General features: G+C 34.7%; 7 protein-coding genes across 7 annotated transcripts; 4 read left to right on the top strand and 3 right to left on the bottom strand.

Moving 5' to 3' along the window:
- Nucleotides 1–59,295: 59,295 nt before the first annotated feature.
- Nucleotides 59,296–125,698, top strand: LOC132551863 (brother of CDO-like). The gene is made up of 17 exons (XM_060216007.1): nucleotides 59,296–59,367; nucleotides 74,442–74,595; nucleotides 94,235–94,516; nucleotides 96,684–96,830; nucleotides 103,016–103,180; nucleotides 109,510–109,515; nucleotides 111,401–111,435; nucleotides 117,695–117,812; nucleotides 118,697–118,963; nucleotides 119,197–119,487; nucleotides 120,490–120,708; nucleotides 121,061–121,278; nucleotides 121,573–121,828; nucleotides 121,880–122,047; nucleotides 122,321–122,556; nucleotides 123,282–123,750; nucleotides 124,870–125,698. Exons 2-17 carry the CDS (start codon nucleotides 74,520–74,522, stop codon nucleotides 125,019–125,021), a joined length of 3,105 nt encoding a protein of 1,034 aa, XP_060071990.1. The 5' UTR covers nucleotides 59,296–59,367; nucleotides 74,442–74,519; the 3' UTR covers nucleotides 125,022–125,698.
- Nucleotides 125,699–132,604: 6,906 nt separating this feature from the next.
- LOC132551862 (uncharacterized) lies at nucleotides 132,605–133,615 on the bottom strand. Its single transcript, XM_060216006.1, has one exon. It carries the CDS (start codon nucleotides 133,613–133,615, stop codon nucleotides 132,605–132,607), a length of 1,011 nt encoding a protein of 336 aa, XP_060071989.1.
- A 7,921-nt stretch (nucleotides 133,616–141,536) lies between these two features.
- On the top strand, nucleotides 141,537–155,552 carry LOC132551861 (prolyl 4-hydroxylase subunit alpha-1-like). Its single transcript, XM_060216005.1, has 12 exons — nucleotides 141,537–141,769; nucleotides 142,891–142,996; nucleotides 143,470–143,521; nucleotides 144,459–144,598; nucleotides 144,783–144,947; nucleotides 146,500–146,567; nucleotides 146,768–146,879; nucleotides 152,329–152,379; nucleotides 152,637–152,702; nucleotides 153,142–153,210; nucleotides 153,493–153,589; nucleotides 155,476–155,552. The coding sequence occupies exons 1-12, from the start codon at nucleotides 141,537–141,539 to the stop codon at nucleotides 155,550–155,552; spliced, it is 1,236 nt and encodes a 411-aa protein (XP_060071988.1).
- A 566-nt stretch (nucleotides 155,553–156,118) lies between these two features.
- LOC132551866 (serine/threonine-protein phosphatase 2A 65 kDa regulatory subunit A alpha isoform-like) lies at nucleotides 156,119–175,269 on the bottom strand. The gene is made up of 17 exons (XM_060216010.1): nucleotides 175,162–175,269; nucleotides 173,684–173,774; nucleotides 173,096–173,196; nucleotides 172,073–172,214; nucleotides 171,769–171,859; nucleotides 170,059–170,206; nucleotides 169,285–169,440; nucleotides 168,662–168,776; nucleotides 167,508–167,664; nucleotides 166,734–166,833; nucleotides 166,251–166,373; nucleotides 165,354–165,414; nucleotides 164,091–164,245; nucleotides 163,515–163,657; nucleotides 161,883–161,974; nucleotides 158,855–158,891; nucleotides 156,119–158,298 (listed from the first exon to the last, which is right to left on the bottom strand). Exons 1-16 carry the CDS (start codon nucleotides 175,252–175,254, stop codon nucleotides 158,875–158,877), a joined length of 1,785 nt encoding a protein of 594 aa, XP_060071993.1. The 5' UTR covers nucleotides 175,255–175,269; the 3' UTR covers nucleotides 156,119–158,298; nucleotides 158,855–158,874.
- Nucleotides 175,270–176,084: 815 nt separating this feature from the next.
- LOC132551860 (proprotein convertase subtilisin/kexin type 7-like) lies at nucleotides 176,085–203,129 on the top strand. Its single transcript, XM_060216004.1, has 14 exons — nucleotides 176,085–176,648; nucleotides 177,252–177,348; nucleotides 177,615–177,716; nucleotides 178,455–178,641; nucleotides 180,003–180,057; nucleotides 180,340–180,478; nucleotides 181,251–181,354; nucleotides 186,600–186,707; nucleotides 188,094–188,199; nucleotides 194,955–195,111; nucleotides 195,468–195,562; nucleotides 197,194–197,287; nucleotides 198,401–198,515; nucleotides 202,324–203,129. Exons 1-14 carry the CDS (start codon nucleotides 176,085–176,087, stop codon nucleotides 202,804–202,806), a joined length of 2,406 nt encoding a protein of 801 aa, XP_060071987.1. The 3' UTR covers nucleotides 202,807–203,129.
- Nucleotides 203,130–218,897: 15,768 nt separating this feature from the next.
- On the bottom strand, nucleotides 218,898–222,763 carry LOC132551859 (lectin BRA-3-like). Its single transcript, XM_060216001.1, has 4 exons — nucleotides 222,547–222,763; nucleotides 220,344–220,433; nucleotides 219,348–219,515; nucleotides 218,898–219,154 (listed from the first exon to the last, which is right to left on the bottom strand). Exons 1-4 carry the CDS (start codon nucleotides 222,761–222,763, stop codon nucleotides 218,898–218,900), a joined length of 732 nt encoding a protein of 243 aa, XP_060071984.1.
- Nucleotides 222,764–253,964: 31,201 nt separating this feature from the next.
- Nucleotides 253,965–257,423, top strand: LOC132551849 (uncharacterized). Its single transcript, XM_060215993.1, has 2 exons — nucleotides 253,965–254,154; nucleotides 257,059–257,423. Exons 1-2 carry the CDS (start codon nucleotides 253,965–253,967, stop codon nucleotides 257,421–257,423), a joined length of 555 nt encoding a protein of 184 aa, XP_060071976.1.
- The last annotated feature ends 30,935 nt before the right edge of the window (nucleotides 257,424–288,358 follow it).

The raw sequence follows: 288,358 nt of genomic DNA, 5'->3' as shown, positions 1-288,358 counted from the left end.
ATACTGCCACCATAATACAGTAAAACCTTGTTAGACTGTCACCATTATACAGTAAAACCTTGTTATACTCTCACCATTACACAGTAAAACCTTGTTATACTGTCACCATTATACAGTAAAACCTTGTTATACTGTCACCATTATACAGTAAAACCTTGTTATACTCTCACCATTATAATGTAAAACCTTGTTATACTTTCACAATTATACAGTAAAACCTCGTTACTCTGTCACAATATAAAGACAACCTTGTTTTCTAGAAAAAAAAACCTTCATATCACATACACAAGTAGAATGAAATTAAGAACTCTGACTTTAAGTTAAGTGGTGAAATAATCGAATTGTAAAAGATATATAATCTCGTTTTCACTGTTCCAGAGCATATGTCCTCTTGCTAAGTACAAAGTTTCTGAAACATTTTGTGGCTTACTGTATCATAGTATATCGTTACATTTATTGACATGTGTTTAGCATATGCTTTAAATTGATAAATGGTGAAATAATTCTCAATGGTTAAAATATGCAGGAACTGTAAGCTATAGCCATGTAGCAGCTAACCTGTTTTAAATTTGTTTTGAATTTCCAGCACCCGGCAAATGGTCCCATTTTACTTAAAAACCAATCAGAGCTAGAAATGGTATGGAAATGGGAGATAAAAGAAATAGGATTACTTCTGTAGAATCTGTTAAGTACAAAGCAATCATTTTCTGGAATGTTTATTCATAAAGAAATTTTTTTAAAGATATATTACTGCTGTTTTATTGCTTCAGAAATTAATCATTTCAAAATCGATCATAAATAAGTCTTTTGTATAAGGTGTTTTCACATTTCTCCTGCCTTTATACAGAATCACATGGAGTGCTCCTTTTTAGGTGATTTTGTAATTTACATCAAATTTTTCAAACTCATGACATGTGAAATTGTTGAAAGAAACATTCCACATTATCTGAATAAGTTCATGATTAACTAAAATGGGAAATGAAATGATAAGTTTTCCTAAATACATACCTCTAAGAACTGCTGTGAATATTTTTCTTGAATACAAATATGTTAAAACATCTAAGAACTTCTGTGAATATCTTCTTTACATACAAACATCTTAGAACTTCTGTGAATATCTTCTTTACATACAAACATCTTAGAACTTCTGTGAATATCTTCTTTACATACAAACATCTTAGAACTTCTGTGAATATTTTCCTTACATACAAACATCTTAGAACTTCTGTGAATATCTTCTTTACATACAAACATCTTAGAACTTCTGTGAATATTTTCTTTACATACAAAATATTTTCTTTACATACAAACATCTTAGAACTTCTGTGAATATCTTCTTTACATACAAACATCTTAGAACTTCTGTGAATATTTTCCTTACATACAAACATCTTAGAACTTCTGTGAATATTTTCCTTACATACAAACATCTTAGAACTTCTGTGAATATTTTCTTTACATACAAACATCTAAGAACTTCTGTGAATATTTTCCTTACATACAAACATCTTAGAACTTCTGTGAGTATTTGATTTACTTGTGCTCATATTGAAAAGTTTGAGCTGCAGAATGTCCCCTCACATAACTAGAACACTGGAGTTTGGCATTGAGACTTAGTGGTAGGAAGGCAACAGCTATATCTAGAGAAACTACCTGTAACTGCCGACCAACTTATTATAAATAAGAATATGAAAGTTATTTTCTGCTTTTTGTCTCTATGATGATGACATGCACAATATATAGCCATGTCAGAATGATTAAGTATAGTTGATATTTAGGCTGACAATAAGGGGAATCGTTCTTGTATCTATGGCAGTTATAATCCATGAAATATATTGCCATTTTACAGGACTCCATGGCCTTTTCACAACCATTAAAATTTTTAAATTGCTTTTATTTCTCCAAACGTTTACATGTACAACCGTAAATAACCGTTTGAAATATAAATATTAACACATATTAAAATCTTTTCAACAGAGAAAGCCTTTGTGTGACGTGGGGCACTTATATAGCATGTGTAGTCGGCTTTCATCAATAAAGTGCTTCTCTATTTAAATGTAATTTCCTCCACATGCGAATTTGCCAATTTTCAAAGCAAGTTGTATAATTATGAAAGTAGAGAGGTTAAAAGTATGGCTAAAATGATTGAATTTCTCTACTTCTGGTTTATAGATTCAATGTCATATTGAATCACAGATGTTCTTTAATTAAGTTCTATAAATAAAACCTTCGTTAAAATCCAAAATTCTTTTTAAATCAATTTGTGTTTTGTTAAAGCTGATCAGATAAAGAAGGATTAACTGTTAAAAAAAATTCAAATTTTTAAGAAATGACTGGAAAATATTGTGTTGGTCAAATGTGTTCATGTTTCCAGCAATTACCTTACATAGTAGTAAAAATTTACATGAAATTAAAAAGACATTGTCACTGCAAATTTAGGCTGATTGCATTCAGCCATTTATGATTGACTTGACAAATTGAATATTGGGCCTTGAAATTAAATTGTCATCCCATTGAACAGAATGAATGTACTCCACTGGTGTTTCTTGTTAGCAAGCAAAGCACTTCTGTCAAGATAATTACAAGGGAGATAATTACTCTGGGTCATTACAGGTGTCTGTCCTGATAGTGGGAGGGGTGCAGTTAACAACATCAATTAAAATGACGAAGTCTTACCTGGATGAACATAACACAGGTGTGAATTTTAGGAATTTAAAATACAACTACAATGATGATTTTCATCACAAAAATCCATGGAAAGAAATTAAGAAAAAAAACCATGATTTATGAGAGTATTTTTCAATGATCAAGTATTTACTTGACCAGGACTATCTGACAAACGTGTGAGTGATCCTGATTGGTGTTGTTTTGTATGCAGCTTTTGATAGATACAAGTGTCACTGGATGGTTGTTAAATCAAAAGTAATTTATACATACAATTGCTCGTTAATTTTTGTGGAAGCTGGCATATCCAGGTGAGAAATGTGAATGTACCTGTTAATTGTATGACGACTAACAAGAAAAAGTAATTTACTAACGAACCTCTCATTACCTTGCGGCATATTATGACAGGGCAGGCCAGGTCTGTCAGGGAAGATGCTTCATTTGGCAAAATGAATGTGGTCAAAAATGACACAGATTCATGATTTGTGCAACCTGTTATTTTACTAAATGGCTGTCACTGTCAACCTGTTTAAATGTTACAGGAAGTCTACACTGACACAATTAAGCATCATTCTTCCTGACCCCGCTGTTTTATTGGAAGGTGGGGGAGGGGGTCACATCATATCTTGAGAACCGCCCAACAGAGATTGGTAAATGATAATTATTGTATCATCATATTGATTTCTATACTCCATCATGTAGATTCTGGTTTACATGGGAAGGGGGCGTTCATGTAGATTCTGGTTTACATGGGAAGGGGGCGTTCATGTAGAATCTGGTTTACATGGGAAGGGGGCGTTCATGTAGAATCTGGTTTACATGGGAAGGGGGCGTTCATGTAGAATCTGGTTTACATGGGAAGGGGGCGTCCATGTAGATTCTGGTTTACATGGGAAGGGGGCGTCCATGTAGATTCTGGTTTACATGGGAAGGGGGCGTCCATGTAGATTCTGGTTTACATGGGAAGGGGGCGTCCATGTAGATTCTGGTTTACATGGGAAGGGGGCGTCCATGTAGATTCTGGTTTACATGGGAAGGGGGCGCTCATGTAGATTCTGGTTTACATGGGAAGGGGGCGTCCATGTAGAATCTGGTTTACATGGGAAGGGGGCGTCCATGTAGATTCTGGTTTACATGGGAAGGGGGCGTCCATGTAGATTCTGGTTTACATGGGAAGGGGGCGTCTCATGTAGATTCTGGTTTACATGGGAAGGGGGCGCCCATGTAGATTCTGGTTTACATGGGAAGGGGGCGTCCATGTAGATTCTGGTTTACATGGGAAGGGGGCGTCCATGTAGATTCTGGTTTACATGGGAAGGGGGCGCCCATGTAGATTCTGGTTTACATGGGAAGGGGGCGTCCATGTAGATTCTGGTTTACATGGGAAGGGGGCGCTCATGTAGATTCTGGTTTACATGGGAAGGGGGCGTCCATGTAGATTCTGGTTTACATGGGAAGGGGGCGCTCATGTAGATTCTGGTTTACATGGGAAGGGGGCGTCCATGTAGATTCTGGTTTATGGGAAGGGGGCGCTATGATTCTGGTTTACATGGGAAGGGGGCGTCCATGTAGATTCTGGTTTACATGGGAAGGGGGCGTCCATGTAGATTCTGGTTTACATGGGAAGGGACCCATTATCATATCATTTGGCTGTTTCTCTAGTTTCAGTTCTTTTGTATTATTTTGTTGATATTTAGGTTAATGAAGATGAAGGTAGATGTGACTGCACAACATCTGACTGAAGATATCAGCCAAATTTATTACCTGCATGTTTAAGCGTATTGTCAGAACTTTCATCATAGAATCATTTACATCAGACTCTGTATTCCATCTACAGAGGGCTGCGGAAACATTGGCAATATTTATTGTGTTAATTATGGTAAAGTATCTAATGCATTTAAGTAGCATTATTGAATGATTTACGTTAAAATGATGGTGTGTAGATATAGCGTAATAACTTTGTGTAGTAGGATTGGAGACAACTGTGTTGATTTATCAACATGTAACACATACGTGGGTACTGAGGTTGTACATCATCAATATAATTACTACAAACAAACCAGCAGTCTTGATGTTAGCACGATAACGAAGCAGACAAATAGAGCTGAGATAACTTCTAACATTGGTTCTGACTGGTTAAATAGCTTCGTAAAAATCTGGTAATTTAGATCAACTTTGTTAAAAAAATATGCATGAAAAATAGACAATTATGTCACAGAGGAGATAACTACAGTCCTATATCACGTCGTTGTTTGTTTTTTCTGAATTTTCTATCAAGTACAAAGAAATAAATAATTAAGGATATTGATATTCTCCGCCCCATTTATATCATTGTGAGAGTTTTCCTGTCAAAAATTAAAAGGCACGGTATACTAGAGTTCTACTGTGTTTTACCCAGTTTGTATAACATTCACAAAGTGTGTCCAATTCTTTATCGACAACAGCTCTAATCTTTGGTGTATCTCTTCCAAACGTTTAGTGGAACATGACTATGTTTACACTAGACATCTTTCTGCTTCGTTTGTGTCAAATCCACCGTCATGAACACCTAATTAGAAATCATACATTAGACTCGCGCTGATAGTTATTTAGAAATCTACACGCAATGCTGATATTATATAATGTATATTTTACAAGGGCATGACTGTCATTCAAGTTAAGTAGGAACATGGTCTCCTCCGAACAAACTTAAGGTATATCAGTGACATTTTAAACCCCTTCGTCTTGTCAGACGGAGGTGAAGCTGTTCTATAGTGGCTCGCTGATAATTCCTCAATTGTGAAATGGTTTACGATCATTGCGCCACCATTATGTAAACAATACCCTAATTACCAGTGGCAGATATTTTTCAAATTTAGAATTAGGTAACATATAGATAGAGAACATTGACGGCCGGATTCTTTACATGGAAACTTTTCTCTTGGTTAGTATCGTATGTTTTGTTAAGGGGACATGCCCATTCATCAATACCCAGACCGGGTGTATCATTTCCAAAGGTCGAGTCGAGTTTCAGTAGTCTAGGTTTTGGACATGTTTCAGTGAAAAAATGCAATTGTGTAGGACAGAAATTTTGTGACTTTCTGAGTTATATTTCAAGTCTGAATTGTCAACATAGAGAATGTAATGTATATGTGAAATATTTGATTTCCTGGTGGTTTAAAACTGACAGACTGACTCCATTTCTTGAGGTGTCCATAAGTCATTTTCACTGTAGAATAGTGTTTAGAATAGAAATAGAATCGTTGGTTTGTAAAGGAATGGTGTTTGATGTATATGATTTGTTGACAGGGATCTACCTTTGTAAATTTATCATTAATACTGACATGCTGTGAAAGGTGGTTTTTTTTCTCAAAGGGAAAAAAATTTTGTGAGGATTTAAATGTTAAAGTAAAAAGAGATATTTTTAGCAGTAATCATAGAAGGAATGGGAATTACTCTACCAGTCTGAATTTTACTATATCCTGAAGAAAATTCTACAGATTAACTTTTAAAGAAATAAATTAAAACCTAAACCATTCATATTCAGTCTGTAATTAGTAATGATTCACCCAGTCATTAACAAAACTTAGTCACCTCACTCACACAAATCGACTCTATACTTAAGTTTCCTTGTCACCTCACTCACACAAATCGACTCTATACTTAAGTTTCCTTGTCACCTCACTCACACAAATCGACTCTATACTTAAGTTTCCTTGTCACCTCACTCACACAAATCGACTCTATACTTAAGTTTCCTTGTCACCTCACTCACACAAATCGACTCTATACTTAAGTTTCCTTGTCACCTCACTCACACAAATCGACTCTATACTTAAGTTTCCTTGTCACCTCACTCACACAAATCGACTCTATACTTAAGTTTCCTTGTCACCTCACTCACACAAATCGACTCTATACTTAAGTTTCCTTGTCACCTCACTCACGCAAATCGACTCTATACTTAAGTTTCCTTGTCACCTCACTCACGCAAATCGACTCTATACTTAAGTTTCCTTGTCACCTCACTCACGCAAATCGACTCTATACTTAAGTTTCCTTGTCACCTCACTCACACAAATCGACTCTATACTTAAGTTTCCTTGTCACCTCACTCACACAAATCAACTCTATACTTAAGTTTCCTTGTCACCTCACTCACGCAAATCAACTCTATACTTTAGAAACTAATTTGAGTACATATGTCATGAAAAACAGAAACAGAAAAAAAAACTTGTCCTAGCTTAACCACTACTTCCAACACTATCTTAGTCTTATTACCATAACAATGATAGTTTGTATAATATGATATGAAGATATATTGATTTTTTCTTTAATTTCTTTCTGCCCCCTTATTTATATGTAAATGGGGAAGAGGGATAAGCTAACATTTGTTGGGTTAGGAAGTTATCATAGCAACACAATGTTAAACATCTTGTTGAAATAAAGTCACTGTGACAATGACGAGAGAAAATAACAGCAATTTCAGATTGTTATGATATACCCTATAGATAACACACAAAACAACAGAAGTACTTTGACAGAAATGTATTGGACAAGAAGAAAGAATAAATAATTTTGCCTTTTTTTCCCCTTCCCTCTGGGTTGTATGTATCACTTGCTTGTGAACAACTGTCGTATAGTTGGCAATAGAAAGGACGTACATGGTTTATAGGAATGTAAGGCATGTTGTCTCGTCTCTATTAGTGCAGTGTTGCATGTTCACTTGAGAAGAATGTTTCTGATTCCCTGTCACACCTACAGTGCAGTCTGTAACAATAGAAATTATATATATGTTACACATGGTATAGATTGAAACATGGTTATGACTTTGGTCTGTTCTATATCTTAGGTGCAACATTTTATGTCACGTTTGTTCAGAAATTATGAGGGGCTCAAGGGAGATCATCTGATGTGTATGGGCAGTAGCTCTGTATCAGGGATATATTTAACTATGGGAGATAACTCTAATATACATAGTAAATAAATGTGATGTACATGGGAGGTAACATATATGCATGGGAGGTAATTCTGATCTTGGACATAACTCTAATATACAAGAGTGTGAAATCTAATAAACATCGGAGATAACTCTAAAATAAATGGGAGATAACTCTAATATACATGGGATATAAATCAGATAGATATTGGAGATAATTCAAATATAAATGAGAGATAACTTTAATATACATCCGAGATAAATCTAATACACATGGAAGATAACTCTGATGTACATGGGATATAACTCTAATATACATGGGAGATAACTGTGATATACATGGGAGATAACTCTGATATACATGGGAGATAACTTTGATATACCTGGGAGATAACTCTGATATACATGGGAGATAACTGTGATATAAATGGGAGATTACTCTGATATACATGGAAGATAACTGATGCACAATTAAGATTTATGTAAAAATCATTTTCATTAAACATCGTGATTCCATTAACAGAAATATTTGAGACTTTAGTGAAATAATTTGTACACATGTTAGAAAATCATGTAAGAAAGGAAGATAGTGTAAATAGGGAAGGTAAACTCTACACAATTACAGGTGACCATTAAACTTGGAATAGACATGCAGTTTCACAAAATACATAAATTATCATTCAGTGAAGGAGATAGCCAAATTCAAATTTTTTACTTCTACTTGATCAATTCAAAATGCAGGCGAAGACAAATCGTTCTTTATTCAGACACATCCTGTTGTCCGGAGCATATGGGTACGCAGTGATAAAACTACAATTTTACAAACAGTTGGAGAGGAAAGGTCGTTAACCACCGGAGTTGTGAGCAGATTTTGTGTTTGAATTTTAAATTTTATTCCTAGATTTCCTCTTTCCTTTCATTGATGAAATTTGTTTGGGTCCTGATTTTAAATCCTTTGTGTCATTCCTTTCAGTTTTAATAGCTGTCATTTCACAACACTCAATGTAACCAAACAAGACATATGTCAAATTTTGTTGAATACCTTTTGACCTATTCCCTTGGTGAGATGTGGACAGACATGCCATATCCAGCTCCCTAAGCTGACAGGCGACCTGTTATATATATATACACATAAACTGTAATTTGTTCCCCATTCTTGTCAACATGTTTTGATTAAATTGGTTTTAAATGTAAAATATATTTTCAGTAGAGATGAACAATAACAGCAGCTCCTGTTCCTTATAAATTAATGTTAACTTCAGATTTTATATCTTATAAATCTTTAGGAAGATTTTATCTCCAGTAGCCCTGTGTGTCAGGTGATGTTTTATACAGGGTCTGATTTAGACAGGTTAAAATGTGTTATAAAGGATCTGATTTAGACAGGTTAAGATGTATTATATGGTTCCAGTTAAGGGATTCATAACTACCTGATACAACATATACTCCTGGTTTAGTTGAAAAATTATAAGATATAAATTCTCTGCATGTCCACTAGACATAAAATTTTAAATGGCTTTGTTTATTTCTCCTTATACAAAAGACAGGCATATGACTACAGGTGATGATACCTGTGGAAGGAAATGTTTAAAGGTGTGCAAATTTACACCTGTCTTATACTCGTGTCACAGCTATAGATATACAGGTGTGTGTAGAGAGCAATAAATGACAGTCAAAAATAGATTTCAAATGTCAAGTGAGTGTTAAAGGATTCGGATTTAAATTTCACATGTCAGTTAGAAAACATACATGTTGTAAGGTCAAGTTGGTCTAGTGCAACATTCAAGGTTCTTCATCCTAAAATTATGTCTGAGAGTCCAGAGAGGGTTTGATTTCATATTCCAAGTACAATAGTCTCTGATATAAAGCAGCTGTATGTATCCTGAACATAAGCAAGTAACAGAGGTGAAGGTTGTTGAAAACAAGATTGAAGGTTTCATATCTATCCAGTCACAGAGGTGAAGGTCATTTAAAAACAAGATTGAAGGTGTCATATCTATCCAGTCACAGAGGTGAAGGTCATTTAAAAACAAGATTGAAGGTGTCATAACTATCCAGTCACAGAAGTGAAGGTCATTTAAAAACAAGATTGAAGGTGTGGTAACTATCCAGTCACAGAGGTGAAGGTCATTTAAAAACAAGATTGAAGGTGTGGTAACTATCCAGTCACAGAGGTGAAGGTCATTTAAAAACAAGATTGAAAGTGTGGTAACTATCCATTCCATTCCTCAACTTTCACACCTCTCACGTATTCTAACAGAGATAAAGCCATTAGGTTGATATAGATACTGAGATCAAGGTCATATGTAGGTCATTGAATTTTTATGAAATAAGGTTACAGTTGCCTTGAACTAGCAAAGTTTAGATATAGTGACATATTTAGCAAATTTTACTTAATTGGAAGTTTGTAAAACTTTTAGATCTTCCAGAGTTTTGATGAAGGACGATGTTTTGTCTTTATAACATTTCATATCAAAATTTCCTGCTAAAATCTTTTTAAAAACTCTCTATCATGTTTGGTTTGCAGGTGTAGTATAAGTACATGATGGTAAGAGTACCAGGTACAGTGGTCCCTGAATGTATTCCCATATACAATACACACATTCATGCGAAGCCTGTTATTGGGACAACCCGAAAACCCATAAATAAAAAGCAACAGAAAACATTAAAAGAGAAAGAAAAATAGCTTCTGCGGAATGATAGTAGAATGTAAAATGTTATAATTATTCACAGCTGTGAACAAGAAATGGTGGTCAGAATGATAATTTTGAAAAATGGAAGAAAAAAGGAAATATGGGACATAACCACATTAAAGACCAGAGTGAATCATACCTGTTAAAATACGGTAAATGTAGGGATGTTTTGATAACCAAAAATATTGCAAATATTTGGTTGCTGTGATACTTTCAGTATATGTTAAGATGTTTGAATATTAAATTCTAGTTTAATTTTGAAATGTTTTGATATTAAACTCTTGATAAATGTTCAGAAGTTTAGATAATAAACTCAAGTAAACTGTTAGGATGTTTCTTCTACGGACATTATCTTTCGTTTATTTTTCATTATTTGAGCTTGTTAGCATATAAACATTACCAATAAGCAATGTACATCCGGACCTGTCTATTAAGAGACCAGTCATTGGAGCGGAGAAAACTAGCCACTATACTCAGGTAGCCTTCATACAGAGGTTCAATTACTATGAAGCAGTCTTTGCAGACATGTGGAGATTTACCACAGTGTTTGTTTTTGTTACCAGTTATCAGGCCCTGTATGCCTTTTATGCAGTCAGAACATGTGGAGATTTACCAGAGTCTGTTGTTTGTTACCAGTTATCAGGCCCTGTATGACTTTTATACAGTCAGAACATGTGGAGATTTACCAGAGTCTGTTGTTTGTTACCAGTTATCAGGCCCTGTATGACTTTTATACAGTCAGAACATGTGGAGATTTACCAGAGTCTGTTGTTTGTTACCAGTTATCAGGCCCTGTATGACTTTTATACAGTCAGAACATGTGGAGATTTACCAGAGTCTGTTGTTTGTTACCAGTTATCAGGCCCTGTATGACTTTTATACAGTCAGAACATGTGGAGATTTACCAGAGTCTGTTGTTTGTTACCAGTTATCAGGCCCTGTATGACTTTTATACAGTCAGAACATGTGGAGATTTACCAGAGTCTGTTGTTTGTTACCAGTTATCAGGAGTATGACTTTTATACAGTCAGAACATGTGGAGATTTACCAGAGTCTGTTGTTTGTTACCAGTTATCAGGCCCTGTATGACTTTTATACAGTCAGAACATGTGGAGATTTACCAGAGTCTGTTGTTTGTTACCAGTTATCAGGCCCTGTATGACTTTTATACAGTCAGAACATACAGTGAACATGTGGAGATTTACCAGAGTCTGTTGTTTGTTACCAGAGTCTGTTGTTTGTTACCAGTTATCAGGCCCTGTATGACTTTTATACAGTCAGAACATGTGGAGATTTACCAGAGTCTGTTGTTTGTTACCAGTTATCAGGCCCTGTATGACTTTTATACAGTCAGAACATGTGGAGATTTACCAGAGTCTGTTGTTTGTTACCAGTTATCAGGCCCTGTATGACTTTTATACAGTCAGAACATGTGGAGATTTACCAGAGTCTGTTGTTTGTTACCAGTTATCAGGCCCTGTATGACTTTTATACAGTCAGAACATGTGGAGATTTACCAGAGTCTGTTGTTTGTTACCAGTTATCAGGCCCTGTATGACTTTTATACAGTCAGAACATGTGGAGATTTACCAGAGTCTGTTGTTTGTTACCAGTTATCAGGCCCTGTATGACTTTTATACAGTCAGAACATGTGGAGATTTACCAGAGTCTGTTGTTTGTTACCAGTTATCAGGCCCTGTATGACTTTTATACAGTCAGAACATGTGGAGATTTACCAGAGTCTGTTGTTTGTTACCAGTTATCAGGCCCTGTATGACTTTTATACAGTCAGAACATGTGGAGATTTACCAGAGTCTGTTGTTTGTTACCAGTTATCAGGCCCTGTATGACTTTTATACAGTCAGAACATGTGGAGATTTACCATAGTCTGTGTTTTTGATACCTGTATAACCCATGTATCTAAGTTATCATTAATGTAACTTGTACTGACAGGGGTCATCTCTCTTACTGTAACTCTCCTGCTCGTCAACCTTTGTTGTAAACAAACCCCTATAGGGAAAACCCCATTAAATAGGCATTTTCTGTGGCACATTTGTATGGGTACAGTCTGTGATTGATTGTAATATGATACCAATGGGGAATCAGCCAGGAATGTCAGTTTGATCCCACTTGTATGCCTGGAATATTTTGAAAAAAAAAGAGTCTGTGTTTTTCTCTATATATGTGTGCTGTGTTTACAATGAATTTTAATCAAATCTTTTTACTTTCACTGTTTTTTTTTATTAGATGATATCTCATGTTGCAAGCGCAAAGCATCATTATTAACAAAATGACCTTATAGAGAGAAAGTGTGGATACGTTTGTAAAACATTTGACAAGATTTGAAGTGGGTATATAACTGTTACTATGTGGTCAACACTTCAGCCTTCATTTGGTCATAAGCTTTATAAACATTTTCACTCTTCCTTAAATTTCAAGTTTATACATATCCTTGCAACTTACAAAAGACTTGAAAAACATATTGTCAATGGTGTAAATACAGATTGACCATATTCTGTGTACTTAGGTCGAGGCCTTTATTTCTGTATATGGTAGATTATCTATGTTTGTTACTGAAAACTGCCAGGCTGTTGATACAGTGCACATTACAGTATCCCATATTTATGCATGTTTTTAACCTGTTTTGGCAAGTCCTCTTTATACCTGTTGTTGTTGAGTTCTTTTTTTAGTGTTTATTTTATTGCAGGCATTTCATTTTTTAAGACGTATACTGTATCAGGTCCTGTATGCCTTTTACTGCTGTACTGTATCAGGTCCTGTATGCCTTTTACTGCTGTACTGTATCAGGTCCTGTATGCCTTTTACTGCTGTACTGTTTCAGGTCCTGTATGCCTTTTACTGCTGTACTGTGCTGTGTAACACAACATTCCCTTTATACCTGTTGTTGGCGTAACACAACATTCCCTTTATACCTGTTGTTGGTGTAACACAACATTCCCTTTATACCTGTTGTCGGTGTAACACAACATTCCCTTAATACCTGTTGTCGGTGTAACACAACATTCCCTTTATACCTGTTGTCGGTGTAAGACAACATTCCCTTTATGTCTGTTGTTGGTGTAACACAACATTCCCTTTATACCTGTTGTTGGTGTAACACAACATTCCCTTTATACCTGTTGTTGGTGTAACACATTCCCATTATGTCTGTTGTTGGTGTACTATATACTTTTACAGGCTAGCCTATGTTGTTAGCACACTAAAACAGGCCCTTCTATTGGTATGATTCTCATTATGTCTTACAGGCTCTTTATGCCTTTGTTTGTTGAATTTGACAGGCCCTTTATGCCTGTTGTTGGTGTACTGTTAAATACTGACAGGTTTGACAAATGAAGTGGTGGATTTGACACTCTTGTCTGATCCATCACACATCACCAGAGGGCAGTTCTTGTATGGAAAATCTATACAGCTAGGCTGCCACCAGGGGGCAGCACCAGTATAGTAAACCTATACCACTGAGTCGGTGTCCAATGAGTGCCGATATAACACATTTTTTTTGAGAAATCTGATCCCAGGATGTGCTATAGTTACTGCACACACTTTCATCCATCTCCCTGACACAGGAGGCAACTTCTCACACTTACATGGCTGCCTGGCCATCCATCTCTCGTCAGTGTGCAGGGGAGAGCCTTCAGCAAGTTTACCTTTAGAGGAAAACCTGTAGAAAATATGAATCTGAAATGATTCTGTATCCAGGTATAAATCCTTGTCTTACGTTTTACAGAATTACCATTTTATTCCAATCAATAGTCGGCTCTTTAAGTCCAAGGTTATGTTTTAACCATCTTTCTTGTTGGTGGGATGGAATCGTGCGAGGGGGTTTTACTATTGGAGGAAACCACATTTGTTGGATAAATCTGTTGTTGGGCAGGTGACCCCAATACCTTTTCACATCCATTTTGGGAATTGAACCTCGGACACCTAGGTGAAAGGCGAGTGTGTTACCACAGCACCACCAGACCGCAGGGATCAGTATAATGGTGGTCTACTTTGGTTGTAGTATCATCTTTAATCACTTGCTATGGTCACCATCAAAGTAAATTCAATTTTGCTAACTTTGTTATTGTGATGTCTCGAATACCTGGTACCTAGTCCTAATAAGATATTAGCCAAGGGGCCAACTTATTACCAGACATGAGTGGGCTTATTGCCAGACATTGGTGGGCTTATTACCAGACATGGATGGGCTTATTGCTAGACATGGGTATGCTTATTACCAGACATGGGCTTATTGTCTGTTAAATACGGTATCTTCTTGGTGTTCTGATATTCATATATTGTGACATGACAGAGGACAATATTTATAAGCAGGCGTTGTCCCAGTCCTGTGGTGTTTGAGGATACATACATCTGTTATAAGGTTGTGCTGTTGAATAATGTTAATGTATTAACAAAAAATCAAAATGACAGAGTTATACTTATAAAAAATAAGCCTAGAGATAAAACCAAGCTAAATTGGTTGTGTTTTATCAACAATAGTCAACTGTTTGATGTAGCTACTACATGAAGTGATATCTTAAAATAAACATGAAAGAAGGTTGTATGTAGACCATACACAATACTGACACTCAATCTACATATTGTATACCATAGATTTGGTTCCCTCAGAGTTATCATTGTCTGGGTAACTAACTATTGGTTCTCTCAGAGTAACCATTGTCTAGGTAACTAGCTATTGGTTCCCTCAGAGTTACCATTATCTAGGTAACTAGCCATCGGTTCCCTCAGAGTAACCATTGTCTGGGTAACTAGCCATTGGTTCCCTCAGAGTTACCATTGTCTGGGTAACTAGCCATTGGTTCCCTCAGAGTTACCATTGTCTAGGTAACTAGCCATTGGTTCCCTCAGAGTTACCATTGTCTAGGTAACTAGCCATTGGTTCCCTCAGAGTTACCATTGTCTAGGTAACTAGCTATTGGTTCCCTCAGAGTTACCATTGTCTGGGTAACTAGCCGTTGAGTTACCATTGTCTAGGTAACTAGCCATTGGTTCCCTCAGAGTTACCATTGTCTGGGTAACTAGCCATTGGTTGCCTTAGAGTTACCATTGTCTATGGTAAGTAACAATTGGTTCCCTCAGAGTAACCATTGCCGTGGTAACTAGCCATTGGTTCCCTCAGAGTAACCATTGCCGTGGTAACTAGCCATTGGTTCCCTCAGAGTTACCATTGTCTGGGTAACTAGCTATTGGTTCCCTCAGAGTTACCATTGTCTAGGTAACTAGCTATTGGTTCCCTCAGAGTTACCATTGTCTGGGTAATTAGCCATTGGTTTCCTCAGAGTTACCATTGTCTGGGTAACTAGCTATTGTTTCCCTCAGAGTTATCATTGTCTGGGTAACTAGCTATTGGTTCCCTCAGAGTTACCATTGTCTAGGTAACTAGCCATCAGTTCCCTCAGAGTTACCATTGTCTAGGTAACTAACTAGTGGTTCCCTCAGAGTTACCATTGTCTAGGTAACTAACTATTAGTTCCGTCAGAGTAACAATTGTCTGGGTAACTAGCTATTGGTTCCCTCAGAGCTACCATTGCTGAGATAACTAGTTTCTATGTATCAACTCTGCCAACGTTTTCATTGAGAACTTTACTGTTGAGATTTATCACAGCAGTGTAACATTTCTGCTACATCAAGGCAGACCAAGCAACTACTAGTACAAGTTGTCTCCCTTGGTCTATATACAGCCCAAAGGCTTGTCTCTCTAACATGTCACACCTGACTGGTTGTTTACTTCTGATGATAGGTTTCAGGTATGGTTTTAGCTTTTAATAGTCTGTGTGTAAAACATTTGAATAACAGGACCGATATAAATTGTATTATTGTATAATGAAAACATTTGTTGAAATGTTTTGGTTGGAGTAGCTAATTTTGTTACACTGATGCTGTGACGCCTTGATAGATTGAACCATTTATAGATAAATAACCTGGAGTGTAATTATATAAATATAAAGTATTCATACTACAACAAAAATTATATCATAGAAAAAAAGCTGTTTTCAAAATCCTTGAAAATTTCAACAATTCTAGTGTCCCAGATTAATAGGCTTCATCAGAGAAATGTCAAAATTGTTTTATATTTTCATTATTGACAGATTGAACTGAAAAACAATATGAAGCATGATAAAGCAATGGTAGAGAATCTATTTATCACATGAGTACCACATCAGTCTGTGTATTTACTTATATATACTGATGGGATTTATTGTCCTTCTGCTATAGTCAAATGACATTCCACTCTTATGTCACAGTGCTGGAAACAATAGGATACATTTAGAAGGTTCTTCCTTTTTTTTAAATTATTTGATGATGATGGGTTAAAAATAAGAATTTCTATTCATTATCTTTGAGATTGATTAAAATCATAATATCTTCTTAAAATTTGCCAGACAGATCACTTCCTGAAAAAAAGAGGAAGATGTCTTTGACTTGTATATAGCCGAGAAATATATGTATATATCTTCGCAAGTTATGTTTTATATAAAAGAAACTTCATTTTTTTTCTTTTCAGAATCTGAGAGAAGTTCTGACTGACAGTTACTGATCTAAAAGATCCGTAAGTATAGATCTATATTTCTATTTTCAGTAGTTTTAGAAAATTGATAATTTATTAGCTGGCTTCTCAGAACAAGAAATTAAAGAAATTAAGAACATGCTTCATACACAAAGTGTGCCCCCAGTTGTCACCTCTCATATACTGAATATTTGTAAATTTGGGAAAGCAGCATACTATTCACTGTGCTGTATAGTCATTGTTGTAATCTCACCCACACACCACTTGACCAGCCAATTTTCAATTTCTTCCAATATATTTAATACCCTGTCCACTCTCTGTTTGTCACAACCCATTCCCTACATCCGCTTCGCTTCAGTCCCTATCAAATCATCAGCTTTGCCCCTCTTTCCTTGGATTCTCACCCAAGGCATCTACTCCCCTCCCTAAACCTTCTTCTTCCTACCCCATGCCTTCAACTTCCTACCCCATGCCCTCCACTTCCTACCCCATGCCCTCTACTTCCTACCCCATGCCCTCTACTTCCTACCTCATGCCCTCTTTTTCCTACCCCATGCCCTCCACTGCCTACCCCATGCCCTCTTTTTCCTACCCCATGCCCTCCACTTTCTACCCCATGCCCTCTACTTCCTACCCCATGCCCTCTGCCCTCTACTTCCTACCCCATGCCCTCTTCTTTATACCCCATGCCCTCTACTTCCTACCCCATGCCCTCTTCTTCCTACCGCATGCCCTCTTCTTCCTACCCCATGCCCTCTTCTTCCTACTCCATGCCCTCTACTTCCTACCCTGTGCCCTCTCTTTCACACCAAATGCCTTCCTACATACCCATACCTTTTCAGATAAACATGTGACCCCTCACCCCCCACCCTCACCCTCCAGGCTCTGTGTTATGACTTGGATCAGACAGTGTTACATACCCATACCCTTGCACATAAACATGTGACCCCTCACCAGCCACCCCCAACCCCCATCCCCCTCCAGGCTCTGTGTTATGACTTGGATCAGACGTTGTTACAAATGTTTTTCCCATATGTGAAATAATGACTTTTTGGTGAAACAGTTATAAGAGAATGGCGGCCATCTTCCAGCCAGGAGAGAGTGATGGCTTTAGTCATACTGTGCCTGACGTTTTTCTGCACATTTGAAACTTTATCATAGAAATGGATATAACGGCTGTTTGGTGGAACATACAGCAACAGAACGAACATCCTTCTCAGTATCCTCCCAACACCTGTCAACCATAAGTCAGAGAAAATTGCCATTTGTTTCCATGGAAACTGGCAGCCTCTCTCCAAGTATGCTACTTCTCTGGCTTTGATGTAGGACTGAACAACTAAGGGTCAGGGGTCAACATGGAGACAGGGAACAAAATCACATCAATTCTTGAGGTGACACAAGTTCAAATATTCTGTCAAGCTGCTTTTGATAAAGTAGGATTTTATGAGATTTTTTCTGGGTTGATTTTATATTTGTTCATCTTAAGTGTTCACCTGAGGTCTAACAACAATCTCTGCCGTTTTCTTTTGTCACAAACAAGGCAAGCATTTTGTCTGTAACAGCCCTAAGTCTTGGCCTGTAGTAGTGGATTATTCCACCTAAGGTAAATGAAAGATTTAACTATAAAACAAATGGGTGTGGCTGTAGGGATATTTTCTATAATACATGGCGGCTATATAAATGGCTATTTATTCAATAAAGCATGAAGTTCAACAAGGTACAAGGCTGTTAATTTTCTGTCCAGCCTAACTAAAGAATTTCCAGTTAATGTAAAACGGACACAGAAAAGAATACTTAACTCCAGTAGTGTCTTACCTTTCACAATAAAATTAGATATAAGCATTGGTTTCTGTCATATAGTAAAATATTTTCCAAAAAATGAAGTCGCAAAGTTCATTATTAAAAAATTCTACAAAATAATGAATGAATATTGCTATAATCTATTAGGATGTTTTACAATTATTTTTCTGTATTTACAAAAATATTTTGAACTTATGTAAAAATGTCATTCAAAATGTTTGCCAGTAAAAAAGTTCTATTGTTTGATATTTATTTTCAAAAAGTTTCATAAATGATATTATCCTTTAAGACTAAAAAAAGCTGTTAAAATTGGCAGGATATCTGTAACTGTGGATAAATCATGTTTAATCAAAATTGGCAGGATATCTGTAACTGTTGATAAATCACGTTTAATCAAAATTGGCAGGATATCTGTAACTGTGGATAAATCACGTTTAATCAAAATTGGCAGGATATCTGTAACTGTGGATAAATCACGTTTAATCAAAATTGGCAGGATATCTGTAACTGTGGATAAATCACGTTTAATCAAAATTGGCAGGATATCTGTAACTGTGGATAAATCACGTTTAATCAAAATTGGCAGGATATCTGTAACTGTGGATAAATCACGTTTAATCAAAATTGGCAGGATATCTGTAACTGTGGATAAATCACGTTTAATCAAAATTGGCAGGATATCTGTAACTGTTGATAAATCATGTTTAATCCTGAAGAAATAAAAACATCTTTTTTATAAAGATAATTTAAAAGAAGGACATACATATATTGAGAATCAGATTTCTTAAGTCAGTTATCATGGCAATAGCTGAATGACAAAAAAAAAATGTCATTCAACTTTATTTATCTATCTACCATTTACCACCCTTACATAAAGTAATAAGGAAGCTGATAGTCGAATCATGATGTTAAGAAACACAGTAATACACCGGACTGGTTTTAGTAAGTCTGATCCTAGTAAAGAAGATATAACTCTTGATTGACAGAGTTATGACCCTTGACAGACAGAGTTATGTCCCTTGATTTAATTATTTTCTGCCTTCTACAAGATCTTGTGTTCATAAATAACTTCAAGTTTTTTGTAATCTGTATCATAGCATATACATTTTGACCCCATATAGTGCTTTCTTGGTCTTAGTTTTTGCCTTTGATGAAAGTGATTTAAATATGAGTGCACTTCTTTCATATCATATTAAATAGTTGATCAGAAAAGGTATTAAATAATTACTTCATTAATACAATATTGCCATGTTGTATTTATTCAATACTTGAAGACCATCCTTTTTACATACATCACAATAATTGACCTAAAGAATTTCTGGTTTGAAGTTTAATTTGAACTTTGAGATTTTGTTGTAGGTGTTTTCTCTTTAATTCAACACATAGATAGATGGACCAATAAAAGAGAATTTGTTTCAGCCAGAGCAAAAATTCTGTACCTGGGAAATTTATGATGGAGAAAAATGTCAATTAACAAGAAATTTGTGATAGGCTTACCATTCTAAAGTGCATACAAATGAAATTAGAGAATTAGTTATGTGTAATACATTCAAAGTGTTTAACTTTAGGAGTTCTTGTGGGCACCTGATAATGTTTTACCAGGAGGTGAAAACCTTATAATTTCAAGCTGTTTGAGGTTGAGGGAAGGAAGGGACATGAACAGGGCTATAAGAGATTAACGTTTGCCAAATGAGTTAATTTATTTACCAGGTTGGGTAGTGACAAAAAAAATGTAGAAGAAAATATGATTATGTTAACAGAATCGAAATTCAATCAAACACAAATTCAATAAAACTATAGCAAAATATTGACAAAGGAAAAAATTTACACAGAGATTCCTGTAAAAGTGCAAGAATAAAATCGGGTGTTCCAGAAGGCTAAGTAACATCTGCTTCATTGTAAAAACCTGCCATGTAAACCTTGGTCAATCCAAGTTAGTAGTGTCACATCCTCAAATCAGAACAAACTCAGGAAGGAAGGGTTATATTGGATGATATGGACAAGGTCTTTTTGTATCACTGGCAAGGAAAGGCACATATTATGTATGTACTGGATGGAGGGGGATGGAGGGAGATTGTGGGTTTATGAGGTGTGTGAGATGTAAGGACGGGACTATACAGAGACAAGAGGGTCAGAAAGGTAGTCGTAAGGAAGAGTTTTTAGAGGTCATGGAGCTAGGAAGGTGAAGGGGAGGGGAGGGGGTGATGAAATGAACAAACTTAAATGGATTCTAAATACCTGATAAAACCAAACTGCCATGTTCCAATTTCTGGCATGTTGAACTTTGCATCTCAAATCTTTCAGCCTTTGTACCGAGCTGACAAGTTTGAAGGATGCTAATTGGTGTTTTAATTTAAAAAATCTCAACCCAAATGAAAATTAATTTGCTTTTTGAACTTTCCTGATAAAAGAAGATAAAAAAACACAAACAAAAATAAGGTTTGGGAAAATTTTGTAGGTGAACAGGGAGGGAAGTCAGGCATTTAAGATTATAAGTCTATGGGGAAGGGAAGGAGGGAGACATATGACATATGGGTGGAATTTACTTATCATGTTGAGATGGGGTTTGGACGTTGGGGGAGCGAAAACAATTGGAATTAATGAAACCTCAAAAATGTTGACACATTTAGAGTAAATGAAAATATGTGATATTGAATCATTTATAAAGTAGTATTTGAATGAAATGTTTAAGAGACATGACTTTACCAAATATTACATATTTATTTAACCTTAAGAAGAAAATATCATGAAATTTATAAAATGTAGACAGTTTTTCTCCAAACACATAGATACATATTTCTATGTTGACCATTTAAGATTAAAATTAATTGAACAAAAAGTAATTCACAAAAAGTGCTTCTTTGATAATTTCAGCTCAAATTGAAAGAAAAAATGAAAACTTAAAGACATACATCAGTGCATAAACACCTGAGGTTTGGTTGTCTGTAATATTTCAAAATTTCATCATCTCTCATCTGGGTATTGTATAATCTCAAACTTATGAGTTTTATAATGTAATATGTCTAAAACTTTGGCAAGTTTATGGGAAGATGGAAAGGTCTACACCAACATTAGCAATGAAGCGAGACTGGAGAGAGGTAACGCTTTGGGGATGGGTAGGGATGTCTGCAGCAAAGATAGGCAGACAATTAATGATGCAAAGGTCAACAGAAACAACACAGGATCTACAGTTCAGTACAAGGGAGACAACCCAGAAGGGGTTATTCCTGTAAAGGTACATAACCCAGAAGCTTGAAAGGAAGACGGACCAGAATCCACCTGCCCTTATAAAGGAAACACCCCAAAAACCAGTCCTTGTTAGGGAGACAACCCTGAAACCAGTCCTTGTTAGGGAGACAACCCTGAAGCCAGTCCTTGTTAGGGAGACAACCCTGAAGCCAGTCCTTGTTAGGGAGGCAACCCTGAAGCCAGTCCTTGTTAGGGAGGCAACCCTGAAACCAGTCCTTGTTAGGGAGGCAACCCTGAAACCAGTCCTTGTTAGGGAGACAACCCTGAAACCAGTCCTCGTTAGGGAGACAACCCTGAAACCATCTGCCACCCAATGGTATCAGCGTTATTTTGATGTTGATTAGCTAGAACAGACATCTGTTTATAAGGGAGACAACCCAGTGTATATATTTTTATTTCAAAAGTTAAACAACTAAGGATTGACACCACTCTTTCAAAAAAGAAAACTTTTGGTGTAAAAGTTGATTTGTTTGAGAAATTTAATGATCACATTGTCATTACTGTTGTTTGTTGTCTACATCAACCAGATTAATTTTTCTCAGGGAGATAACACATTTCTTTTAGATTCTTTTCATTTCAAAAGGTCAAGGTCACTGTAAATGAAACATGGCTGTATCCTTTAATGATTAACCTACCGTCGATTACTACATGTGCACTTTTGTGAGATTCATATTGTTAAAGGAGGCAGTTTGGTTATTGAATTTAAGTTTTCTTGAATTGTAATAAACTGTGAAGTTTGTTGATACCCTGGTAAATACATTTCTACAAACACAATAAAAGATTTTGTAACATATCCTGATTCTGTTGCTTCACTTTAATATATACAGTACATTTCTACATAAACAAGATTTTGTAACATCTCATTACTTTGTTGATAAATTTTGATAAATACATTTCTACAAAAAACAATTGGAGAGATGTGAGAAAGCTGTAGATTGCTTGACATTTAAGACACTAAAGTGTTTAACTGTTTGTGGATTTTTCTGTCTGTTAGATAAGCACACCAGTGTACATCAGTGATGATAGAGTATTGTGTACGACAGGAGGCTGAAATGTTACAGTCTCTGAATTTCCTCCCTGTTACAGATAACAGACTGTGTAGGTAGAGGGGATTAGCATTATATTAACAGGATAAGTAACAATGTGTGTAGAGATAATCTCTCTGTTAGGAGGTGTTTTATGGTGAAGGATATAGCCTATAAAATCCTGGTATACTACAACCTGCCTTCCATCATGTTTTGACATTAGTGGGGTCAAAGGTCAGGTCATCCTAGGTCGGGTTATGACGACACAAAAAGTAACATTATCTGGATGCAGTGGGTAATTAAAAAGAGGAAGTATTGATGTGAAATTAAAGAGGGGAAGTCTGGTGTGGTTTGAGGAGGAGGTTGAAGGCTCTACCCAGTGGAGGGGTAGACATATAGAGGTGGGCTTAGGTATGGAATTAAGGGAGATGTGGGACTGTTCGGCCAAGACAAGTACCTAGAGCATAGGGTGAAGAATAGTGTGAAGGAGTCATTAAGTGATGTAACAAGTGTTAAAGCTCCAGGTGTTTAATTGAGGTTTTAAGATTGATTTGTACAGGAAGTACAGGTATAATTGTGAAAAGGAGAAAAATTGACTGTGGTTGTATTGAGAAGGGCAGGAAATGTATGTACTCAGAGAAACTGGAGGTTTGCATAGATAATGGATACTAGGGGAAATAAGGCTGTGCCTGAGGGACAATAATAGCTGAGTCTATTGCTCCTGTCTTTTTTCATGTAGTACAGGAAGGGGGGAGTGGTGGGTTGGGGTTGTAGCAGGTTTTAGTGTTGTCCATGTCCATCCTGTCCACTTTGCCCTGAAGCAGATAACATTGATATCATTCTAGTAACTACGTTTCCTAACGGCTTATAATAAATTTATACAAACTCCAAATATACATCAATCATCTGTGTGTAGGTTTAAGGTCAAGGCTAATAGCATTTGAGTTGGAGCAGAGGTTGGGAGGTTTAAATTGAAGGTCAGAGGGACAAGAATGAATATATAAATGGACTTAACAAAGGGGGGGGGGGGGCTGGAAATACTATTATGTGAACAGAATGTTAATCCAAACTCAAATTACCCTTGCAAAAAAAGGCAAAATATGAAAAAAGAAAGATTTACACTCCTGAAAAAGTACATGAAGAGTAAGACCAGATGTTCCAGAAGTGTAAGCGTCTTCTGCTTCACTGATGACATCGTCATGTAAATATTGGTCAATCCAACTAAGTAATGTCCATTCTCAAAAGAGACCCATGCATACCAGAACAGAACCAAGAGGCAAATTAACGAGCATCAAACATCTCCAGCTTCATATCAAACAAAGAAACAAAAGATTTCTCTGTGAGATCGCTGTGATGACTGCTGTGACGACTGCTGGTGACGACTGCTGTGATGACTGCTGTGACGACTGCTGGTGACGACTGCTGTGATGACTGCTGTGACGACCGTTTAAACTCATGACGAGGGTTTGGACAAGGATCAATTCCTCTGTTTATTCTTCGCAATCTTAACTCTAATGTTTTAGAAGGAGACAGGAAGAAGGCTAATTCAAATAAAAACGTTCACAAAACATTGATTATTTATTTCATGTCAGTATATAATACAGTAGATGTTCTGTGTTAAAGTGATAATACGAATATTGTCCATCTTTTCTCAATGTTTTTAAAGTAGAGTTTCTTTGTAAGACCTGTTTGACCTACAACAATGGTCAACACTATTGCTTTATTTTCTTTGATCTCTTATTCTCTTCTTCAGTCCAAAAGTGGAAAACTTTGGACCTGGGCACTAAGAAAAGTAAATCACTATGTTTAAACTGATTATTTCGTACTTTTTTTTTCAAAGAATAACGAGTTTTATATGTTGTTTGTATTTCTTTTTTCAAGTTACAAGAAAGGTGTCCCAGACAATATTATGATATAGAAGTGAATAGTCTGTGGTACTATAGATGTTGACACTGTCAAGTTTATATTGACTCTGTGTCGCCGCAATAGATGACTTCTGTGTAAGTGCTTCACGACCATAGATAACTCCACACAAAGGTCTCTTTACAATTTATTTTAATAATTCTGTAGAGGACAAAGAGAACCATTTTTCTCCAGATCTTTTCAGCAAACACATTTAGATGGCTTAGTTGAACTTATATAGGTTTGTGAAGTGTGTTGGTGGGTTTTGTTACACTCAAGGGCTAAACAGCTCGTGTGATATCAATTTAAAGGGCAGATAATTCATCGAGACAGGTCGTAAGAAATCCTAACAATGGACAATCATAGGAGCCAGTTTTACAGATATATACCCACCACTCTCGGGTGTATGTACAACAGACGACAATTCTTGCTACAGAACGATAATTTATAATTTCTCTATTGTACCTACGTGAATCATGTCGCTTTGAAAATCTAGTCACAAGTACGATTTAAAAACATATATCTTAAATCTGATAATTAGTGAGAAAGTTAAACAGTGTTAACACTTACAATGTGACCCCAGTTTGTTTAACATTATCTCAATACCTGGATATTCTGACGTCCTATCTTAATCAGACACTTTTTGTCATATGTGTAACCATTTTGATGATTTGAAAATTAAGTAACACCCAAATTTTTTTTACCTGTTCCAGTTTTAGGGTTTGTGGGGCATGGTATCAAGGCATTAACTGTTATCCATATATTGACATGGAGACTGTCCAGTCTCATTAGAGATCAACCATGTTCTTCAAATTGTTAAGTAGGTCATTGTTCAAGGTCAAAGGCTCAAATGTCACATTTTACAAATCCTGCAAATTCATCAAAGAATAAACGTAGATCAACGGTGACAAGGACATTCATGTGTTACAGACATTTTCTGATTCTTTATCTTGTTACACAGGTTTCCTTCACCAAGGTTAAAAACACAACCAGAAATACTTACATAACAAAGAAAGCATTGTGCAATTTTAAAACAGTTGAAAACAAGTGAAAATATGAAAAAATTAAAAATAAAACATATAGAACAAGACCAGGTGTTCTGGAAGAGTAAGCATCTTTTTGCTTCCTTAAGACAATGCTGCCATGTAAATCTGTATTAATCTAAAGAATTGATGTCATGTTCAAAAGTGAGAACCTGGTTAGTAAGATCAGAACAAGTACTTTGATTAGACATAAAATAAATCTATGTAATGGAAGTCGTTGCCAATGACATTGTAGTGTCTTTGTGTTGTCTGTGCCATGTTGTACCCGTTTTTAATGGTGTAAAAGAGATCTAGATTTTTGGATTCATTACGTTGGATTTATGACATTTTACCGTAGGGAATTTTACGATAGGATATCAATGATGGCCATTGCCAGGAATTATTGCACAATTTTTGCAGACAAACATTTATTGAAGCCTAGGGAGTGTAGATTGGTTACCTTCAATCTAATTTCATCTTGTTTGTTTGTTTGTCAGTGATAACTGTTTCCACTGTAGGCCACCACTAGCCACGTTCACATGAAATATTATACAATTCCGTGTAAATGTGTTTATCAAAACTCAGACAAATATTTAAGTGTTTCCGGAATGGTTTACCTTGTTCAATGTTAGCCAATCATAATGGATTCCCTTGTTCAGCTTAAATTGCAGCAATTTCAAAATTTGCTGATAAATCAATTTTTCAGCTAATTTGCATAAAGATAAATGCATTGTTCAATGATGTATTGTTACTAAGTGGTGTGATTGGTTAAATTACCTGAGGACTGCAACATCCTGACTTTATTGGCTGCATATCACAGCAATTTTTTAAGGATAGATATTAAAAATGGATCCATGAATTCGCCCCAGGAAACAGACACATCAGGGCATGTATGATTTGTTGGCCAAATTAGAATTTTGTATTCTTAAATGACCTTTAAGGGCTTTCTGTATTTCAAATTTTTACTGAATTTTTGATGCAGGAATTTGACATGTTGATATATCTTTATGTCTGTCCCAAATTATATAAGGAGCACTTACCCTTGTCACACCCACGCCAATCTGATATTATTCAGGGACAAGAGCATTCATATGTTACATCTTGTAGTTTCAAAAACAAAACATACACACACACACATCTCTCCCTCCGATGGTATTCTGGCTACTAGCTCATTCCTGGCTAACCTATCTCATATCTCACTTTTAGTTGAAAATTTCTGAATTTTGATTTGATTTATAACAGTTCAAATATTTTAATTGGCCGAGGAGTCAATAGGTGAGGTTCTGAGAGCACTCTTTCTAACAACAAATACCTGGTACTCTCTCATCGTGGAGTATTACTACTCCATTCTACTCTCACCTTTCAAACATAAGTATCTGTGTGATATATTTATTCATTGAAGTGTCACATGTTTGATTTATCAAGGCCTGACTGTTGATAAAACAATCAGATTTTGTAAGGGTCATAGGTCAACCCTTTTATTTCATCTTCAACACATAACCATTGTTGTTGTGATAATTTTATTTATATTTTTCCTGTTGAATTATTTGATTGTATAACATCACATACAATTCAGCTTGACATGTACACTTGACGCTGCACAGTAAATTTTGTGAAAGCATTAAATCCCATACATGTCAGTCTGTAATATATGTTGTCGTTGTTTAATATCTGCTTTATTACATAACTTTACTAACTTGCATGCATCATTAAGTGAGTTAAGAAGGGAATGTTAGATCACTTTTACAGCTTATGACATAAATTAAATATTACTTTAATAGTAAATCATTTTAACAGGTAATACTGTGGTATTTGTCAGGAACAATGATACACGCAGGTAAATTAGCTATAAATACTCATGTGTATATAGGTTTAGAAGTTTCCTAGGAAATCCAGCTTATCTGAAACACTGTTTGTTACCTCCATTATTTTTGTTGTCAGGATTATGTAGTCGTCAGTGTCTATTGCTTATTTTTGTTTCTGGAAAAAATGGAGATTTTTCTTCACTTTTGATAGTTTACTTAATGATCTGTTAATATCAAATAATTGAATTTTTGATCGAAACTCAGTCGTATTTTACCAGCAATAAGCTATTGTCTTGTTATGAGGCAAGTTACGTAAGTGCTATTTCATTGTCCTGTAATAAGCCCACCCTGTGACTTGATTGAGAATGCCTCCTGGGCTCACTACAGAATAAATATGGCTGTATTTATCTATGGTTATAGAACCATGTATATATAGATATGAGATGATGAAAGGGATGGGAGATAATAAGGAAATATAGTTAGGATTAGAGGTGATGAGAGGTAGGGGAGAAAATCAGGTAATGTAAATATTTAGAGATGACGGGAGGAAGGGGAGATAATCAGGTTATACAGTTATTATTTGAGGTGATGAGAGGCAGGGGAGATAATCAGGCTATATAGTTATAATTAGAAGCGAAGAGAGGAAGGGGAGGTTATTTTGGTTATACCATTATTAGAAGTGATGAGGGGGAAGGGAGATAATCTAGTCAAACAGTTGTAATGAGAAGCGATGAGAGGAAAGGGAGATAATCAGATCGTACAGGTAATGTCAACAAATTACATACTTGTATTAATATTAAGTTAGGTATGTTAAACATAATTCTATATTAAGGGAGATAACTTGAGCATCTGAGTTGCAATCATATTTTTGTTTAATTTTAATCTAAGATGTATTATAAAGTAGAGATATTTAGAAATATTTCTTTCTGGTAACTTTCGACCATTTCTAACTATTTGATTTTATAAGTTTTTTGTGATACCTGATAATGACCAGAAGACAAATTGAAAAGTTAATCATTTCATTAAAGATTCTTTCAGGTATTAAAGCTGTATAACAATGATAGTTTTATAGACAGTGATGACTAGAACTTAGAAATTGATATAAAACTACTGTAATTGTCTAGAAAAGCCTACAACATTTCTATCACTTGGTGAAGTTTGCCTGATAAAGGACTTCTTTATAGAACAATATGGTCATTAAAATGATTTACATGACAACGTGTTCTATATGTGTCATCTCCCACTGCTTCCTCTAAGATTTATGTCCATGTAAAGCTGTAAGATTTCCGCCACAGGGAACCTTCATCAACATTGTAGTGATCTTCTGTCTATTATAGGTTTATAGTAAATGGTTTGTAAAACTTTTTCAGGAAACTGAAGAAAAATATCTAACAGAAATCTTGCTCCTTTTCGATTCGTCGGTTGATAAAGACATATTTATTACACTTTCCTTCAATTCTACAAAGTTATAATAAAATGAATAGACCAAATTGTAATTGTTTATATATTTACAGAAAATTCTGTTGATATTCTACTTTTATGGAAGGGTAGAGATAGGTAAAAACAATGAAGGACGATGGGATGTAGATTGGCTTCAGTTTGGAAAAATCAGTTACAACTTTTAGTGTAGAAAGTTTTTATTTAACGATAAAACAATTGTAAACAGGCATTGAAAATGAAGCCTAAAAAAGATTTTTTCAGTCTGTAGAGTATCATACATTGATTGTAGCTCCATATTGAGAGGGGATTTGTATATTTTGTTCAGTATTAAACATCCATATAAGGGAATAACCATATATAAAAATATCATGGATATACAAAACCATTGAGTAAATTAAAATTTTCAAAAGTCAGGGTGATTGAAATCTTAATTTATTTCTTTGTATTTGACAGTGCATCCTTGGTGATTGATCTGATTGGTTGATGTTCTGGAAAAGAACATCAGGTAAGTTTGAAAAATTTCTATTTTTAGATTTCAAATTTTGTTTCAAATACCTCATCTGTATAGAACAAAAGCAATGATTGAAGAATTACGGGAGAAAAACATGGATGTAGGAAGAAAGCATTGGAAATACTCTGTTTACTTCTTATCTGTAAATAAGTACATCATCACCTGTGTTAATTTAACGGTATCAGGTAAAATCAAGGTTCGTTAACGCTACGATACACCTGTAAGTTACAGGTATGTCCTGTGTTTGAGGTTAATTGAGCTGGTTTAGGACATTGTCAGTGGTAAACAATGGTGATAAGGATCTCAGCTACATATTGAATTGGCTTGATTAAGGTATGAAGGAGGGGTAGATGCCTTATCTCTATTGTAACTTGTGAATGAACACATTCTTCATATTTATATTTCCTCTTGCCAAGAAATGTTTGAGATTTTTCCAAATTGCTTGTACGTAGAGATTTTTTTATTAATTTCTATGGACACAAGTTAGCGATTTTGTTATTGGATCAAGTTTCTGTTAATGACAGGCATATTATTAGTAGGACCTATGTATGATCCAGTTTATATACTTACATATCTATTTCTTATCTACCAGTTAGGCCTTATCTGATAAGATCGTTATGCTTGGTGTTTCTCGTAATGTTTATATGAATGTCTGTAGTTGCGATGAAAATTACTGAATACCTTTTCTGTATCTAAATGCTCTGAAGAAATGTACCTGAACTTCACTGCATTGTGTCATTCTGAAAAACCTAGGAAAAGTCACTTCTCACTTGTTAAAAATATCTTCGCCTTGTCCCAATCTATGAGCGCTAAGGGCCCGTTGGAAATTTGAGCCGAAGAGCATCAAAAGAAAAATTACCTTTAACAAAGCAGAGAAGGCCATTAAAGTATGGACGAGGTACATGTGGGGAACTTGTAGTCCTAAATAAGTTTTTCTGTTCCTTAAACTCTAACCTAGAAAGTGGACCTCACTGTATACACTGTGTCATAATTCTGTGTATATTTAGTTTACCTGTGTGAGTGTCTTGGACACTGTTTTTCTATCTACATAGATACATTGTGTAGACACTAGCCCCGACTAGGTATAAATCTCCATGTTTTGTGAGTGGCCCAAACAGGCTGGAAACACACGTGGAGAAGGAATTGTATTGAGACCGTACTCATTGAGGCGAGACCGTCGCACTTGAGCGCTCTGTACCGTCAACTCTACCTACTGTTGTCGCCGTGAGCTCGGCAGAAGAAAGGACCATGGGTTACCTAGCACATCTCTGCTTTTCTTACTTGCGATGATTTTACTGTTTGATTTGGATGTAAATTGGTGCAATGTGTTTGAGACAACCTGAGGAAAATGTAGTAGCCCTGTGTTAGTGTTTATTGTGGACTTGGGAGAGTTCTAGATGGGATTCATACCAGGTAAGCCTTAATAATCAGGTGTACGACCTATATTCAGGCATACAAGTCTACACACTATGTATATTTATATATATAGAGCAGTCCACTTTGTTACAACTGTACAGGGCCTTGTTATGGTGTTTGTGTTCCTGAATTCTGACCGATTCTCTTAATTCTGAAGTAGAATTATCGTACACATAGACCTGAGCTTATCAAAGTATTGTTCTGTACTTCTGGTCAACAGGTATAAGGGGCTAGGTTCGTTAGTGGAGGATTGTTACCTGTGTTTGGGGCAGCACAGGTGTCGGTGTGTCAGCATTGGAATGTTGGTAGTGGCACACTACTGTGACATTGCTAGATAATAGGTGTTACTTTCATCATCAAAATAACAGCTCGCCATTGTACCACAATAACACCACTATAAACATTTATCTGCCGCGTATGGTGGTAATCTTTCTAAATCTTCATTAATTCATGCTGATATGGAGAAAACTATAGAAATCATATCCAGTAGGAAAATTAACTAACAATTTGAAAATGTTTGATTCAAGAAATTAAAGCGATTTCCAAATTTTAAAAATGAAAGTTACAAATTAAAGAAGAATCTTATTTCTACGCGTGAAAATGAAATCTTATATCTAAATAAAAATCTGAAGAAGTGACAACATTTTCTACATCACAAAATAAAAACCTTTTCTGCCTGAAAAAAGGACTTATGTCCACAAATCACAAGACTAGATAAATGGCATTCAACTAATAATTTAGAAATTATTGACAAAAATTTATAATGTGATTCTCAGCTAAAAAGTCCTTCATTGAAACAATTTGAAAACAATCAAAATGGTACAATTGTATAAAGGAGTGGTTGGCTTTTATAGAAACCCTCGTCTCCATACTCAAGTGGTTATAGAAACCCTCGTCTCCATACTCAAGTGGTTATTGTAAGATTAGAGGACTTTTTGAAATATTGATACAGAAGCTGAATTCAGATTGGATTCATAAACCTTAAACAAATGTCCACATCAGCAAGGTGCTAGAGGAGATACCAAGCCTGGAGACTTCAAGTCAGGGTATAGAAGTAATTGGTAAGGAGAAGTAAACAAAGCTACAGGGTTGGGTGAGGGAGATAGTTGAAAGGAATCTGTCAAGTCATTAAGATGTTTGTAAGCAATGAGGGATACAACTTCTAATACTTCATATGATTATAATAGCCCTCGTTTAAACTTAATGTCCATGATCTTACATATTGATGTAAACACACCTTAAAAAATTATATAATAAGCACTATTGATGATCACAAACTGTACCCTGACTTAAACACTAAACAGCTGAATTATATACGTTTGTCTATTTTTGTAAGTTTAGTGGTTAAAGAATTTGTGGTATGTGAAAATCAACCTTCATATCCTTATTTAAGATATACAGTTAATAAACAGAATACTTACCTCATTTTTTAAAAACTTAAATCAGACCCATTTTAATACCTATATTTTACATATTTAATACATTTCAGTGATTTATTGACACAGTCTAATAATTACCACTAAATAGACTCATTTTAAGGATTTTATACTCAGTAATTAACACCTTACAAATAGCTGAACCCTGACTTGCACATTTTGATATTTATACCACATATGTAGAAGAAAGAAAATGAACAATTTTGCTTCTGACAAATAAATCTGAGATCATGATGTATTAATATTTGACTTACCTGTGTGAAGTAATTTTCATCTGTTTTTCCTCACAAGACTCCAACCCAGAGTAGGCTAACTTTTGAGGCTTGTAGCATCTTCACATGGATATTGATGTGGTTTTATTCTAATTTTTTTGAAAATAGAATTATAAAATGAGAAATGATTGAATTGATATGAAAGTGTGAAATAAGTTTTTTTGGGGGGGAAGTTATAGTTTAAGAAGTGACTCGTGGGTTTGATTACAGCAGTATTCAGCTATCATAATTAATTTTTTTGAAAAAAATTAAAGATACACATATATATTCTGGAAAAAAAATCCAATGCAATATTCATCACATATATTGATCATGTATTGTGTGTTCTTGACAATTGAGGCAAGTTTGCAATTTGATTATCAGGTTAGTGATAGCAAAATTGTAAAAATTTGTCTAATTTTCAAGATGATCTGTCCCTCTATCAAGAAATAGTTTTCTTCACAAATAAAACTTTTGAATAGAATTGAATATATATAGAAAGGAAAACACTGTAACTGCTGTAAACATGAAAACATAAAAAAAGTTATAAAAATCAGTAAATTCAGGTATTTTAAAAATCCACCTGTACAGTTGACTTCAGATTCAGTATTTAACTGTAGAGATATCACGTTGTAATTACATTTCATTCATAAATTCATTGATGAGAGAAAAAAGAAGAAATTCTCAGCAATTATAATGTGATCAAACGGTTGACACATTTTACGACATGAATATAAATGTAGAAATTGATTTGGATTTAGTTTACACATACTTTTAAGATAATACGTAGTTAACCATTCATATGATTTATCAATGATCTGTATTTGAAATTTGATATTCAATAAAATGAAAATTGACACTAAAAGCTAAGGACTTCTGGATATGTAAATTTGTCTAAAATGTTGTCAGATTTTTAAATTGTGAGTACGTTACATATTTGCCTTATAAGGAAATACTTGACAAGTTATTCAGAGTTTTAAAACATTTAAATTAAAAAAATCAAATATTTAAAGAATTTAGACATTTAAAGATATGTGAAACGTCGTAATTTCCATGAATCTGCTTCAGATTATTTCCTACTTCACAGTGTATCAAGTAAACAGTACATTGTTTTTCAATACATTGGAAATTCATCAACATTTTACACAAATCTAAATTTAAACTTGATATTGATAAATTAAGTTTTTATTTCTGATTCTGAAATGCACATTAAGAACTTTGATAATACAGACTTTGTTAAAAAAAAAAAATTCTGGTTAATATCAGTTGGTTCTGAATTTATAATGACAAAGATTTATCCGAAATATAAACAACTCTATGCTGGCAACAGATCCATCTTTGTCATAAATACTTTGTAAGGCAGACACCGTGTATTCTATAGTTTGTACAGAAGGAGTTCAGCTCTCTATTCATTATAGCTAGTATCTAGTGTGGAGAACGGGTGCTTTATAGCGCTAGTCAAGGCCTTGTATAGAAATTTCATTCACGATTTCACAGTGAAAGGAAAGTCCCAAACAATAGTCCTGGCTTCAAATATAAAAATATTTGGTTCAAATCAAATTGTTTGGATTAAAGTTTTGGATGTCATAAAATATGTATGGGTTAAATGTTTGGTTATGTTCACAGATACTTCTGTATTTTACAGACTACATTTAACAAATGTGACTACATGAAACAGAATTTATTATGTATTTTATATATATACACAAACAAAATCAAAAGGGACAGTATAAACAATTTTATTAAGGCAAAAATTCTGAAACTTTGAAACCTGTAATGGTGGAGAGTCCTAGTCATTTCTTTGTTTCTACAGTCAGAAGAGTTCAATTTTTGTTCACTTTTCTCACCTAAAGTTGCTTGCCTACTTACAATGGCAAAGAGTGATACAGAAGATATTTAGTCAGTATGGTCATATTCAGAACCACCAGATCTATTTAGTCAGTATGGTCATATTCAGGACCACCAGATTTATTTAGTCAGTTTGGTCAGATTCAGGACCACCAGATTTATTTAGTCAGTTTGGTCAGATTCAGGACCACCAGATTTATTTAGTCAGTATGGTCAGATTCAGGACCACCAGATTTATTTAGTCAGTATCGTCAGATTCAGGACCACCAGATTTATTTAGTCAGTATCGTCAGATTCAGGACCACCAGATTTATTTAGTCAGTATGGTCAGATTCAGGACCACCAGATTTATTTAGTCAGTTTGGTCAGATTCAGGACCACCAGATTTATTTAGTCAGTATGGTCAGATTCAGGACCACCAGATTTATTTAGTCAGTTTGGTCAGATTCAGGACCACCAGATTTATTTAGTCAGTTTGGTCAGATTCAGCACCACCAGATTTATTTAGTCAGTATGGTCAGATTCAGGACCACCAGATTTATTTAGTCAGTATGGTCAGATTCAGGACCACCAGATTTATTTAGTCAGTATGGTCAGATTCAGGACCACCAGATTGTAAAAACAGGCAAAAGTTTTCAAATCATTTGAATGTGAAATAGAAACAAATTTTCCTTTAAAGGAATTCTGTCTAGTGATAGTGTACAAGGTGTCAACCTCAGTTATAAGAATATCCGTGTTACTTATCGCCTACAGGTAAAACGGACAGGTGATTTACTTGACACCTTTCTCCAGGTAAAAGGACAAGCCTCAGGGTGGTTGTCTGTCCCAGTACTTAATTATAAGGCAGATAATCGTGTTCTGTGTCAGATCAGAATTCTCATCTATATATATATATATATGATTGAATGATTTACTCATTAGTAAGAACAAATATTTTATATGTGATAGAATCATTGTTTTCTGATTTTTAAGTCTATACGTCATCAGGTAATTTGTCATTATTTTCTATATTAAAATAATGTTTTTGTTTGTTTTTTTGTATCGAAATCAGATTGAAGGCATATCAATGTTGACACTGTAGCAATGCTGGTAGACAGGGGTTCAAATCCCTGTGATTAAGAAAGACTTTGATGAAGATATATATAAATTACTAGTGCCAGATCCTCTCTTTGTGACACTACCATATTTCTGTGGCAGTCAAGCCCATGCCTGGTAATAAGCCCATCCCTGTAAATACTGCTCAGTAATATTTCAAACATACACTACTTCAATGTCATGTTATAAGCCTGCCCCTGATTTTGAATTAGAGACTAAATATGATATTTTTGTAGAGTTTCGGTATATTAGTTGAGAGAAAAGAATAAGAAGAAACGATTTGCCATACTTTATCACATCGAATACTGAATACCACTTCAAATTTAACGCAAAAAAAAAGAAAATACTTGCTATAATTGAATTATTTTGGGTGTACTGCACTCTCGAATTAAACCTGTTAATTTGAGACTTGGTGAATTTAAGATAAAAAAGTATGCCTAGGAATTTTTTTTATCAGATAATTAACATAGATAAGACTTAATTAACCTGACTAATGTCCACGTTTAATAACTTAAATAGCCCTATTTTCTCATATCATAACTTTTTCGACCCATTATGCTTAGGTTGTGAATTTGAACCTTTTCAAGTTTAGTACATAAAAATCATAAATCACACACTATCTGAAACTAACGATACTAATTAGAGTGCTCTCCCCTTTTTGGAACCAGAGTTTAAGCTTTTTGAAGTTACGAAGGATAAGCACAGAGGATAAGTTTTCGGTAAATGGCCACAAAATTTATTTTTAGTTTGAAAATTTGAATCCTGACATCAATTTCCATGTTTTTGACCTTATATCTATGTAAACAAATATTTTTTGAAGAAAATAAAACATATTCTTTGTAGGAATATTTGCTATCACCCGTATTTTGTAAACATCACTATATAATTTCCTGTATCATTAAAGAAAACATTTGTGTTATCGAGGGAGATATTATGGACTGTAAGGCAGCAGGGCACGGATTACATGAAGTCCACATATTTATTCTGTTGCTGTTTGAAGTCACTATCTTACTCATCTGAAAGCTTTACTTAATCTGTCTCATTGAAAAGCTTGATCAAAATGGCTTCAACATGCATCCCTTTGGTTTAAGATCAATTCTTAATCATTTTAATCGTTTTGAAAGTTTTTTCTTGTTCCACTTTTTACATAGAAATTTTCACTGTTATAGGTTTATATGTACCAGTGTTATTTGATTAAATTCTACAGTGGGAGTATATATATACCAGTGTTATTTGATTAAACTTTCCAGTGGGAGTATATTTGGGAGCAAGATGTCTGCTGTATTACATATTATTTAGATCACTGCATGTACTGAAGTTTGAAAAGTTGCCTTTTCTGTAAATGAAAAGAAAAAATAGAAATTAATATAGTAATTTTCTCATATCATATCAGGAAATGAGATCATGAAGACAACATAACAAACGAATCTAACTGTTTTAAAGCAGAGGATCGTAGATAAATTTCTAATTATATTTGCCTTCCGTTATCTGTTCAAAGTTAAAATTAGTTTTCATATTTTGAGTGTAAAATGTTCTCCTTTTATCTTTCATTAAAATCGATCTTTCAACAAATCTTTTGAAATATCCTCGATATCGTGTTGAAATTAAAGATAGTTAAGCATTTTACCAATCTATTTTTTATCTATAAGACTTGTTGATGGTTTATATTGATATAATTCATCAAATTAGTTTTGACAAATGATGAAATATATTCGACAAATCACTTTTATGATAAATAATCTGTTTACACTGATTTCTGTATTGCCAGACATTCAAACTTAAATGGTTGTATTGATAACATACTTTATTGTACCTGAAAAATATATTTCATAAAAAAAAAAGATAAAAAAAACAATAATGGGTTTTGTAATGTAATGTTAAACAAATTTTCACTGATTGTGAATTTGAATAAAAGCGAGATTTGTTCCAAAGTTTAATGTTTTAGAGTGATATTTTAGAATGGTGACGTCATATATTATAGATTTAAAAATTATTACGTTTTTAGTATTCCATAAGGTGTGATTTAATTACCTGAAGTAAAGCATGTTGTGCATATTCAATTGTACAGAGGTGTTGGTGGAGCCCATGTTAAGACCTGGAGTGACAGTATTGTAAGATTTTTCATTTAGAAGAAAATGCAAATTTGTCAAACATGTCACCCATATTTCTATTACATCATCCTAACAGTTTCACAAGGCCTAGTCTTACACTACAATCGAAAGATCTTTCTTTATTTTAAAATAGTTTAATTTGATACCAATATTTGTAGATTTAACAAAAATTTATTTATTAGAAGTGTTGAAAATTCAAATACTTTCATAATCTTTTTAAGATTTGTTTTTAAAATGTTTGTAGAAGATTGTAATGTTGAATGTCAAGATGACAATACTAACAGAACTTATAGGTAACACCTTCACGTTTCTCACCTGTGAGTGTATCATCTCTCCATCAACAGCCCGCATGTTTTGTAATGTTGTGTGAAAACATACAATATAGTGTCAGCTTAAAAACACACACAGTTAAATGTTGTCTAGTGTAAAACACACGCACAGTTACAACTAAATGTTGTCTGGTGTAAAACACATGCACAGTTACAGCTAAATGTTGTCTGGTGTAAAACACACACACAGTTACAGCTAAATGTTGTCTGGTGTAAAACACACACAGTTACAGCTAAATGTTGTCTGGTGTAAAACACATGCACAGTTACAGCTAAATGTTGTCTGGTGTAAAACACATGCACAGTTACAGCTAAATGTTGTCTGGTGTAAAACACACACACAGTTACAGCTAAATGTTGTCTGGTGTAAAACACACACAGTTACAGCTAAATGTTGTCTGGTGTAAAACACACACAGTTACAGCTAAATGTTGTGTGGTGTAAAACACACACAGTTACAGCTAAATGTTGTCTGGTGTAAAACACACACACAATTACAGCTAAATGTTGTCTGGTGTAAAACACACACACAGTTACAACTAAATGTTGTCTGGTGTAAAACACACACAGTTACAGCTAAATGTTGTCTGGTGTAAAACACACACACAGTTACAGCTAAATGTTGTCTGGTGTAAAACACACACACAGTTACAGCTAAATGTTGTCTGGTGTAAAACACACACACAGTTACAGCTAAATGTTGTCGTGTGTAAAACACACACAGTTACAGCTAAATGTTATCTGGTGTAAAACACACACAGTTACAGCTAAATGTTGTCGTGTGTAAAACACACACAGTTACAGCTAAATGTTATCTGGTGTAAAACACACACAGTTACAGCTAAATGTTGTCTGGTGTAAAACACACACAGTTACAGCTAAATGTTGTCTGGTGTAAAGCACACACAGTTACAGCTAAATGTTATCTGGTGTAAAACACACACAGTTACAGCTAAATGTTGTCTGGTGTAAAACACACACAGTTACAGCTAAATGTTGTCTGGTGTAAAACACACACAGTTACAGCTAAATGTTGTCTGGTGTAAAACACACACAGTTACAGCTAAATGTTGTCTGGTGTAAAACACACACAGTTACAGCTAAATGTTGTCTGGTGTAAAACACACACAGTTACAGCTAAATGTTGTCTGGTGTAAAACACACACAGTTACAGCTAAATGTTATCTGGTGTAAAACACACACAGTTACAGCTAAATGTTATCTGGAGTAAAACACACACAGTTACAGCTAAATGTTGTCTGGTGTAAAACACACACAGTTACAGCTAAATGTTGTCTGGTGTAAAACACACACAGTTACAGCTAAATGTTGTGTGGTGTAAAACACACACAATTACAGCTAAATGTTGTCTGGTGTAAAACACACACAGTTACAGCTAAATGTTGTCGTGTGTAAAGCACACACAGTTACAGCTAAATGTTGTCTGGTGTAAAACACACACAGTTACAGCTAAATGTTGTCTGGTGTAAAACACACACAGTTACAGCTAAATGTTGTCTGGTGTAAAACACACACAGTTACAGCTAAATGTTGTCTGGTGTAAAACACACACAGTTACAGCTAAATGTTGTCTGGTGTAAAACACACACAGTTACAGCTAAATGTTGTCTGGTGTAAAGCACACACAGTTACAGCTAAATGTTGTCTGGTGTAAAACACACACACAGTTACAGCTAAATGTTGTCTGGTGTAAAACACACACAGTTACAGCTAAATGTTGTCTGGTGTAAAACACACACAGTTACAGCTAAATGTTGTGTGGTGTAAAACACACACAATTACAGCTAAATGTTGTCTGGTGTAAAACACACACAGTTACAGCTAAATGTTGTCTGGTGTAAAACACACACACAGTTACAGCTAAATGTTGTCTGGTGTAAAACACACACAGTTACACACTGGTGTAAAACACACACAGTTACAGCTAAATGTTGTGTGGTGTAAAACACACACAATTACAGCTAAATGTTGTCTGGTGTAAAACACACACAGTTACAGCTAAATGTTGTGTGGTGTAAAACACACACAATTACAGCTAAATGTTGTCTGGTGTAAAACACACACAGTTACAGCTAAATGTTGTCTGGTGTAAAACACACACACAGTTACAGCTAAATGTTGTCTGGTGTAAAACACACACAGTTACAGCTAAATGTTGTCTGGTGTAAAACACACACAGTTACAGCTAAATGTTGTGTGGTGTAAAACACACACAATTACAGCTAAATGTTGTCTGGTGTAAAACACACACAGTTACAGCTAAATGTTGTCTGGTGTAAAACACACACAATTACAGCTAAATGTTGTCTGGTGTAAAACACACACAGTTACAGCTAAATGTTGTCTGGTGTAAAACACACACAGTTACAGCTAAATGTTGTCTGGTGTAAAACACACACAGTTACAGCTAAATGTTGTCTGGTGTAAAACACACACACAGTTACAGCTAAATGTTGTCTGGTGTAAAACACACACAGTTACAGCTAAATGTTGTCTGGTGTAAAGCACACACAGTTACAGCTAAATGTTATCTGGAGTAAAACACACACACAGTTACAACTAAATGTTGTCTGGTGTAAAACACACACAGTTACAGCTAAATGTTGTCTGGTGTAAAACACACACAGTTACAGCTAAATGTTGTCTGGTGTAAAACACACACAGTTACAGCTAAATGTTGTCTGGTGTAAAACACACACACAGTTACAGCTAAATGTTGTCTGGTGTAAAACACACACACAGTTACAGCTAAATGTTGTCGTGTGTAAAACACACACAGTTACAGCTAAATGTTGTCTGGTGTAAAACACATGCACAGTTACAGCTAAATGTTATCTGGTGTAAAACACACACAGTTACAGCTAAATGTTGTCTGGTGTAAAACACACACACAGTTACAGCTAAATGTTGTCGTGTGTAAAACACACACAGTTACAGCTAAATGTTGTCGTGTGTAAAACACACACAGTTACAGCTAAATGTTGTCGTGTGTAAAACACATATATCTACAGTTGTTTGCTATCTATTACATGTAAAATTTTGTGTGATAGCTTTCTAAATTTTGAAGTCACAAGCTTGAATTGGTATTGTTGTTTAATTTTATAATATAACAATATTGTTTAATTTAACTATTCATTCATAATAAATTTTCGATTCTGATTTGAAATGAAATTCATTATTCTGATCATGTCTGACCATTTTTGTTGCTAGCCCTCAGACCTTTGGTCAGTAGTTGGAGACCTCTGAGGCAGTCCGCAGGTACTGACCACAGGTTGGTGGTTTTTCTCTGGGAACTCCGGTTTTCCTCCACCACCCTGGCACTTTCTTAAACGACCCTGGCTATTAATAGGACATAATGTAATAATAAACTGATCATGGCAGTTTTCCTTTAATTCCTTCCATACTTTTGCTTAATTAGAATTTATTGTTGCCATGGAAATGAAAATTTGACTGTTGGAACGTAAACTAAATTGTTGACATGAGTAGTGGTGTTTACCAGAATCCATTGTATCCATAGATACTGATGGCATTGTCAGAAACAAGTTTTTGTATCCAAACGACGGGATGTCAGAAAATACCGTTGAGGATTATAAAATTTGGAATTTGGTTATTATATAGGAAACACATAATAAGCATGTGAACCTTGCTTCAGACTCCTGGTATTCTACACAGGTCTTCTACACAGGTCTCCCGGTAAAACCAGTAATTTCATTGGTCATAAAATGGACATTAGTAGGCCATTAAATAGTTCACTGGGGGCCAGCCGAGAATCCTCATAGCTAGGGTACCCAAGGTAACCGTGGCGATCTGGATCATACAACATACTAATCTCAGTATAAAGAACACAAGTTTAAAAGGTCCCTGTAACCAGACAGTAGCAACTAGGAATAAGATCAATTTCAAAAATTCAAAAAAACAAAAATTCGAATGTAACTACATTTCTGTTCAGGGGTAAGAGATCGTGGTTGGTATTTGGTCGTCAAATCCCAGTCAGAATTCACAGGGTGAATAGGTTCATATGTCTGGTTCATAAAATTCACAATTATGCAGAAGAATTTACAAAAATGTATATAGAAACGCTGCCACCATACAGTACAGAGAAATGTATGAGTGTAGCACTATGTAAATTACTGTTCCATTATCATTGTGTTTTTTGTATTTGGTTGCGTTGTGAGGTCATAATCTTATATAAAGACTGACTCTTGTGCCATTCCAGTATACATCTACTTGTACTATTACCTTTGTATGAATATAGTATGTTGTTCGATATCTCTCGACTCTTCTTACAAAAAAGCCACAAAAAAGTCGTAAAACTGAGTTTATGGCTCGGCTGTGATACAAGCACACTTGGAGGGTCCTCGGTAATGCTCAGCTTTCTTGGTGGCACCGGTGGGATCATTACCGTCCGCAACAGATTTAAAAATAAAACGTAACATTTCACGGTTGTACAGAATTTGCGGAAGTTGATGTTTTATAGTAATGTAGTGATGTTATAGGGGAAATTTTTCAAACGTTTTCATTGGCTGTAGAAAAGGCCTATAGGTACATTCACACAAAACTTTTTAAGACGTGCGAGGTTTATTTCAAGCCAGTATCCCAAGTCATAATATTTTCACATTGTGAATGTCATGTTTCACAATACATTGATCGTTTTACAGTTTGTTTAAATTAAACTTCACAGAAAATTGTGCCAATATTTGAAGTTTTATACCAAATCAAGTGCTGGTTTTATTTCTGAACTTAAATAGGATTGTATCTCCTGATATTTAGGGGAAAGTATAAACATCTTATCTTCAATGATGGAAGTTTTATTTCTTAACTTGAATAGGATGTTTTTCTTGTTAATATTTATGATTTCATACATGATGAAGTATAAACTGGATCATATACAGACACCAAACTGTTTCAAGAATTTCATGTCAACCACTTCAAAAAAAATAAAAAAATTACAATAATATACCAACTCAAATTTAATCAAACTATGGCAAAAGAAAGATTTACACAGAGACTCCTGAAAAAGTTCAAAGATAATATGACCAGGTGTTCCAGAAGAGTAAGCATCTTCTGCTTCATCAAGGTCAGGTAATCCTTGGTCAATCCTAGTAAAGTCAGTAATATCCATAGAGGTGTTGTTTCATTAGTTAGTCCACAAATTTACATGACCACCAAATGATGATTACTTGAAACTGACATTTTAGTAAAGCTGTGAGTGTTGTTTATTCATGAAGTTAAGTACTAACCAAAGAGTCATCCTTTGAAGAACCACAAAATTTAATCCCCACAAAATCATTATATTTTACAGTATGTTACAGATTGCCAAGTAAATTAAATGTGATCAGATGCCTAAATCCAGTCTGTGATTAATCAATCAAAATTACATACATTGGATTTTTTACACAGAATTTGAGAGATACTTATTTTGCTAAGAACAGGGAGTGTCTTTATTAAGATATTTCTTTTGACAACCTTTGTCTATTCACTTCCTCATTTTGTCGATCGCTGTTTCCAGAAGTCCTGATTATAATATCCTGTTGTCACATTGTTACTCTAAAGAATGAGAAATGTTTACAAAATTTCCCCGTGTAAGCAGTGTCTATTTTCAAATCTGTATCTAATGGCTGAGCTTTGTCTGTTCACAGTAGGTATTCCAGGTATACGTCTGTCTGACTAGAAAGGAAAATTCTTTTAGTTTTGAAAAGTTTACAATTTCAGATTGATGGTACTTGGAAAAGTAGAGAAGCAATATGACTGGAAAATGATGGCCTTTTACCAATGATAGATTTGAAAAGCTGAACTCAGATTTCAAATTCGTAGATATTGTCCTGAAACATCTAAATGATGACTTTATATTAAAAATCACAGTGTGTTACTTACTGGAATGGGCAATAGTTAAGGTCATCCAGTGTTTAAAGTAGAACAGACAAAAAAACATCTATTTTGTATGGTAGTTTATAAAGGTATTCCGTGTTCTCCAGGGTGTATGTTGGATCAAATGTCATTGAGTCATCGTTGGTATAAACTATGTCGACAGGTAGACTTTATCATTATTCACTGGTTCTATGTTGTATAGACCTGTTAATCTAGCCGGTATTGACAATCGCTGCTAAGTGGCCGACTTTCTAATTGGGTACCAATTAAAGAATTGAATAAAATGTATATTTGTTTGTATGAGGGGAAGAGGAATACCTACTGCTACAGTGTCCCATTTTGCTTTAAGCTGTAACTGAATAGACGAACTGTAATAGTTCATATAGTAAGTTTGAATAAGAAATGTATGGTAAGCTGAGTACCAGTTAAACAGACTTGGTCATCTAATGGTCAGCTAACCAAATGATAATCAACGGTACTCCTGCATTGGGAACAAAACAGTAGGCTAGCTGTATACTGACCAGGTTGGCCACTCTAATGACAAGCTAGCTAGTCATTAGTAAGGGGCATTTTTCCAACAAGAGGTAGTGGACATTTAGCAATACAGGTGCCAGGCAATCCATACAAAATAGGGCTAATTATCAGAAATGTGGTCTGTGTTCGCTCTGGGGGTCATGACCTCTGCAAAGGAATGTTGTCTACAGATACCGATTATAAAGAATTTGACCTGTAAATCTTCTGTATAATCAGGAGCCTCAATCGCACAATACAACATAACCTGTCTAAACCAGACACTTTATCATTTGAATTATTTTCCTGAATTTACTTCAGGTAGTATAAATTGCAATAATTTTCCTTACACCAAAATATCAGGTTTTTGTTACCCTCCGGTAAATATTATGATATTTACTTGTTTCAGAGAAATGTCATTTTCTATCAAATTGTGTTTACAGCATACTGATTACCATCATTTTGTATCAAGTACATAGATAGCTTGTTGTGTGTATTGGATAACTGGTGATAGTCTTAGATGTCGTTGATTGTGAATTCAAAATATAATCTGATACACGATTAACTATTTCTGTGAAAATCTACCATGTGACAGAGATCAAGGAAAAAGTGCCAGAAAATAACAAAATGAATAAAGAATTAGAATTAAATTCTGTAGATTATTTAAGAATTCTGGCTTTACAGAATGTATAAAGTGACTTTTACAGTGTGTGATTTTATTGTAATGAGTCGTTATTACTGTAGTCATATTACCTGTGGAGATTAAAAGATGTACTTACTGTAGTCTGAACCATATTGGATCTCCGAGAAGATAGAGAGTATTTGCTAGAGCTATGTTGTGTAACAAGATATATTGAAGCTAATGTACAGTAGGGAGATTCTTGTGATATACACACAAGTCTCATGTATATATAGACACAACAAAATAACACCCTACTAATCTGTTTCTTTCTCAAGCAGAACTTACTGATAAAACTCACATTCTTTCAGTGTTTATTCAAATTGATAAATTTTTTTGCACATTTGAGTTTTATAATTATACAGACATCAACACAATCTCCATTGATCCTTTTTGGCGAAGTTGTCCGTCTCTGGGTATTTTTTTGTAAACTTACCTGTCAGATATTGTGTTTTAACTCTAAAGATATTTGTATGTCCCCTAAATTATGATTGAAAAAAAAGGACAAAATTTTAATGTTATTGCTGAAGATGTTTTATGAAGGGGAAAAATAAAAATTCTGTGTAAAAATATCAGGATTTTCATGGATATTGTTGATTTTACACCTGAACTTTAGGTGTTTTACCGAGAAAAAAAGGGACAAAATTCTGAATATTAGATTAAGTATCTGTTGTCTTTATTGTCTCCAAAATGACATAACAATATTCTTTTTTCAAACCTCAGTTACATGTTTAATTGTATATTTCCTAAACCTGAAGGGTATAGGTGGTTTTACATTATACCAGAGATGACCGGGGCTGAAGGGTACAGGTGGTTTTACATTATACCAGAGATGACTGGGGCTGAAGGGTACAGGTGGTTTTACATTATACCAGAGATGACCGGGGCTGAAGGGTACAGGTGGTTTTACATTATGCCAGAGATGACCGGGGCTGAAGGGTACAGGTGGTTTTACATTATGCCAGAGATGACCGGGGCTGAAGGAGATATTCTTTTATGGTTAAGGGACATTTCTGTATATTCGAGATTATTAGGATAGGAACAAATCGCTCTGTACAGAGGTAACAGTGTTTTATTTTGAATCATTAACACACCTGTACAAGTGATTCTGGCTAAAAAGGATCTGATAATTTGATTTTGTCAAATTTGATTTCTGACATTCTCTGGGTAATCAGCGAGGACTTCTGTAGTGGTATTGTATTATTATCTGTGTCAAAAGTGGGTACAAAGACCCCAAAATGGAGATTAAACTCTTAATAAACAGAATGTGTTTGACTAGAACTTGAGAGAAAACCCTTACTAGAGAGAGATTGGTTGTCTTTGTGTTACCTTCCTCTGTCAGAGATGTCAGGTTTTAAAACCACCAATTGAAAAATAAGATTGGAGTGTGTTGAGGAAATTATTGAAAATCCAGGGAACAATACAACAAAAAAGCACCCGCTGAGGGTGTTCTATTCCGAATATTGCGTAAGTAAATATCTCTCCTCAGCATGAGAAATAAAGTTAGATCCAATTTGTTAGCTACAGACTTTAAACATGTCAATCTACAAATGGTTTTGTTCGTTTTCTAACAAATTTGAATATGAAGCAGTTTGTGTTGCTGTGCACTGCTAAGATGATCATTGAAGAAATTTGTTTTATCTAAATAAAAACCCCATGTCAAACGAGTTTAAGGTAGTGCTGACTCAATTTGTCACCATTTAGTTATAAGTGGTACTTGTCAACAGAAATGACAAACAGAGCTTTGAAGTTGTGTTAGAATCAGATATAATACAATTATCAGTCGATGTTAATAACGTTTATTGAATGACATGTAATACTGAGCTAGGATAGGAATATAGGCACCAGGAGCGATATTACACACACACACGGTGTCAATATTTGTTTCGAGATTAGGAAAGTTAATTTACTAAAAATGATGACTTTTTTTCCCTTTTTGCTCTCTTATAATATTTATCCTTGAGTTAAAGCCCTCTCTACATAAGTGTAACATTTTAGTGTTAAAGATGAAGGAGGGCTTATTTAGGAAATACTTTTAGCTTACTATCTTGGAATAAATGAAGAAGTGGGCTTATTTGTAGCAGTGACTTATTTGTGGCAGCGCTTATTTGTAGCAGGGCTTATTTGTGGCAGAGCTTATTTGTGGTAGTGACATATTTGTGACAGTGACTTATTTGTGGCAGGGCTTATTTATGGTTGTGACTTATTTGTGACAGTAACTTATTTGTGACAGTGACTTATTTGTGGCAGAGCTTATTAGTGGTAGTGACTTATTTGTGACAGTGACTGATTTGTGGCAGAGCTTATTTGTGACAGTGACTTATTTGTGGCAGGGCTTATTTGTGGTTGTGACTTATTTGTGACAGTGACTTATTTGTGGCAGGGCTTATTTGTGGTTGTGACTTATTTGTGACAGTGACTGATTTGTGGCAGGGCTTATTTGTGGTTGTGACTTATTTGTGACTGACTTATTTGTGGCGGGGCTTATTTGTGGTTGTGACTTATTTGTGGCAGTGACTTATATAGTTACCCTGACCACCAGATATGGGTAGCAGTGCTAATTACAGGAAATATATCAACCATTTGTATTTCTGTAGAAACTGACAAAAAGATGGATGGGCTTATTACTAGACATAAGCCTGATATAAATATACAGTATTCTTGATTATCAAAAGTTTTCAATTTAGATTAAAGTTATGTGGTATGTGTTAAAACATATTGACATGAATATCGCCTGTACACTATGGTATGTGAAATATTTGAGTTATGTATTATAAGTCGTTAAATTGTCCTCAATACTGAAGTCTGTGTATTAATCTCCGACAGTCAATGACAGTTCTAATTCCACTTAATCCTATCATCTACCTTCCAGGCTGATATTTTGGTATTCCTTGTTGTTTCGTAAAAAGTATAAGCACAGCTTCAGGGGATCTTATGTCATTTCCGAGCTGGTCATTCTTAAAATTGATCCGGATTCCATCATTTCATACTGTTGGCTTTAGTTCGGATATTGATTTTGTATAAAAAATAAAGTGAAATAAAAAGCTCATGTCTGACCTGAGTAAGCCTAGTGGTCTAACACCAATGTGTCTTGCTCATCCCTGAGTAAGCCTAGTGGTCTAACACCAATGTGTCTTACTCATCCCTGAGTAAGCCTAGTGGTCTAACACAAATGTGTCTTACTCATCCCTGAGTAAGCCTAGTGGTCTAACACCAATGTGTCTTGCTCATCCCTGAGTAAGCCTAGTGGTCTAACACCAATGTGTCTTACTCATCCCTGAGTAAGCCTAGTGGTCTAACACCAATGTGTCTTACTCATCCCTGAGTAAGCCTAGTGGTCTAACACAAATGTGTCTTACTCATCCCTGAGTAAGCCTAGTGGTCTAACACATCTCACTCGCGTTCAGGAATGGGCTTATTACAGAGCAATGAGATAGAGTTGATGTATAATTTTGATGAACAACAACAGATATGGATGGGCCTATTACCAGACATGGGCTTATTGCTAAATTAACCAGTATCTGCCTGACTCTGATTGAATGCAAGAAATCCATTGGAGAAAATTATCATGAAGGATGTGTTGTACACAGTTATATATAACACATCTTGTCCAGAAGCGCTGACTTGACCTAGCTTACATATTAACGTTCTTGATGATATTTAACAATATTCAGCTGTAATCAAATACTGGGATGTTTTAGAATAACTACAATTTGTATACTAATAGTTAATGAAACTCATTCGGTCAGTTCATACCTGAGGGTGACACGAGGCATTTGTGTTTGACCGTTCACTTGTAAACACACACCTGAGTTTTAATTGAAACACTCCTTCATCAAATCTTAACCATAAACAGTCTTGTCTAGGCTGCTTATTGAAGTTTTCAGAATCATTATATCTGTACATGTAATAACAATATCAAGAACACGATGTACGGGAAAATTTGCCAAATTATTTCATAGTAGATTATTTTATTGTATTTAAAAATAAAGTCTTTCTTGTCTTGCTTACTGAATATTTGATGTTGGATGTTTGTAAAAGTTGACCAGACGTTGATGATGCCTGTGTGTATTACCTACAGGTGTACTGGGAACTGTTAATAGACTGACCATTATCACACCTGACAAGTAATGCTGGTCAAGTGTATGATGTAATGGTCAGTATTGGCTTGAGGCAGGTCAAGAAAAATGTTTAGTCAAATACACAAATATTTCCACAGTTTGGTCAAGTTAGACTCTGTTCATTCTAAAATGTATAGTTTTTTTTCTTGCTTTAAACGAAAAAATTATGTATATTTTGGAACATAGAGCCCTTTCAATCCTTTCTTTATAGATTCATTTGTAATGATAGAATATTTCTGTGGTACTGATACACTGACCATTCTGTGGTACTGATACACTGACCATTCTGTGGTACTGATACACCGACCTTTCTGTGGTACTGATACACCGACCATTCTGTGGTACTGATACACTGACCATTCTGTGGTACTGATACACTGACCATTCTGTGGTACTGATACACTGACCATTCTGGTACTGATACACTGACCATTCTGTGGTACTGATACACCGACCTTCTCCCATTCTGTGGTACTGATACACTGACCATTCTGTGGTACTGATACACTGACCATTCTGTGGTACTGATACACTGACCATTCTGTGGTACTGATACACTGACCATTCTGTGGTACTGATACACCGACCTTCTCCCATTCTGTGGTACTGATACACTGACCATTCTGTGGTACTGATACACCGACCTTCTCCCATTCTGTGGTACTGATACACTGACCATTCTGTGGTACTGATACACTGACCATTCTGTGGTACTGATACACCGACCTTCTCCCATTCTGTGGTACTGATACACTGACCATTCTGTGGTACTGATACACCGACCTTCTCCCATTCTGTGGTACTGATACACCGACCTTCTCCCATTCTTGTGAAGTGATCTCTGTTTTTGTATCTTGTTTTATTTACATCTGTACAGTATTGTAGATAATTAGGACAAACAAACTAAACAGAGCCAGGTAACACAACAAAAGGTGATATTGTCAGAAGACAGAGGTAAACAGAACTTAGGAACATTCTATTTAACCTAATTACCTGGGAAAATTCTCACCAGAGTTATCGTTCCTACCTGAGGTATTTATAGATGTGAACCATGACAAGGGCATCCAAAAACACTGGTCTTTATAGACAGGTATTTGTTAGGTTCAATAACTGAATTGTATTACATTAGGACCAGACAATCATCAACCATTATAGACAAGTATTTGTGATACAGGTGTCCTCTAAGGCAAATTTGATTGTATGATGTAATAAAATCTGGGTAGTTTAGATGCTTCTTCCTGTCATATGTTAACTCCTATTCATGTTAAGAGTTATACAGATGTGTTAGATTACAACCCATTTTAACTAATGTTACATGATTGTTGGAATTCATTTGATGAAAACCATTATCTTTTGATCTCAGTTTAATATACATTACTTTTATGTTGTAGAACAAAGATTCTTATCTTTTTATTGTTTTCTTCTTTCTTTTTTTTAATGTAGGTAAATATTATACATATAGTTCTATTTATAGTACAAAGTGTCATAGTTGATGACCTCTGAGTTACATACTTGTTGGTTAAGAATGTAGACCTGATTCCAAATCAGCTTAATTTTGAGATATTCCTACGAGTCTGGAGTGAATAACGCTATCTTATTTCAAGCTTCAGAAAGATGAAGATTTTTCTACTCGTGTTGTAATGTTATATGCTAGTCTGCAGTGTGTTAGCGATGAAGTTCACAGTCTGCGTAACTGTTTGTATCGGGGCTGAGGGTCAGAGGTGAAACTCATTACAGGTTTAAAGCCTCTCATTGCTGTTTCTCAAATTGTAGCATACCGTGGGTTAAACAAATCTCCACTTCTGTTGAAACGGAGCATCTCACTTCCTCCAGGAATCAACATTGTTTACCAAAAATGTTTCCTCAATTCTGAACAAATATTAGTGTCCACAGATGTGTTGTTTATATTTAAGTTAAATCTTTATTCTTAACACCGAGTTATAAATAAAGTAGAAAGATATTAATATGTATAAAATTTTTAATAAGTTGTCCATTCAATAATTTTTATAAAATTAATTGTTAGTATTTGTTATACCTTAAAATCTTTAAAAAAAAAGATGTTGATATGCTAATAGTATCCTATTTTGTTTTATTGATTCTTTATCAGATAAGTAAACGTGCAGCAAATCTTTAAACAAGATCATCAGATTATGATAAACATTAAATTATTCAGTTTATAAGATGTCTATGTCTGTAATATCAATGGAAAAATAAACAAAAATATCTACATAATTTGTATATAATACAACAGTTAACAGATGTAAGACCATCCAAGAAAACACACTCTATCAATGTAGTCTACACCTACCTCCTCCCAAGGGGCCTACACCTACCTCCTCCCAAGGGGCATACACCTATCTCCTCCCCAGGGGCCTACACCTACCTCTTTCCAAGGGGCCTACACCTACCTCCTCCCAAGGGGCCTACACCTACCTCCTCCCAAGGGCCTACATACCTCCTCCCAAGGGCCTACACCTACTTCCTTCCTACAGCTCTACCTCCCCCAGGGCCTACTTCCTCCCTACAGCTCTACCTCCCCCAGGGCCTACTTCCTCCATAAAACTCTACCTCCCCCAGGGCCTACCTCCTCCCTACAGGTCTATCTCCCCAGGGCCTACCTCTTCCCTACAGGTCTACCTCCCCCAGAGCCTACTTCCTCCCTACAGGTCTACCTCCCCTGGGGCCTACCTCCTCCCTACAGGTCTACCTCCCCCAGGGCTTACTTCCTCCCTACAGGTCTACCTCCCCCGGGGCGTATTACTTACTGTCACATATGAATCAGTTCCAATCACTGTTAATGAACTTCCTTACCTGTATTTTGCTGCTGGTCATGAAGTAAATATTTAATTTGTGAAATAGGACTTCATAAACCATTCAGGGAAGAGAACTAAGATGGCTGGAAATTGGGATCGAATATATTTCTTTTATAGAATGTTATACACAGGGTCATATTTAATAAGCCAGGTAAAATTTGAACATGGTGAAAAAAAACCCTTTTCACTTAATAAGTAATCTTTGCAGGTGTTATTAATTAAGTCTGTGGTTGCACAGGTGATAAAGGCAAAACTCAAATGACAATCATAAATAAAATTAGCAACTGTTACAGGTAAATATAAACAGTAAGATATACAGGTAAAATCTATAATTTTAACAACTACAGCAATACAAACTTTACAGGTGAAAATTTGATAAAACAATAATGCGCATTTCAATTTAAATAAGTGTAAAATGTTGAAAATGTGAGTATGTTGTTGCTGTTTATAAAATTTGACAAGGTATTTGTAGAGGAACTAAACATGTGACACAGGTAACATAACACAGAGCAAGCTTTAAACACTAACAAGGATAAAAAAATCAACCAAAATGAATTTAGCCGAGAGGGAGACTTTAACATCAGAGCAAGGTGTGAGAATGACAGATTCATGTCCGACATCCCAGGTGATAAGTTATACACTGACAACTCGATTTGTTACAATTCGACTCAACAGATGTCAGCCCAGAATCACGATACACTTCTATTAGTTGTATATTGTGGTCACTGTCACAGACTGCATGCTCCGACGATGTACAACTCTACATTTCGTGAACACTGAAGGGTAAATAATTATCTTACAGTGATATTCTGTTATATTTTCAAACCTGACTTCATTAATATGTATTCACATCTAATATGAATTTCAAATTTTAATGTCATTTTGTCTCCAGAATTAGATCTAGTTTCCTCGTAAAGAGATGCTAATTCTATAATTTGAAATTTTTTTCCGAAGTAATTCTCTAATGATATTTTGTACCAATTTTATTAATGAATTTTGCTGAAGAGAAATGCATAGCTAATGACAAAAGTGTGAACCCATATGTCGACATAAAATTGTTTATTTGCGTAGAAATTGTCTTTTTAATTATTTTAAAAACATTTTATGAATTTGCAACTGAAAGAAAAAGGAAAAAATAGGAAGAAAAAACCAAGATGCAGCCAGAGGCGTTAAAACTTGCCTTTCTACAATCTGTTGTGTTTTACCTGATTTGCTGAGGAAAGAAATCACGATAATTTGAATTTATCAGAATTTCTTTGACAGGTGCTTGTGACAGATCGTTAACTTCCGGGCATTATTTCAGTGATTTTGATTTGAGCATTAGGTGTAATTCATTATTAATTTTTTATATTATATCATTACTTAATTGGAGAAGAAACCTCCAAGGCAGTTATTTCTTTTGTTCTGAGTAAAACCTTTTACATATTTATCCTTTTGTGTGACTTCACCTTTTTCGTTGAGTTGTACTCAAATATGAATATTATAGTAATATATTCATCATATTTGAATCTAATTATAATCTTTTATCATTAATTAATCAAATTCTTTGGAGTTTTAGTGGAATTTGATTGGTTCATATTACTCAAACCTTAAATAACATGAACCATGAAAAAGAGCGCCCATTTTTTTGCTCTCTCATGGTCATGTAGTGCAACGAGACCTAAGATTATACACTGCATGGGAAAACTACGTCAGAATCTGCTGGAATCAATTGTTGAATTTAAAAAACTTCCCCTGTCTATTGTCATAATACTTTTAACCCTTATATTACTTTCAGACTCGAAGACAGCTGTCACAAATATTGACTCACAAACCATCAGGTTTAGTTCTGAAGTTTTCTCTAAGGTTTCGTATTAAGGAACAGATTGTACATATTCAGAATAGAGCATAATGAATATATTTGATACAAAACTATTTTCGTTCAGGAATATACCGACATTTTTTTTAAATAGGCATATTAAAGTGTTCTATTGAAGACGAGTTTCAGTTAAGGCCCAAACAATAGAAGCATTTGACATTTTACAGATTTTATTTACTTAAACTCTTCAGTAACAAAGAAAAAACACCAGTTAGAGGTTCTGAAAGGCTCTCCTTTAATTTCAACTCTTTGTAGTATTTTGGCTCTGTTGGAAATCTTCTTGTGTATACAGGTTCTACCAACATAGAAAGACTTTTTTTTTTTCACAGGTAGATTTTTATTTGAAAGTTTTTTTTCATTATTTTCAAACATAATATAAATTGATTTTTTTTTTGCATTTAAACATGTGTTTAGCATTGCAGCAACAAATATTTATTTTCTTAAACAGATTTTTGTATTTCTTTGTTCTTCCCCTCTGACCTAACTCTATCGCTCTCTGTGACAGAACCAGACTATCTTTTTTTAGTATTTGTAATTCCTTAATAAAATAAAATTCATTTAGTTTGTTCAAACATGTGTCTTAGATTCAAATTTCTCACACATTTGTCAAAAGATATCATTCATTGATCTATATAGTCGTCTGTATTGATCTGTTTAGTCTCCTTGAAATCTGCTAACTTTTTAAGTTTCCTGTTTTTCTTGAGTGATTTGAAGACTCTTAACAAATTATTTCCATATTCTGAGTGGCGTATCCGGCAATGTTGTAAATTACAAGCATTCAAACATTTGAATTTTAATGTTTAGAAAATCTAAAGTTTGTCTCAATTTCTCAAAAAAAAGCAGTGATATTTTTGAAGATTCAACAGTGCTTGCTGTTTAATTTCTGTAATGAAGAAAATTTCTATAAAAATCCATAGATCCTGCTGACATGAACTGTGGTTAGGTAGGGCGTGACTGTAGAGATGTTCTAGTTTTAGCATAATTATGAAATTATTGATGGGTAAATTACTGTCTATGATTGCAGTCAAAGCATGGCTCAAAACACTTCAAATGAAATATGCAGAAATTTTTGCATAGGAATCATTTCTGAAATCATGTTCTCAATAACACTTGTAAATGATAATTATAGCATTCAGACACTTTCAAACATTAAAGAGACAGTGATTTATTCATTTCCAAGTTTGTATCAGTTTTAAAATCTTACATGATTGGTTTCATATGTTTTTATGATTTTCTTGATTTGTGAATAACGTACACTACTTTTGATTCGTCAATTATGCAATATCTTTGAGAGAGAAGTCACGAAAAGTGTATTTTAGGCTTGTTGATCTCTTTTAAGATGTTGTTTATATGTTGTTTAAACAAGAAGTCATACTTAGCGGATGTTGAAATATCAGTCCTAGAGAATTTTTGTATCCGAGTACATCAATGCTGCACATTAAGATGTTATAATGACTTGAAAACCCAATGCACTTTGAGCAGTCTTGTTTTTTAACTTTCCTAACGACATATCAGTCGCACACTATTTAAGTTCAGGATTGGTGTAGAAACAGTGTTAAATGCCAACAAGACCATTTACTGTCTGTTGGATAGCCCAAGGGTTAGATTTTATGGTGCTTTGAGCCCCATTTATGTAAGATCTCTCCATTCCTCTGTGTATGCAAGTGCAAAACACACTCTTCGGCTGTGTCTTATCCATGTTGCAATTTAATAAATTGCTTACTGATAAAAAAAAATTTGAATCTTTAAAAGTCATTTAGAACATTACCAGCTGTGTTATCTTATTAAGGTTTAAAAAATTAAGAATAAAGGGACAGTTTGGTTTCATCCCTCCATATGCCACTCAGTATAATTACTTACTTCCCTGTCCATGTTGATATTCTAAAAGAGATCGCACTCTGTTTCCACGGAGTATTTATTTGCTTCTCGCCTATCCCGATCATCAGAAATATCTCAGACACAAAAATATGAAAGTTACAATGACAATTAAAAATATGCGAGGTTCTTGTGAAATGCAGAAATATTTTGGGGCTGAAATGGTATCCAAAATAGTTTTTAAAAGTATTTTCTAAGGAATCGTTTATTTTCAAAAAATGAAAATTGAGAATAAGAGAAATTGCCTGTGTGTGAAAAATAGATGTATTTTAAATTAGGGGACAGGTGAGGCGGGTGATTGAGTGGAGGAACAACGGAGCGAAAATCTCTTCACCAGACCAAAATATGCCGAAAAATCTCCTCAAAAATCTCTCCGGTGTCAGCGATAGCAAACGTACACACATTTCTGTGGATGAATTATGAGATAATGGCATTGCCATTCGCAGGCACCAAAGTTACTTTGCATTTGTTTGTTTGTTCTCAGAAAAACGAGGAAAAAAGTTTCTGTTGTTGGGAAGTGGTACGATTGTGTTGTTTCCACAGATTGCCTCTATTCCATCGGTAAATGATGGATTGTAAACGCTTTTGTTGGCAATATTTGTCTTGCAATACTGCCAATCAGGGTCCAGTAACTTACTCAAAAAATTACTTTAAAATATCTCTGAAGATATTTCTCATATCTGTTTTTTATTATCTGTATGTAGTGTTTTTGTCTTCTAATTTAAAGTTGCTTGTTTTACAGTCATTTAGCATCAATCTTTTTAATTCCATTTCAAGATGTTAAAAAGTTTTATTAATCATCAACAATACTGATGGTATTAATTTTAAATTTCATTTAAATATTTATTGAATTAAATTTCCATGTTTTGTTGTTATAGATAGAATGACAGGATGTGTTTTCAGACACAATCCATCAAATTGAAGCAATAAATAAGGAAACAGAGAAATTTTTTATAAAAAGAAATCTAATTAAATACAGTGAGTGGTGTATACAACACAACACAGATTCGTGGGTCAGATATGTCAACATATACCCAACACGCACCTGCTTATCTCGGGTTTTGTTTTACATAATTAAATTAATTTCCACAATAAAAAGTGTCAGATAATCCTGAACAGACTGTTCACTAATTAGAACAAATTTCCGGGACATGTTTCCCAAATATATTTTCCTTTCTACCCTGCAAAACCAAAATGAACTTTGGAATTTCATAAAATGGACAGGTTCATTTTGTTTCATAGGTGTGGAAGGATAGTAACAGATGCCAAATACTTGATTTGCATAATTGTAACTTTCTTGGGTTTCGGTTGTGCTTACTTGTACCCCATGAGGCCATATGCTTTTTAATATCATAATCCCAACAGGCTTCAGACTTGGGGTATGTTTTCTACAGTCAAAGTTTTGCTGGAGACTTCACTCCACCATGTGGGGATATTTATATTTTGACAGGCTCAGGTCTTTGGTTTGATCTAGCCCTAGTAACAAGATCTATGTAGCCAATTTGCAACTCTCCCCTCTAGGACATCAGTCTAAATGGAGGGGGAGCTTAAAGGGGGGAGTAAAGGGAAGTGGGGAAAAGTCAAACATACCTCAGATGACCATCAAGATCTCTAAAATCTTGATTAAAGTGGAGGTCAGAGAGGTCACTGAGGACATGATCCCAGCATATCTGTTTAAGGAGTTGATAGCAGAAGTTGATGTATGTGTAAGTTTGGGTGCTTTTGTACATTCATTTAGATTTTGGGATTTGGAGAACTATCTACGCAATGAGAACATTATCGGGCTATATCAGGAGCAATTCATGTCCTCTGGAGGAGATTTAAGTTTTCTAATTTGGTTTTTGATTTGGGAGAGAAAGAGAGGGAGGAGAGAGAAAGAGAGACGGAGAAATAGAGAGGATGGAAAAAGAGAAGGATGAGACAGACAGAGAGAGAGGGAGAAGGGAGAGAGAAAGAGAGACAGAGAAATAGAGAGGAAGGAGAGAGAGAAAGAGAAGGATGAGACAGAGAAAGAGAGAGAGGGAGAAGAGAGAGAGAGAGAAACAGTTAAAGTTATCATGGTTTCAGCATCATACTACACCATCAACATCTAATACCAAAATTTTCTAAACAACAAATCAGTAAGCCCGATGTAGGAACCATACTGTTGTGATACATTACAGGGAGGAGGTCTCCATTCAAGAGATGTTATAAAGTATGATGAGAGATGATAGAACCATGTGAGGGGGTGATGCTATTATGTAATGACGCCCACAAACATAAGAGTACATGAAGTTATCGTGACAGCTAAATTCCTGTCATATTTACATATGCATTCATGTTCTTTATAACCATGGTATTTGTCATCAAATGTCATTTCATAAGTTCTGGTGCAAAATGACAAAAACTTGTTGTAGTGAAATTTGTCTGATCTGAAAAGGTAAACATAAATTGCTTATATAATGTGCTACCAGATTCTCTCTGTAATTATAGTCTTGTGTGAAAAAATGTCAATTTGGTAGCGATAATATTCAATATAAAGTGCAAATGATCTTGATGAAAAATAGATTAGTATAGAAATAATACTTTAAATGGTCTATGAAAATTAAAAAACGGGATAAAATTTCAAAATTAATTTTTATTTGAAATAAGTAAGGTACATTTTAATTTGGAAAATGGCTCTGTAATAATGTATACCCAAAAGTAGCTTCTGGTTTTGGCAATAAATACTAAATACACAGACCCTGTCAGTCTTCTGGAGGGGGCGGATCCAGTGATCACAGCTGTGGAGTGAAGGCTTATCTCCTGATGCTGAGCAGAGTGGAAGCATGAGACCCAATACTCACTTTGTATCAAAGAATACAAGTGTAAGCTTCAGATTCCAGCATCCCCAACCCAGAGAGTGGCTGTTCTCTCCTCTAGGTTCCGGCTAGGAGTGCGCATGTGTTTCGTTCATTCAATGTGCAGCCATGTTTGCATACATCGGTCATAGTTGTTTGTTAGGGAATTATCAACTTATCTGCTTGTTGTGAGAATGTGAGAAAGTGTTTTTTATCCAACATGGAGAATTTAGCCGGAATCAGATCAAACCTAACCTGTTGGAATATACTGTGAGGGCTCCAATGTGTTAACATCAACAGTTGTACAAAGTTTTTTGCATTCTGTTGTGGCAGATTTCTAAACAAAGTACCAACACCGTATGTGTAATGTACCAAATGAATACTGAGAGTTAATACCGATGGAGATTTAAAACTAGAGGAACTTTTTGTGTGTTCCATGTTTGCATGTGAGTTTGTAAGGAAAGCTATGGAAGGAAATGTATATATATAAATAAGTTGGTAAAAGTTTGTGTTTCACTACTGTACAGAAACTTGGGAGTTTACACACAACAGATTACTCGTAAATATATTGTGTTCTCTTCCATGTGTGATTTCCTGTAACAATGGCAAATGCTTATCTAACAAGGTCATGTTAGAAATGCTACAAAACACATGATGAATGTCGTCATATTTACTCGAATATCCAAACTGTGGGATCTATCTAACGGGTCAGAGTGATTCCTGTCATGAAGCTGGCTGACTTCACACTTCACATCCAGAGTAAGCTATGTGTTATTACAACAACAAGAAGTGGTCACAGAGATGTTCCCCCAGCACCAATGTAGCTCTATATAAATACTTGGTTCAGTCCACAATCAGTACATCATTAGTTTATATTTGTTAATTTGTCTATTTTAATTTTTCAATGATTTTGTAAAAATGTTTACTAGAACTTCCAGTTAATAATCATTTGTTTAGGAACTTTGTTTATTTCTTAAAATGTCTGTCCTCGATTTGTTTATTTCTTAAAATGTCTGTCCTCGATTTGTTTATTTCTTAAAATGTCTGTCCTCGATTTTTTTTTATCTTCTTTTTTTTTTGAAATAATAATTAATTACTAGCTTTGCTGTTTATAATCTAATTCATCCATTTGATCGGAAATCTTCTAGTTAATTTTACGATTTCTTATTCAAACTTTTATAATGTAGTTTTATCATTAATTGTTTTCCTATTCTGACTTGTTTACACTTAATTCTATAGTACACTGCTGCCTATCTTCCTTAGATTTTTCAATTTTCTTCAGATGATCAAAAATTGTTGACAACAATTGATTGATCTGTTTCGAGGGAATTCTCTTTCATTTATGTTGTCTTAACTTCTCTATAAAAGTTTAATTTCTTATCAGCTGTAAATGTAGAACTTTCTCCACGAAGCTTCCCAGAGAATATTTGTTTTCTGTTCCTGTTTCCACAAGTAAAAAGTGACATCAGTCAGTGATTACAAAAGAAACTGAATTTCAAATCAGATATATTTATATGTGAATTCATTGATACATTTTTCAGAGTTTTTGAAATATTGATAATAACTACATATAGATTTTTAAAACACTAAAGGTAACACATTTTGTTTCCATATACATAATACAGATATTAAAGTATCATGATTATCAAATAAAAAAGTTGATGTTATACATGATATAATTTTTAAAATCCATACAAACAAATAAATGTTTATGAAAAAATAGTTTATGAAACATGTATATGACTTAACATTATATATATATTGTTTTCAAGTTTGACATATCAGTACAAAACATTATGATTTTAGTCTATCTTATATTGATAGGACCTACTAAACTACATTAATGTAAAGTGACTGACAGATGACACAATATTGTTGTCTTTTCTATCTAAATCTTTTTGAAATTAACATAAAGTATTTTTCTCTAATGTGTGATGGGTAATCAGAATGGATTAATGTGTTCAGTCTTTGGGTAATCAATTAAAATGTATTAATAGGTTAAATTTACAGGTAATCAATTAAAATATGGATTCAATTTACAGGTAATTAATTAAAATATATGAGTGGGTTTAATTAACAGGTAATCAATTAAGATATATTACTGGGTTCAATTTACAGGTAATCAATTATAATATATTAATGGGTTAAATTTACAGATAATCAATTAAAATTCATTAATGGGTTCAATTTACAGGTAATCAATTATAATATATTAATGGGTTAAATTTACAGATAATCAATTAAAATTCATTAATGGGTTCAATTTACAGGTAATCAATTATAATATATTAATGGGTTAAATTTACAGATAATCAATTAAGATCTGTTTCTGGGTTTAAGATATTGATGTAGTTGATATAAAAAGCTAAAACATATCAATGGTAGAATTTTATTTTCTTAACATTTTTTTTTTCCAAGGAACATTGTGATGTTTTGATTAAAAAGTTTCGATGTTATTTCTTATTTATACAGTCTAAATGCAAACAACAACAAAATATAAGAAATTTGAAATCCTGCTTATAAAGAAAAACTAAAAAGAATATAAAATGTGTTTTATATATTAATCATTTTAGCAAAAAATTTCTAACAGAATCTATCAATACTTAAAATCAATAGAATTATACATTTTAACAATTAAATGCTTTTTTTAATTGTTATTAGACATTTATTGTAAAAAGGAAATTCTCTTTCTGACCATCAAATTTTCTTTCTGTTTTTCTCTGTCACCTTAGCCTTTTCCCTCCATCATATACCCCTTTCCTCATTCCTACAACACAAATCCCACAAATCCATTTTACCCCCTCCACATCCCCTCCCCCACTTTACCCCCTCCATGTCCCCTCCCCATGTTACCCCCTCCACATCCCTGCCCCCATTAGTAACCAGGAGATGATAGTCAGTGACCTATACTGGTGTCAGATGTCTGGATGTTCTCTATTCTGACCCTGGCCACTATCTCGGCAGGGAGGAAGGGGGATTGTATTAGGCTGAGAGGGGAGGCAAATGTCTAGGGAATTGGTGGGAGGGGGTTGTTTGTGTATTGAATACTGAGAGGGGAAGGAAAGTTGTCTATATTTGAAGTTTGGGTAAATTGGTAGGAGGGAACATCTGTTTGTGTATCAGGGACGGGGTAGATCTCTGAGAATTTTAGGTGAAATGGTAGGAAGGGGCTGTTTTCATACAAGTTGTTAGAACTGACACTTCCCTACACTTATCACTGTCATAGACTGACAAACTTCATTGAGCTAAAGATTAGAAAGGCTTCCCAAATTCTTCTGTACAACATTCAATATTGAAGCACTTTAACCTATGTATCAGAACACCTGTATATAATGATATCTTTGTGTTGGTCCTCAGCAATGGCTAATCTGTATTGTTGAACTCCCAAGAAGGGGTCCTTTCCCAGGCACAGCAGCCCAAGGATACAAAAGTGGGGCTGTCCCCTCCATAACTGCAGTACAACAACCATAGTCACCAAAGGTAAACCTTTCCCCTTTCAAGGGAGCAGTACACTGGCCCTAATGCCTAGAAGCGTGACTGTCCAATCCCAGGGACTGTTACAACACCTCTAGTACCAAGGAGTTGGGCTGTCCAATCCCAGGGACTGTTACAACATCCCTAGTACCAAGGAGTTGTGCTGTCCAATCCCAGTGACTGGTACAACACCCCTAGTACCAAGGAGTTGGGCTGTCCAATCCCAGGGACTGGTACAACACCTCTAGTACCAAGGAGTTGGGCTATCCAATCCCAGGGACTGGTACAACAACCCTAGTACCAAGGAGTTGTGCTGTCCAATCCCAGTGACTGGTACAACACCCCTAGTACCAAGGAGTTTGGTTGTCCAATCCCAGGGACTGTTACAACACCCCTAGTACCCAAAAGTAGGACTTGTTGTCAGTAGCAACGTCTAACATATCTTTATCACCAAAAGGATATTAATTTAGTGGGCCGATTTATTTAGTTGCCTTTTTCTTTTCCTCCGACCTACCAGTTAATTAGACTTCATATTCTTTGATTTCTCGCCCTTTTCATCCTACAATTACATGAAAGGGGAGATCTCGTTCTCAGGGCATTGGCTTCAGGTCAAGAATGTTCCAGATTTTTCTTATTGGGCCCTGCCATTTTTTCTACTGTTGATAAACAATGTGTTTTGAAAGCAAATATTCAAGATGTTTGTAAGACAAAACATTGCTTATATCTATTTGAAGTAATTTCATTATAACATAATCAAGGGCATTGTATTAACTCATTTTTTAATTCAAAATTTAGGAAATTTCACAGTACTTTAAATTATTAAGAATTTTAACCTGTTCAGATATATTATGTCAGAATGCAATTAAACTTTTAAAAAAATCTAGAATAGAGCATTTCTTTGATTCTAAAGGTCAAATCTTCCTGGTGCAGCCTGAGATGGATTCTCTTTTCTTGTTATTATAATTCAGAATTCTGTCACTTTGAAATTGATGAAAAATAATTGATAACTTGCATTGACCTTTTAGACTTTGTGTTTGTCTGTCACAGGTTTAAAAATATGTGAAACAAATCATTTTTATTCTTTGATATATGTATTCATACAATTCTGTATCAACTCTGAAATATTCCAGCTGACTGCTATAATCTCTGGTGTACTATATGTACTATTTTATGAAACTATACTGATGACTTATTTCAGGACAATGAAACTATACTGTGGACTTATTTCAGGACAATGAAACTATACTGTGGGCTTATTCCAGGACAATGAAACTATACTGTGGACTTATTTCAGGACAATGAAAGTATACTGTGGGCTTATTTCAGGACAATGAAACTATACTGTGGACTTATTTCAGGACAATGAAACTATACTGTGGACTTATTTCAGGACAATGAAACTATACTGTGGACTTATTTCAGGACAATGAAACTATACTGTGGACTTATTTCAGGACAATGAAACTATACTGTGGACTTATTTCAGGACAATGAAACTATACTGTGGACTTATTTCAGGACAATGAAACTATACTGTGGACTTATTTCAGGACAATGAAACTATACTGTGGACTTATTTCAGGACAATGAAAATATACTGTGGACTTATTTCAGGACAATAAAACTGCTTTTGTTGATACTTCCAATGAACTGTTATAGGAGGGCTTTTTATTGATAAAAATTACATTATATTAAGAATGAAGAACTCCTCAGCAAGGGAGATAACTAACAAAAATTCACAAAATGAAAAGGGAATATAAATAATGAAACAATAATTTTAAAAAAGAGAGTCTGGAAGTGATATATTATAGTTTTAGATAGAGTTGGCTGGTAATGATTATAAGGCAGTGTAAGGAGTCTCACAAATGTATTTTCATGGTAAACTGCAATAAAAAGCAAATCTGTGCATTTTCATTGAATGATCACAAAGACTGACACATTTACCATGCAGTCGGCTGAAAGCCATTCATTGCTTATTTAGTGAAAAATTAACCCAAATTTAAAAAGGAAAAAAAAGAAGTCTTTGTACCGTAAATGTAGGTTTCATTAGTGTAGAGTGGGTAGCCATTGTGTCAGAATCATGGTCTAGTGTGCGATTTAGTCGTCGGGTTTGTCTCCGTTAATCCGTGCATGTCAATTAGGTTTACACACCGCCCCAACAACACGATAATTAGAAAGTAACATGCAATGATTTGTTGTAGGGTTTGGTTGATAGAACTTGTTTTACATGTCAGTGACACACACAACATGTTCATATTGTTGTGTTGATTTGTCGAGTTGTTCTGGTCATTTATAACATTTACGAGAAAGACAATAATTTCTGACAAAGTACCAGGTCTAGTCAAGGTCTAGTCGTGGGTTTATCGTGTTCCTTTTGTAAAAGGAAATAAATAGAAATCAATTAGTGTAATCTATACCTCGTTCTCCAGCTGGCTACTGCTTTCTGATCCCTCTGTAAGCCATGTATTATGAAATCTGACCAATTTCCCCTTTGCCGCCCACCTACTTTTTACCTGCACAATCTTACCAAATGCCGCCATTGCCGCCCACCTACTTTTTAACCTGCACAATCTGACCAAATGCCGCTTTTGCCGCCCAACTACTTTTTACCAGCACAATCTGACCAAATCCCACCTTGCCACCCACCTACTTTTTACCTGCACACTGACCAAATCCCACCTTGCCGCCCACCTACTTTTCACCTGCACACTCTGACCAAATCCCACCTTGCCGCCCACCTACTTTTTACCTGCACACTCTGACCAAATCCCACCTTGCAGCCCACCTACTTTTCACCTGCACACTCTGACCAAATCCCACCTTGCTGCCCACCTACTTTTCACCTGCACACTCTGACCAAATCCCACCTTGCCGCCCACCTACTTTTTACCTGCACACTCTGACCAAATCCCACCTTGCCGCCCACCTACTTTTTACCTGCACACTCTGACCAAATCCCACCTTGCCGCCCACCTACTTTTTACCTGCACACTCTGACCAAATCCCACCTTGCCGCCCACCTACTTTTTATCTGCACACTCTGACCAAATCCCACCTTGCCGCCCACCTACTTTTTACCTGCACACTCTGACCAAATCCCACCTTGCCGCCCACCTACTTTTTATCTGCACACTCTGACCAAATCCCACCTTGCCGCCCACCTACTTTTTATCTGCACACTCTGACCAAATCCCACCTTGCCGCCCACCTACTTTTTATCTGCACACTCTGACCAAATCCCACCTTGCTGCCCACCTACTTTTTATCTGCACACTTTGACCAAAAGATTTCTTCAATTCTGTTCCATTGTACTCTTTAGTATTTCATCAGATTGTTTGTTGTTTTTTCAATGAACCTTGTAAATTTATGACAAAAATGTTCTTTTTGTTCTTGTACCCTGAGAATCTGACCAGAGCTTTGTCTTTTCTGCAGTTAGACTGCCAGTTGTTCTCAGCAATGACAGAACCACATTATCTACAATGAGTGTACCACATTTCCCAACAATGAGAGTGCCACATTCTCAGCAATAAGTGTGCCACATTCTCAGCAATGAGTATGCCACATTTTTAATCGGAGTGCCACATTTTTAATCGGAGTGCCACATTCCACTGTCCCAAGCCTGAGGGTAATTTTCCTATACCAACAACAGAAGAGATACTATTTTTTTCTTAAATTGAATTTCAGTAACAGGTTATCAAATTATTGATGCACTGAAGTTGATGCACATGCCATATATTTTTACAAACTGTACAACATCCATAATCAAAACAGTCTGTGTGAAGCGTGCATAATGTCGACAAATTCTGCTTCATAAATATCCACTGAGTTTCATCGAATTTTAGGCAATTAAGGAACAATGAATCTGTCAAAACAATGAAAGCGTTATGGTGGAATAATCATGCGCTGCCTTTGTTTTTATAAAAACCAACAGTATATCAAAAATAACCATAGTCCTGAATTCCTCTACAGCTAACCTATTAGGAAATGAGAGGGAGGATGTTGTAATGCTTTATCTTTCCTTACATCACAACATATCACAGCCAGAAATGTTCTTTCTGGCTAAATATTTTGGTGTGATAGATATTTATTCAGTGCAAGAACATAGAAATCCGAAGAATATTTCTGCTTCAAGATATTTGTAGAATGTTTGTGTTTATAGTTAGTTAACCATTTGTAGTGGTATTATGATAGAGGATTGAATGAAAATTCTTGTCAGAAATTAAATACAATAGAAAAATGGATGAAGAAATTATAGAGTGTATTTCTGTATAAGAAACAATAGGTGATTTGTGATAAAGAGCTAGGAACTATGTTAATAAAGGGTGTTACTCCTAGAAATCTAATGAAAAAACTGTACCAAAATCTGGGCGTTCACATGTACAGTTAATCTGAATAGCTTACCAATTAATGCTGTTATAATTAAGTAAATGATTTATCTATAGATTAATGAGTACAGCTACATCAACATCTACAGGTAATGGTATTTATTTATGTAGGTTCCAGCTTTTCATGTTGTAAGAGGGCAAAAAATACATTAGGATTTAATTAATGCAGCATAAAGTGGAAAATACAAGAAACAAATATATATATATCTAAATCTTAAAATATATTTATATATATATATATATATATATATATTGGATATATACAAATATTTTAATCTGTAATAGAATAGAAACAGAATCACATACTCTGTGTTGGAGATGTGAGAAACAGATTCACATACTTTGTGTTGGAGATGTGAGAAACAGAATTATGTACACTGTAGTGGATATGTGAAAATAAAAACTATTCAATCTATATAAGTTTAGAATAGAAACAAAATCTTATACTCTATGTTGTAAATATGAGAAACATTTCCACATACTTTATTTGAAATACAAGAAACAGAATCACACATTCTTTGTTGGAAATTTTCTTTTCAGTTAAAGAACATCTCTGCTGGATAGTTTGCTTGAGTCTCTTAAATAAAATAAAAATCAAACGGAATTGTTTATGGATTGTGATTGGTTATCCTTCAGATTTTAATGTAATGTTTTGAAATAAAAGTACCTGCCATCATTATTTCATAAACCTCCATTAAACTTTCTCTTTCACCATTCTGGATATTCCATTAATTAAAAAGTTCAAAAAATTTTAATTTGTTAGGTAGTTGTATAAAAAGCCTTACTATCATAAAAATATATCTGCAAAGATACTTGTATATTGTGTTGTGAGGACAAATCTTAGGTAATCTAACCCAGTCAGGTCAAAAACATTCACAACAGGTCTATATCTTTATCTCAAATATTGATTTAATCATTGTTTACTTAACACTGTGGAAGTATCAAACCAGTAGCACTTGAGATCTTGACATCAGGAGGTAATCAAGATGTGTACAGCGATATACACTCTTCAGCCCAGGATTATACCAATAGTGACACACACAAACAACAGATCTATTATACCCCCAAAGTGCTCACCTAATCTCTACATAGTTTTAGAAGATAAAAATTGGATTATGTTTCGATTACATTCAAATTATTGTCTGGTGAATTAACAACAATTTTTTACTAAAATTTGTTAAAATGATTTCTCTATTAGAGACTGCACATTTAATAGATTAAATAAATTCTCAGATAATTTTCTGATTAAAGGTATATGAAAATACCAAATAGATTAATGAAATGTTGTGTTTTATTTTGATGATAGGAAATAGCAGTAGACCTTTGATACTTACTCATGTAATGCTGTGGTACAAATTTCAAAAATTGCTTAAATTTTTAATATTAGATTTCAATGATTGAAAAATATTCTAAGTTTCTAATGTAAACAGGAATTCCACAATTTTATTTTATTAATGTGCTATAGCTGTTACCTATTGTGTGACTAACAGAAGCTTTTACCCCCATTGTAACTTAATAGGTCAAACTAAATTAATAAGCAGCAGGGTCCATTAATGAACCACAGGGATGAATTAAAGATTACTTTTCTTTCTGGTTGTGATACTAGTGGAAACTTTTAGCCTCATTTTTATCTGCGTAGAGGAGTTGGAATGATTAAAGGGGATAAGACAGATATGCAATACTCTAAAAGTCATGTTACAAAATCATCACAAAATATCTTATATATATTTTTTTATATTCAGCATTTTTTACAAAACTCTACTTTTCCAGGAGTTATTTTTAGTAACATCTAATGACTGTAGTATTAGACTTTTGAATTTGTTAGAAAAGTGAAGAAATATGTAGTGTGTGTTTATGAGACTAGTTTGCCTGTATTTCCTACCCTTAGTAGTGATGTGTTTTATGATAAAAACTAATTATTATATTGTGTGAAACATGTTCTAATACAGAAAACTCTATTTGAAATTTTGTAACAATTGCATTCTTACCTGAACAGGTATATTGCATTTTGTTTATGTACACAATTTTATTTACTGAAAAGTAATGAATATTTACTGATAATATCATGTTCAAGTTGTCGGGAAGAAATGTGATATTAACCAGAAAGTGACATTAACAGACATGATATTAAGTGGGTTCCACTGTAATTATGTATCATCTTTAGCTATTTATACATTTTTTTGAAAACACAAAAACAATTATATTAGAAAAAATGAAATATAATCTGATTTAGTCCTGGTTTTTTGCCTGTGTTACTACTGTTAAACACACACCTGTAAAAATCCTCACGTCCTCTCAGGAAACCATTTTACAAATAAATGATATAGTGACTAATAGTATGCCAAATCAACAGTCATTATAAGATATTACAATATACTTTGATTTACTTAGCTTCCCTATATATATATACCTATATAATTTTAATTGATAAAGAAGCATTGTTAAGTATGAATTATCAATTTTACATTTTATGAAAACTTTGACAGTGTAACGGAGTGCATCTTTTGCTTTTGTGAAAACAGTGGTGAAAAGATTAGAAATTGATAACTGGGTCTGATGTTATACAAGAAAGTGCTAGACAAACAAATTCTACTTTGAGGTTAGCAGGGATACAGATATGGTACCTCACTGATACCTGATTTGCTTAGAAAGTGTAAGAAAGATTACACAAATACTGTGTTGTTACAACTCTCTGTGTCAGTTTCCAGTGTAGGTAGGATACTTGTATACCCAAACATTACAAGTATTATGGGATGGCAGAGTTGAAAGGTCCCAGGAAGTTTTACTGTTAGATACCACTAGGGTCACTAGTTTGGAGATTGCGAGAATTAAAATTGTGTTTGGTGGATTTTAATCGTGGGTTCTTGGCGAACGGATGACAATTTGAAGATAGGATTGTGTCTGAAGTTTCTTTGTGTCCGTGCCAGGTGTAAGAACAGTTTTGGCAGTGGGCCGTGGCTATTTCTGGTTCCCCACCTTCAGGATTCGCTCTGTTTCATTTGTACATTTTGTCACTTTAGCAGTTCACATCTGCACAAATTTTCTCTCAAACTATTTTTGATAGAATTTCTGTCCAAATCCGTTTTACAAGTTGATTCACACCCATATTTTGCATTATACTGCCTTTTCAATCTACTAAATGTACAGTTCCTCCAGAAAAGAAAATTAACCAAAAACCTCTCCATTCTTCATCTTTAATCTGCTTATATAACAAAACTGCCCTTCATTCCCATCCATGTCCTACCCCTTACACCTTATTCTTCAGCTCTGTTTTTCATGTTTTTTCTGTCGTTCACCTGTCCTAACCCCCTGCTGAGATATTTTGCCCCGTTTTGTATGTAAAGGTTTGGCCCCTTGATATCACTGCTGTAGAAGTGGGCACTCCCAGTTATTTAAACCCTGAGGTTATCTAGGGTCCTATCAAGGTACTAAGGATACCATGGTCAAGCTGTTGACCCCTTATCAGCCTCCCCCTGGGAGTGTTAAGTGATCCTTAGGTACTGAGTGGGCCCCATAGGGTCTGACATTGGCCTTCTTTCGTCTAGCTGAAGGAGTTTTGGTTCCAGACCTTAATGGCCTGTCAGGTGTATTTCTGGAAAATTGATTGATCATGTTTAATTAAAAAAAGAGTCTGTTATCATTGATTTAACCACTGGTCAGTCTTGATTGGTGTTTCCAGAAAATCTAAGAGGATGATTGAGAGAACCATACAGACCCAATCACATTCAAACCAATTAATGAGGGTGAATTTATAGGAGATAAGGGGAGGTAATTACAGGAGATAAGGGGAGGTAATTTACAGGAGATAAGTGGAAGTAATTAAAGATTTGACATGCACAGAAGATATAGTTAAATTGATTTTGATTTCATCAATGATCAGTTTTTCCAATCTTTCTTCATTCTTGAACTGTAATGACCTGGATATGGTTAACGGGTGTAATTTTTCCAAAATTGTCCCTTAATTTCATGAATTTGGTTTTCAGTGGAAATTGATATCAAATTTCATAAATTCTTCACAAAACGTAACACTGCTGATAAATAAGATATATTTTGTTGGTCAGTTTGCTGATAGAGTTGATCAGTCAGAATGTGATTGTCAGATTATAGATGTTGCAGCCAACACCAGGTATTTCCATTTTTCTACCAGTACAAGGGTTGACCATTGGTCAGTTTATCATCATATTTCCATATTTCTACCATTACAAGGGTTGACAATTGGTCAGTTTATCATCATATTTCTACCATTACAAGGGTTGACCATTGGTCAGTTTATCATCATATTTCCATATTTCTTCAATTAGCGTGACTTTACTGATAGAGTTGGTTAATCAATATCAGATTTAATAATCAACAGATAAGGATGATAATGCTGTTATTTACTTATATCCTCAACTCCCCTGCTACTCCCAGCAATGTGTGACAACACACTTTGATATCTATGTTGAATTGATCTGTAACGCTACAATAGATCATCTTTATCTTACACTTAATGCTTGACTGCTTGTGTCTTAAATCTATAAATATACCTGTGTCTTATCAGCCTTGAAATAAATATCAACATTTTCTATGATAATTCATTATTTGAGACCGCTTTGTATTCATAGTCCAATTTTTGTTCTGAAAAAAACTTTTACTTCTGTGTAATATTCAATATGTTTCAATTTTACTTTAAAAGACAAACTTAATACTGGCAAAACTATTGCAGTGATTTTTTAATGTTTAATTTCATATTTTCAACAAAGTATTGATCAATGTCTATGTAATGATTTGAATTGTATTTATATGGTCATTGAAACAGCCTGTCAATACACATTCATGCTGGGTTGATTTATCCTGGTCAGTTGACATCCTGCTGACAAGATGACCACTTTGACCTCTGGTTATCATTAATATATTACTCTGGTCAGTGCCTTAGTTCAAGTAGATGAAAGGATGGGTCAAGGAGATTTTGTCTTCCCTGCCCTTTTTGGATTGTTATTACCTGATAATGACTTGATTTCCTGCCCTGATTAATTCATCATTATAGGCAGCTAGATGATCCTATCATTTGCTTGGATGACTTGTTACTATGTGTTAATTGATGGTGAGTGCTTTCTGTTTTCTTTTGGCCATTGGTCAAAAATCCCCTCCTTCACCCAAAGTCATTTTAGTATAATTTCAACAGAAGAGTTTGCCATGATATAGGTTATCTCCCTTTAATTACCTGATTACCTCCCTTTGATGATATATTTGATTTTGGTTTTGTATTTGAGTACTGTATGTATCCAAGAAAAATATTTACCATGCAAGCTTATTTTGGAGATGTTCAAAAGAGATTTTATATCTCGGTCATCACTTAGATTCACATATTTGTGATGTAAGAGGTACATTTTTACAAGGTTCTGAATTTTACAATTTTTCTCAGTAATTAATACTTAAAAATCACAGATTGATTTGATTAGAAGTATACATAATTAATGACATAAAAACTGGAATTACTGGATCAATTTTTGTCAAATTGTTTTCACAGTGATGTTTAGAAATATCTTAACATCGATACATCATGTGTATCATGTTATAGATATTTTTAGAACTGTTTGAAAGTTTTTGACCAATTTATTTCTGTGGAGGCCATATGGAATAGATCTATCTTTTGTACCATCTGGTAGAGCTGGAGAGTTTGTACCCACCAAACCCACAAGGTAAACAGACGGAGATGTTCATCTAGGTCTTTAGAATGCTTGAAGCCTATGTAGCTTGATTATGTACACTGAAAAAACCTATTCACATATGTTAGATTTTAATTTCATTAGAAAATAAGACTGAAATCTGTCTTTGTCTTTCATTGATTAAAGGGAATCCTATTTCACTGGTGATTTGTTGAATTCTATAAATATCTTTAATCATTAGACAGTGTGGTTTAATTTGCAAATGGAAGCAAGCAGAGAAAAACATGGGTGTACCATAGTGCTACATCTTTAAGACTAGTCTCTTTGAAAGTCAATATTTTTTTTGGGTGTTTTTTTGTTTTAAGCTATGATAACGACGCTGTGGTTGTTTACATGTTACAATATTGTGAAAATCCCTTGTAGAGTTTCTTTTTATGCACATGAAACCTGAAGAAGTCTGAATGTTAAACAAAATATTTAAGAATCAGGATCAGGCCACTTGACAGTTAAGCTAAGTATGCTTGCTAGTAGGTTCAGAGATCTGTGTATTTTTGGGTAAATGCTAAGTTGGTGTAAAGGGTCATAAAAACCTCAAAATCTGTTACAACTTCACAGCGTTTGCTGCAGCACTAGGGCTATAACAACAGTCGAAGCTTCTCATTGATACGGAATAAAAACATTCAAATATTTAAACTTTCTTCTTTACACATAGGAATTTATTTAACTCTTTTGATTTATAGACATTGTTTTTGTGAGAGTGAGGTTTCAGTGAGAAGTTATACAGAGCAGGATATATAGAAGGTTGTTGTGGGGATCATTACACAAAAACTTGTACCTTTTAATACACAAAAAGTTCTCAAACTTTTCTCTTTGTAAACAAACATTTATATGAACAAGGATATAGGAAAGGAAACAAGTGGGTAGATGTCTATTCTATCAAACAAAAGAAATCCAAGAAGAATCCAAACATTTCTGTGATGTGCCTGCTCAGTGTGGGTTACTATGGGAGCAGATCTCCAGGGCCCTAGGGCTAAAACTGGGTCGCCATGGTTGTAAAAGTTGGTCCAAACGAGCTTTTTACGACCTCTTGGTGAACATATTTTGCTAGAGAGCTGTTTCTGTTGCAGTAGTGTGCCCTTGCTTAATGGATAGTTTTGCTAGTTTTATTTAGTTTCCTTAATATCATTGCACATCCAGTTACTATTGAGGTGTTGTTTAATAGCTCGCCTGACAAAATCTGCACCATGTAATCTTTCCTCTAGACATTGAGCTGATCTTTCAGGCTTGTTAGCTTCATACAATCTGTGGTAACTCAAATTATAAATAATTTCAATAAAAGACACAAGCATTTTCTACTTAAGTAAAAATTAGGTACTGCTTAATTATTTATTTTAGTAAGTTTTATATTTGTTGTATCCCTGATCAGTCTTAATCCACAAATTTGTAATTCCACAGAATTATAAACAGATCAAAACTGATATCAGTTCTAGTGGACTATGTAAGGAAGTTTTATCCAGAAAATCGGGTTCTGATGGAATTATATACATTCGTTAACCAGGAAATGTGAGCCCAACAAAATAATTTTGATTTCATGTGTTGATGAAAGTGTACATTATTGTAAAACCACAAAATTTGAACCCAACAAAAATATACTGTATGATAGTCAGGTAATGAATTAAACGGCATCATACCTTTGTAATTGTCTAAAAATTAGAAGATTCGATTAACGATAATCATGATTGACAGGAAAATCATGATTGACAGAAATAGGTATCAAAACATGGATTGGGAGGTACACCTACCTCATAATTCAATACATTATATCCTATCGCACTTACAATGTATCTGTAGGATTTTTTTAGGGTTTTTTTAGATAAAGATCCGTTATAAATATGAATAATATTTGGTCTTGTTTACAGGTAAATCTCGTTAGAAGTTGTTCTGTAATTATATAAACTTTAACAGTCTAATCTTTTATCTTTCTGATAACTAGTTATTAAGACTTATTTCCCTTGGATTTTAGTTATTTAGAGTTATCTCCCTGAAAATAGTATGTATAATGTATTAAAGATGGTTTATGACATTGTCAGTTGAATGGCAGTGCCGTATTTATTCAAAGTCTACCTAGTATAATGGTGACTTTGATCCCTTCCTTTCTGGATGGCAAAAGGAGGAAAATTATTGTACATTGAATGTTGTGAGACATAACAAGAACACAAAGTTTTTTGAGCTTTTGTCTGTATGACAACTATTTGTTGTCTTTTATTGGTTCAGTTACCAGGAATCATGTGACTTAAACTAACCAATTACTGTGTATTTGTTTCAGACTGCCAGTAGAATCGTGAGGCGCGGGTTCAATGTGGGAAACCCTGGTTGCCGGGGTCCGTGCTCTTCATGAACAAACATGAACACGTGGAGCACGAACAACATGAGGATAGGATGTCTCTATCTCTTGGCTGTGCTTACCTTTTCTGTAGCAGGTAGGTCATGTGACTGTTTCAGCCAATCAGAGGGTAATCATTGTGGAAACTATTCCGTTGAAATCTACGTCCAAACAAAAAGAAAATACCAACATACCTGTAGACTACACATACCTATGGATCAATTCTATTGTATGTTTCATTAATAAAATATATTGAAAATGAAATCTTAATTCAGATATTATATCAAATTCAATTTAAAAATAAGCAAAATATAAATAAATGACAATTACATGGAGACACGTAAGATTAATTACAAGGAAAGTAAGACCAAGTGTTGTTGAAGGGTAAAGATCTTTCACTTCATCAAAAACAATAAGCCATGTACTGACAGCTAATTCACGAATATTTCAAGAGATAAAATGATTATAGAACTGGAGATTTTACAAATCTATTGTAACTGAACTTCAACATTCTAGCTTTTATCTAAACGATATAAAATCTGGCTTTCCCAGCAAATTTTACTTATCCTTTTGGATGTGAAAAACAGATTCCACAACTTTATACAACTAAAATTCTAATTAGTAGAATTAGGATAAAATAGTTTTGATTTCTCCCAATCAGTATGTCCAAGAGTAGTCTCCCCTTTTTATGCTGACCCCTTTCCACCAATTTTTCAGTGTCTAAGTGGGGTAATTGCCTCAAATTCAAGACATTTTAGCAAGTGTTCACAGAAATATATGTGAGAGTTTATCAGCCAACCTAGTAAATTTCAACAATTTATTTGTAAAATCATATGAAGTTTAAGGAATTTCCTAATAATTTATGGTAAATTGCCTGTCTGTGTTCAGAAAAGAAAAAACATAAGGTTAACTAAATTCCTGTTTGAAATCCGATCAGTAAACACTTCCATCTATGTACACATTTTTACCAACACAAATTTGTGTTTATGGAGAAAAAAAAGAAAGAAAAAAGACACTGACTCCGGAAAAATATATTGCCCATCAAATTGGATAAAACCTATCATTAGTTACGCTCAAGCTAGTTGTAGGGGGAGGACTGGTGTGTATACAACAGGAAGTAGGCCATTGTTAGGGAGCCTTTAATTAGAATTTAAACAAAGCTTATCAACCATGTGTGACTCACAGCTTTGGAGGGACCTTGTTGAGTTCATTTAAATCATAGATTTCTTCAGCTTTGACTGTCAAGTTTAGTAGATTTACTAATTTATTTGTGGATGTTTGCAGCTGGTTTTAAGATAAGGACTGCTCCCCATGATAAGAAGAATCAGTGTTGGTATGGTGGACGGTTAATCATTGTCAGGTGGTGAGGGGGGCCATTCATTATTTTACATGATGTACATATATTTAATTTTGCGATGTTTTTCATGATCTGTTGAAGAAAACACAGAACTAGGTTAATTAATACATAACTTTAAATGTATGATTTATTTTTAGTTATCAAAGGTAAAATAGTCCCTACACATCACACCTAACCGAGATTTATAGGTTTTCATCCTAAAATGCATTATCCACAAAGCAGGATGATGAGACCATGAGCAAGGAAAATAAATTGAAATAAGAAAAGAAATTGAAAATCATATTTGTATCAAACAAATAAACAAATATCACCTTTTATAATAAGTTATAGAAAATCTTTGAAAATCAAGTTTGATACTAAAATTAACCTGGCATCAAGTAGATACATATATAACCTGATAAATTTCTACAATTTCTCAGAATCGCTACACGGAAGGTTTGTGCCTTTGTTTGTAAATCCACAAAGATACTTCAATCTGTCCAGTGCGATTTAACGTTTTGGTGTTTCAATTTCAACATGAAATTTTTTATTTTCTAATTTGATTTTAATTTTAGAATTTAAATGGTAATGAAACATAAATACTTGAAATTAAATAAGTATTTATAAAATTAGTACTAATTTTCATGTTAATGACTTTAGCCACTATACAACTGATGTCATGTTGACTAAGTAAGATGATTTGATGACACAGGGACATCGTACAAGATTTACTTGCCAAAACCTACAGTTCCACTTCGAAATCATCATGAAAACTTAAGGAGATATATGGTAATAGTATTAAGATTGTAATGAAATATATGTGTATATTACAAGCAGTAAGAAAGGGTCTAGGCTAAATTCCTTCATGTATTGGTAAAATTATGGTATTTGTTGCTGATGACTACAAAACTGTTGGACATCGATCTTTTGAATGTTTGGTTAGTGGGTTTGTCACCCTGTCAAGGTCATTTTGAATTTTGAGTCTCCTCTAGCTGGTGGCTAACCTAACTGAACAACATATGAGAGGCCCATTGTTTGCCATTCAAAGCATTGAGGATAAAGTGTATTGTGGCACAACCATAGCATTTGTAAACTGTGGAACTTTGTGTAAACTTCAGAAAATCATTTTAAGAATTAGATTAAAGTTTCATCATTTGTTTTGATCTTTATTACTTTTATCAAATGATATTTTCACTATAGCATAAACTGAAATTAAATGGACTAGTTTTCATCTGTGTTCTTGATACCAGATATTCATAATGTGTGGAAGGCCTTCATTTCAAGTTTGAATCTCTGATGGTTTTCAGATCTCATCTTTAAGAATTACATATATTTAAGTAATATATCACCGCAATCTAGATCCTTATCCCAGAAGATGGAAATTTGGTCTGAAATAAGCCATGCACTCAATTTTATGTCCTTTGCGGTGTGCATAAGCTATATGCTGTAATGTCTCAGAGGTTGGAATATTGTACACATGTTCCCCAGAGAAGACTTTTATCAGCATTTCAATGTTTTTGACATGTTGTGAAAAAAACTCAGAATTTTGTGGCACATATTGGGAACCTGAGGTATTTTAAGCATTTTTTTGTCTAAAGTTGATACATATACTCACTGTCCTGCTTGAAATTTTTACATTTAGACCAAAAATCAATCCATACTTTTCTGATCATGTTATATATCATTGTTTTATTCTGTTTCTTCATCATTTTAGGGATATGTGTTTTTATTTACTATAGTTGGATGGCAATTTTTTATTTGTTTCATTTTGCATCGTAGCATTTTCCATTCAAAATTCATTTTGATCCAACTCGCATCGATTGGAAGATTACTAGGAATGTGCTCATATTCTGAGTCTCCAACCTCAAAATGAAGGTCATTATTACTATTTATAGAAACATTCCAACTAATTTGCATAGGATCAGTGTGAGAAATGGATGTCATAAAACAAACTCTGTTTCAATTGATTTTTTTCTTTTTCTAATATTTCCTTTCTGGTGTCCTTTCAGAAAAATTAACATACATTTTATCAGTTATAAAAATTTTAGTTCAAAATAAAAAAAAGGGAAAATTTATTTTTTGAAAACATCGCTTTAATGCATTTCAGTTATGACTTTCTCCCCTATCAGTGTGATACATGGACTCATCTCCACACACCTGATAATAGTAACACGAAAATGAAATCCTCCTCCCCCTCCCCTGAAAGATAATATAGTAAAGTGTGATTATACCCGTGTTGTCACAACCTGGCTGTATTCAAACAACGGAAAATGAAGCCGTGTCACTCCATTATTATAACATAATGAATCTTCTCTCCTTGATTTCAAGTCTTGCATCTGATTTCTTTTTTATCTTCCATGGGGAGAAATGATTTATATGTTTGTGTGAGAGGTGTGCCAGTGTTACTATAGAAGTAGCTGAGTTCTTCCAAAAATTATCAAACTTTACATAGTGTTTGAAATAAAAAAAATTCAAATTTTATTGAGATTTATCAGAATTGCTGACCTATTCAGTGTTTGTTCTGATTGTTTTGAGTCCTGACAAGGCTAGCTTTTATGTACATATTAAGATTTTGCAGTATTTAAGAATTAAGATGAGAAGAGATTTGAAATATTCAGGTGGGGTTGACAAGGCTTGATACTACGGTCCCAAAGCTATTTATTTACTTCTCTATCTGATGGTTTCTCATTACATTCACTTAATAAAATACTACCATCTTGCCACAACAGGGTTTTTCATGGGTTTTTGAAACATGCTGGAAAATATGGACTGGATTTAGGGAGAGTTTATTGCAACTTAAAATGTAAAAACTAAGAAATAATGTGGATTTTCTTTAAAAAATATTCATATGGATTTAAAAGATTTTTGGAAAATCATTTTTCATTCGCTTAACTCTCTATCTCTCCAAACACAATTTTCTCTGCTACAGTTTGCTCATTGTTTGCAGTGATAGTCCCGGCTTCCTAACATGCCTCGGTAGATACACATATTGTACAGGACGTATGGGGGTCTAGAAGGCAAGATCAGATTCAAGATAAAAACAATATTTATGTACTTTTTATTCTAAGTTGGTGTGGCTAAACTTGAAAACCAGCAATTTTTTGTGATATGCATGTTTGAGTTCTGACTATTACAATCTTGAACTCCAAATTTTCTTCAAAAAATCCTGGAGATATTTTTTTTTTCTTTTTTTAACAGATTCAGTTTGAAAAAATGATAAATTTTTTCAATGTTAGCACATCGTATCTCTGTAAAATATGATTTTGTGGATATCAAATTTTATTACTTTGATAATGCTGTATATGATAGGAAACATACGCATCTAATAAAAAAAGATAAAAAAACAGTAAAAATAAGTCAATTCAAAATCAAATAGAAATTACAGAAAAACAGTTTTCAGTCTGATATTATATCTTTACATTGCTTGTTTTAATAACCAGTCATAAGATGGATGCTTGTTTTAATAACCAGTCATAAGATGGATGCTTGATTCAAATTTTTTTCTAGATTTGATTTCATCATTTGGCAAAATATCTTGTAATCCAGTATTTTGTTGTCAATGGAAGCAAAACTTTCAATTATATTTCAACATCAATTTATGGTCATTAATGTTTTTAATCCAGGCACCAGTGTTTAAATATTCAACAAATGATTTTATTATTTTCACTTTTCTCTAAATGCTCGCACAAGCCAGATATTAAGAAAATAGACATGTTATTTGTCACAATAAATCATCTGTTGTAATTTCCTGAAACCATATTCATATACATGCTTGTAATTTCCCAAAGTCTATTTCATCTACATGTTTTAATCATTTGAGATCTGTTTCACATACATGCTTGTAATTGTCTACATCATCTACATGCTAATGTAATCTCCTTAGATATATGTCATCTACATGTTTGTAATCCCTTCAAGTCCAGAGATCTACTTCATCTACATGCTTGTAATTACCTAAGATCTGCTTCATCTACATGCTTGTAAAGATAGGACATATGTCTCCTTGATAGATATACATGTAAAGATGTGCACATTAAATGCACATGAATTAATAGGTTAGTCTTGCAGCAATGTATTGTATACATGTTAATGAATGATAACTAGATTAAAAGACAATTCAGACATCCCAAGTACGAAAGATCAGCCATCATTTCTCCTAAATCACAGTGACATGTTTGCATATATATGACAGAAGTCATTTTTCTTGTGTAAACTGGACGAACTTGCCTTGATATCATATGAGGATGACATTTTCAGATAATTTATAGGCAGAGCGATGACAGTGAGGTGATGATTTACTACGATCCTGTAACATACAAAGTGACATCATTGATAGGAACTCTTCAGTGAAGCGTCGCGATGTGTCTGAACGGTGTGCAAATGACGTGAAATAGCGTTTAATATTTATCAGATTGGTTCACCATTGTTTTGATATGCACAGTCATAACTGTCAACCGAAAAAAGAAAAATGTTTGCCTAAATGTGACATTGTCATACAGAAGCTTGATTCTACAATATTATACTGTTACCAACAGGTGTTCTGGTCATCAAGTTCTGTTTTTATTAATCACATTACCTATTTCCCTGTACTATCTATCAATGTTTCTCCATGATTTCTTCACCCTTACCATGACAACCATGACTATGAAAATTATTTCTGTACAATCATGATCTTTTCCAAATGACTCCAAACAAGTCCTGACAATCATAGACTACGCTTACTTAACATAAAACTGTTACAAATCACAGATCAATCATTTCATATATTTTTCATCACCCCTTTTTTAATTACTGAGTGTAAATAATGTCTTGTTTTCGATTTCTAAAAATAGTTTATTCAATATGTAGATTAAAAACAATTCAGAATGATCACTATGTTTTGAAAACAAACAAGAAAAACTAAAGAAAAAGAAAAATCTTGGAAGATGGATTTCGGACACGTGTAATTGATTGATAATTTCTAGAAGCAAATAAACTTATTGATTATGGATATGTGTGTTGTTCCTGTATGTTATGGGAAACATGGCCTTCTCTTACTACTTCTCAGCAAATACCCCCATAAATATCAAAGTGGAATTCTGAGATGCTGTTTCAAAATTCATTGTTTTTCTTTAAACAGAACTCTTAAGGCTTGATGAAAATTTGTCCTAGATTCTTGATCATTAAGAATTAAGTCCCAGTTTTGCCAGGGTGTCTTAAGAAATTTTGTGCAAAACAGACCAAATTTAATTCACAGGAAATGAAGATTTCTGTTTGTAAAAGGGGAGTTACTCTAAATGGTAAATGTTATTCAGGACCAATGTTCAAGCGACATCTGATTCATCACTGCATTTTCACGGACGGAAATGTTACATCAGACGTTGATTACTAGACACACCCTATCATTATCACTGTCACCGAGACTGGTTACGTTGATTTACGCGGATCAACAAGGATACAATATCTAACATACATCCAAACCCCTCAATGACAATATTAGATTTCATCATAATTATAATTTGAAATTGTTCAAACAGTCCATTGGAACATGAAGAATTTTAAACTATACATATAAAATTTCTGTCTGAAATATAAAATTTAAGGTTGTTTTCAAAACACATAGCTGTTAAAAGAAATTGTGTGGTACCTCATATTTAGTTTCATCCATGGGTATAATTTGAAATTGTATAAAACTTCTAGACATTATGAGAAATGTTGGGATGTTGTATATATTAGCTATAAAATGTATAAATATGAAGCATGACAGCTATTTTTCATGTGTGATCTATTTAAGGTAAATTTTATGACGATCATTTGGAATGAGTTTTATGACTTGTATAGCATTACAAATGTGATGCAAAAATCATTTGATATGCAGGCATAAAATCGTAATACTAGATCAGAATAGACTTTTTTCCTGTTACATATAGTTACAGTTAACTTTTCCTCAATAATGCATTTCAACAGCCCATAAATTTTGATCTTGTCAACTAGAAAGTCTTTCAGTGCTGAAGTTGATGCACATGTGCGCACCTGAAGGCATTAATGGAGAGAAGTACTGTGTCGGAGAACAAAGGGTTGGTTTGATGTACGGCCCGATGACAGACTAGGATTTGTTCCTTGTATAACTTACATGCAGAGTGCAATCACACTGTACCACAACACTTCTAACCAGGAGATCAGTTTCTACATTTTCTTGTCAGCCATTGTTTGTATGTTAAGTCCTGTGGTTTTTGTACACAGGTGTGATGAGTTTCCAGCACCTGTAGATATCTTAGTTGTTTAGATATTTAGAGAATCATTTCCTTTAGATTTCAGCATATGTATTAATCTTTTCTTTTTAGGTTACTCTCACTAATTCTCAATTCATAATGATTCATTATGAATATCATTTTTATATTTAGAAAAAAGTACACTGCATTAATAACAGTAGACATCAGCCAAATGTTTGCTTCTTGGTTTTAAAAGTTAAACCTACTTGGTATATTATTTGATAGAAATGTGATAAGAGTACAATTCAGATTTCTGGGGTGTTGACTTCTGGTAACATATAACCAGACCGAGTCTACAATCTACAGGTGGGCCTATCACTGACCACTGTCTTATAAAACATTGATGGTCCAACTAGGTTACCATCCTTCTCAATCTCTTCAATAAATGTGAAATCTTCTGCATTGAAAACTACAAATGGTCCCTGCTGTTATTGCTTTGTCGTCAAGGACACTGAAGTTAAAGGTCAAAGGTCAATACAACAAATTTGGAAGACATGTTTATGAGTTTGACTTGACAGTCATGTACTGTTAATATACATATATGTATATTCTTCTACAATGGAGAAATGGAATGTGTGAAAGAGACGTTGCAAACTTATCTCCCCTTATAGGTCATAATCTCTCTACAATAATCATAGGGTATTACATATATTTGTGTAGGAGGGTAGGTGTAGAATATTTCCTATATTTCTGAAGGTGTATTTATATTCATATAGACGTACAGAGGCCTTTATTCCTGTAGAAGTATATTCAGGTATTCTCTATATTCTTTCATAGGTTTAACAAATTGTTCAAATGAAGATATTAATGTTGAATGGGATTTGAAATATGATTACATTTGTATATTGAAATTTAACAATGTTTTCGGAGTTATTTTTTATTTAATGAAAATTCAAATCTATGATACACAAAGACAAAACAGGAACTAAAAATATTTACACTTTATAGTTCTGCGTACAGCTCGTTATACTTTACCTATATTTTATTCTCATCCCTGTCTCCCTTAACAGAACATTGGAATGAACCTTTCCACGGACATGAATGAACCTATTTGATAAAATAGGGGTTTTATACATCTTCAACAATAAGTTTGATTTTTGTGGGGTATCATGTGTATTTTCTATAGAATATCGAGAAGAGATACGCGGGTAATTACCTCAAACTATCTTTCAAAATATCTCGAGGTCAAACGTGGCTACCTGGTAGCTAGGTTTTGGGTGCTCAACTACATTTCTAAACACCTTGTTTGAATGGCTACGACCATTAAAGAGGTGATTTATAGGAATCCGTTAAAGCCTTTCTTAGACCACTATTGTCAAAGTTCACAGATATATATTTGATCGAGACATTTGCATATGATTCACATGAGGGTGTTTAACTGTCAGAACGACAGAAAAAAACATATACATGATCCATGGAAAAAGGAACGAAGGCTTTTAGTCCGAAAAAGACCATTAGACTTCACGCAAGAGTAATCCCCCTTTGACAAAATCTTTTCTGTTATTTCTGCTTGATCTGATTTCTATTATGAATTGCCAAATGTTTGGAATAATTGGTCATATTCTCATCTCCAAATCTCAACAACAAGTTTTAAAAATGCATTTTACAGATATTCCCCTTGCGTTTTCATAGCTTCCCTTTGTCCAAATGTCCGAAGGATTTCCACCAAGTTAGTTTTATATTTATCACTCGTAACTAAATTTCATGATCGATTCTTGGTTTGAAATTAAGAGCCTCCATTTGGTTCTATCTGTTGAGAATTGTATGTGGATACAATATTTCACATTAACTACTTGACCCTTTCAAATTTCAAAACGGAATGACATTAACTCTTTATACATTCTGTTTCCTTTCGCAATACATCGTGTATGTCTTTAGTCATGATTTGACACAAAGTGACAAAGGTCGAGATTCTTCCCACCTTGTGTTTTCAGTGTACGGTAATGATTAAGTGTCTCCAATCACAAACAAGATGGCAGTGTTCCCTACTGATATTATATCACTTCTCTTAAAGTAGAATTACATACTTTATTCTGCGAATATACAAAAATAATGTAAAAAAATTTAATCAATTTATTATTTTGTGGATGTATAATTTCAAGGGTTAAGAGTAACCATGAATTCAATGCAAAATCAAACCTACAAAACTTAATGATGTAGCAGTATGGACTTTTTACAACAGAAAAGTATTGGTTTAAATGTCATTTCTTCTCCTCCAATTAGCATAGATCTTGCAGAAAGTACACAATGTTAGAATACAGACAAAACTTTTATCTTCTCCTCCGTCGTACATTTCCATGAAAATATATTAATTGATATTCATTGGCAAGAAGGAGTTGGCAAAGGATGAAACCATACACAGATACTGTTTGTTTCTGTGTCAGAAAACATACAGAACTTCCTTTTGTGATCATCTGCCACAGGTGATCTGTTTTACCTGTTTCTCTATTCTAAATACTTTCTGTGGAGGTATTGTTCCCTAACTCGAGTTTTTATTCAAAATCTGTTGAGAAAAGATTTCCACCTGCTACCTGATGGGGATCAGGTGTGCTCTTTGACAAACATTGAACAACAACTTGGACTCATCTTTTCAAAGATTTTTTTCATAAATTATTATAATTTTAAATAAAAATAAGATAACAGAATTTGGAATTATCCCAAAAATTCTTCATAGACTTAAAAATGCCTTTCATTAATAGATTTAATTTTCTGCAAACCAATTCATGAAGCTAACCAGTCGATCGCCTGCAAGATTTTTCTTAATCTGAATGTATTGATCGTAGTCCAATTATAAATGATTTGTCATCTCATTAGCATTAAATGTAACAGATATATGTAAGAATGGTGTCATCTTTGTGGAGAAGTAAATTAAACAACAAAAGTATCACACCATTTTTTATGTGGTTAAACAAACATCTGACAGACATTATTGAGTGTGTATTCCGTACCAGACGTCCAAGTCATGCATGCATGCATGCACGAATACATGCCACATCCCCCCTCTCCCACCTGACATCATTGTACTGCCTGTCAGTTCCATATGTTGTGAACCTGACAGAGAAATGAAAAATACACAAGGACCTGTTGATACTTTTCAATGCCAGATTGTTAATTACATATTGCCAATGTTGGCAGATATATAATCTTTCTATTTTCAACTGACACAAGTATATGAAATATAATATCCTGTAAAGCCATATATTTTTGTGAGTCTCAATTTTTGTTTGTTTTTTGTTTTTTTCTTTTAAATACTTATTTGTTGGACTTCGTGGAAGATTAGAGCTCAATAACTCAATTTTTAAAGATTTATTTCAACAGTTCATGGACAAATCGATTCATGGATTAGAAAACAACTAGAAATAATCCCCCACAAAAATTACTCCCCCACAAAAATTATTCCCCCACAAAAAATAATCCCCCTCAAAAATCAATCCCTCACAAAAATTAATGGTTTTACAGTAGACAACAATCAAAAACTGATTTAATTGTGAAAAGAGACCATATCCGTGTGATAGGTATTGTATATATCTACCTGTGTATAAGGGTCAGTCACAGGAGTAGAAGAAAGTGATTTTTATAGACAGGGGGCTTTCATATACAGGTAAAATTGTTGTGAATTGTATAACAGTTAAAATTGAAACAGGTGATCTGTATAGACAGGTGTTTGTTTTGTAGAGGTGACCCTTATATACAAGCGAAATTGTAATGAATTGATTTTGAATTGAAACAGTTGGCCTTCTTAGCCAGTTATTTGTAAATATGACAGGTAATCAAATAATGCCGTGAAATCATATCCTTTTTTTTTAATCCCTATCTTTCAATAATGTGCTAAAATTTTGTGACACATGAAAATTACAAACTTGATTTAATTAAGGAGCTGCTGCACCTCCCCATCTAGATTTCAATTTCTCTTTTAATCACTTTGGATTTTTCTTACTCGCCTCCTCAGCTTCAAAATGATGGCCCTTTGCATCACTGATAATTCCTAGTAGTAAGACAAAGCTGAATGATACAGTTGAATTCAGTGTTTGGATCTACTATATGTAACTCTAAATTTGTATTAAAAGGTGAAATTCACTCATGTGTCTTTTGTACAAATTTTGCAATTGTTACGAAAGCGATATTTTGAAATAAAAGTTTAAAAGATTTTTATTCTTCCGAAGAAACACATCTTAGTACACTTTCTAAACATATTTTTTTCAAGTCATTGAAATTTGCCAGATTTGAGTTAAGTGTACCTGTTTCCGTGGTAACCCTTTCAAAGGGAGTACGGGCTACTGTTAAAGAGTACAGAATTTTGACAAAATCCATGTTACACAAAAAACAAGATGGTTGCAAACAGTGAGGAATAGATGAGATGCATACACTCAGAATCTCAAATGACTTCTACGTTTCAAATCTTGGCAATAAAAATACGAAAGCCATAGAAGTTTATCTCCTATTTCATAACTTATATTTGCCTGTTTTAATCAGATAGGAATATGATGTATTTTCTTCCATTTGTGTGGTCTCGTAGATTTACAGCGCGATGCCGAGGTTTTATGGCTGGCCTCTCTTATCACTTAACAATGCAGACGAAATTGTAACACCTTGTAACCTTCCTTATGTATATCCGTTAAAAAAAAAATCTAAAAATAATATATATTTCATGTCTTCAACACTTATTTTATTTCATAGTCTACCGTTTTTGAAATGTTTTCAACTGTTGAGTGGGTTGATCAGTAGCGTGAATTTATAACAGATTCTACACAAATTCAATTACCACGAAAGTTTCATGGCATTTTTTCACAAGGCACAATTTTAATGTTCTATGTATTATATAAGTTTGATAAATGTTTTACTCAAAATATACATCAGTGTTTAAGATGAGACTAGAACTAAACAAGAAGGTATATAATGTCTTATCAAGTGAAATCTAAATTAGTCAAATCTCAACCAAATTTGTCAAATCTAGACAAAATTAGTCAAATCTCAACCAAATTTGTCAAATCTAGACTAAATTTGTCAAATCTAGACTATTTTAGTCACTATTTTAGTCAAATCTAGACTAAATTTGTCTAATCTAGACTATTTTAGTCAAATCTAGACTAAATTTGTCTAATCTAGACTATTTTAGTCACTATTTTAGTCACTATTTCAGTCACTATTTCAGTCACTATTTTAGTCAAATCTAGACTAAATCTAGAACAGCTTTTCTCTTTCCTCTTTCTCTGTGTATATTTATACCGAACACATGAACATCATCGACCTTGTGTTGTGGAACAATGATTTCTTTTTTGAAACTCTCATATCAAATCAATACTGAAATTGATATCCTTCGGATGATCTTAATTCTGAATTCCTTTCTTTTGAAATAAGCTGATCCATGAAAAAAAATAAATGATTAGATTTTTCGGGTCTTTGTTGTGAATGAGTGAGTGACCTCCCCATCTATGTATCTTGGTGTTATTTCTGCTGACTTTGAACTTTTTGATGCGTTTTCTCCCGTCCTATTATCGTATCATGGTGGAGAGGTGAGTTCTGGATTGTACCTATCCACAAACCAGATTGTTTGGCTAGTTTAAACCTAATCAGGAAAAAAGTGTACTCATGATCGACTTTTCACGCTGCAACATACAGCCTCAATATAGAAACACATTATCTAACAAAAATTACTTAAATTTGACAAAAAAGTCTGCATTTGTCCTGATTTTAAAAGATCAAGATGTCTGCCAGCAAATTAACCTGACTTAATGGATAGAAAAGCACAGGCAACTTCTTTTAAGAAAAAACAATAGAAATCAATCAAAAAAGACTTTTACACTGGGTATTACTGAAGTGATAGTTTGTCCTAAATCAAGGTCATGTCAGAGTTATTTATAGATATAAAGAGGTCATGGGTTAATTTCCTATATGTAACAGGATATTGTATAAATAGTTGTCTATGTAGATTGAATTTCTACTAAAACAAAAAGGAAATTGGATAAATAACTTTGTGACTTTGTCAGATTATAGAGTTGGAGAAACGTGTCTAGGGGTGAGTTAGTATACATCACGTATTGTACTGTGTTATAACTGTGGATCACAGAAAAAAGTCAACCACTTATATGTCATGATATGGTAGTCTGGCAAAATCACAAATGTCTGATTCAATTTTTTCTAACTGAAACTATGTCGGTTGATCTGGGATCCGATTTGAGTTTCATTCATGGCTGTTGGAAATCTTTTAAATGTGTAATAAATATGGCACTTAATATTGGGTGAAGTTTATCTATGGACTTGTTAATTTTGTCATGATAAAATAGCTACATTAAAATATACAGCTTGATCCATCAGAATAAAAGTCATATAATTTGTAAATCTACTTTACTTTAAGTGCAATTATTTTGAAAGAAATATTTGTGTAGAAAACACAAAGAAAAGTATTGATACTGCAAGACTGTTGCGATTTGTTTACAGCAATGGAAAAAAGTCTTGAGAAAGAAATAGGATCGAAACAGAAGCATATTCTTTATGAACTTTTACATCAGGAATTCGTTGGCAAGTTTTTTTTAGTTGCTCTTTGCTCGCCCAATGGAAGTTGCATTACTTTCGTTGAAGCCGCCAAGTGTTTTTTCACCTGGAGTGCATGTATTTAAGATTTACTACTAGATAAACAGGGTTTAAAGTTCTGTCCTGATGTTGAAGACTGTAGACTTGGTAATAGAACTCTCATGATTGTTTAACCACGATCGGCACCAGCAATCTTTACATAATGTCAGATTTATTTTGCAAAGTCATAATTACATAGGTATTCAATATCCTTTGCCAGCCTGCATATCGGAAAAGAGATAGTAACTGACAGATATCTATACAGGGAATTTGATAAGTAGGTCTGTCGTCCTCAAACTAATTTGTCTTAATTAAGAATTCAGTGATTACTGCAAGTTAACAGTAGATTTATTTTCATCCAATTAAAGCTATTTTCTATATATGGTACATGATTTTTAAATATCAAGTTTATAGCACCTGATTCCCTCAAAGGTTATAGTCTAGGAGGGGGGTAAATTGAGTGAAAGTCAAAGGTCATACACTATAATAACTAAAAAGGTCAAAGGTCATACACTAAAATTACTAAAAAGGTCAAAGGTCATACACTATAATTATGAAAGCATAATAGAGCTTTGAAAAAACTTTCATTTGCTCAAAAAAATCCCTTAAAATCCCCCCTAACCCCCTTTCTACCTCCTGTCGATGATCTTCCTCTTCAAATGACAATTGTTTTAAATATCAGAACATGTTTAAGATTAGTTTTAATGGAGAGAATTGACAGATTAATATTTGTCACCTAATGTACATTATCAGTGGAAATAAACTCAAAAATACCTGGATAGAACTGTAGAACTAAATCACACAATGTAAAAATGGCCTGATCAAACTTCCAGGAAATATAGGGATATTGTTTCTATGATGATGCATTTTCTAAAATTATAAAATTGTTACCATGACAACACATTTTCAAAAGTAGTAATATTTTTCGATGACTACACATTGCAGCCATATTTTTGGATGGATGACTCCCTACTATAAGTAGAGATGTACAAGAAAGATATATATATAACAAAATGATGGAAGAATTTGATGAGGTTGGGAAGTAATGATATACATGGCATTTGTGTTTAGTTGTGATGAGGAGACAGAAACCTATTAATCTTACTTGTGTTGTACAGTACAATCTAACATCAGCCATTTTTTGGTACACAAACACATGTTTGGTGGAAAGGCTGTCATTAGCTGTTCAGTAAGTCCTGTGAACTCTTCAGGCTTTGGAGGAGCATAAGTACATGCCTTCCTCTCTACTCCCTGTTTAGATCCATTTTCTGGGGTAGCATAAGCTGGTTTGACTTTAAAACCCATTTATACTGTTCCCTCATATAGGAATGCGTAGCTTTAGAAATTCTCTTTCTCTATCAGAGTTTGCTGTGATTTATTGGTTCATAATTCATATGGTTTGGATACGTTTTCCATTTATTTAGTCACCATGGGTTTTAGGGTACATCCCGGAGAGAAGCTCCCTTTTGACCTAGAGGCCTGGCTTTACAAGAGCAACGACACTTAAATAGATATTAGTCTTTCATGAAAACTCCTCTTTAGCTTTGAAGTAGGGAGCTGGGGTACGACTGTGGGTAGGAGATGAAAAGATCTGTATTCGATGGACCACGGAAAATATACTTACAGAAGATCTATCAGTTACAAATGACTTTTAGATGGAGCTGGTTTTGATAAAAAGGCCATGATTTTTCTTTAGTCCTATCTTATGTTCTCAAGAGGGAATGGTTGCAAATTTTTGTCCGATTGTTGTATTGTTTCTATAAAATCATCCTTAGATTATCTTTTAATAAAACTAAATATTTTCTCATTACATTTTATTCCTTTTAAAAATTCTGTAAATTTTGCTTTTTTGGATGTTTCAAATTTTAGCATTTACTAAAATTGTGAAACGAAAGGGATGTTCCTTACGTAGAAATCTTTATATACATGATGGCTCTCTGTTAATTTCGTGTTCAAGCTGTCTTCTTCTCATGATTTTATTCCTTTCAATGAAATAGAAGAGACTGTTGAGATTGGTCTTTCATATTTCCAAAAATATTTTGATTAAAACTTTGCTTTTGAAATCAGTCCAAACTTATTTACCAGATATGACATTATCCATTTGTCAACCGGAATTCAGAACCAGAAACAAAAACCAAAAACTAGAAACCAAAATCCAGGGAATCGGAAACTAAAACTAGAAACCAAAAACCAGGAAATCGGAAACTAAAACTAGAAACCAAAAACCAGAAATTGGAAACCAAAAAGACAGAATTTTTCAATGTCTATATATACATAGCAATGTCCATATATAGAGCAATATTGTCCATATATACAGAGCAATGTCCATATATACAGAGCAATATTGTCCATATATACAGAGCAATGTCCATATATACATAGCAATGTCCATATATACAGAGCAATATTGTCCATATATACAGAGCAATGTCCATATCTACAGAGCAATGTCCATATCTACAGAGCAATGTCCATATATACAGAGCAATGTCCATATCTACAGAGCAATGTCCATATCTACAGAGCAATGTCCATATCTGCAAAGCAATGTCCACATCTACAAAGCAATGTCCATATATACAAAGCAATGTCCATATATACAGAGCAATGACCATATATACAGAGCAATGTCCATATATACAAGGCAATGTCCATATATACAAAGCAATGACCATATCTACAAAGCAATGTCCATATATACAGAGCAATGTCCATATATACAGAGCAATGACTATATCTACAGAGCAATGTCCATATATACAGAGCAATGTCCATATCTACAGAGCAATGTCCATATATACAGAGCAATGACTATATCTACAGAGCAATGTCCATATATACAGAGCAATGTCCATATCTACAGAGCAATGTCCACATCTACAGAGCAATGTCCATATATACAAAGCAATGTCCATATCTACAAAGCAATGTCCATATATACAGAGCAATGTCCATATATACAGAGCAATGTCCATTCCTTACTTTGTATTTCAGTTAGAAAGATATTTCTAAGCTCTTCATTGACCAAGATTAAATCTGATTGTCAGCCATTTACTAGATCAGTTATTGTAGATATTTTGTTTACCTTTAGAATATTTTATTTTACCTTTGGAATTTAATTTGACATGGGTTAGAGATTAACTGACTGACCTGTGTGATAAGCTGTCGTTGTGCTGTCAATGTATGACACTGACAGACCCAAACATTTTGGTACGTGGTGCGTTGTTAGGGTCAATGAAATGTCACTTTGATACAACAGCAAAATGTTGAATAACATGAAAAAAATTATGATACAGTTACATGTATACTGAAAATTTGAAATGTGATTAGTCGCATAACAAACGGGCCATTTTCTCTTCACAACTCGACCGTGAAATCATTTTTTTTATTAAATTTCATTATCATTTCACATAGTCATTATCTGCTATGTAAAGGTATTGAATCTGATTCCATATTTGTAAACTTCACTCGCACAAAAACTTTGTTCAAATTTCATATGACATGGTATTTTTTTCTCATGGAGCGTACTTTATTTGGTTATAAAAAACTCTTATAGTTGTAATATTTCATGTACATAGTGTTTTATCTCTGAAACAAATATGGGTGTTGCTTGGGTTTTCTGTTGACCTGGAAACCAGGCAAGGTCAGAGGTTACAAAGTGACATCATGACAGGTGCACAACTTATTTCGCAGATTTTGTTTTTGTTTAAAATGGTCAGTATTCATGACTGCCAAACACTAGGATGTCCAGTTCTGACTTAGACTGGTACTGTGGGTTGTGATTCAGGTTGAAGGTGACGGGGGATATTGAGTTTTCTATCCATGCTTATAGAATTTAATCAGTTTCATTAGGCAAACAGCTTGTTTTCGATTACACCAGTTTGTGAGCAAATTTCTGTTGTTTGGGGGATTGTTTTACTATACATACTTTGTGTTATATGCTCCTCTGTTCTTCAATACTTAAATCCTTTTCCTATCATCAGCCTACAGAAATCTGAAACCAAAAAGAAAATCAAATTTATTTAAACCTATCAACTCAAAATAACATCAAGATTCAGTTATTTTGTAAATTACTTTAATTTCGTGATTAAAAACAAACCAACTTGAAAATAAGATCTGCTGATTAAATGTGGAATTTCTAACAGAGGGTGCGACTGGTGATGTAATTGGCATTGCGGTCTCCACTCTTGCTTCTCGTGGAATCTGAGGAGGGATCGTGGAATCTCTGAAGGAGAGACATTATAACACACTTACATAAAAGTTCAAATTTACGACTGCTCAACAATTTTTTCGCTGACTGAAATCTGATTTCATACGAAGGGGGGCTTATGCATTGCTTGCAGTGCGCTGCATATGTTTGTTTTGGGGCCATGTGCACAGAACAACATTTGTATAGTAGACAGGACAGATGTGTAGAAGTGGAGAAATGTGTTGGTTGTTTTAACAAATCCAGATGTTTTCATTGCCGATCTTGAATTGTAACATGTATTGACATCGTCCTGTGTTGTATGTTTCTCTACTCTCTGTTATTAAATATTTCTGATAGGATTGGATTGGTTTAAAGTGTCACTGGATCAGTCCACTTCACTTTATAGGGGAGTGAAGCAAAGATTTGTAGGATTATAACACCTCCAAATTTGAACAGATGTTCATGAAAAATGTTCAAGTAAAGTTAACACAAATTGTCTTTTTAAGAATATAATTTCAGTATTTTGAAAGCTAAAGTTTAGTTTTGATTCTTGTCATTTTTTCTATAACATTTTGGAACCTGTATTCCATTCCAAGATGGCATTATCTTTAGTATCAACTCATTTCATTGGATTGACCAAGGTTTGCATGGTGGGTTTCATCAATAAAGCGGAGGACGCTTACTCTTCTGGAACACCTGGTCCTATTCTCCCTGTACTTTTTCAGGAGTGTAAATCGTTCTTTGGTCCATATGTTCCATAATTTTATGAACTTTAAGTTTGGATAATGATTATGTTGACATGTTGGTAGTTTCTTGTTGTCTCTTATTTGCATATATCAAGAAATCACGTTATTTTTGTGATTTGTAAGATAAATGTGTATCTTTACCTGTCCTCATTCCAAAGTACCAGAATTTTAGATGTGTTTTAACTGTATAACTTAACAAAACTAAGCTGAGAGACTGTTTTACTAGGTAATGAAACTGGTTTTCTAGTACTTCCTTCAGTCTGTGACTTCATTGTATGTGGCCTTGGTATTGAATGCAGGCCTGTTGATAATTCCCAAACAAAAGTATAAAATAATATCAATTTAAGAATATATTAGAACAAAATAATAAATTTTGAAACAAAACTGATTTTTTGTTAAAACTGAATTTTTGTTTTTTTTCATTGAATCAGTTTTTATTTTAAAATGTTTGGAATTCAGTTTTGTTTTAGTTATCTAAAAATACACAAAATTGACCTTTTTTTTTTTTAAAACACAAAACGAAAAACTTTTTTCACAACATTGATAAGGATCTGCCTGCTGATTTCTTTTTGATATTACATAAATCATTGTGAAAATCAATATCATTCATTGCGTTTACAATCGCAATCTTTTCTCTTTTTCAGAAATGCTTCCGATATTCTTGGAAGAACCAGAATCGGCTGTGATACCAAATATGGCGTCTGTGACGTTACCGTGTAAAGTAACGCCATCTAGTAGTAGAGTGAGATGGCGATTCAATATGGAATTTATAGAACCAGGAGATAATGACCGGCAGGGATTTACGATTATAGGAACAAACTTATATATAGCAAAATTCAAACATCGGCGCGAAGGGATTTATGAGTGTATCGCTGAAACTCCTCATGGATCTGTGACTAGCAGACCAGCACAGTTGACGAAAGCAGGTAAGGTGTTGGAGGAATGCATCAGTTTATTCTTTTCTGTGATAGAACTTTTAATCCCTAAATTTTCTGTTCTTGTCTGCTCTTTTTTTATCACATGCTTTGTTTTCGATGTTTAATGTCATTCTTGGTGTCTGTCCTCTAATGAACCATGCTGTTGCAATGAAGTTAAAAACCCTGTAAAAACCAAACAAAATGAGATAAATGAGAATTATTGTTTTCATGGAAAACCGCACAATATAAATCCCACTTCTATATCAATATTTATTAAACTGTCCAGTCCCATGTTTTTTTATCCAAGCTTTTTATATCTTTATAACTGGCCCAATGTTAAGGGTGTATGTTACCTTTTCTGTCTACTTTAAATATACATGATCCATGCGTAAGGGAAATGGAATATTCTGGAGAAAAGATACAAAAAATGCCACAACTGTATAAAAAACAAAACAATTTTACAATAAACCCAAATCTGTCATGATAAGTCTTTAGAAAGCCAGTATGCAAAACTGCATAATCATGATTTCAAAACACCTTAAAGTAGAGAATGCAGGTAAACTATTTTTAGATTAAAAAAATCGAAGTAGCTCTATTTCACCAACATCATGTTGATCTCCATTCTTTTTCGCCCTTAAGTATAGCATGTCACATTCATAGCCACTTCGGTTACCAAATAAAAACTTATATACACGTCGAAATTAATGAGCAAACTTATTTTTTTTACTCTTGCATTCTTATCATGTGTAAATATTTTATTTGATATCTAAATGTAGCAAGGCATGATAACCCGACTTCCTGTAGATATTCCTAAACTTTGACATGGAAAATCCTGCCAGTGATAGATTCTCTTTAGCGAGCTCTCTAACCTGGGAAGATAGCAAAGTGTACATTAGTCGACTCTGATCACAGATGTGTGTACTTTGTGCACTGTTAGATATATGCTGTAAATTCAATATGGCAGTTGGTCAAGAAGCCTGCTGTGTAAAGAAGAATGGACCAATAAAAACTGTGTAAACTAGAATGAACCAATCAGATCACTTCATAAGTTTATTGTTTTTCTGTTAGAAAATTGTACTATGCTCATTGAGGTTTGACTCAACCCTTTGATATTTTTAAATAAAAAAATTGATTTCCCATTATTTGTTGTCATGGAAACAGATTATTTGGATAAGTGAAATTAAGGATGAAAAGATTAAGTTTTTCAGACTTGGTTTGTCATTTTTAATCATGTTCATGTTGTATAGATCAAAAGTTTTGTTATAAATTAAACTACAAGGAAATAGTATATATTAACTAGATTCCAGAAATGCTAGAAAGATGGTTCAGAAAAACAGTTCTGGTTTTCTCTCTTGCCTCGTTATTAATCATAACATTGACGTATCTACAAATGTCAAACAATAAACACTATGTATCTGATATATGGTGCCTAAAAAAGTGGTCCTACCTACATCTTAAAATGAACCAGTCCGACTCAATCGTAAGTACAGTCCTATTAGGATAACAGGGGACTAAAGGTCACCAATTATCTGATTATGTAAACTTCTTCTGTTTTCTAGGCCAATAGCAGACATTTCAGAATCTGGAGCTCCGAAATATCTAATCGTTTACAATCTTGTTAGAGCGACTTATCGCTCTTCATGATAAAACGTATTACATTAGGTGATATAAAATCCATTTTTCTTTTGTAATATATCCTAAAAATTCTGTCATATTTAACGAAATAGTCGTAAGAGTTAAGGCTAGTGGGAGCTGCTAGTCACAGAAACTGGGCGAAGGAAGGAGGGTATTATGTGATAGATTCTCTGAGTGCATCTCAGCAGTGCAGTAAACGCTGCAGTGATTCTAAAAGCAAAACAAACTGCTTTGATGGCGAGTAGATTGTCAGTCAGACGCTTGTTCATCATTCCTGTATCTAGAGTGTAATTAATTAGCTCTATTTCTGAGAACATATCAAAGCTGATAATTTGCATATCTCTTTTTTTGTTTCAAATGAGTTTGATAATGAGGTTTATATAATTACACACCAAAGTCTGACAATTCATTTCCTACATAACTCATTACGTCCTAAATCCCAAACAAATACAAATTAAATACATCTATTAATTACTCAATCTGACATTTCATATTTTCCTTCTAAATATTTCTGATTATGTGATTTCTGTCTATGTTTCAGTATTAAGACATTTTGGACCTAGAACAGATTTATCACTCAACACAACAGAAGGACATGATGTTGTGTTGCCATGCCTACCACCAGAGAGTCGTCCTGCAGCAAATATTATATTTGAATTCAATGGAACAATAATTTCAGGATCATCAGGTAAAACTAGGACAATGTTGATGTAAACAAATTTTCTGTAAATACATTTTCAACTTTTACATTAAAAATCCATGGTTGAAAAAAAAATTTGTTTTTCCATATATGGTCAGATTACTATATTAGGAAATTGATAATGGTCTAATTTGATTTAAGTTATTTTTATGTAATTTTCTTATACATAATATAAATATGACTTGACTCAAGTGAAAAATTTGGGGAACACATTGATTATTGAGCAGATAATGGGGATATAAAACAATACTTATTTATAAGGAAGCATAATGTTTAAAAACCTCTTCCAGCAAATCAAAAACACATTTTTTTTGACAGCAAAATTGACTCCATGTAAGAAAAATGAAAAGCCTGTTTTTAAAAGTGGTAACACTGGAGATTGGACCTGAAATTTTCTGCAATGAAAATGAGTTTGTTTTTTAAGTTTTAAGGTTTCATCAGCGTGTAGTAATACGTTTAAATTATAAGACAGATGGTTTAGTTCGAGTTTACTAAATAAATAGTCGAGGAATCGGCTCATGTACACCTGTACTCCTGAGAACCCTATCTTATGTAACATTGCACTGAGTGGCTGACAGTCTGCGAGTAGATTATTGAAAATTAAGATATGCTACATAACAAGTCGGAACAGTGAAACGAGGAGATGGCAGGGAGGGGGAGGAACGTAGGAGGAAATGAAGTGATGGAGATAGAGGGGGGCAAGGTGCTTTGGCAGAGAGGCCAATCTACAAACTAACTTCAGGTGACTCAACCCAATATTAGCTAATTGGTGGAGGTCGGAAAGTTGGAAACTTCTTTCTCATAATTCTCCTGCAGAAATAGGATAGATTGAAGAATGCTACCTAACACTTATTGAATAATTGTCAAATAGAGGGTGTAAGGTGTACAGGGTTAGAGGCAGTCTGGGAAACACAAACACTGGGAAGATAAGAATGTCATACTTATATATCTAAATTCAGAACAATTAAAAGTAAAAGGAATTCAAAAAAAAGAATGGCCATCCGATTGATTTCCCAATAATAAAAAAATATCACCAATTAAAAATCTAGTTATCGGCTTCTTTAACTAATGAAAATTTTAACTTTTGTAAGTTTTAAGCTCATGTAAAAAACACAAGTAGAGGCACTGCATAGTTTAGGACACTGTTGATTTGCTAATGAAAAATGTTCAAATTCATTCATTTAAAAGTATTTTCATCCTGGAAATATTATTTTACGCTATAACACATGGATTTAACAAAATACTTCAAGGTTTAATGAAAATCGATAAATAAAAACTTTGTACATGATCAGGCCATATTAATTCATTGATAAAACTTCCTGTTTGAAACAAACAAATGAGCAAATTAATTCAACTATTGAATAGTAAGGCACGTTTGCGGCAGCCGAGGATTCAGTCCTGGTACCAATTTCAAGCTTCCCTTTTTTTTCGACAATAAATTAGATTCCACGGGAAAAGCAGTCGTTTACTGTTTCTATTTTCTAAAGAGTTTTTGACAGTTCTGATATGGTTGGCCCGATATTCCACACCCCCTCCCAGTGCTAATGGATCTAGTTTCTAAAGTTGGGGATTTTGAGATGTAGAACCTGTAGATCTCTCTCTGTGTTGTGAGTATATATCTGTATGTAGGATAGGGCAGCAGGCAGTCTCGAGTGTATACAGTGTGTTATCACAGCCCTAGAGACGTGGAGAATTCACAGCACACGAGAGGAGTGTGTGTATAAGTTTCCTCAAATCCACAGTCTTAAAGAATGTATTGTGATACATGATTATCAAGAGATATGAAGATTTTTTTCTGGCTTTTGGAAAAAATTTCTCAATTGCATGCAGTATATATATAAGCTGTATGTTTGGAATGGTATATCTGAACTCTTAACCTTCAGAATAGTTTGTGTTTCACAAATCGTTTAGGTTTTAAGTGTGTTTTGCTAATCTAGAAATAAAAACAAAACATGTTCCCAGATGGTATGTTGTATTTTTGCTCAGTATGTGTCTGTGGAATTGTATCTAGTATTGGCCTATATGTAACCTCAGGTTACGATTGGTTTTTTAGGTGCATTGTTTGACCTTCCTACCTTTGGTTGGTTGTTTTTCTCAGGAAGCTGAGAAATCAACCAGTCTGGGCTATCATGGTTGTTTCCAGCTGGGCAAGGCATTTTAACCTTTTGTTATATGATGGGCCTCCTGCATGTTGTTCAGTGATGTAGCCACCAGGCCCCAGTTTTATGAACCCTCCTTAACTTAAGGAATTTTCCTTACCTTAAAATTCCCCATTGAAAATCATTACTTAAGTTTAGGAAATTTCCTTAAATTTAAGTTTTTCCTTAACTCAACAACCTGCCAAATTATATTTTTCATAAAAAATATCTGAAACAAACCGTATTTATATAACATTTATACTGTTTTCAGTAAAACAAAAAATATTTATACAAGTAAAAGAAATTTACATGTTTAATAGCAATATAAGAAAAAAGTCAAACTTTTAAATCTTGAAGACATTTTTAGCATGATTTTATATAAATGTCACAAAACGTGTTGAATCTGTACAATTAATGTCTTTATATAACCTGAATTACATAACTAGAAAGGCAAAATTATTTTCATACAAGATTTTATAATCTAATGTAGGATTTTATCTGATAACAAGTCTGAACTTCCTCACAAAAAAAATTAAAAGTCAGAATGAAGAAGATTAAATTTTGTGAGAGGATAAGATTTTTAATGAACCTGATAGAATAGGATTGGCCTATTGTTATTTTAACAAACAGCACAAGAATGAAGGAATGCTATTCTCTTAGTGGCCTCGTTGTCTTGGACATTCTCGAACAGTAGCACACTGTTATATTAGTAACATCTAAATGAGATCGTATACAATACAAGCCCTTTGTGACCTTTCTAATTGTTTGGAACGTCCGGGGCCAGTAAGGCCACAGGCTGTGTAACACAAACTTTGTAAAGAAAAACACTATTTACTGTGCTACGTTCACCAATGGTGGCAGTGGTTTTATTTTTAAACCATTCTTATATAAAAAAAACATCACAACACCATCTGTGAAACTGAGTCATGACCGTTAAAAAAAAAACAGTATCTATTTCTGGATTTTTACTTGGATCGTTCCAAGTTGACGAGACCATCATTAAGGCATTCTTAGTGTTGTTATCGAGTGTACTGCCTGCTTTTATCAAACCTTTTTTTTCGTTTGGGGTATTCTCATTCCTCACCTCGTTACAGGTTTTATTTAATTTTCGTCTTGATACCACTATAAAAATTCTAAATTTAACTTTTATTGCTTTAAAAAACATTACCTTTAATGACAGTTATCATTTAAAATGTTAAATCACTTTTTGTCTGTAGAGTTTGATATTATATTAACATACTCCACATATCAAATATATTTTTATAAAAGATTTTGTAAATTTCTTGCATCTAAACATTGTTTCTAATTGAACTTCAACACGAGACATGACTTAGGGAAAAGGCATGAAACACGTATACACATCATATCTGTATGTCAAAAAAAATTCTCATTTAGAAAATTGCTTTCACATGAATCCTACAGATGGCAAGAAATTGATATAACTATTTGTACAACCTATATCACAGTACGTCTTAAAACCAGGCGAAACAGACCTATGTAACAAGCATGTATATGCATATCATGTTTTCAGGCTAAAGTCGATAATGATCAGAAATGTTTCTCCTGAAATTCTAGTTTAATGATTTCCGGTCGAGTAATTCACAGCTCTGCATGTGTCTAGTTTCTATAAAAGAGGGAAGACATAGTTAAGAATTTGTACAAAATTTAAAACTTTCATGAAGATGCAGAAATAATGCTTTTGTCAAACTTACAGACTAAAGAAAATTTTATATGATAGAAAACATTTAAAATATTACTCTTTATTTTAGAATAAGTTTGACAATGATTTAAATAACTTGTATCATATAACTTTCTTAATAAGGAACGTTGTTCTTTATGAAAATTAAACCTTTGGACATTTCCGATGAGATGTTTGTTTTTTAGGCTTCTGTGTATTAATGGTTTTGTTTAAAAAAAGAGAGCTTTATTGGGTGCTAGTCAGAGTAAAGACATTAGAGAGTGGAGGACAATAGGGGACATTTTTTACCCACCCTCGGACTACAACGACTGATAGCTATATATCAGTGTACTTAATGGGATTTCTTTTTAAACATTTGATGGATTTTTGTCTGGCAATATTTGAGAAAACGATTTAAATTTACACCACATTGAATCAAGCCAAAGAGTACAATGCAAAGTCCCCTGCTTCTAATGCGAACGCCAGTGGAATTACGGGTCGAACAATTTGAAAATCCATTAAAATGTAAAGAAAATGTTAAAAAAAATAGTAGATTGGTGCTATTCTTTCGTCCTTTCAAACCTTGTGAACTTAATTCATGTCATCAGGTGAGCTTTAAACAATCATCTCAGCCATTTACATGCTGTATGGGCTTTCAAACCCTCAGACAAATTTGAAATATTGTTCGGGTTAGGACATTTATATTCTATGGTTTAATAGCTTTAGTCACACAGGGTTCCCGACTCACATAACCAACCACAGATTGTGTTTCAAAAATTATTTCAAAAATGAGCATATCTTGTTTGAGACAGAATTTAATGTCTTTGATTTCTTCTTGTTTATGATAAAATATATCTGGCCGGTGAACTTTACAGAGTTTTCATTTTACCTCTAATCTATCATCTCAATGTATGCTTTTGTATAACAGTATTAATAGTATAAACATGTTTTTATTGTTTTTAGTTGTTTATTTATAGTTTTGTTTATAGAACACAACTGTGTGTTGTGTAGACCTGATACCAGGATCTATAGAGAGTACAATATGGTATTTCTAGCTGTCAATTAAGTAATTGTGTTCTTTTTGACTGTATTTCTAAAGTAACATATTTACCCTGAAACGACCAAGGGGAACCAACATTTTACCTCTGAATCAAAGTCAGAAGGTGGGCTTATTACAGGATCTCAGGAGGCCAGTACATAGCTTTTGATTCAAAGTCAGGGGGTGGGCTTATTACAGGACCTCATTGGCTAATATGTAGCTCTAATTCAAAGTTAGGGGGTGGGCTTATCATAGGACCACAGGCCATAGGCCAACATATAGTTCTGATTCAAAGTCGGGGGGGGGGGGGGGGGTTATTACAGGACATTGAAAAAGTATTTGTTTGTTATGCTACAGTTAAAGATATATGAGTGGGCTTATTATCAGACATGTGCATATGTAAATAGATATGGAAATATGTTTAGATTCACATGGAAACTTGCTTGATATTCCTCCTGAAAATTTCCAAGAAAATTTCCGAGAAAATTGAACAGAAAATTGAAAAGAAAATTTTTATAATTTAGAAAAAAAGTTACCAAACATTAGCAAAAAGCAAATTGAACATTGAGTTCTTAAGGCTTTTATTGTCTCCCTTTCTAGAAGACATTCCCGTTCATGTGTTACATATGTATCTATGGAAATAAAACTATACAGCTGGGGTCAGTGTTTTCACCAATAAACCATGTAATATGTTGGATATTCCAGAGACAAGTAAAACATGTATGGTGAACAAGGAGTTAGGTCAATGGTTTTTCTTGGTGATTAAGGTGATATTTCAGGCCATAATATGAAACGTTTATCTGGTGATATAAATGTTCTGTAAAGTTCTGTGCCACGGTTTTATGTGGAGTCTAATACCAAAAGGCGACAAGCCGTGGTAAATCTACAGATTTGTGAGACACTTATGTCAGCCATTAATGTTCATTAACACAATACATATGTGAGATATACACACTTAGACCTTCACCTTCGCACTCCATCAAAACATGGCGTTTCCGTGACAACCAGAGTTTAGCAGATTCCTTATACATGTTACAAGTTTGAATTTATATATTTGAAAACAAAAATTAGATGTCGGAAATCAACTTGTATTATCGTTATAAGAACTTGAGTCACACTCCAGCTGTGATCATCTTCAATAAATAGTATCTCCTTGATTGATTTTATCTGTGTGTATTTTAACAAAGTAAGTTTATATTGATAAACAGTGCAGTTTGCTGAACAAAATTGAGTGCTATACATATGGTGGTTTGTTTTTTTTTTAACAGTTTCTAAATTCTGAAGAAACTCTTATAATTATTTGAATTTCTTTTTTCAGATCATCATCGGATTTTATCATCAGGGGGATTACAAATCACCAATGCATCCAAATCGGATCAGGGCCAGTATCGTTGTATTGCCATCAACCCATTGACCAATCGAAACAGAACCGCAGATTATGTAATCAACCTTAGTGTCAAAACTTCATCTACAGGTAAGTCTCGTTGTTTCTGTCAAGTTTTTAACATAATATTTTAGTCTTCTCAACATATTACTGTTCCTGGAACATCTTGGGATAATTTATTTTTCTCTGGAAGCTCCAAAAGTCCAGTAAAAACCAATTCCAATGTAGGGAACATATTTATAATCTAAATTGTTGTTAATGAATTGAATATAGAAAGCAGTATATGTTCAGTAGGTATGAATCGGGAGTGGTTCATATGTGTTAAGTACAATTTCTAACAGTTCCTGTACTTAATATTGACCTTATGTACAGCCTGTTTATAGTAATGAAGTTTTACACCTATCAGGAAATTATTTGTTACTGAAGTATGAATTAACTTTGGAGTGGGGAAAACGAAAATTTGACCTAATAAATCACATCAAGAGATCCATACCACAGGACCACCAGAGAAGAACCTTTCTGATTGGCTCAGTGCTTTTTATTTATGAAAAATTGGAAGAATATTTTTAGAGGGTGCTGGCCCAGAATGTTACACAATAAATGGAGACGCCTGCCTCTTGTTGATTTATGAAGTGAGAACCACGCTAAAGAATTTTTTACCTTTCCTAGTTTTTATCTGTTGTACAAAGGTCGGTGATTTTAAACGCCAAAGTGCTGGCAGTAAGGAAATAAGTAAAATAACTTTTTGATATATATTTTTAAGGGACAGAGGTCATGCAAACTTGAAACAGCATTTATAATTTTAAATGTCTACCAGATATTTTGAAATAAGGATTGATACAAAGTTTTAAAAAAGTTTACAAACTTGATTAATTCTGGCAGAGTAAATTCTATCTTCTGCACTATTTTGAGGGTGAAAATCTATAGTCTCCAGCTTTTTGGCATTCGTTAAACAATGACTGTGATGCTAGTAAATAGTTCACAAGTCTTTGTTTTTACTGAAGTACAACAGGTGAGGGGAGATACCTAACTATAGCAGTAGCTAGTAAACCACTATCTTAATGGTTTGTTTGTCAGACTTAGTCAAGACTTTATCCCTAATGGTCTATTAAGTTGTCACCTTCAGTGGTCAAATGAGGCTTCTCCTTCAGTGGTCAAATGAGGCTACTCCTTCAGTGGTCAAATGAGGCTACTCCTTCAGTGGTCAAATGAGGCTACTCCTTCAGTGGTCAAATGAGGCTACTCCTTCAGTGGTCAAATGAGGCTACTCCTTCAGTGGTCAAATGAGGCTACTCCTTCAGTGGTCAAATGAGGCTACTCCTTCAGTGGTCAAATGAGGCTACTCCTTCAGTGGTCAAATGAGGCTACTCCTTCAGTGGTCAAATGAGGCTACTCCTTCAGTGGTCAAATGAGGCTTCTCCTTCAGTGGTCAAATGAGGCTACTCCTTCAGTGGTCAAATGAGGCTACTCCTTCAAATGAGGCTACTCCTTCAGTGGTCAAATGAGGCTACTCCTTCAGTGGTCAAATGAGGCTACTCCTTCAGTGGTCAAATGAGGCTTCTGCTTCAGTGGTCAAATGAGGCTACTCCTTCAGTGGTCAAATGAGGCTACTCCTTCAGTGGTCAAATGAGGCTACTCCTTCAGTGGTCAAATGAGGCTACTCCTTCAGTGGTCAAATGAGGCTACTCCTTCAGTGGTCAAATGAGGCTTCTGCTTCAGTGGTCAAATGAGGCTACTCCTTCAGCAATCAAATATGGTTTCTCATCCAGGGGGCAAATCAGACTATTTCTCCAGTGGTTAAGAAAGGCTTTTCAATTGTAAAATTGCCTCATTTCCAATTGTCAAATAATGCTTCCTTTCAGATGGACAAGTCTTCTTCTCTAGAGGTGATTGTCACAACTTAACTGTATTATTCAAGATAACTTGTTTATGTTACATGTGATAATTTCTTAAGGAACAGAAATCTGATAATAAACCATGTGTACAAATCTTCCATCATCAGCCACCAGTATTAGAACAGGGCCTTCATTGTATGTGTTAATAACTCTACCAATGTCTCAAGCTTAATGATTCAAAGCATGTCGCTATGGTCACAAAATTATTATTGTCAGTTTTAATATTTACGACAGCAATATCTATGAAATTAATTTCCAGATTTGTGTGAAATCATTCAACATAAAAGTCACTATTTTACCATAAATGTCACAACCATTCGTATTATAGTTTTCATAAACTTGAGTAAATCAGTATCGGGGAAAAACATAGCTTATAATAAAATGTGATGTTAAAAACCATGTTTATTTTTGTAGAGTGGATATAATATACTAAGTATATACATCTTACTGAAAAAAAGGATGAACAAAAAAATGTCGTAAAATAGACGAATAAAATCACTAGGATTTTAAACGGTGAGAGGTTCTGCCGATATCTCATCGTCTCACATAACGCAGGCGCAGGTAATAACAATGCGCCATACTATTTTCTCGACATATTCTACATTTGCGGCTTTTGTGTTGGGACTTGATAACAACTGTTTAGGCTAAGAGAAGGGGTTTTGTATTCACATTGGTGTCACTACGAGAAACTGATACAGAGGCTATTGTCATGTACACGACCTGTTTTACTGTAGCCATCAATCCGTAAACAAGATACAAAAAAATAGAATACATTGGTACATAAAAACCATACAGGTACGCACTCTGTTGTTATCATGACACAGGTATTCAATTCTATATATCACCACCTAAGTAAGCGTTAGTTCGTCACGACATAGGTATAAATTACTTACATAAGTCAACAGGGTATTCAGATAGGTCTTATATTTGACATAGACAGACAAATATTTTTAAAAGACAATAGAACAATGTGGAAAATTAGTGTTCTGAACACTTTATCATATACCCAATTCAAATAATTGTCTGTTGTAACAATCAACTTGTTTTTTTTCTGCTGATTAATTAAAATTTAAGTTGTAATTAAACATATTGTCCAATTTATTTTACCTTTGTGCTCTGAGTTATCAATGTTTGCTACTAATTTGTGTCTCTGTAGACTTGTAAAGTTTTTTTTAACTGTCTGCAACTCCAGTCTATATACCTGGATTAATGGATCCTGTTATGTCTCATATTTAACCAGTTTCAGTCTGTATGCCTGGAATAATGGATCCTGTTATGTCTCATATTTAACCAGTTTCAGTCTGTATACCTGGATTAATGGATCCTGTTATGTCTCATATTTAACCAGTTTCAGTCTGTATACCTGGAATAATGGATCCTGTTATGTCTCATATTTAACCAGTTTCAGTCTGTATGCCTGGAATAATGGATCCTGTTATGTCTCATATTTAACCAGTTTCAGTCTGTATACCTGGATTAATGGATCCTGTTATGTCTCATATTTAACCAGTTTCAGTCTCCTGTTATGTCTCATATTTAACCAGTTTCAGTCTGTATACCTGGATTAATGGATCCTGTTATGTCTCATATTTAACCAGTTTCAGTCTGTATGCCTGGAATAATGGATCCTGTTATGTCTCATATTTAACCAGTTTCAGTCTGTATGCCTGGAATAATGGATCCTGTTATGTCTCATATTTAACCAGTTTCAGTCTGTATACCTGGATTAATAAATCCTGTTATGTCTCATATTTAACCAGTTTCAGTCTGTATACCTGGATTAATGGATCCTGTTATGTCTCATATTTAACCAGTTTCAGTCTGTATACCTGGATTAATGGATCCTGTTATGTCTCATATTTAACCAGTTTCAGTCGGTATGCCTGGAATAATGGATCCTGTTATGTCTCATATTTAACCAGTTTCAGTCTGTATGCCTGGAATAATGGATCCTGTTATGTCTCATATATATTAGTATGAAATAAAAACATATACCTAATTTTTTCTAAAAACATTTTAGAATTATGTAGTGACTTCATGTTCTGGGTTACAGCTGTATTTGATGATGGGATAATTCGCCAATTCTGATTTATTTTGTTGAGTCTTTTAGGTATCAGTACTTCAGGCCCTCAAAAACATTAATCCGACAAGAATTCAACAATGAATGATACAGTATCTTTCTTTGTCTGACAATGCACATTTGATCTCATTCTTTATCTGTGATGAAAGGTGCTGTGATCTTGCGTGTGTTTTGTACAATCCTTTAAGAAGGATTGGCTTGTCTGTTAAATCAATGCAGGGTTACAGCGATAAGAAATATATAGCATGTCGTGGTAATTTCTGAAATCAGGGTAGATAACTCACATATTTCACCAGTCTTAATTTTTGTCAATAAAATGAGAGTAGAATGCAATATACATCCCTGATTATAAATGATTATTAACATTTAATTGTTGTAAATTGAGGCTGAATCTATAAACAAGATAACAAAAAGATACAGCATTCTGTTTCTATCACCTGTCAACCACTACTGGAATGTATTTATCAATGCATATATACCTGAATATGAAATAGTTGTGGGGGGGGGGGGGGGGGGGGGAACTGAAATATAAGACTGTTTCTATATCTATGATCAGATAAGTTTTACTTCTAAATCAATGTGTCATATTTTAATTCAACAGACCGTCTATGTATTAATTACTAAAATAATTTTTTCATCAATGTTCCACACATTTTTAGCAAACAGGAAGAAAAATGCCTTTATTAAAATTTTATAAAAAAAAAATCTACCTGAACATAGAACAAATTACAAATATTGTTATAATCAGTGAAATATTATATTACATAATTTCTGATGAAAACAAATCTGTTTTCTGTCGACTGTGAAGTATATTCAGGGAGTCTGATTTCAAACTCAGTGCAGGTGCTTGTGATATACTTGCGTGTTTCCTTGTAAGAAATCTGGGCTTGTAACAGTCGCCTATTCTTAAGTCTTCCAGTTAAATAAATAAAATATATATTAAAATAATGTTGGCAGGTTATGACATCAAATGATATCCTTGATCATGCCACTTCCTCTGGCAAAATTGTTTGAAATCTAATTTCTAGACAAAGTAAAAACAAAATTTATAAAAATGTTCCATGCTTAGATGTCATAATGCTAGGCCTATATCATTGATGTCCCACTTTTTTATATTTTTACTTTGAGGACTAAAAAAAATAATCTCAAAATAAAAATAATGACCATTTTGACAAATTCTGATCCCCTTGTGGAATTGTGGAGTATTTTGTTGTTGACTTTATTTAACATTCTATCTGAGTCGTGAAATGTGAGATCAGGGTATTTACAATGTGTGAATGAGTCAGTCAGGGACTCCATTAGAAATGTATCTCATACATTTCATGTCGACATGTGATCTACAGAAACAACTTCTACCCTTGGCAGCATAAAAAAATGTCTTGATTTCATGCAATATTTGTCCATTCATTTATAAACAACGACAACTGATTCAAGAAAGTAACTTTTTTGACAGATTTAGATTTTTCCCCTTACAGAATGGAAAACAAGAGACAAGGATTGACTTCCTTTTGATTTCATTATATTTAATAAAATTTCAATTCATATCAAATCATAAAAATAATTTTTAGGGATGTTGAAAAGTTTATAAAGAGTTGACCAATGTTTGGTAAAGGGAGGTAAGCAAGGTTTTGTCATCGTACAAAGGAATATGCCATTCAATGAAGCCATTAACTGTTCAGGATTAATTTATTTATCTTGCAAATGAAGGCACCACTTGACAAAGGAAAGCACAGAAAATGTTCTCTATTTACAACAACACAAAGATATAGCTGAAAACAGATGTCACACTCACAATCAAAATTAATTTTGTTTATTTTACAACAATCACAAAACAAGTTTTTCCAACTTATATCAATCACTTTTTTTGGCCAAAATGGAAGCTTGAGGGGTCTTATTAAGGGAGGGGGTAGGGGTAGGGGTGGGGGCGGGGGGGAATTCCACGTGGTCGGGCAGGTGACCCCATACCTTTCCACATCAGTTTCGGGACTCTAACCCTTGAAATTTAGGCAAAAGACGAGTGTGTTGCCACTGCACCACCCAACCACACTAGTGATGAATGAATGTAAAAGGTGTAATGATATATTTTGTCTCCAGATATTTACTTATAACATATTTAAAAAACATAGTTTACATTTCACATGATATTTTTCAATTAAACATGATACAAATATTTTTCTAGACTGTTTATCAGGGCCTTCATGCTCCTTATCTTTAATCTAATCACATAGTTAAATGCAGATAAAAATTAAGGATATTTTCCTGATGGAAATAAATGAATTGCTTTAAAGATGAAATGTGGCACAACAACTTTTAAAGAACATATGAAGAAATTTGTAACCTGATTTATAAATAATCAATTATGAAAAACATCAGCAATTTGGCACCAATTGGTAGCACAGTAAGGCCTCAGTAAATATATAAATAAGTATAAATATAGTCATTTGTAAAAAAAGCGGGTAGTATTTTGGGCTCCACTATAGTCGTTACTGGGGTTTCAGGCCGTACGTTACACAGGTACACAACACTCTCCTCTTTGTTCACCAGGCTGGCAGCCCCAGAGTGATTTATGGGTAAAACCAGGCTTCAGGGAGCTAACTTGTTAACAGGTTGGGGCTCCATGCAGGAAAAACAGTGATAGAAAAATCCTTGAAAAATTGCAAAAAAAAAACCATTTATTTTCTGTTTAATTGATGACATATTTATGGGTAAGATAGCTTGGTTTTATTGAGTTAGGAATAGGACTTAAAAGAAACCTTTTAAGGAATTAAGTATTTGTAATTGTAGATATTCATATTTGAAAATGAAATAGATTCATTCATTCATTTCTCTTTGTGAATGACTGAAAAAAAAACAGAAATGTCTTATGCAATACATTTTAAAATGATTTAAACATGTTTTAAAATGATTAATTTAGGAAAATTTTGCATTTTAAAAACGTAAACTTTGATAAATGCTGCATATAGGTCTTTTGGCACACTGTGTGAATTTCAAAAGCTGTTTTGTCTTATTTGATGAATTGAAACCATCAGTTGTGCTTTACTTGAGGATTATTTTACTGAATTTCATGAGACTTAAATTGAAATGAATCTCAAAGTTAAAAAGTCATTTGTGTGATGTAGCAATCAATATTCCATGGAGACGTGGAACACTATCAGAATTGTTTAGTTCTACTGAGACATAACAACACATCTTCCATTGATCAGGGATGCAGTTTTGATCAACAAAGACAATTTTATAAAAATCAGACAATATCAGAACTAATTGATAAATGGCGACTCTATTTCAAACTCTGCTCATTTTTTTTATGAAATATTTATATTTTAGGACAAAAATCTATTGGATTTTAAACAGAGAAAGTATGAGGTATATTTTACATAAGATATTTTTATAAAGTTGATTTGAAATTTGCCCATATGCTGGGTTGAATCCTGACTGGAATTTGAAGCAGGCAGTAGTAGTGATTTATAGTGTTTTTGTGATAATTGTCTATAGCTGGGACCATTTCAGGTGACTAGGACTTTACATACACTTTACATTAACTTCACGTTTGCACCGCAAATGTAAGAAAAATGTTAATTAAATGACTTGAGGGATACTTAATGTTGTGAGGAAAAATGTTATATATGTTTAATATACATTCAGGGTAGGCTAGGAAAACAGATAAAGTGTTGACAATTTGGGGAAAAACTGGTTATGGACAACATAAATTATAGTGTATTATCTCTAGCATAATGTCGAGATAGGTTTCTCAATTCTCACAGCTGTGGAAGAAGCTGGATATTACACGCCCCACTACCATAAATATTCAAACTTTTCTCACAACAATCCAGCTTTTTTTATTCATTGATTATGAAAATTCAGGAACCTTATAATATCTTGTATATATTTTTTTTTAATGTTTCTTACTTGTCACAATATTAAGGTGTGTATATTTGTTTGTTTTCCAGTTAGAGTTGTCTCCCTTTCAAGAATTGAATAATCACAATCACTTACAATCACACAGAGCAGGTTTTAAAAAATGTTGAATTTTATTGTTAAATAGTTTAGAAAAAATGCTTTCAATGGCTTTTGTGGAACTTCTTGTAAAGGAGATAAGGATATCAAAGGTACCATACACCCTTAATGTAATGCAAGTAATTTATGTGAAAGATTTTGAATTGAACAAATATATTTCCATATATTGCAATCGATCAATATTATTTACTCAGAATATTGAACACATGATATTTTTATACTACCTAGTGTACAGGCGTATACGTAATTTAAAACAACTCACTCAGTTTCATTTCAAATCCTTATTTGGAAATGCTCACATTACTTTTAAAGCTGAAGTTTGGTATACAGATCTTAATCAAATCTGTCGGCCTATCACAGTGAAAGTGTTTCAAATTAATGATTGTGTACTTTAAGCAAATCAAAATTAAAATATTTGATGGACAAAAAGCCTATTTGAAGAATATGAATATCATTGTTGAGTTGAATTTTACAGAAATTTGAAATCATATTAGAATAAAATTTGAACTGTTTGACATGTTTAAATTTCTGTAATTATGTGGCAAAAGTAGCAGAAAAACTCCAATGAAAGGTTTTGTATCCTAATTAAAACGTCGTAAGATGTGAATATAAACGTTGGGTAGAACCGGAAACATGCAATAAAAAAACAGATATAATAAAATCTGAACCCTTTGACAAGCTCTAGTATTTGTTTTGTAGAGAGAAAAAATGCTGGAATTTGTTATTTTTGTTTTGGATGAAATGGTGTGTAATCGGTAATGCTAGAGTGTGGAGCACAAAGCCATGTTGTGTACTGATGCAAAACCTTCCCCTGGATAATGGCTGTGTTTATAACTAAATTACTGTGTTCAAAAATACCTGTGGGTTTTACATATTGATGCTGATTTTCATGGCATTTTGACATACAACTTTTTTTTCAGAATTCATTTTAGTTATTGAAACCAACATTTGAAAAGGAAAGAGTTTTTCACAAGCTTGTTACTTGTTGAATATTTGATCAGATTTTTGCCAAAAAATTCTTAATCTTTTATTGAAGTTTGGATTAAAAAAAAACATATTTGTGTATTATGTTGCTATGTAAGAAGTAAAAACAACATCTAAGTTTAATTTGTTTATTTCTTAAAAAGTTGATTTTATCTTTTTTTGTTTTGTTTTTTTTATAATTTTTTAATCTTTAAACTTTGTTTTCATTGAATTATTTTTATATTTATTTAACTGACGTGTAGAAAATTGCACAGGTTTTAAATTCAGAGTGCGGAATTAATGAGCCGAGGGCAGGAATGAAACTGCACCAAGGAAGATATGGGTGAATACTCCTATAGATTATCATAGTGTTATAAAAATCATGGTTTTGCTTCCTGTACAGCTAATAACGGCTTTCTTAAAGAAAGGGATGTTCTTCAGGAGTCCCTTGTGTTCTGGCTGTAAAGGAAGTACTTATTAACCAGACTCTTCCTCAGATGCTCTATGTTTATGATGTCCCAAAGTTCCGTCTTGCTTCAATGCAAGCATTTCTTTGAAACAGACTTTACTGCAGTGTATCACATGTTTAGTTCAAACATCTACAAGACCCCTAAGATGAACTGAGAAGGTTTTACACTTAGTGAGATCACCATTCTGTTTTATTTTAAAGAGGAATGAAAGAAGTGGAAATGTATTTGAGACATGTTTTAAGACATGAAATGTTGAAAAGTTCAAAGTGACGGGTTGGATTTCCCCGTTGATTCATGGTTTTTCACACATCAATCAAACTCCTACACTTATTGTACAAAAATATCCTGACATGTTGACATAAGCTGGCCGAATTTTTACAAACTTTTTAAAACATCTGTAGATATATTCTGTATCTGATATTTTATACAGAGGTTAGTAACATGTTTATTCCAGAATCAAAGTGCCCCCCTCCCCTCCTTTTTTTTTTTAAACATTACACAATGTTTCAACATACACTATGTATATGTTACTCAGAAGATCCTAGATCTGCTTCAGACTACTGTATCAGTATCCCAATTGAAAACAGCTCTCGGAATACACAAAATTACCTAGTATCAATTAAACAGGCCCATTCTGCCTCTTTGGAAAAGTTTCAGCTAGACAATCCCCCGGAGCTCCAAATGATTTGAGATTGTATGACAAAACCTCAGAACAAATTGATATTCCTTCATGAGGGATACCCTAACTAACTCATCACAGTAGGGAATGGCTTTTTGGAAAAGATAAGGAAAATTTTATTGTTGTGTTTCAACTATATTCATCAACTATCATTACTAACGAGAGCTAATAGTATTACAGAACGTCAGCAATTTAAAATTTTCCGTTTATTATTCTGAAGGATTGTTACTCTGGAACTATGCAGGTCTGGAACAGTTGTAGATTGGCTTGTAAATTATATAGGAGTCAGATGCATTACATGTAAAATGGGAAATGACAAATTTGATTTAAGGAAGCCAAACTCCTGTTATTGATGCATTCATGGACAGCCATACATATTTTGACATACTGTTTCATTTTTGAAATTATGCCAGTATGTGCCGACGAAGTTTCCTCGTTGTATAGAGCTCCAGACTGATAATTTATGCGATAACTGGATTGAAAACATGGAAGTTCCAACATAACAAATATTTACATGCAGTAGAACTGTTGATTTTTTAGTGGGGTGTGATATTTTGGTTGTTTTCTGTTACCGTAAAAACCCACGTAATGTCCGCATCTGTGTAATGTCCGCACCCCTTTTTTGACAAAAAATCTGGGGAAAAAACCCACCTTCCATGTAATGTCCGCGGGTAAAAAATGCAAATTGAAGCTGCCGATTTCATTTCACGTACGCTAATGTAATCTAAAATTATATGTGTTTACAAACTGTTGAAATTAGTAGAAGTCATTTTATCGAGATACTTTGTCCACAAAATTAAGTATCTACAAATAAGGATATTTTTAGCAGAGTCCCATGAAAAACAATGATCTCAACACACATCAACTCTGCTTTTTTCAATCATTTTACACATCAACCTTTAACTATGTATTTACACTGAATTTTAATGACCATATTTATCTGGGAATAACCCTCTGTCTGGTCGACACATTTATGTTGCTACTTAGTAAACTTACAGTTATTACAATTTCATTGTCCTGTTATAACTAATATGTCAGACCTGTGGGATTTTTGCAGTAAAAAATTACACGAACATCTCAAATATTGAACCATTGATTTGTTAAGAGAACATTTCAGACAATATCAGTGTAAGCAATGCAATATTTTCTCTCATCATATTGGAAGGCTCGGGGATTTAAAATTTTATTTTTGGGTGCTTGATATCAACAAAATATAATTGAAAATTTGAAGGAAAATTTATATGAAAGATCAAATTAGAAAATAAGATTCTAGTCAAAATGTGAGATGTACACTCTACATACCCAGACTATTACCGAAATGTTTCCCATACGTGTACATTGTGTGATTTGAACTCTCCCTACCCACTTAAGCCGATGATAAATCTACTTGTGAAAAGATCCAGAAGAAAATGAAGATTGATATCAGGGTATACATCACAAATTATTGCAACAAGTCAAAATCTATTGGGACTCCGCTACACCTCGACATTTTGACAAATGTGGAACAGAATGTTTCTCAACCGATTTCATTACAGTCAAGTAATGACTGATGAATACCTGTCAATCATTAATCAATGTACCTAGCAACCTTTCATCTGTGGCCAGTCCAACATAGAAACCCCAGGTAGCCATTGACTGACCATTGAGCTGACCGAAGCTTCAGCCAATCAGAAACAAGAAAAACCCATTACTTCTACTCTCAAATTTCATTTCGGAGATAAAGGGTGTACTAGCTATTGACTGTGATTGATTGGGGCCAGATCCCTATCAGGCAGAGGGGTCACAGAGGTTAAGTCTATTTATAGCACCACAGAAGGGTATGTCCAGCACAGGTGTAAATTTTGCAGGTACAGAGGTCAGAATAGTTATAACAAGATAATCTATTACTTTTAAATTATGACATGATGAACATTTGAGAAATGGTTAGTGGTTAAGTTCACCTTATTGAGAATGATATTTGATCAAACAGACCAAAGTTTAGTAGAGTTTATAGGTGAGGTGAGTGAGTGGATTCTCATGAAAAGTCACGGAGCATTAGTCAAGGAGATGTAGGATTCAAACTCAGCTGATTGAATTACAAAATCATCAATGTTATACTCCCTGACCTTGTAAAGATATTGATAATATTTTAGATATCTTTTCCATGTTGTGATTAAAAGGAGCTCTCCACAGTCTTCGTTCTTTCAACGTGATAAAGAATTTTTCACTGGAAATTTTTTCAGTATATATATATACCATTTGGTGATGTGAAAGTGATCAGTTGTGTTTAATTCATTTGAATTTGACCAATAGAATTATGCCTTACAATGAGGATAATGACTGGTGATAGGTTCTGTTGAGAGATTGATGTTGATTGGTCTGAACACTAGGAAGCCACATGTGGTTGTCTCCCTTTGGTAGATGAGATAAGATAAGTGACCGTTTCCCACTAAGAGTGCTAACAGATTGACCATTAATCATACACATGTCCACTTGACCTTTGAACTTGCCTGCTATCTTTATGGAATGCAAAAGAAACATCTTGACAGATGCAAAGATTTTATTTTAAGAAATACCAAAAATATTTTTACAATTAATGCTGTTATTATTTTGTATTTTCTAAACTAATACATTCTGAGAAAACCCCTTTAACAGTTTGATTGGTATATTTTTTTGAAACATCCCCCAATCTTGTAAGAATATTAGTCGAGATGAGGATAAATGTTATCACTATGGGTCAACAAACCTTGATAACATACCATTATTAAAACAAAGTTCTTAAAAAAGGAAAAGTTGGGTTACCCTTTGCCTTATCACAATTAACACATTGCTTTGGTTTTGAGAGTACACCAGGTCAAAGGTCAGGTCAATGTTTCCATTGAAGGTGACTTATTTTCTTTATACAGTAAAAGGAAGTTGTTTGAACAGGAGAGAAAGTGCAGTAAACTGTAATCTGATGTATCTGGTTTCTGACAATGTTCTCTTAGCTCTGTAGTAACGCCTCTGCAATAGACAAAACTTTTTAAAAAAATTCCGTGGGAGGTGGGTTGGTAGTGTTTTGATTCTGTTTGTACCTTTGACAAGAAATTACTGATGTATTTTACACGTCAGACATTGAAATGTATCACTGTAACTTGATTGTTTTGCCGTGTCAATAAATTCTGTGTTCTAACTTTAAACTGGGTAACAGCCAACTCGACATTCATGTCTGTCTGTATTAAATAAATATGTTGGCTTCATAGCAACTGCGTTGAATTCTTATATCACTTAAGGATGCATGCTACCTTACTATGTATGACATATAACCTCCTTTTCAAAAGAATATGACATTAAAAAAAGGACATTCATCTGTGATGATTTCTAAAGCGGATAAAGTTATTCAGATGACAATCTATTTTAAAGAATGAAGACAAGTGTAACATTTATTGTGTTAATTCATCAATAAGCCCATTCCTGATAATAAGCCTGCCACTTCGCTTTGAACCCGAATTTATTTGTTTATTGCTGGATAGATATGTTTGTTGATAAATGATAACTGGAAGAACTGAAGAGTTACTCAAGGGAGATAACTTTATCACAGATCAGGGGGTATAATGAATAATTTATTCATGCGGAGAACTGGTCACTTAGGAAAATACTACCTTGTCATGGAGGACCATATTTCATGTGTCATGAACAAGAATATGTGGCACTCTCTCTTGTAAAGTCATTATACATCAATGGTGAGAACAGAAAAAGAGAATGTCAAATTTCCTATTTGTTTTAACATGTATGGTTTACCAGGTATTATAACACGGGTGTAATATTTATTTGGTTTCTTCAACCATAATCTATAAGGGATTTTTTTTCTTTCGTAAGAACTTTGATGTGTAAATCGCCTGACGTGACAGATTTATGTGTCGGAGCCTCGTAATTCACAGTCTTGTGTGTGTTTCTTTCTTTGAAGTCGTGAGGTTTCTGAGCAATTCAACCATATGGTTAGGAAATTTAGCTAGAAGATTCTTTGCCAAATTAAAAAAGTTCTTCTCCTGAAAGGAAATACAACATAGCATGGCTTCTGTGTCATAACCATCCCGGTTTTGTTTTCTGTTTTCATCAACTGTGATTGATGTTTTTGAACCCAGGAAAAAATGCTTAGCATTACAACCTATCATCCCCAAGAATCTTAAATGAACTCTTCCAATATGGACCTTTGTATTCTAAGAGATGTTTTGGAAAACAAAGTCAAAATATTCATTATGGCAAAATAAGTTCAAGATTCTTTTTATTGAAATTACATGTTGATATTAAGTGTCTGAAATTTTAAGTTTAAATCAGAAAGGGACGGAAATAATGACCTTGTCCTGAGAAGAAGTATCACAATAATTTTGTTCAGAAACGATTAAATCTGAAGTTTTCTTTTAGTTTTTGATTGCAGTGATCAAGTGAGAATAATTTTATGTGTAAACTTTTGTAAAATTATTTGTTTATTTTTCATTGTTTTCAGGTCCTAGTCAAGAAGCTGTAATAATTACCTCAAAAAACATTTTTAAGACCCAGATTGGTGAAAATGTTACTCTAGAATGTGTCGGACAGGGGATGCCTCAGCCCACCATTGTTTGGGAACCGTACGGAGGCGAGTTGCCAGCTACACGCCACAAAATGGAAAAAGGTACGAAAATATTGAAATAAAAAACTAATTTGTAGTAAGAACACAGAAAAACAATAACATTATAATTGTAATATATGAATGAATAAGACTTTTTCTGTAATTTTTATTTATTTATAAGAAAGACCATTACTAAACACTGTATTTATCCGATACATTTAATGGGCCCGTCAATGTATCTTACAATTCTGAGTATAATACAAACAAATGTTAGTTAATTGTCCTTCAATAAGCCCGCCCAACCTCACTTTGAGTTCCAGGTTATAGGTTGGTGCTGTAGATTTGTTGTAGGATGAATACAGTATAATGATGTTATCTTGTTATTACTGACAATAATAAATCTTACTTATTTGGATGTTTATCAATTTTTCCTGATGTTTTTTGTAAGGAAATACTAACATTGTGTTAATTATATCAGTGTCTCCTGCCAACCCTGTCCCCATCTGGTTCCTTGGATCTTATACCAGACGTAAACAATAAACTAAGAATACTTCATAATTGTATGATTACTGAAATAATAACATACCCACTCAGTATTGATGAGATGGTAAAGAAATGATGTTTGGTGGTATGTGATGGACAGCAGTTGAAGGGAGGTAACTGCTACAAGAAAAATAAACTTTTCTGCAAGTGCAATGGTATTATACTTGTACTAAATAAAAGTTCAAAAACTTTTGTCTATAGTACAAGATTTATCGGAGATGTCACCCCTAACAGAATTAAAAATTGTGATAACTAAGGAGGTTTTCAAAGTATAATTTCACAAGATGATAATTTACTAACCTCGGAGTTATTGAACAACTTTTCAATAAAAAAACCCTGTGGATACCGACTTGCTGTCCTATCTGACCGTTGAGACTTACTGGTATTTTGTTTGGTTTTACCAGGACATCTGTTTATATGGAATGTACAACATGAGGACATGGGTACTTATGCTTGTGAGGCCAACAATGGAATTGGAATGGAGAAACATAAAGCCATTATGCTTGAAGTCCTCGAGCCACCGAAGGTTCAGGCTGAAACACAGTTCATTACGATCAACCCTAGCGAGTCGGTTCGACTACGCTGTGAAATCACAGGCTCCCCAGAAATGCAAGTGATATGGTACCATAATGCTGTACCTATAGGAAAGGTGTTGACAGCTAAAAATGGAGGTAAGTAAGCTATTTTTGTTGGGGTAGGGGATTATTCAGAAGGGAGAGTCCTCTTTTTTCATTTTTTTAAATTGTTAATAATAATTTTCACAACAGCTTACAAAGTTTTAATTTTCAAACTTTTCATGGATTAAATCTATACTGATTGAATACATAAGGATATTTCTGAAAGTTGTATAGTTTAATTGTGGCAGTATTACAAAAATCAAATATGATCACCATTTATTTTCCAGCTACAACTCACACCATCAAACACATCAAGCCAGAAGATGGTGGCCTTTATCAATGTATGTGTAGTAATGAAATTGGCGTAGCCTACGCCGTCATTCATGTAGAGGTCAAAGGTCAATCTGAACCTAGCACTGACGGTGATGGTGATAAAACAGCGATGTCACCGTCAGATGGAGAAAATGTCGGTTCAAATCCTAACAGATGGAAAGGTAATAGAAGGAATAAAAAACGAAGAAGGAATCGAAAAAAGAATAGGAAACCAAGCCGACGCCCACCAAATGATGAGAGTGCTGGTAAGTACCACGGAACTTCCTTTATAAAAAAAAACAGGAAAACACCAACATGTCAACGTCCCCAACTCTTGATTCTATAAAAGTAGGGCAAAATATGAACAAAAGAAAAATGTACACAGAAAAAGTAATAGGAGAATAAGAACAGATGTTCTGGAAGAGCAAGCATCTTTTACTTCAACAACAGGACCAGCCATATAAATCTCGATCAGTCCAAGTAAGAAACATTATGTTCTCAAATGAGAACATGGTATACAACAACTAATGAGCATCAAACACTTCCAGCTTCATATCATAAACCAGTCACTTGTTTTTATATAATTTGGTGGAGACACGTCATACAACACTATTCTGTTTCTGTATATTTTTACAAATTAGATACAAATTATTATTACATGTGACATATACTTAAGATATGCTTTTATGTTCACACATGTAATGTAGACGTGATGGAATTCTGTTACTGTCATTTTCACTCTATATAAAACATGCTACTTTTTCTATTTATAGAAAAATTCTAAGTTATAATTTGAACAAAAAAACCCAGTTGTTTTCATACAAAAGAGATATAGAGTAAATATATAGAGGGTCATGTTATATTAAGACATTGGTGATAAAAAATGATATTAAGACATTGGTGATATTCAGATATAAATGATATTAAGACATTGGTGATATTAAGATATAAATGATATTAAGACATTGATGATATTAAGAGATAAATGATATTAAGACATTGGTGATCTTAAGAGATAAATGATATTAAGAGATAAATGATATTAAGAGATAAATGATATTAAGATATAAATGATATTAAGACATTGATGATATTAAGAGATAAATGATATTAAGACATTGGTGATCTTAAGAGATAAATGATATTAAGAGATAAATGATATTAAGAGATAAATGATATTAAGACATTGGTGATATTAAGAGATAAATGATATTAAGAAATAAATGATATTAAGACATTGGATTATTATTTGTGATATCCCATTTCAGCTAAGGACAGACTAGTTCCCCCAACTGCTCCAGATGTCAGCCAACTGTCCGATAAATCAGTCAAGCTCAACTGGTCGGTCCCAGAAAATGACGGACTACAAATTGTATTTTTCCGAGTCCAGTATAAAATCATTAAACCCAAGAAGGGTCAATGGAAGACAGAAGATGAGGAAATTCCAGGAGACAAACGAATGTATGAAGTGTCTAACTTAAAGCCAGGTAGGATTTTACACCTGTTGATCTGTTAGTCAAAGAATATTATGTATGACTCAAAGTCACATGGTTTTATATTAATCATTACGGAATGATGGTAATGATACAGTAATAGATGTGATTTGGCTTATTACCAGGCATGGGCTTATTGTCAAATAGATATGGTTAGCATGTTTTCTGCGTAAATTTAATGATGTATCATATATTTCATTATTTTAAGTCCATTCAAAATATCAGATTTCAATTTCCTAGTTGTTGATGGTTTTATACTGAAGATATAAATTCCTTTATTGCTGTGAATTTTGTCCCCAGATCTTTTGGGATAGATGCTTTTGACTAAGAATTTTCTTTGTTTCAGAAGCTCAGTACAAGTTTCGTATTGCGGCCGTTTACTCAAATAATGATAACACTGCGGGTCCTAACTCCAAGAAATTTACTCTGATGGTGAAGAAGTTCACACAGCCACAAGCTCCCGAGGGAAGACCCACGATAGTCAAGGTGGAACCGGTAGAGTATGAACGGGACCAGGAAACTATTAACAGTGTCCAGGAGTATGGACTCAATGTCCGATGGAAGGTACGACTTTCTCACTGTGTTTTCAGCAATGCACAGTAATTGAAAAAATATTTAAAAGATGCACAAAAACTGATGAGTCAGATCTGAAAAGTACACAAGAATCGATGAGTCAGATCTGAAAGGTACACAAGAATTGATGAGTCAGATCTGAAAGGTACACAAGAATTTGTCATACATTTGAAAGATACACAAGAAATGATGATCTAGTTAAAAGGTTCATTGTTTTTACATAAAAACTCTTCCTTTAACATCTTCACCAAATGAATTAATCATGTATTATTATTTCAATTTCAGTATATGCCAGTGAAGACTTCCCAAATTGAAGGCTTTTTTCTCTATTATAAGCCATTCAGTTCCCAAAACGAATACGAATCTGTACAAATGATGGAGCCGACTGCTCGAACGTATCTCCTCTCTCCTCTTCAACCCAATACTGAGTATTCTATCAAAATTCAGAGCTTCAATGCTGCAGGAAATAGTGACTTCAGCAACATAGTAGTTAAACGGACATTAGGTGGTAAAGGAATTATGATCTTCCCGCCCCCAACAGGTAAAGGAAACGGTGGAAACCAGGCTACCAATCCGGAGAATCCGGTGAAAGCTGCTCAGCCTAGCTCGGAAGTGGACGGTCCTATACCCACCAACACCAAATCCAGTAGTGAAATGTTGTATATGATTCTGGGTATTGTGCTAGGAGTTATGATGTTATTTCTTATTGTGTTCATGTTCATGTGCTGGTGGAAACAACGACAGCAGCGGAGGATGATGGGTAGGTATCTCACATTATACACTAGGAGAAGTTTACCAATTAAAAAATTGAAATGAATTACATATCAATATATTTAAAGTGATAATTTCTTACCCATTTTTATAAAATTTGTAAAGATTTCTGGAAATTCGAAACTTTAACTCTTTATTTTGATTTTCAGATGCATAATGTGTGTGTCAGAACAGGAAATAATCTTTTTTATATATATATATATATTTTAATTGAATTATATGAAAAGAAAATATATTTTAATGTTTCTTAATTTCACCACAGATGCCATGAACGATCACATGCGTGTAAGTAAATTTCAAGATTCCGCTCAGCGAATTCATGCAGACAGTTTACGGAAAAAGTATTCTGGTGTGAATGGACTAAATGGCTCAGTGGCCAATGGGCATGTGCCGAATTCTTACACCAAAATGAACATAAGTGTGAATCCGCTGACAGATGTGGACCCCCATACATTTAGTAACGGGTACGGTGGTCACGGAGTGTCAACAACTTATCAGGTAATAAGTCTGATCACTTGATACTTACCCTGAAAATTATTCAAATCTTCACTCGTAAAAAAATTTAAACCACTTTTTTTCAAGTTTACTTACTTTCTCAACAAGTTTGGGGCGAAATACCAAAATAAATTGTCCTAAAAAACATTTGTCAACAGAATCATACAGATCTGGTCTGTTTAATTTTAAATGTTTCCAAGGAAACAAAAAACTGAAAGCAAGTAAATGTAAAAATTTCATTTTTGAAGGATTTTAGTGAAGTTTGATTTCTAGAAAATCCTGTACTTCTATCACTAGTATTCCAACAATAAAATTGAAAATAATGCTGTGTCATCATGTTTTAGTTAAATTCTTCTTTTGTGATTTACTTCAAAAGGATTTTACATTTAAAAAGGTATATTTTTCAACAGAAATTCTGAGCACTTACTTTAAGGTTGCTTATTTCACCAGGGTTTTCTTTTTATTTAATTTGTAGTTTGAAGAAAGCACACACAAAGAAAATAAATTGTGATAACAAGATTACAATAGAGACATACATAAACAGTTGCATGATTCTGTGAAAGATCCATCATTTTTGCTTCAACTTTTGGCAAGACAGAAAAAAATTGAGTGGCCAAAAAACAACCTTTAAAGTATTTTACTAAATACATTATTAAAAACAATATATGAATGTCCTTTTGGAATTGTCTGATTTGAGATTTATTTTGAAATTCTATTTCTGTCCACAGCCGCCAAACAGTTTTATGCCCAATGGGACAATACCTAACCACCCTGGTGGTAGTGACAATAATTTCAATAAAATAAACAGGGGTATGGAACATGCTGATAACTGTCTACAGCAGTCTGGGTCCCTAGGGGATGAAGGATGTCCCCTACAAAGTCCTGATTCTTTAGGGGGTGGAGAAGCGCCTGCCTGTCCACCCTCTCCTCATTCTAGTAATGTACCAAGCTGTTTTGACCAATTTCATTCGGATTCGCCTGGGAGATATTCAAATTCAAATCGATCATGTGACCAGCTGGCTAGGTCATGTGATCAACTTCAAGGTGAAGGTATTGTGCGGAACTCTTATGACAGTTCAACTGTGAATAGTGTCGATGGAGAAAGTGTAGGGAAACAAAAACGTCGGCGACGAAGAGCACAGGTGCGAGAACAGACAACTCGAGACCAGGCGACAAACACAGACCTTAGCAGCAATGGTAAGTCATGTTAGGAGCTTCTTACTACAGTAATACCGCAATTCACCAGAAATTTGCCTGTTATTATTCTGTAATAAGACCAGAGGTTCAACCCCTAAACTTGCTAACATGGTCGGGGTCAGTTTCAATGCAGGACAAAAGAATATTGTAAAAGTTGTTGTTTTCGATGGTTCAAACTTTTGCAGTGGTTAAGGAAAGAAATCATTAATCGTCCTATAAATTATTTTCTTCATTTTCTATTTTTTTTACATTTTTTTCCGAAGATTGGTAGTACTTGATAGTATGTTCTGCTGATAAGAGATATGGAGGCTTAACCTGGATTCCAAGTTTTGATTTAGTTGTGACATGGTTCAGAATATACACATGAATTTGACATTATGAAATTATCAGATGTATGAAAGTTGATTAAAAGGAATGTAAAATTCTAGGTAGGGAGGCATATTAGACTTTCACGATAAATTTCATAAATCTGATAATTGGATTACATGTTTTATATTATTGAACATGCCAGTCTTAGAATATGTTATTGTTCAATGTAAATATGTTATTGTTCAATGTAATGAATATGTTATTGTTCAATGTAATAGAATATGTTATTGTTCAATGTAATAGAATATGTTATTGTTCAATGCATTAGAATATGTTATTGTTCATTGCATTACAATATGTTATTGTTCAATAAAATAGAATATGTTATTGTTCAATGTAATAGAATATGTTATTGTTCAGTGTAATAGAATATGTTATTGTTCAATGCATTAGAATATGTTATTGTTCATTGCATTAAAATATGTTATTGTTCAATGTAATAGAATATGTTATTGTTCAATGTAATAGAATATGTTATTGTTCAATGTAATAGAATATGTTATTGTTCAATGCATTAGAATATGCTATTGTTCATTGCATTACAATATGTTATTGTTCAATGTGACATGAATACTTTAGACTTTTCCATCCACTCAGTAAGATGTAGGGATGGAAATTGTTTTTGATATGTTTCAGAAAATCCTTTTCCGTACACATCTTCTTTACTACAAGTGATGCTGGTTAAAATTTTGTTGAATAAATTCAGGCATTGTTTTCACTTAATAAAAATTTCTTCATTTTTATTTTCAGAAGGAACAATAGAATTTTCCACGTTCAATAAAGGGCCGAGTGATTGTCACAGTCCAAATCACAGTAATGGGGGTGACTGTTCACCCGTACGGACTTATATTACTGACCGTGCTGCACATCTTGACTGCCCGGATAGATGTGAAGGTGTCTGACACAAATTTCTCATCATGTGAAATGGACACAGCTGATTGATTTGTTTGTCAATTTCGTATCAAAACAACTTTTTACGATGCCACCTCACCTCAAGTTATCATGTTGTCTAATGTGTGGCATTTAAGTATGTGTTAATTATTATAACAAAATAACGAGAATTTTTTTTTTCTGTTGAATTTGAGCCAGAATTGAGATGAAACTGGCTTTAGTGTACTCACGATTAAATTAACTTCAACTCCCGACTATTTTATGAGACATGGTGTGGATCCATGAAGACTAAATTGCCTACAGTAAATGGAAGATGGAGTTGAATATTGAACAAAATACTCAGGATTTTTGTTGTTACAAGAGAATTTTCATGTGTGTCTTGATACGACAGATTATAATGTCTGGGAGAAACTGCCAAAGGATTTTACTTCTCTTAGCTCTAAAAATAGCTTCAAGTACTTGTGATATTTTATGAAAACAGCAGTGTGTAATGGTAATTCAGAAAAAAAAAAACTAACTTTTAAGTTCACTTGGTGTACTAGACAAAATTATACATCTCTAACTTTTTATGACATTTATAAGAGTTATTCCCCTTCGATTATATCAGCAGAAGCAAGTTACAAGAGTTACTTCCCTTTGGAGTATCTATAAGGGATAATTAACTATAGATACAGGTATTAAAAGAAAATATCCCTGTGTTTTTTAAATTCATATTTCTTTTGCATTCACTTTATATTGTCTAATATCAAAACAGATGTTGCACAAGGGTGAAATTTCTCTGTATCTGCTGTACGTCAATTAAACATTTTTCTTTAAGATTATCAATATTTTCTCTTGGATATCTAATACAACCCACATATCTTATCCCTGGGTATATTCATTGTTACGTTGTAAAGACTTTTTTAATATTCAAATGCCAAAATTTGTTTTGACTTTACAGCAGTAAAGAAATATCATTCTGTTTAACTCCTTTAATACCTTCAATAAATAATTAAGTTTAAAAAAAATTATAAAATATCCAAGCATTAAAGACACTAAGACAAGGATTTATTGAAATTTTTGTCTTGAAATTGCTTTAAGGATTTTGAAGAGAAGAAAGTTAAAATTGCTAATCAAAATAATAAGTTTTCTTTGTTAAAGTGAAGATATCTTAATTTGATTCAATTGTGTTTACAGAATGTATAGAATGAACTGGAGGATGGAAACCGCAAGTAATCACAGATCCTTACTACCTAAGCTCAAAAATATTCCCTTAATTAGTTTCTGTCACTAAAAAATAATCGTGTCTTTGAATAACGTATTTGAAGTATCTGGGTTTTTTTTTTATTATTATTTTTTTGATAAGATGAAGAAGCTTCACTGGAGTTATTGCCCTTTTTTAAAAAGGATTTTGATATTCGGCAGGAAGTGAGAAATATGAAATGCTTGAGGTACTCTGATAAAAGTAAAAAGTAAATGATCATCTTAGGCATTACTCAAAACAATACTCAGATCTCATCCCCGATTTTAATTTTCACCGATTTATTTTTTTTCTTATTTGTGTTCAATCAAGTGACTGATATTTTTCATCCTTCAGTTTAATTCTTGTACATCTGATAATAATTTGATGTTAGTCTGTGATTGTTTTGTTTTGTAATGATTGAAATCCACTAGAGTCGAGCGTCATATTAAAGAGGATATAGGAGAGATAAGTGTTTATTACAAATGGTTCTTATAATCACCAATAAACACGTATGTAATAGGTCATATATACTGTGGTCTGTGACAGGTACCATGTACCTAAGGCGGCTCGAGAGGCCGAGATATCTGGCACCATCACAGACCATCTCTAAGGGTAAAAAATTATGAAACATTTATAAGATATTAATTAATGTGTTTTTTTGTATTAATGTATCTTTCTGCTCAGTGCATAGAGATAAAAAAAAAACACATCATGTTCATTTTTCTTCATTATTTTATTCTGAAAAACGAGAATTTTCACCAAATTTGTTTCTTAAATTAAATGCTATGTGATGACATGTATATAGTAAATTGTTCAGTATTATTGTAATAATGTCTAAACCTGAACGTTATTTTAACTTAATAAGATATAGGTATGAACTGATATCCATATGTGTCCCAAACATCATGTTGTATTTATCGTATCTTTATGTTACTGCCTATGTGTGTGGTTTGTGTATATCTAGTATCTGTACAATGGACGGCCGAGTGTCTGATTTACTTATACAATAGACAGCCACTGTGTGCATGATGTTCCTGTAAAACAGACAGCCACTGTGTGCATGATGTTACTGTAAAACAGACAGCCACTGTGTGCATGATGTTCCTGTGAAACAGACAGCCACTGTGTGCATGATGTTCCTGTGAAACAGACAGCCACTGTGTGCATGATGTTCCTGTGAAACAGACAGCCACTGTGTGCATGATGTTCCTGTAAAACAGACAGCCACTGTGTGCATGATGTTCCTGTGAAACAGACAGCCACTGTGTGCATGATGTTCCTGTACAATAATAGACAGTTGAGCTGAGTGTTGGCTGTTCATTTACAATAGACAGTTGAGCTGAGTGTTGGCTGTTCCTGTACAATAATAGACAGTTGAGCTGAGTGTTGGCTGTTCATGTACAATAGACAGTTGAGCTGAGTGTTGGCTGTTCATGTACAATAGACAGTTCAGCTGAGTGTTGTCTGTTCCTGTGCAATAGACAGTTGAGCTGAGTGTTGGCTGTTCCTGTACAATAGACAGTTGAGCTGAGTGTTGGCTGTTTCCTTGTTTGGTAGAGCCGAGTGTTGGCCTTCAAACGCGAGCTGGTTCCAAGCAGCAGACAGCAGAGTGTTGATTGTTCCGATACAGTGGTTGGCTCACTGTTGTCTGTACCTGTATAAAGGATGATTGAGTGTCAGACATTCATGTACAATGATAGCCAGTGTTTGCTGTTTTCATACAAACGTCCTCCTGTTTTGGTACAGTGAATAGCCATGCATTGGCTTTTCCTGCACAGCAGACAGCTGAGTGTTGACTGTATCTGTGTAAGGAACGACCGCGTGTCAAGTTCCTGTACAGCAGACAGCTGAGTGTAGGATACCGTGTTATAAGACAGGGAACAGCCGAACATGTACTTGTGTTTGTATGAGGCTGGTGTTGAGACAGAATTTAGATGATGATTTGAGAAAGGGGTAAGACATTCTACTGTTAAATATTTAAGGCCATTTTTTTTCAAAGTTGTTTTTTTCACCTGATATGATATTGAAGATAAATATAAGCTAGACCCTAGTTACTAAAAGTTAAGCTGGGGTTATTAGGAAGTTAACGAGTGCTATGTGGAAATATTAGATATTAACAAGCAAAATCAAGAATTGGCTGCAACATTCGCAGATTTATGGTTAAAACAGGCTGAATCATCAACTCAAACCTTGTGTAGTTACAAGGTGACACAAAATGGCCGCCTGGATCATCAACTCCAGCCTTGCTTGGTTACATGGTGACATTATGAAAGTAATGCTAGCCTGAAGATTTAAATGTTTAAGTGGAATATCTCATCCCTTTCTGAGATCATGTGACTGATTAAAAATGGTTAATAGTGCTAGTATATGTGCAGATACATATGTGTGTATGGTCGGGTGTGTTTGTATGGTAGGGTGTGTTTGTATGGTTGGGTGTGTTTGTATGTTCGGGTGTGTGTGTATGGTTGGGTATGTTTGTATGGTAGGGTGTGTGTGTATGGTAGGGTGTGTTTGTATGGTCTGGTGTTTGTATGGTAGAGTATGTTTGTATGGTAGAGTGTGTTTGTATGGTAGGACGTGTGTTTGTATGGTCGGGTGTGTTTGTATGGTCGGGTGTGTGTATGGTAGGGTGTGTTTTTGTATGGTAGGGTGTGTGTTTGTAGATCCGAGGAAATCTGGAAGAAAAAGTATAATTTTAAACCTGATATAACTAGATATTCAACTGACAGAAAACTGCTAACCTTAGTTTGATATAAAGTTAACACAAATTATCAAAACTTTAAAAATGGCCAGTCTGATCATTTTCTGTTCTATTTACAATTCACATATTTATACAATGTTCTGTGAAGCTTGTCAGCCCTGTACGTTGGTCCCTGTTAAGGGATGGTACTAACAAAAATAGCCTCACTGATGAGAACGAAACTGCTTTTTGAAAAATATTGATATTTCATGATGGAGACACTATTTACATCATGAATTAAAAAGTCTTTTTGACTGTAAACATACTTTATTAAGTAAAATCCAATTATAAAACATAATCACTTTTTGACAAATAAGCTCACAATGATGAATTGATGCATAGAGAACAGGTATGACATGTATATTAGCAGTATATAGAAATTCCAATACTTTCAGCATGAAAGCCACTAAAATATGATTACCACTTAAAATTGGATATTCACAGTATAGTAATGGTATATTTGTAAATTCAGACATATGGGTCGGTGAAATATAAATTTAACTACTGCAAATGTAAGAGATAATCTTCAATATCTCCCCCCCCCCCCCAAACACCCCCCTCCCCAATGTCTTGTTGATAGATGATTGAGTAGAGGTAATGATTGTAATAGTGCTAGGTCAGTAAACATAGTGTGATGAGGTCGTCAGTTTACATAGGGGTGAGAGTGAATTATTATTGAGTGATGAGTGGATGAAAGCAGAACAGATGATGATGAAATGGATGAAAGAGGAATAGATGATGATGAGAGGAGATGAGAATTGATGTGTACTTGGTGCAATGCTAAATGTGATAAATTTACACCTTCTTGTTTCATTGCTTCCTTAGTCTTGCCAATCTACCACGAAAAAAATTGTTAAAGAATATTTGTTTCGGTAATAGTTGCCTCTTAACTGATCAAAAACCTTTGTCGAGGAGTCATACCTCGATTGATAACAAATCATTGATTTTATTTGGAGGAAACACCTATCTATAATTGTGATAAGAACTTTCACAAAAAAAAACTCTAAAATTGATTCAATGTGGAAAGTTTTTCAATTTAGAGCTCCAAACATTAGTGTCTTCGTAATTATTTTTGTACAAATTGTCACGTGCATTTCAGTTTCACAAACACAATTTATACTGTATTTTTTTCTCTCTCTCTCTCTTTATGGCTTTTTTATAAAGTGGATAAGTAAATAAATCTTTCCTTTCCTTGGCAGTTAGATTCAGAAGGGCACAAGTACCAGTATTTGTCCAACCTATTTTACAACTAAACACATTGTTTGGAGAAAGTTCTCAGTGTTACAGATACAAGATTATTGTCAATTTCATTATCTTTGTCCAATTAAAGTGTGTCAGAATAAGACCAAAATCTAACCTTTCTTAAGGTTCATGTAAATTTGATTTGGTTTAGGGGCTAGGGGTGTAGAAGTCATGCATGTTATGGTGGTTGTTTGGACTAAGGAAGGAATGCAGGCAAGAGAAATTAATGTCATTTTCATTTGTGTTCATAATGTCCTTAATGGCCAGGAGTTTAAACAGTCGTCATTGTAAATAAAGACAACAAATTAAAAATTAAATTACAACAATAAAATTTTCTTTGTTTTTATTTTAGTTTTAGCTCACCTGGTCCAAAGGTCAAGTGAGCGTAAGCCATTGTGTGGTGTCCAACGTCTATCAACTTTTTAATACAAACTGCTACTAGTCATGAATGACTGAACAGATTTTCACCAACTTTGGTCTAGAGAATCCTTGGTGGGGAGAGGAACCAATTTAGCATAAATATTGCTTCTTTGCCCTTAGGAGCCTAAGAGGTGGGACCCAAAATGGGAAATTTTGCAAGTACTTTTACTACTTACCATGGGTTTCAGTTTGTCATATTACACCTGGGCCCAATAGGGAAATTATTTCCCAATTAATTGTCATATCTTAAATTATGTCTTAGATGACTGAACAGCTGAATAAGCCAGGTGAGCATGCAGGTCCTTTGGGCTTCTTGTTTTCTTGATAACAATAGATCAAAAGGCAAAAACAATATTCATGACATTTGACTCCATACAGGAATTTATGGAATAAACAATATTCATGACATTTGACTCCATACAGGAATTTATGGAATAAACAATATTCATGACATTTGACTCCATACAGGAATTTATGGAATAAAACAATATTCATGACATTTGACTCCATACAGGAATTTATGGAATAAACAATATTCATGACATTTGACTCCATACAGGAATTTGTGAAATAAAACAATATTCATGACATTTGACCCAATACAGGGATTTGTGAAATAAAACAATAATATATTCATGACATTTGACCCAATACAGGAATTTATGGAATAAAACAATATTCATGACATTTGACTCCATACAGGAATTTATGGAATAAAACAATATTCATGACATTTGACTCCATACAGGAATTTATGGAATAAAACAATATTCATGACATTTGACTCCATACAGGAATTTATGGAATAAACAATATTCATGACATTTGACTCCATACAGGAATTTGTGAAATAAAACAATATTCATGACATTTGACCCAATACAGGAATTTGTGAAATAAAACAATAATATATTCATGACATTTGACCCAATACAGGAATTTGTGAAATAAAACAATATTCATGACATTTGACTCCATACAGGAATTTATGATATAAAACAATATTCATGACATTTGACTCCATACAGGAATTTATGGAATAAACAATATTCATGACATTTGACTCCATACAGGAATTTGTAACATAAAACAATATTCATGACATTTGACCCAACATAAAACAATATTCATGACATTTGACCCATTTTTGTGAAATAAAACAATATTCATGACATTTGACCCAATACAGTAATTTGTGAAATAAAACAATATATTCATGACATTTGACTCCATACAGGAATTTATGATATAAAACAATATTCATGACATTTGACTCCATACAGGAATTTGTGAAATAAAACAATATTCATGACATTTGACCCAATACAGGAATTTGTGAAATGAAACAATATATTCATGACATTTGACTCCATACAGGAATTTATGATATAAAACAATATTCATGACATTTGACCCAATACAGGAATTTGTGAAATCAAACAATATTCATGACATTTGACCCAATACAGGAATTTGTGAAATAAAACAATATATTCATGACATTTGACTCCATACAGGAATTTATGATATAAAACAATATTCATGACATTTGACTCTATACAGGAATTTGTAACATAAAACAATATTCATGACATTTGACCCCATACATGAATTTATGAAATAAAACTCTTCATGACATTTGACCCCATACAGGAATTTGTTAAGCTGAGAAACGAACCAGCCTCTGCTTTCTATAGACTTGGCGGTTTGTGTTTCTGAGAAAAAGAAGCTGAGAAATGGACCAGCCTGTACTTCTACACACGTGGCGGTTTGTGTTTCTGAGAAAAAGAAGCTGAGAAACGAACCAGCCATGACTATTGTGGTTGTATCCATATGTAAGGAACCCGGCGGATTTATCGAATGTTTATGAGTCAGCCACCAGTTACTACAATGAGACCCAGCCTTATAATGACCCTGGCTGTTGACGTGACGTTATACCCACCATACAAAGAAAGGCGATTCCTACAGAACTACCGACAACTTGTTATCTGTTTTCCCGATAATTTATAAACCTTGACCAGTCGTATGTCCAGTCCTACCCACAAGAGTCCATCTTTGTGTAGACACAAAGCATACGGTTCGTCTTCCTCCTTCGAGATGACCTGAAGCACGCGACCGTCACGCCCTATTGCTATTAAGGCGTTGCTATCATCCTTGTTTCCAACAATGATTGTTCCATCCGAGTCAAACGCTGCTGTGTGTGGCCAAAACAGGTCTGGACTGGAATACCCAGTGTCCTTGACCACACCTTCAGCGTCCGTCACCGTGGACCCGTAAAACCACCAGATAATTCGGAGGGATGAGTCTAGGAGAATGAAATAATGGTGGAAATAATCACACACACAGAAACAGTCTGTGTAAGGACATTGTGCTATGTTACTGGGACAAAATCCGGACAAGTCAACATCTGGATTGATTTTCTGAAAATCCGTCACTATATTTCCTTCTTTATCGTATATAATCATGTTACATTCTATTCCCAGTAGAATTTGGTCTTTTGATGATAAACACATGCATCGCGGTTCAAATCCGACACGAAATTTTTCTAAACTTGTCTTGTTTTTCATCAATTCAATAATGGTTCCGTCACCACATGCGTACCATATATTTCCACTGTGTGGAGATACACAGATATCAATGACGTCACTCTTAGCGTCAATTTTAAGTGTCTGTTCGATAACGCCGCATTTGTTTACAATCATTATTTTCTTTTCACTATAGTGCCAAACGTATGCAAGATCCTGGGAAAATGCATGGATATGGGATATTATGAAGGCACTGCCTAGTGACAGAAACTCGCCGACTTGTTTTGGAATAAATGTTGTCTTTTTCTTGTTGATTACCTTGGGCCTTCTTGGAGGTGGTGCTCTCTTTGGCACTTCTTTCACCAATGTGTGCTCCATTCGTGCAGCTCGGCGACGGCATGTTGCACACTCGTCAAGATGGCTTGAACTTTGTTTCATTTGGTGGTGTGACGTCATATCCTTTAAAATGAACAAAAATAAGTTTATAAAATAGATCAGCTGGAAATCACATACCTTTAAACACTGTAATTATATCGGCTATCCCATTTTTGGGGTATGTAGCTCTAGAACCTGACAAAATATGCGGTTACATTCAGAACAGAAATGCTATAACATAATGATCTATGTGTGGCCATAGGGATCGTGATATATTTTTGAGAGCCTCGATTTGATCTGTGTGGCAAAGCTATTCGGATTATGTATCACAATTTAACGAAAACTCAAATCGTGGCCAAAACCCAACGCAAAAGATTTGGTGGATTGGATTTTTGCCTCTGTTATTTACGTTCCAGATGCAGGTGCTTGTGGTTGGCGGTACAAGCCAACATCGAACACATCACATGTCATATCGCACAAGGAAACGCATTGTCAAACAATCCGAGTACGAGTTGGTTTCATAAAGCCTAACATTCCATCAATAGCTATTCTTATTTAGGACAATGAAATATTTTCACACTTTAATCAGTTTAAATATCTGTAAAGGCATAGCATTGATGCCGTAAATAAGAGATGAAAATTCATAAAATCACAGCGAAATTTTTGAACAGATAGCAGTGTGCTTTTTCTTGTTCTGTCTGTACTTCCGTAAAATATTTCTATTAAGGTACCGAGACATTTAAATGTCTAGAGAATACATAAACTGGCACGTTGCCGATATGATTTGTACAACTCGATGTCAGACATAGCTTATACGAGAGACTATAGACGAAACCGGTACCCAATGACGTGTACTGATGACCAATGGAAAGTGTGTGGTGGTCATTTTTATAGTTTCTTTTCCTCGCTAGATGCAATGTACAAACCGTCTAATAATGAGACACACACTTTGTTTATATTGTTGAACTAATTAAACTACAAGTAAAATATAACAAACATAATAATATTATGTTCTCGAAAATATATTTTATAAATCTATCGATTTTGTTCGTAAATAATCCCAAACCATTACACGTGTTGTTTATTACCGAACTGTTAATAGTATGATCAGGTGACATCTTTTCAATGTACGATTTCACCACACCTGTGGTATCACAAAATGCCACTATACAGTATACTCACCTCAAATAGTTGTATGTCCTCTGACTATCCATTGCGTATACAACTGTATATAGAGTATGTTATGGCTGGGTTAAATTCCAAATCTACGGCAGCCGGATCGGCCCATATACAGTACTGCTGTTTTGTCGTCAACACAACAGGAAATAGTTCGAATATTTTGCTGTTTCTAAAATCGTTGTTATATTTTCTAAAATCTCAAAAAACGTGGTTTATATTAGTTTTTATTTTTAGTATGGATTTCAAGACTTATATCAATGTTTTGGGTTTTGTTTTTGTTTTTTTGTTACAATAAAGAGTTGTCTCCCATCCTTCTGATCACGTCATATTTTCAGAATATATACTGATGTGAGTAATTTTTAACGACTATATCCGTTTCAAAATTGACATACTGGCTAGTTTTCTCGGTCGGTAGAATCATACGCGAAAGGAAAGTTGGCACTTTTTACTTTCGCTCAATTCGTAACCTAAATTTACATAAATCCACTATCATCCATTAGACAAATCTAGATCTACAATGGAATACATATATAGCAGCATGGTTTGAAATAACACTCGTTCTTGCACAATGTTTTACATTGAATATTTTCTAAATATATTAAATTCAGATGTTCGTAGAACACCTTTCCCCCGTTGTTTGAAGATGTGTGTCGGTGTGTCCTTAATTGCCTGCTGCATTTTCACGAATGAATCCCCTAGTACAACTGGGAACTTTCAAATGACGGGACAGCTGAAGGGTATAACTAAACTCATGATTTGGTAGGTTTCTTTTAATTGAAAACTACAATTTAATATGTGTAACACAAAAGTGTATCAGAAGTATATCAACCTGGAAATATTCTGACTAAAGCTGGGTTCATTACTTGTTACATCATAGACATTTATGGAACCACTCTGCCTAACACACAGCGGAAGTCCATACAGTAGAATCCCTCTATCATCTTTTCGGCTAAGCTACTAAGAGTTATCTCCCTTAGGTTGGACTGTCTACAGAAGAAGAGACCGAATGCTTTTAGATACTTTTTTTAGATTTCCAAAATAAAAAAAAAAGATTTATTTCCGTGTACATGAATTAAAGTTAATGATTTATATATATTCGAACTTGTGTAATACTCCTGTGTTCAATAGGCAATCTGACGAGCATCAAACATGTCCAACTTCATATCTCACAGTGAAATAGTATATTTAAACTTCCCCAAACTTTTCAATAAAACTGTATCTTTTGAAACCTTGGGTTATATTTATAATTCTTTCCGTCAGTTGACCATTTCTCGCACGGAAATCGTGGTAATCTGAACAGGTCATTGAATATCGAATCAACACAGTCAGTTCACACCCTTTACACAACAGTCAGTTCACACCCTTTACACAACAGTCAGTTCACACCCTTTACACAACAGTCAGTTCACACCCTTTACACAACAGTCAGTTCACACCCTTTACACAACAGTCAGTTCACACCCTATACACAACAGTCAGTTCACACCCTTTACACAACAGTCAGTTCACACCCTTTACACAACAGTCAGTTCACACCCTTTACACAACAGTCAGTTCACACCCTTTACACAACAGTCAGTTCACACCCTTTACACAACAGTCAGTTCACACCCTTTACACAACAGTCAGTTCACACCCTTTACACAACAGTCAGTTCACACCCTTTACACAACAGTCAGTTCACACACCCTTTACACAACAGTCAGTTCACACCCTTTACACAACAGTCAGTTCACACCCTTTACACAACAGTCAGTTCACACCCTTTACACAACAGTCAGTTCACACCCTTTACACAACAGTCAGTTCACACCCTTTACACAACAGTCAGTTCACATCCTTTACACAACAGTCAGTTCACACCCTTTACACAACAGTCAGTTCACACCCTTTACACAACAGTCAGTTCACACCCTTTACACAACAGTCAGTTCACACCCTTTACACAACAGTCAGTTCACACCCTTTACACAACAGTCAGTTCACACCCTTTACACAACAGTCAGTTCACACCCTTTACACAACAGTCAGTTCACACCCTTTACACAACAGTCAGTTCACACCCTTTACACAACAGTCAGTTCTCACCCTTTACATAAAAAATCAGTTCACACCCTTTACACAACAGTCAGTTCTCACCCTTTACACAACAGTCAGTTCACACCCTTTACACAACAGTCAGTTCACACCCTTTACACAACAGTCAGTTTACACAACAGTCAGTTCACACCCTTTACACAACAGTCAGTTCACACCCTTTACACAACAGTCAGTTCACACCCTTTACACAACAGTCAGTTCACACCCTTTACACAACAGTCAGTTCACACCCTTTACACAACAGTCAGTTCACACCCTTTACACAACAGTCAGTTCACACCCTTTACACAACAGTCAGTTCTCACCCTTTACACAACAGTCAGTTCACACCCTTTACACAACAGTCAGTTCTCACCCTTTACACAACAGTCAGTTCACACCCTTTACACAACAGTCAGTTCACACCCTTTACACAACAGTCAGTTCACACCCTTTACACAACAGTCAGTTCACACCCTTTACACAACAGTCAGTTCACACCCTTTACACAACAGTCAGTTCTCACCCTTTACACAACAGTCAGTTCACATCCTTTACACAACAGTCAGTTCTCACCCTTTACACAACAGTCAGTTCACACCCTTTACACAACAGTCAGTTCACACCCTTTACACAGCAAATTAGATTTTTATATTTTTTCCAAATATATATCTTTTGGGTTATTGTACCAAGGACACACCTGTGGTAAGAGCTAGACAATCTGCAGCTGCATACTCAAATCGATGTTAGCTGTGATAACACTATGGTGAATGGCTCTGTTACAGTATATTATGACGAGTGTGAGTAAAGCGGATTGATGCAGCACCAGGTGACGGTTTATCGACCAGACAAATCCTACAGTCAACGCTATTTGTGACATTGAATATCACATCTGATCTCTGACGACACAAAAATGGACAAAATTCATAAACTCCTCTTTTCAGTGGGAAAATGTCAAAAAGAAAATAAAACCAACCAAACTATAAATTTATTAAGAATACCAAATTTTACACAGTCTGGTAAATAACGAAATGTATTAACGGGCAAATCCGATTTCTTTGCTCTATTCGATCTGGTGTCGATACAATGGCACATCCAGATGAAACAAATGCAGTTTTATTGATTTTTTATGTAAAGTTAACCAAGCCAACAGATGTTAGGGCGTAGATTCCGATGTGTGGACATTTTTTCAATGACAGCTACAGAATTAATTTCATTGTATATCTGAATTTTGATGAAGAAGTGAAAAAAGTTTGGAACTAGCCAAGATGATTTTTATATGATTGTGTAGTTCTGTCTGATATACTACGTGTACATCCCAAAAAGGGAGAGAGAGAGAGAGAAACAAATTATGATGGCAACACTTTACATTTGGATTGTTGTAAGTGTCTGTCTCTCACGGTCGTGTAATGCACACGTATTTACATCTGTATATAATATTGGTGTACTCTATATGAACGAGGGAAGGCTCCTCAAGGCTCTTACGGATTATATAACGGAAGCGAAGAACGATGGAATTCCTGTGTCACGTGATATTATCAGGTATGGAATTAAATCACTGTTACACATATACACCAGGGTCTGTAAAATTTATTTCTGTTTGAGGAAATGATTTTAAATGAGCAACGATAACGACAAATTTATCTGGTGTAAATATAAAACAACCGGATATACACAGAATACATTGTCAGTATAATATGACCGGATATACACAGAATACATTGTCAGTATGATATGACCAGATATACACAGAATACATTGTCAGTATGATATGACCGGATATATACAGAATACATTGTCAGTATGATATGACCAGATATACACAGAATACATTGTCAGTATGATATGACCGGATATACACAGAATACATTGTCAGTATGATATGACCGGATATACACAGAATACATTGTCAGTATGATATGACCGGATATATACAGAATACATTGTCAGTATGAAATGACCGGATATACACAGAATACATTGTCAGTATGATATGACCGGATATACACAGAATACATTGTCAGGATGATATGACCAGATATACACAGAATACATTGTCAGTATGATATGACCGGATATACACAGAATACATTGTCAGGATGATATGACCAGATATACACAGAATACATTGTCAGGATGATATGACCAGATATACACAGAATACATTGTCAGTATGAAATGACCGGATATACACAGAATACATTGTCAGGATGATATGACCGGATATACACAGAATACATTGTCAGTATGAAATGACCGGATATACACAGAATACATTGTCAGTATGATATGACCGGATATACACAGAATACATTGTCAGTATGAAATGACCGGATATACACAGAATACATTGTCAGTATAATATGACTGGATATACACAGAATACATTGTCACTGTGATATGATCGGTATGATAATCTTTCTCGGAATGACACTGCCGTGTATAATTTTCACTGAGTTAGCAGTTGTGTTTTAGCACGTGCGTTAATTCGACAAAAAAAAAACACTTTCCGCTTCACTTAAATATTACATTTTAAATAAAAGCAATTGTTTAAATTCGGGATTTTACTTGTTATAATCAAGTTTATTTATAAAAATATATGAACATTGTAATGATATCTATTGATGCCTGTGACTACATTTACACGCGGAGAAATTATTTCGATGTACGTCATTAGGCACAATTCAGCGCAACGTCAATGTCAGTTGTACAAATATTGAACAACAAACTGTGTGGAGTTCCTAGAGTCAGAATTCTCAATGATTGTTGCAGAATAAATAGAACATATTGTAAGTGCCTTAGAACTTGCGGTATTTTGGCTCCGGACGAAAGACAGATGTGTATTTCGTCAGTCTCGCCGAAGCCAAGACACAGCTTATACCTATGACGCTGACAATGTATTCTCGATTTCACTGCGAGTACAATAACATATCCGGCAGTGGCCCGTTCACTTCTGGACGCCGTCTTCATGTATGACATTGGCTGTTGTGATGACGAAAATCCCGACCAGACCAGCGATTCGCAATATATGTCTTCAGGAACCATCATGGTAAGATTTAGTTTGTTAATTGATGATTTACGTCCTATTTAAATCCAGGATCATTTCAGGAAAGCTGGAATTCTCGGAGAAAAACCTCCGACCTGCGGCCAGTACCTGACTACTGCCTAATGTAGGCTTCGAACCCACTGGGAATTTGCACGTATGCCAGACCCACGGTCCATAGAGATGTATCGTATTATAGTCATTATAGTGTTTGAAGCTCGTTAGTTTGCATGTTGTTCTGTTGGTACGTGTTCTCATTTGAGAACGTAACAAACTTACTTGAATTGACAGATTTACAAGGCGGATGTCGTTGATGAAGCAGAAGATGCTTACTCTTTTGGAACACATAGTCTTTTTCTCCTTGCGCTTTTATAGGGGTCTCCGTGTATCTTTTTCTTTTGTTCATACTTTGCCCTAGTTTGAGCAAAAAACTGTCTTTATTCAATCAGATGAAGAAAATATCCCATTATCATATGTTTCATGTGTCAAGTTCCCTTTTTTTCTTAAGCACAATTCAAAGAATGACTTAGCGTTTAAGACATGGGCATTTCGGCTCCAGGAAAGGGAATACCGACTTTAAAAATGACAATATGAAGGTAAAGAGAAGTGAAAACAACCGAGATCATCGTCCCGATCAGGCTATTTCGCTTTTCAATCTTAGATTTCTTTGATGTATATAAACTTGTGCACTACCAATCTGGCCATCATGGAAATTTTTAAGCTTGACCACACACGAGTGATTTCTTAAACAAGAACAACCTCAAATTTCTTAGACATGTAGGAACATGCAGTAATTGTTTCGCCCTCTCAACGGCTTCGACTTGAATGATGCAGATGAGTTTGACATTTTATCTCCTTAGTTTCCCCTCAAATAAGGTAATATATTCAATAATTTTTTTTAAGTTTTGCAGAATATATCAACAGGAAGCGTGCTGATGTCAATGACACACAAGCCTGGATAGGAAACCCTATCAACGCGCTTCATCTGACAACACGAATTGCCAATGGATGGGAAACCATTTTTAATTCGATTCTCTGCGAAGAGTGTGATATCACTGCCCCGTCATTAAGTAGGTCGTACAACATCACCTAGTTTTAGATAAATGATTGTAAGTGTTTTGTATACGATACAAACAACTGAATACCGCCTTTTAACACAACTTTGAAGTTAGATACAGTACTCAAATTTTGAAGTCGAGGGCGCGACTGAGGAAAATTCAAAGTGATCGAAAGAGAAGTAAAATCTAGATGGGAAAGGGCAGCAGCCACATACTACAATGACAGAACTGTAGACAAAGTATTTCCAATGTGGTCACATACATTATCTATATGAATAACGTTGACATTTTTCTCAGTGAAAACATTTCTTGGATTAAACGAAAAAAAAACTACCTAATTTAAATTTAATGTTTTCTGTAAACGTTTGGTTATGATTTGTCTTGCTTTTAGTTTTTGTTGATGCAATTAGATAGAATTGTTACCGATCTTGACTGAAATGGACTTGGACTTTATACACTGATATAGAAAAATCATAACAGTTTTTACAAGAACCGACATTTTCAACAGAACGATATAGATTACAGATCGATACACTATAAATAGAATTTGATATAAGAACTGATTAAGATTTCTGACTTGATGTTTTTTGTCGTTGACACATGTGACATCTGGACTAACTCTAAAGTCGTGTTTCCTACATCTATGTCAGATTTAAATAGATCGAAGACATTTGCAGTAGAAGAAGTGAAAGGGTGGCCATCGACAACGGATGTGAAAGGAATTCTGGGAAGTATTATACGTCTTTGGTACATGTATGACCTTGACCTTCCAGCACTAATACGCGGTAAAATTCTTCATACACAGACTGACCCTTTAACAGACCGCGAGGTGATCGAGATTGCACGCAAACTGTGTGAATCAGGTGATAATTACAGGTAGGATTTATGCAATGATGATATTGTTCGGGAGTTCCGACAGTCAACAATATCACCTCACTTAAATACGCAGGGAGTTGAGATCATGTAAGCAAGATCTGTTACGCCAATTGCACTTGATAGGATGCTAAAACCTTCTGCATAGAGTTGAATGAAATTCCCATCAGCTAGTTTAAGGAAACTTTGCCTCAAGATAGTCCTGGTTTCTTCACGAGTTCATATTTCTCAGTAACAAACAACTATCATGTTTCCGTCGCACTTACGTATCAGTCATCCTCGATACTCTATAGGTTACGATCATTATCGTCCTCTGTAGCCCAGGAACCGTGGTAAAATTGGAGGTTCCATGCGCGACAACTTGTTGATAAAACGAAAAGGCTAGTTTGATCCTTTAATGCACATCAGACGAATCTCGAGGTCACATAAAGGTGTACTGTACTGGCTTTGAAGTTGGGTGTCGCTCCATTGTAATCTTCAAAGAAACGAATCAGCCTGTCAGTGGACAGGATTTTTGTCTCCAGAAACCCGCTCAAGACAAATCAAATTAATTCTTTCTTGTGCCGTGGAATGTTCCAGAGGTGCAGATCGAGATCGAATATGATAGTAACCCCTGAATATCGGAGTGAGCTATGTAGATATATTGCTAGGTGCCACATATATTGCTTAAAGTCACGAATTTCTGGTAAAAGCGGATTGTAAACTTCTATGAATTTAATTTAACTGGTTTAATGTCTGCTTCATACTGGAGGAATATGATTTCAAATTTTTAAATCCAAATTTAGCGCGGGGGTGTTGGGTGTTAAGATTTTCAAGAATATTGATAATTTTAAATGTTGAGGAGAGACTGGTTTAAAAGGCATTATTTAATACAGTACAAGATGATAAACAATATATTTAAATCTTCCTTTGATTTTACATACAAGGAGGGGAAAATATCGATCGGCAGTAGTGAAATAAAAGGGACTGAATCTGGAGACCTTCGTGTGTCTTCTTATGTATAAGGTAACCAAAAGCATGGCCTTAAAAAACTGATTTATCATCTCAGAACACTGTAGGGTGGTATTTCACATCCTCATGATGAACATATAAACAATAGATCAATGAAAATTATATGATTGCAGTGGCATACTCTGGCTGGAAGCCTTGTTACAGAGGAAACAGCGAGACAGTGACGGGAACGTTTCTGAGGAAATCATCAGCTCCCGACTGGCACAGTATTACAATCAGGTTAATCTCCATTTAATTAACTAGTCATTTAATCTTGTCAGTTCTCTTTTGTCTTGTACGTATTTCTCATGGTAAGATTATAATTCAGTCGGAAACAAAATATATTACAGAGAAATAACATTGTCATTGTGATAAACGATGGTATCAACATTTGGTGCACGGGGCCGAGAATACGAGATCAGTGTATCTCTTTTACAAGCTGTGCTATTTAGCTGATCTGCCGAAACCAAATAGATGGCAGCATAAACACATGATCTCCTTGTAAATAAGAAAGAGTATATATTCAGTTTAGTTATCTAAACCTCAGACCAACATCTTATATCATTCGGTGTAGAAAATGTCAAAGGTAGCGTACTTTTGATATTTAAGTTGAAATTTTATCAGAAATTATGAAAACCAGCAACGTATATTCATATGTGTTTTATAAAAAAAACTTATTTTGAACACTTTTTTTCAATATTCTTGAATTGCAGTATGATATGCCCTGGAAATCTGTAGAAGTTCTTGAGAAATTCCAAACAAATGGTAAAATACTTTAAACAATACATTAAGCAATACATGCCCCTCCCCACCCACATGACAGCGCCCACAAGTGACTTTTAAATAATAGTAACACTGACCTTCACCGAACGACTCTGAAACTCTAACTTGTCTAGGATAGTTTTATAAGTGTAGTTTGATGAGAACCCCTCAAGGTATGACACCGATTCAGTACTAACAATATTTTTTTCTAAAGATAGTAACAGTAATCTTGACCTTGCCTCAGCAACTCGATCATGTCCAAGATATTTTGATGCTCAATAAGTGTGTGAAGGTTGATGAACTTTCACAGACGCAGAAGCGGACGGACGGACGGAAAACTATTGTCTCCCGGTGACACGGGAAGTGGATCTATGAGTACACTTAACAGATTATATAGTCACAGTCTTTTCTTATTGAATCTTCTAGAGGAATTCAGTAATTTTATGTGACAGAAACATCATATCAAATCAGTGAATGGATTTAATAAATTGTTACAACACGAGTGTTAGATTATGTTTCTCACATTAGTAGTGTTTGATGCAAAACAACAGACTCCTCATATATAACCTGTTCACTGTTGTTTCCAACATAATAATTCATTGTGTATTCTGATAAAATTTACCATCAATTTCTCCACATTGTACCAGCACATGTTTGTTGAGTTTTAGATATGAGTGTCGATTTTTAGAGTCGTTGTGTTGACTTGAAATGGGGGATTTGATTAACTTCGAGTTAGAATTATGATTTTTCTGGTTGTTTCGATTGTTTTTGTTATTTTTTTTAACTTTACAAAATTGATTGATTACCAACAGTAATTCGTTGTTACAAAAAAAAATGTTAAGAAAAACAAATTTATTTAATGTCGAAAATATCCCATGAGCAGAAATCTTAAGTCGAAGGGACCAGAAAGTGTTTAATTTGCCTTTTATTTCGATCACAGGATCCAAGGTAACACGAGCGAACTATAAATATTTCAAAATTCGAGCAGCGGAGATAAAGACGGCGAGGAAGCCATTTTCACAAATTTCTTTCACTAATGCTGATGAAAAATACAAGGAACTTTGCAACCGGAATAACCAGGTATCATGTATAGGATTTATGTTATTCGAAGGAAAACAGTCTAACCTCTATATCTCGAACTGGAATAACTCGAAGACCCCGTTTAATCGAAGTATTTAGTATGTCCCGGCAAAACTTTTCACCAAACATTCAATCTCACTTAAATCGAATACTAGTTTTGATTATCATGTTAAATATTTTACAGACTGTGTCACACATGTCAACACTGAGGTGCTTTCTAACGAAGACTTCAATACCATTTATTCGAGGGAGAGAGGAAGTTCTAAATCAAAGGCCGAGAATTTCGATGTTTCATGACGTGATATCGAAATCTGATATTGAGAAAATAAAAATCACGTCTGCTGAACGAGTAAGCTATTTCATTTTCTATACCGAATTAAAAACAAATTCAATTTGTATACATTTATTTGATGACAGGATATATTAACATTTAAAATATTATTTTTGTTCATGTTTATACTTTTCTATCAAAAATCAAGAAACATTAGATGTCGTATCGTACGGAGCCTTGTAACAAATGTATTAGGTAGAGTCTGTAGCGATGTGTGTTTGAGTATGGAAAGTGGCTCCTAGGTACTATAATACCTTAACTCCAGCAGTCTGAAACATGTACAGAAGTGGGCAGGAAGGATCATACATACATTTGGTTTAGGTTAGGGTAATTTGGAAGTGAAATGTTGAAATTGAGTAGCCTAACACTCCGTGAACCTCTGGACCAGCGTTATCACGCCAGGTCTTCATCGAAAGGTCACAGACGGATGTTTAGCGTGTGGGTGTGGACAGCCCCCACACAGGCACAAGAACGCAGGGCGGAACGATGTATGTATCCAACAAAGAAATATTACGATTTTTTTTTTATCAGGAAGAATACAAATATGGAAATGCTGATGTATGCAAGTTAAACCTTATGAGTGCTGTATGCTGCAGTGATAAAATTAAACCATACTGGGTTTAACTGAGATGAGCTGAAAACTGAATTAATTTTCTGAGCAAGATCAAGTTGCTGAAAGCAACAAAATAAAATAGCTTTTTTAAATTTTGTTGAATCAAAATGTTATTCATAAGAACACAATTTCATGCTGTGGTTTTCAAGCCTACTAAGTTTCGAAGAAATTGAATGAAAACCGAGGGAGGGGATATAAGGACAAAATATTGTTGTAAAATGAAATCTTTCCATAATTTAAAAACTCACAATGCAAGTAGGAAACACGCCATTTCTTGTAATGGTTTCTGAAAAATTGGTGAAAAACTAAAAATAAGATCTCCATATGAAATAAGAATGCTACAAAAACAAAGGGCAATAACTCCTTAAAAAATATTGAATCAAACTGCGGTGTAGGGAAACATTACTTCATGTCGTGGTAACGAAGTCTATCAAGTTTGAAAGAAATTGATTGAAAACTGAGAGAGAAGATCTCTGGACAAGAGTAATATTGTGTAAGTAATACAGTGAAATCAAAATGCTGTTCAGGAAACTTCATGTCATAATGATGATGCTTACCGAGTTTGATAAAGATCGGGACTAGATCTCCAGACAAGATTAACATTATGAAAACAAGGGACATTAACTCGTCCAAATATAATCGAATCAAACTATCATTAAGGAAATCTCATCTTTATTTCATGATATCAAAGCCTACTAATTTGGAAATAAAAATCGGTTGATGGAGATTTCCGGACAAACGATTATGACATACGGACAACGCCATACGATACGTCACCTCAATAATTATTCTGCCAAATGTTTGACGCACGTGTAAAAAGTCAAGACTTTGCTCATCATTCTGTCAAATGTTTGACGCACGTGTAAAAGTCAAGACTTTGCTCATTACAGTCCGCTTTAGTCCATTACGGTAGAAGATATGTGTGTTTTGTTTTTATATTGTTTGACAATTCTACAGTTTAAGGACTCCACTGTGGTACTGACTGCAGGATCTACAACAAACGTCCACATGAGGGTCAGCCAGACGTAAGTCTAACTACCTTGTTTGATTTGTCGAGATTTGTTTAAACAATATTTTTATTCAATATTCAACAATTAAACACATACGTCCCACCACCAATCCAATATTAAATGAAACGTAAGACTTTATACCTACCACCGATATATACAAAAGTCCGATGGTTAATCTGTCAATTCTTTTATTTACCATTACATCCTTTGAACAGACACTGGATGAGTGAAAACGACTTCACCCGCCGTTTAACATGGAAAATTGGAATATTAACTGGATTGAATACAACATTTAGAAAACGTGTCAGTGACTCAGAACCATTTCAGGTAATATTTCACCCCTCGTTAATCTTCCTTTTATTCTCAAGGAGACTTGTGTTTTTAGCTCGTTTATTTGAAGAAAAGGGGGCTGGTGTTGTTACTCCGTAATCGGAGTCGTCCGATCTTAAAATGAAAGTTTTCGGTACGTTTTTTATAAGCTGTGCTATTGAATTTTGGGACCAAATCATACGTTGAAGTTTTTAGCATGTTTTTTTCAAGCAGTACTGCGTAAGAAATGTGATTGGGAAGCTGATCGTTAAATAGATCAAGCGTTTATATGCCAGATTTTTCTGGGGCCCAAAAGGGGTACATTTTTCGAGCAGTACTAGATCACTAATGTTAAAGTCGATTTTTTTTTAGATAATTAGTACAGTTATACCACGTTCTCTTTAACTCTCAACTCGAAGGTACTGTATAATTCGAAGTCGACTCCTTTATCTCTTTTACTTAAATCGAACAATCGGGCAACTCGAAGATTCCCACGGTCCCGCCTACTTCGATATATCGAGGTTCGGCTGTATGTAATATGCAGTACAATGTTGTCCGTGTTTCCAAATTTTACAGCTGCAAGAAATCTTTCACACTTTTTCAAATCGTGCTTTCATTCAGAGTTAAGTACCCCATTGTCATACTTCTCAAAAACAAGCACAATGAGTATTGCTGATTCTTATGTTCACATTTTGTCCTCGTTATATGGAATTTTAATTTTTGGATTACGATTTTGTTGACATGTTGGTATTTTCTTGTTGTTCTCTGTTGAATGACTGATTAGTTTGTCTGCCATTTGTAAGGATATGATGCTAGTAACTTAAATTTTATCCTCACTTGTTTTCTTCTGTTTGTTAACTTTTAAACTGAATTATTTGTGTTTGTGTGTTTAAGGTACTGAATTGTGTGTGTTTAAGGTACTGAATTGTGTGTGTTTAAGGTACTGAATTGTGTGTGTTTAAGGTACTGAATTGTGTGTGTTGTGTGTGTTTAAGGTACTGAATTGTGTGTGTTTAAGGTACTGAATTGTGTGTGTTTAAGGTACTGAATTGTGTGTGTTTAAGGTACTGAATTGTGTGTGTTTAAGGTACTGAATTGTGTGTGTTTAAGGTACTGAATTGTGTGTGTTTAAGGTACTGAATTGTGTGTGTTTAAGGTACTGAATTGTGTGTATTTAAGGTACTGAATTGTGTGTGTTTAAGGTACTGAATTGTGTGTGTTTAAGGTACTGAATTGTGTGTGTTTAAGGTACTGAATTGTGTGTGTTTAAGGTACTGAATTGTGTGTGTTTAAGGTACTGAATTGTGTGTGTTTAAGGTACTGAATTGTGTGTGTTTAAGGTACTGAATTGTGTGTGTTTAAGGTACTGAATTGCGTGTGTTTAAGGTACTGAATTGCGTGTGTTTAAGGTACTGAATTGTGTGTGTTTAATGTACTGAATTGTGTGTGTTTAAGGTACTGAATTGTGTGTGTTTAAGGTACAGAATTGTGTGTGTTTAAGGTACTGAATTGTGTGTGTTTAAGGTACTGAATTGTGTGTGTTTAAGGTACTGAATTGTGTGTGTTTAAGGTACTGAATTGTGTGTGTTTAAGGTACTGAATTGTGTGTGTTTAAGGTACTGAATTGTGTGTGTTTAAGGTACTGAATTATTTGTGTTTAAGGTACTGAATTGTGTGTGTTTAAGGTACTGAATTGTGTGTGTTTAAGGTACTGAATTGTGTGTGTTTAAATTGTGTGTGTTTAGGTACTGAATTGTGTGTGTTTAAGGTACTGAATTGTGTGTGTTTAAGGTACTGAATTGTGTGTGTTTAAGGTACTGAATTGTGTGTGTTTAAGGTACTGAATTGTGTGTGTTTAAGGTACTGAATTGTGTGTGTTTAAGGTACTGAATTGTGTGTGTTTAAGGTACTGAATTAATTGTGTGTGTTTAAGGTACTGAATTGTGTGTGTTTAAGGTACTGAATTGTGTGTGTTTAAGGTACTGAATTGTGTGTGTTTAAGGTACTGAATTGTGTGTGTTTAAGGTACTGAATTGTGTGTGTTTAAGGTACTGAATTGTGTGTGTTTAAGGTACTGAATTGTGTGTGTTTAAGGTACTGAATTGTGTGTGTGTTAAGGTACTGAATTATTTGTGTTTAAGGTACTGAATTGTGTGTGTTTAAGGTACTGAATTGTGTGTGTTTAAGGTACTGAATTGTGTGTGTTTAAGGTACTGAATTGTGTGTGTTTAAGGTACTGAATTGTGTGTGTTTAAGGTACTGAATTGTGTGTGTTTAAGGTACTGAATTGTGTGTGTTTAAGGTACTGAATTGTGTGTGTTTAAGGTACTGAATTGTGTGTGTTTAAGGTAATGTACTGAATTGTGTGTGTGTTTAAGGTACTGAATTGTGTGTGTTTAAGGTACTGAATTGTGTGTGTTTAAGGTACTGAATTGTGTGTGTTTAAGGTACTGAATTGTGTGTGTTTAAGGTACTGAATTGTGTGTGTTTAAGGTACTGAATTATGTGTGTTTAAGGTACTGAATTGTGTGTGTTTAAGGTACTGAATTGTGTGTGTTTAAGGTACTGAATTGTGTGTGTTTAAGGTACAGAATTGTGTGTGTGTTAAGGTACTGAATTGTGTGTGTTTAAGGTACTGAATTGTGTGTGTTTAATGTACTGAATTGTGTGTGTTTAAGGTACTGAATTGTGTGTGTTTAAGGTACTGAATTGTGTGTGTTTAAGGTACTGAATTGTGTGTGTTTAAGGTACTGAATTGTGTGTGTTTAAGGTACTGAATTGTGTGTGTTTAAGGTACTGAATTGTGTGTGTTTAAGGTACTGAATTGTGTGTGTTTAAGGTACTGAATTGTGTGTGTTTAAGGTACTGAATTGTGTGTGTTTAAGGTACTGAATTGTGTGTGTTTAAGGTACTGAATTGTGTGTGTTTAAGGTACTGAATTGTGTGTGTTTAAGGTACTGAATTGTGTGTGTTTAAGGTACTGAATTGTGTGTGTTTAAGGTACTGAATTGTGTGTGTTTAAGGTACTGAATTGTGTGTGTTTAAGGTACTGAATTGTGTGTGTTTAAGGTACTGAATTGTGTGTGTTTAAGGTACTGAATTGTGTGTGTTTAAGGTACTGAATTGTGTGTGTTTAAGGTACTGAATTGTGTGTGTTTAAGGTACTGAATTGTGTGTGTTTAATGTACTGAATTGTGTGTGTTTAATGTACTGAATTGTGTGTGTTTAAGGTACTGAATTGTGTGTGTTTAAGGTACTGAATTGTGTGTGTTTAAGGTACTGAATTGTGTGTGTTTAAGGTACTGAATTGTGTGTGTTTAAGGTACTGAATTGTGTGTGTTTAAGGTACTGAATTGTGTGTGTTTAAGGTACTGAATTGTGTGTGTTTAAGGTACTGAATTGTGTGTGTTTAAGGTACTGAATTGTGTGTGTTGTTTAAGGTACTGAATTGTGTGTGTTTAAGGTACTGAATTGTGTGTGTTTAAGGTACTGAATTGTGTGTGTTTGAGGTACTGAATTGTGTGTGTTTAAGGTACTGAATTGTGTGTGTTTAAGGTACTGAATTGTGTGTGTTTAAGGTACTGAATTGTGTGTGTTTAAGGTACTGAATTGTGTGTGTTTAAGGTACTGAATTGTGTGTGTTTAAGGTACTGAATTGTGTGTGTTTAAGGTACTGAATTGTGTGTGTTTAAGGTACTGAATTGTGTGTGTTTAAGTTACTGAATTATGTGTGTTTAAGGTACTGAATTGTGTGTGTTTAAGGTACTGAATTGTGTGTGTTTAAGGTACTGAATTGTGTGTGTTTAAGGTACTGAATTGTGTGTGTTTAAGGTACTGAATTGTGTGTGTTTAAGGTACTGAATTGTGTGTGTTTAAGGTACTGAATTGTGTGTGTGTGTTTAAGGTACTGAATTGTGTGTGTTTAAGGTACTGAATTGTGTGTGTTTAAGGTACTGAATTGTGTGTGTTTAAGGTACTGAATTGTGTGTGTTTAAGGTACTGAATTGTGTGTGTTTAAGTTACTGAATTGTGTGTGTTTACTGAATTGTGTGTGTTTAAGGTACTGAATTGTGTGTGTTTAAGGTACTGAATTGTGTGTGTTTAAGGTACTGAATTGTGTGTGTTTAAGGTACTGAATTGTGTGTGTTTAAGGTACTGAATTGTGTGTGTTTAAGGTACTGAATTGTGTGTGTTTAAGGTACTGAATTGTGTGTGTTTAAGGTACTGAATTGTGTGTGTTTAATGTACTGAATTGTGTGTGTTTAAGGTACTGAATTGTGTGTGTTTAAGGTACTGAATTGTGTGTGTTTAAGGTACTGAATTGTGTGTGTTTAAGGTACTGAATTGTGTGTGTTTAAGGTACTGAATTGTGTGTGTTTAAGGTACTGAATTGTGTGTGTTTAAGGTACTGAATTGTGTGTGTTTAAGGTACTGAATTGTGTGTGTTTAAGGTACTGAATTGTGTGTGTTTAAGGTACTGAATTGTGTGTGTTTAAGGTACTGATTGTGTGTGTTAAGGTACTGAATTGTGTGTGTTTAAGGTACTGAATTGTGTGTGTTTAAGGTACTGAATTGTGTGTGTTTAAGGTACTGAATTGTGTGTGTTTAAGGTACTGAATTGTGTGTGTTTAAGGTACTGAATTGTGTGTGTTTAAGGTACTGAATTGTGTGTGTTTAAGGTACTGAATTGTGTGTGTTTAAGGTACTGAATTGTGTGTGTTTAAGGTACTGAATTGTGTGTGTTTAAGGTACTGAATTGTGTGTGTTTAAGGTACTGAATTGTGTGTGTTTAAGGTACTGAATTGTGTGTGTTTAAGGTACTGAATTGTGTGTGTTTAAGGTACTGAATTGTGTGTGTTTAAGGTACTGAATTGTGTGTGTTTAAGGTACTGAATTGTGTGTGTTTAAGGTACTGAATTGTGTGTGTTTAAGGTACTGAATTGTGTGTGTTTAAGGTACTGAATTGTGTGTGTTTAAGGTACTGAATTGTGTGTGTTTAAGGTACTGAATTGTGTGTGTTTAAGGTACTGAATTGTGTGTGTTTAAGGTACTGAATTGTGTGTGTTTAAGGTACTGAATTGTGTGTGTTTAAGGTACTGAATTGTGTGTGTTTAAGGTACTGAATTGTGTGTGTTTAAGGTACTGAATTGTGTGTTTAAGGTACTGAATTATTTGCGTTTAAGGTACTGAATTGTGTGTGTTTAAGGTACTGAATTGTGTGTGTTTAAGGTACTGAATTGTGTGTGTTTAAGGTACTGAATTGTGTGTGTTGAAGGTACTGAATTGTGTGTGTTTAAGGTACTGAATTGTGTGTGTTTAAGGTACGGAATTGTGTGTTTAAGGTACTGAATGGTACTGAATTGTGTGTGTTTAAGGTACTGAATTGTGTGTGTTTAAGGTACTGAATTGTGTGTGTTTAATGTACTGAATTGTGTGTGTTTAAGGTACTGAATTGTGTGTTTTTAAGGTACTGAATTATGGTTCCGGAGGAATGTACAATCCCCACGTTGATCCTTTGGTGAGAATTATTTTGTTTTCATCCTACATACTCATAACCAGAGTATTTAAGAAAAACTACTGGTCAGACGATAACTCTTATAAAACGTAAAATTCATTTTTTCAATCCAAAGACAATACTTCACCTAAAGTAAATATAAAACGCAGAAAGCAACAGAATTATGTTTTGTTCTCTCGCGATATATTGTATTGCTATATCAATGTGTTAGTATTTTAAATAATATTTCAGTCCATATCACTTACACATTTGTATTACAGCAAGGAACTCAAAGTCCTGATTACCTTGTCGGTTCTGGAGACAGATTGGCTACCTGGATGTTCTATGTAAGTTAAATAAACCAATTCAATGTTTATAGTTTTAGTCAGTTCTATCTACTGTTATTTGGAAAAGCTGTACGGTCGTCATAGTGAATTCATTAAAAAATATTCTCATTCTTTGTGCAATATGAAGCTGGGCATGTTTGATGCCAATAATTTGCCTGTTCATTTTAGAATCTAACATTACTTGCTTGGATTTACCAAGATGGACATAGCCGGTGTCGTAGAAGACGCTTACTCTTCTGGAAAACCTGGGCTTTCTCTCCTTGACCTTTTTTTCATCAGTTTTCGTGTAAATCTTTCATTTGTTCGTGTTTTTAGCCGTATTCGTATTGAATTTGAGTTCGGATAATGATTATGTTAACATGTTGGCCTTTTGTTATGTTTTTGATAATAAGAGGAAGCTGATTGTTGGAAATGACTGTTGTACTATGCTTTATTGTAGTTGAGTTCTGTGACAGCAGGAGGAGCCACAGTATTTCCGCGTCTACGCGTGCGCATACCAGTGGTAGAGGTATGTTAGTTCCGTAGTTGTATACCTTGTTCTCATTTGAGAACCTGACCTTACTTACATGGATTGACCAAGATTTAAATGGTGGGTGTCGACGATAAAGCAAAGGATGCTTACTCTTCCGCAACACCTGGTTTAATTCTCCTTATACTTTGTAAAAATCTTGATTTTGATCCTATTTTGCCCTATATGCGTTACAGAACCATTAGTTTCTAATTGTCTTGTGCAACCTTTTCACAGATATGCGTTTATTGCTTTTGATAACATAGTTATAGATGATTTCAGGGGGCTGCAGCTTTCTGGTTCAATTTAGTAGATGACGGTCGAGTTGACCAACGCACTGTTCATGCAGGTTGTCCAGTCTTGCTGGGATCTAAATGGGGTAAGTTCTGATACACACAAAATTCTGTAACCCAATTAATATCACTTACAATAACTACAATGGCCTATTTATTCATTCATTTAACAGCCTTTCAGCAGAGTAGTATAACGGCCACTTTCTCTTAACTTTTAAATGAGATAATCCTTAAATGACTGGTTGGACGTTTGAGGTAATTGTTTACATAAAGATAAGTACTAGGATCTGCCTTCTTAATGAAGTTTTTCTATTTTCTGCTTAAAATTGATGTTATTATACTGATATAATGATCTATGCAGTATTTATACAAGAGTCCAGAGGGCCTGTATCACTCACCTGGATCTTTATGACCAACAGAGTAGATGCTTAATGCAATATGACAAATTACTCCATATGGGTTCTGTCCCTTAATAGTCAGCCCCCTCATATGATGTTTCCAGTTAAGTATAATTGATAGCTTCCTATCAAATCAAGGAAAGAAGATGGTCAAACAATATAGCAGAAAAACTCTTAGTTATAACTGGACAGATGACCCAGGACAGCAGAAGCTTACTTGCCCTTTAGATCAATGTTTACAAACACAGGCACAACATATTTGAGACTTGCACAAGTCAGCAATATATAGCAACAATTAAAATATTAAGACAGGAAAAATTAAGGTTCATGTAATTATAAGCCATAATCTTAACTCAAAACCAATAATGAAACGTTTCATGCATATCATTAGTGATGTCACCATGGTCAGTAAAGCCCCGGTTACTGGAGATATACTGATAATAGTTTACTGTAGGCCTATAAACACTGCATAGCAAATAGGATCAACTTAGAATTCCTTATTAATTTATGCTTTAATTATGAAGAATCTTAAATCAAAATGAATCTCTAACAATTCTCTTTCCGATCATGTTTTCTGTATTTTAACGGTGTGAATAGAACATAAGTAATTGGCTAACATGTAGTTTTTCACATTACTTAGCTCAAGCCCCTCAGACCTCAAGGAGGCTTGGCCTAATCTATTTTTTGGAACAGTGTGACACCAATGTGAAAGATCTTTATAATCTATTCCAAATTATGCCAAGAAAACTCCCAGCCAAATATGTCCCATTCATTGAGTCATTTGTATATAAGCCTTTACTGGCTTTTTGGTTAATCAGAAGAAGTTGTTTTATTTTTACCAAATTTAACCCCAATGACTTTAAATATCATTATGGGTCCAGCTATTTTTTCACACACTATGTGGGCACCATTAATGGAACCTTTTGACCAAATATTATGATCCTAGGCCTTTAGGTTAATCAGAAGTTGTTAATAGCTTTAACACATTTGACTGATATGACCTTGAATATGGGTTAAGGTCATTTGTTCTTAAATATTACCCGGCATCATTGAGAACCATTGGAAGAAGTGGTTTACAGGTTTCAACACATTTGACCTCCGTGACCTTGAATATGGGTCAAGGTTATTATTTTTTTGCAACTTTGTTGGGCTTCATCAAAGGAACCTTCCAGCCAAATAGAATGATTCTAGGCCTTCCGGTATTTTGGAAGAAGTCGTTTAAAAGTTTTAACACATTTGACCTCTGTGACCTTGAATATGGGTCAAGGTTTTTTTTTTCTCGCAAACTTTGTTGGGCTTCATCAAACGAACCTTCCAGCCCTTTGGGCCAGGTGAGCTAATAAGAGGTCATTATATTTGACATTCTTGAGAGTAATGACTTGTACAAGTCTTCTCTGTGGATACAATGTAGTACAGTAATTACTCTTACTGTTTGACTATATGTGTCATATAATGCATGACCCTACCAGAAAGTATTTGATGCTTAGGTATTGTTAATGTAGTTTTGTTTTAACTTCCTTTCCCATTTTTTACATCACTTTACAAAAATTTTCATTGTGTTCATTTCACTTCAGTGGCCAACAAGTGGATACACAGCAATGCGCAGATGTTTGTAAGACCATGTAAGGCTAGACACACACCTTACCTGTGATGCGTAAATTATCAGTCACATCTTTCAGGAGAGTGGTCAGACACCTAAGAGAGATGAATGACACACCCAGGTAAATGGGTGACCTGGACATATGGCACTAAAACTGGGGATCTCAGAGGAATCCTGCCGTCCACCATGACCTAGAAAGTGGGTCAAGGTCATTCATATTTACAAATTCAATAGACAATCGTGGTACGGTCATTATTAGTTATATGATTTGTATTGTATTGACAGATAATCTTTCTATTTACATCAATAAACGAGAGAAAAAAACCTATTTTTCTTCTTCTGATCAGGAAATTACTGGAATAAGACAATAAGCAGGCACATGTCCTGCAAAATAGCATTACAACATCAAACTCAAAATTCAATATGGCAGAATATGGTCTTACTATTGTTCCAATCAGTCTTCCCAAGTTTTAAGATTGTCACTCTAGTTCTCTAAAAAAATAAATAAAAAAGTGAGAACAAGAACTCAGACCACAAACATCCGTCTGATATTCCATGAATGGAGATCATCTGATAATAGTGGATTGTTGGTTAAAAGAAGACAAAAGAGCCATACATTACATACTTAATTTTATTTAAATATAATGTCCATATTGCTTGTTTTGTGTAAAGCAAAATCCTTTTAGTTTTAATTAGTATTATCAAGCAGCATATTACTCGCCCAGAAATTAATCTCATTATGTATCACTGTTTCCTTATCAGCCCATCCCATGTAATCTGATACCATTATTTACCCACCAAAATAGAAATGTTTAACCATAGATACAATACATTATATAATGAAGGACTGAACACATTTCTTTTCCACCAAATATAACATGGACATTTAATCATTATATTCTGCAAAAGGACTTGGTAGCTTCCCATTATTTGGACACCACCAATCTAAGACATTCCAAAAGTCATATGGATGAATGGAATCTCTCATCCCCTTGGAAGTAAGAAAGCTGGAGCTCAACCCAAGGGGAAAGATGATTAAGTTTACCAAGCAGGTGGCTTACCCAGTGTAAGGAACTTAAACATCTTTTCCCAAGGGTTGAGATCATCCTATCTCACCAACAAGGGAGTGAAGGATTTTTTTCTCTTATCCTGTTGACTTTAAAAGGTACTCATTTTTCCCCCTCAATTGTTGATGTGATTGAATTGCTGACATGACATCACTATTCTGACAGGGGAATTCCATCTCCAGTCTCAGGTGAGACAAGGTAATCCCAACTCCACACCAGTAAAACGCCAGAATTTCCCTGTCCAGGGTAAGAGAAATGACCTATTCATGACCATAACTTTCAGGAAAGATCAATACTGGTCACATCCTTATATGGTAATAACCCATTAGGGTCCTGGTATATACATAACAATCACAACTGCTAACCAAATTCATGCGATTCGACACTACCACACAATTTTTTTTTGCGGTTTTCACTTTTGCTCAACCTCGATTTCATCTTACATAGCACTTTTAGTTGAGACATATAAAATACATGTAGTTATGTTTGTCTGAAGCCATGGATCTAATTTATAATAATCAAAAATTAATATGCATACTGTTCTAACTTTCATTACTTCAATTCCAACAATTTTTCAAAATTGAAAATCTCTACTAACTTATAATTTACACCAATAATTTACTTACATCAATCCACAAGGATATTGTTTACTTACGTCTTCAATTATTTTGTTGTTTCACAAATCATACAAAAAATATTCTGAAAGATTCTCTCAGTTAAGAAAAGTGTGCAAGAATAATAATTGACAAATGTGCAGATATCTATATCTCCTGATATCACTAAAGACATGCGGATACTAATTCTCTCTGTCAGTATGTAGTGGAGACAGGTAAACACAGGAGATTTCTACAATTGTCAGGAATCATTCCTCTTCATAAACAATGACAACATTAAAACTAGCTAGCTATCAACTGTTGTGCAAAAAATTGTTTACATCATGGTAAAATGTACTTAAAAGCCATGTTAAAATGTGCTGTGTCATAACCCTCTCAAAAGAACAAGCATCTACCTATCAACAGAAATTTAGAAAATTATTACAGAATTCCAAACAATATAAAGATAGATTTATAGAGAAATTCAACTAAATTCAAATAACTCTAGGTTTCCATTAAGCTTTCTCTCAGAAATATTTTTCAGCCATAGTAGAGTAGAATTGAAGTAAAAACATTAGTATTTTCATAACATACAGTAGACTCTCAATTTTATTTTTCAACCTGCTCTAAATGTTAAATATCCATATTATTTGTAATAGTACACTCTTCAAACCATCTAATACAAGGAAGGGATATTTAGTGTTGACAATAATCCATCTCTGTTAGCAGATAAGTAAAGCATCTTCTAATGTAAATCTGGTCACATTGATTCCGAACCTCATCAAAATGTCCGCTCAGAACTATGGTCCTTGATACTGCAGAGGTCGTAATGTTTCCTGGGATTTCAGTTTTCCTTGGTCCAAGTCTTTATACTCGTCATATTTTCGTAAAAACCTGTGACATTCTTACACCGACTGGAACTACTAGGCATACAGACCAGTGCAGTAACAACTCCTTATAAGTTATAATGTGAAATATACGTCTGTTCTTGTTCACTCAAGTTTTTTGTGCAGTATCTGTCTGTCTGTCCGCCGTGCAGATGAAACTGATGACAATCAATGGCTACAACATGATGTCCGCAAGATTCACAATATAAAACATCGAAGAAACAGCACAAAACTTGTTGAAAAAAATTACCTACAACAAAGACAAGGCAAAATAAGGGAACGTCTTGATCATACTACTCTATCGCAGAATTTGTTGAAATGAACAGGGACAGCCGAGAAAATTAGATTAACACAGGACTAATTGTCTTGATATAAAGAAAACTCATTAGTGATCGTTTTATTTTCCTTTCAATATTTGGATTTAAAAGTCTGATATTTTTCAACAAATTCTAGTAAATTAATTTTCCTTGAATATGCTAAATTTTCTTTTAATCTACATGAAAACACACTACAATAATATCATTACAGAAAAACCAAAGTTCTCAATTCACCAAAAAATCTGGTCTCGGCCATCTTAAATAGGAAATTTTTCTTTTAATAACTGAAAATGTTCAATCGTATCCTACCAGTACAAGTCTTCACACTAAGATAAATTCTATGGTATATTCAGATATTACATTATTTTCAAAAAATTCATTTATAAAATGTTTGTGAAGAAATATGTTGTGGAAACAGGCCGTGTTTTATGATTGGTTCAGCCATGTGAGTTGGATATTGAGATGAGGACTACCATTCAGTCAACATACCTACTATCTAGACTTGTTTCCTAGCTCAGCTTCAAACCTGAAACAAGAAAACAAACTGTAAAGCCATTGGTAAATATAACATCTAGTATTTTTAGTTTGTATTCATGAGATCTTCACAAATAATATCAAAATATTTTAAAGCTTGGGTTAAAAGAAGAGGGATATTACAACAATCTTGTGATGAATGATACCTGACTAACAGAACTACCTGGATATTTTCTGTGGCAGGTATCTGTTTCTCAATTGAACTCCAACAAGGAAACTGGTGAATAATTCTATAAAATCTGTATTATTTCTTTCATTTTTATTGATCTTCATCTTTTTCATGCTAATACCCATTTAACCCTTCACAACATTTCTGCAGCCTTATATGAAACTAACAAGTTTTCTGTAATATGGTCACGACATAGATCATGCAAATATCTAATTCATTCAACATAAATTTATTACACAATATACATATATATAGCATTTACAGCGTGAAGTTAGAATCACTGACCTTAAATATTGTAAAACTAGATATTTTCAGTGATTAAGCTCATTCTTAATTTCAAGCTTGATATGATGAATAGAAAAAAGCAATAATCTATCAAAGCATATAATAAGGAATAATGAGAGATTTAAGTATTGAAATCGTCATTTAATCATATACAGAAAACATTTCTTCACATCTGTGAAACTGTTCAGGTAGAGTATGACTATACTGAGTCGGAGAAATTCAGTTAAGTCACCATAATACAAGAGAACACACTCCTCACAGTACCTTCTGGCATCAACAGTAAATGTATCCTAGGGTTCAATAACAGGCTACCGAGGGGGTGAAAAGAGGGTTGGGGTTGAATATTAGTAGGATGGGTTGAAATGAGTATTTCATGTTACCAAAATGGCATACAGATTTACTCTGGAGTCAAGAATGAGAGACAGTATCTTTATTGTGTTTGGATTCTAAAAACGCTTTACTATCTATCAAAACCAGGTGAATTAAACAGTGTAATGGTGGATGGGGTGGGTGGGTGTGGGGAGGGGGGAGGAGTCCTGTTGGTGTTTTGGATTAACATGGAATTCTAATGAGAAATTATGTACAAACAACATGAAGGAAATGTCAATTTCCTCATTAGCTTAATTAGATGTAAGTTTCTGGCAGATGTCCCTGTAAGTGACAACTAGAATGTACTACTGTAATTCAGTCTACAAAGCTACAGGTACTATTAACACCAAGGGATCAAACACAACTTAGATCAGGACCAAGTCTAGAAACTCACAAGGGATACAACAGCTCTTCAACATTGATGTCATTATCCTTACTCAGCCAATTAGTTTTACCCAGAAATTTCACACAAACTAATTACCATGAGAAATGGCAAAATCAATCAAGATAAATGTGTTTATCATTAGTTTTCACTGAAAACTCATTTTATTAACAAGTTCATTCAGAGAAAATGCTGAAATCAAATTTCAATGAAAATTTGCCAACTTATGCCATGTCACAGCTTGAATTCTAAAACATTGCAGATTACTTTTGCTAAGAATAGACACAATTTGTGAGATATACAGAGCGTGAAGAGGAAAGCAATCACACCTTACAGACCGTCTGCAGTTCTGATACAGGGATCTACAACAGCACCTATAGCTTATAAAGATCATGTTCGCAAGGTTTACATGCTATCATTAATATTTTTCTTCCAGAAATAACAGATAATTAATTAGGTTTTTATCTGTAAAAATTAATTAAACCGAAGGTAAAACAGGTAATTTTTTGTTAAAATCATTCAGACTATAAAATCGTTACCAGTGATTTTGATGAAAATGTCACAGTCAATATTTACTAATCATATTTTTTCTTAGCACTAAATTAAAACCTGTGAAGAAAAAGGCATAAAATAGTGCACAATTACATAAAGGTTTCAAAATTGTTAATTTAATTAGAAGTTTAATTCTTTTTTCAGAGTTAATGTTGAGGAAGTTGACTAAGAAGGTCCATTGTTATAACACTGCAGTCAGAGGCATATAATCCTATCTGTGCAAAATTTTGGATAAATTTGAAATTGTGAACAAATTGTGTAATGTTGATTTAAAGCAATACTGACTGTTGACAGTTTTTTGTATCAAATATCAAATTAAGAATCTTTCAAACATTTACTGGTACACTTCAACCTCTAATATAAACAAACAATAAATCAGATTTTTTATATTGAAATATTTCAATATATTCTCACAACCATTGTCTGAAGTTTAGTGTTTTAAAAATTGATAAAATATAGTCATTCTCTCTTTTAGTAATCTTAAATTGATAAAACATCAAATCATTCTCTTTACTTCTATCTGTTATATGTTTTAAATCTATAACATTTAAATAGTCATCACTATTAAACCAAAACAAAAACTGAATTCATTCACTTCAATAAACTAGTATGGAAATGAAGTTCAATAAAATTCCTATGAAATTAAAGTTTTGAATCAAAATTTTCAAATTTTATACACCTTAATCAACATCACAATAAAATGTCTTGTTTTATCTAAATATTATAAAAGGAATCAGTGAAATATCATGTTTTCATAAAAACATCAATGACAAACACAGGAACAAGGGGAGGTAACTGATTTTTACACTTCCACACCTTACCTAGATCATCAACTATGACTTCCTATGAAAAAGTACTATTTGGGAAAAAAATGAATATCAATGAGATTTGTACGTTTACATTTAACAATTTATGTGTACATAAGATTAGGATTTTCAAACAAGGAAATTCAAAGCAAATTTCAAAGTTGGAGACACAAATGAAGAAAACTTGCAAGGCAGGAAACTAAAATCCAGCATTTAAGGCCAAAGCACTAAACAAACTCCTTTATTAAATATTCCTGTTTTCAAATATTTCTCAAGCTCTGCATGAATTTGTTAAAGCTTATTGCATGCACTTAGTCCAAACTTTGAAAATAAAATTGATCAAGCAAGCTATAACCATGAAAGCAAGCTAATCTTTCCCATGATTTTCAATACTCCAAGAAAATAAACTTGAAACTTTACCATCCCAAGCCTCCATAGCATAATACTGCACGTCCGTGTCAGAGTCTGTCTTCAGTTTCTCCAGTGTAGATTTTACTTGTCCCTGTAGTGTCCTGTTTAATAAAATATCTCACAGGTAAGTATCTACCTTAAACTGTTTAATAAAATATCTCATAGGTAAGTATCTACCTTAAACTCTGTTTAATAAAATATCTCACAGGTAAGTATCTACCTTAAACTGTTTAATAAAATATCTCACAGGTAAGTGTCTACCTTAAACTCTGTTTAATAAAATATCTCACAGGTAAGTTTCTTCCTTAAACTGTTCAATGAAATATCTCACAGGTAAGTATCTACCTTAAACTCTGTTTAATAAAATATCTCACAGGTAAGTGTCTACCTTAAACTCTGTTTAATAAAATATCTCACAGGTAAGTATCTACCTTAAACTCTGTTTAATAAAATATCTCACAGGTAAGTATCTACCTTAAACTGTTTAATAAAATATCTCACAGGTAAGTATCTACCTTAAACTCTGTATAATAAAATATCTCACAGGTAAGTATCTACCTTAAACTGTTCAATAAAATATCTCACAGGTAAGTTTCTTCCTTAAACTGTTCAATGAAATATCTCACAGGTAAGTGTCTATCTTAAACTCTATTTAGTAAAATATCTCACAGGTAAGTATCTACCTTAAACTGTTCAATAAAATATCTCACAGGTAAGTATCTACCTTAAACTCTGTTTAATAAAATATCTCACAGGTAAGTATCTACCTTAAACTGTTCAATAAAATATCTCACAGGTAAGTGTCTACCTTAAACTCTGTTTAATAAAATATCTCACAGGTAAGTTTCTACCTTAAACTCTGTTTAATAAAATATCTCACAGGTAAGTATCTACCTTAAACTGTTCAATAAAATATCTCAGAGTTAAGTGTCTACCTTAAACTGTTTAATAAAATATCTCACAGGTAAGTGTCTACCTTAAACTCTGTTTAATAAAATATCTCACAGGTAAGTGTCTACCTTAAACTGTTCAATAAAATATCTCACAGGTAAGTGTCTACCTTAAACTCTGTTTAATAAAATATCTCAGGTAAGTGTCTACCTTAAACTGTTCAATAAAATATCTCGCAGGTAAGTGTCTACCTTAAACTGTTCAATAAAATATCTCACAGGTAAGTATCTACCTTAAACTGTTTAATAAAATATCTCACAGGTAAGTGTCTACCTTAAACTGTTTAATAAAATATCTCACAGGTAAGTGTCTACCTTAAACTGTTCAATAAAATATCTCACAGGTAAGTGTCTACCTTAAACTCAACTATATTACACTTGCACAGTGGTTTTATTTTTCATATAAGTTGCATGTAATAAAACTACTGGACAGATTTCCACGAAAAAGTCTGGACACATGAAGCATAAGAAAATTATATTACTTGAACTTAAATAGGCTCAATCTACTGAAACTGCTGGACAGAATTACAGGAAAATGTTGGGACACTTAAAACATTACAATATACACAAGCGGATTGCTCTTTTAACACTAATATACACTTAATTGTTATGTCCTCTGTTTGTCCAGATGTATTAGATATATTGGAAATACTCTTGGTTGGATGTAATCTCCCAAGAATAAGTCACTTACGTTTGGTCAAAATGAGGTCCTAGTTTTTGAAGACTTTTAGCCACATTGAATCTAACATTGGCAACAGAGTCAGCTGCAAGACTGGTGATCGTTGGCAAAAGATTCTGGTTTGTGATTTCTGACCCAAGGGCCTCTGATAGTAACTGCAAACAGATTTTAAAATCCAACATGAACATCAATTTAAATGAAATTAAGTTCTATTCCAGCAATATATCTATCCTACCCTCTGACTCCAGGTTCTGTTCTGGGTACCAGCTATATTATTTATTTGATAATTTGCTTAGAATATGCAGGAAACTGAACAAGGGATATAAATGATGTATGTTGGAGTCCTGGGGTCAAGTCAATGTTTTACTGTAATATTCCTGAAGTCTAAATGCAAATTAACAATTTTTGTTGATCACAACTTCATGGGCAATATAAGTTGTTACTGAAGATGAATTTTGATGAAATGTCCAAGAAGAAATGGTGTAGTCTTCCAGGAAAATAATGATGAATTATTTCTTTACATAAGAGAGTAAATGAGCCAAAGTTGTCACTCCATTTGGTATCTTCTAACCTGAAACTGGTACTTACATTGATACAGAATAAACATGTCAGTCTATGTAGGTAGTTTTGATCACGTGCCATCGAGTTCACTTTAGGTATAACAGTCTGAGTGGCCCAATCAGATCCAAACTTTTCCACCAGCTTCTTAAGGTTCAATGTTGCTGCTTCTCGGATAGCAAACACTGCAAGTATTAGACAGATATCACTTACCATGTTCATGTCATGTTCATTGATGATAGCTATCATTGCCTACAAGCTTGACCTTTGTTTGCATTCACATGTAACCTTTGTTTTGAATGTAATTGTATCCTTTTTCCAAATGAATGCAAAACACACTTTTGGAAAATCAAAAATATTGTTGAATTAAGACTGAACTCTCTACAACAATTATACATTTTGCTATTTCACTCACAAACCATTTTGTAAATGAGCTTATATTTAAAATAAATATATGATGCATGTATACATCACTAGTGGTATGTAACTTCTCAGTCTTTGAATTGGTTGAGAACTTAACTTCGACCTAAAGGTCACCCGTCCATAAAAGCCACTTGATTTGGTCTCACAATACAATTAGTAGTAATTGGACCTCTATATAAAGGCCACTTGTGTCACTATTCTCTCACCCTTGAGTGGCCTTTATAGACAGGTGTGACGATGAAAACTAGGAATAGACAATCAGTATTAAAATTTCTCAAAATATACAACACCTTGTATTGAGGTCTGGTAAAAGAAATTGTCTCATCTAAATAAGTTCAGAGTACACGGGGTGGTCAATATATTGTGTTATTGAAGGCCACTTTTGTGTAACTCGATTGAACAGCCATTACACTTTATTCCATTATAAATGAATGCACCTTCACAGATGTCGGATATTATTATCAAATTTTACAATATCAGAATTCCTGTCAAGCATTAAACAACGAATCCATCACAAGGGGAGTAATTTTAACCGTTAAGAATATCTTTCCAGAAATATGAGTGAAATGACCCGTCTTATTGCAAAATTCTGAAATGATATTCTGCCAGTTAGTTATGGACAAGTATGGATGGTCATCTAAAAATGCCAAGCTAAATACTTGCTATTTCGGCCTTTAGCTGGTCCTATCATTTCAAACGTTTATGTGACAATGTGTAAATTTGTGTTTGATTTCAATTATATTTTATCCAATTCCAAAACATTTTCCTTGTCCCAACGACTTAAGAAGATCTAATGAAAGGAAGATCTCAAAAGAAATCAGAAAATAAATCAAACACCCGAGGCATCAATTCAATTTTAACAAAACTTACCATGGTCAACGAGCCAGGTCATACATAGCGAATTCAATTTCTCATCAAAGAATTCAACACCCTGAAAAAGGAATGGTGATACATCTATTACCAGAATTATCAACACTTGATAGTTAGCATTGAAACTGTGCTCAAACTTGATTGCAGGTAATTTTGTCTTATGTAATAATTCATGTCAACAAATATTAATGTAGTTTTATGAAAATGTTGGTTACCTCCACTGTGAGTGGTTCATAAAACTGCAATCATGTAGTTTCACCAGATTTTAAAATCATTTCACACACTTATTAAAAATTGTTAAAACACTTACTGGCTACTACAGTACACAATGTTTCATCAAATGTAAAGAGATAGAACTTTCTATAAGTTATTTAAGTGTAATTGTGGAATAACTTTTGTTCAGGATCCAGATATTCTGACATGTTAACAAAGATGAAAGATGGCTTCAGGTTTTTCTCCAGACAAAGACTACTAAATGACATGAATGCTCCTATACAAACTATGATATAATCAGGTGTTGAACTTAATATTATAAAATTATGCAGTAAACATAAACCAGTTCTGTGAAAAGGATCTCAAGATATGACATTGATTCAGAACAGGACGAGACAGGCAGACCTCAGTAACACTACTGTATACCCCCTGTACAATGACATAATAACAGACTTACAGACCAACATATCATTAACTTTTGTGGGGGGATTAATTTTGTTGATAACAGATTTCTGTTGATCTCATGCATTTATGGATTCTAGTACTAGTGAATATTTAAATCATGATTTATCCATGAAATCAAGTGTCAATGAAAACATACATTTTTGAAAAACTACAAAATTTGAACCCCACAATTTTTTTTTTTATAGATTTTACAATGAAATCTGATTTTGTGGTATTTACCAATTGTCCAGCTAGAAGTGGCATGTACTCTATAATAGCCAACCTCACTCTCCATTTTGTGTCCTCTGCCAACTCAACAATGGCTGGAAGAAGGCTCTGCGACAATTGCTTGATTCCAATCACCTAGAACAATTTCAAAATCATTTAAATTTAAAATAAGTACTAAAAGAAAATACTGCAGAGTTAATCCAATACACTAAGTCCAAAACAGAAGAATGAATCCAGAATTTGCATTTAATGAGCTTTTTATACTTCTCAAATCATATAATATACTATTTTTGTTAGTCAAGCATAAATGAGGTATGTGTGTGTGGATGCATGCATGCATGTGTGTGTGTGTGTGTGCATATGTGTATAAATCCTAGGCCTACACATTCAAAAGGCATGTCAGAAAATAGGAAATAATATTTCTAACACTCACACCATTCTTTAGACTTCAGACCACTAATCTGACAGATCAGTGACAATCAAACAACAGCTCACCTCATTTACACAGTCCAGATTGGAGATAATGTTGAGTCGCACTTCTGGGCATTCGTCTTTCAGTTGTGTAAGGAACAAGGGCAACAGATGTTCTATAGTGCTGTAATGATACGACATACTTAATTAGAAAGAAAGTTCTATCAGCACTATATCAATATTATCACTTACTCAATTTGCTCTCTATCAGTCAAAAAAAATCCACAATAGCACACTGAACAATCCATAATCTTTATAAACTGAAGAAAGACACAAATTGTAAGTATTTTTTTTTATTCTTTGACCCCTGCAACACACGATCTACAACCGAAGACGATCAGGACATTGGTTCTTTCGTACTCTGATCGGAGTTTCATATTTTCAAATTGTAGGTATGTTTGTAAACATATAGAATACCTTATGTAATACATAGCATATGTATGTGTGTATGTATAAACACACACAAATAAACTATATATATTTAAATGTACATCTAAAGTGAGTTAGGTTTCTTTTCACAACAATAAATTGCTGTTGCTGTCTGCAGAGAGAGAAATTCTTGATTCTGAGTAGAAAACCCTAAATTTTTATAAACTGAAAGACAAATAGTTAATCCCTTATGGATTCACTACTACAATGGAAACCATTTAATGTCATGTTGGTTAATGTCACTTTCCTGTTTATATAACATTTCATCCTGAAATATTGTAACATGATATTAAGCAGTTTTTACTGTACTATAATGTCAGCATATATTCCTCACTTTCTACTGATTATGATGAAACATTTATTACATACTTGTCCTTTCCAAGAATAGGGGAGAGGCCCATGATGACAGAGGCCAGGGCAGACTTGACATGCTGATTGGCGTCAGAAACGAGGTCCTTCACACAGGGTAGGATGCTGGTCATAATTACGCTCTCTCGTACATCTGGTGACAGGTTCTGACAGAAATCTGTTATAAAATGTACAACAATCTATATATCGTATCGTATTTTCTGGTATATCTGGTGACAGGTGTTTGACAGAAATCATGAAATTTTATAAAAATCAAAGGGATACACGACACATGTATAGCATAGTAATTAACATCCACAAGGTATCATTATATGTTATAGGCCTGTGTACATGGATACCAGTGTACAGTCATCCACAAAACAATCCCTGTGAATTAGCACTGTGCCAACCACCAAACATTAGCCCCGTAAAATTAAACAACTATCAAATAATTACATTTTAAATTCAAACATGTTGAAGAGACTCCTTCAGGCCATGGAAAATTGTGTTTATGTTTTAATCATAAACAGTTAACCCTTGATTTTACCGATAAATGCAATCAATACTCTATATATCATGTATGGAAATCATCTAACATATGCATTGATCACATTTTTCAATGCTTAGATATGACACAAAACGTGCAGATTACAAGAAAAACTATGATTAATTGCAAAGAGGCCTCAAATGGGGGCTATGATACTACATGAGAGAGCCAAACAGAGAGCAATACAGAGTATGAACCATCTTCCTTCTTTTCAACTCAAGATTCCGTCAAAACATGTTTTCTTCCCCACTTCCCTCACACACTTTCTGCCATGTTGGAAGACGGCAGATTTATTTACAGTTCTTTGCGCATGAGTCGGACAGGACTTCCCACATAATAATGAATTAGCACTGAGTCGTTTCAAATTCTTTTTTAAACTGTTTATTACATTAGATTGGTAGTGATTTACTTTAAAATTGAGGTATTACAGGGTTAGTCAGAACTTTTGCTACCCGAGAAAAATAGAAAATCATGAATTTTTTTACATAAAATAATATTGGTCGAGGAGTGGGTCTGGTTCTTTAAGCATCTGAGAGAATACTTTACACTGACCTTTGACCTTGTGAGCAGCTATTTTCAGTAGCTAGAATGTATTAAGCAACTGAGTGAACTATTTATTCACACTGACCTTTGACCTTGTGAGCAGCGGCTGCTCTGACTTCAGCCTCACAATCCTTCAGTAGTCCCTGGAAAGCCTGCACAAGGTCGTTCTTTGTAATTTCTGGTCCTACCGCCTTTTGAAGCTGAAAGTGTCAAAATCATAAAATTATTAGCAATTACAGAAATAATATAATGTTAAGCGGATCAACTCTTCTCTTATCTGTTTTTTTTTCAAAACAAGTATTTAAAGCATTATAAATAATATATGCAAAACTCAATATGCACAGTTTCTTAATTTCCTCTCAAAAACCAATAAAAAAGTATTCCGTTTACACCCAAACTTAACTGTATAACATTTTCAGAAATATGAGCAACTTTTCTATGCAGCAAAGCTTATGATAACCAGACACTTCGTTCGGACACATGACTATTTCAACTATTTCAACGCGACACAACACAAGACTATAGCACTCTCTAAAATAACATTTTTTGGATTCCAAAGGTAAAACAAATACAGTAAGTAATAAAAAAATTTCAAAGATGGAGTGGGTGATATCAATACTGGTGATCTAAACCAAATAATGATAGTTTACTGATCAAAAATATCCACGTTAGCAAGAATTTACATAATAATGAAATCCTGGAACTTACTTCAATGAATTTGTCCGCTACCATGTAGCGTACTCGCCAGGATTTATCCTCAGCTGCCTGTCGTAGAGTAGGCATCACAAACTGATCTGTGTCTTCAGAGGGTAACAAGGAGGCAATGCTGACACAAGCTTCTACTGCCAACAGTCTCACCGAGTCCTGTTACAACAACACAATCACCAACAAATAAAAATCCATTTTACACATAACTGATGACTTCTACAGAATTTTCTCTACCTTTCATCAAATATCAAATACTAATGTCTATTTTCTACAATGTGAAAGAAAGATTTATCTCTGAAATAATAGAATTGTTTTCTGTGAATCAGGAATGATGATGACACTTTTCATATATATACTTCAATGTCTGCAGGAAATGTATTAAACAAGTTAGCTCATACAGAAGTCAAACTTTCTACTCAAACAAGTCCCCAACCTTAGATGGCGGGTGACAAACTTCCACTTCTGTAGTAAGTTAATTGGTATCCATTTAATTTCTACACAGTAAACATATCAACCTAAGGTAGGTGGATGACACAATATATATGGGGTTTAGTTGAACATGTAGGGTAAGCTGTATTTAAAATATCTGACACTTCCAGCATCACTAGATGTTTTGTTCCAAAACCGTACATTTTTCCAAACAAAACCATATTACTGACTGCTCGATTTTCACCATAACAAGAAGAAAAAAAATCCTTTTTACCACCATATTGTTTTACATTAATAATGGTTGATAATATTACTAAAACTCTAAGATACTGATATATATTTTACCTGTTCATCCTGAGACAATGTTGTAAACAGAGGTATAAGGTCTGATTTCAGTTTCTCTGTCTCAACAGCTTTGGCAAATTCTCCTAGCTTCCCTGCTCCAGCACGACGAACCATTGGTGTGTCATCTCCCGCCAAATTTTTAAATTGCCTGTGAACAAAGAATAAACAGTACAGTATTTTCCTCAAGACATGATCTGATGATCGAAAACTGACTCACACAGCAATCACATCTCTATATACTACAATAGGACACAGAGAAAACTGACTCACACAGCAATCACATCTCTATATACTACAATAGGACACAGAGAAAACTGACTCACACAGAAATCACATCTCTATATACTACAATAGTACACAGACACACACAGAGAAAGAGAAAACTGACTCACACAGCAATCACATCTCTATATACTACAATAGTACACAGAGAAAACTGACTCACACAGCAATCACATCTCTATATATACTCACACAGCAATCACATCTCTATATACTACAATAGGACACAGCAATCACATCTCTATATACTACAATAGTACACAGAGAAAACTGACTCACACAGCAATCACATCTCTATATACTACAATAGACACAGAGAAAACTGACTCACACAGCAATCACATCTCTATATACTACAATAGTACACAGAGAAAACTGACACACACAGCAAGCACATCACTATATAATACAATAGTACACAGAGAAAACTGACTCACACAGCAATCATATACTACATCTCTATATACTACAATAGGACACAGAGAAAACTGACTCACACAGCAATCACATCTCTATATACTACAATAGTACATCTCTATATACTACACAGTACACAGAAAAACTGACTCACACAGCAATCACATCTCTATATACTACAATAGTACACAGAGAAAACTGACTCACACAGCAATCACATCTCTATATACTACAATAGTACACAGAGAAAACTGACTCACACAGCAATCACATCTCTATATACTACAATAGTACACAGAGAAAACTGACTCACACAGAAATCACATCTCTATATACTACAATAGTACACAGAGAAAACTGACTCACACAGAAATCACATCTCTATATACTACAATAGGACACAGAGAAAACTGACTCACACAGCAATCACATCTCTATATACTACAATAGTACACAGAGAAAACTGACTCACACAGCAATCACATCTCTATATACTACAATAGGACACAGAGAAAACTGACTCACACAGAAATCACATCTCTATATACTACAATAGTACACAGAGAAAACTGACTCACACAGCAATCACATCTCTATATACTACAATAGGACACAGAGAAAACTGACTCACACAGCAATCACATCTCTATATACTACAATAGTACACAGAGAAAACTGACTCACACAGCAATCACATCTCTATATACTACAATAGGACACAGAGAAAACTGACTCACACAGAAATCACATCTCTATATACTACAATAGGACACAGAGAAAACTGACTCACACAGCAAATATACTACAATAGGACACAGAGAAAACTGACTCACACAGAAATCACATCTCTATATACTACAATAGGACACAGAGAAAACTGACTCACACAGCAATCACACAGCAATCACATCTCACACAGAGAAAACTACAATGATAATTCAATAATATCTATACAATTTAACACTACTTGATACTAATTGTCAAGTTTTTGACATAAATGTTACTACTTACTGTCTGAGCTCATCTTTGATGGTGTTTGACACTCTGGGATAACACACTGCGAACAGTCCACAGGCAGATGTTCGAGAGGTGAACCAGTCACCTGAAATAAATATTTAATATGATATTTAAATTTGTTTAGGCATATACTGAAAATAATCTGTTTGGAAATGTTCTTGCATCATATGTCGTCACTGATTTTTTTTCTTAAAAGATTCCCAGTCTCTCCAAGTCTTATTTAGGTCAACAGGACCTGTGATTTCTTATGATAGTTGAAATACTTTTCCCATATGTGGAGAATTTTCAATAAGCATACCTCCAGACAATCGCTTTACAAGCGGGACAAAGTGACTTTCCAGATCAGCCTGCGAATGTTGAGCAGCAATGGTACGTAGAGAATCCACGGCCTTGTCACGGACAACAGTCTCTTCTACAGTGGCCAGACTCTCCAGTGGAGGCTACAAAAGGGAACAACCAAGTCCAGTAAAAACGGACCTTTTGATGGGCTCTTAAACAACTACCTGTCAGAGACTGACATTGATTTCTGAGTATAAGATATTGATCACATCCCAATATCCCATACTGACAGAATGATGATCAAATATAATAGATTATCTAAACGTTTAACCTCATATGATGCGATGATTGTTTGTAATTTATCATAGTTCATAAGTGGTAACTAAATATAATCTTTTGTTTTTTGCAAAAAAAAAAAAAGTATCTGATCATACAGAAAAAAAATGCTGATTGCCAATAATATCCATTCTTATGTTCATTCTAGATAAATGAGGTATTTTATGTTAAAATTCATAAAAATTAAAATAATACTGGCACAGCGAATCCACTCACTTTCTATGAATATTGAACACACAACAGGCAGCTGATTATGTATTTGATAAACATCAATGAAATTCCCGTCAGATTTTATTTGATAATCAACAATAGATTCCACAGATTTACTAACATCCCATCTATTTGCAACATGGACAAACTCCTCTGCTCTCTGTTTTTTTCACAAATGTATGAGATTCCCAAAGTTGTGGATGTTTATTAAGATCATTTAGTCTAAAGGATATAAAGTACTAATCATAGAATAACTTCATTAACCTGAGTACGTCATAATGTTCTTTTTTTGGTTTGGTTTTTCATCAAATTATCAAAGTTGCAAGTGACTTTACAAACTGTGAAAATAAAGTTAAATATTCTTTTGTAAAAATTTGAAAGATATTCATAATTTGTTCTATCAAATATTTAGAAAAATAAAACACAGAACTTTTTATAACAAGCATATTGGCATATTTTCTTATTGTCCATAGTCCCACCAGACAACCACACATACCAGAAGACAGTTGACAAACTCAGGTCCTCCAACAAGAGGAGTAAAATTTCCGAGTTGCTCGGCCAAAGCCAACAGAACTTCATCCTCATCATAGATTGTATCTACAAAAACCAAATTTAAATACAAATTGAAAAGATAGACCAATGATAAATCTAAAAGTCCTAAGGCCTGTACTAACAGAATTTTGATGAGACTCCAAGAATTTCTGGGAATATTTTAATATTCCATTGTGAGACCTATTTCTTTAGCATTAAAACTGAACAGGACTCCTGAAAATAAATTGTAGATTGATCACTGGTAGATACAATAATAATGCAACATAGTAGTTTCTTCATTATACTGATACAATAGGGGTCAACGTTCAAATTACACAATTCATTTTTTTAAATCTAGTTGTTTAAACCAATAAGAAGAAAATGCATTCTAGAAGAAAATATGCAATTAACCTAAATCATATCATTGTCCCAATGAAAACTTAAATAATTACAATCAATCAAATGACTTGCTCCCTTAGCTATGTAAGGGTTGAGAAAAGGACTGTTTAAAAGACAGACCCTGACATATAGCAAAGACTTTTGATCTTTTTACCTGTAAGGAAAGGGATGAGCTCAGTCCTGGTCCTTTCAACACCAAGGGCTAGGGCAATTGTTGATAGTTTTTTTATGCTGTTTAAGCGCAACTGCAATACATACCAAATATCGTAATTATTCTTTAAAAACAAAAACACCAGTTATTTTATACCAACTTAACATAATAAGAGATTCTGCTTCAAACTGCAAAAAAACCAAGCAAAGACCAATACTTGTTATATATTTTATACATAACTTATTGCAACCCTGGAAATCATAATTTTCTGAGTCAACACGAAGAAAGTGACTTTACTAACAGATAATGCTCTTTTGGTGTTAATTCTGAAAGTTCAGTACAATTTCCTCCTACATCACGTTAATCTTCATATTCCAGGTTAACTGCCTGGCACTGTCAGAAGAACTCCGTCCTAGAATACTTCCTGTTGGCTGATACTTTAACAAATGCAAAAGATATTCTGGTTACAAAAACCAATATTTCATACTATTTCTACAGAAACAGTTTCCTTCCTATCCTTCCTATACATGTATTGTTAACTATGAGCAAGAGTGAAAAATTTAATAAACCAAACTCAACTATGATAGATAATGTTGTAGATTAATAACATCAAAATCAAATAAAATAACCCAAACATACTGTTTCAGAACTTAATGAAAATACTGATAAAGACATAATGTGTTACCTTGTGTTTGATAGCATATATGGTTTTAATAAGGAACATCTATTGAATGTTTACTGTTCTTTCAATAAAACATTTTGAAATCAATAAACACAAAGTTCTCTACCAATAAAACATTATTAAATTATATGATGTAATTGATCTGTTAAGGTCCTTGACCCTAAGATATATCAGGTTTTATGGGTCTGGATAACATTTCTGTACTTATGCATGACATTTCCACTAAATGAATTCCATCAATTCATGGAATGCTTCAATTAATCTTGAACATTTCCCTTAAAATTCAACCACCAGTTTTCTATAAAGCAATTGATTTCCATCGGTCAATTTGCTTATATATGTGTAATTGGGTTGGTTCATCATCTGCTATTGGCTAGCCTGATCCTGAAATTACACTTTTTAGTCCTCTAAAAGTAAAAGTAAAATAAGCAATCGAATGACGAAGAGATAAAACGAAATCATGATAACCCATTTATGATTCATATTCAAATGTTGTGCTCTGCAGTATATAAATAGACATTGATGTCAACTCGGCCCCTAAGTGTTTCCTGGGTACAATGCTTTGCAAATGTGTTGTCATTGAAACAAAATATCGAAGTAATGCAAAAAATAATATAAAAGCAGGGAATTCAATATCAGTAACGACAAACATCAGGAATATAGGTATTTTCTGTGCATGAGACGGCTTGTCATACTTGTCATGACAACCTTCAGTTTGGCAACAATTTATATAAATGTTGACCGTCTATGCCAACCATGACTACATATAATCGAAGAAAACACATTATTGTTCATTTACCTGTACATCTTCGTTCCTTAGCTCGTCAATCAACACGGCTATTGGATAAAGAGAGTCGTCGCCTGATTCTGCCTGAGCCATTTGAGACGCCATCTTGGATTTTGAACAGACACCTTGCGGGGGATTTTTTCTTCAAAATTACAATGGAGGTTTCGCTTGTAATTTTTCAAATTTAGATTTCATCAAAAACTGCATTAGCAAATTCTACCTTGAAATTATTCTTATAAATCTTAAAGTTTGAAATAATTTTAAATTTGTCTTACTCACATCTGTGTTTACTAAATGGGCCTTAAACATTAATTCAAGCGTCTACGTGTAAACATTTGGCACGGAAATAATCTCGATGGCGGCGCTACGATCGTTACTTCCGCTTTGAACAGAAAGTAAACTTCATTGACTGTACAACAGCTGCGACGTAAGGTAGACACGTTGATTTCATTGTTTATTTTGCACATTGACCGAGAATTGATATATGGTAGCTAGGATTTTATCAAAGTAATGTAACCGGAACGATTTTTCCTATGAAATCCTTCAAATTACTGAACGATTTCGAATTGTATTCAATTATTGGAAGCTCATTTGAACAGCAGACGAATTCTAGAGTTGGGAATTTTGCTTATAATTTCTGCCAGGACAAAAGTATATCGAAGTACACTAATTCAGATTAAATTATTTTACACTACTTTACAGTCATTTTTCCATAGATGAAATTGATAATTTAAACTTTGATATCTCTTTATATTTTAGATAAATACATGTACCGGAGGAATAATTGAATTGAGTTGGAACAATATGGAGAGAAACGCTGATCATATGAAACGATTTCTTAGATCATCTTAAAACACAACTCCAATCAGTTTTATTCTAAAAGTGATTTTTGAAATATTATGCATATATGCTTTTTTTCTTTAGAAAATGCAGATATGCGCATACAGTTTTCCAGACATGAAAGGAACAGGAAGTTTATGATAAGATGGATTCTTGTTGTTGCTCTCTTCAGTGACATTTCACAATCTTGGGAATCAAAAGAAATCCCATTTCCAAGACACATAGACAGTTATGAAGATACTTTGATATGGGCTGTGAAAATTGGAAATTCTGATTTCTACAAACATGGAAAACAAGCCATTGAAGAAGATAAAATATTGCAGAGAGAAGATGATTTTGAACATTTGTCATATTCAGTTGCAAGTGACTTAAGTATTCATAACCTTGGAAGGGTTGGAGAGATACCAAACATTTTCTTGTTTGGCTATTACTTGTCTAACAGTTCAAATGAATCTCCTCAAACCTTGAAATTTGTTGACCTTCACAATCTCCATAAACATATCCTAAATGAAGAGTCTATACAGAAGGCTCAGACCAGCCTGGAAAGGGAATTCGACGGACACGAAAAAGTTGTTTGGTACAGTCGGCAAAAAATCCTATCTAGACAGAAAAGGAGAGTCAAGTTTGAAGACCCCTTCTACAAAGATCAATGGCATCTGGTAATGATCAGCAAGAATTTTTGTTTTTCTTGTCACATCCGTCTGCATATGGTTCATACTGATCAGAGATCAGGCCTTAATTTTTGTGTTTACTGCTATGTATCAAGACTGCGAACAGTTTCCCTTCAAAACTGATATCCCAAAGTTGTGTTTCATTTTCAAAGAAGCAAAAGTTTTGACATTTGAAATTAGGTTAGAATGAAATATCACACAGTGGTTTTAGTGTATAAAGCCTTGAACAGTACGATGCCCAATTACTTAGGATGGCTAGCTGAATCTTGTCAGGATACATAATAATTACAATCCATAATAAGCTACAGACAACAAACTTCTGCTTATTGCCAAAACACAGAAACAATGAGAAAATCTTTCAGGTACTTGATAGTTTGATGTCAATTAAATTTGAGAAATGCAACATCACAAACGATCTTTAAACAAAGAGGATCCTTTACTATTTACTGACCAGACATCAGTTTTAACAGATAATGTGGGATTGACTTTTATTCTTTGCATTGCATTTATATACTTTATCAAACTGGATGGAAGGAATCAAACAGATCCAGTATTAAAAAATGAAATAAACTTATACTAATCTGTTTGTAGGTGAATGATGTCCACCGAGCAATGGACATCAACGTGACAGGTGTTTGGAACAGGAACGTGACTGGGAGAGGTGTCACTGTAGCTGTAGTGGATGATGGTAAGCATATTGAAACTGCTTCTTATTTTTCATTCCTCATTTATTGTTTTCCATTTTCAGCTGATTGCTAGGTAATAGAGCTTCAAAGAAATTACCTCTTTTCTGTGAAAAAAGGAAAAAAGAATTTGGTTGGATCATTTTCTTTGAGATTTTAAATACTTTATAAGGATACCAGTATGGTGACAGATTAAGGTGTAAATCTTGTTATCATTAGTCATCATGTAAAACAGAGTTCAGTCAGTGTTTTGTTTCCATGGTTTTGATAGGTTTAGAATGGACCAATCCTGACCTACATGACAACTATAATGCAGCAGGAAGCTGGGATTTGAACTCCGATGACCCAGATCCAATGCCAAACAGTCGACTAGGTATTTGTTCAATCAGCAAAGGTCAAACATACCTTGAAGCCAGAGTAACAAATACTTATTAATTGATATTAATATAAGGCTTCTTTTTGAAGGCCACTGGTTTTGTGTACCAATAAGATATAAATCATAGTAATTTGATGAAGGCCACAAGTTCTCTGACTTTTCCATCCTCAATACTCCAGGAGTTACAATCACTTTCCTGGAACATGTCATGGTAAAATTGAAGGCACAAGCGAAGTAATTTGATTGGTTCCAAGAGAAAAAAAATCTGACCAATCTCAGACTGATAGATTCCTTTTTTAAAGGAGTGACTCCTAACTTCAAATCCATTACAATATACCTTCATGTGACCTCAAGATTCATTTGATCAAAAGATCCAACTACCGTAGTCTTTTCATCCTGTCCACAAGGACTTGTTCCAGGGGTGCAAGTAGCAAGAATGATTATAACCTCAGGAGTATCAAGGTTTAAACCTTACTATGATTATGAAATGAGGTAAAGGAGATTGCTATTACAACTAATTCAGTATTATGACACAGCACTGTGTATCAGAGACCACTGTGTTTCAGAGACAAAATATCTCTATGTAGCATGTTCGTATATTTGATATAAGGAATGTTAGATAGCCCTTATGATATACAACCTAGGTCTGCATGCCTTGTCTGTTGTGACCTTGCATTTGTCATTGTGTTAGGGTTGTGTATTATCAGTATACAGAAATATTGTTTTGTACTAAAGAATCAAACCACCACGGTACGAGATGTGCAGGAGAGATTGCTGCAGTGCGGAACTCTATCTGTGGAGTAGGGGTGGCCTATGATGCCAAAGTGTCAGGAATAAGAGTTCTGGATGGACCGATGACTGACAGTCTGGAGGCTTCTGCGTTTAACAAAAACATGCAGATAAATGATGTTTATAGCTGCAGGTAAGGGACAATATTTACTTAGGCAAGGAATAATATTTACTTAGGTGAAGGTAAGTATTTACTTAGGTGAAGATCAGTATTTACTTAGGTGAAGGTCAATATTTACTTAGGTGAAGGTCAATATTTACTTAGGTGAAGGTCAATATTTACTTAGGTGAAGATCAGTATTTACTTAGGTGAAGGTCAATATTTACTTAGGTGAAGGTCAATATTTACTTAGGTGAAGATCAGTATTTACTTAGGTGAAGGTCAATATTTACTTAGGTGAAGGTCAATATTTACTTAGGTGAAGGTCAATATTTATTTAGGTGAAGGTCAATATTTACTTAGGTGAAGGTCAATATTTCCTTAGGTGAAGGTCAATATTTATTTAGGTGAAGGTCAATATTTACTTAGGTGAAGGTCAATATTTACTCAGGTGAAGGTCAATATTTATTTAGGTGAAGGTCAATATTTATTTAGGTGAAGGTCAATATTTACTTAGGTGAGAGTTGATATTCACATATCAAAGTTTATAGATTTTCAAAGAGTCTGGAGCTTGATTTCAGAATTTACAATCAGATTTGCACTTAAAGAGGTCAATTACACATCATTAATGCACAATGTTGTGCATAGAGATGAATTTTATGGTATTTTGAAGTCAGCTTGCTTTGTGTTATGACACATGAAGCCCAATAAAAGTGTCAGTCTGTGACCACACTATTTACAGACACTGTCATTACATGATATTGGTTGTCATGAGGACACTAAAACAATTGACAAATAGATAACTCATGGTGTCAAAACTGCTAGACAAAACCTTGTATGGAAAGTTAATATGTACTTAAAATTTTTGAAAAAACCTCAAGAATCTGTTTATGTAATGAACAAATTAACTCATTATAAGTAAAAGGTTTGTCATTGAATTTATCATGTACCTTAAATGCTGAGGGACTTTGAACAAATTGTCAAGGAACTTCATTTAGCAGTTGAAATTCTTAGTTAGATCTTGATTGGAAGAAACAATTCTGAAAAGCCTAATTATGTTGTATTTGTATATGTACATGTTTTTAGTTGTATTTGTATATGTACATGTTTTTAGTTGTATTTGTATATGTACATGTTTTTAGTTGTATTTGTATATGTACATGTTTTTAGTTGTATTTGTATATGTACATGTTTTTAGTTGTATTTGTATATGTACATGTTTTTAGTTGTATTTGTATATGTACATGTTTTTAGTTGTATTTGTATATGTACATGTTTTTAGTTGTATTTGTATATGTACATGTTTTTAGTTGTATTTGTATATGTACATGTTTTTAGTTGTATTTGTATATGTACATGTTTTTAGTTGTATTTGTATATGTACATGTTTTTAGTTGGGGCCCTGATGATGATGGTAAAACGGTGGATGGACCACATCTCCTGGCACAGGTAGGTTTTCTGTTTGTTGGTTGGTAATATTCAGAAGTGATTTAAATTTGATATGAATTTTCATGTTGAGAGTATAAATTGTTACTATGAAAGGTAATTAGGGCTAAAAAAATGACATATCTTGTCAGAGGTTCAGTTTCATCTGCTTCAAACTGAATATTGTGGTAAGCAGATGTAAAACTGATATGATTTTACCTACAAATCTCATATTCTCAATTCATATGATATTACGTACGAACAATAAACTGTATGCATCTATATTTAGACATTTATATATTGTAGGCTGCTATGAGGTACGGAATTAACTACGGCCGTGGCGGTTATGGAAGTATATATGTCGTTGCTAGTGGTAATGGAGGGCGCTTTCAAGATAACTGCAACTATGATGGCTATGCCAATTCTCTGTACACAGTTACTATAGGTATGTATATTATTGATAGATCAATTACATCACTAATTGGACCTCGTTCATTGATTTTAAGTATGTATTGAACTTTTAGCAAATAAAATTCTTTTTCATTTACTGATAATTACAAGTACCCCCTGTATGAACTTGAACTCCTGTTACAAATGTATAAGGTTTTTATGTACAAAAAAAATCTGGAATTTGTGATTGCTGGCATTATTCTGCCTTGTAATTGTGAAAACACTATTAAGCTACTTAAGATGTGATATGACTGACTCCAGGACTGCAGTATGAGTTATCTCAAACTCAGGATCTGTGTATCACTGTCCTTACTCTTATGATAAGGTAGTTGTTGATGACCTATGTGAAGCTTGCTCATAAACTGCTCTCACTGAGTCACAATAAACTGTTTTTAAGCACAGAATCCTTGAAAATCTTTTGAAATTGTTTAAAATAATTTCAAAAACTGCAAATTTATTGTTTAATTTGGTAAGTATATCTCTCAATCTATATTCTAACTCTTGTTTAGACTAATTTTAATTTTAGTAACTCACCCTCTGGATTTCTACACTCTAAGGCCCCTAGTATCACAGACGAGTTCTAAAAAGACGGCTCTATTATACTTTTTAATTTGTTGTTCGAACATATGGTATTTAATACAAACATTGTATTGGAAAGTGCTGTGTGTATAATGTAGATCCTTGAAGATGAGAATGATTTCACAGACATGAATGAGTTCTTTATCTTTATCAGTAGATACTGTACATTGTTATCTTCATGTTTAAAGGAGCTGTAGACGAGACCGGACATATGCCATTTTACGCGGAGGAATGTGCCTCGATGTTGGCTGTCACTTTCAGCAGTGGTAGCTCATTCTCACAGAGAAGTATAGTGAGTTTTTTAATATTATAACGTTAGAGTAGTTAGGAAACAACTCATGATGTGTTTTATTATTTAACTGGGTTACGTTTATCATTTTTATCAGAAAATAACAGTATGAGAAAATGACTCTAGGATCTAGGTAAATGTTAATGTACCAGAGACCCATCCGTTGACGTCCAGTGTTGGAGAGTGAGAGAGTGAAATTGGGCCTTAAACATTTATATGCATGCACTAAGTGGCACAGGGTCCTTAACGTTCGAGCGCAAAGGATTAAACTAAAAACTGTTGCTGTCGTTAAAGAAGAGTTCCACAATAATGTTCTACCATAGCGTGTAGGGATATCTCATTCTCACAGAAATAGCATGTCCTTCAGTAATATAAAGTTAATATTTACGTCAGCTTGGTGATTAGAATTGTATCAGTAGTACATCAACTTGCCCACTTAATTAAACTGTTCCAGCTCAAAAGCTTTTTTAAAAGAATCTTTTTTTTTATTGGCATTTAAACCAGATTTAAAATTTCTGTGGCTATATAGATAGGGCATGAAATATTGCATACAGGATATGGATAAACATTCACCAAGGGTTTTTTTTTTCACCCTCTCACAAAACGATATATCTATTTTCACCCAGTGTCATAATCACTGTAAAATAACATATAAAAAATGATATTTTAACTAAAGTTTTAAACTTTATCTCACTTTCTATTTTTGGAATGTTAACAAAAAAGTGAAATGGTGAAAAGTTAAACCGTGTGGACATGTCCTGTGTTATATTTGACATTGCTTTTTTGTGGAGACACATTACATATAAAAAAATTACAGAACAAGTTTTTATCTAGTATAAATGGTTTTCATCTGGTATGAATGGTTTTTATCTGGTGTAAATGGTTTTTATCTAGTATAAATGGTTTTCATCTGGTATGAATGGTTTTTATCTGATGTAAATGGTTTTTTTCTGGTGTAAATGGTTTTTATCTGGTGTAAATGGTTTTTATCTGGTGTAAATGGTTTTTTTCTGGTATGAATGGTTTTTATCTGATGTGAATGGTTTTTATCTGGTATGAATGGTTTTTATCTGGTGTAAATGGTTTTTTTCTGGTATGAATGGTTTTTATCTAGTATAAACGGTTTTTATCTGGTGTGAATGGTTTTATCTGGTGTAAATGGTTTTTATCTGGTGTAAATGGTTTTTTTCTGGTATGAATGGTTTTTATCTGGTGTAAATGGTTTTTCTCTGGTGTAAATGGTTTTTTTCTGGTGTGAATGGTTTTTATCTGGTATAAACGGTTTTTATCTGGTGTAAATGGTTTTTTTCTGGTGTGAATGGTTTTTATCTGGTGTAAATGGTTTTTATCTGGTGTAAATGGTTTTTATCTGGTGTAAATGGTTTTTATCTGGTGTAAATGGTTTTTCTCTGGTATAAACGGTTTTTTTCTGGTATGAATGGTTTTTATCTGGTGTGAATGGTTTTTATCTGGTATGAATGGTTTTTTTCTGGTGTAAATGGTTTTTATCTGGTGTAAATGATTTTTATCTGGTGTAAATGGTTTTTATCTGGTGTAAATGGTTTTTATCTGGTATAAACAGTTTTTATCTGGTGTGAATGGTTTTTATCTGGTGTGAATGGTTTTTATCTGGTGTAAATGGTTTTTTTCTGGTATGAATGGTTTTTATCTGGTATGAATGGTTTTTATCTGGTGTAAATGGTTTTTTTCTGGTATAAACGTTTTTTATCTGGTATGAATGGTTTTTTTCCGGTATGAATGGTTTTTATCTAGTATAAACGGTTTTTATCTGGTGTAAACGGTTTTTATCTGGTGTGAATGGTTTTTATCTGATGTGAATGGTTTTAAATGGTTTTTTTCTGGTGTAAATGGTTTTTATCTGGTGTGAATGGTTTTTATCTGGTGTAAATGGTTTTTTTCTGGTATGAATGGTTTTTATCTAGTATAAACGGTTTTTATCTGGTGTGAATGGTTTTATCTGGTGTAAATGGTTTTTATCTGGTGTAAATGGTTTTTTTCTGGTATGAATGGTTTTTATCTGGTGTAAATGGTTTTTATCTGGTGTAAATGGTTTTTATCTGGTGTAAATGGTTTTTATCTGGTGTAAATGGTTTTTATCTGGTGTAAATGGTTTTTATCTGGTGTAAATGGTTTTTATCTGGTATGGTTTTTATCTGGTGTAAATGGTTTTTATCTGGTGTAAATGTTTTTTTTCTGGTGTAAATGATTTTTATCTGGTGTAAATGGTTTTTATCTGGTGTAAATGGTTTTTATCTGGTGTAAATGGTTTTTATCTGGTGTAAATGGTTTTTATCTGGTGTAAATGGTTTTTATCTGGTGTAAATGGTTTTTATCTGGTGTGGTTTTTATGGTTTTTTTTATCTGGTGTAAATGGTTTTTTTCTGGTGTAAATGGTTTTTATCTGGTGTAAATGGTTTTATCTGGTGTGAATGGTTTTTATCTGGTGTGAATGGTTTTTATCTGGTGTGAATGGTTTTTTTCTGGTATGAATGGTTTTTATCTGGTGTAAATGGTTTTTATCTGGTATGAATGGTTTTTATCTGGTGTAAATGGTTTTTATCTGGTATGAATGGTTTTTATCTGGTGTAAATGGTTTTTATCTGGTATGAATGGTTTTTATCTGGTGTAAATGGTTTTTATCTGGTATGAATGGTTTTATTCTGGTATGAATGGTTTTAAATGGTTTTTATCTGGTGTAAATGGTTTTTATCTGGTGTAAATGGTTTTTATCTGGTATGATTGGTTTTTATCTGGTGTAAATGGTTTTATCTGGTGTAAATGGTTTTTATCTGGTATGAATGGTTTTTATCTGGTGTAAATGGTTTTTATCTGGTATGAATGGTTTTTATCTGGTGTAAATGGTTTTTATCTTTTATCTGGTATGAATGGTTTTTATCTGGTGTAAATGGTTTTTATGGTTGGTGTAAATGGTTTTTATCTGGTGTAAATGGTTTTTATCTGGTGTAAATGGTTTTTTTCTGGTGTAAATGGTTTTTATCTGGTGTAAATGGTTTTATCTGGTGTGAATGGTTTTTATCTGGTGTGAATGGTTTTTATCTGGTGTAAATGGTTTTTATCTGGTGTAAATGGTTTTTATCTGGTGTGAATGGTTTTTATCTGGTGTAAATGGTTTTTATCTGGTGTGAATGGTTTTTATCTGGTGTAAATGGTTTTTATCTGGTGTGAATGGTTTTTATCTGGTGTAAATGGTTTTTATCTGGTGTAAATGGTTTTTCTCTGGTGTGAATGGTTTTTATCTGGTGTGAATGGTTTTTATCTGGTGTAAATGGTTTTTATCTGGTGTAAATGGTTTTTTTCTGGTGTATCTGGTGTATGGTTTTTATCTGGTGTAAATGGTTTTTATCTGGTGTAAATGGTTTTTCTCTGGTGTGAATGGTTTTTATCTGGTGTGAATGGTTTTTATCTGGTGTAAATGGTTTTTATCTGGTGTGAATGGTTTTTATCTGGTGTAAATGGTTTTTATCTGGTGTAAATGGTTTTTATCTGGTGTGAATGGTTTTTATCTGGTGTGGTTTTTAATGGTTTTTATCTGGTGTAAAATGGTTTTTATCTGGTGTAAATGGTTTTTATCTGGTGTAAATGGTTTTTATCTGGTGTGAATGGTTTTTATCTGGTGTAAATGGTTTTTATCTGGTGTAAATGGTTTTTATCTGGTGTAAATGGTTTTTATCTGGTGTAAATGGTTTTTATCTGGTGTAAATGGTTTTTATCTGGTGTGAATGGTTTTTATCTGGTGTAAATGGTTTTTATCTGGTGTAAATGGTTTTTATCTGGTGTAAATGGTTTTTCTCTGGTGTGAATGGTTTTTATCTGGTGTAAATGGTTTTTATCTTGGTGTAAATGGTTTTTTTCTGGTGTAAATGGTTTTTATCTGGTGTAAATGGTTTTTATCTGGTGTAAATGGTTTTTATCTGGTATGAATGGTTTTTTTCTGGTATGAATGGTTTTTATCTGGTGTAAATGGTTTTTATCTGGTGTGAATGGTTTTTATCTGGTGTAAATGGTTTTTATCTGGTGTAAATGGTTTTTATCTGGTATGAATGGTTTTTATCTGGTGTGAATGGTTTTTCTCTGGTGTAAATGGTTTTTATCTGGTGTAAATGGTTTTTATCTGGTGTAAATGGTTTTTATCTGGTATGAATGGTTTTTATCTGGTGTGAATGGTTTTTATCTGGTGTAAATGGTTTTTATCTGGTATGAATGGTTTTATTCTGGTATGAATGGTTTTAAATGGTTTTTATCTGGTGTAAATGGTTTTTATCTGGTGTGAATGGTTTTTATCTGGTGTAAATGGTTTTTATCTGGTGTAAATGGTTTTTATCTGGTGTGAATGGTTTTTATCTGGTGTAAATGGTTTTTATCTGGTGTAAATGGTTTTTATCTGGTGTGAATGGTTTTAAATGGTTTTTATCTGGTGTGAATGGTTTTTATCTGGTGTAAATGGTTTTTTTCTGGTGTAAATGTTTTTTATCTGGTGTAAATGGTTTTTTTCTGGTGTGAATGGTTTTTATCTGGTATGAATGGTTTTTATCTGGTGTGAATGGTTTTTATCTGGTATGAATGGTTTTTATCTGGTGTAAATGGTTTTTATCTGGTATGAATGGTTTTTATCTGGTGTAAATGGTTTTTATCTGGTGGTGTGAATGGTTTTTCTCTGGTGTAAATGGTTTTTATCTGGTATGAATGGTTTTTATCTGGTGTAAATGGTTTTTATCTGGTGTGAATGGTTTTTATCTAGTATAAACGGTTTTTATCTGGTGTAAATGGTTTTTATCTGGTGTAAATGGTTTTTATCTGGTATGAATGGTTTTTCTCTGGTGTGAATGGTTTTTATCTGGTATGAATGGTTTTTATCTGGTGTAAATGGTTTTTATCTGGTGTAAATGGTTTTTCTCTGGTGTGAATGGTTTTTATCTGGTGTAAATGGTTTTCAGTGAGGTACAACCAAAGGGAAATGGAAATACTTCATCAAAGTGTTAATCAATTCTGTTCTTTTGTGGACAGAAATTTACCTTTTTCTGTAAATCTTTGAAAAGAAGTTTGAAACATAAAAGTATCAAACAGCAAAAATATTACCGCTGAAATCTCAATAAATTCTTGAATTTGAACAGTGTTTTAAAAACTGGAAAATATTAATATATTCTGAGTTTGTTGAGTAATGTTGACCTCTTAATAGACATGGTTTATATGATATTGTATATTTTAGGTGGATGTAGATGTGGCTGATTGGCAGAAGAATGGAGCTGGTCTTTATCACAGTCACAAACATGGCTTCGGGTTGATGAAGGCATGGCGACTTGTCAATGCAGCAAAGGTAAGGAATGATGCCTTCAGCTTGGTGAGACAAGGAAAACAGATTATAAGAGGAAGATAATTACCGGTATATAAAAACAGGCTAATGTAAATGTTTCTTTATCTTTACAATTGAATGTAGTAATACTTTCATCTTCCTAGTGTTCATATAGGAGGCTTCAATAACATTGAATTAGAGCAACATCAGGCCTAGATCTGGGGTGTGTAGTTTGATAACTACTGGATTGTGGTTCTCGGGAAGTTGAGGTTTTGGACCGTCCATGTAGTTTGATTACTACTGGATTGTGGTTCTCGGGAAGTTGAGGTTTTGGACCGTCCATGTAGTTTGATTACTACTGGATTGTGGTTCTCGGGAAGCTGAGATTTGGACCGTCCATGTAGTTTGATTACTGCTGGATTGTGGTTCTCGGGAAGCTGAGGTCTCGGACCGTCCATGTAGTTTGATTACTACTGGATTGTGGTCCTCGGGAAGCTGAGGTCTCGGACCGTCCATGTAGTTTGATTACTACTGGATTGTGGTCCTAGGGAAGCTGAGGTCTCCGACCGTCCATGTAGTTTGATTACTACTGGATTGTGGTCCTAGGGAAGCTGAGGTCTCGGACCGTCCATGTAGTTTGATTACTACTGGATTGTGGTTCTCGGGAAGTTGAGGTTTTGGACCGTCCATGTAGTTTGATTACTACTGGATTGTGGTTCTCGGGAAGCTGAGATTTGGACCGTCCATGTAGTTTGATTACTGCTGGATTGTGGTTCTAGGGAAGCTGAGGTCTCGGACCGTCCATGTAGTTTGATTACTACTGGATTGTGGTCCTCGGGAAGCTGAGGTCTCCGACCGTCCATGTAGTTTGATTACTACTGGATTGTGGTCCTAGGGAAGCTGAGGTCTCGGACCGTCCATGTAGTTTGATTACTACTGGATTGTGGTCCTAGGGAAGCTGAGGTCTCCGACCGTCCATGTAGTTTGATTACTACTGGATTGTGGTCCTAGGGAAGCTGAGGTCTCGGACCGTCCATGTAGTTTGATTACTACTGGATTGTGGTTCTCGGGAAGCTGAGGTCTCGGACCGTCCATGTAGTTTGATTACTACTGGATTGTGGTCCTCGGGAAGTCTGCTGGTAAATATCGTACCAAGATGACTTGGTAAATAACATGAATATATAACATGTATCAAAGTCATTGATCATGTGATAAAAGGGTTCTTTAATTTGAACCATATATGTGATTTATGAAACTCATCTCGAAAATTTTCTTTTATTGAGCTTACAGTGAATGAAAATTTTTACACTTTGCTTCATTAATCCCATATTAGACGGGAACTTTTAGGTCCTGTAAGACATATCTACAATGTCTACAAACTGCATATAATATAACATAATTTTGTTACAGATATGGACTATGGTCTCCTGGTTGACGGCTTACACACATGAAAGTGGAAAGATCAAAATGGAAATCCCCAAATCTGTATCTCGTCCTCTGAATGTATTGTATAATGGTAAATATAAAACATTCTTATACTCAAGAGTATATGATGGAAGTGAGTTCGAGTGTTTAAAGTTAGGCATGGACCGATGATATGCTTCAAATTAAAGAAAGGGGGGGGGGATGGGAGGGAAAATGTATATTACACTTACTAGTTTATATACAGTCAAACCTTGTTATCTCAAACTTGGTGGGACCATGGGGAAACCTCAAGATGACTCAATAGTGTTTGATCGAAGTGAGTTTGGGTATTCTGTTTAAAGTTAGACAGGAAATGATGATATGCTTCAAATAAAGGGGGGTGGTTAGAGGGTCTTCAGGTTATACCAGTTTGATAAAACAAGGTTTGACTGTATCTTGTTTCTCTTTCTGTCGATGGACATGGTGAATCTTTCTCCAATGCCATTTCTATCATGGTTACAGTAATTTCACGTATTTTTGTGGGACTCAATTTATGTGGCTTTTCAAAAATTCACATTTTGATGGACACTTGATAAACCTAGCACAACAATCTACTTGTGTTAACAAATCGTGGGCACATAAATTTATGGATTATGATGACCTAAGAAACCTACAAAAAAAATCCTACACAAAAATCAATGATTTTAAAGTATCATGTTTTATTTCGAGAAAGAAAAGACAGCCATCATTGGCTTTGACGGTTTAAGATTCCAGACAATTCCTCAAGTAAAAATGGACGAAAAGAATCATTATTTCTGAATGTTATAGTTTTCCATTTGTTTGTAGTTACTTTGTGTTTGGATACGATGTGTTAGCCACTTAGTCTTGTTAAAGGATACTTAGTTACTTTGTGTTTGGATACGATGTGTTAGCCACTTGTTACAGGATACTTAGTTACTTTGTGTTTGGATACAATGTGTTAGCCACTTGTTACAGGATACTTAGTTACTTTGTGTTTGGATACGATGTGTTAGCCACTTGTTACAGGATACTTAGTTACTTTGTGTTTGGATACAATGTGTTAGCCACTTAGTCTTGTTAAAGGATACTTAGTTACTTTGTGTTTGGATACAATGTGTTAGCCACTTGTTACAGGATACTTAGTTACTTTGTGTTTGGATACGATGTGTTAGCCACTTAGTCTTGTTAAAGGATACTTAGTTACTTTGTGTTTGGATACGATGTGTTAGCCACTTAGTCTTGTTAAAGAATACTTAGTTACTTTGTGTTTGGATATGATGTGTTAGCCACTTAGTCTTGTTAAAGGATACTTAGTTACTTTGTGTTTGGATACGATGTGTTAGCCACTTAGTCTTGTTAAAGAATACTTAGTTACTTTGTGTTTGGATATGATGTGTTAGCCACTTAGTCTTGTTAAAGGATACTTAGTTACTTTGTGTTTGGATACAATGTGTTAGCCACTTAGTCTTGTTAAAGGATACTTAGTTACTTTGTGTTTGGATACGATGTGTTAGCCACTTAGTCTTGTTGCAGGATACTTAGTTACTTTGTGTTTGGATATGATGTGTTAGCCACTTAGTCTTGTTGTAGGATACTTAGTTACTTTGTGTTTGGATACAATGTGTTAGCCACTTAGTCTTGTTGCAGGATACTTAGTTACTTTGTGTTTGGATACGATGTGTTAGCCACTTGTTACAGGATACTTAGTTACTTTGTGTTTGGATGATGTGTTAGCCACTTGTTACAGGATACTTAGTTACTTTGTGTTTGGATACAATGTGTTAGCCACTTGTTACAGGATACTTAGTGTGTTTGGATACGATGTGTTAGCCACTTAGTCTTGTTGCAGGATACTTAGTTACTTTGTGTTTGGATACGATGTGTTAGCCACTTAGTCTTGTTAAAGAATACTTAGTTACTTTATGTTTGGATATGATGTGTTAGCCACTTAGTCTTGTTAAAGGATACTTAGTTACTTTGTGTTTGGATACAATGTGTTAGCCACTTAGTCTTGTTAAAGGATACTTAGTTACTTTGTGTTTGGATACGATGTGTTAGCCACTTAGTCTTGTTGCAGGATACTTAGTTACTTTGTGTTTGGATACAATGTGTTAGCCACTTAGTCTTGTTGTAGGATACTTAGTTACTTTGTGTTTGGATACAATGTGTTAGCCACTTAGTCTTGTTGCAGGATACTTAGTAACTTTGTGTTTGGATACGATGTGTTAGCCACTTGTTACAGGATACTTAGTTACTTTGTGTTTGGATACAATGTGTTAGCCACTTGTTACAGGATACTTAGTTACTTTGTGTTTGGATACGATGTGTTAGCCAAATAGTCTTGTTACAGGATACTTAGTTACTTTGTGTTTGGATACAATGTGTTAGCCACTTAGTCTTGTTGCAGGATACTTAGTTACTTTGTGTTTGGATACAATGTGTTAGCCACTTAGTCTTGTTGCAGGATACTTAGTTACTTTGTGTTTGGATACAATGTGTTAGCCACTTAGTCTTGTTAAAGGATACTTAGTTACTTTGTGTTTGGATACGATGTGTTAGCCACTTGTTACAGGATACTTAGTTACTTTGTGTTTGGATACAATGTGTTAGCCACTTGTTACAGGATACTTAGTTACTTTGTGTTTGGATACAATGTGTTAGCCACTTGTTACAGGATACTTAGTTACTTTGTGTTTGGATACGATGTGTTAGCCACTTGTTACAGGATACTTAGTTACTTTGTGTTTGGATACAATGTGTTAGCCACTTAGTCTTGTTAAAGGATACTTAGTTACTTTGTGTTTGGATACGATGTGTTAGCCACTTAGTCTTGTTAAAGGATACTTAGTTACTTTGTGTTTGGATACAATGTGTTAGCCACTTAGTCTTGTTAAAGGATACTTAGTTACTTTGTGTTTGGATACGATGTGTTAGCCACTTAGTCTTGTTGCAGGATACTTAGTTACTTTGTGTTTGGATACAATGTGTTAGCCACTTAGTCTTGTTGTAGGATACTTAGTTACTTTGTGTTTGGATACAATGTGTTAGCCACTTAGTCTTGTTGCAGGATACTTAGTTACTTTGTGTTTGGATACGATGTGTTAGCCACTTGTTACAGGATACTTAGTTACTTTGTGTTTGGATACGATGTGTTAGCCACTTGTTACAGGATACTTAGTTACTTTGTGTTTGGATACAATGTGTTAGCCACTTGTTACAGGATACTTAGTTACTTTGTGTTTGGATACGATGTGTTAGCCACTTAGTCTTGTTAAAGGATACTTAGTTACTTTGTGTTTGGATACGATGTGTTAGCCACTTAGTCTTGTTAAAGAATACTTAGTTACTTTATGTTTGGATATGATGTGTTAGCCACTTAGTCTTGTTAAAGGATACTTAGTTACTTTGTGTTTGGATACAATGTGTTAGCCACTTAGTCTTGTTAAAGGATACTTAGTTACTTTGTGTTTGGATACGATGTGTTAGCCACTTAGTCTTGTTGCAGGATACTTAGTTACTTTGTGTTTGGATACAATGTGTTAGCCACTTAGTCTTGTTGTAGGATACTTAGTTACTTTGTGTTTGGATACAATGTGTTAGCCACTTAGTCTTGTTGCAGGATACTTAGTAACTTTGTGTTTGGATACGATGTGTTAGCCACTTGTTACAGGATACTTAGTTACTTTGTGTTTGGATACAATGTGTTAGCCACTTGTTACAGGATACTTAGTTACTTTGTGTTTGGATACGATGTGTTAGCCAAATAGTCTTGTTAAAGGATACTTAGTTACTTTGTGTTTGGATACAATGTGTTAGCCACTTAGTCTTGTTGCAGGATACTTAGTTACTTTGTGTTTGGATACAATGTGTTAGCCACTTAGTCTTGTTGCAGGATACTTAGTTACTTTGTGTTTGGATACGATGTGTTAGCCACATGTTACAGGATACTTAGTTACTTTGTGTTTGGATACAATGTGTTAGCCACTTAGTCTTGTTGCAGGATACTTAGTTACTTTGTGTTTGGATACGATGTGTTAGCCACATGTTACAGGATACTTAGTTACTTTGTGTTTGGATACAATGTGTTAGCCACTAGTCTTGTTACAGGATACTTAGTTACTTTGTGTTTGGATACAATGTGTTAGCCACTTAGTCTTGTTGTAGGATACTTAGTAACTTTGTGTTTGGATACGATGTGTTAGCCACTTGTTACAGGATACTTAGTTACTTTGTGTTTGGATACGATGTGTTAGCCACTTGTTACAGGATACTTAGTTACTTTGTGTTTGGATACAATGTGTTAGCTACTTGTTACAGGATACTTAGTTACTTTGTGTTTGGATACGATGTGTCAGCCACTTGTTACAGGATACTTAGTTACTTTGTGTTTGGATACGATGTGTTAGCTACTTGTTACAGGATACTTAGTTACTTTGTGTTTGGATACAATGTGTTAGCCACTTGTTACAGGATACTTAGTTACTTTGTGTTTGGATACGATGTGTTAGCCAAATAGTCTTGTTAAAGGATACTTAGTTACTTTGTGTTTGGATATGATGTGTTAGCCACTTAGTCTTGTTGTAGGATACTTAGTTACTTTGTGTTTGGATACAATGTGTTAGCCACTTAGTCTTGTTGCAGGATACTTAGTTACTTTGTGTTTGGATACAATGTGTTAGCCACTTAGTCTTGTTGCAGGATACTTAGTTACTTTGTGTTTGGATACAATGTGTTAGCCACTTAGTCTTGTTGCAGGATACTTAGTTACTTTGTGTTTGGATACAATGTGTTAGCCACTTAGTCTTGTTACAGGATACTTAGTTACTTTGTGTTTGGATACAATGTGTTAGCCACTTAGTCTTGTTGTAGGATACTTAGTTACTTTGTGTTTGGATACGATGTGTTAGCCACTTGTTACAGGATACTTAGTTACTTTGTGTTTGGATACAATGTGTTAGCCACTTAGTCTTGTTGTAGGATACTTAGTTACTTTGTGTTTGGATACGATGTGTTAGCCACTTGTTACAGGATACTTAGTTACTTTGTGTTTGGATACAATGTGTTAGCCACTTAGTCTTGTTGTAGGATACTTAGTTACTTTGTGTTTGGATACAATGTGTTAGCCACTTAGTCTTGTTGCAGGATACTTAGTTACTTTGTGTTTGGATACGATGTGTTAGCCACTTGTTACAGGATACTTAGTTACTTTGTGTTTGGATACAATGTGTTAGCCACTTGTTACAGGATACTTCGTTACTTTGTGTTTGGATACGATGTGTTAGCCAAATAGTCTTGTTGTAGGATACTTAGTTACTTTGTGTTTGGATACAATGTGTTAGCCACTTAGTCTTGTTGCAGGATACTTAGTTACTTTGTGTTTGGATACGATGTGTTAGCCACTTGTTACAGGATACTTAGTTACTTTGTGTTTGGATACAATGTGTTAGCCACTTGTTACAGGATACTTCGTTACTTTGTGTTTGGATACGATGTGTTAGCCAAATAGTCTTGTTAAAGGATACTTAGTTACTTTGTGTTTGGATACAATGTGTTAGCCACTTAGTCTTGTTAAAGGATACTTAGTTACTTTGTGTTTGGATACGATGTGTTAGCCACTTAGTCTTGTTGCAGGATACTTAGTTACTTTGTGTTTGGATACAATGTGTTAGCCACTTAGTCTTGTTGCAGGATACTTAGTTACTTTGTGTTTGGATACGATGTGTTAGCCACTTAGTCTTGTTGCAGGATACTTAGTTACTTTGTGTTTGGATACGATGTGTTAGCTACTTGTTACAGGATACTTAGTTACTTTGTGTTTGGATACGATGTGTTAGCCACTTGTTACAGGATACTTAGTTACTTTGTGTTTGGATACGATGTGTTAGCCACTTAGTCTTGTTGCAGGATACTTAGTTACTTTGTGTTTGGATACAATGTGTTAGCTACTTGTTACAGGATACTTAGTTACTTTGTGTTTGGATACGATGTGTTAGCCACTTGTTACAGGATACTTAGTTACTTTGTGTTTGGATACGATGTGTTAGCCACTTGTTACAGGATACTTAGTTACTTTGTGTTTGGATACGATGTGTTAGCTACTTGTTACAGGATACTTAGTTACTTTGTGTTTGGATACGATGTGTTAGCTACTTGTTACAGGATACTTAGTTACTTTGTGTTTGGATACGATGTGTTAGCCACTAGTTGCAGGATACTTAGTTACTTTGTGTTTGGATATGATGTGTTAGCTACTTGTTACAGGATACTTAGTTACTTTGTGTTTAGATAGGATGTGTTAGCCACTTGTTGCACGATCCTGGTTCTCAATCTATTTTGCTGTAAGCTGCTTGCCACAGTTTAATTGATACAAATAGTGACACAATTCAGAGTATACACATGTACTTTACATTCTTCTAAAATCACTAGATTTAAGAAATCTGCTGAGGTATGGGACTATGGCATCTTCCCATCTAGATTTTGATATTTCTGTTGATCCTTTTGGATTTTCCAGTTGTTTCCTAAATATAAAATTGATTCCCTTAGAATTGCTGACGAGACCTAGAAACTGTATGAGGTTGTTTAATTCATTATTCAGCTTTACAATACCTAACTCTACTTGTGTGTCTTTTGTTTAATCCTCACTATGAACCTGGTATCAATTCCTTCGAAGGCTAGAAAAACATTAACCCGAAACAAATTGTTTTCTTTCTTAAGAAATATCAGTTGATTTGGAAATATTGAGATGTTACTGAGGAAACATGGGTATTGACAAATCGTGGCGAGAATTGGTACTTAAAAAAAGAAAAGGCTGACATCCAATACAGAAGAGATTTCACTTTGTTTTAGTAAATGAAGAAGATATCAGAGGATTTGACCTCCTGACCTTGGAGCATGTACAAATCATGTTGTCGGTCGACCATCCATACCGCGGATATCTTGAAATCCACTTACAATGTCCCAGTGGTACCAAGTCTGTTATAGGGGCTCCACGCAAGTTGGACAAGTAAGTAGGCTTAACGGTTTTGTTGTAGGAAATCTTAGATGTCTAAATTTTTTGTAACTAGATAAATGGAGAGATCGTAGAACACAGTAACAGATTGATGAACTATCATCAGCACTGTAAAATTATATTACATGAGGATCAATTTTCCTGGTTTTTAGCTGATCTGGTTTGGAGACCAGTGAATTTATTTAGTCTGAAGCATCCTTGTTAAAAATTACGATTTCATGGACATACAGCTTCTTACAATAATTTTAAAAATTAAAATCAAAAGCAAAAACAGAAGCTTGGAAATTATTCTTTTGTTGCTTATTGACCAATTAACTTAGTTTGAGATGTCTGTCATTTTGTTTTTGCAGCTCCACTAAAGGGTTTTCTGGGTGGACATTTAGTACTGTCAGGTGTTGGGGAGAAAATCCTGTTGGAACGTGGAAATTAACAATCATAGACACAGGTACAGTTCTTATCCAAACGTTACTGACATACATGTATTACTTAATGAGTTATGTTACCAATTTCATACAGAATTATCATAATATATTGTGTTATGTCAATTCCTTCTCTGTGTAACAGGTGTATAATTCCCACCCACATCATACAGAATTATCATATTATATTAATATTATAATATTATATTATATTATTATATTATATTAATCTTTATTCCTTCTTGAAACCTACTTCTACAGTGTTTAGCTAATTCTAAGATATAATTACTTACCTCCCTTTGTTAGTGTTTGATACAGAGGTTATTTCCTGTTTTGTTTGATTTTTTTGTCTGTAAAATTGACTTTCTCGGTTATGTAAATTCAATTTTAACAAGTACCGTATATACTCGCCTATAAGCCGGATTTTCTGGAGTAAATTTACGACCTCCGAGGAGGGGTCCGGCTTATAGGTGAGTCATTGACCATGAGCAAAAAATCACACCATAATTTTCCAAAGGTAAGTCATGCTTTAGGACCGAGAATCGTGTAAAATCACGTATATAGTAAAATATGCAAGTACAGTAAAGCCATTGACGTCTATAGCCCTAAGAGCTCAGGTACAGTATGAGTACTATCAGTTACTCAAATTTCTCAGTTACCTTTCATGTTGCCTGATTGTTTGAACAATAATCGCCAGTTCAATGGGATGGGCTTTTGTTTATGCCTGAAGGCACACCTGTGTACACACGTCCGTGCGGGAATGTGTATACATAGTACGTACGGCAATTACGAAGAACAAAAGATCAATCAAGGCAGACTGATGGTCAATTAGCATGGTGTAAACAAGGTGGGTAGCACGTGCACAATGTTTTGATAGATATTAATGACACCATGCCGCGTTGTCCTGATTGGTCCGTTTTCAACATTACACACCTACCAGAACTTCCTTTAGTTCCGGGTTGGACACGTATGCAGGTAGGGTGTAGAAATGAATTGTGATTGATCTGTGCGTTTGATCGAAGGACTGACGATCGAACTGTATAATCTGCCATGTTTATAAACACAACAAGAACTTGAAAAAATGTAATGACATTTTATTGAAATACCGTTATGTCTTTATAAATATTGAGAGCAGAAACGATCTTTTAACATTAAATTTTAACTGACTTGGCATCTCCACGATCATGACCAACACATATCGGTACATGATCTCATTTCTGAAATAAAAATACTTATGATAGATTTCCACCAAATTTTATTCACGATCATTTAACTTTACTTCCAGAGATTTTCACTGGATTTTTTGCCGGAGCATTTTTTGATACCGTCTTATAGGCAGGGTCAATGTTAAATTCCAAAATTTTAACTCAAAAATGTACCTCCGGCTTATAGGCGAATCGACTTATAGGCGAGCATATACGGTAACATCTTGAATAAAAAATAATGTGTTGTCCATTTACTGAACATTCACAGTGACATGCTTACAACAGAATCTATTTAAAATATTCTGTTATCATAATCATTGCTAATGTGACATTTTAAAATTTCTTTACTGTTAACAGACTTTGACATAGGAAATCATATCCGAAACAAACTGCAAATTTTAAATATATTTTAAGATTGTATTTCAAATGAAATTTGAATTCTGTTTTGCCAGATTCCGGTAACTATGGTAAAGGATTTCTGACAGAATGGAAACTGAAGTTGTACGGAAGTCCCATGTCACCAGACGAGTTCCAGGACCGTAAGAGGTAAGATATAACAACCATCTGTTTGTACAGTAGTCCTGTGTCACCAGACGAGTTCCAGGATGGGGTAAGATATCACAACCATCTGTTTGTACAGTAGTCCTGTGTCACCAGACAAGTTCCAGGACGGGGTAAGATATCACAACCATCTGTTTGTACAGTAGTCCTGTGTCACCAGACAAGTTCCAGGATGGGGTTCCAGACAAGTTCCAGGATGGGGTAAGATATCACAACCATCTGTTTGTACAGTAGTCCTGTGTCACCAGACAAGTTCCAGGACGGGGTAAGATATCACAACCATCTGTTTGTACAGTAGTCCTGTGTCACCAGACGAGTTCCAGGACGGGGTAAGATATCACAACCATCTGTTTGTACAGTAGTCCTGTGTCACCAGACGAGTTCCAGGACGGGGTAAGATATCACAACCATCTGTTTGTACAGTAGTCCTGTGTCACCAGACGAGTTCCAGGACGGGGTAAGATATCACAACCATCTGTTTGTACAGTAGTCCTGTGTCACCAGACGAGTTCCAGGACGGGGTAAGATATCACAACCATCTGTTTGTACAGTAGTCCTGTGTCACCAGAGGTGGTTGAGTGGTGTAGTTTTGACCGACTTGCCTTTCATCTAGCAGTCTGGAGTTCCATTCTAAGAATGGATATGAAAAGGTTAGGGTCCACATGCCTGACTACATAGGTTTTCCATGGATTCTCAGGTTTCCTCCCCCTATAAGATCTTTTGCATATTTACGTCTGGTGAAATAATTAATACATTATATTATGCTATTTCTTATTATGAAGTGACAAATTTAAATGTCTCTTTAAAAAATCTTCTAGAATGACTAAAGAAATGCTTCATATTGAGCATGAGTGGGATGGGAGTCTTTAGAAAGTGTAACATAGTGTTTTTTCATATACACACCTGTGATTGGTTAATCTCTGACCAAATGTGACTATCTTTTTATCTATCAGTTCATTCAGTCAAGAATTCAGATTTTGTGGCCTTTGTTTCAAAGTAAAAGATAATCACACATTGATGTGCTGTGACTTTCTGAACGTATGACATTACTTTGTTAGAGTTTAAACAGACATGGATATTGATCTATGTTTTTTGTAGAGCGGTACATAAAGCCATGAGTGGAGAGTTTCTCAATGACACTTACAGTCTGCAGTGTGGAGACCCTCCTGTCAAGGCCAGGCCTGATGCTCCGATGTCAGAAAAAACACTCAAGGTAATTTTACAGTCAAAATACATCAACATGTTCACCTTTCATTATGTTATGGATTAAAGTGAAATCAATATTAAAATGGGGCGTAGAGGAGAACTAGATCATCATGGAGTTTGGTACTTTTTTAGCACACCATCATCAGATGGTGGGCTATTCAAATCGCCCTGCGTCCGTGGTCCGTGGTCCGTGGTCTGTCCGTCCGTCCATCCGTCTTGGAGTTTGAAAGTAAAAGTTTGTTACCGCTATTTCTGAGAAAGTACTAGATGGATCTTTGTCAAATTTCATATGGAACTTTCGCTTGGTCCCTAGTTGTGCATTGTACCTTTTTTGGACTGATTCGAATACAAGATGGCTGACAGGTGGCCATCTTGTAGTTTGAAAGTAAAAGTTTGTTACCGCTATTTCTTGGAAAGTACTGGATGGATCTTTCTCAAATTTCATATGCAGGTTCCCTTTGGTCCCTAGTTGTGCATTATTAGCTCACCATCATCAGATGTTGGGGTATTCAAATCGCCCTGCGTCCGTGGTCCGTCCGTCCATCTAGGTGTCCGTCCGTAAACAATTCTTGTTACCGCTATTACTGGAAAAGTACTGGATGAATCTTTCTCAAATTTCATATGCAGGTTCCCCTTGGTCCCTAGTTGTGCATTGTACCTTTTTTGGACTGATTCGAATTCAAGATGGCCGACATGTGGCCATCTTGGATTTTGGAAGTAAAAGTTTGTTACCGCTATTTCTTGTAAAGTACTGGATGGATCTTTCTCAAATTTCATGTGCAGTTTCCCCTTGGTCCCCAGTTGTGCATTGTACCTTTTTTAGACTGATTCGAATTCAAGATGGCCGACATGCAGCCATCTTGGATTTTGGATGTAAAAGTTTGTTACCGCTATTTCTTGGAAAGTACTGGATGGATCTTTCTCAAATTTCATATGCCGGTTCCCCTTGGTCCCTAGTTGTGCATTGTACCTTTTTTGGACTGATTCGAATTCAAGATGGCAGACAGGTGGCCATCTTAGATTTTAGATGTAAAAGTTTGTTACCGCTATTTCTTGGAAAGTACTGGATGGATCTTTCTCAAATTTCATATGCAGGTTCCCCTTGGTCCCTAGTTGTGCATTGTACCTTTTATGGACTGATTCGAATTCAAGATGGCCGACAGGTGGCCATCTTGGATTTTGAGTAAAAGTTTGTTAATTTCTTGGAATCTTGTTTTTTTGGACTGGCTATATCTGCTATATCTGAGGAAGTACTGGATGGATCCTTCTGATATTTCATAGATATTGGTTTCCCTTGGTCCCTAGTGGTGCATTGTACCTTTTTTGGACTGATTTGAAATCAAGGTGGCCCACACGCCGCCATCTTGGATGTCGACAGTAATACAGCACAAACATATTTTCCATTATCCACCTGTAACTGACTGCTATCTAATAATACTTTGGGATCTTTTTCAAATATTTGCTAATAGGTGCTTAATAGAAATATCTTGTGCCATCATTGAATACATTCAATGAAGACCAGTTCATGAACATTTACAACACCTGTAACAAACAAAAAAAAATAAACAAATCTTCAAGAACTGAAAATGGATCCTCAAATGGTGGGCACCAAGATCCCTCTGGGATCTCTTGAACCTTTTTTGGATTGATATGAAATCAAGATGGCTGATAGGCAGCCATCTTGGATTTTGAGTATAAAAGTTTGTTATCGCTATTTCTGGGAAAATAGTTGATGGATCTTTCTCAAATTTCATATGCAGGTTCCCCTTGGTCCCTAATTGTGCATTTTACCTTTTTTTGACTGATATGAAATCAAGATGGCTGACAGGCAGCCATCTTGGATTTTGAGAGTAAAATCTTGTTACCGCTATTTCTGAGGAAGTACTGGTTGGATCCTTCTGATATTTCATAGGTATTGGTTTCCCTTGGTCCCTAGTTGTGCATTGTACCTTTTTGGACTGATTTGAAATCAAGGTGGCCCACAGGCAGCCATCTTTGTGTCGACAGTAATACAGCACAAGCATATTTTCTTCGATATTCTATCATATTGATTCAAGACTATGTCCACCTGTAACTGACTGCTATCTAATAATACTTTGGGATCTTTTTCAAATGATATTTGCTAATAGGTGTTAAATAAAAATATCTTGTGCCATCATTGAGTACATTCAATGAAGACCAGTTCATGAGCATTTACAACACCTGTAATAAAAAAAAAATAAACAAATCTTCAAGAACTGAAAACAGATCCTAAAATGGTGGGCGCCAAGATCCCACTGGGATCTCTTGTTAATGGTTTGGATGGTCTGATTGCACAGTGGTAAGGCACGTGCCTTTCACCTAGCGGTGTGGGGTTTGATTCCCAGAACGAACATGAAAAGGTATGGGGTCACCTGTCCAACCACATTAGTTTTCCGGAGAACTCCAGTTTCTTTCCTTCCATCATTAGACACACACACCAGACTGACAGAATTTGACCAGATTTGGTCAGAAGCATCCTTGAGTAAAATGAAATCAATTTTGTAAGAACTAACCTATTGTTCTCTTACTAGGAATCAAAAAGGAAAAACAGTAATGATATAAGAATTTACACATTGGTCTTGTCCCATTACAGAGATTAAGTGACTAAGCTTTAATTTGGAAATATTTGAAATACCCAACCTATAGGCGTGTATAACATTGCTGGGCTTTAAGATCCAGGTGAGCGATATACAGTCCCTATGGGCCTCAAGTTATTGAATGCCATAGTGACCTCTTTTTGATATTAACATGAATAACATGAATTTCTTTCAAGCAGAACTCTGTTGCTTACTTGACAACATTTAAAAATTATGTCAGGTGATTTCACATACTCAGAAATATAAGCGTATGTTAAATATGTACCTATACTCTCCAATAAAGAAAAAGCACTTGTATATAGCATCTTTTAGGTTGTTCATTCAAATAAAATCATCAGATCTATGAATGTAAAAGCAAATCAACTTCTTGAATGTAGCAACATAAAAGGTTCAAAATGGGAAGAAATACGGAAGAATGGCAAGTATAGTTTTTGTTGGGGGAACACTGAGGATCATAGTATTCATTCCTGAAATAGAATTCTTCAAGGTAATAAGGAAGTTTTATGTTATTAAGAGTGGAACTCTTCAGGGTTAGAGGAAATAAGGTATTGAACTTTGTTTAGATTGGAACTCTTCAGGGTTGGAGTACAGTAAGGTAGTGAACTTTGTTTAGATTGGAACAATTCAGAGTTGGAGGAAATAAGGTATAGAACTTTGTTTAGAATGAAACTCTTCAGGGTTGGAGTACAGTAAGGTAGTGAACTTTGTTAAGATTGGAACTCTTCAGGGTTGGAGTACAGTAAGGTAGTGAACTTTGTAAAGATTGGAACTCTTCAGGGTTGGAGGATTATAAGGTAGTGAACTTTGTTAAGATTGGAACTCTTCAGGGTTGGAGTACAGTAAGGTAGTGAACTTTGTTTAGATTGGAACTCTTCAGGTTGGAGTACAGTAAGGTAGTGAACTTTGTTTAGATTGGAACTCTTCAGGGTTGGAGGATTATAAGGTAGTGAACTTTGTTTAGATTAGAACTCTTCAGGGTTGGAGTACAGTAAGGTAGTGAACTTTGTTAAGATTGGAACTCTTCAGGGTTGGAGGATTATAAGGTAGTGAACTTTGTTTAGATTGGAACTCTTCAGGGTTGGAGTACAGTAAGGTAGTGAACTTTGTTAGATTTGAACTCTTCAGGGTTGGAGGATTATAAGGTAGTGAACTTTGTTAAGATTGGAACTCATTAAGTTGGTGATTCTTTGTTTACAGATTCTGGCATTAGTATGTGTATTCTGTCTGGTCATGGCCATATATGAGAGTTTGGAATATGCCATCTGTTACAAGGAAGAAAAACAGGAGCTCTTGCGACGTAAAAAACTCTGCAAGGATGCAAACTACATGGCAAACAGACACCGGGTTGGGGATCACGATTCATCAGAAACAAGAGCCCTTTTACAAGAGGAAGAAGAAATCCCATTGGATATTATATCGTCCAATCAAAATAATTCATCAACATCAACTATTCACAATAATTCAAATCCTAGCCTTGACACAAGCTGGAACAGTTTTTCTGAAAGTGACTTGAACTTACAACGAATGCCAGACCTTGGTGACGAAGAGGAAGAGATTGTTTACTCACAACAACACACTGCTTCAAGTAACGTGTGTGATAAACAACAGAGAAACACACTCATATATGCAAGCATTACCAATCAGAGCACTTCCTTATTAGCCAATCACAACACAGAATAAGGTGCAACGAAAAATGTGAGTGTGGATAGGTGTGAGTGTGGAAGTTTGTCAGTGAGGGCGTGGAAGTATAAAAGTGAGGGTTAGTGTGGATGTAAGTGTGGGTATGTGAAAGTGTCTGAGTGTAAGTGTGGGTGTGTGTGTGTGGATGTGTAGATGTGTGTAAGTGTGGATGTGTGTGAATGTGGATGTGTGTAAGTGTGGATGTGTGTGTGTGGATGTGTGAGTGTGGATGTGTGTGTGTGGATGTGTAGATGTGTGTGAGTGTGGATGTGTGTGAGTGTGTGTGTGAGTGTGGATGTGTGTGAGTGTGGATGTGTGTGAGTGTGGATGTGTGTGAGTGTGGATGAGGGTGAGTGTGTGTGTGTGTAAGTGTGGATGTGTGTGAGTGTGGATGTGTGTGAGTGTGGATGTGTGTAAGTGTGGATGTGTGTGAGTGTAGATGTGTGTGAGTGTGGATGTGTGTGAGTGTGGATGTGTGTAAGTGTGGATGTGTGTGAATGTGTAGGTATGTGTTGTTATCCAGTCACAACAGAGAATGGGTTTAAGATAAAGGTGATAATTGTGTTATTTTGTGTAGCTTGACTTAGTTAACTTGAATGGGTCACATTCTTTATAGAAAGTTAAAACTGTTGAATGGGTCACATTCTTTATAGAAAGTTAAAACTGTTGTCTTTCAATAGTTGTTTTTTAATCCTTTATTTCTGTAGCTGTGTTGAAACAAAAATTATTACCATTATATCATGACATAACAAATTTTTAATGTGAAACACAACAGAAATACAAAACTAGTACATGTAGTTGTACAGAAATTATCTGAAATTTTAACCCAAAACCAAGTTTAAATGTCAGCTTTACACCAGTATGAAGCAGGACATTGGATGAAGGATACAGAAAATAAGAAAGATAGATGTAGTTTTTTTGTGTAGGACAGATGTTTCAGAGTACAGAATACTGCTGATGTTTAAACACTCCTAGAGATTACTCAGAATTTAAGTTTCCGCCCGATGCCAAACACATCACAGTTGACCGGTCACCTTGTCTTGTCTGATTTATAACATAACGTTAAACTTTTTGTGTCTTTTTGTCTTGCTTTAGAAATACTCTTATCAAAATGGATGATTGATGGAGAAAACAATGGATAGAAAATTATGTATATTCTACAAAGGTTTTTTCTAAGGGTTATTCTAGTTTGATCCCAGGACCCCAAATTTAATGACTACTATCCAGGGTTAGGTTTCCAACCTATTACTTCTTAGTAAAATATCAGTGAAATTCTGTGGGAAGTACCTCTAAATAAAAGCTGGAGTCCTGGGATTAGGTAGATGTCATGCTGGAAAAGTCTTAGTGGACAAGAGGTGTGAGAAGAAAAAAATACCTAGCAATTATCTCCTCATGTTTATTGTTAATGTATTCTATTACTGAAGGTTACCATGGTTATTGATCAAATCTGATACATGCAACATTAACACATCTAAATTGTTTTCATCTGCATATTTATCTATTGTTCTCTTGTTTTATTTGTTTATGTGTAAAATTTCAAGTAATTTGAAAAATCAGAAAAAACTTCCTGTTTTTCGACTGACTTATATGATGTTTTTCCTTTAGTTTTGATATTTTATGTATCACATAACACCTAAATTCTGTTAACAAATTTATTTTTTAAAATTTCATATCTCCCAAATGTTAATTGATCGCTAGAATTTAATTTCTCACTTTTCAAACATTTCCTTTGTATTCTGATAAATGTATTCCCTGTTTGTATCCAGACACCGTAGTCCACTGTTTAATCAAACATCAATGATACAATGTTATCAAAAACATATTATCTGTTCATTCATTTATGTATAAAAAATCTATCTATGTTTAAATAAATAATATCACACTTTCATTGTTTATTTCCCTAATATTTTAAAATTTAGTGATAGATACTGTTTTTTTTTTAAACATTTTCTTCAGGTTGGTTATGTCAATAGAATAGAAGTTTTTATAACACAACCAGTAGAAGATAAGAGTGTGACGTTTCAATGACTACATGGTCACCTTCATCTTATAACACAACCAGTAGAAGATAAGATTGTGACGTTTTGATGACTACACGGTCACCTTCATCTTATAACACAACCAGTAGAAGATAAGATTGTGACGTTTTGATGACTACATGGTCACCTTCATCTTATAACACAACCAGTAGAAGATAAGATTGTGACGTTTCGATGATTACATGGTCACCATGGTGTTATAAGATCTTCTATTCTCTGATTAAGACTGTTTCACTGCTCAATTTCTTTTTCATTTTTTCACTTTCATTCAATTGTATATGTATATAACATCTGTAGATTCTACGTTTATTTAGGTGTTGGAGTTGGGAAGGTGTCAAAGCTACTAGTACTATATCCTAATTATGTTTTCGTTGATTTCTACAGAGGAGGTATATTCAGAGTTGAGTTTATTGACAAATTTAAACATGTAGTATATCTATCTGATCATAATGAGGATCATTTGTTTGCCTGATTATCCTGTTAACAATCCAGGGTCATTTTGACATGTTGGCTACCTAACTTTACATACAAGAGGCCTGTTTCATGCAATATAGAGAAATCTGGGTATAGTTTCTACACAACTACAACAGCACAGCTTCTCTGTTTCTCACCACAGGTAGAGACTGTTGAACTACACACCTCTTCACCTGTCTGTTTCTCACCACAGGTAGAGACCATTGAACCACACACCTCTTAACCCGAAGTCAACACTATAACGACAGATAATGATATCATATACAAACTAAATGTATTTTTGTAAAATAAAGAACACAGTAATTAATACTGCTGATTTATATAACTGTAACAGTGATGAGAAATTTAAGTCAGTATCAAATTGTTTTTAGGATATTTAAAAAAAAAACATTGTTAAACGTATAGGTCAATTGCTCTGTGTAGACCGGTGTCCTTTATGTAAAGGTCACAAGGTCCATATATACAGTTGACTGTAATCAGCAGGTTACAGGTTGTAAGTGTAATTAATGATAACCTGAGTTTAATCAGCAGGTTACAGGCTGTAAGTGTAGTTAATGATAACCTGAGTTTAATTAGCAGGTTACAGGCTGTAAGTGTAGTTAATGATAACCTGAGTTTAATCAGCAGGTTACAGGCTGTAAGTGTAGTTAATGATAGCCTGAGTTTAATCAGCAGGTTACAGGCTGTAAGTGTAGTTAATGATAACCTGTGTTTAATCAGCAGGTTACAGGCTTAAAGTGTAAAAGTTTAGCCGTAATCTGATTTAATTTTTTTTGCACTGAATGTACTTCACTAAACTTTGCGCTGACTACATTTTTTGAATGCTGTCATACAATTATTAATAGTTTTGCACAACAACCAAATATTGACACTGCGCTAAAAATTTGATGTAGTGATATTAAGCACAATGTTTTCTTATCGACAGTATAAACCTGTCTGTCACCTTAGATTGTAAAACTTTCCTCAATGATATCTTCTACAACAAAAATTCCGTTCTATTTATTAATCTCATTTTGATTTAACCTTGTGACATGTCTCTGTGTAACAGAGATTTGAATACATATTTTTTTTAAACAATTCTTAATGTAGAGTCTTACTAAATGGAAATCCAACAGAAGACGTGGCCTTCTAAAGGTGACTGTCTACAGTTTTATGTAGCAGAGCTGGAATGGGTTGGTCATTGAGGACAAGGTACTTTTAATTATTTAGTGTATAACCAGAGATCAGAGGGTTCCGAGTTCAAACACCAGTCTGGCTGTGCATTTTTCTGCTCTTATTACAGTTGGTGATCGTGACAAACCCTTGTTTCCAGTAGGTGAATACTTAACATGGGAATACCCAGACCTTTGTTTTAAATAGTGGTGTCTCTGGTTGCAAAGACTTAAAAAAAGAAGGGATGGACATAGAGGAAGTGGGTTGATGATCTATGATCAGGTACCTCAATCTTTATACTGAGGGTCCTGGGTGTAAAGCATGGTCTGCTCCTATTACAATCAGCATTTCTAAAATCATTCACTAGTCACAAATAGGATTTCAATTTTTTCAACCAGAACGTTATTTTTATAGATTAAACAAAATTATTTTCTGTAAATTTTAATACAAGTGTAACTGATACAGCAACTTACAAAAAAATTGTATCTGTGAAGGATATGAACGCTTCTTTTATGTCACAACAAAAGCTTGACTGCAGAAAATATATCTATTTGATTTCATTTGCATTTGCCAGGTATTTTGGTTTCATGCAACCTATATTGATTGGGAGTATAGCAAAATTAGATAATTACTAGGCATGAATAATTCCAACTATACAATATCAGATTGCTTTATTTGTATATTACACCTCCTTCATTCCACCCTCTCCCCATTCTGACCCCCCCCCCCCCCCCCCCCTCCTTCCGAACCCCCCCCCCCCCCCTCTTCTGACCCCACCCCCAACCCCACCCCACCCCCAAATGCCCTGATTGTGATCAATCTTTATGAAATATGCTTCTTCTTTATAAATATATTGAATCTAGTCAAAAATAAATCTATATTGCAATTTGAGTATTGCGTATTTGTCGATTATTTTTTGTATTAGTGATGAAAAATCAATAATGTGTTGATAGTTAGTTTACATAAAATATTTATAAATTTATGTGACGTCTTGTTTTTCTGGAATATTTGACGATTCAAAGTTATGTATAAAAATAATTATTATATATGTTTTATATATATGTTAAAGCCAATTGTACTTAACTATTTTTCTTTTTAATCAAATATTGTTTTATTTATTATTGGGGATGTTAGCGTAGAAATGGTATTTTTAATTTGCTGGCTTGTATAACTATGCAATTTCATGGTTTTAGAATTACTGTATAATTTTCTTTCAATTATGCAAATTTTTTAAACAAAAATTACTTATAATTTGACCTTTTTTGAAAATACCTGACTCATGTTGAGATGATTTTTCATAAAATCATGAATTGTTTATATAAGCTGAGTCAAAATTACAACTTTATCACAAATTTATTTTGAATTTTCTGACAATAAGCCCATATCTGTTAATAAAAATATGTGTCAGTAAAATACGACAAGGTAATTTGTGCTGTAATAATCTCACATCCTAACTTTGAGCCCGAGGTGATTGGTCGACCTTTTAGGTTTTTCGTAGGATTAACTGAGTAATTTAATGGTGTTTTCTCTGACACTAATTTTCATTTTCATTGTTAAATTATTTTGGAGTTTTATATGGCTAAGATTGTGTTGGAAGTCGACATTAGATGGTGCTTAATTATTTATATGGAATGATAGAGCTTCAAAATGATTTGTAGGGGTAAGATTTAAAAATATTATACATGTTGTGTATATAATACACTAACTTCTATATAAATGAAGTGTTGACAATACATACAGTTTATTATATAGAAAATACATGGTCAGTGTCTTAAGATGTAGGCTGTATTTTGGTGAGGGTGAAGAAATATACGTTTTTGTCCTGAGCCAAAATGTAGCTTATATCTACACGGACCATGTATACTATTTATCCTGTAACATCGAAAACTATTTTGAAATATCAACGGTTTGATAGGTCTGTTCAGTGTTTTCATAACGTTAAAGTTATGCTGAATTGTGCCGGATGACATCGAAATAAGTGCTCTGCGCCAGAGAATGGTTCTACATTATGATAAATATAAAAGAAATTTTATGAATATTTGTTGATAAACTTGTTTGTTACAATAAATAAAACCTCTTCTTTAAACTCTTATTTATATGAAATTCAAAGGAAATATCAAAGTAAAACATAAATGTGTAGAATTCCTGTACATGCTAAAATATCTGTCGAATACAGCAAAAATATATGTGGTAGATGTATTCTGACAAAGGCAGCGCCATTTGCTAGATAAATGTATGTACAAGACCTGTCATGAGTTTCAATTGCATGAAATTTATGACGTGAGATGTAGGACATGTTTGTGTTAGAAAGTCTTTGTGTTTTACCAAAAATCTCATTTGATTTGGAAACAAGATTTTGTTGAGGCCATGTATTGAGGAAATCACAAATTGTCATGTCTAAGAATTGTTTATCGTCATAACAATATTATACAATGAGCATTGTGTGACATCGTTATTTAATGACGATGGATATGTTACATGAGTACTCTCTTTTTGTCGATACTTCAGAAATCCTAGTGTGGGTTTTTTTTTTATCTATATTGGAAAAATTGTTATCATATTTAAGTAGTTTAATGAGCTTCACATACTTGCCAACTTTTCCAATTTTTTTTTTTTATTATTTTCATTTGGTAGATTGTATCAATCTCTCCCAGAATGCAGTGCAGAGACTAGAGAAACTAGAGAAACAATAACTCTGGTAGAGGTAGGGATTGTCTGTTCAAAACTCAGGTCTCGTGGGGGGGGGAGGCTTTTAGAGCCCTTTTCAAAAACTAAGATCTAAGAATGCTACTTCTATTGGAATTTTGTTTTCTTTTGTAAACAATAAAATATGTTTATTAAAAAAAATTATGGGATGGAAATTTAGAGTCTTCTTTCAAAATCAATAGAGTTGTTAATCTTTACTATTTCTTTAGTCAATATGTTAGCCTTGTGTAGGTTTGTGTGGGTAGAACTCTTGTTTACGATTTATGTGGGGATTTATGGTTCATCCACAACAGAATAAATTGAGTTATTTGGCAATATTACTGTGTAGGGAGATATAGCATGGAGGTCAGATTTGCCAGAAGAAGAGGTAAAGCATAGAATCCAATTCAATCTTATGACCCCCTATATTTCTCTAGAGCTATATTCTGACTATACAATTAATTTTATTCATTGAGGAACTTTCTCATCATCATAAATGTAGAAAAATAGAACAGTGTGTACCAGGATAGTTTCGCCCTAGTTTACTTTCGCCCTTGTACCATTACACATGAATGTGACTCATGTTCCGTTCACCCTTTGAGGATTCTATAAAAAGGTTATACCAGTTAAACATATTTCCATCCCCATTTTAAATTTGCCCTCCATAGATGAAAAAGTCGAAAATTAAAAGAGGTTGAAAATTTCCTGGTGTACAATATTTTATTTGTCATGCTTCACTGCTCACATAAAATGTGAATGTGTGGTAGCTCTTGTAGATTTAAATTCTTGTACTGATTAAAAACCAACTCAATGAACATTCAAAATGAAATTTATTACATGCTAGCTATGAAATCTGTCTGCTCTGAGCAAAATCTTGAAGTGAAGCATATCATTATGATGTTGGCAGCCATATTTTGGGCTTTTATATGACTCTGCCTCCTGTAGTTATATAGACAGTCACTGAGTGATATCAACTATACAATGAGAGGAGTTTTTATTCCCAGGTGAAATAGGATTATATTGATATAATAATACATTTATACAGAGATACCTTAAAAACTTGAAAACAAGATGTTTATTTATTTATTTTTTTAGTAAATAAATGCAGGTTTATTTACATAAGAAGACTTGTTTTTAGGATAGCGTTATTTTTCAATTGACTTGTTTTCGACTTTTTAGGGTATATCAACAATGTGATATGTACAATGTTTCCAGTGGGTTTTTGTTGTTCTAACAAGGGACTAGGTGCTCCTTTTTAAATTGTAAGTATGTATACTTAAAACAAGTCTAAAGTGATTAAAATAAACAATTTGAAAATGTTTAATTTGTTACCATTTTAGGTCATCCGACCTATAGCCATTGTGTTTCGTCTGTCACCGTCCGAGGTGCGTGAACTTTCCATTCAAATGACTTCTCAATAACCAGAAGGTCCAGGGTGCTGATATTGCACCTGTAGCATGGTGGGATAAAGCGCTTCCAAGTTTGTAAATATGAATGACCTTGACTCCATTTCAAGGGAACAGGTTTTAAACATGTTAAAATGTTTAAACAACTTTTTCTCAGTTACCAAAAGGCCCAGGGTGCTGATATTGGGCCTGTAGCATGATTGGATGAAGGACTGCCAAGTTTTTAAGATATCATTGCCCTTGACCTATTTTCAAGGTCAAAGGTGTCAAGAGATCTTCTCAATAACCAAAAGGTCCATGGTACTGATATTTATTACGTTGACCAACTGTCAAGGTCACAGGGGTCAAATGTGTCCAAATGCGGAGGCAGCTTCTTCTCAAAACCAAAAGGCCAAGTGTCTTGATATTGGGCGTGTGGCACGCTTTCTCAAAAAAGCAATATGTCAAAAGTGTGGGACACAAGATGTATCTGTGATATTACCGGGCGATTACAACACTTACTACACTCTTATATACATAGTTATTTACATATAATGTACAACACACCTTACATAAAACATGCACACTCACAAAGCAATATATATACAGTCTGGAATAATAGCATTTGTTTGTAAGGTGATACAAATATCCCAACCAGTATATAAGCAAATGTGTGGGACACAAGTTTATTTCCGGTTCAGGACGTGAAGAGTCCTCGATACCAGACTCAATAATGTATATAAAGATTCTATAATAAATAAAAATATTATGTATGTCTCTCATATATCTCTTATACAGTTAATTCAAAAGTTATTTCAGCTCTGTAGTTGAAGAAAAGTTCTCGGTTCTTCCAGAAATGGTCTAACTCATTTTTAACCCTATTATAACTGACTCCGGCTTGATAAGATCTGATGTGTGTTGACTGCAATCTTCTCCTCAAACCAAGAGTAAGAACTCATAAAAGACGGATTATGGTGTAACATACCCGTGACAATCTATGAAGCCTTACCAATCACACATTTTACACACACGTTTCCATACTTTAAGATTTAGTTAACGGTGATTGTTGTAGATCCCGTCCGATCCAAATCCTTGATCAAGAGTATTCAGTTGTGAGTTAATTTTAATTGCTACAGTAATAATCAATTGTTCTGTTCAAATATATTTTCAAATTCTGGGTCTTTCTCAGTTTTATTTGTTTAACCAAATCCAGGGGTGTCTATATCATACGCCCTAAACCAAATCCAGGGGTGTCTTTATCATACACCCTAAACCAAATCCAGGGGTGTCTATATCATACACCCTAAACCAAATCCAGGGGTGTCTATATCATACACCCTAAACCAAATCCAGGGGTGTCTTTATCATACACCCTAAACCAAATCCAGGGGTGTCTTTATCATACACCCTAAACCAAATCCAGGGGTGTCTATATCATACACCCTAAACCAAATCCAGGGGTGTCTATATCATACACCCTAAACCAAATCCAGGGGTGTCTATATCATACACCCTAAACCAAATCCAGGGGTGTCTATATCATACACCCTAAACCAAATCCAGGGGTGTCTATATCATATACACCCTAAACCAAATCCAGGGGTGTCTATATCATACACCCTAAACCAAATCCAGGGGTGTCTATATCATACACCCTAAACCAAATCCAGGGGTGTCTATATCATACACCCTAAACCAAATCCAGGGGTGTCTATATCATACACCCTAAACCAAATCCAGGGGTGTCTTTATCATATACACCCTAAACCAAATCCAGGGGTGTCTGTATCATACACCCTAAACCAAATCAGATGATTTCGTCGTATATTGACTTTAGTATTGTGTGAAATCATGAAATAGAGTCAGATGATGACAAATTAGCACGTGAAAGAGATGGCTATAGTTCACACCTGTCCAGGTAAACCACAGGGGTTCTTAGTTGGGGGGTTTACTGGCGAGTCCTTAGAAATAACTGACCATACGCACTTATATAATAAATTGTTATGTTTTATTTAGTTTAAACTGTATTTTATTTTGTGAAATGAGTACAGTACAAAAGCAAATATGCATTTTGGATTCAGAAACAAGTACAATGTACTTATATTAATCTGTCTCCGTATCTAATTACATGAGCAATGGACAGCACTGACAACATAATGTAATTAAGTAGGTGCATAAGTACAGGGAAGGGGAAAAGAAAGGGTGCATGGGTTCAAAGGAGGAAACCGTTGTAGGATGACGAAGCAAGAGTTTAGGACTGCTATAGATCTATATTTGATTGTGGTTCACTCAACAAAGTACAATATACCACGACCAGGTCAGTACTGTAATTGAGATTACTTCGTAGTATACACAAACTCACTAGATACGCTAGAGCTTAATTAAAACGTTTAGAACGGTTAATAAAGTTTTGGACACAGTCAAAAATATTTTCATTGTACTGATCTGGCATATCAGGGTTACCATATAATAAGGTATTAACATTAATGTCGGGGGTATGTTACTGAAGCATTGCATTCTGATATGATGGTAGTTAGGGCACTGGAGGAGGAAGTGTTCAGTAGTTTCGTCGGACTGGTTACATGAACATAGAGAGTTGTTAACAAGATTACGAGAATATAAGTGTGCGTTTAGTGAGCTACAGTGCATCCTAAGTCGAGCATGGTGAATCTGGCCGTGTCTAGATTTACAGAAGTAATAATAGTTAGGAACAGTTGTTATATCAGCATTTAGGTATCTTTTTAGAGTAGTAGTAGACGGATTACGTTTTATGGCAGTGGGGAGTGCATTCCATAGATCAACAGAAGAAGGTAGGAAAGAGTCTTTAAAGAGATTAGTTCGGCATGGAGGTTGGTAAAAAGAATCGGCTCTCCTTGTGTTATAAGAGTGGATGTTAGAGTGACGTTCAGGAAGCATGCTGGTTAGGTAGGGAGGGCACTGACCATGAACAATCTGATGAAATTTGATAATTTTATGTTTTTTCCTTCTATTAACGAGAGTATCTAAGCCGGATTCTAAATATAAGAGGTCATGACTGGTGAGTTTTGTAGCTCCAGTCATGATTCTAGCTGCCTCAAGCTGGATGTTTTCTAGAAGTTTACTTTGGCCTAATGTTATATTGTCCCAGATAATATCTCCATATTCTAATAAAGGTCTAATATAAGAACAGTACAAAGTTTGAAGAGATTTTCTGTCAATGCTAAATTTGAGTGACCTGAGGAAACTGAGTTTTGTATAGGCTTTACTAGTGATTTGTTGTAAATGTTCAGTCCAATTTGCGTTAGCTGATAGAGTGATACCTAGATGTTTGTGACAAGTGATTTCGGTTAGTGCAGTATTATTCATAAATAAGGAGGGTTGAAGCGGTTTATTAGCTTTTTTACTTACTGTCATTGTTACGGTTTTAGAGGGGTTAAAATTAACAAGCCAAGTGTTAGACCATTCATTGATTATACTAAGGTTATTATTTAACAAGTTAGCGCTCGTTTGCGGTGATTCTACGATGACATATAGAGATGTATCGTCAGCAAACAACTTAATATTGCAATTTATATTACAAACAATGTCGTTAAAAAGATTAAGAAAAGTAACGGACCTAGGATCGATCCTTGGGGGACACCTGCTGAAATATTGGTTAAATGGGATTGTCTACCATTGATTACGACACATTGACAACGATTATGCAAATAATTCGAGAACCAAGTAAAGAGATTTCCAGTTATACCAAAAGATTTTAATTTGGATAGAAGACCTCGGTGCCAGACCCGGTCAAATGCTTTACTTATGTCACAGACTACCAATCTTATTTCAACACCTTTGTCAAGATTGAAAAAATGTCATGAGTAATAGTTAAAAGTTGATTAATAGTGGAATCGCCAGATCTAAAGCCGGATTGGTAGGGTGTTAGAAGAGATTTATCTATGAGAAAGTTATAGACATGTTTATAGACACATCTTTCCATCAGCTTGCCAACAATAGACAGCAGAGAAATCGGACGATAGTTACTAATAATTGAGGGGTCTTCTTTTTTGAAAACTGGCGTAACATGAGCCTTTTTCCACGAAAATGGAAAGGTACAAGAAACGAGAGAGCAATTAAATAATAATTGTAATGGGTAACTTAGGATGTCAGCGGCTTCCTTGATCATTCGAGGATTAATCATGTCGGGTCCAGCCGCCTTTCTAGTGTTAAGAGAGTGTATCGCGTCAAGAACGTCTTGTCGGGATATAACTATGTCATTGAGATTGTGAAGAGATTGAGGTAAGTCAGGGGGGTGGGTATTAGTATCGTCGATAGTAGATTGAGAAGAAAAGAAAGTGTTAAAAGCATTAGCTTTATCGAGATCGTCGTCTAAAATCTTATTATTTACAGAAAGAGGAGGAATCGTCTTTTTTTAGAAGAGTTAGACGTGAAGCTATTAACGATTTTCCACCAATCCTTTGCACTAGTATTCGTACTGTTATGTAATTTATTGTAAAGTTTGTTGAAGTAATTACATTTGGATTGGCGAATAGCATTAACACAAAGATTTCTAATTTTTCTAAATTTAGCCCAATCATCAACTTTTCCAGATTGCTTAGCCTTACGATGTAAGTATTTCCTTTTACGCATCATTTTCCTAACAGTATTAGTTAACCATGCAGGAGAGTTATTTCGAACAGTTATAGTGTTGAACGGTATACATAATTTGGCTGTATTAAGTATGTCAGTAAGTCGGTCAGTGCTTCGATCTATGTCACTACCGTCTATGATAGAGTCCCAGTCGATTCGAGAAAGTCTGTCTCTATAGTCGTCGTAATTACCATGATCGTATAGCCAAATACTACGTTTGAAACATGGTTGGGTAGGTTTAGATATATTAATGCTACCAAAAGTAGGACAGTGATATCTCAAGGGCTGATCGAGAAAACTATCACCAACATGACAGCTACTGATTAAAGATGGGTCATTTGCACATACTATATCAAGGAGGGAGGAAGAGGATTCTGTGTAGAAGGTTGGACTGGCGATGCTCTGTGAAAGATCGAAAGTACTTAATAGGTTGCGTAGGTGCATGGAGTGACTATTTTCACTTAACAGGTTGGCGTTGAAATCGCCAGTAAGTATAATGTTAGGAATTCCAGTGTTGAAAGCGAGTTCAATGGAGTGGGCAATATAATCCCAACAGGAGACAGGTGCATTAGGAGGTCTATAAAACGTTCCGTATAAAATTGATTTGCCAGATATACTTATTTGCACCCATACGCACTCAACTGTGGGTATTTCAAGGTCAGACCTACGCTTTGAAGATAAGTTGTTGCTAACATATACAGACACTCCTCCTCCTTGTCTATCTGGTCTACAGTAGCAATAAGGGGGAGAAAAACCAGGAAAGTCTGAATCTGATGTAGTTTCGTCAGGACTGAGCCAAGTTTCAGTAAAAGATAGGATATCAAGGTTATATAATTCACTAAATAGAATATCGTATTTCTGCTTTATACTCTGAACATTAAGGTGAACAAAAGTGTGCTTGGCTTCGTTGAGCAATGTTGAAAAATTAGAGGAACACGAAGAAAATGATGCTAAGTCAGACTCATAATCTCGTGGTCCGGGATTGCATTCAATATCGCCACAGAGAAGGAGCAAGAGTTGAAGAAGTAATAAATATATACAAAGGTTGGACGAAGAGGATAAGACACTCGTCAATACTTTTGACGCACGATTGAAACTTTGGTAGAAATCATGTTTCAATTTACTTAAGACTTGTAGTGTGTTGATTATAAAGCGTAAAGCTTGTAACATACATAAGAGAAGTAACATGTCAACAAGTTGAGACCTGGTTAGGTAAGTATAATAACACGATCGGGAGTAGGCGAGATATACGCGATTGTCAAAGAGACCTATCCGGACACAATAAAGACTATGACAGATAGGCATTCAGGTTACGGATGAGGATCCTAAGAGGAATAAAAGTGTGTTTAGTGTCGGGATAGAGTAAGAAATGATGCAAACGACGCGATCGGTAATATTGGAGGACATAAGCTCAACAGTTTCCATGCGAAATACGAGACAGGGGAGGTAATTGTGCAGAAAGAGAGGAGATAGGGATGAGGAGAATAACGAGATAATACTATGTACATAAATGATGGACAAAGATTCCATCATGAGACATGGGGGGATACAGGTGCACGAGAGAAGGATGACATACAATAGGAAAATATATATATATATAAATGTAAGTATATACAATTATGATAAGGTAACGCTACAATACTGACATGAGTAGATGAGTACATTATGGTGTACCATAAATACCGTCATAACTACATTCATCACGCCATTGTATATGCCATTACATAAGACAGAATAATGTGATCACACGATTAATGTATACCTTCGTATTTAAATTCTAGATACATTTATTACATCTATATATGTCAAAATATAACATCAGACGTATATCAGTTTCGAATAATATAATCATGTGATATGTATTTACCATCGTATTTTTTTCACGTCTCTGAATGTGTCGATATCACAGGACAGTATAATGTAATAATGCTTTAGAAACATGTATATATCTGGTCATGCATAGGTACAAAATAATGTGATCACATGATAGATATATATATATTATATGTAGAGATTGTAAGACAAACTAATGTAATAAAGTGAATCAATCATGATATACCAGAATCACCATCGTACATCAGGTAGAGAAGCGTTTTGATGGCTATCACAAGTAGGATAAGGTAATTACGTGATAAATACGTACCATTATACAAGTAAGGGTACATAAGTATATGATCATGTAAACCTCGTGGTAGCAATACCCAGTTAAAGATTCTCACATCTATGTATGTGTCAATATCGATAAGACAAACTGAATTGTTTAATCAGTGAAAAATGTATACCAATATCCGAGTAAAGGTACAGGATAATATGGTCACATGACTAGCATGATTATTTCACATTGTAAACTAATGTAAACCCGTGGTAACAATAAACCATCGCGTCTCGAGTATACATGCAGTATCACGTCTATGTATATATCAAAAGCACGTCAGAAGTCACGTGATAGATATACTGCATACCATATTACAAGTACAGTATAAATGCAATAATTACGTAAATAATATGTGCCATTGGAAATCAAATTACAGAATAATGTTGACGCTTAACAGATTGAGAAGAATCGTACGCTTTGTCAAGTTTATGTACTAGTGAAGATCATGAGACGGAATTATGTAATCTTATAATAAATATCTACCATCAAACAAGAACACATGTGAAGACAGAGTAATGTGATCACATGATGAACATATACCCATATAGGTATATTTATGTACGGAACAATGTAATCACGTGATAAGCATACACCATCATGCAGGTGTAGCTACAGAATAAAGGAGTTGAGGGATAGTTGAAAAACATCTTAGTTCAAGTATAGATTCGATAACATAGCAAAAATACTGTAGTCACATGAAAAATGAATATCATCATAAACCATGTAGGTATAGTTTTGTACGGAACAATGTAAACACGTGATAATCATACACTATCGTGCACGTATAGCTACAGAATAAAGGAATTGAATGATATTTGAAAAAAAAATCTTAGTTCAAGTATAGATTCGATAACATAGCAAAAAATAATGTAGTCACATGAAAAATGTATATCATCATATACCATGTATACCATATGTTTTATTTAACAAATACTGTTACAATGAATTGTAACACACTGATTTTTAAAATAATATTTGAAGGTGGTTCTTTTTGTTTGTGATTTTAAACATGGATATTTATGTTACCACGGATTCAAATTCGAAAGAAGTCTAACATGTTAAGTACCGTATTATTACGGACTAGTAGAGATGTCACCTCTGTGTAGTCTATAATATAAAGCTATATAACTATGGCTGCACGGGTCTCCGAGTAAAACGGTACCTACTCAGTTTGATACAATCATTCAACCATAACTGGTCCCATTCTACCATTAGAACTAAGGGGACGTAACCCATGGGTATCCCGCAGAAAAAGCTGTGATAGATAAGTATTTTTCTCAAATACCGTTATATAATCTTGATTAAAAATAGTTCACACGGAACAAGAAATCCGCGCATACGCGACGCGGTATGTCCTCAATAGCGTCATATGCTAAATCACTGAACCACATATGGAAGGTCCATCACAAGTTATCAAGAGCCAATCAGGACAGCACAGACCTGTTAAAGGACTGTCGACACATTTCGGTTGTACATATTACATCATATCCAAATAGATTGTATCCAGAGGAGTGTCGAAGAAGACATTTTAAAGCAGGATAAGAATTATGCATTCTGACTTTCGAGTTCGGCAGCTTCCCCGTGTTTCCGTCACAACTCACAGATAAATTCTAAAATCTTCGTGCACGCTGCGTCATTTAACTTTACTTCTGATGAGATAGTTGGTGCAGCTTTTCTTGCTATGATGGTTTTGACAAAAGCAGTGACACATTGCTCAGAATCTCCACCGTCAGGCTGGTTCGTGTTCCATGGTGTAGTTTGTGGTAAAATATCTCCAGAGACCAACCAGCGGAACTCTCCCTCAACAGCTTTGTCTGTCGCTCCTATCCACAGCTCCTGTGACAATCCTGTATCAATGAGGTGAACGACATGTTAGAGTCGTGGAATCAGATTACTATGGGTATATTTAATAAAGAAAAATATTCATAACCTAAATTTTGATTTGATTAGTTTATCAACACGTATTACGTCACATTAAGTCATATGTGGCCCAAGTTATTTTTAATTTCGTGGCCGATCGATAGAATTCTATTACATTACCTAGGAGTAGGATGATGTTGTACTCGGCCGCTGTGTCAAGTGTCAACAGGTGCCCCCCGTCCTCTGAGCACGTGTCACTGGCCTTATCCCAGGTCATAGCGTCATCATGCTTCTTGTGACACCTTCCTGTGGTGTCATCATAAATGTAATCGGATCTCGGACAGGCCACTGAAATTTTTTTTTTAAATTGTCTGGGACAAGACAGTAAAATAAAAGCAAGGAGACCGTTACACATTACGAAAACATATAGAATGGTTTTCTTATCGCCTCTTGATCTCGTATTTCGACACAGAATATTTATTTTGTAATATTATGAAATAAAATTTGTCTACCTGGTCGTTTAAGTTACCGTATGATGGACACCACTATGAGAGGGAATGCTTTTCTCCGAATGGTCTAAATTTTGAGATTTAATCAATCGCTTGAAGAGAAATTGGTGTATTTAATAATTGCTGATAATACTTCTCACAATTGGATTTTCTATAAGGTAGAGAGTGCATCATCCCTCTGTCTATATTTTTTTTTATTTTAATCAGTTTTGATTTTTTTCTCGATTGCCTTCCAGGTATTGTTAATCTAGGAATAAGGAACGAAACCTAGAGGATTGAAATGACCGTGATTCGTTGTGTGGCTTTACAGTATTTTATCCTACTTTCTAATTTTATTTGAATTACAATCAGCCAAGAAGGATTTTGTTATAGCCTTCGAAAAAGACGAAAATTGAAAACCTTCAATAAATATATTTGGCAAATTAATTAATCCGGTTAAATAATTTCCTTGTGCTATGACCACAAGTGTAAGAACCTGTTTATCACTAAACTCACATCCTTCAGAAAACAAGAGAAAATTATACCACATTTCTTCAGTTGCGTACTTACACCGCCACAGTTTGCTGGATAATTGTATCGCATTCCTTAGTGTCATTACTGTAGAATAAATACCTACAGTTAGATACGGTTTCACAATGTAGGATACAGGCGATTACACTAGGCTTACTTCCTATTGTTAAAGTCTTGGTCGTTTTGTCAATATTCTCGTTTATTGTCAGCAGTTCGTATCGTTTAATGTCGGGGTTGGATTGCACACCTGTAAGGTAAAACAAACAAACAAATTAAAATAAATATGAAATAATTAAATATTGAAGGATGAAGACATAATACTTTCAACCATTTATTTTATCGTATTAACATTCGCGATTTTCTGATCGCCGTCAACATTCTCGCGTCAATTAATTTTTGTGAACAATAACGTATTGTTCTACACTACATACTTGATTTTTACTGTCCCCTATTTTATTAGAGACATTAACTTTGGAGGGGTTGGGTAATTCAGTCGATCACACCGTTAGCTTTCGTAACATCAGACGGAAATCCGGCGTTCGTTGTCCAACGTCTCCTACCCGAGGTGTTTGTGTTTCTCGGGAAGCTGAGAAACTGACCAAGGACAAGAAACTTTACCAAAAGTGAATTAGGTGACATGCGATGTGCCTCCCGTATTTTGTTTAGTGAGGTGTAAACCAACTGCTGCAAGAAGACACCGCCTCTAAATGACCTTGACCGTTCACGGAGCGATAATATCAAACAACTTCGAGAATCTGTTTCGATCGCCAAATTTACGTAAATAGATTGCAGGTGCACGCAAATTAATGTGATGACGTATCCATGTATATGTTTTACTGGACGTTTTGAAAAGTGGGCACATTCTATAACAACTATTTAATTCTATCTAAGATGTCCAATTTGGTTTCTTTTTTAAATATTCCGATAGGTACAATCCTTTTTTCTACAAGCGTTTCCTTGAACCTAACAATGCTATAGTGAAATTGTATCATACAGTAGAGCATGGTGATGCAAGTATGTAGCGATGGTGATGCCAGCATGTAGCGATGGTGATGCCAGTGTGTAGCGATGGGCCTCTTCCTAATTATAAACCCTGTTTATAGACACCTTCAGCTGAATGTTTTTACGTTGTTTTCTGGGAAGCGACCAACATTTGCACCTGCAATATGTTTGAATATGGAAAAGCGCAAGAAAATATCTAGATGTTACTAAATATACGCCTGTCCGGATTAGCGACCATCGATATCATAGATTAGGCACATTTTGTTGGGGTTTTCATTTGTTTTCGAAAGAAATATTCGATGACAGGTCAACAGGATACAAAGGAATGTTTATAGTCTAGAAAAAAACACCGCCACCACCAAACCATATTGCTTGGTCTCCAAAAACAAACTTGCCGTCTGTCAGACAATGTAAAATGGGACATGAGACCAGTGGACTCTCCGTTAATACCTGATATTGTATGTAATAAGCCTCCGGAAAATGTATGGTTTTACAGTACTATTGACACAGCATATACATTTTAAAAAGTTCGCTCCTCGTAATGTTGAAGTACGTACCTTGAAAAAATAGCCCAACCATCAACTGGACTAGAACAGTGACTTTATCCCAGCGCATTCGTCGCTTCTATAAAGCACGGAATCAAATCGAAAAATAAAACAAATAATAATTTTTAAAAAATTCGAATAAATAACGCAAAACAGAAACATCCCCACCCAAGTAAAATACAGTAAAAATAAACAGACATGCTATAATGATAAATTTATAAGACGAGGAGTTCTTTTACAACGGAATGAATTAGAGTATAAATAGTTTTTAAACATTAGGATCAATATCATCAAATTCAACAGGGTTAATGATAAAAGAGTACGATATTCTATATAGAACATTTCTATAGTGGAATTAAAGTATACAATAAAAAAATAATTGAGTTAAAATCCTTCGTACCATTTAGAAACACTCGATGTATCCCAGAAATTCTACTTTGGTAAACTCGATGTCTCCCTGTATATTTAAGAGGATTTGTAGATATTAAATATTTACAAGTTGGTAACCATGGATCTTTGAACTCGACTTCCTAATTTGTCACCATAATTAGATAAAGAGCATTTTTCTGCAGTTTTGGGATTGCATTAAAAAGTAAGAACATGAATGTCACAGAATGATTAACACCGTTAACATTATACAGTCTCAAGGCACCAGCTGAACAAGCAGGAAAATTATAACCAAAATGCAAAAGCTGTTTCTATATGCATAATTTAGTTCAACACAACTGTAAGTTATTTGTCTACTGGTGTGGATCGACGGTGTCTATAACAAATGTTTATAGCTTGATTAAGCCTGTTTCACATCAGCCTTACGACAGCCGTACGGGAACATTTTGACAAATCGCAGGACTTCGTGCGGACTCCGCAAGACTTCCGTACAAATTCTCAACGCCGCAGACGTCGCAAGCTGGCTTTTCAACATGCTCATTTTCTTTGCGATTTCTTTGCGATTTTTGGAGTTCGCACGGCAACTGTACGGTTGCCACACGGTAGCCGTACGGTTACCTTGAGACCATCGCACGTCAATCATTTGATTTTATACTTGCGTTTGTCCTGCGAAGGCTGCAAGGTGATCGTACGAACATCTTGCGGCTGACTTGCGAATGCCTTGCATTTGGTGAAAGTCTGTTTAAAGACTGCTGAGGAACGTACGAACAGCGTATAGATTCGCACGGCTGCCCCACTAATGCCTTGCAAAAGTTAACGTCATTCCTCCACTTTTAAAAAGTTTGTCTTGTTTGTCCTCAGTCGCTTTCGAGATTTCAGGAAGAGAAGGTCATGCCCCCAAAACAAAAATCTCAGAAGGGAAAGGGGAAGGTTCCGGTTGCTGACCCCCCATTGAACCCGAGACAACAGAGGTACCACCAACCCAGGATTCAGATAAAGAAGGCTTGTGCTTGTACAGGAGTGACAAATATGCCTTTACTTCACAGCAAGAGAATACAATTGTGCAGTGGTTTAGCGAACATCCAGAGTTGTACCAATAAAGTCATCGGAGATACGCCGACAAGCAACTAGAAATCATAGCTGCACAAATGAATGTGCCCGATAAGCTTGTAATTTACATTTATTATGCTATCTTTTACCTCAATATTAATATAATCTTGTCATAGTAAGTTTGGCATCATGGAAAAGCAGATCGACCATGTGTAAACTGTGTCTACGTTGATTTCATGTTCGAATGTATCTAGATAATTTTACGCAAAATAAGTAGCTGTACTAGATATGTATCGATTTTTTTCGTCTCATTTTTTCCACAATGATATCCAAAATGTGATATAATCCTTGGTATAATGTATTCATTTTTATTTATGCTCACATCGGGATCATTGGATGGTTTCGCAACCATAGTTAACTCCCTCAAAGACCTGCTGCAGAATGAGACTGTTGTCGCATACCATTGTGTATATATATCCAAATCTGGACAAGAGGAGATAATTCCTCCTCCTAATGGCGATCGCACGAACACCGTACAGCTGTCTTGCAAATTCGTGCTTGCCGTGCTGTGGACGTAAGAAACTTTGCAAATTCTTACGGCAGTCTTGCGGGTACCTTGAGAATTTGTGCGGCAGCCTCAGGATAACCGCATGACAGCCGTGCGAACACGTCGCTTTGTTTTTTTCGTACGTTCAACCTGCGAATACCGTACGGTTCGTGAGTCAACCGTGCGAACAACGTACGGAGATCGCTTCGCAAATCTGCAGTATGTGCAACGGGTGCGAATAGGTAGCGATTGTGTTAGCGGCGGAAATCGTACGACGAAAAGATCACACGGCTGATGTGAAACAGGCTTTAGGTAACGTTTAAAGTGTGTTAAAGTCACTGGACTGTGTCAACAAGGTGTTTGTAGTATACAACGTGATGTATGACAAACACATAAATATGTAAGGAGGAGAGAACTGTACTGATTACATACAACTAAACTGAAAATCAATATTTTCAATTAGTTTTTAGATTTAAAGTACGCTTAACATGAACATAACCTATAGTGCGTGACGATTTGACATGCGTAAATTTTAATTGTTTTCGCGTTTATTTTAATTGTTTTCTATCATTGCTGACTAGACTTAATTTTAACACCAGCCGCTATTTTATCGAATAATTCAAAGACACCTCGTCAAGTCCTCCAATTTAATTTGACGGAGACATAGAACATATATTGAACATGTCAGTAGTATTTATTTGCCTCGGAAACCAAAGTCACTATCGACTCTTTCCTAACAAGATTCACATTCAATACTGACAGAGTAAACCACAATGGTTTAATGTGTAATTTCTGTATTAAGATAAAATGCTAAACAACTTGTATTTAAAATATCGTTATTTTAAGGTGATACCATAGGTCGTTTGCGGGTCAGTAGATTATAGTGTTGTAAGAAACAGAGTTTGATAGAAAGGCAAGATAAAGATCTATAAGGGTCATGACCATTACGTTATTTGGCAAATAATGTAATCTAAAGGTCGACGAGTGCATATTTTTCAAATGTGCCGTGTTGCTTCGTTGCCAGTACCCTGTTTCTGCTTTTGATCACATCGTTGTCATCAATGAACGCAAAGTTACTTGCTCCCCTGGAACAACCGGACCTTTTAGGTTAGATAACCTATTACCACCAGGTTCCTTTCGTGAGTGTGCGTCGTCAGTCACACTCCATGACCCGTGCGTCGTCAGTCACACTCCATGACCCGTGCATAGTCAGTCTCGCTCCATGACCCCTGCGTCGTCAGTCACACTCCATGACCCGTGCGTCGTCAGTCAAACTCTATGACCCGTGCGTCGTCAGTTGCTCCAAGACCCTGCGTCGTCAGTCACGCCCGGTGATCCGTGCGTTGTGAGTCGCGATCCATGACCTGTGCGTCGTCAGTCACGCTCCATGACTCGTGCGTCGTCAGTTGCACCAAGACGCGTGCGTCGCCAGTCGCGATCCATGACTAGTGCGTCGCCAGTCGCGATCCATAACCCGTGCGTCGTGAGTCGCGATCTATGACTCGTGCGTCGAGAGTCGCGATCTATGACTCGTGCGTCGTGAGTCGCGATCTTTGACCCGTGAGTCATGCTCCCCAAGGGAAAGGATTTATCACGGAAGGAGAAGGAGCAGTCAGATTTAAACCTTTACGGTATACGAAACTATACATGTGGTACAATCTATACAGGCACTCCGAAACTGTTCCCGTGGTGCAGTCTATACGAACACGCCAAAACTGTACCTATGGTGCAGTCCATACGAACACGCAGAAACTGCACAGGTGTTACAGTCTATACGAACACGCCGAAACTATACATGTGGTACAATTTATACAGGCACTCCGAAACTGTTCCCGTGGTGCAGTCCATACCAACACGCCAAAACTGCACAGGTGTTACAGTCTATACGAACACGCCGAAACTGTACCTATGGTGCAGTCCATACGAACACGCCGAAACTGTTCTCGTGGTGCAGTCCATACCAACACGCCAAAACTGCACAGGTGTTACAGTCTATACGAACACGCCAAAACTGTACCTATGGTGCAGTCCATACGAACACGTCGAAACTATACCCGTGTTAAAGTCTATACGAACACTCCGAAACCGTACCCGTGGGAAAGTCTAAATGGACACACCAGAACTGTACCTGTAGTGCAGTCCATACGAGCATGCCGAAACAGTACCTTGTTAAAGTATATACGAACACACCGAAACAGTACCGTGGTAAAGTCTATACGAACGCGCCGAAACTACCCCTGGGTATATGTACTAAGTTATATTACGTTTACCTATAACCGCCGCGGGTGTTACCATGGTAGTGTGGTTCATAGCGATGTAAGGTATAACTGATATATACAGGTCCCAGGGTGTCATATTAGAATGCAGAATGTTGATCAAGAACCTATCGGAATCCTAAATGAGAAATGAAGGTACGTTTTGTAATGTCTGAGTATAACTATAATTCATTAAGTTAAGAAATATTTCTACAAACTGTACTCTTATAAAAAACTGTATTTAAACCTTGATACAAACCTATGTCTTACATTGACGACACTGCCGATTTGGACGGATCATTGTATATCGTCCTCGGCTGTATGCTAAACTATGTCAATGTATTTTCACAAAAATTACTCGTCTTACATGAAAAACATTATTCTCCAACTCATACCCGAATCCGATTTAAATATAACCATATTTACATGCCATCATAAGTGAAGGTAATTCACGTCATAATTTATTCTTAACTACCAATCATATCTCTGAAGACAATAATTTATTCTTAACTGCCAATCGTATCCTTAAAGACAATAATTTTTTCTTAACTGCCAATCATATCCTTAAAGACAATAATTTATTATTAACTACCAATCATATCCTTAAAGACAATAATTTATTCTTAACTACCAATCATATCCTTAAAGACAATAATTTATTCTTAACTGCCAATCATATCCTTAAAGACAATAATTTATTCTTAACTACCAATCATATCCTTAAAGACAATAATTTATTATTAACTACCAATCATATCTCTGAAATGATAATTTATTATTAACTACCAATCATATCCTTAAAGACAATAATTTATTCTTAACTACCAATCATATCTTTAAAGACAATAATTTATTATTAACTATCAATCATATCCTTAAAGACAATAATTTATTCTTAACTACCAATCATATCTCTGAAATAATAATTTATTCTTAACTACCAATCATATCCCTGGAGATAATATTTTATTCTTAACTACGAATCATATCCCTGAAGATGATAATTTGAATGTTCTCAGAAATTTAGAAGAATTGGAGCCTTAAAATAGATAACCAAATGTTCTTAGAAATGGAGAAAATCTGGAGCCTAACAGACTTGTTTTCGTTGTTTTCTCTTGTCGTTCCTGTTGATGAAAATTTATCGTATACAGAACGGTGACATTTTCTTCATTATTATGTTTCTTTGTAGAAATTACGTGCTAAATCACCTTCAAGGTGCTATTTGTTTGGCGATCGAAACATCAATTCAGGTGTTCATCTATGGCATGAAAAGTGTCCAATAATTTGTGGTTTATATTTGTAACCCAAGGTGTTGTATATACAAAAAAGTTTAAGAATATAAAACACAAGGGTGGTTAGAATATAAAACACAAGGGTTAGAATATAAAACACAAGGGTTAGAATAGAAAACGCATGGATTAGAATATAAAACACAAGGGTTAGAATAAAAAAACACAGGGGTTAGAATATAAAACACAAGGGTTAGAATAAAAAACGCATGGATTAGAATATAAAACACAGGGGTTAGATTAAAAAGCACAAGGGTTAGAATATAAAACACAAGGGTTACAATATAAAATACTAGACATAGAATATAAAACACAGGGGTTAGAATAAAAAACACTAGGGTTAGAATATAAAACACAAGGGTTAGAATATAAAACACAAAGGTTACAATATAAAACACTAGGGTTAGAATTTAAATTACAGGGGTTAGAATATAAAATACCGTGGTTAGAATATAAAACACAAGGGTTAGAATATAAAACACAGGGATTACAATATAAAACACAAGGGTTACAATATAAAATACTAGACTTAGAATATAAAATACAAGGGTTAGAATATAAAACACAGGGGTTAGAATATAAAACACAGGGGTTAGAATATAAAACACAGGGGTTAGAATAAAAAACACAAGGGTTACAATATAAAACACAAGGGTTAGAATAAAAAATACAATGGTTAGAATATAAAACACAGGGGTTAGAATAAAAAACACAGGGTTTAGAATATAAACCACAAGGGTTAGAATATAAAACACAAAGGTTAGAATATAAAACACAAGGGTTAGAATAAAAAATACAAGGGTTAGAATATAAAACACAGGGGTTAGAATATAAAACACAAGGGTTAGAATATAAAACACAAGGGTTAGAATATAAAACACAGGGGTTAGAATATAAAACACTAGGGTTAGAATAAAAAACACAAGGGTTAGATTATAAAACACAAGGGTTAGAATATAAAACACAGGGGTTAGAATAAATAACACAGGGGTTAGAATAAAAAACACAGGGTTTAGAATATAAACCATAAGGGTTAGAATATAAAACACAAAGGTTAGAATATAAAACACAAGGGTTAGATTATAAAACACAAGGGTTAGAATATAAAACACAGGGGTTAGAAAAAAACACAAGGGTTAGAATATAAAACACAGGGGTTAGAATATAAAATACAAGGGTTAGAATATAAAATACAAGGGTTAGATTATAAAACACAAGGGTTAGAATATAAAACACAGGGGTTAGAATAAAAAACGCATGGATTAGAATATAAAACACAAGGGTTAGAATATAAAATACTAGACTTAGAATATAAAACACTAGACTTAGAATATAAAACACAAGGGTTAGAATATAAAACACAAGGGTTAGAATATAAAATACTAGGGTTACAATATAAAACACAGGGGGTTAGAATATAAAGCACAAGGGTTAGAATATAAAACACAAAGGTTACAATATAAAACACAAGGGTTAGAATATAAAACACAAAGGTTACAATATAAAACACAAGGGTTAGAATATAAAACACTAGACTTAGAATATAAAACACTAGGGTTAGAATTTAAATTACAGGGGTTAGAATATAAAATACCGTGGTTAGAATATAAAACACAAGGGTTAGAATATAAAACACAGGGAGTACAATATAAAACACAAGGGTTACAATATAAAATACTAGACTTAGAATATAAAACACACAGGGGTTAGAATATAAAACACTAGGGTTAGAATATAAAATACAAGGGTTAGAATATAAAACACAGTGATTACAATATAAAACACTAGGGTAACAAAATAAAACACAGGGGTTAGAATATAAAACACAAGGGTTACAATATAAAACACAAAGGTTACAATGTAAAACACAGGGGTTTGAATATAAAATACAAAGGTTAGAATATAAAACACAAGGGTTAGAATATAAAACACATGGATTAGAATATAAAACACAAGGGTTTGAATATAAAACACAAGGGTTACAATATAAAACACAAAGGTTACAATGTAAAACACAGGGGTTAGAATATACAATACAAGGGTTACAATATAAAACACAAAGGTTGCAATGTAAAACACTAGGGTTAGAAAAAAACACCATATTTTCCTAATTCCGAATATTGATAACAAGTTTAACATTATAAATCACAAAATGCTAGAACATTTTACACGTCATACTTGTCTATTTGATTGCCCTATTTGACGTAATTCTGGCTAAGAAATGGACAGTCTATACATAATACTACACCTGTATACAAGAGGTATGACGTTGCACGATCGTGTCATAATGAGAGCGTGGCGTTACACAATCAGGAAGTAGTGATCGCTTTATCGACTGGCGATAACATTCTCCAGTTGAATGTAAGTTGACAACATACATATCCTGTCAGCTTGAAGCGTTCCATTACTTCTTTATGTAACATTCCCGTACTTCTTTATGAATTATTCCTCTATTTCTTTATAAAATATTCCGTACTTCTTTATAAAATATTCCGTACTTCTTTATAAAATATTCCGTACTTCTTTATAAAACATTCCCTTACTCTTTTTTTTAATACATTTTAACATTTTTATGTCCATGCTACTAAAATGGAACATTCGGCATTTTAATAACTGTATAAATCACTTGTGCGTTTGTGATGAACGGAACAGTCAACTCCTCGGCAGTTACTGATATCTATCGTTATGATCACGATTTACGATGGCGGATACGGTGTCCAAAGCCGACAGGAAGTCAAATGTTATGACGTGCAACAGACGGGAAATACCGTTAACATATCAATTCTAACGGTGATTTTATATTAGCGCGTTACACGCTGAAAGCACTGCGTTGAAATATGATCGCGTTAATTGCTGTTTTTATAAATGTTTATAATAATTATAATGATACACGAGCCAAAATACCAACATGTCAACATAATCATAACTCAAACATAACTAAGGCAAAATATGAGCAAAAGTAGGATTCACATGGAGACTTCTGAAAAAGTAGAAGGAAAATAAGACCAGATGTTCCGGAATAGTAAGCGTCCTCTGCGATATCATTGCGTTAATTTGTTCTAAAGCATGATACGCTAAAAACTTGACTGTATCAAAATAAATACTTTAACTGTATATTTGGATGTCATTCAATTCACCTTATATTACAAGGTAGATTCATTGTCCTACTGATAACACAGAACATTGACGTATTGTTGTTTTTGTATCCAGAAACCAATATTATCGTATTCTTGTCATCAACACAGAAATTATTAGGACGTCTATAATAAACATATACACCAGGCAAACATTAGAGGATATATGTCGAAATATTCACATATTCGTCATACTGACTGCAAGCTGTCGGGTTTTGTACATGTCTATACTGTTTTCAAAAAATGCTTTAAAACTTAACTTGTTATGATAGAAGTTATCTTCTATAGACTTCAGGTCTATTAATTCCAATAAAATGTGTTTTACCCAAAATGTCCCATTGCATGCTATGGACTGAAGCCGGTCTTTACATGCCAGCATGTTCCGGTGATATTTTATATGTGACCCACCAGTGTGGGCAAGGGTAGCCGAAAGCTATAAACTTTGAAAAAAAAATCCCAAGGTTTGGGATATCCCTGTCTATAAAACACAGTGGTGAAAGATTGTACTAGTCATGGCGCCAGTCTCTGTAAAAAGGAGACCATTTACTACAAGATCGTTTGAAAAAATCAGGACATGCGCTTACAGTACCACTGATGATATGGCGTCACCACATTAAAACGTGATAAGGTGGACGTGGACGTGGTAACGTACTGACGGTAACCAGGTGTTCTGTATACAATGCTGAACGACAAACAGATGGTTAATGAACCACGAAGTATACGTGTTTTATTATATAAAGTTGATTGAAGTTAAAGCGAAACACGTTTCACTGAGTGTAAATATGTACAGATTCCACAACGTAATCACTGGTTAATATGCTGTTAAAGATTATTTTTGGTACTAATTATTTTAAATCTATTGACCACAAAAAATTCTTCCAAATAACAATAAATTCATAGTCGTGATTATAAAGAAGAATTGTACAGTGATATATGACATGTAATGGTAAACAGCAATATTACTATTTGCATCAAAAATTACATTTTTTTTAATTTAGTAAAAATGACTTGTATTTATAGTGTCAGCGAAGTCATTTTAACTTAGTCGTGACGAAGACCTCAACAGGACACAAAAATCAAACTGAGTTTTCAAGATGAACCTCCTTCTCTGGCTGATATTTGGAGCCTTGTATTTTTCGCCCTTTTCAGAACAAGGTAAGGAGCAACTTTCCTGGTATACGGAAATTAATAAATCTAGTCAAAAAATTCCCCAATGTCTTTATGAAGCATGCGTACACCAATACTAATGCCATATTCATGTGTGCTTACGCTATTGTGATAATACAATTATAAAATTTGGCTGGTGTAAATTTTATAATTGTATTATCACAATAGCGTAAACACATGAGCATGGCTTTAATATTGGTGTATTACACCATAAAAGAGTTTGTTTTGTCAAATTTAATATTTGAACAACGGATTAAAAACCTCTGTAAAAAGAAATCTAGGTTCTAAAGAATTTAGACTGAACAACGGTTATAAATACTGTAAAAATAATCTAAAGTTTTGAAGAATTTAGAATAACAACGGTTAAAACTTTTCTGTAAAAATAACTGTAAGTTTTGAAGAATTTAGACTGAACGACGGATTTAAAACTTCTGTAAAAATAACTTTACCTTTTGAAGAATCTAGACTGAACGGATTTGAATTTTTTTAACATTGAAAAATCCTTGATAGTTCCCCTGATTTATACTTACTAGTATCGACTTAATCGTGACATCACAATACAAAACGGAAAATCCTGAATCAATAACTCGGCAGTAAAATAATTGGTATTTGGTGATAGTGGATAACGTTTTCTGATTCACAGAGCAGTTGGAACTAACGACAGCCATAACTGTAGGAACTCTGGCCTTTAACATCGAGACGGCAAGTCTCTGGATACTCCTCCGCTTTCTTAGGTTTGATCCAGACGTTAAAAGATTCTCGAAGCAAGTGATGGAAGATACCGGGGCTACATCTCTACTACGGGACCTAGGTGTCCCACCAAAGGGCAGTTCTGGTACCAGCAGGCCTCCATATGCCCCATATCAGTACACGAGAGGTTACTCGGGTGGCGTGTATGGGCAGCCATACTATCCTTACATGCACCAATAAAGTATGGAGTTTCAGTACTGATAGAGAAAACAAGTTATATCAATGTTACAGTAGTTGGTATTCTAATAATATTCAAAGAAATAGGAAATTATAAACTTGTCACTTTAACTTTTTTATGTCATTTAACAATAACTTTAGCTTATGATAATTTTAAAAAACCTCAAATCTCAAAGTTGGAAATAAACGCCCACAAACACACAAAACAATAAATAGATGGTTTTAACCGTAAGTTAATTTTGTCATTATCTAGCGATTCCAGTTATAATAAATGCTTTTTATTCAGTTGTCTACGTGTTTTGTTTAAAGATACCAAACATTAATCTTATTTCTGAATTGTTATCAATTTGTTGCTCTGTGATATAAATAGTTCATTTCATAAAGCGTGTTCCGTTTGCCCATTGTCAGTATTATAACATCAGGCACCATATTGAAGGTCTTCGGTGGTATAATTCAATATGGTAACACTTTAAAGTTCACAAGGGAGATTGAGCAAATATATGATAGCCTCCCAGTACTCTACATACACATAAAGGTTTGATTGGTTTTGCTTTACGTCATATCAAAACCCATGGTCATTTCAGCACGGCCTTTGCACGTGTGCGAGGTAAGTGTATGTGTTGCGTGCGTGTGTTACTCGTGTGAACGAAATCCCCGATGGGCCTTTATCGTCACATGGTATTCAATGTTCATAAAACAAAACACCTAATGATCGTCACAATTACTTTAAAATGAGTACCATTTGTATTCAAATTAGGCACACACAATCAATTTTAGCCAATATCCATAACAAACTTCTAACACCCATCTCTAAAAAGTGGCAGTTGTAACCTGGAATAACACCAATCTCTAAACATTAACAGTTGTAACCTGGAATAACACCCATCTCTAAACAGTGGCAGTTGTAACCTGGAATAACACCCATCTCTATCATTAACAGTTGTAACCTGGAATAACACCAATCTCTAAACATTAACAGTTGTAACCTGGAATAACTCCCATCTCTAAACATTAACAGTTGTAACCTGGAATAACACCAATCTCTAAACAGTGGTAGTTGTAACCTGGAATAACACCAATCTCTAAACATTAACAGTTGTAACCTGGTATAACACCAATCTCTAAACATTAACAGTTGTAACCTGGAATAACACCAATCTCTAAACATTAACAGTTGTAACCTGGAATAACACCAATCTCTAAACATTAACAGTTGTAACCTGGTATAACACCAATCTCTAAACATTAACAGTTGTAACCTGGAATAACACCCATCTCTAAACAGTGGCAGTTGTAACCTGGAATAACACCCATCTCTAAACATTAACAGTTGTAACCTGGAATAACACCAATCTCTAAACATTAACAGTTGTAACCTGGAATAACTCCCATCTCTAAACAGTGGCAGTTGTAACCTGGAATAACACCCATCTCTAAACATTAACAGTTGTAACCTGGAATAACACCAATCTCTAAACATTAACAGTTGTAACCTGGAATAACTCCCATCTCTAAACATTAACAGTTGTAACCTGGAATAACACCCATCTCTAAACATTAACAGTTGTAACCTGGAATAACTCCCATCTCTAAACAGTGGCAGTTGTGACCTGGAATAACACCAATCTCTAAACATTAACAGTTGTAACCTGGAATAACACCAATCTCTAAACATTAACAGTTGTAACCTGGAATAACACCCATCTCTAAACATTAACAGTTGTAACCTGGAATAACACCAATCTCTAAACAGTGGCAGTTGTAACCTGGAATAACACCAATCTCTAAACATTAACAGTTGTAACCTGGAATAACACCAATCTCTAAACAGTGGCAGTTGTAACCTGGAATAACACCCATCTCTAAACATTAACAGTTGTAACCTGGTATAACACCCATCTCTAAACAGTGGCAGTTGTAACCTGGAATAACACCCATCTCTAAACAGAGGCAGTTGTAACCTGGAATAACACCAATCTCTAAACATTAACAGTTGTAACCTGGAATAACACCCATCTCTAAACATTAACAGTTGTAACCTGGAATAACTCCCATCTCTAAACAGTGGCAGTTGTAACCTGGAATAACACCCATCTCTAAACATTAACAGTTGTAACCTGGAATAACACCCATCTCTAAACATTAACAGTTGTAACCTGGAATAACACCAATCTCTAAACAGTGGTAGTTGTAACCTGGAATAACACCCATCTCTAAACATTAACAGTTGTAACCTGGAATAACACCAATCTCTAAACATTAACAGTTGTAACCTGGAATAACACCAATCTCTAAACAGTGGTAGTTGTAACCTGGAATAACACCCATCTCTAAACATTAACAGTTGTAACCTGGAATAACACCAATCTCTAAACAGTGGCAGTTGTAACCTGGAATAACACCCATCTCTAAACATTAACAGTTGTAACCTGGAATAACACCCATCTCTAAACATTAACAGTTGTAACCTGGAATAACACCAATCTCTAAACAGTGGCAGTTGTAACCTGGAATAACACCCATCTCTAAACATTAACAGTTGTAACCTGGAATAACACCAATCTCTAAACAGTGGTAGTTGTAACCTGGAATAACACCCATCTCTAAACATTAACAGTTGTAACCTGGAATAACACCAATCTCTAAACAGTGGCAGTTGTAACCTGGAATAACACCCATCTCTAAACATTAACAGTTGTAACCTGGAATAACACCCATCTCTAAACATTAACAGTTGTAACCTGGAATAACACCAATCTCTAAACAGTGGCAGTTGTAACCTGGAATAACACCCATCTCTAAACATTAACAGTTGTAACCTGGAATAACACCCATCTCTAAACATTAACAGTTGTAACCTGGAATAACACCAATCTCTAAACAGTGGCAGTTGTAACCTGGTATAACACCAATCTCTAAACATTAACAGTTGTAACCTGGAATAACTCCCATCTCTAAACAGTGGCAGTTGTAACCTGGAATAACACCCATCTCTAAACAGTGGCAGTTGTAACCTGGAATAACACCAATCTCTAAACATTAACAGTTGTAACCTGGTATAACACCCATCTCTAAACAGAGGCAGTTGTAACCTGGAATAACACCAATCTCTAAACATTAACAGTTGTAACCTGGTATAACACCCATCTCTAAACATTAACAGTTGTAACCTGGAATAACACCAATCTCTAAACATTAACAGTTGTAACCTGGAATAACTCCCATCTCTAAACAGTGGCAGTTGTAACCTGGAATAACACCCATCTCTAAACAGTGGCAGTTGTAACCTGGAATAACACCAATCTCTAAACATTAACAGTTGTAACCTGGAATAACTCCCATCTCTAAACAGTGGCAGTTGTAACCTGGTATAACACCCATCTCTAAACAGTGGCAGTTGTAACCTGGAATAACACCAATCTCTAAACATTAACAGTTGTAACCTGGAATAACTCCCATCTCTAAACATTAACAGTTGTAACCTGGAATAACTCCCATCTCTAAACATTAACAGTTGTAACCTGGAATAACACCAATCTCTAAACATTAACAGTTGTAACCTGGAATAACACCAATCTCTAAACATTAACAGTTGTAACCTGGAATAACACCAATCTCTAAACATTAACAGTTGTAACCTGGAATAACACCAATCTCTAAACATTAACAGTTGTAACCTGGAATAACACCCATCTCTAAACATTAACAGTTGTAACCTGGAATAACACCAATCTCTAAACATTAACAGTTGTAACCTGGAATAACACCAATCTCTAAACATTAACAGTTGTAACCTGGAATAACACCAATCTCTAAACATTAACAGTTGTAACCTGGAATAACTCCCATCTCTAAACAGTGGCAGTTGTAACCTGGAATAACACCCATCTCTAAACAGTGGCAGTTGTAACCTGGAATAACACCAATCTCTAAACATTAACAGTTGTAACCTGGTATAACACCAATCTCTAAACAGTGGCAGTTGTAACCTGGTATAACACCCATCTCTAAACAGTGGCAGTTGTAACCTGGAATAACACCCATCTCTAAACAGTGGCAGTTGTAACCTGGAATAACACCCATCTCTAAACAGTGGCAGTTGTAACCTGGAATAACACCAATCTCTAAACATTAACAGTTGTAACTTCTTTTTTTCCTGTTTTGTCGGGTTTTGACCTAGATACACATTTCCATCAGATATTCTGTTTTTCGGAATTTTTATTTCCTATGTTTTACAGGTTTTGACAAATTTGACCCAAGTGAATTAGAATATGTTTTTTAAAAACTTTGTCGGGATTTATTTCATAAACCTTCTCGCCAAATTTCTTACTTCTAGGACTTTGGGTTAATCAGAAGAAATCGTTTAATCTTTTAAAAAAAACCTCAATCCCTGGGACCTTAAATTTGCGTCAAGGTCATTTATTTTCGCAAATTTCGTCAGATATCATCCTAGATACTACCACCAAAATATTCTTGTAGGCTTTTTTGTTAATCAGATGTCGTTTAAGGTTTGAACATATTTGACCCCTTCGATCTTGCATAAAGGTCATAATAATTTTTTTTCGCAAGTTTTGACGAGCTCCATTCCAGAGACCTGCCAGTGAAGTATGAGTATGGGCCTTTTAGTTCAGCAGAAAAATCTGTTTAAAGGTTTTGACCAATTCGGCTCATGTGACCTTGAATATTCATACTTGGAATCTATCTGCCCAAATGCTTGTGGGATTTTTGGCTGGTCAGAGGAAGATGTTAAAAATTTACAACCCTAAACCTAACCTCTAACCCAAACTCTAAACCTAACCCTAATACAGCTGCTGTGACCTTGAATATGGATTAAGGTCATTTCTTTTCGCAAACTTTGTTATATGTAGGTTTCATTCTAGGTACCTATCAGCAAAATATACTTCTGGGCCTTTTGGTTTCATGATATTTTGCCTGCCGGTAGTTCAAATAAAACAGTTGACGCCGGACAAATGGACAGACGAAGAACGGACAACGGACGTTTTCGTTTACAGGCGGCGATGTTTGTGCGCATGCGTCATCATATGATGCAAAAACACATACCAAACTGATGACAAGGATGTTCAGTTTATAATTATTAACTAAAATTTCATTATGTGCAGTATGTTATAGATAACATCACATAAATTGTCAGAATTATAAAAGTTATTGTCAATAGTTAATCTGGTTTTATTACACACTATTATCAAAAATGTTTTACAGATTATAATACATCGATATATTTACAAACACCCAATAATACATCGATATATTTACAAACACCCAATAATACATCGATATATTTACAAACACCCAATAATACATCGATATATTTACAAACACCCAATAATACATCGATATATTTACAAACACCCAATAATACATCGATATATTTACAAACACCCATGAACATACATGGCAGATAACCCAAGAAAATACCAAAGTGATAACAAAGTCTTAATTCAAAGTCGAACTCTCTGAAACGACCTCAAACACAAAAATTACAATTAGTACGGAGACTATTGAACAAGTACAAGGACAATAAAACCAGACGTTCCGGAAACGAGTGCGTCTTCTTCATCGACTAAACTCACATTGTACATTTTGGTCAATCCCAGTCATTAATGTCGTATTCTTTAATTAGAACGGAGTTTTGATAGGATTACTTTACAGTGTGTTTTGTTTAACTAAGTACAAATGTTCTTTTCCTCTGTGTCTATGTGGTAATAATGTTTCATATGTCATGACGTCATATCATCATAAAAATAATTTCGGAATACTGGTAACAACGGGTATATGTATAACATTAATACATCTTTTTATTTCCTACATAATGATATTTCTTTGGCACTAGGTTTTCCACAAATGAAACTCAATGAGCTTTCACATTGAACATCTGCCCAAAAACCATGATGCTTAATCTCTCCACATTCTGAATTCAGAGTTTGACCACGAGGTGACCCTAGCCTCCATTGACAAAACCTGATGTAAATACCGTGCCTGTTCTATCTACAGTCCCCTCATTGTCGATGTCATTTGAAGCCATACAAAGCATCGTAATGTCCAAAACAGCCAACCTATATTCTCTCAGTGTCTTCAAGAGGAACAATTGTTATTGATTTGTTTAGGTATTACACAAACGTAAAGTCACATGTTATCTATTTTGTGCAACGAATTTAGTTTGGTCGTATGCTGTTAACCAATAAGTGAAAACCATAAATCGTCCGCGGCGAGTTCAGGTTCGTAACGATTTACTTCCGCGAATTCTAAGTCACCATTGAAAAAAATAGGGTGCATGATCTTTATCCGGTCACTTAGCCATAACAGGTGAGCTGAACGTCGGACGTTTAACGAACACGGTTCAGTAGTTATCTATCTATAGAGCACAACGACTCTTGTCATCAACAGCAATACTCAGAGGAACAAACTGGTGTAATATACTTTAAAGTTTCAATTAGTCTCATGTTTTTGTTAAATCAACTTTTAAATTTCAATTAGTCTCATGTTTTTGTTATATCAACTTTTAAAATTCATTAAGTCTCGCGTTTTTGCTAAATCAACATTTCAAATTAATTAAATCTCGTGTTTTTGTTAAATCAACTTTTAAAATTCATTAAGTCTCGTCTCATTAAGTCTGAGACCATTGAACGTGTCATAGAGGCTTGCTACCGCTAAGACATTGAACGAGTCCTAGAGGCTCTCTACAGCTGAGACATTGAACGTGTCTTAGAGTCTCTCTACAGCTGAGACATTGAACGTGTCTTAGAGGCTCTCTACAGCTGAGATATTGAACGTGTCTTAGAGGCTCGCTACAGCTGAGACATTGAACGTGTCCTAGAGGCTCTCTACAGCTGAGATATTGAACGTGTACTAGAGGCTCGCTACAGCTGTGACATTGAACGTGTCTTAGAGGCTCTCTACAGCTGAGACATTGAACGTGTCTTAGAGGCTCTCTACAGCTGAGACATTGAACGTGTCTTAGAGGCTCTCTACAGCTGAGACATTGAACGTGTCCTAGAGGCTCTCTACAGCTGAGATATTGAACGTGTCTTAGAGGCTCTCTACAGCTGAGATATTGAACGTGTACTAGAGGCTCGCTACAGCTGTGACATTGAACGTGTCCTAGAGGCTCGTTACAGCTTAGACCATTTAACGTGTCTGAGAGGCTCTCTACAGCTGAGACATTGAACGTGTCCTAGAGGTTCGCTACAGCTGAGACATTGAACGTGTCTTAGAGGCTCGCTACAGCTGAGACATTGAACGTGTCTTAGAGGCTGTTATAACCTCTAATTTGATACTTTTGTAAATCTGAAATCGACCCAACCATTTCGGAGATTGCAGAGAAAACGGACACAAATGATCGATTTGTATCGTCATTTAAAAAAAGGATTTTCATCTGAAAAAAATGCTGTTGCCTAGGTTGTCCTGTCATACCATTGACCTGAAATTAATAACATAAGTTTGACAAATTGACATTATCCCTTGTGAAATTAGAGAACATTTATACAATAATCTATACTTCAGGATTAATTAGTAAACACCAGAATGTGCCCACGGATATTGTCATCCGGAATTCTAATTGTACCGTGGGGTCCACTTGACTCGTTGGCACAAACGTCGACTATGAAATATGCCAGATAAACCATATTTACAATGTTTAATCAATAACATACTAGTAAAGTAACGAAGGCGTCGCTCCGGGGAAAAGTATTAGAACTACAGTGTTCTTTAAGATTATACATATTTCTCTCAGTTTGACGGCTAGGTTTACGTTATGTCACCTTTTAGGTATAGAAAAAAAATTCAGTCAGTTTGTATGTTTTCAGTTTTATAAAAAAATTAACAAACAACACACTTTTAGGCTATTTTAAGATTACCAAAAAACAAAAACAAAATTTTTTTTCTGTAGTACAGTATCGGCTGTTAATCTTTAAATAATAGGTTTTAAATAGAGCAACGCCCAGTGACGATACATCATATTAAACATATGAATGAAATATATTTGTTATTACTGAAGACAATATTAAATTTCCTATTTATTACATTTTCACAGGCGAAATGACCTAATTAAGGAGGTATTTAGGACACAATCATATGGACTGAGATGATACTGATGTTTTTAAAATACTGAACATGAACCTTAACCCAAATACACCTTTATTTGTATGTTTGACATGTGAACACCATACTTCTAACTTTAATTTCTAGTCCTGATATAAATTATAATTTTGTTTAACTTACAATTTTCGTTCTCAAAACATCTTTATTATACATGTTGGGGTATGATCCTCCTCGAATCAGTCTCTGTAAATAGGATCAGTAACATACATCACAGTCATAGGAGAAATAAAAAAAAATAGCACCTGTTTCTGGATCTGACCTCAGCTTAAGGTCATATTACTACAGTGCCTGCTGATAATGAGAAAAAAATGTCACAGATGTCTATGTTTACTTAGGAAGATATTAACTAAATTAAATAACGCTGTTGCTAATAAAGAGGTTGTAACCTTTTCTGTCTCATGTATTCCACCTTTACTGCGTGATATATTTATCACTTATGACCGATCTCTGTATAACGAAGCTGTACACCCGAAGATATGCATTACGCTAGTATTATATTTTGTATATTCACTTTCGTGCAAATATCAAATGTTCTATCTGATTGTGTAGATATCGGCTCTGAATTTCAGGGGAAATTATACATTGGGAAACTAGAAACCAAAAGGATCTTACAAAAGGAAAGTCCTTATTCTTTTAGAGGCTGTGTTAAAGAATGCTGGCTACAACATAGATGTAAAGTCGTCACTTACCATAAGATTGAGATGACCTGTGACCTTGGAGACGGTCTATTATCAGTCCTGAACACTAGCGATCATAATTACGTCACTAGTTTTAGAAGCAGCTGGCCGAGGATCTTAGTAAGTAACGTAATGTTTTTGTGATAAATATATTGTGTTGTGTTTTTAAAAACGATGTCAAATATCAGTGTAATACTTTCTATTTGAGGGAGATATCGCATCAGGGGTACTGACTATATTCACATATTTAAACATATGTAAATAATGCCGTTCACGTGAAATTTACAAACGGAAATGATTTTAAAATCACACAAAAGTGTGATAAGATTCTAAAGTGGTACTCTAAGTTGATAATCAAAGTTTTACTGTAAAAATGAGCACTTCTCACATTTCTCTTCATTTCGGTTGACCTAGATTTACAGGGACATCCTAGATCTGTTTTTATTTAAACATATTTTATTGAACAATTGCAATGGGATTGGACATAAGTTTTCCAACTTATCTTATCCCTTTCTCCATAAAATTTGACAAAAATACATAATAACATGTTTAAATACATAATTACACGGAGAGAGAGAGAGAGAGAGAGAGAGAGAGAGAGAGAGAGAGAGAGAGAGAGAGAGAGAGCGAGAGAGAGAGAGAGAGAGAGAGAGTCACATTCAATGAAATCCCTATTTTACTTTTTTTGCAATTAAGAGATATCATCATCTTTGCTTAATTTCTGATCTCATATATAAGTAAATCTAATTAAATTCTCAAAGAGAGGTTGTAACTGTCTTATTAATAGATTTCGATTATGAATGTATTTGGGACAAACATCTAAATAGTAATAAAAGTTTTCACATGGGTTGCTGCATCTACATTCAGCTGTATTACCTGGGTGTCCTGCTGGGTGTCTACATAAGTGTGATGGTGTAACGACTGGTTTCTAGGGTCAATAAAATGTGACTAGGTGGGGTGTCCTGCTGGGTGTCTACATAAGTGTGATGGTGTAACGACTGGTTTCTAGGGTCAATAAAATGTGACTAGGTGGGATGTCCTGCTGGGTGTCTACATAAGTGTGATGGTGTAACGACTGGTTTTCTAGGGTCAGTAAAATGTGACTAGGTGGGGTGTCCTGCTGGGTGTCTACATAAGTGTGATGGTGTAACGACTGGTTTTATAGGGTCAGTAAAATGTGACTAGGTGGGGTGTCCTGCTGGGTGTCTACATAAGTGTGATGGTGTAACGACTGGTTTTATAGGGTCAGTAAAATGTGACTAGGTGGGGTGTCCTGCTGGGTGTCTACATAAGTGTGATGGTGTAACGACTGGTTTTATAGGGTCAGTAAAATGTGACTAGGTGGGGTGTCCTGTTGGGTGTCTACATAAGTGTGATGGTGTAACGACTGGTTTTATAGGGTCAGTAAAATGTGACTAGGTGGGGTGTCCTGCTGGGTGTCTACATAAGTGTGATGGTGTAACGACTGGTTTTCTAGGGTCAGTAAAATGTGACTAGGTGGGTGTCCTGTTGGGTGTCTACATAAGTGTGATGGTGTAACGACTGGTTTTCTAGGGTCAGTAAAATGTGACTAGGTGGGGTGTCCTGCTGGGTGTCTACATAAGTGTGATGGTGTAACGACTGGTTTTATAGGGTCAGTAAAATGTGACTAGGTGGGGTGTCCTGCTGGGTGTCTACATAAGTGTGATGGTGTAACGACTGGTTTTCTAGAGAATTGTAAAATGAGACCGGTTGGGATGTTCTTTTGGAGGCTTGTGGCAGTTTACATCAGTGTGGTTGTACAACGAATGGTTTGCCAGATGTCAGTATAATGAGACATTCTGCGATATATTTTATTGTGGTAACAATGTATAGTCGGCTATCACATGGATAGTCTCTGAACATATACGCAACACATGCACTCCCCTCGTATGAATAACAAGGCCGTCCTTAAATGACCTTGGTTATAGGAAGTTAAGCAATGTAAACGAATCTTCCTTTTGTTTCAAATGGCGACTGCCGTCTATGAAGACGCTTAAAAATATGTTATGACTCTCCATGTACGATTTCAGGAGGATCTGTAAATATTTCTTATGTTCTTACTCTGCCATACTTACAACTAATGTTATTGGTTTGTTACATCAAAATATCGAAACAATAAAGCAATTCCTCAGATGGAATTAATATCTTTAAAAAATGTGCAACGCCTCACCTGGATTGGTATTGTTCTTTTCGTTAGTCCTGATTTTCTCCCTTTTACTTCCAAGGTTTCAGTCTGTATGATCCTAGCATCACTGACGCGTCCTAAAAGGACGAAATAGCTGTATCATGTAGGACCTCATTATTTGGCTCTGCTGAGTCTGATCCTGAAGTTGCATGAAAAGGTGATATGCATATGTGTTTTTTTGTATAATCTTTTTACACATAGGACTTTGCTGGTAACTGTAAAACCAACAATTGCTCGTTAACTGAAAGATGTGTGTCCTTGCGGAGCGGCAAACATCACTGTGTCGGTAAGTATTTGTAGTGTTTGCAGTTTGTTATTGACATTAAAAATGGATTGGATGCATTTTTCTTTCTCGATTTCATAAACTATCTTATCATGACACAAATGTAGACTTTCCCTGTTAACTCAGATGTGGAAATCCCTGTAAAGTCACCAAAGATACAGACATTTCCAGTTAAAATTTATCATAAAGTTACCATTGATACACATCTTTCAAGTTAAAATTTGACACAGAGTTACCATAGATACAGACATTTCCAGTTAAAAGCTATCATAGAGTTACCATAGTTACAGACATTTCAAGTTAAAAGTTATCACAGATTTACCATAGATACAGACATTTCGAGTTAAAAGTTATCATAGAGTTACCATAGATACAGACATTTCCAGTTAAAATCTATCATAGAGTTACCATAGGTACAGACATTTCCAGTTAAAAGTTATCATTGAGTTACCATAGATACAGACAATTCCACTTAAACTGTAACATTGAGTTACCATAGATACAGACATTTCCAGTTAAACTGTATCATAGAGTTACCATAGATACAGACATTTCCTGTTACAATCTATCATAGAGTTACCATAGATACAGACATTTCCAGAAAATTTACCATAGTTAGTTATCCATAGATCATACCATAGATACAGACATTTCCAGTTAAACTGTATCATAGAGTTACCATAGATACAGACATTTCCAGTTAAACTGTATCATAGAGTTACCATAGATACAGACATTTCCAGTTAAACTGTATCATAGAGTTACCATAGATACAGACATTTCCAGTTAAACTGTATCATAGAGTTACCATAGATACAGACATTTCCAGTTAAACTGTATCATAGAGTTACCATAGATACAGACATTTCCAGTTAAACTGTATCATAGAGTTACCATAGATACAGACATTTCCAGTTAAACTGTATCATAGAGTTACCATAGATACAGACATTTCCAGTTAAACTGTATCATAGAGTTACCATAGATACAGACATTTCCAGTTAAACTGTATCATAGAGTTACCATAGATACAGACATTTCCAGTTAAACTGTATCATAGAGTTACCATAGATACAGACATTTCCAGTTAAACTGTATCATAGAGTTACCATAGATACAGACATTTCCTGTTACAATCTATCATAGAGTTACCATAGATACAGACATTTCCAGTTAAAATTTATCATAGTGTTACCATAGATACAGACAATACCATAGATACAGACATTTCCAGTTAAACTGTATCATAGAGTTACCATAGATACAGACATTTCCAGTTAAACTGTAACATAGAGTTACCATAGATACAGACATTTCCAGTTAAACTGTATCATAGAGTTCATAGAGTTACATAGATACAGACATTTCCAGTTAAACTGTATCATAGAGTTACCATAGATACAGACATTTCCAGTTAAACTGTATCATAGAGTTACCATAGATACAGACATTTCCAGACATTTCAGACATTTCCAGTTAAACTGTATCATAGAGTTACCATAGATACAGACATTTCCAGTTAAACTGTATCATAGAGTTACCATAGATACAGACATTTCCAGTTAAACTGTATCATAGAGTTACCATAGATACAGACATTTCCAGTTAAACTGTATCGTAGAGTTACCATAGATACAGACATTTCCAGTTAAACTGTATCATAGAGTTACCATAGATACAGACATTTCCAGTTAAACTGTATCATAGAGTTACCATAGATACATTTCCAGTTAAACTGTATCAGAGTTACCATAGATACAGACATTTCCAGTTAAACTGTATCATAGAGTTACCATAGATACAGACATTTCCAGTTAAACTGTATCATAGAGTTACCATAGATACAGACATTTCCTGTTAAACTGTATCATAGAGTTACCATAGATACAGACATTTCCAGTTAAACTGTATCATAGAGTTACCATAGATACAGACATTTCCAGTTAAAATCTATCGTAGAGTTACCATAGATGCAGACATTTCCAGTTAAACTGTATCATAGAGTTACCATAGATACAGACAATTCCACTTAAACTGTAACATAGAGTTACCATAGATACAGACATTTCCAGTTAAACTGTATCATAGAGTTACCATAGATACAGACATTTCCAGTTAAACTGTATCATAGAGTTACCATAGATACAGACATTTCCAGTTAAACTGTATCATAGAGTTACCATAGATACAGACATTTCCAGTTAAAATGTGATCATAGAGTTACCATAGATACAGACATTTCCAGTTAAACTGTACATAGAGTTACCATAGATACATTTCCAGTTAAACTGTATCATAGAGTTACCATAGATACAGACATTTCCAGTTAAACTGTATCATACATTTCCAGTTAAACTGTTACCATAGATACAGACATTTCCAGTTAAACTGTATCATAGAGTTACCATAGATACAGACATTTCCAGTTAAACTGTATCATAGAGTTACCATAGATACAGACATTTCCAGTTAAACTGTATCATAGAGTTACCATAGATACAGACATTTCCAGTTAAACTGTATCATAGAGTTACCATAGATACAGACATTTCCAGTTAAACTGTATCATAGAGTTACCATAGATACAGACATTTCCAGTTAAACTGTATCATAGAGTTACCATAGATACAGACATTTCCAGTTAAACTGTATCATAGAGTTACCATAGATACAGACATTTCCAGTTAAAATTGATCGTAGAGTTACCATAGATGCAGACATTTCCAGTTAAACTGTATCACAGAGTTACCATAGATACAGACATTTCCAGTTAAACCATAGATTACCATAGATACAGACATTTCCAGTTAAACTGTATCATAGAGTTACCATAGATACAGACATTTCCAGTTAAACTGTATCATAGAGTTACCATAGATACAGACATTTCCAGTTAAAATGTATCATAGAGTTACCATAGATACAGACATTTCCAGTTAAACTGTATCATAGAGTTACCATAGATACAGACATTTCCAGTTAAACTGTATCATAGAGTTACCATAGATACAGACATTTCCAGTTAAACTGATAGAGTTACCATAGATACAGACATTTCCAGTTAAACTGTATCATAGAGTTACCATAGATACAGACATTTCCAGTTAAACTGTATCATAGAGTTACCATAGATACAGACATTTCCAGTTAAACTGTATCATAGAGTTACCATAGATACAGACATTTCCAGTTAAACTGTATCATAGAGTTACCATAGATACAGACATTTCCAGTTAAACTGTATCATAGAGTTACCATAGATACAGACATTTCCAGTTAAACTGTATCATAGAGTTACCATAGATACAGACATTTCCAGTTAAACTGTATCATAGAGTTACCATAGATACAGACATTTCCATTAAACTGTATATAGAGTTACCATAGACATTTCCAGTTAAACTGTATCATAGAGTTACCATAGATACAGACATTTCCTGTTAAACTGTATCATAGAGTTACCATAGATACAGACATTTCCAGTTAAACTGTATCATAGATTTACCATAGATACAGACATTTCCAGTTAAACTGTATCATAGAGTTACCATAGATAGAGTTACCATAGATACAGACATTTCCTGTTAAACTGTATCATAGAGTTACCATAGATACAGACATTTCCAGTTAAACTGTATCATAGAGTTACCATAGATACAGACATTTCCAGTTAAACTGTATCATAGAGTTACCATAGATACAGACATTTCCAGTTAAACTGTATCATAGAGTTACCATAGATACAGACATTTCTAGTTAAACTGTATCATAGAGTTACATAGATACAGACATTTCCACCTGTATAGATAGATTACCATAGATACAGACATTTCCTTAAACTGTATATTCCTGTTAAACTGTATCATAGAGTTACCATAGATACAGACATTTCCAGTTAAACTGTATCATAGAGTTACCATAGATACAGACATTTCCAGTTAAACTGTATCATAGAGTTACCATAGATACAGACATTTCCAGTTAAACTGTATCATAGAGTTACCATAGATACAGACATTTCCAGTTAAACTGTATCATAGAGTTACCATAGATACAGACATTTCCAGTTAAACTGTATCATAGACATTTCCAGTTAAACTGTATCATAGAGTTACCATAGATACAGACATTTCCAGTTAAACTGTATCATAGAGTTACCATAGATACAGACATTTCCAGTTAAACTGTATCATAGAGTTACCATAGATACAGACATTTCCAGTTAAACTGTATCATAGAGTTACCATAGATACAGACATTTCCAGTTAAACTGTATCATAGAGTTACCATAGATACAGACATTTCCAGTTAAACTGTATCATAGAGTTACCATAGATACAGACATTTCCAGTTAAACTGTATCATAGAGTTACCATAGATACAGACATTTCCAGTTAAACTGTATCATAGAGTTACCATAGATATAGACATTTCCAGTTAAACTGTATCATAGAGTTACCATAGATACAGACATTTCCAGTTAAACTGTATCTTACCATAGATACAGACATTTCCAGTTAAACTGTATAGAGAGTTACCATAGATACAGACATTTCCAGTTAAACTGTATCATAGAGTTACCATATTTCCATGTATCATAGACATTTCCAGTTAAACTGTATCATAGAGTTACCATAGATACAGACATTTCCAGTTAAACTGTAACATAGAGTTACCATAGATACAGACATTTCCAGTTAAACTGTATCATAGAGTTATCATAGATACAGACATTTCCAGTTAAACTGTACTGTATCATTTCCAGTTAAACTGTAGAGTTACCATAGATACAGACATTTCCAGTTAAACTGTATCATAGAGTTACCATAGATACAGACATTTCCAGTTAAAATTTATCATAGTGTTACCATAGATACAGACAATTCCACTTAAACTGTAACATAGAGTTACCATAGATACAGACATTTCCTGTTAAACTGTATCATAGAGTTACCATAGATACAGACATTTCCTGTTATAATTTATAATAGAGTTACCACAGATACAGACATTTCAAGTTAAAATCTAACATAGAGTTTCCATAGATACAGACTTTTGAGTTAAAATTTATCCGACAGTTGCCATAGATACAGACATTTCCTGCTAAAATCTATCATAGAGTTACCATAGATACAGACATTTCCAGTTAAAATCTATCATAGAGTTACCATAGATACAGACATTTCCTGTTAAAAAAAAGTATGAAATAATTATTTTTCCATGTCAGTACAAAAAACCAACACATTCTGCTTTATGTAAACTAGAGTAATAGGTAGCCAAACACGTTAGTAAAATAAACTGTGCATTAAGAGTTACGATAATCTTAATAACAGATGAAGACACTCTTATGGTTTATGTAACTTGTACGGCAAATACCATTTCTTGTCTGCAGGAGTAACATCGTTAACATCCCTCGAATATCATCTGTAGAACCTACAATTCTTGTTTCCATAGAGTTAACATGCGATGCAGGCTGGGTGGTGTTTGGAATAAAGTGTTATTACTTTCAAAATCAAGGACTAACTTGGAAGCAGGCCGAGGTAAAGTTGTGAAATTAAATACTTTTTGTTACGTATGATAAAAAAAAAAAAAAAAAACAATCACATTTTTCTGTTTTATTACGTAACGATGATAGAAATAGAAAAAAAACTGAAAAATTTAAAAACACGTGACATTTCTCACTTGGATTGACCAATATTTACATGGTGGATGTCGTCGATAAAGTAGAAGACGCTTACTCTGACGGAACACTCGGTCTTGTTCTCCTTGTACTTTTTCGCGAGTCTCCGTGTAAACTTTCTTTTGTTCATATTTTGCCCTAGTTTTAATGAATTTTGATTATGTTGCCATATTGGTATTTTCTTGAGTTTGAATTTTGAAGGAGGACAATGTCGTAATTTGTTTCTTATGTGTGTATTTGTTTCAATGGTTGTGATGTGTTCTCAACTCCGTTATTTGATATTATCTATTTCAGGCAGATTGTGTTGCCCATGGAGGTCACTTAGCTACAGTGGACACTCGGGCAATCAATAATTTCCTCACAATGGAGAAAACTCGAAGAAGTATGGAATGCAATTTTATTTTGTATTTGATGAAATGTGTTGACATGCATGTTCTTTCTTACGTTGATAACTAAGATCTCTGTTAGCATCTCTGTTTTTTATGTTCCCCGAAAATTTTTGGGGGAGCATATAGTCGCTGCCATGTCCATCCGTCTTCCGTGTCCGGAGTATAACTTTGCCCACAGGTAAGGAAGGGTCCGAAACTTGGTGTATACATGTGTCCTACTAAAACGATGTGCAGTGTACAAAAATTAAGAGCCATAGATCCTTCAATTATTTAAGAGTTATAGCCCTTTCTCCGGGGCATAACTTTGCCTACATTTCAATAATCTAGAGTATTGAAGCGTGGCGAGTTATTTGCCCTTTGTTGAAATTTTGTGTAGCGAGTATAGCTTTGCTTACATTAAAACTAGGATAATAGAACATAGATCGTACTAAGAAAATGTGTAGTACACCTTCGGGCACTGCAACCCCTTAATTACAGATTTTTTTTACCTTTGTTAAAACGTTGTGTTCAATAATATTTTAGTATGTTTTGTAGAAACTTGATTTTGTTTTTAAACTTTCTTTTCTACTATGAAGTCAGTTTCGATACATGCATTCCATTTTTGCATTCAATATTACATGTGACTTTTCCGCCGTACAACATTCCTAACTGCTTTAGCGTTTGCCATACGACTTCATTTGATTTCTTTAAAATAAAATTTCATGTTTGTCGCTGGATGGTTCCAATAAATATGTTTCTATTCGTCTCAAGGACTACCACAAGTCATGATAGCTGCCAACGATATCATTAATGAAGGTGACTGGCGGTGGAGCAAATTTGGACCTAAAATCCATTATTTCAACTGGAAGGACGACGCACCAGATGACTGGCATTCGTCCGAGGATTGTTGTGTGATATCCTATTCTGGAAAGTGGGACGATGTGCCATGTTTCAATGCCTTACCTTACGTTTGCGAGAAATATTTCCTTTGACAATTGATTTTGAATTGTATTGTTCAGCGAACCGATTATGAAGCATTCCTAACACAGATTCACTTCTGGGCATTGATCATCTCGTAAAGACTGTGATGTTTTTGGGCGGGTTCAGTAGCTTTATCTAGTGGATTAGTCGTGAACCGAAAAGTGGGGAACCAATAACAAAAGAATCCAAATTCTTCTATAAAATGGTTTTATTTGATTTTGAAACAATTTCAAAGTAATCATCACCAAATAATTATTACGACATGCTTTAGAATATCCTATGTTGAAAATTATTGTAAAATATTAAATTCTGCAATTAAATCTGGCATATTTTGAATTTTTCCCGAAGTCTTCGTTTGCATTGCAATAAATACAAGAGGCCTAGTGGCCTTGACGGTCACCTGAGATAAGCAATATTGAATATGAAGGTTAAAGGAGAGTTATCAAGTGTCATGAAACAGATATTGTGACACTGAATATAGACAGTGTCAATACATGCATACCATCAAAACTGTCATCCTATACTGATAATTCTAGTTATTTCCAGTGAGCAGTAACCAACGTTATCTTCAAAAATACAATGTTTAAATGAAAATTACAGTAATTAAAGGGATACCAATAAAAACGAGAAGTGTTAAAATTATTCAATAAAACGGGTTTATTTGATTTTGAAACACCAATTTCAAAACAATCAGCACGAGATAATCTGTATTCTTCTGCTTGGTTTAATCATGGCAACATTTAAATATGAATATTTTAGTGTTAATTTTACGTTGAAAGAAATTTCAGTTAACGCCATCCTTAGTTGTTCTTGTCCGTCGCCAGTTCAGCCATTTATACATAACACAATTCATATGTATTGAAATGCCGAGATAGCCGATAGAACTTAGTCTTTGGTGTTACTTTTTAGATGCAAAAATGCGACCTTCTTATAGAATAGTAGAAGACAAATTAATCTTAATTAATCTTCTACTAATTGTGTTATACGAACTTCAATGCAATTGATATTACCGACATGACGAACATGTTCCCCATATAAAGGCCCTTCTTGTAGTTGTATAACAAGTTTGAGGCAGCGTTTTGAGATACCGAATATCAAAAATAAATCCTCGGATACGATCTAAAAATGGTTGTTTGAAAATTTATAACTATATATAATATTGCCAGAAGGAAACGAAGGTCAGTGACTTTGAGATCAAAAAGTTTAATTATGGAAATCCAAATTGTTGACATGTGCCGGCGCTTTGTTGTAGATGCAGCATGTGTTCTTTCTTAAGTGTCTTCCCCTAAAAGATATTATTTCTATATTGAAATATCCATAAAAGATAGTGTCTGTCTGCTGGTGGACAATTAAGTCTCCTGACGCTTGCTGTAACCCCGTTAGTCAATTAATCTTTCAGGAGCCCTCGTGTAAATATTTCTTTTGTTCATATTTTGCATTTATTTTATGAAAAGTGAGTTTGGATTATGATGATGTTGCCATGTCGGTATTTTTAAAATTCGTTTGAATAGTATCACTATTGAGAATAAATAACGCACATGACATTTTGTAGAATATCCAATTTTGAAAATTAATGTAAGTTATTAAATTTTGATATTTATTCTGACATATTTAAACATTTTCCCCGAAGTCTTCTTCTGAATTGCAAATAAATAAAAGGCTGAACATCGTTCTATAAGGAAGAAACAGCTGTACGGTGCAGATATTTCACTCTAATTATATTCCTCATTGAAAGGCTCTATCCAATTGTCTCCATGGTGACATGCATGATTATTGTAGTCGGCATTGCTGTAAAATGTCGGGAAACTCTAAACACGCACTATTTTGTAGGAAAATGACCAAATGACAGTGTCTGGATATCAGTGAAATATAAAGGTATTCATACAATTATAAGGCAGGAACAGATAGATGAAGAACAATTCATATTCTTCTAAACTTTCGCACTTCATAATACAGCATGTTATAGTGCCACGTCACTAGTTTCCGCTTACACAAAGTAGAACCCGCAATTACAATGGGGTTAATAGTTCGACAGTATTAAACTCCACCGTGTGCGCCAGTGCTCTCGTGTTTCGTTTTAAGCCGTGAAAATTGAGGTGTCTCAGGAATGTAAAAAGTCTGTGAGGCCCGCTTTTGTGTCCCGATATATAATCTTCCTAATTTGTTCATGTCAAACTTTCTGTTTTACACAAGAGAAAATAAGGAAAAAGAGTGATTGGAAGTGGGGTTTTGAGATACCAAAAGGGGTATGGTAAATTACAGATATGATTTGCTGTTTTCAAAATTGGCTAAATCAACTAACATGATACAAGGTTTGACTTTGAAATCATTTATACATTAAACAGATATAAATGAACAAAGAATAATAGAAATTCAATCGATCGTCACTTTAAAAATGTTTATTAAAATGATAAAGACCAAAATCTTTCAGATAACCTAGAATTTTATAAATCTGAAGCGTTATAAAAAGGGTCCTTAAACTTGTAAAGTTACGAGAAAAATAATACCACTATTGTAATCAACTTGGCGGATTCTGATGTTCGTACTAAAGTGCAGTCGACGTCCGAACATTTTCACGACCCACAATTGCAATCCTTAGGAATGATTGAACTAACATGATTGTTAATAGCACGATGGTGGAAAGCCATTGTCATCAGACATGATTTTAGTCGTTCATAATAATGTTGTAATGTTAATACAAAACGTACTAACGTAGGCACACATAAACAACGCGATGAGTTCATCAGCAATTTTGAAAATTGATAAGATTCCGTGATTGACTATCAGACTCGGAAACTTATATATCCAAATGCTTATTTTCGTTGTTCAATTTGATATAATTTTAGTACCAACATCTGCGAATACGTTCAGTAGATAAATGGTTTCCACCATAGCGTACAAGATCGTAAAAAGATTTAAATAAGAAGACCTGGATTAGTACATAGTCTTTACCTGTTCTTTGTTATACCTATGCCAGGTCAATTGCCCGTGTCACGGTAAGGAATTCGACAGGTACAAATTTGACAGGTATGTTTACACACCTCGGACCGAGTGACTGCCAGAAATGTAGACGCCACTTTACCTATGTGGAGTAACGTTAGCAGTTTACAGTTGATCTGGTAGCGTGTTTATGTGCATTTCTTCAAAGCTACTTGTAACATTATGAAGTCATATCCTGACGATAGGAAATATGTTCGGAACAACATTATCGGGGGTGTTATTACATGTGTAGTCACGTGCATATTGGGATTTATGTTGCTGCCAGCACCCATGCCACGACTGGAGACGGTGTCCATGAGAATTCTTTACTGTTTACGCTGGCAAATATGGTCCGTTCTAACATTAACAGCAGGTAAGTTTTACCAACACGTTGGTGTTTCTAAATATTTACATTTAAGATCATTTCTAGCAGATATTACAGTGATATTGTCTTTGTTTATCATGTATGTGTTCGTTTTCATCAATTGATTCCTTAACTACAGAACATCTATTTATTTTATAAAGTCTGATGTTCCGTTTACTTTCTTATCAAACTATAATTTGTATCATATAATTTGCTGGAATGAACAACACACGATAGATTAATTGGAATCAGCTGGTATGTAAACATGTAGATAACAGACACAGCAACCAATTTACAAATGTAAAGTGAGCTGTTTTGGTTCGAGGACAAAAAACATTATTTCCGAATTGTTTGAAATTTACTGTCGAATGAAAGCTCAGTTGGTTACGTCAATTCGGCAAACATCTAGCGATTCCTTTCAATGAGCTAACACTTTACTTCAATAAGCCATTAGTAATATGACATGTTGTACTATTACAAGGCAGTAGCGGCACATAACTCTTGATGGTATTGTAATTACCGATTTCCGGGGGCGTTTATTTTCGTCGAATTAGTATTAAATGTTAGTCATTGAATGTATTAATCCGCGAGCAATTTTTATTGTAAAATCCTGATTTCGCCGTGCTCAGAGCATGTGATATCAACGTTTATAATTCTTAGATTTTTCAATGATCAATAGTTGAAAAATTTTAAGAATTATAACAGTTGATATCAACAAAATTTATCCACGAAATCAAGCACTAAAAAGATCCTATACTTCGAGCACGGCAAAAACAGGATTTTACAATATAAACAAGGCCGATGTATATCCACTTTATCACATACTTTGAGCACGGCAAAAACAGGATTTTACAATATAAACAAGGCCGATGTATATCCACTTTATCACATACTTTGAGCACGGCAAAAACAGGATTTTACAATACAAACAAAGCCGATGTATATCCACTTTATCACATACTTTGAGCACGGCAAAAACAGGATTTTACAATATAAACAAGGCCGATGTATATCCACTTTATCACATACTTTGAGCACGGCAAAAACAGGATTTTACAATACAAACAAGCCGATGTATATCCACTTTATCACATACTTTGAGCACGGCAAAAACAGGATTTTACAATACAAACAAAGCCGATATATCCACTTTATCACATACTTTGAGCACGGCAAAAACAAGGATTTTACTTTAATACAAACAAGAGCCGATTTTACAATACAAACAAAGCCGATGTATATCCACTTTATCACATACTTTGAGCACGGCAAAAACAGGATTTTACAATACAAACAAGGCCGATGTATATCCACTTTATCACATACTTTGAGCACGGCAAAAACAGGATTTTACAATACAAACAAGCCGATGTATATCCACTTTATCACATACTTTGAGCACGGCAAAAACAGGATTTTACAATACAAACAAGGCCGATGTATATCCACTTTATCACATACTTTGAGCACGGCAAAAACAGGATTTTACAATACAAACAAGGCCGATGTATATCCACTTTATCGCATACTTTGAGCATGGCAAAAACAGGATTTTACAATACAAACAAATATGTAAATTATGACTCTAGTATAGACAATGTCATCCATATATAATGTAACCATCGTTATATACGTAATACAAAAATGACAAACATCAAATATACCCAACCTTTGTCGACCTGACCAGTAAGACCTCACTCATCGCTTGTCATATTCATTTAAATTGTGCCGATTTGTTCAGATTTTGCATATGTTATTATTGTATTCCTTTATAGACGTTTATTTGTTTGTCTTTACAAGCGATTTATCAAATTTCTGTATTGATCGAAAATGAATAACAATGATGCTTATCAGATTTATCACTTCAATACACCACTCACACAAAACATGTTATCAATATATCGATATCATTCGTATCTTTTACAGTGAACAAATAAGAAGAAAATTGTTTATATCTATATCTATATAAAACAAATGAGTTTATCTTATCACCATTATATTATCATTATATTCGTAACTACTCATCCACAAAGAGACCTTTAGACATATGGCCGACATCGCCAAGTAATACTTCTCAATGACATCTCAATGACATCTCTATAACGACTCTATGACGACCGTAAAACGTCCCATTAATTCAATATCAAAAGGCCTTATCCTTTTATCGTGATTTCCGTGCAAGAAGTCATACATACAGGCTGGTAATACAGGGTTTCTAAAGATGAAAGTTGATAAAAATTATGGGCAAGTTTTACGGTTGTCATAGTGACCTCATGGAGATATATTCTGCTTTTTTCACGATATGAAGCTAATCATTATCGTGACATTCGTAACGGATACCGAACAACGCCTCAATATTCTCGGCAGAGGCGTGAGCTATCCACCTCGCCATTGAATATATTCAAACAAAGTAATGAGAGCTGTTATTTATTCAGACTCTCTGTACTACAAGTCTTAGCAACAGAAATATGGGAAATGTTTTCATTTGTAATATATTAATACTATATCATGAACTTGCTTTTAACTTTAAGTAAAACGAAGTTTAAAAAGCGATAAAGCTTCCTTTGCGGCACGATCTGCTTTTTCATTGCCTGGTATTCCCATGTGTCCAGGAACCATGCAAAAAGCAATACGAACTTTAAAGGCAAGTCCATGACATAGTATTAATGTTTACTAGTGAAAATATTTTCGATATTTCTATTGCTAAGACTTTGAAGTACAGAAAGAGAGTCTGAACAGATAACAGCTGTCATTACTTGGTGTGAACATATTCAAGGACAAAGCGAAAAACTTTAATTCTTTGAAATACAATTCAATACTTTTAGAAGTTATCCTTGAAAATTACTTTAGGGCATATTATTCGAACAGGGATATTCTAAAATAAACTATATACTATCTATATTGTAATTACAGGTATTTTTGTGGTTGCCAATAAGCGATTCTTCACCAGCGCCATTGACCCAATTGAAGGACGCGGGGAACATCTGATCGAGGTCCACAAGCGATATATACAGAATACCATGGAACAGCTAGTGTTACACGTGGCTTCTTCCGCACTCCTGGCATCTTTTCTCTCACCAGAATCCATGATGATCATCCCGATAAGGGTCTTTCTTTTCGTCTTTGGTCGAGTGACGTTTTGGTATGGGTACATGAAATCTCCGATAAAAAGAGCCTTCGGTTTCCAGGTGACGTTCGCTCCCAGTGTTGTATCATTGTTGTATTGTGCATTTTGTTTTTGTAATTCTGGTCCAGCTTTTGCTTTATATGAAACCTGATGCATAAAGTTACGCTAATATTATCCAAAAAATCCTCATCTGGTAGAGTGTTCAGAAAACAAGATTTTTTTTTGTTAAAAATGAACAAAAAAACGTCGTTGTGCTAGGTCGGTATGTGTGTTCTCACAGTTCTGACCAAGTGGTAGTAATGGACAATATGATAAGAAAACAAGATGGTTTTGTTAGAAATTAACAAACATCATCGCTGTTCTATGTCAGTACTTCACTTTTATTTCACTTCCTACTAAAGCAGGTACAGACGAGAAATTTCCACATATGATACGAGACAAAGGGCCATGAATACTGCCGTGTAACACTCATTAAAAATGGACATTATGTAAGTTCAAAATGATGTATTAACTTTAAGATTAATTACATTCTGTTAACCATCATAACAGGACAATTTATTTTAAAAGCTGATACGTTTTGTATGTACAGTGTGTGATATGTTTTAATGTAAATATTTTTTTCAATTGAAACATCAAGTTTTTCGGCTCGTGATGCTATACTATAATATATAATAATAATATATACTAAATTTATATAGCGCCTTATCTAATTCGTTAGGATTACACTAAAGCGCTTTACATAAAATAACATAAAAAATTAAGCATAAAGGATATCGTTCATTATCCATCAATGTAAAATGTCCATCACAAAAAACCTAAAACATTAAAACTATATCATACACTGTCTATCAATAGAAATCCTATCACAATTTAAAGGCTGTTTTAAAAAGATGTGTTTTCAGTGCGGATTTAAAAGCAGACAGAGATTCTATGTTCCTCATGGAAAATGGAAGATTATTCCACAAGTGTGCTGCTGCTGTATCAAAGCAGCGGTGTCCATATGTGGCAGCCCTTGCTTTGGGGGAAATAAGCAATGCACCAGACTGTGACCTCAGTGTCCGAGTTGGTTTATAGGGACAAGTTCCTTGAGGTACTCTATCAATCAGCTGCTTTATCATATTTACATTAATTAATATTTTGAATACGTTGATATATTTATATTTCCACTGAACCAGATCTCAATATATCTACTAAGATAACAGGAAGACATTTTTCAATGACGTTCCAGTTGGCGTAGGATATGTTATGTCCATCCTAAAAGCTTGGATTATCGTTCCTTGCTCCAGGAACTAGTTGTGCAGTTCTCATTTTCATGTCATTTTATGAAAAATTATCATGCTAAAAACAAAAATTTAATTCATAAATATGTTTTTTAATGGGAACACGTTTTTGTGTTTATGATCCTATAACGCCTGTTTAACATCAACATGTCAAGTGTTGGCAGTTTTGAGCTTCTCGGTAATTCACATGAATATATCATCAAGAATAATCCCATCGAACAAAACATAAAAAAAAACCACAGAACAGCCAGAAACAAATGCAATAAAATATGCAAACAACACAAAAACCAACACTGGATAGAATTCTGCAATTCCCTAAATAACAGCAATAATAAAGAAATATGGAGTAATATCCCCCCCACTTGTGCCATGCCCATATCAGGTAAATATGCTGAAGGTAGGACTAATGCCGAAAAGGCAAACGTTTTGACCAAACAATTCCGAACAGCTAGCAGCAACAATAACTGCAAAGCAAAAAGTTTTAGATAACAAAAACTCCCCCATATCGTTACTGCTCCGGGTCCCATCAATACTGGCCTTAATATCTCATTCATCCTAAATGAATACCATAAGGCATTAAAACAAAAGAAAATTACTTCACCAGGCATAGACAAATTATGATATACCATCTTAAAAAATGTCCACACAATATAAATATCATTATAAAATACATAAACACTGTTTGGAAAACAGGAAATATCCTAAACCTTGGAATAATGCCGAAGTAATGCCCATTCTAAAACCTGGTAAGGATAAAGAAAATCCGGTCTCCTATAGACCTATAACACTGACCTCCCACCTCTGTAAGACAGTAAAAACAATGATAAACAATATAATTCAACACTTACTTACAGCAAATAATACAATTAGTCATAATCAAAGTGGATTCCGAAAACAGAGGTCCACACTTGATTAGGCTTCAGATACAAAAAATCAGTTAAGTACTCAAAGACACACTCTAGCAGTATTCCTCGATCTAGAGAAAGCATACGATCTAGTTTGGCATGAGAATCTTTTGCTATCCCTTAAAGATGTAGGCATAACCGGAAATATTTTTAGATTTATCACAGATTTTCTTAAGGATAGAACAATTAAAGTAAATAATGAATACTCTAAGGAACATATATTAGACAAAGGAGTCCCCTAAGGTAGCGTAATATCTCCAACCCTATCGAACATTTACATTAATAAACTTGATAAAAAAAACTAACGGAAGGCAGAAATAAATATAACATAGGAATAGTAGGTCAGATAACACCAGTGTTTGGCGCACAGAAAACAACATAGACACGAAGCATAGTACAAAGAACAACAGACACAATACAAGAATGGGAGAATATCTGGGGCTTCAAAATTTCAAAAGAAAAAAAACAGTGGCCATGTTATTTGCGAGGCGAATCAAATTTCCAAATCTATCATGGATTCCTCATATTAAATATATCAAAAACTGATGTGCAAAAACACTAAATACTCTCTCTTATATCTCTGGGGAAAATTGGGGAACCAAAAAAAGAAACTTAATTAAACTCCATAGAATATCGATCAAATCAATAATTGATTATGGCTCCCAGGTCTACACGACAGTCTTAGATAAGGTCCTCAAAACATTTGACACCATACAACACAAAGTATTTAGGATAGTCCTAGGTGCGATCAAAAACACACCAACAGTCCAGCAGAGGCCGGCGAACAACAACCACTCCAACTCAAACGCAACTCATTCATACTCAAATACTGGGCTAGGACACAACGATTAGCCAAACACTTCCCACCAAATACACTAATTCAACAAGCAAAAAACACAACATATAGAAAAACAAAAAAAACATGAAAAATCCCCTTACAGGGCTCACCCTGAACCAAAATTATCAGTAGCCAAAAAAATAGCCAAGTGTGATTTTTAGTAGCCAATTTCTTCAGAGAGTAGCCTTGGCATATTGGCGAGTAACGTTTGATTGAAGCCTTTTCAAGAAATTGAATCAATGTAACAAAACAAGAGACAAACTCTGCTGCTGGTACTTCTGTGGTTTATTGCTGGCACTGTATATAGGTGTGGTGTCGTCTGTCCGTCTGCTGGGCTCCCCCAAGGCTGTCGCCCTAACCTAAAGATCTCCCCCCTTTTTATCCACTCTTGGCCAAGCTTGTCGGGCCATCTCCTAATATAGACTTCACTTGTTGCTAAATGATACGATTGCTGAAGTATAGCCACCTGTACTCGAGGTGCAAGTTGAGATTCCCCGTGCTAATTTGTTACTTGAAATAGACCCTGATAATTACTCCACCACTAGGTGGCCACTGTCCGAACGATAAATTACATAAGTTTAATTATCAAGGAAGTGGGGATAGTCTCTAATTAATTAACTGGCCGAAGCTGTACACCCACTGATAAGATTATCGTGGCACAGACTACACCAACCTAAATGTATATATGCAAGTAATTATCCACACCCCAGTGAACTACCTATATGGGATATATTGATAAACTATTGAACATTAACCAAGCTGTTGTTTAAGCTAACTTAATTCACCCAATCATATATGAAAATCAAGTTGTGTTACATCAACTAAATCTAATTAACCTTACATCATGGAAAACTAAACACACAAAAATTTTAATTTTAAACTTCTTTATTACAAAGCACCAATGAATAATACTTTACAATACATAACCAATATAAATAACAAAACAATTTTACTTTAATTAATTACACTCTCATTAAATAAGTCACACTTTTCTGTATTGACACTTGTTTGAAATACACTAACTGTCCTTAAATTCATTTCTATATTGCATTGTTCTTGTACAGAAATCACTAGAGTTACACTTTTCTGTATTGACACTTGTTTGAAATACACTAGCTGACCTTGAATTAATTTCTATATTGCATTGTTCTTGTACAGAAATCACTAGAGTTACACTTTTCTGTATTGACACTTGTTTGAAATACACTAGCTGACCTTGAATTCATTTCTGTATTTGCATTGTTCTTGTACAGAAATCACTAGAGTTACTGTGTTGTATTGTAAACGAATGTCACTGTAGTACACCTGTCAGGGTGAAAAATGTTCACTCAACATTGTCTTTAAAAAGTCTACTACTCGGAAGGGAAAAGAATCCTCCTCCTTTTGCTGGCACTCCAGTGTTGGAAGGCTGCTTCATACAAGTCAGTGTCAGTGCTGCTGCAAAACTTATGTTCCAGTGATATCCTCAGTCACGCGTGGTAGCCCGTTATGTTTACATTGCGTACAGTCTGCAGGTAGTAGATAGGCCTACTCCTACGTATCGAAACAACACGCGTGCTTTGGGATAATTAGTAAGGCTGTGATTTCTAACACCGTCATCATCCACAAAAGCCAAAAGCCGATCGTTTTTATCTGTTGTGACACCAGAAACAATCATCCTATCGTAGACGTCTTCGCCATGCTTGTGTCATTCTGAATCATTAAAGCGCTTTTTCAGGTTGGCTGAATACACATATTCAAGCGTTTAAGTGACATGTGAATGTGGGGAATCCCCACTCGGTTTTGAACACGGACCGATGACCATGGGTTATCCAATTATCTCAGCCATAACAAGTTTAACACTCGTATAATAATATGTACTGTCGTTTGAAACTTCCAGTAATTACTCTAACAAAGACATGATCGGGTTCGCTCAACTGTGACGGCACTGCCTCTGCCGCAGGGACCCCGGATTATGTAAGCGTAAGCTTACAACCACATAATACACACACTATCAACAGAACACGAACTAACAGACATCGAAATAACAGAAATCACCCACAACCCCACCCCGCCTTGGAAATTAGTTACACTCCAAATCAGTTTAGAAATATTGAAAAAGGAAAATCCATTAGCAGCCAAAAATATCGTACTATCCACAATCAAAAATACAGAAAACGTACTAAGATATACACTGACGGATCTAAAACCCAAAACAGATAGAGTAGGACTAGGTATATTCTCTCCAGGCATCACACTATCCATCAGACTTACAGACAGATGCTCAGTCTATACATGTGAAATAATAGCAATAGGGTTAGCTCTAACACTGGTAGACGACATCAAACCTCCAGGCGGTGCAGTAATACTCACAGTCAGCCTCTCATCATTACACTCGATAGAGACAGGAAATAGCACTAGGCCCACAGAAATACACTCAATCATAAACACACTGGACATTCTACACAAGCAAAAATACCAATAACCTTAGAATACATACCTGCACATGTTGGCATACCAGGGAATGATATGGCAGATAGATTAATAAAAATCTTTAGATAAAAACTTCATTCTTTGTAAAGAAGACCATTCTAAAGAAGAAGTTTATTCAATGATCAATAAATCAATAGATCTATCGTGGACAAAATTTTGGACGAACATCAGCAGTAATGAAAAACTTAGGAGAGTAACAACAAAACCTACATACCCAAACTTCCGGACAAATACAAAAAAATGATAGAATTATAACAAGGCTCACATTGGGCCATACTAAATTAAATGCAAACGTCAACCAAATGTGGAAAGACCGAACTGTCGTCACTGCAACAATTTAGAAACAATGGACAATATCTTCTACAGCACGCCAAACATTTCTACAGGAATTAGAGAAACTAAATGTATCCCAAAACAACATACATACAATACTACAACCTAGTCCAGTAGATCCACAAACTGATACTACAATACCTAACACAACCGGACTACGTTGACCACATTTAAAAACAAGCATCACAAGGGAGATAACTCTTACAAACAAATATACATATACCAACTACACAAGTACAAGGTCCATTGTCCAGTCTAGGTTACACATAGACGGGAATCTCAGGATACAACGGTCATGGACTGATGATCAGTCGGATTCGGGTTTTGTACACTCGATAAGACTTAATACAGAGCAATTTCTTCAACGCTGGACCAAGGGCAGAACGACTAACCATAACCCAATAAATACATATACATGCCAAAAACACACTCGCCACGAAACACTACTCTATCCCCCGCCCGCGCATTCACATGACAAATAAGACAACAAACATTACAGTAACTAATGACACTGATACTGACATAGCACCAACACATAACACCATCAATCCAAATCTACTGTATGGAACGAACTACAACAGGAGATAATTTTAGAACTGCCCCTTACCACCAAAATCTAAATATAAACCCTAAAAAGGGTCGTTTTACAGACATTAGTAATGTCGGGAGACTAAACCTCTACATGATAGCGTATTTTCGAGTATAATTAGGACATCGTTTAAGGTATGGGGGTCCTAAAAAGGGCGACTAAACCTCTCAACTGGTATTAGTTCCTCTTCTACCCCTCTAACCTCTCAGCTAAATACATATAACATAACCTAAACCCCCCCCCCTCCAACCCCATTCCACCACCCACCCCAAACCTGCCACCACCCAACCCACCCTGAGTTGACAATCCCGCTATCAGTACTGAATAACCGTACACTAACATTCCACTTTCCACTCAAACCTAACATCTTTCGGCCTCATGTCATTTTTTATTCTATTAGAAAATGACTTCTTAATTTCCCATAACCAAAATCAATATTCATAGACAGCCTGGAGATTCGGCAGGAAAAGAAGACAAGGACCCCCTCCGCCGCCGGAAGTCCAGACACATCACCACAAGATTACCTTTAGACCAGGGAGTCGTCTCCAAATTACAGACCAGTCAACCCTCAGACTCCAACCCATGAGGGAAGCAGTCCCCTCATGTCACCAGAGAATCGACACACGTCGATTTGGACAATTCACGGAGACGGAGACGAACACGTGTGAAGTTTGGAACGAATCAGAAAAGCAATGGAGCCTTTAGAATCACGCGAAAATTTTCTTAGTTTCTATTGATAGTAACAGTGACATATCTTTTAAATGGTGGGAAATCAAAAAAGTTTAAAAAGAGATGTTTGTGATCATACGCGTGTAGTTTCATACAAATCAGTAAAAAGTTTTGTTGATTTCTGTTTATAATAACAGCGAGATGTTGTTTATCCGCACAAGCTTGGAAGTCGAACTCGGACGAGAACTGATGTTTGTAATCTGTTAGTGGAGTTTCTTGGAAATTGGATGAGTGGTAAAGTCGTTTTTGTGTTGCCTGCCTGCCAATAGCGATATATAGGTATTACTATGTCGGCGTTGTTGTCCCCACGATAACTTGGGTTCACTTTGGCCGATCAAGCTTAAACTTCATATAATGCTTCTCTACCACCAGTGCTTGCTTTGAATTGTTTTTAGGTCCGAAGGTCAAAGTCATTGTTACTATAAATAGAAAATTAGTTTTTTCGCAATAACGTCATTTCCCTTTGGCCGATCAACCTCAAACTTCATACAGTGTTTCCTTACCAAAATAGCTTTCTTGTGATTGCTTTTCAGGTCCACAGGTCAAAGGTCAAGGTCATAGTTACTATGAATATGAATGTTATTGATGACACTGTTTAGAAGACTCAATTATCTAAGTAGAGTCTGTAAATTTGAACTGTAATAAATTTTATCTAAATATAATACATGCTCTGCATTTTTGTTTTTTATATAATACTCACTTGAGGAAATAAAAATTAATAGAAACTGTTTTTAATAAATCTTATAGTATAAACACACTTCTATTAATTTATAAACTTGTTTGGTGGCAGTTTGTCGACATAGCGTAGCTAGCGTGAAATGATTTTAAGGGGTTCGAAGGTAATGCGCCAAGGATACAGTCGCTTCGGAGCACTCATGATTATGAACGCAGATTTCACGTTCAATATTGGTTGAACCCAGCGAAACCAACGATTAACCTGTAGAGTCTACAAAATAGAAACGGGAACTATCACAAAGACAACTAGCCTACATTTTCCCTTCAGCAATTCGTAAAGATAACATAAAAATGTTTAGAAGGTGATAAGATGGCAGACATCGATACGCTAATACATAAATATGGAATTCCGTTGATAAACCAGGTATATACAAAGTAAACTAAGTAACTTTAAACATATAATGTCCCAAAATATAACTTACATGCGTTGTAATTAAATATAAACGACAAAAATTATGAATGTTTACAGTCCTGAAATGTTTTGATAAAAAATGAAATCTAATGTTACCGATAGGTCAACTCAACTGTCGTAGAGCTGAGTCAAAGCAGTGCCTGTCAAGATGCTAAAGTTGTCTCCCTTTGAGCTGATAAAGAAGCTTTCAAAGGAACTCGTGGACGAAAGTGTGCTGTTAGTACATGTATTGAAAATATTCTGATATGCATGCACTAGTCAACAGTTGGTCATTTGTTGTAAATATTCGTTTTACTGCCGAAGCGAGGATGGTCATTTCCATATTATCAAATTTCGGGATCACAGGTCGTGGCGTCATTTCCAGGATGTGTTGGGTAAATTGATCCCATAAACAATGGAAGTCTGAGCGAGGCATTACAACGGAAAACTGTCGTACAATATTATCGTGGTTCGTTATATCTCGGATGTTTTCCAAATACAACTAGATACAGAATCAGAGTTCTGTTGCTATCTACATAATGTTAAAACACACAACACAGGGTTTTAAAAGATGCTGATTTATGACGGATGTGGGAACATTTACTGTAGTCATAGTGATCTCATCATGAAGTACCCTTTTTACTTATGCGATATGAAGCTGGACCTCTTTGATGCTCGTTAGTTTGCTAGGGAGTTGTTATCTGCCTTGTTTTACTTTAAGATTGTGAGATTATTTGCTTGGATTGTCGTTGTCGTCGATAAAACAGAAAACACTAACTCTTTCGGAACACCTTGTCTTATTCTTGTACTTTTTCAAGTCTCCCTGTCAACCTTTCTGTAGTTTCATCGAATTCACTGAAGATGATTTTATTGTTATAAGGGTTATGCGACTGCTCTATAAAAAGATATCGGCAATCATTTTTTTGTCAACCGCCTCTTTAACACATGCCGTTCGTATCACTGCCGAGTTCCTGACAGTCAAAACAGCGGTAGGGCATTTTTTTGGTTTTGTTGTTTTAGTGTTTAGCGTTTAGCGTTGTTGAATCGAATTTGATTTCGTATTGAACAGTGTTGTACATTTTGCATTTGCACGATGTATTTTCATATCTTGATGTGTCATATTTTTTCTATATATGGTCATGCATGCAGGTTTACTTTAATATTAGTGTTTTTGGAAGCGCAAGAAGTTGCTTAACTAGAAATCGTTGTGTACGAAGTTCTCCTTTAATACTGTTGTGTATAGAAGTGTTACTTTCTAAGTAATTTTGCATTTGGAAGTGTGACTTATCTACCACCAGGTATTACATAGATTCTTATGCCGAAAAAAACAGCAAGCAAACAAACGTTATTAATTTTGCATTTGGAAGTGTAACTTATCTAAATGTCGTTCCGTATGAAGGTCTGTATGGAAGCGTTACCTTCTAGATACCTTTGAAAATGGAATAATGTATACTGATTGCTATGTACGAAGATCTACTTTAATACTGCAGTATTATGACGAAGTGATACTTAACGGTCTGTGCTGACGTGTTTGAATCCTTGGTGTAGACACTTTTTATCCTAATTAATTTGGATAATGTGCAACTGGCCTCCCGTATGTTGTTCAGTGAAGTAACCACCAGGTATTACATAGATTCTTAAGCCGAAAAAAACAGCAAGCAAACAAACGTTATTAATTCTATGGTAACAAAATGCTATTTTACTAAAGATTAATGTTGGTTAAGTCTGTACGAACTAGATTGCAGGTGGTAGACACTGCTTGCGCCTTTACCTGAATTCCTAGTTTTATTTCATTCGTGTACTGGCGCAGTTCCAAATATACAACTGTACTGAATGTAGTATACAAACAATCAACCTTAAATTTACGTCATTTATTGAAGTAGGAGGTTTGTGCACCTGTACCTCTCCATCTGGCTGGTTACCTTTATTTTGACCGATTTAGTATGTTCCTCGGCAGCCGACGAGCCTTAGAAGGATAAAACAGAAGAAGCCTACCTCTCTGAAACAACTACAGTCGTATTCTCCTTGTACTTTTCCAGCGGTCTGTGTGTTACTAGTCTTTATATCGCCCATGTGAAATCGACTTTGACTATGATATATATGTTTACGTGATGTTATTTTCTGGGCCTCATATCGTGTACTAATTGTATCTTTCCGTGTCGATTTTGTGGTCTCAGGTTTTTGAATGCGCTGAAATGTCCATTTTTATTGTCTATTTGTTAATTACACACTGTTATTTGTTATCTTAGTCAGCTTCACAAGAGACAAATTACCCAATCAACCAGGAAGTTTATGTGACGCCTTCAGCACGTGCGGTGAATTAGGCTGGAAGCGATAACAGGATGATCAATGACGATTGGTCTCTCCGTAAGGTATAGGATAGGTAATCAAAATGTGGTTATAGACGACTGAATCATGAGTATGTAGCACACCCTAGCGAAAACATGTTATTGGAAAGAATACAAGGAACATGTACGCTGACACAAATCCCGATTACGGTTATGTATTTTGATTAGATGCTAGTATATGACAGGTTTGATTTCTCAATGATGATACTCCCCGGTATATGACAGTAGAAAATTCTACAGTAGCTGTTCATATTTTCAATAATGATTTTTCATGAATACATAAGTGGTTAGTAAACTTTAATCTGGACAACTTTACAAGAAACTTGGGTGTTACCCCTCTATGTTGTACTATCCTTATGTTATACAAAAGACCAGCAACAACCGTTCTCACGTACAAATGTTGAGTATTATCACAAGTTACAACAATGATAACATGTATGGCCTGAGTATCGAGCTTAACAAGTTACTCCTTCCACGGCCACACCAGGACTGACTCTATTTGCTGTGATCAAACCCGTCCTTAAATGACCACAGCTGCTGTTGACAGGACGTTAAATATCCTAACAAGATGACCACATCCGTCCTTAAATGACTACAGCTGTTGACAGGACGTTAAATATCCTTACAAGATGACCACATCCGTCCTTAAATGACTACAGCTGTTGACAGGACGTTAAATATCCTTACAAGAGCCTGAATGAAACGCCGATAGTAACCAGTCATACCTAGAAATGACCTACTGAGTAATCCCTTTTTTGGTTTGTGGGAGGGGGAAGTCAACCATGGCTTGAACCTTCCGACTATCTGGTTTAAGCTTTATTTCCCGACAATGTGTCCCAGACAGTCAAGTTCCTCTTCACCAAATTGACATTTTGATGGCCTTACTGTTAATCCACTTTCCCGAAGTTTGTCCAATACAGTCTTGATATGTTCAAGGTGTTCCTTCCATGTGTTGCTGTATACCACTATATCATCAAAGAAAGCGACCACATGTTCTACTCCTGCTAACAGTCTGTCCATCATCCTTGCAAATGTAGCAGGAGCTGTTTTCATACCAAAAGGCATTACCTTGAATTGGAAGTGTCCAAATTCAGTTACGAATGCTGACTTTTCCTGTGAATCTGGAGACAGAGGTATCTGCCAGTATCCCTTTGCTAGGTCCATAGTGCTGAGGTATTGAGCTTTGCCTAGCTTTTCAAATATCTCGTCCACCCTGGGTATTGTGTACCGTCACATACAGTCACGTCGTTGAGATTCCTGTAATCCACACATAGCCGAGTTGTAGTATCCTTCTTTTCCACCAAAACTAAGGTGTTATGTAACCACGCTCTATCATTTCATCCAACATTTTCTTCACCTCTTGTCTTTTTTGGCTTGAGGAATTCTGTATGGCTGTTGACGGATTGGTTTCTCACGTGCTGTCCTCAGGCTGTGCATAACTAACAATGTTTTTCCCGGATTAGGATTTATGACATCACTGTATTCTTGACAAAGCTGACGGATTTCTTGGCGCTGTGACTTATCTAACATTTTGCCAAGTGTAACATCCAGTGTTACTTCCAATTTTGAATTAGAACCGTCCAAATCAGAATCGGCGATATCAACCTTTTCGACAAACATGACGTTTTGGACAGCTCTATTGTACTTCCGTAGTAGATTGATATGAAAAATAACTCGTTTACGACGTCCTCCAACATTGACCTCATAGTTGACGTTGTTGACTTTCCTTATGACCCTATATGGTCCTTTCCATTAGGCGACCATTTTTGACGTGTCTGATGGTAATAATAGTAGAACCTCGTCCCCAGGTCGAAGTTCCCGTTTTGTGGCGTTCCTGTCGTACCACTCCTTGATCTTTTGCCGTTTGATTGTCAGGTTTTCCTGTACTGTTTCTCTCACCATTGCGAGCTTTTCTCTCATCTGAACAGCATGGTCAATGACAGATTTTCTAAGCTCCCCTTCGCCTGTCATGGCTTGCTCTAACATCTGTAATGGTCCTCTGACCGGCCATCCATATAGCATCTCAAATGGTGAGAATCCCGTTTCCTCATGGAGTACTTCCCTATATGCAAACAATGCAGATGGCAACAGCTCGTCCCAGGCTTCCTGATTTGACGTGCAGAGTTTCTTTAACACAGCTTTGAGAGTTGCGTTAAATCTTTCCACCTTCCCATTAGTCTGTGGGTGATATGGCGATGTTGTTATGCCCTTGATTCCCATCACACGGTAGAGTTCTTGTATCATTTTTGAGGTGAAATTTGTGCCCTGGTCTGTCAAAATAACACAAGGCACTCCTACCCTACTGAACCGTTCCACCAATGTGTTAGCTATGGTTTCTGCGTCCACATTCTTTAATGCAAAAGCCTCTGGGTACCTTGTTGCGTCGTCCATAACGGTAAGAATAAACCTGTTCCCCTTCTTTGTTCTTTGGTAGTCTCTGCAGTCGTACGTTTTCAAATAGGAAGTTAAGTCCAAACATGAACATACGCAAGAATATAGCACCCTTTTTGTGCCAAAAATGTATATTTTGGGGGAAAATGCTACAATATCATAAAATATGATATTTTAGATATCACATATGCAAAGTATAGAGTCTGTTTTAATAAATTGTGAACACGAGGAACAAATGTGATGGATTTTGAGAAAGAATATACTCTTTTTACATTAAGCAAAATTTTCTGAGGGTCGAAAAACCCTCTTTTTGTAGTTCATTCGTAACTATATGCTAATATATATCTTCAAGCAGTATGAAATAAATTGTCAAAAATAGTTATTATGCAAAATGATTAAAATTGACATTATTGCTACGTATGTTTTAAAAGAAAAACGAGCGAAGGAGAAAATCTGTTTTGTATTAAAGTATTGTGAAGTGACCTGAAATAAGATGTTTAGTAAGTTCGGACTCATTTTTCACACGCTGAGCGAAGCTGTGATCACAAAGGCGCGCTTTCATTTTGGCTACCAGCGTCCTGTCCTGTCGCTCATGTTTTAACATATTTGGATCCTCGGATTCCATTGAGACTATTCTAACGAGTGCCTTGATTAAAAAGCTGGAGTCAAGTTGTGTTTGAAAAACAGTCATGGCTTAAATCGTCCGTGATATGACTTATGATATCTGGACTTAGTTATGGATTTATCGAGGTTAGTTTACCCGTGGCCATGTCGAGACTACCCAGGTTCTAGATAAGACGGCATATTTGTTGTCAAACCATGTAACAACAAATCTGGCCAAACATCCCTCCACTCTCGATCAACAACTGAGTTGTCATCTTTCGTCAGCCTGGAGAGACTATCCATAATGACTTTTGTAATCTTCGCATCCTTATCGCTTCCATTGGACGATGAGCTGACCTACAGGGGCTGACGGGCGGGGCAAAAATGGATTAAATTGGCTGTGATTTCAAACATCTTTTCATTTTTCAACATCCAGGTATGGTAGAATCAAGCACTCTGTATGGGAGCAATGAAAGGTGTTTTACCAAAATGAGTCTCACATTTCTCCCTGGGGAGGAAGTTTTTAAAAACTTTACTGTTATTTTCATAGAGAAAAATCGAATTTATGGTCATAACGTTTCTTATTTGCCACTAGAAATAACTTTGTAAGATTTATTAGTATAGGATGACAATTTTGATGGTATACATGTATTGACACTGGCTTACTATTTCAGTGTCACAATTTCATGACAATTGATAACTTCCCTTTAACCTTTTAATTCAATATTGCTTATCTCAGTTGACCGTCAAGGCCGCTAGGGCTTTTAATAGGGAAATTCATATGTTAAAAAGAGTTGAACACTGCTTCCATGATATGCATTAAAAACAACAGCAGTGTATCCTCATGGGATCGAGTGCAAATACCAATGTCAGTAGAGGATGAACAATAAATGATAATTTTTGTGTTCTTGTGCTTTCAGTCAGGTCTACATTCTACATCACCCAGAAAGGAGAAACGCAGAGTAAAATACTCCTACTTTGATAGTATATTTGATATCTACAAAAGATCAAAGATGATTTCCTTTGATCTGTATTGTAGCTCTTCCATCAGTGCGTATTTCAAGGTTAGGGTTAAGGTCTTCGAGACGATGTAACAAATACGTATGAACCAAGGACACCATAGCTTGTGAAGAGTCGATGCTTTGCGCGCTTGGGCAATATGGTCGAGATTTAAATGTAGAAAGTAATTTCAAAAGAACGATCGAAAATAACGGAGTATATGGGGTATATAATATATTGTTGGAAGACATGTATATGTATAGATATCGGTCATACTGAGTGATATCTTAACGCAATGTACACCGTTAATGCGCCGGATAATGACAACCTACACGCCGGATAATAACAACCTACACGCCGGATGATAACAAAATACACGCCGAATAATGACAACCTACACGCCGGATAATAATAACCTACACGCCGGATAATACCAAAATACACGCCGGATAATAACAACCTACACGCCGGATAATAATAACCTACACGCCGGATAATGACAACCTACACGGCGGATAAAAACAACCTACACGCCGGATAATAACAACCTACACGCCGGATAATACCAAAATACACGCCGGATAATAACAACCTACACGGCGGATAATAATAACCTACACGCCGGATAATGACAACCTACACGCGGATAATAATAACCTACACGCCGGATAATGACAACCTACACGGCGGATAATAACAACCTACACGGCGGATAATAACAACCTACACGCCGGATAATAACAACCTACACGCCGGATAATGACAACCTACACGCCGGATAATGACAACCTACACGCCGGATAATAACAATCTACACGCCGGATAATGACAACCTACACGCCAGATAATAACAATCTACACGCCGGATAATGACAACCTAAACGCCGGATAATAACAACCTACACGCCGGATAATAACAACCTACACGCCGGATAATGACAACCATAATTTTCGATAATAAACATATTGAATTATTTATGTGAATGTTTTGACATCTACCTTTCAATATTTTTATTTTAAAACGAAATTGAGCGAATGCCATTGCCTTGCCTCCATCGGCCGTGCGTCGTTACTTTTTCCTTTAAACGATTTCTTAATAACCAGAATGCCTAAAATCATAATGGACGGATCCTCAGGTGAAGTCTGACGAGGTTTGCAAATAGAAATGACCGTGACCTATCACACATCTTGATTCCCATTTGCCTTTTTAAATCATTAAATAAAATGCACATCATGGACAGCCGATGTTGATCCCGTTTATAAACAATTTAATTTTATTAACTGCAATTTTCATCAAAATGCATTTAATGACTTCTAAATAATAAAAAAACTCACAGGAATTCTATTGGTTAAAACGTTCAAACGACTTGTCAAAAAGTAGTGACTTTGCCGTAGATCTAGGGTCGATGGATTGAAATTTGTCTTCAACTTCAAACAACTTTCCACCAACGTAGTATTTTAATTCACGTGAGAAGATATGTTATCGTATTTGTGAAAATCATTTAAAGCGATGAGAACGATACATGGGCCTCTTGTTGTTCGATCATTTATACAATAGAATATCAGAGTTCCATCAACCTTTAGACCGACGTAGAATGTTTTCTCATTGGTGGGTTTCCTGACTGATAACATTATGGAATACACGTTTCATTTAACATACCAGGGAGATAAGCACGGGTATCACAACGGTTACAATACATTTTACATATTGTTACAAAGTAGATATCAATCAGTGCTGGTATTAATACGGAAGTTTGCCTTATTGTGGGATACACAAAAAAGGTATCGGAAGTTTTTGTTTTTGTTGTTTCACATTAAATACCAATCGTCCTGGAAGGACAAAGCAGCTGTAAGATGCAGTTAAATTCATTTCGCACTCTATCGCATCTTATCAAAATTTGTGTTAAAAACGTGGTATTCACTTTGCGTTTTGAACTTCGATAAAAGATCGATTTCTGATATTTTCAGCAAGTACTGCGATACCTTTTTACCATGGTAATATTTTCATCAATCTAACTTTTTTTCATTTTACAACCATTGCGAGACGAGTAATGTCAGCTGATATTAATCACTCTTGCTGCCCCGACTAAATACGCACATAACGTGGAAGGTAACCATACTCCTTGAAGAAAGTGGCCGTGTAGGTAAGCCCATGTCTAATCTCGCAGTAAGCTATTTACTCATTTTATTCTTCACTGTCACAGTTTTTGGCCAAATAATGTTTTTATCATATTTGCAATGTCTACATTTTTGTTGCTTAACGTCCTGTCAACAGCATATTACAGCTTCCAAAATACACTCAACATACTCACCTGCCTCGCATATATAGATAGGTCGTCCTGAAATCATAGTACTTTAAACAATATCTTAAAACCAAATCAAACCTTGATCTTTTAATAGTTTCATAAGTGCGATTTACACCGGTTTGATATTTTAAACGTCTTATGAACACCCATGTTTTTTTAAGGATACTGTCTCTGTGAAAGCGAGGTAGGTTCGTCAATAATATACGCACTGGACATGTGCACTCACCTAGTATTCAACAAGAGTTCGTCGTTCATTTAGCGTAGATGCTTAGAGAAAGTTAAACAATATCAATCCAGATCCCTCCTTGATCTCTCTTCTAACCACTATTGGCTACAATGATATGACCTTTGACCTTTGAAACTTTTTTGTTATAAGATTAGACAATATTAATAGATGAATGAAACTATCACCACAGCAGTACCCAGATGTCGATGATGTTGTAAACATTTGGACATTTATCTTTCTTTTCCTGTTTGTCTAACCAACTTTTCTCTTTCCATTTAAATATTTCCTTTTAACCACCATCATCAGATTGAAGACCGTGTGATTCGTCCGTCCGTCGAGCCGTCCGTCCGCAGGTCCGCAGTACGTGACGCATCATCCTCAAACCTAATTGTAAGGTTTCCCTTGGTCCCAAAATTATGTCATATATTTAACGGATTCGTCCAAAAACACTGGCTTACAGCCGACCATCATTGACTGTTGTTTGTTATCGCGATTCCTTGATAAGTACTATATTGAGCTTTAACCAAATCCAACATGGATGCCTGACAGCCATATATATATATATTTGACAGTTACAGCTGATTATCACTATCCTTAAAATTAATTCTCGAATTTCACCATAATTAAGAGGAAATCAGAAGAGGGAAGAAAGAAAGATGAAAAAACAAAAAACTTTGAAGAATAAATAAAGATGAAAAAAAACAAACAACTTTGAAGAATAAATAAAGATAAAAAAACAAACAACTTTGAAGAATAAATAAAGATGAAAAAAACAAACAACTTTGAAGAATAAATAAAGATGAAAAAACAAACAACTTTGAGAATAAATAAAGATGAAACAATCTTTGGCGCCACGATTTGAAACATTTGATAAGGAATAATTGTTTTATGATATGCATTCAATTTTAAACCAATGGATATGTCAACATCAAACTCGTAAATAAATTGTAAAAACCAAGGTTAAACAATGACCTGTTTAATAATGATCTGATTGATTCACTATAAACAGACAAAAGAGATAAAACTGTTATTAATTAACTGATCATGAGACATCTTTATTAACGTAAGCCAAAGCAATCATGCTCCTGTTTTCATAAGCCTTAAGCGTTTAGGAGAGTTTTATCTTCATCAGCAGTCACATTTGCAGTAAGAACCAGTAATGGTACTTCCGTTTGTGGCCGCTTCCGAGTCCTCGCCAGTACACGGTGGTCGTTTTATCGCCTCGTCACGGCATTCTTCTAATGTGTTAGAGGCGCCCAAGTAGAAAGCGAGTACTGTCAGTGGAAAAAATAGATCATTAGCATACCATTATCAATATCTATATAACAATATTCATTCGATTTCAGGAGAGCGAGTAAATCACTCTTCAGCGGACTACTTTCACATACCACCTTCCTTGAAGAAAACAGTACCCTGTATTTTTTCGACACAAGTTTTAAAATCATGTATGAAAGTACGTTTTTAAACATCATCAGTTCTTTTGGCAAATATTGTGGAAATTATCTTTTTCTGTCATACTTGTTTTATCATGAGGTTACAATAGAATTTGCAAGTGTGTGACGTCATTTTATCTGATACTGACGTCAAAAAGTTCGGGGGCCATACACAAAGATATTACAGGTGAACTGAATAACATAGCGATCATATGATGCACACAGGTAAAGTCTTATATAACAAGCAATGTCAGACTGTTAACATTGTATCAAGTGATTTGATTACAAATAATGAAGACAGCTAACTGGATACTATGGGCGACGCGTTATATTTTTATTGAAAAAAAAACTGGAACGGGTCGGATTGCGTGACTGCTATGTCATAAAATTATTTATTCACCAAAACGAATGAATTTTATATATCCTGTTCTTCTTGAAAATGTATTAAAGCATTGTATTAAAACTTTACAAGATATTAACTTGTAAATGTAAACATACTTCTACTTATATAAAGTAAATAACGGAAATTTTCTCTGTCGCAGTGAAGGGGTCCCATGGGTCTAGTGGACGACAAGGTGTCAGTATATAAAGATAAAATGAAAATATTTCATTGTAAAGGAATAAATGGGGGATTCTTCAATTTATATTGTACTGAGTAGTAACGAAATGAAATTGTTAAACAACATTGTATCAATTTAGATTAAACGTAACCAATACGGAACACGAGAATCGTACATAAAGACCTCCGAAGTGTCATCCCTATTACAACCTTAACAGCCCGTCAACACATAAAAGGTCACTACGGCCATCAAAAAGTAAATAACATCAAACAAACTAAAACAACAAATGCTGAAAATCTTAAATGGTTATATTATCAAAAAAATAAAATAGTAAGCCATAGTCTATAAAACAGACCAATATCTTTCAGATAACCTAGAATTAGGTGAACCAAATTAGGAATGGGCAAGAGATTTACTTGGCTGGCTGAGACCGTTCCTGTGTAAACGGCTGTTCCAATCTAAACTAAGGGTTTGGGTGTCGTAAGTGAGAACTTTTAATTTATGTCGAAAGTGAATAATGTAATTGATGTGTCATAAGTGTGTATTATAATTTGTATATCGTTGATTTGTTTGCCACAAGTGAAGAATATGATTAGTTATTTGTAAGTGAAATTGCTTGATTGAAATAACAATAGTTTGTATTGAGTTTCTTGTTACACACAGGACAGGATATGTGTCGGAGTTTGTGTTTAATGATACATTTATAATTAACGATACATTATTGTTATAGATTCAATGTCCTCGTAACAGCCGAGGGGTTTCAAATGAAGTAAAAACAGCTACAAGGGGAACATAAAAGGTACATACAAGCTATCACTGCTCCAAATGTTACGGCTGGCGATCGAATGGTGCCTTGAGCATTAGTCAAAGTGACTGTTGCTGCGAATGCTAGGATGAGGATTAAGGTAGTTCTCTGAAAATAAAACAAAAACAGATGAATTCAGAATCTTTGGTTTGGAACAAACGCGTCCTATTTGGGTTATGTCTTTTTAATGCTCATGCGATCGACTCTAAAATAAAGATGGTGTATATCGATTTAGCAGTAACCTGAACACAGTCCATGTGTTAGAAAATTTTATTTTAGATTTGAAAACTTAAATATGTTTCACAGTACAATTATCTCCGTAAGCATAAGGTTGACAGAAAATTGATTTACGAGGACAATCCTCATAAACACTGTTTTGGAAGGATAGGCATTTTCGGCGTCGTCGACAACACTCGTGATGTCAATGATAGTTTTAGATAATACACTAAAACAAACGTATGATAGTCACCCAGAATATAGATTTGACTGGATATGAGAAAGGCTGACAATGCATGTGCATTTATTTCTTTCCTGGTTATTACTATAACAGATATATGATATGTTATAATTTCTGTTGTGTTGTTTATCTGTAAATATGCCCGATTAAAAATAAATAAAAGTACCAAACCGAATTCAATAAAACTAGACCAAAACATGAACAAAATATAACAATTACGACAGGGGAAGGGAGAGGGGCAGAAGGAGAATAAGACCAAGTGTTCCGAAAGAGCAAACGCCTTCTGCCTCATCGACGATTCCCAACACGTATATCTAATCCACGTAATCCAAGAACGCGAATGAGTACAAGGTAAATGCCATCGAAGCAAAGAAGTAATCGAACACTTCAGGGCTAGTGCGTATAAAGACATAGAACTACTATTGTTATATAAAGTATATTGTTTATTGTCATGGTATATATATGATACGTCAGTATTGTTATAAATCATTATTTCATGTCGGAGTAAATGCACAAATTATGTACCCAATGCAGACACAAAATTATAATGAGTAGTTTTTATGGTCTTTTTATTAACAGTTATAACTTAAAGATATAGAAATAAAAAATATAGTGTAACCATTAAAACTGATATCTGAAAAACCAATTCATTTCGGATATTATTAATCATCGACGATGTTTATAATATATATATATATATATCCTCGTTTTAAAAAAATGTCATTTTCCCTCTTGTTTCTCCATAGTTATTGACCACTGTAAAGACTTGTTCGCTTTTGGGTGGATTGTTTGTTTACTATCAGTGACAAAGATCCTTATTTCAAAACAAATGCCTTGATACTATACTAACATTAACTAAGTGTTGCTTACCATTTTGATGTTGAACGTTCTACCGCCGTCCTAATTGAAAGCCACCTGAACTCTGAAGCCTACCTAGTGTTAGAATGGTTTTATACCCGAACATTACCAATCTAGCACTACCGCGGGACAAACACACCTACCCATCACTCAAACTGCTGACAGTGACGAAATACATTTAAACTCTCGCATGGTGAAGGAGTGTATCTGCTATCCTTAAATTCTACAATAATTTTATATCTCGACCAGTCACCTTATATAAATACATGTATCGTTACGATGCATTCAGTTAAAAAAAAATAATGTAATGTTAAGATTTTCCCAAAATTTATATAAAAGGGATTCTTTTAGTTACACGTCGAATAATTTGATAAATTCGAAACATATTTTTGGCGCATTTTGTACTTTATAGTCATTTGCGTGGTAATATATTCGTTTTTGTCTATATGCCATAGACATGGCATATAATACGCTGTGTCAAACCACTGTCTAACATAGAAAACAACATAAAGTAGATGTGTTCTAAAAGAAATTACTGTTTTGTATATCTGATTTTCGCGTGGCAGATTCTACATCTGGTTTACACTTTGGCAGGACGATGTATCATTTTTTTTCAATAACCGCAATCATACACGAAACCCCTTTCATCTTTTTGGATCAAATCTCAGTACGTCTCAAATATCTATATTTAGAATCACACTGTTTTTTTTAATTAGACACTTTCCAATTCATAATTGTTGGATGATTATATTAAATTCTGATGAAGGTTTGAAAATGCCAGGCCAAACACGGAATATTCTACTGTGACAAACCCCCAAAGGTTTTAGACACAAATACCAAATATATTTACAGGTTCTGGATTATTTTGATTATAACAACATTAAGTGAACTATTGTATGTTTATGTACACCTGGTCCTTTTATCCTTGAACGTTTTCAGGAAACTCCGTGAAAATATTTCTTTTTTTTTCAAGTGTAAGTTTGATTATACTTGAGTTTCGATTAGGATTATTGTCAATATAATCTTCTTCCATTTCCTCATACATATTTCATTCAGTAAGCCAAACCGGATCGGTAGAACTCGACTTCATTTTGGCTTCCTCTACCACGCTGAATTTCCTTCACCCAGTGTTGCAGAAGATGGGAAAACTCCCAATATACGCCAGTCATTCGCTCTTGAACCAGTCTGGCAGTTTGAACCTCCAGGACTTGAAACCTTATCGCCGCTCTAAACTCTGTTTTGTTCTTTTAATTAGCTGACCAGCTCCTCACCACTCAACAAAGTTTGAGAGAAACGAAAACAATACGACCCTACGTGAAATCAGTAACTAAGCCGGTGATTGTGATTGGCTGTGAGCATTTATCGGAACGACATAATTTCAACAGTAGTTATATCTTAAAAAAGGGGGAAATTGGGGTTACTCGATGTAACTCTAAATCTTGTCAACACTCTATTACTGTACATAGAAATGAACTATTAAATCTCGGACGAAATCAAATTTCACGGTTCATTTGTCTCGGTCACTATTTTTGAACTTCCATGTCAGCTGTCTAGCACTCAGCTTCGTTTCTTCTGGTAAAGGACCTTTGTATAGTAGGCAAGTTCTCAAGTTCACTCTTAAGTTACAAAACGTCTTGAATTTTTATGTAAGTCTGTTGTATAAAGCGGAGGTTAACCTAATCCAGTTCCAGTGAAATATGTCTGTTTAGGTGCTTTAGTAAGCAATATCTGAAGCGTATCCTACCAGATACTCACCAGGCATACAGATTCCTCCCGAAAGTTTTGCTGGATATCTGCTTCCTTGACCTTGTTATAAAATTGTTAATTTTGGATTTTTATCGAGCGTTTTTATTATTGTTATAATGACACGCTTAACCACCTGTCAATAAAAAAATGGCATTAGGGCCATCAACCTGTAAAACACAGCGATCCAACACAGAAATAACATCAAACAAACTAAAAGGTAAAAGACAAATGCTAAAATTCTTAAATGGGTATATTATAAAAGATTAAAATGGTTAGACATATTCTATAATACAAATCAACATCTTTCAGATGACAGTTTCAAAAGGGTCTTTAGACTTGTAAGATAAATAAATTTTCTAGTAGACAGAAGATCCATGCAGTTCAATAAATCAGGTTCAACGGTGAACTGCTCAGCACATCCTATGCACCGAAGATTATTTTCGCCTTTCTACATATATGTCTGTGTAAGGCATATACTGATTCGTGTTTTCGTGTACAGTCGTGTTTTTCGTGTACAGGGCCACAGAAAGGGGCGACAATAGCAAGATGGTAAACACGTGACTTTTAACTGATAGGAGAACATCCAAAAGTTCCAAAATGGCGGCGGAAAGTACAACATCGCTGTAAGTATCATGTGTTTTGACTGCTTTATCGTTGATAGTTGTAAAATCTAACCTGCACACAGGTAATAACACTGTATAGCCATATAAATGCATATTTTACAATTATATATGTAGTAGTTTCTGCAAACACTTCAAAGCAACAAATAAAGCAGATTTTGGTCAATCAATACAAATTTCATTTTCTTTTTTCAACTTACATGTTGATGTCCGTTTCGTTTTTTCCCCGTTTTTCCGAGTAACAGAAATGTTGTTAAAATGTACCAAATTATCAGTCAGCTATGACAATATCTGTATATTTGGCTGTTTATTACGAAAATGAATTTTAGTGATATGGAGAACACCAATAATCGATATGGTATCATGATATTTTTTTTTTCAATTTCACATGCAACACTTATTTTCTCATGAGGATGAGATCGCGAACAAATATTGTGTTTTATTTTAGACCAATATTCCTGTGTGCCTACTTTGGGAACACATTTATAAGTAAGAGCAGCTTACGGCAACATGAATGAGGTCATTTTCGGGATGCCAAATGCAAATACAACACGTTTGACAAATATTTTTTTCAAGAGCGATAATGAAGCGTCACTTGACTATACACATTGGAAACAAACCTTACGAGTGTACTCTGTGTGACAAAAGCTACATTTAACAGGCAGCATTATAGTTACATAATCGCCGAGAAGAAAGGCGTTTTCAATTCTACTTTAGAATTTGTCATCAGAAGTTTGAACACAAGGCATACATACTAGATCACATAACCAAACAAACCGACGAAAAAAGCAGGCAGTGCAAAGTATGAGTGAAGCGTTCGAGATATGCGTCAAACCTGTATCGTCATATGAAAATCCTCGATGTTGCGAGTCCGGCACGTCATTTATTTGCGATATCATTCAAATCCACATCGTATTTAGAGGCGCATTGAAGGTATATCCACACAGAAAATGTTTTCCCTTGTGAAACCCGTGATAAAGCATTCAAAGCAAAGGAGTACGCCACTCATCACAAGAAGAGAAAGCACGAACCATTTCAAAAAGACTACAGTAAAGTGGTTGTCAATACAACAATTATGTAATAATTTAGTATAGCGATACATTGTTTATATATGCGATGTTCCTGAGTTCAATGACCTGCAACAAACTATTCATGAACCCATGAACAATGTATGTTAATAACATAACTTCAAAACCATTACAAGTCATTGACATAGTTTTAAAAACAAACGAAAACAAGATTAATCATGTTTCCATTTTTCCCCATCTTGAAAACAGTTTAATTGTTAACGGTAATGAACACGTTTGTATTTTTCTAGGTATGATGGATAACAAATCGTCTATTACAGTCTAATACTGGTCTGAGAATAAATTACTACAATAAAGAGGAAACCTCAGACTCTAAGGTTGACCATATAATAATATGATTAGCTGTTGTATGGTTGTTCAATTTATCTGTCTTTTATTCCAAGAAATTTCGTCATTCTGGGTCTCTAGTCAAACTTAAAGCGGCCACAGTTTTGAAACTGTTCACCATATTTCACATTTCAAAATATCTAAATATGAATTCAAAATGATATCATTTTATTTACCATTGAACTTGAAGTTGTGCTCCAGCTTTGTTACAGTGTCATCATAATTGCACGTGATTATTCGTCCCTTGACATGCATAACTAAATCATGGTTTATGAGCGTGTTATTTTACATCAGTTTTCATATCCGTTTTGTTAAAACATTATCTATGCCTGATTGTATTGTAGAACGTTTTGGGAAGTGTTGCTTGTGACTAATTTTCTGGTACTTTCGGTAATAGTATTCATTATTGTCCTTATAGGTGACATCACTGATATTTTATGTTTTTATCATGTTTTACTAATTCAGTAAGAATAAATCATCAATAATTGCTGTACGTTTTCATTGTTTGCTAAAAACACATTTCGATGATGCCGGTTGTTGGATGTGCAAAAATACATACTATAAACGGTTCGGTATATCTTCATCTCTTAGTCCCATTTTTCTTGTTGGAAGGATATTTGCCTCATTTACATGTACCTACAAATTTTGAATCGCAACGTTACAAGTCTAAATACCCTTTTTGAAATTAACAAATTCTAGGTTATCTGCAAGATGTTTGTCTTATTATGGAATATAACTTACCAATATAATATATTGTGATGATATAACCATTTAAGATTTTAAGCATTTGTCTTTTACATTTTTGTTTGTTTGATGTTATTATCTTTTGGATCGTTGTGTGTTTCACCGGTTGATGGCCCTAATGACCTTTTATGTGTTGACGGGCCCTTAAGATTGTAATAATGATAACAATAAAAAGCTTCAATATCTCCATTGTTGAGTTCTTTAAATTTGTTTACTGATGTGGTTTTTTTCACTTTCATCCAAGGTCATTAATTCGATTCCACATTTGCATACTTTCCGTCTTCTTCTTGTAAGAAGAGAATAATCGACGCATTTTACCTCTAGTTGATTCCTACTCACACTGTATTCTGTGATGTAACACCAGAATTCAGGTTCAATGGTTCCTTCGACTTTGATATTGTCTTTGACTGGTGAATTTTCGCGCCATTTTTGTAACTTTGAGCATACACAATACTCGCAATATTTAAACCCTCTTTTGCCAATTTCTTTCCAAACAATGTTTTTTTTGACAAAGTTGTCAACCCCTCACTGAATGTTTGTGCTCGCGTTGTTTATCCTTGCTTGCATGTTCCACTGCTTGTGTCTTTTGTCTTATCTTGGAAAGCAAATAGTTTGGACAAATTTTCGAGTTTTACGTATTTTCTGTCACTTTCTCCAAGATTGTATTTTGTGGTGTCTATGTTATTTTTCCTTGCAAGTATTTCACTAAAAACCTTGAGTTCTGTACCTTTCCTGTTTGCAAGATTTGTTTTTTTTGTTTCCAAACTTCTCTAAAATATGTTCTGCAGTTCTATTATCCCAAACTTCGCCATTATTTGCCTATGGGCGTAGAGGATCAAAAGACCTTGCACTGCGCATTGATTGTCATTTTTGGCTGTATACATTGAAAAGGTAGAGTATGTGTTTCAGCTAAAGACCCCTTTTTGAAACTGTTATTTATAAAATTCTAAGTTACCTGAAAGATGCTGGTCTGTATTACAGACAATGACCATTTAAAATTTTTAGCATTTGTCTTTTATCTTTTAGTATTTTCGATGTTTTTTTTCCTTTTTGAATCGCCGTGTGTTTCACCAGCTAATGGCCCTAATGCCATTTTTTGTGTCGAGTGAATGTAATAATAATAATAATAATAATTCAGCTAGGAGTTGTTCTGGACTGTCAGATGTATTAAAAGGACCAAACAATTTCGCATTTTACATAGCTGGATCTGTATCATCTAACGCACTATATTGTTTTCCATGAACTGATTCCAAGACAGTTCTCACCCAATCAGACTACCGCACATTGCATTTTCTACTTTCTTTAGCACCATCTAGATATGTTGCAGTATAGTGGACAATGTATAATGTTGTTTGGGACTGTTGGTTCAGGCTTTCTTAGTCATACCTTTTGTAGCAGTATAGTGGACAATGGTGACGACGTCATTAAATAGTATAATGTTGTTTGGGACGAGTCGGAGATAGTTGGTTCAGGCTTTCTTAGTCATACCTTTTGTAGCAGTATAGTGGACAATGGTGACGACGTCATTAAATAGTATAATGTTGTTTGGGACGAGTCGGAGATAGTTGGTTCAGGCTTTCTTACCTTTGTAGGATTCGTTTTCTTTTGTGTTTTTGTTTCTTTTTCGAAAAACAACGTCACGAATGCTTGGCAAATGAAATTTGTTTGGGACCTCCTGTAGGATTCGTTTTCTTTTGTGTTTTTGTTTCTTTTTCGAAAAACAACGTCACGAATGCTTGGCAAATGAAATTCCTCCTGCGAACAAACGATCTTCTGTTTCCAAGTCCCACCATCACTTTGAGGAATTGTTCAATATACAAAATATTTGACAATTTCAGAATTTTGTGTTCTCCGAGCTTCCATCTACACAACTGTTTGGCATTGAAAAACAGTAAGCGGTTCTTGTTTGATGGATCGCACGATGAGCATGTGAAATTAACAGTCGAAAAATTTAACTGGGATATGCATGCCATTTCGGTGGCGCATTTTTATTATACTCTCCGAGATGGTTAGGCAATAGACCACCAACCAACTGGTGCCAGACAGAATGCATCTATTGATGAGATCCTGTTCAAATCACAACATAGAACTATTTCTGATGCTTTTTGCCATTGGATTTGCTATTGGTCTTCCACTAAAGTTGACAAATCTGTCAACAGCACCAGTTACTGGTCGACCGTGTACTGTACTTCAGTGTAAGGTGGTTCGGGATTATTATTTACCGATCGAACTCGTCAAGAAATCATGCTGCTTTACAGTCGGATTTCTTTAAAGATGTGTTTGGTTTTGTTGGATTATCACTAGCATATTTACTTTCCATAGTTTCTAAATCCTGTGTAAGTACACCATCCTGATAGATTAGATTTAAATGCAGTCAATATTTCAGGTGTCCAATTTACAAGGATCATTGTTTTTTCTGTTTTGAGACATTTCAGAATGACATTGAAGAAAGTATCTGTTTGGGATTGTTGTATGAATTGCGTATTCAGTTGGTTCATCTACGCCTTGCCGCAAGCTTTCGTCTGATGACACTACCATGAACTCCTTGTTCTTCTCGTCCTTAACAATGCACATTCCACATAGTATTGCATTTTATGCAATAGGACCGGAAACATCTTTTGTCGCTTAAAGCCATCATTATCCAAAAGTCAGTAAATGGTACTTCCTGTCACGTGTCTGATTTCTAATGTTGTGCCATTTATCCTACCTTTGTTTTACTAATCGTGGATCATTTGACTTTTTTTTCTTCCAACTCGCAATATTTTTTGCCATGCGAAACACGGAACATGTGTCAGTTGTATTATTCAGCTTGACAAGAAAACTGCAAACTGCGTTCCACAATCACAAATAGCATTCTAAATAATTGTTGATGTCAACAAAAGGTTTTCTATTTGGTATTAATCTTTACTTCGAAACACCACTGGCCGTGTTTGTCTTCCCCATAAAGCAAACGGGGAAGTTCATTAACATTGAAACAGGTAAATTAAATTTTAGCCCTCTGGACTTTTGATATCTTTTGCGATCAATTAAAATGTCTTCAATCGCCTCGTGTCTTAATAAGATCATTGACGAGTCCAAGAAAGAAATTTGTATAACGAATTTCAGACCATTAAACTGTTGGGTATAATTTATCTAATTATTTCCTACGAAACGAAAGTGGAATCCATCCGTACTTCTGTCCGTGCTTACGTCCATCCGTCTGTCTAATGGGTTTTTTTTAGACTGGGCTAGGCTGCAATGTTAAAACCGTTAATCAGATAATTCGTCTTCTTCGACCATGTTATTACCATAAGTGTATCTTAAGTTATTAGGGTGATATAATTACTATTATTTGATCTGCTACTAAGATAGGAGGAGAAGAATTTACAAGTTACAAGTTTTTCCTGTTTACAATTTGAAAAAACCAACCAACGAATCTCTATACCTTACCTTAGTGTACGTATCACGGCGGTGTCCCTGTTGTCCTTTTGTTTTAGCGAAATTTGATAATCAATACTCTGTGTATCTTGACCTTTCGAGTCAGATGACCTTCAGTTATCGTGCTTCGTCCGTCGTCTCGCGTTTGTAAACGTTTTCATTAAAACCTTTTCCCTCTTTCATACCTGAATGGATTTAAACCAAATCAGGTGAAGGGAATTATTTCTTATGTTCAGAATTTTGATTAGACCCCTAGGGGTCGAGTAACAAGGCCCCAAAGAGGGGATTGTCAAAATTAGATTTAATACCCTACTCCTCCTTTATGCCTTAATGGATTTCAACAAACTTTGGCATGATTTATCTGTAAGGGTGGACAATTATTTCTTAAAGTCAGGCGGTTGATTCGACGACTAGGGAGTTTAGGGCAGGCTCCAAAAGGAGAAATAAGTTGTTTCAAAGCACTACTCCTTTTTAATGCTTCAATGGATTTCAACCAACCTTGGTGTGAAACATCACTGAGAGTTGAGTATTATGCCTTAAATTCAAGCGGTTGATTTGACACATAGGGACCTTGGGGCCTTTCTCTAAATGGATAAATTAGTCAATATGTTGCTTCAAAGCACTACTCTTTATAAATGCTTGAATAGATTCAATCACATTTCGCCCGAAAAATAATTGAGAGTTGATAATCATTTCTGATCTACAGAAGTTGACTAAAACCCTAAGAACTTGGGGGCAGGACATTTTGCTTCAAAACGCTACTCCTTTTAATGCTTGAATGGATTTCAACGAAATTTGGTCTGTGGGGCGGCGCCCCAAAAGGGGACGTTAGATCATATTTTGCTTCAAAATGCTCCTCTTTCTTAATGCCTGAAAAAAATCAACCAAATTTGGTGTGAAACATTAATAAGGGCGACAAATCACTTCGTAAATTCAAAACCTTGATTTGACGCCTAGGGACCTGGGAGTGAACGGGCAAAAAAGGGGAAATGTGGTCAATAGTTTTCTTCAAAATGCTACAATTTCTTTATGCATTAATGGATTGCAACCAAATTTAGTCTGAAACATCATTGAGAGTGGAGATTCATTTCTTAAATTTAGAAACGTGATTTGACCCCCAGGAACCTTGGCCATAAAAAGGGAAGTTAGGCAAGGTTTTGCTTCAAAATGCTACTATTTCTTAATGCATAAATAACTTTCAATCAACTTTAGTCTAAAACATCATGGAGAGTGGGGAATCATTTCTTGAATTCAGGAAGTTAATAGGAATGGTCTTGATCTGTTTGAATTGTCACAGGAATCAAATATGTTAAAATCTTTAAATGACTTCTTTTCAATAACCAAATGGCCAAGGATGATGCTGTTAGGCCAGTAACTTGCTAGGATATAGTGCTACCAACGTTGTTAATATGAATGGCATTGGCCCGCTTTCAAGGTCACATGTATCAAATGTGTTCAAATGTTTAAATGACCTCTTCTCAATAAGTGCTGATATTTTAAGTCTAATTTGCCTCTTTCAAATCTAGGTAGAACTTTCTGCTCTGGGTGTGTATCTACTATAAAACATCATACCAACATGTAGACATAATCATATACAATAAAACTAGGGCAAAATATTAACAAATTAAAGATTTACACTGAGACATCTGAAAAAATGAAGAATATAACCAGGTGTTCTGGAAGTCTTCTGCTTTGCCGACGGCCTCCGCCATGTAAATCTTGGTCAATTCAAGTAAATCATGTCACGTTCTCAAATAAGAACGATGCTTACGACAACGCAACCAACAAGCAAATTAACGAGCACCACAAGAAATGACGACTAAGCAGATCGAAGCTCAGTTACTGCGTTTTTATAGATTATTTTTCTCTCCCTAGTATTTTCGTGC

This window comes from Ylistrum balloti, unplaced genomic scaffold (assembly GCF_031769215.1).
Source record: "Ylistrum balloti isolate Yb309-2 unplaced genomic scaffold, AGI_CSIRO_Ybal_v1 Utg370222, whole genome shotgun sequence".
NCBI lineage: Eukaryota > Metazoa > Mollusca > Bivalvia > Pectinida > Pectinidae > Ylistrum > Ylistrum balloti.
The sequence above is the reverse complement of the archived record's forward strand: the minus strand, read 5'-3'. Positions and strand labels throughout refer to the sequence as shown.

What these genes read in the sequence shown, in the direction of transcription:
- LOC132551863 (XM_060216007.1), top strand. Translation starts at nt 74,520, where the DNA reads ATGAACACGTGGAGCACGAACAACATGAGGATAGGATGTCTCTATCTC. An exon ending in AGCACAGTTGACGAAAGCAG is followed by an intron (nt 94,517 to 96,683) that starts GTAAGGTGTTGG and finishes TCTATGTTTCAG; the next exon opens with TATTAAGACATTTTGGACCT. An exon ending in GACTCAATGTCCGATGGAAG is followed by an intron (nt 121,279 to 121,572) that starts GTACGACTTTCT and finishes TTTCAATTTCAG; the next exon opens with TATATGCCAGTGAAGACTTC.
- LOC132551866 (XM_060216010.1), bottom strand. Translation starts at nt 175,254, where the DNA reads ATGGCGTCTCAAATGGCTCAGGCAGAATCAGGCGACGACTCTCTTTAT. An exon ending in CATTGTCTCAGGATGAACAG is followed by an intron (nt 169,441 to 170,058) that starts GTAAAATATATA and finishes TTGTTGTAACAG; the next exon opens with GACTCGGTGAGACTGTTGGC. An exon ending in TAGCGGACAAATTCATTGAA is followed by an intron (nt 168,777 to 169,284) that starts GTAAGTTCCAGG and finishes TGACACTTTCAG; the next exon opens with CTTCAAAAGGCGGTAGGACC.
- LOC132551859 (XM_060216001.1), bottom strand. Translation starts at nt 222,763, where the DNA reads ATGATTGACGTGCGATGGTCTCAAGGTAACCGTACGGCTACCGTGTGG. An exon ending in AATGTTCCCGTACGGCTGTC is followed by an intron (nt 220,434 to 222,546) that starts GTAAGGCTGATG and finishes TTTACCTTACAG; the next exon opens with GTGTGCAATCCAACCCCGAC. An exon ending in CAACATCATCCTACTCCTAG is followed by an intron (nt 219,155 to 219,347) that starts GTAATGTAATAG and finishes TCATTGATACAG; the next exon opens with GATTGTCACAGGAGCTGTGG.
- LOC132551860 (XM_060216004.1), top strand. Translation starts at nt 176,085, where the DNA reads ATGCGCATACAGTTTTCCAGACATGAAAGGAACAGGAAGTTTATGATA. An exon ending in AATGATGTTTATAGCTGCAG is followed by an intron (nt 178,642 to 180,002) that starts GTAAGGGACAAT and finishes ACATGTTTTTAG; the next exon opens with TTGGGGCCCTGATGATGATG. An exon ending in GCTCCACGCAAGTTGGACAA is followed by an intron (nt 195,112 to 195,467) that starts GTAAGTAGGCTT and finishes TTGTTTTTGCAG; the next exon opens with CTCCACTAAAGGGTTTTCTG.
- LOC132551861 (XM_060216005.1), top strand. Translation starts at nt 141,537, where the DNA reads ATGTCAGATTTAAATAGATCGAAGACATTTGCAGTAGAAGAAGTGAAA. An exon ending in TGAGAAATTCCAAACAAATG is followed by an intron (nt 143,522 to 144,458) that starts GTAAAATACTTT and finishes TTTCGATCACAG; the next exon opens with GATCCAAGGTAACACGAGCG. An exon ending in AAATCACGTCTGCTGAACGA is followed by an intron (nt 144,948 to 146,499) that starts GTAAGCTATTTC and finishes ACAATTCTACAG; the next exon opens with TTTAAGGACTCCACTGTGGT.
- LOC132551849 (XM_060215993.1), top strand. Translation starts at nt 253,965, where the DNA reads ATGAAGTCATATCCTGACGATAGGAAATATGTTCGGAACAACATTATC. An exon ending in CGTTCTAACATTAACAGCAG is followed by an intron (nt 254,155 to 257,058) that starts GTAAGTTTTACC and finishes TTGTAATTACAG; the next exon opens with GTATTTTTGTGGTTGCCAAT.
- LOC132551862 (XM_060216006.1), bottom strand. Translation starts at nt 133,615, where the DNA reads ATGACGTCACACCACCAAATGAAACAAAGTTCAAGCCATCTTGACGAG.